Source organism: Poecile atricapillus, chromosome 1 (genome assembly GCF_030490865.1).
Source record: "Poecile atricapillus isolate bPoeAtr1 chromosome 1, bPoeAtr1.hap1, whole genome shotgun sequence".
Classification (NCBI taxonomy): domain Eukaryota; kingdom Metazoa; phylum Chordata; class Aves; order Passeriformes; family Paridae; genus Poecile; species Poecile atricapillus.
Window position 1 is genome coordinate 52,031,262 of NC_081249.1, and position 288,358 is coordinate 52,319,619.

Consider the following 288,358-nt stretch of genomic DNA (forward strand, 5'->3'; position numbering starts at 1 on the left):
TTCTTCAGCCCCATAAAAATGTCCAATAGAGGCTTTGTTTGTAAGAGGTGTGTAATAAATACACACTTAATTAAATTACAGATACATACTTTTGAATGGACAAATCATAAATTTACCCTCTTGAAAATCAGGGCATCAATCATAATAGAAATTATATAAGCAATAAATGAAATTGCAAGCTGGTTTTAATTAAAATGTAATAGTGCAAATATGTCATATATTATTTCAAGATCATATTGCAGTTCTTCTGCCAAACATAAATACTATCAGAAAAGCTGAAAATAAATACCTTTCATTGCACTTCGTTTAACCGCAGCAGTTTTCACAGGAAGCACTTAAATAACCAGCAGTGTATCAAAGTTCCTATCAGGCCTTCTGGATTAGCACTTGCAAGTCGGTAAAATGTATGAACCATAGTATAATTTAAAGTAATTTGGTGTGAAAAAATATGTTGGGCATATACAGTGCTTGTCCATAATTTCTAGCTTGCAAAATGAGAAAATAGCCGTTATTATAAATATGCAAATTACAGCATATGCTACATGTGCAACATCTATGCAAAGAGTGCACCATAAATTCAGGTAGAAATTACAATCTATTAACAGGCTGATAACTGAAGAGAATAGAGCACTGGCTGGGCTGCAGCATGTCACTACAATTCTTTGTCCTCATCTGGCAGAACTCTACTGAGCCCATTTTAACCTTAATTTAAGTAGTGACTAAGAGTACATACATTTAAATAACATTCTCCAGATCTTTCCATTTATTCTATTTTCTTTAGAATATGGAGAACTTATGCTACAGACTGAAGATGCATAAAGTAGTGACTAAAGGAACTTGCCTATCAATTGCTTAAAGATAGGTGGTTTTCTCACCATCCTTCTTCCCTTCTCCTTTGGAAAATCTAAAATGTTTTCATCAGAAACTGTAAGGTAATCTATCACAATATCCAGTACATCCTATGAATTGTGTAGAATAAATACTGTTCTCCATAATGTCCTTATTTTACCCTTTTAAAACTTGACTTTCAGTGGGAAAATTTGGTTATTTAATCTCGGATATTTAGACTTGGTGAAAATTAATTCTCCATTTTTCAAAAGTACATTGTTAGAAATTAATTGTGAGAATTGCTTCTTCAGTGATATATTAAAAAAGTTATTGCCAAAACATAGTAGTACAATTTGGAGCATAGGAAAAATCTATTAAATAAATTGAACAAATTAAACTGACCTGATTTGTACAATAATGTACAGACACACACATATATATATACACCTAAATAAATATGAATATTTTATTCCTGTAACCAAATCATCTAGCACAATTCAAGTTGCTTAAAACCATAGAAATAATTACAAGTAATATTTTCAATTACAACTCATAAAAGAAACTGCTATTACTTACTTAGAACAGAAAATCATATTAGAAAATATTCCAGCCAAAATATTTTCAGAAGCAATATGGTTTAGAATAGACTTGTATACTTTCTAATCCTTAAACTGCCAAGACCTACCTTTACATTGTGGAAGATAAGTGAAAAAGTGGTAACTGAATAAAATGTTTCATTTGGTAGTTTGTTAGTGTGTTTGAGTTTTAATGTTTTGGGTTTTTTTGGTTTGTGCTTTTGTTTTTAACCCTTTCAGGAGATATTTTGGTTTTGATTTGGGAAGTATATAAAATTTACAAGAGTTTTTATAGAAGTTAATGCCTAGAATGCAAGATGAAACAACTAACTGGAAACACACTTTTATGTATGTAAGTTTTTTCAAAAATAAACAAATTCACAGAAAGGAGTGCTTCAACCTTGAAATACAAATACAAATTACTAGCTGGGCACTTTTGTTTGCATAGATCTGAGTATGATTTGATTTGGTGGAAACCCTATTAAAGAGAATGGTGTTTCAGAATATTTGGTTTCCATAGGACACTACAAACTAGAATACTAGGGAAAAACTCACTGAAATTAAAATTCTCACCTTTTTCAGATGTGACCAGCTAATCATTGTACACCTTTGTTTCTAGATACTTTTGACTAACCATTTATTTACAGCAGAATTCTTTACATTGCTTTGCAAATATGGCAATTTTTTTTCTAAATATTTTGACTTTTCTGAAGGATACTGCAAACCAAAATTGACAACAATCAGTATCGGTGCATTACAAACCAATTCAACAGGAAAAAGAACTAGATAGTAGATGAGGAGATGCATTTATCTTTTCAAGTCTAGATTCTAATACTGGGGCAACTGCAAGATGCAATTTCTAGAAAGATGGCAGAAATAAACATATGAGCATGTTGCTCTCAAAAGTCTGATGAGAAGCTCTGGTTTGATAAATTATGAGTGTGTTCTGGAATTCTGGAAATAATGCAAAATGGTCTTTGGTCAATGGTGGGAGACATAGTGGAGAAGTAGAATAGGAATACTCTTTTGTTTTCTATAGACAACAACATAAATGCTTTGTAATATTGTATAAATGACAGCAGTCAATTGGACCATTTCTGGAAATTTTTGCCAGTCTTCCAAAAAAAACCAAACTTATGCAAATATTAGGAAAAAAAAAGTTTATCCAAAAAGTATTAAATTATAGATTGTAAAGGCTATTAAAAATGAAAAAATTGCCGATGGGAAGTTAATAGGTGGCTAAACATATATTCACAGGGTACATGTCCTAAAGAAATACTCTAATACTTACAACCATTAATTCTTTATATCATAATCTTATCCTCTTTTATATTTTAAATGTGAATGAAAAACGTAATTAAGGACTCATATATATATATTTATATATATATATCTATATATATATCTCAGACACATGTTACATATAAAGCAAATATTTTTTCACTGGTTTTCTTTAAGTTCTGCTGACTGCATTGCATATTTATTTGCGGGCTTTTTTTCTTCTTTCTGTTGCCAATACTGTGCAATTCATGCCATCTACAAAGAGTATGATTTTTCTCACCTAAATAAATGTATTTAAACTTTAGTGTCCTTTTATATTAAATTGACAGAAAAGGAATTGATTTTTTCCACTTAACATTGATTCTTTTGGTAAAGGTCACCTTGAGAAAACTTTTTTCTGCTAGGATTCAACTCCAGGACTGGAATAATTGAGAAGACTGGTAGGCACTGGAGCATGGAGAGCCCTTCAGCCTCTGTGGATATGTATCACAGAATAAAATTATCAACTCTCCAAACTTTATTCATTGTACTGAACAGAATTCTGACTATAACCTGTTTCACATGTAGATACCCTTTTTAAAGACACATGATAAGATGAATCCCACCTCCCGTTCTGTGAAGATATTTGTATTTCTCTGGACTATTAAGGAAACCTAAATGAATTTCAGATGTCTAAAGTCAGGTGAGATGAAGCCCACTGTCAACACCTAGAAACCCCTGCCTATAAACTTCAAAACACACAATGCTGAAGTTCTGGAAAATTTGGCAAAGCGATGACTATAGCATTAACTGTGTGTGGAAATATCTGCACATAGATATTTTTCAAGATATTTTTCAAGATATTCACAAGATATTCTTCACATAGGAAGATTTGAAGATGCACCTTTTATCTCTTCAGTGAATAAAACACCCAAAATATATTAGGTTTTTGAATTTAGCACTCCTCCTGTTACAATTATTTAAGTTTGCATGGCTTAATTAAAAATCATCCAATTCAGAGAAAGATTGTTAAATCCAGATAGGAAAGAAAATCAGAAATTGGTTACTCAGAGTGTGAATGGGAAGACATGAAAGATTTAAAAGAGTAAGGAAACTAAACAGAAGCAGTGACAATGAGAGACATCCTGCAAGTTTCCTGTGGGGATTATGTATTATTTAATCAGAGACAAAATTATAAGAGCCTGCACATTTGATGTCTCACCATGGGAACACAATAGCCATTGTGCATGCTCATAATTGCCAAAGCAACATGGCAAAGAGAAGGAAATACCCAGAATAATATAACTGAGTAATAAGACTATTTCAATAATTGAAATTCAGGTGGTGAATTATTCAAATAACCATTTATATATTGTAAAGCAGCAGATATAGATGGTCTGGTAAACTTCATGTATGTATCACTTGTATTCAGAAAATGATTCTCAGAAAACTACAGATTCTAGTTTTGATCAAGAGTTTCTGAATGTCACATAACTATAAAAATGCAAATCAGAACATTTGGGTAAAGTACCAGGATCCAGAGATCAAGAAATTTGTCAAGGTTGAGAAAGCACAGCTGAATCCTTACAAGCTCAGCCTATGGTAAAAAATTAATATGAATCAGAATTTTGTCTATTACTGAGGGCAACCCTGTGGAAAAAACTGCATTCATACTCTTAAACTATTAAACTATTAAACTCCTTTATGCTGCAGGACATCGTGAATACATCCACAGTGCCTTTTGGGGGTCATCTATAGTCAGTGTTAACTCCCCAGCTGCCCTAAGAAATGCTTTAGCACTGCTTTTCAGGCACCATTCCAGCAGACTAACAGAATATGAAATAACATCCAGGAGCATTTCCAGGAGCTTTATTTAATAATATAGATGCAACCAAAGGCTTCACTATTGATGTTATTTGCCATTCCATCTACTTTTCAACTCTTTACTTGAAGTTTAGGCAGCTTGCACAACTGTGTATTCAATAAATCTCACTAGCTGGTCATTCCATGATTTCTCAGTCTGATGGCCTTGAATATTAAGTGTGCATCTTGCTCTCATTAATAGCTTTCCTTCTGGCATACTGCTTCTCTGTACACTCGGGTATACTAATTGGAAACCACTTCCTATCTGTTACACCAGTTCATAATCCCAGGCTTACTTGTGAGGTGTGAAGACTAAGGTATGGACCAAGAAGGCTTCATTAGAAATGCCTGATAGTCCACTATATGATTTTCATTTTAAGTTGCTTAGCAACCTTCCTCTGCTATCAATCCCTGCGTACAGATTGGAAAAAGGCTCCACAAAGGAAAAACAGATAATCAAGGAACAGGAGAGATATCTGAAAGAAAATCAGATATAAAGGGACATAAAGGAATCCATTTATTAAACTTACTTTTGTAAATTTTTTCATGCCTTTTCATTTGTTCACTGATTATTAATAGAAGAACAAAGATGCCATTGTGGTCTATACACCTCTGCAGCTTAAGATGATGCCAGGAATGAATGAATTTTAAAAAAAAATAAAAAAGAGAGAGAGAGGGAAAAAGAGGGAAAGGGAGAAAAAGATTTGCATCCTGACAGTTGCAGACTGAAGGATCTAAATGCAAAAATCCATCCACTCTTCCCTCAGACTTCCTGGCTATTTAGTTATTACTACATGCTTTCTAGAAAGGAAATTTTTGAGAGATAATTATGGGCTTATTTTTAACACTGTCCAGCTTTTTTTTCTCATTGGTACAAGTTCCATAACTGAAGACCTGTGGAGTTCTGGAAACTGCAATTGCTCTACAACACAGACTCAGGTATTTACCTGAGTAATAGGTAATTAAATAGACTGGAAATGAAAAACACTTTTAACTTTTTAAAATTTGAATAATTATATCAAAGGCTGAATTTGTGGAAAATCTTGCATAATTTTCTTCAAGCATATATATCTGGATATAAATATAGTATTGTGCCATAGAATATTATCAAAATTATCTCTTTATGTTGATTTATACTTATATCTGCAGTCTAGCAACAGAACCAACAGAAGTAACTTACCCAAGACAGTGTAAAATCACCTGCTTCCACACAAATATAAAATGTTGTACCTCTCATTGACTGCCTTTTGATAAAGGCCATGTGTAGTTCCCTTATGCATTCAACTACAGTCTTAATGCTTTGAAGTACAGTTTTTACAAGCATGGGAATGAGCACAAGCATGGGATAAAGCACAGAGAGCTCCCATCCAGCTTCAAACACTTCCCTCTCAGTATGTGACTCCCACAGTTCTTATCTCAGGCATCCTTTCAGTGTACTCACTAATACTGTAAGGAAATTTAATTTAAAAATTTGTCCTTTTATATATTGTACAAGATTGAATTGGGAAACTGAGGGCAGTGATCAGAACAAGACACAATACTCTTCAACTATCAGACTCCAAAAATTTAGACTAATGGTGTGGAAAGGATTGCGAACAGGAGGATAAAAGCTATCAAGTTACTAAATCTCTCATAAACCCCTTTTTTTTTTCTTTTTATTCCTTAGGTATTCCACATGTTGGAGGGAAATGGACTCAATTTCTAATAGCTCCTGAAAGAAAAGGCATAAATTGGGATTTACTTCAGTGACGGTTTGATTTTTTAGTCTTGTGTCTGAGCCTCTGACTTCTACTTCTCTGTCTATTTAAATAAACCTGTAACTTGTGTTATTATATATTTTGACTGGTTTTGCTGCAAGAGACAGTGAACTCACGTAAACTCGGGCTGATGATGAAGGGCTTATGGTGCTGACCACTTGATGCAAACACTTCCTGCTTAGGCTAGATGAATCACTGCTGGCTTCTTGTGGCTTGTGGGCAGCCATCCACAATGATGCCCCACTGGGACCTTGGTCCATATTACTGGTTATCCATGGAACTTGGACAGTTTACCTGTTCAGATGAATGCTATACCACTATAGGAAAAATTAGGCATTGCTGTCAGGTGTGGGAAGAGATTGTGTCCTTGTAGAAATCTGTCAGTACTGAATTCTTGCAATATGTGCTCTCAGTGAAGGCATTTATTGCATGCAGTACTTCTGACTCCTATATTCTTATCCTGTATACAGTGTGATGACAGTGAAAAAAGAGGAAACTGTGTCTGTATATCTTCCCAGGCCCACTCAGAACATCTTTTATGTTTTTCTTTGACAATCTTATCTATTCCTAGTTAGCCCCTCTTCTCCAGTCAGTGTCTTACAGGTCTTCTTCCACCTGACAGGGCAAAGTGGGAAAACACTATCATCGTGCATGCTACTCAGAGCAATTCTCAGCTATCACCATCTGTGGACTCTTAGAGCAAGAAGTTAAGCATGAAAACCATCAACCACGCTGCATTACATATAGTAACTACAATATTTATTGGCTGAACATATGTGACGTGCATGATCTACCTAATTGGTTTTGGCTGTGACAGATGGGAACCATGGTGTCCAGGTGTGCTGGGTTTTGCAAACTTTCTGCTTCTGTGAGACTAGAAGCTGTGACTTTTTTCAGAATTGTCTTAGAGAGACAGCAGCTTCTCATCCATGAACATTGAATCTTCTACTATCTAGACAGTTCATCTGGGGTTAGGGGAAACAAATTTTGCTACCAGAGAAGGAAAAATAAACCTCTAAGGTTTGTGGTTTTTGCAAAGTAGAGTAGTGATGGATTTGAAGAAGGAGCAAGACTGAGAAGAAATGTGGAGGGAATGAGCAGGAAGAGGAGGTTTTAATGTGATGCCCCTGCAGCACTTTTCCTTCATGCTGTTGTATTGTCATCTTGATAAAGCTGAGTCACCTGAATCACTCCAGCTGAAGGCTGTCTAGCCATAATATCTTCCATTGTGTAAATAGGGAAGTAGGGTGTCTGCCTTCAGGCAGATATATCATGATTAAATGCAGTTTTGAAAAAGCACTAGCCTAAACTGAGATCTCTATTTTTAGGCAACTGAATCACATCCCAACAGAAACTAATGGAGAAGCAGGAGTGGTCATTGTGAGACAAAGGATCACCCTGTAGTCTCTCTCAAATTTCCTGCAATAAATAAGAGAAGAGTATTTTACAGGATGACAGAAAGATGGTTTATTTACTATGGAACCTTCAAGGAAAAGAATCATGCGGAAAAAAATAACATGGGGAAATAATAATCATTGTGAGTTTAACAATTAGCAACTGAGAGGAACTTCAAAGTCTCTGAGTCCTACTTAGATATTGCATGTAAGAAATGTTACAAGGTGATGTCAATTAATGCATTATAGATGCTGTACAGCCATCACATCTCTTATTATCACATTTTCATTTGCTGCACTTGGCTAGAGTCTGGAACACTGACATTTAAAACTAATCTGTTGGGAGAAGTGTTTCTAAATCTAAAATTAAAATTGCGTGTATATGTTTCAGGAGTTCAGTAGGGAAACAAGATATTGTCTAGCATCTAAATATATAAAAAAAAGCTCCTTAATTATACTATGCTCATTAACTCATACCTATAATAAATGCCCATCTTTAAATATTTATATGATTGAATTCATGTTGCTGAATAATGTACTTCAAATGATTTCTGTTTAAAACAAAACCATTACTGTGCATATTGCCATTGTAAATCTGGAGAGGTGGTAATAAGTCAATGGATTCCAACGTTTAGGGGTCTTTTTTTAAGATGGACAACTACAAATTATATAAGTGTAATTTTATATCAAGTTTTATGTTAATGAGGATGATCAAGAATGCCCTGCAATAGGGGACCAGGAGATTTATTTGAGGGGACTGCTCTCAATAGAATGTGATTTCAGCTTTTGATCAAAGAAAACCTTCTTTTGGTCAAAGCAAAACCTTGTCCTTGCAGACCTGGAAGACTCAAGGCAGGTAAGTGTCTTATTTCTCTGTATATCCAAACTTGTTTTCAGCTACAGTAAGGAGATATATTAAGTTATATGTATAACATATTCAGATGATAACAGTTAAACTGTTACCATTCTGTTATTGTCACGTCCTCAACATCAGCACAAGATGTCATTTGTTAGTTTCTCTCTTGTTTGTGCAAAGATATGAAATATAATTTGCAAGTTGGACTAAAATTTGTTCTTCAGCTATAATTGCTGTATAACAGGGTATGAGTTCTGAGCTTTAGAGCACACCCAATGCACTTAAGTCATTAATTCTTGGGGTGGTCCAGAAATTCCCCGCGAAACTCTCTGCATAGTTGAGATAATGGACTGACTAGAGAGAAGTTTACTACTGAAATCTTCAACCGCTTTCCAACAAAGCCTTTAACTAATTTTCAGAGGACCTCTCCAGGTCAGAATTTCAAGCTCTCCCTAAGATTTTCCCAGGTGAAATATGCCATCTGTACCATTCTGTGTGTGCAAAGTATTGGCTAACACCTTGGGTGAAATATCTGACCTTTTCAGAAGCTCCAAATGGTTCCTGTGCAGAACTGACCAACCTTTTAGTAAGTAAGACTCCTGTAAATGGTCACTATAAAGCGTTTGTGCAGATACAGAAATGGTCACATGTGACAATCTCTCGTGAGTACTGAGGATAAGAAGGAGATGTTTCACATGTGATTTAAGGATTGGATCATACACATCCTGGTCATGTAGTAATGCATGTCAGGGAGCAGCAAGGAGCAGGGCTACTCCCTGAGCTGAGCAGGAGCCCTGTGTGACCCTGGCATAGATCGTGGGCAGTAATGGACAAGGCCAGTCCCACAGCACCTGATCTTTTTACACTGAAAAAAAGTGCCAATATAAAATAGGCCATTTTTTGTCTCAGCAATTCTGCTATTAAATGAAAGTTCAAATTTAGATGTTAACTTTATTCATAGTCATTTTATGCCCATTTGTTCCTGTACCAACATTTATCCTATCTCTTTAATAACTCTTATTTTTATGCTCTACTGTATTTTCAATCTTCATTTTATCTGTCTTGAAAGTAGCTAGTAGCTGCTACTCCTGAACATAACTTTCATAGTCTCCTAATCAGTCAAGTGATCTTTCTCTGGGTACAAGTATACATTGGGAGAAGATTGGCTTGAAAGCAGCCCTGTATAAAAGGATCGGGGGGGGGGGGTGGTGGTGTGCAATTAACAGCAGGCTCAATAGGAGCCAGCAGTGTGCCCTGGCAGCCAGGATGACAAAATGCACATCCTGTGCTCAGCATTGCTGTGGCCTCACTCTGGAGTGCTGTGTGCAGTTCTGGGCCACACAGTGTTAAGGCAGTCCAGTGCATCCAGAGGAGTGGGAAAGAATGTCCTCTGAGGAGCAGCTGAGGACTTTGTTATAGTTCAGAGAAAAGCAGGCTGAGGGGAGACCTCATTGCTCCTTACAGCATCCTGAGGAGAGGGAGATGCTGAGCTCTTCTCCTTGGTATCTAGTGATAGGAGGCATTTATTTTCCAAGAGAGTGGTCAAACACTAGGACAGGCTTCGTAGAGAGGTGGTTGATGTCCCAAGAGTGTCAGTGTTTAAGAAGCACTTAACGTCCTTAATAACTTTTGTTCAGTAGTAGTAGGCAGGGAGTTGGACTGGATTACTGTTGAAGAGACCTTTCAACTGAAATAGGATACTCTGTTCTATTCCCTTTTCTAAACCTTTGTATAATTCTGATATCTACTGGGAGTAGCAGAGCACTTTTCACACTTTCCCTTCATTTTTACCACATCTGTATTAATTTGGCAGAGTACAGTCATGCTCAGGGAAGTAATATTCTACTGATTAGCTTCCAGTTAATCTAGTAGAAACTCACTCAATAAGTTCCTATACACATGACCCCACTAAATTTTGTCCCATTTATATTACTGTATTTTGGAAGTTCATCTCATTATTCCCTTATATAATATTCAGGTCTTGTTATGTATTAATGATGTCTCCAAAGAAATAAGGGTAGAAAGAATTCAAAAGAGACAGAAGGACTGACTGATATTTTTCTATTTCATTGGTGTGAAACAGAGAAATAATAAACGTTAGTAAATATAAAACTAAAAGACTAACATTATTAGAAATACTACCTTCCCTAAATGTAACCTTATTCTCATTTCAATTCCCGCACTGTCTCTCCTAGTGTTACATCTGTTATACAGAATTTCTAAGAATTTCCCCTCATTTATTTCACTACTCTGCCTGAGGATACAGAACTATGATCCTAAGTCACTTCCTCCACTAATTTTACAATTATGAGCTACAGAGCGTGAGTTAAAAAGTCACCTTTGAATTAATCTCTGTTCTTATTCACGAAGACTTGGAAGTTTATGCAGGATAGACTCAGTGTACTCCTTCCTAATGGATTTAATAAACACAAGATCAAGTAGAGAGTCCCTTTAAGGAAAACCCTGCTAGGATAAACAGACTACAGCATGTTTAAAGAACACATTATCCTGACTGCTGCCTTGACATCCATTCCACTTCCCTTTTTATGGGATAAAGCATCAGTCCATGATAGTGTCTGATATGGAATAGCTGAGAGCTGGCAAATAAAATCTGTTTCACAGGCAGACTTTTAATACATAACTGATAAAGAAAAAACATCCTTATGTACTGTTATTCAGCCTGGGGCCTGTGTAAAAAATTATTTCAGAAAAGTCAAGATATTAAATGTTTAAAAATGGATGAGTGGGCATCCATTTGTTGCTATTCATCACTTTTCTAATTTTCGAAAGCATTTTATGAGTGTTGGTAGTCATGTCTTAGCACTTGCTGGAATAAATTTAAAACGTTAAGAGAATGATCTAGAACTGGAAGAAAATTACACTTATGAAGGTATTAATTTTATTTTCTTAAATATTATAAAACATTTCACCAAATACTCATACAAACTTAAAAATAATATTAATTTTCTTTAACAAATTATTTTTGGTGATATGTTGGTAAGTGCTTTCTGCTGTTTTTGGGTACAGCTGACAAATGGATTTACATTGTTTCAAATGTTAATGCATAAAAACAAAGATGCAGTTTTTCTATAATATAAAATTAATTTTTAAAAAATAATAAATAATGTAGTTATCAGATTTTTATGTATAATTACATTTTTGAAAATTAAAATAATGTCTTTTATAGGAAAATATTTTAAGTAGAGTACATTGGTTTTCCATCTTATTCTATTAGCACTGAACTCAAATGAAGGTTCTGTAAAAGATTATGTAGCATAAAAGAACCCATAAAATCAAGTACTTCAGATATGTACGACACCAGTAAATTAAAGAAGACATGTAACTTTTCATTTTTTCTGGGTTACACTGGCATGCCTTTAGCTATGGACTAGTGTCAAAAGAAATATTAATCAACTCCCCTGTAACGGCTGATATTAAAATACTGCAGTTGGACAGGACATGTTAATTATTTTGCATTTTTTTTTATTCTAAGAGTAATTTTGAATGCCATTTTGTATGTATTTTGTTCAATATCTATATTGGAATGAACGCAATTTGCGATTTGTTAATATGGTTTAACAGAATTTTTATTTGCACTCTACTTTCCAGTCAGAATGTTTGATTTCTAAATCTGAAGGGACAGAATTACACACTAAGAATAAGGTTGCTCAAAAAAATCCCTTTGCAAATCATGACCAAATTATTGAACCTGCACCCCTATGTTTTTTGGCTGGGTTTGTGTTGGGTTTTTTCTTCCTTTCAGGAGTTGTATGATAGTGATGGAGGTGTTGATAACCATGTACTATCTGGTAATAAAATGTCATGGTGTCAATAGAATTATGGAATCAAATCTACTGAACTTCACTGTTTGATATGACCTTGGCAGATAAAAACAACTTTTATCTCAGACACATGTACACTTTTAAAGTTACATAATATTGCTGTCTGAAGGGGCAGACCGGGAGGAATGTTAGATGTGTCAAAGCAGCAGTCACAGCTGTGTGGTGTGTGATCAGGGAGCTGGGCTGTGGGCTCCTGTGGGTGTCACCTTCGTGCCTTTTTCTGCAGTCCCATCAGTCCTGTGTTGGGCCCTCTCCTCATGCACCCCAGGAAGCTCTCTTCCCTTACCAGTGTCTGTGTTTCTGTGTGTCTCCAGCAGCACCTTGCCCAGCCACTACGTGTGTCTCCACAAGCACTCAGTCCCACCTGTCTACACCAGAGTCTATTCCCCTGTGTCTCCTCAGCTGCTGTCCTCAGCACATTTCCTCATACACCTCTTCACATACATCTCCCAACGTGTTCTTCCCCACTGTGTCTCCTGTGCTTTGTGGCTCTTCCTCTTTCCTAAATATATCTGAGACAGAGCTCATGGAGGTCCCCTGCCTGGCTGCAGTTTGGGGTGAAATGGGATATTTACAACAGCGTCAACTAAACCCTCAGGGTCTCCCCCTTTCTGAGCACCTGGCAGCTCCCAAATACCCAAACCTGCCACTTAGGTCCAATACATGAACATTTAACATCAGACATTCCTCTCTTTTTTCCTTCCCTCCTCACATTCTTCAGAGCTCAGTCTCATGCTTGGCTGTGAAGATTTATGACTTTCTTAGTGGATGATGATTTTCATTGTTTCTTCTATATGTGAAATAGTGACTTTTTCCTTGTAGTAGGCAGGTTTACTATTTTTATTTACTTGTAAACTAGCTACTTCCTGATCTGAAAAGGAAGGATTGGGTTGTGGTTTTTTTTTTTTCTTTTTCTCCCAAACACATAACTCTCCTTAAAGCAACATTTTTTTTGCCCTTTTGAGTCAGTCCAGAAATGTGATTTAGAGCAAAATATTAGCCGCCAGAGCTAAAGTCAGGACAGAAGATTATAGAATGTTACTACTATCACTGTTTTGCAAATACTTGAGAGAGATGTCTTGGCTGTTTTCAGGGGTAGGATTGAGCTGGACAAATTAAGTGTTAAATATTTTTTATTTTTATATTTTATTTTTTAACTTTTCAAGCATATCAGATGATTTTTGTATACATGTATTTTATAAGCAAGACACATTAATAAAAGGAAAAGGGAAAAATCCTTGTTAGGATTTGATTTGAGCATAACTTCTAAATATATTCTTGGTATAATGTTTCTGTGTTAGTATACATAATCAGCTTGTTTATGCATTTCTTGCTTATAATTTTATGAACATCAAACTCAAAGAAAATCAAAACAAAGCAAGCAGGATGTGAAATTCTCAAAAGTGTCCTTTCTTGCTCCTAATGGATGGTTTTGTTCTGTTTCTATCATGATATCTGTTTTTCTTTACTGTTTGATGTTTGAGAAGCTGTAAACGGCTGACAGGTTCTTTTCACATTTATTTAGATTCCAGCTGGGACTTTATGTATGAATTAGCTTGAGGCCATGATAGTGAACAAAACCATGAAATGTAAAGTGCTTTCTTAGCATTGGAGGCCACCTTCTACAGAGATTATGTATAAAGTGAATTAAAGAGTCAACAAATATTCTGCCAAAAAGGTTAAGAAACCCTTACTGTCAGATGTAGCTTCATATGCACTGTATAAAGATGTCTATCTATCTATCTAAGAAAAACTGAAGTGTTCTATTTTACAGTGCTTTTCTCTCTGCTTCCTGTCTTTCTGACTCACCGGTTTCCTAGAGAGTCTTAAAACACATGAGCACATGGAATTTTCTTCATCTTTGTGTAAAAACCTTATTTATATCATGGGCATTTAAACAATGAATTGAAGATGTTAGTTTTACATTTCCAGAAGCTCACCAGACCTAAAGAAAAGAGATTTGACAAATCTTCCCTACAGAATGACTCTGACATTCTAGTTCTGGGGTTTTACTCTAAGTGAAAAAGGCAGGAAGACATCTCATTTTTAATTAGTTCTCCCCATTTGGGAGATCTTCTGATTTTACTGGCAGAATTAGCAAGTGAAATCATTCAAGAGCTGCCATGTAAATGTTCCCTACCCCTAGGGACTCAGTATATTAAATGACTACAGTGTTAACCTGGAAACATTATTATTGATTTCAAATGAGAGCATCTCTGAAATTTAGCAGAAACCATTAAATTGAAATAATTATTTTGTTTCTATTCTTGATCACCAACAATAGAAATTAGACTCTTTTATGCAGAAAAGATTACAATTTCTCTGCCCCTCCTGCATTTTTAAAAGAATTATTATAATAAATAATTTAAATTAATTCCAGACAAATTTTAGTGTTTTCTGACAAAAAGGAATAACAACTTGCAGGACATATCAGAGAATAAAAAAGGCCTTTACTCTTTTCCTCCTTGATTTTCATTTTTTAACTTTTTTTGCTAGCTTACACATAGCATTAAATTTTACTGAAAGAGTTTAGAAAAAAAAATATTCTGAGATTTTTTAAATTGGTTTATTTTTCCAGCACCATTTAATTATTCAAATTCAACTGCATTTGTACGGCAAATTTTCAACAGTCTATTCGATTACAAATGAAGACCATTTCTGGAGTATAGGCACGGAAGCTCATTTACTGCAAAATTTACAATGCATATGTAAATTCTAAATGACTGCACCCTGGAGCCATACAGACAGCTGTCACATATTTAAAGCTTAGCCCTCCGAAAATTCTTGAATAAGGACCTCAGCCTTACTAGCCTGACTGGTCCTACTGAACTGTCATTCTTATCACTCATCCTTTTACTACTTGAGAACAAACACTGCCTAGAGATAAGCAGAGATTTGAGTACCTATGCTTCTCAGTCACTATTTCATGTATTTTACTGCTAATGCTTAGAAAGAATCAAGCAATTCCAGATAAATATTAAGACTGAAAGCTAGTTAGTGTAAAAATTCACCACTAATGACAAGTTATTTTAATGTTTTAATGTATGCATATATACAACACACATATGGATTCACACACAATCATAGGCTCATAGTATCCTTTAGGTTAGAAATTACCTTTAAGATCATTGAGTTCAGTAAATTATAGAAAGACTATTTGATAGAATCACAAAAGAAAATGCATTCAGGCATAATATAATAGTATAGCTCTCCCAATTCCCTTCTATCTTTTACTCCAAAGATGACATATGTCTCCTTAAAATAATTATATATTTTTAAATTTTAAAACATAAATTACTGTAAAAAGACTAACAAAAAGAGGTCTTTATTTCACAAATCTAAGTCAATGGGGACTGCACCTTCTAAAATCAGATAAATGCTTCGCAAATCAAATAATTCAGCACACTAATTTTAAATGTAAGCACTCTGAAAGGATATATAAAAGCAGAGGGGAAAAATACATATTACATTTATTATCATAAATGAAAATACAAGAAATACAACAACTCTCCATGAAACTTGTCAGCCTTTAGAAGTATAGAAAACTTGCTACTTTCACCAAGGAGGAGTTCATCCAGTTTTTGACAGCCTCAGAGATACATTCCTTTCTTAGTCACTAATTATTTTTAGAAATAATGTAGGAGACGAACAAGATTGATATAATGATAATGAAATACAAAGAAGAGAAAATAATTTTTATTTAATGTAAATGTTAAGATTATATTTTTCAAAAAACAGATTCAGTTGGAAACTGCATCATTTCTTAGACAGCTTTACTGTATATAGTCCTACAAAATTTAGGGAAGTGTTCCAAATTTTGTTGTAACAGATTTTAGTCTTCTACTACTGATACATTATTAACACATTAATATTAATAAAGGGGAAAAAATAAGAGGCAATTTTATCAAGAAAATGTATTATTATTTTCAGTAATAACTGCATCTGTTCTCAATGATTAAAATCAAACTTGTCATTATATAAAACACTATACCTAAAAATGGAAATTGGTTTCTAAGAACTGTCAAGGAGGATATGAGAACTCATTTAGAGTTGGAAGACTTCTGTTAAACAAAAGCAGAGTACTTGAAAATGCTTAGAAATCAACGTAACTATGTGCAACCTGGAAAAAATATATATTAGTAAAGCAGAAAGGGATTAAATTCTATAGTGCTCTTGATCATGCAGTCATTTGCAGCTGCAGAATACTGATGTAAATCATTATCATTTTAATATTACTAAGAATGTAAATACTTATGTATGCTCAAAACCAAACTCATTGGAAACTGTGAATTTAAATTTCTGTGCTTTTCTATTATTTCTTTCTGTTGTTGTAAAACTAAGTATAAAAGCAGTTCCTTTATCAAATTGTCATATAATTTTGACTTGCAAATAAGGCCCAAAATGTCAGTATTTGTATGGCCCATAATAAATGTATATTTTCTGCATATTTCACTGAAAACATAGTCCCTTTTACTACTTTTGTCAGAGCTTAAAAAAATAAATCATTTTTGCAACTACTTTGTCAATAAGCTTCCCTCAATAATAATTTAGTGAATAATATGTTGGAATATATTAAGTGATAAGCATTTATTTTTATATATATGTCCTGAGAATATTAATTCCAGTAACGAGAGAATCTGCCTGGTTTATATATCAGTCAATATGGTTTTACATTGAATAAAGGGATCATTAGAAGTAATGACTTTCCTTTCCACTTAATTTTAAGCTTTACTTGTCTTTTTCTCTTATGATTTCTCAGAAAGTTGCATCTTACGTCCCTTCAAAAAAATGCACAAAAAAGTATTACCCTAGCAAGAAAGAGAAATTTAGCTATGAAAGAAAAATATATCTCCAAGTAGCTGGAACTCACCAGGTATAATCAAAGATATACCTTGAGCAGAAGCTCTTTCAAACACTTGAAATGTACAGTGGAGTTTGTCACTGTGTGTCCTCCAGCTGGTTACCACTGGTCCTTTTGAGTTACTTATTTTTATCCAGCTACAACAACTTCTAGCAGAATCATGTTTTAGGAACCATGGCTATGTTACAGGTCTCAAATTGTTATATACAGGCATATTGCTCTCATTTTCTACAGACTAGCATATGGATAAGTATGTAGTGAATCTTGACTTTAAAGTATGTACAAACCTTATGATTCACAAGTGTTGTGAATAGGTCATCTAAACTCACTATGTGCCTTCCTATCTATGAATTTCCACAAAAGTACCTTGGTGTGACTTCCTTGGGAACCTTTGAGTAAACCAGCACAAACATCCCACAGGACTAAAAAAGTATGATTGTAGTGTTGTTCCCAAGCCAATAGCAAGACCTGTGACTTTTTGAATTTTACATAACTGCTGGAAGACAAACTGTTTCCTTGTTTCTATTTTACATGATTTCTTTGCAGCCAGAGGAGTAGCCCAGGCTGTCAAACAGCTTTGTTTACTCCACACTGTACGCCAACAGGGTAAAAGTAATATCCCAGAATTCCCGGGAAAAAGCCTCAGACATTATATTAAGAGATGTTGGGTTGAAGCAGATAAATTCTCTTGGTTTCCTCTTTTGAAGTGATGCTTATATGCAATAAGAAAAATAATATTTAATGTATTAGAAGACATACCACAAGTGTGAAAATAACTCCTATAATCTCTCAAAGTTTACTTGAAATTCTTGAAATTCAGACTTTGAAATTCTGAAATGGGAGGGACAAATGAATGTTAAATTTTTAATTTTTCTCAGCTTTTCAACTCCTGCACTATTATTGTAGATTACTTTACTAGTACTGTGCTGATATTATTTATTGAGAGAATGTTTATTATTACGGTTCTTAAGGGACAAACATGGCAGCAAACTGTTCACTGTGGTCTGAGATTTCTATATGGCCATTCAGAAGACACTGGATTCAGTACATAACTTCGAGGTTAAAGAGGCTGGTTATGCAAACAGGTCAAAATGAGGCTCCCTGAAAACCTGCACATAAATAATTTATGTGATTTAAAGTCAAAAAGGGATAGAAATATATTTTTTGACGCTACATGCCAAATCCAAATTTTGGGTTTGGGCAAAGTCAAATTTATAACCCCCAAATTAAGACTGCGAAGTATCCCATTGTAATGTCTGTAATCAGATTTCAGGGGGAGCATTTGTTTCAGGTTGCATCTATCAATTACTCCTGCACTTATTACTTTAGGAAGGCCTCCATAAAACATAGCTGCCTTCCAGCCTGGATACACGGATCTGTGTATCAGCTTGTCATAGTCAAATTTGTATGCCAGCAAGACTTCTAAGACTGCATACTGTAGCTAATTTCCACAGTAGATTTTGGGAAGCATAATCAAAGTGTGTTCCATATCAGAAAATGTGAATGGACGAGAACATAACAAGAGATTTATCTCTGCTGCTGCAATGCAGAGAAAACATATCTATGTAATTAAAATTATCTAACTATAATCTAATGTGGATGTTTGTTTATCAGGATTAATTATAACACACAAATGCTGTTTATAGATACAAGTACACAATTATGGACAACATAGTATAAAATTCAAATAACATATGGCATTTGCAGAACTAGCAGTGCCACCAGAAAAAACATACCAGTTGTCATATTTTATTAATCTTATGATAAATTATTGCTGCATTGTAATTAAATGAGCGAGACAGTCAGCCAACATCATTATCAGAGCTCCTGTTTTCTTTGAATCTCTTGTAACTTAGAAATCCAATTTATGAATATTACATTGTTTTATTGAATGTGAATTACTGTAGGGATAGTGGGCTTGAGTTATTCTCCAGTAATATTATTCCAATATTGCAATGATTTATGCTAGGTATTAATTTTGTCATGTTTCATATTGTATCTATTTATATGTAGTTCTTGGCAAGAGTAACTAGCCCAATATTCCTCAGGTAATGAGCTATTAAGTTCAACAAGTGAACTTACAGTGCCCTTTGAAATATAGAATTCACATTTAGCTCTCATTCATGTCAGTGGTTAATAATTTCACAATTTAATAACTTCCATCTAACAAAGGTAATCAATATTATTTTATTTCATATGTTGCAATGGACATAAATTTATCTTGGTAACACATATCAGTAGTATTCAAAATTTGAAAATAATATTATTTTCAATATCCAAGAAGTTTTTAAAAATTAAAATACCACTGAAAAGGAAATTAAAAGCTTACACATTGTGAAAAGATAGCCCTAATTATTTTCATTACAGAAATCAAACCAGGAGATACAATCCAATAGCAGATAAAGTATCTTAAATTAATTTTTTTTTGCAGTGCTGACCACTCTTTGGATAAGTAATCATTAGAATAATGTCTAATCCTTTATTACTGATTCTTCTCAGCAACAGCAAAATTCAAGAACCTTAAATCTGGCAGGGTCATTTACATACTTTATATGTGCTCATCCTGCATTTAGGAGCACCAGATAAAAGACATTTTGCTCCAGAATGTCTTTGGTATTACTATGTTGACACGGCTAAATAAACTATTAGCCTATTTTGATTTCAGGTCTCAACAACAGGTCAAGTAGACATTCTAATTACTTCACTAAGAAAAAAATCATTTGACCTAAAATAGGTTAACTGGTTCAAATAGAAAACTAACAGTTTTAAGAACAATTCCTAGTAAGTTCTTGGAGATCTGGATATAAAAAAAAATACTAATTATAGGTGAAATACTGAGCATATTGCATCCAAGAAGAAATTGAGAAGAATTTCAGACTTTGAGGACTGTTCTACACGTTTTTCTTGTTCTCAGTTAATATAAAAATATGGGCCACAATTATATTATATAAACCACTCCATTCAAAAGTTACAATGTTCAATGCACTTATTAAAAGGGAAGTGGCTTAAAATTACTTAATTTTGTGTACCTAAATCTATTCAATTGACATAAGGGGTCAGTTCTCACAGAATCCTTTCTGGAAAGGGCTCTGCAAAGGATTTATCCAAAATCGAAAGGACTGTGGGAGAAGCTACGGCATATGCATAAATAAACAAAACCAAAATGCCTCACATAAAGAATCCCATTAATTTTTAGCAAAACCACCTGATATTTTGTCTAAAATGGCATTGATATCTGGATTGCAAAGTAAACCTGTCGGATTAAACACATTTTCATGTACAGGTAGAGAACTACATCTTTATAACTCTTATACCAAACAAATTAGGGTGCTATGAAGGAGAAAATTAATTGATATGTGGATAGATAAGATCATTCAGCAGATTATGCATGCTTTCCTCTTTTTATCAAGACAAAGAAATATTATAAATCTCTCTTTTCAAATTTCATCTTTATTCCACAATAATCTATTGACTGGAGGACAAACAAAACCAAACCCACCAGAAAAATAGTATGTTTAAAACTTAATCTACATCTACTATATCCCAATAAACTTCTATTGAAAGGGAAACACGTTTAGGAAGCTAATAGTCCACCAAAAATGACTTGGATTTCAGTCTACAATGAACATATCTGAAAAGTAGACTTAAAAATGAGGAACCACAATAATATGCTGCAGTGCCTAAATTCCTTTCCAAATTTAAATTCAAATTAATTTCACACAACACTTACACTGTTTTTTTCTTTCCGTTAATGGAGTATGTTAGTCATACTGGAAACATGTTTGTTATAGCAATACTTTGTAAATAATATTTTTTACTGTTTCCAAATGAGCAATTCATAAACAAAGTATATCGAGAGTAATTACATGAAACAATTTTGGAACTACAAGAGAAGAGATTTTGCTTTTAACATAATCAAACTAGCTTTTGTCATGAAATTGGATTGACATATTTTGGAGTACACAGCTATAATTGCTTCTGCAAAAGTATGCAAACAAACAAAAATCAAACCAAACAATCAAGCAAAAATAATTCCTTATTATTCCTTGCCCAAGTGGTCTGGTGAAAGCGAGAAGAGCTAACAATACTTATCTAGATGGGAGCATGAAAAGGGATTTGAGCTCTTAGAGAACTCAGAAGGCAGTCCTGAGTTTTCTGGACTGTACAGGTCTGGATAAGTTATATTTAAGGATCAAAATGAGAGATGTCTGTATGACAGAATATTATATTATTTTTATTATATGTTGTGTTATTAACTTAGATTTCTATACAAGAAGAGTAAATATTTGGGCAGCTCAAACAGGACTTAAAAAAAACATAATTCAGTGCTTTTTTATGATTCTGGGTTATCTTATTAAATACCAGACTAACACACTGCAAACCAATATTCTCTGTTTTCAATGAAAACCAAATCCTGAAAAATACCTCCAAAACCTTCGACATAGATTGTTTTGATGTACATTAAACCACACACTTCAAATTTAATTAAAATAGGAGGAAGAATGGTTCTTTATCAGTGAACTCGCACCCAACTCTAACAGAAGACATGTTTCATGAAAAGGTTTCTTCCATCTTGTCTTCTGAAACTTTCATTTCTTCCGGTTTCTTCCATCATATTGCCAGAATACTATTCCCAAAAAGTGCATGAAAATCAAAAAACCTTTAGAACAAAGAAGGAATTTAGCAATTTCCAAATCAAGTGCAGGAGGAGGGTTTATTTGCTTTTTTTTTATTTTGTTTTGGTTTTATTTTCCCTTCTTAATCATTCTTCATCTTATAATTTACATGGCCATTTCTGTAGCATCACTTTTCAGTCACAGGGGACTTTTACTTCACAATTTCACTTGGCCAACACTGTTCCATACATAATGCTCTGCAGGGAGCATTACCAAGTTAGACTTCTATCCTCACAGGTAGCTTTTTATCAAGGAGGAATAATATGACATGGAAGCCTAACAAGGTTAGCCTGTGCTTCAATAATTTCTGTTGGACACAAACTTCATTGAATTTGAGTTTTATGACCAGATATTCTTTCTAGCATCTGTATAAATCCAAATAAGCAGGTTATTAAATCACAAGTAAAGAAGTACAGAGAAGAGAAGTTAGTAGCTGCTATGGCATTCAACTTTCAAGTGTATCTGAGACTCAGACATCATATTTCTATCTGTCCACAAAATACACTTGGTTAAGAGCTTTTAAGAATTTATGTTGAGTAAACACAAACACAGTGCATAGGCAAATCAAAGGCTTCTACAGGGTTTGAATACGCTATGTGTATTTGGTTATATACACTGTATATACACTGTGTATTTAGGTATGCAAAACATACCTAAAAAGTTTGTGAAAAATTCCTAAAAAATAGGCACCAGTAAATGAAATATGTCAAATATATTAAAAACATACCAGCAGTAGCAGACATTTTTAGGTACCTTACACAGCTGTAATTTGAAGGAGAGAAGGAGGAGGACACAGGGATTGTGTTATATCTGTCATGTCACTTTGAATTGCAGGGCAACTGATGGTGCCAAAGCTTATCATTGACTATAATACAAATCATAGATTTAACTTTCAAAACCACATGAGATATCTGAGCACAATAGATTTTTAGTGTGCAGTATGGAGCTCGTCTGCAATTTGCATGACCTTATGCTTACTCTATCCTATATTCTTACCAATTTCTGACTTCTGGCCATAGAACTATCTTCAAAATCTGCCTTAGAACCTAAACTACATTTGAAAAAGGACCTGAGGACAGTACAGGGGAGCTAGAGATTACAGACTTTGCATTTGCTCTGTTTGTTAACAGCAAATCCCTAAAGATTTTAATTGTGAGAAACATTCTCATGAATGAGAATTCTCATGAGAAGGGTCAAGTTCCAGAAAATTTGTGTACAGAAAACCAGACCCACTAATGGGCTATACCCACACTTGGGGGTATACAAATATACAAATACCCTTTAGTGTGCAAAATTATAATAAAAAATAGGTATGTTTCAGCTACATTTTCTTCCATAAATAAATAAATAATAAAATGAAATACATCGATAAAATAGAAATAATAATTTTAAGTTTTCAAAGTAAAACTCCAGCAATTGGTGGTAATTTTCTTTATAGCTAAAATGAAGAGCACTGAAGGAATAACCAATACTTCTGAAAGCAGAATTGACTTTGAGTGCATTTTTTAATTAACTTCTTAAATCACAGTTTGCTCTTAATAACATTTTAACATAATGAAATATTTTATTGTGTTTGCAGTGTTCACAAATGTAGACTATTTTTTTAATTAGCAAAAATCTTTCATTCTTGTACTTGATGACAAATCTTCATACAGAAAACATAAATAAAGTGAACTGGAAAATTCTCAGCCAGAGCTTTGTAAATAACTTTATTTCCATGTTCAAACTTTGTAGGTATCATTTGAATGACACCTAAAAGTTTAGAAGAGAATCTTTTTTTTTTTATTTTTATTTTTTGTTTTTTAATAAGAGATGTTAAAGTATGTTTTTACAGTATGGATAATTTCAATGAGAAGATGGTGTCAAAGTTGACAAAGAAACCAGCACCAAGTAAAACATGACATACAGTGATGATCTATAAATATGAAAATAGCCTAGAAGTAAAATTTTATGGAAGGCTAGAGTGTTTGAGAAAAGGAATCAAAGCCAGATGGTTCTAACAGTTTTCTGACATCTCTCAATGCCAAATACTATTAGTGGTGTTACTGGAAAAGTTAACTGACAATAGCTATGTTAGGAAGAGGGGCACAAAAGTGATGGGCACTTTTCTCTATCTGTGCTATAACATTTTGTGCTTCTGTCACTGGCATTTTAGTCCCCTTTGTTGCCTGTGTTAATAGTATAATAAAAAGTCTGCACTTAAGTGTCAGTAGACATGAAGATTGGCTTAAAACAGCTGTGAACTTACATAAAGGGTGGAAGCTTGTTAGAGCTGAAGCCCAGGACTGTGCTGCTGGCTATAACTGTGCCCTGAGATAAAGTTAACTAAGTTGGACACGGCACGGCATGGGAAATGGCTGGATGTGACAGATAACAGTATGAGAAGCTGAAATAAATTACAGAGAGCACCATGAGGCATGGTGTGGCGTGCAGAGGTGGTTAAGGTAGAATTATCCAAGAAATGGCCAAACTTCACAGCTAATTGGAGGGATAACTTGGGTCCTTTAGGATGGAAGTTTCTCACAGGCAAGCCATGACAAGGTAACCACGTCAGCAATGATCTACACTGAGGCTGAGGCTACATAAGGAATGGTCACAGAAATAAACAATTGGGAAAAGGATGCAGTAAAACGAGTAAAAATTCAGGTCATTTAGGACAAGACTGGGGCATAGACAGCAGGTGACAAAAAGAGAGTCAAGATAAAGGAAAAGCAGTAATAAGGTATGTTAATGTTTAAATTGGTGCTGCCTGTGTGTACCTTATGGGCAGCCCTACACTTGATCGCTGTAGCCTAAATTAGGCCTGTAGACAAAACCTGTTCCACTAAGCATAACACAGGAGTCAGCCCTGCAGGAAAGACACCTTAGAGGAGCACACCTAGAAAACCTGAAAAAAATCAACAGTGTCTCCAAGTGAGGTCTTGTTCCTGACAGCATCCACATCTGCCCATCGTTTCTAACAAGAACAAAATTTTGACACAAGTATTTCCACACAATTCATGCAATTCATATTTTGGATCTTTCAGCTGAAGATGTAATATGAAATGAGAAAAATGAATCCACTGAAAATATGATTTAATAATTTGGAGAGATCAAAACAACAGGTTTTTATTAATTTCTTTTTTTTTTTTTAGATTGCTGGAATTCATGGTTTAGGATTTGTCCAAGCACAATTAACAATTTGTATTTTCAATAGTACCTGAATGCTGCTTTTTTTGACTTACAAAAAGTTGGAGAAAAGCAAAAGGTAGACAACAAGGACTATGCAAACACATGGGATAGACTAAACTACTAGGAAAATTTTGCATAAGATCTGAGAAACTTGGTTCCTGTACCTGAAAAAGAACTTGAATTAGTATCTTGAATTTATTGTGATTAAATGGCACCTACTCACCTTAAGATTTGGCAATGCATGCATACACATATACAACATTGCTGGACTTCAACTCTCATAAATGGTGTCAGCAAGAAAGCTATAAAACTCAAGCACATGAAACATGCACTAGGGAGAAGAAAGAAAATTCTTTTCAGAAGTATTTGTTAAATTCTTTATTCAGTTTTCTTTTTTTCATGGAGCCTTTATGATCAAATGGAGAACTTTAAATATTCACTGCCTACTTTGAAAAATATACAGAATAAACTGCAAAAAATGGAATTTACTGAGCTGTGGATCATGTTAGAAAATCCATTGCTTCAAGAAGACTAAATATATATTACCTTTGTTATCAAGTAAATTTCAAAAGAACCTAATTGTGCAGCACTTCTGCCCATATATGTCTAAACCTTATATTTCCTGTGAAAAATGTTTTTTTCATAATTTTTTCATTAAACTAAAATATTTTCACTTCATTTATCTTAGATTTAGACCTCTTGCTCCACATAGGGAGCAACACAATTCTGAGCAGGAAAAACATAAACTTTTAGAATGAAGCAGCAGAAGTCTACCCCAGTAATGATAATTTCTTTTTGTGATTAGAAGCAATTAAACATGGATTTAAAGAAATGAAAACTCCCATGTCACCTTCTATAGATTTATCCTTCATTTGTAACATTATGAATTCCAATAAAGGTTTTCTTCTATAGCAGTTTAGTGTATTCAATAAAAAAAGCAAGTTTAGCAAACCATGAAATATTTAAAATTTCATACATTATAGGCCAGATGAATAAAGGGTTACTATGTGACCAAATTATAGGATGCTATTTAATTATTTTAAGAGATGAAGAAGGAATAGTTTATATTCAGGCACATTTAAAAAAGAAAAACCCTGTATAATTGGAATTATTTCAGTTTTAAATATGTAGGCAAAGTACTCAGCTGTCCATTATTGGTTTCTTTTTCCAAGTCAGCATGAGTCATATTCATTAAAATTGTCATATTTCAGCAACTCTGACATTCAGAGACAGTTTTCAAATGTACCTTTGAAATAGTCCCTTCTGTTGTCAGATGCCATGGAAGTTACAGCCTCAAGAGCACTCTAAAGTCAGCTGATGGAGACATGGATGAATGCAGGAATGGTGGCAGTGACTTTGGAACTCAGAAGCAGGCAATGATTCACAAATTAATTCTTCTCCTTGCACAAGTGCCTTGTGAAACTCTCTAGCTTACATTTCTGAAAAGAAAAAAAATATGTGAGAAAACCCTGAAGTCAACCAAAAAAAGACATGAACTTAAGTGTAAATGACTTAATTTCTTTCAGCATATTCAATCAAATTTTGTGTTTTGCATTTGTATTCTTACCAAAAGAAATATCCTAGACAGTTTATGACCCAGTTTAAAAAAACCAAAAAGTTTCACCATAATTACACTCTACTGCAATTTGGTCAAAAACTTATGGTGAGGATTTCAGCTCTGAAACTCTTTCATGAAGATGCCTAACTCATAGCTGTCTAGATCTACCTCAAATCCTGTAGACAACACCTTCAGTTAAATCCTTTTCTTAGCTGTTATTTTATATTTCTATTGCCTTTAGGTTTCCTGGTCATCACGATTCTTTATATTTTCAACCATATGATACTTTTATATATACTGTAGATGTAATTAAGATGGTAATTTAACCTTAAAACTTGCTGGATCTGCACACTATTGCAGCTGCACTGCAATAAGGCTTATGAAATTTCTTTTCTACCTCTTCATTGCTTTGCCTATACATGAGGCAAATACAACATACTATTACTTCACAAACAATTTAGGTTAATAAAAATGCTATACTGGGATATTTTCCAAAAATTGTTTACTGCCAAATGTTAATGAATACTAATTTAAATTTAATAAGGACAGTATTTCACATAAATTTCCAATTAAAAGGAATGTATTTTCCTATTGCCAAGAGATATGTGGTGTTCAACAAAGTATAAAATATATCTAAAATTCAAGTTTGATTTTGATACATATTTTACTAAATACATATCAAGAGGCATTAAAGCTAGTTTATTTGAGAATTTCATACAATCTACTTAACAAAGAGATTTAATTCATGATTAAATGTCAGGTGCTTTGTGAGTCAGACATCAGTGAGCAGCTATCATTAAAGGTACAAAGATGAATATTCACTAATAAAAAAAAGCATATTTAACATTGAGAAGTTTATTTTACTTTTTTTTTCTGAAGAGGAGTTATTCCTTAAAAAATTATAAAGTAAACCAATATTAATAATCTGAAGACAAAATTCAGATAGCTGTTGAACCTGAAATCCACATGGAACCATAGAATGGTTTTGGTTGTAATGGATGGTTATCTTTTTCTAAATCCCCTGCCATGAGGGGAATTCATTACATCAGGTTGCTCAGTACTCCATCAACACTTCCAAGAATAGAACATTCACAACATCTCCAGCCAATCTGTTCTAGTGCTTCACCACCCTCTCAGCAAAAAATTTTTTTGAATATCTAATTAAACCTTCCCTTTTTCAGTTTGAACCCACTCCCTCCTTGTCTTGTCACTACATGAACTTGCAAAAAGTCTCCCTCCATCTTTCTTGTGAGCTCAGTTCTGGTACTGGAAGACCACAATTAGGTCACCCTGAATTCTTCTCTTTTCCAGGCTGAACAAACTTAGTTCTCTCAGCCCTTCCTTATAGGACAGATGCTCCATTTCTCTAATCATCTTGGCTCTCCTCTTGCATCATGGTGGCTCTCCTCTGGATTCACCGTGATGGGTCAAAATCTTTCTTGTGCTGGGGACCACAGAGCTAGATGCAGCATTACAGGTGGGGTCCCACCAGAGAGGAGTAGAAGGCAGAATCACCTCTCTTGACTTGCCTTTGATGCAGCCCAAGGTATCTATAGCTTGCTAAGTGTATCTTGTTAGTTCATTTCTCATCTCTCATCCACCACCACCACGACCTTCTCAGCAGGGCTGCTCTCCCTCAGTCCACCCTCAGCCTGCACTGATACTGGGAATTGACCCAACCCAGCTGCAGCACCTTGTACTTGATCTTACTGAGCCTTGTAACATTTGCATGGGCCTACTTCTCAAGCTTGTCCTGGTTCCTCTGGATGGCATCCCCTTGTTCAGGTGTGCCAACAGCACCAGTAGCTTAGGGTCATCAGCAAATTTGCTGAGGTTGAACCTGATCTCACTGCCTGTGTCACTGATGAAAGTATTAAATAACACTGGCCCCACTATAGACCCTTGAGGTACACCACTCATGTCTGATGTCCAAAGGGACTCCAAGTCATTGACCACTTCTGTCTAGATGCAACTTTCCAACTGACTCCTCATTCACCGAACAGTCCACCTGTCAAATCCATCTCTCTCCAATTTAGACAACAAGGGAAAGATTTTCACTCCTGATTGTCTGTGATGCTTAGCTACTAAATTACCTCTGGCTCCTTTTTGCAAATCTCTCACTAGTTATCTTCAAGACTAGTCTGTCATTAAAATGGCTAAGTTTCAGCAGACTTTCTCCATTTGGGCACTGGGCTTGTGATCATTTCCTTGTCTTCAGTAAGTTAACAGTAGTCGAGACAGCCATGGCAAGGGAGGTATACGTACTGTCAGTGTATTGGAAGCGAAAGAATGAGCAGGAAAGATCTGAGTCATTACTTAAGGGGCACCAAACACTGATGCTGGGAAAGATGAAGTGTTTACACTTCTGCTTCAGCTTTCATTAAGGATGTTAGGGATTAATGGACATCACACTAAGACAAAATAAGCAAAAAAGTTTCATAGATATAGGTCAAATGAAACTTGATAAAGCTGATGAACTTTTCTGCAGGGGATTTAGAAAAGGGGCTGAGGAAAGAGAATAAATAATCTTCCAAAATATTAGAAAAGAGCAAAAACAATATATATATTTTTTTAAGGGAGGAAAATTGCCTTGGCAAACTGGGTCCCATTGAAGAAGAATATGTTAGTAAAAAAATATGGAATATCAAAAGGTGTTTATTGTTGAACAGTACATTATGCCCTAAAAATTTCATTCAACCAGATACCTCATCTCATTAGTATGTTTGAAATATTAAGGTATTTCAGATAGTGCCTCGTACTATTTTCTTAAATGACCAAAGAAATTACAGTGAAGAAAAATCTGCTGCAATGTAAGAATATAAATGGTTGGAAAACTGTACTTGGCTGCTATTCATTGCACATAGTACAAGAAAAACTGTTGTGCATGTTTACATATATATTTGTCTTTCCTTAACTACTGCTTAATACATTTATCATTTTATAACAGAAAATAGAATACGTTACTAAATTTGCAGATCACTTCAGACTGGACTAGGCTTTGGAGACCACATTAAAATTCAGAGACTTGAGAGAAACTGAAGTTGTTTATCTTCCAAAACAAATGCAAACTGAATGTTTGTTGACAGTAATGCATTTTTCCTTAACAGAATAGGAAAGATTGCTGTTGTCTTCACTTGAAATCCTGATAGCCAAACTGCAGATATGAATATTTGGAGCAAATAAGAAAATTGCCCAAAAGTTTGCCATAATGATTCTCTTACTTGGTATTTTCTTCAGTTTCATTCTTTAGATTATCAGAAATAATAAGCCTTCTCCTTTTTGGTTTTCTAGATAGCAGTGCTTTGTATTACCCGTGTAACTTCTCCTGAACAGGTAACACATTTTCTGACTACCACAGCATCCTAATTACTGACTTTCTTTGTTAATTATGCTTTCTTATTAGTTACATACTGTAGCAATCAAACTTCCAAGCTCAGATTACAACAAAATAACAAAGAAATTTCCGTCCTCATTTATACACTTGCAGCTACAAATGAAGTTGTGTCTTGATTGTATATATAAATTTAATTTTTATGTAACCTTACGGAGCTGCTACATACTGAAATAAATTGGAAAAAAATATGGACTTTCCATTAAAAGCATTTTTTAAACAACAGAAAAATAAGTGTCAGTTATAATTCATTCAACTTTGAGGAGAAAGTTGAGGGGAGAAGGGGAGAACAGAAACAGAGTGAGAGAGATTAAATAGAGAGATACCACCACCACATATATTTTGTGGCATGCTGCTGATCCTTCTTCAGCCCGGTGCTCTGTGGTAAGGTCTCAGAGTCATTCTTCTGTACAAAACCACTTTTGTAAGTCCAAATCCCATGTATCCACAGGGCAGAGATGCCATTCCCACAACCTCGGTTGGCATGTGTACCATTTCCCACAGTTTCCTACCATATAATTTTTTTTTTGTCTGGATAAGTCTTATCTCAAGTTCCCATAGTCTGCACACTCTGGTGTGCTAGTTGCAAGTCTTCACCTTTGTTAGACATGGAATTAAGGCCTTCCTGTTTTGGCACCTGTGCTTATCTCAAGTTCCTGATGGCTTATCTTATGGGAACTTTCCTCTTTACCACTGTTTTGAGAAATGCAACTGCATTCTTTAAGTCCTCACAATAAAAAAGCCTGTGAGCAAGGAAATAAAAATACGGCATATTTTTCAGGTAAAATCAGAGAAAATGCAGTAGGAAAACAATTCTGCAAACAGAAATAATTATAATTCTGTGAAACTTCAGATATATTCTAATGTAAAAAAAAAAATTTAGAGTGTCCATAACCATAGAATAAGTCACATTTATTAAATAAATGCCCAAAGTTTATTTTAAAACAATGTGTTCACAGAGGTGAAAAGGTTCTCACAGCTCACAAAAGATTCTCAATGGCAAAATTCCACTGAAATTGTATTTTTTTTTTAACTTCAAAAGAACCTGTGAGCTGAAATATAAGCATTGTAAGGTCATGTCTAGAACAGTAAACAAAATCTCCCTGTGCCTGTTCTCTGCTCTGTTCAGCCTCTGGACCCAGGCCAAATTGCATGGCACCATTTACCTCCATATGGCTAAATGCTCTATTCCTCCAAAATGCTGGCTGTATTCAAAGTGCCCACTGAGTATATTCCCTGAATTATGCTACCTTCTGAATGAGGTTGAAAGATGCTGGTTTGTACAGTCAAAAATCATTTCAAGACTGATGCCTTATCAGTATTGACCATCTTATGCCAATTACATTGGCTCTGTTTAATTTAATAAAGTCTAATATCATTTACTACTACATGTGTAGTTGTAAAATTCTAGCAGTTCTCTTTTTACAGAGCCTGTTTTGCAAACCATCAGTGTGTCTATTACTGTGGTTTGCCAACATGTATTTGAAAGTTTTCAACTCAGATTAAAAAATAAACATTGAATAAATGATCAGCAGGAATATTTTTTGAATAGAACATAAAAACAAACCAGTTCTAAGAAGATTCTGAGTCAAAGAAAAATGACAGCAACTATTATTGAATCTAGCAAAGAAAAACCACCCTATTTCTTCATATCACCAGTATTTCAACAGAGATTGATGTCATTCATAGAAACACCACTAAAAGTGTTAGTTTTAGAGCAAAACAAAACAACATAGTGATTTTTATATTCTAGCACTTAAAATATATAGTAATAGTGTCTATGTGGATCAGCAAGTGGTATTGATGATTGGCCTCTAAATATTAAGGTCTAAGGATATTAGGTGGAGTATGGTATAGGAGCAGAAAGATGGGTGCTCTGCCAAAAGTGTAGTAGGTGGAATTCAGTTGTTTCTCTTGACCATAACTTATGAGAGAAGGCATGGCATTTTCTTCAAGTAAGGATGATTTATAGGCAGCTTGGGAGCTGTGGGTAAAAACTGTGTATTTCACAAGAGAACTGAAAACTGTTACAACCAGAGAAATTGTGGGAAATTATTTAGGAATTTAAGAATCTTAATATTCTTTAACTTCCCTACTTTTTGAAAATAATTGGTATCATATTTTCATATTCTCTAGCCTTAGATTACTTGTAACTCTCTACCCAGGACAAATCCTGTAGCATTTACACTTCTTAAGTGAAATACTCTGACCATTTAAAAACTGCTTTAGGGTGTGTTTATACAACTGCTTGTGATCACAATGAAATGGATTAAGAAATGACTGTCCCCCAAGCTTATACAAGATAAGTGACTGCTCTTCTAGGCTCCTGCAATGCAGAATAAATTGTATCTGTTCAAGTCACCACTAGGGGTAATTCATATATCTGTTTTTTATCCAGCATTACTAAGAAGACACTCATCAACAACTGTGGGGAAGAATTTTTTTTACCAACTGAAATAAATGTAGTTGGTCATGTCACCATACTTTCAGAAACCTAGCTGCTGTGCTAGCTCACTTTTGAGAAATTACACCGTTTAACTTTTTAACTTATTGAAGGCAAAATCATTCTCAAAAGTTCAATCTCAATTGAAAACTCACTACAAAAAACATACACAAGTACTGACAAGTTAATCATTTCTGGTTTACTTTTTGTCTGATTTTGTTATTCTTTTCTTGCCATTAGAAAACAATCATAGTAAATAGGTGTAGGCGCATCTATAGTATTTTAAATATGATTTTGCATGCAATTATGGGAGGAAAATCAACTCAACTACTTGACTCAAAGGAATGCCACAGAATTATGTGTACACATTATAAACAATGTAAGAGTTTAGTTTCCCCCTACTACCATCTATTCCCAGTGTTTCTCAGTTTACTTATCAAAACAGACACAGAATATATCTACATATCATAAAAATTGTTCAAAGGCTTTGTACACACCAAAAGTTTCAATAATCATTCTAAAGCATTACTTATTTGCTTCAATCACTTAGCACACTGACATTTTCTGCACTAAGGTTTGATCTCCCAGTGGATGTCCCGTCCCATCAATTTCTTTCTCCACTTTTTTTAGCTTGAGCATTCTATAGCTCTGTTTCACAGCATCTTTTTAACACCCCCTAGCTTCTGAATGTATAATTAACCACCCACAAAATAAGCATCTTCATAGCTGAAGAGCATGTTCATTCATTCATGTGAGAATTCCCACACTGAAGTGAAAATTGTTGTAAAACTATTCATTCTAGTAACATTCTTACCCAAAGCACAATGCTTTCTCATTTTTTGTGGGTTTTTTTTCTTTTTTGTGGTTCTTCTCATCGAAATTTACCATCTTCAGGATTAAAATATGTGACAGGACAAAATTCAGTAACAAAATTATGCCTTATCCTTTTAATTTGCTGAGAGGTATATCCCTTATCTTATTAGTAACTATCATTCCCCAGTACACATATCAGCTCATTGCTCTCAGACTTGCTATATCTTTTGACTTTATGTAATGCAGAGACTCACAAAGACTAACACTACTCTTAAACCTAAGGGGCTTCTTTGCATAAGGGCTTCTCTGTTGCTTGTTTTATCAATCAATAACCAACTAAAACCTAACTTCAGTCCTAATCCATCAGTTCTCCCTGGTGTACAACATGCAAATAGCTTGACATAAATCACGTGCCTAAAAATAAACAGTAGTCCAAACCTTTGCAATGGAAAGGAGGAAAAAAGAGGGTTAATAAAATCGGATTCATTTGGATACCTACTTCAAGTTCTTTTCTTCAGAAGTGCTTTTTACTACTTGAAAGATTTATGGAAAGGATAAATATCCCTAGGCCATTTTTCCTACAAAACATGAGCAAGAGACTTCCTTAGGGACATGACTATGTGAATTTATTTCATTTGAAGAGCATTAGAAAGGCAAAAACACAAAGAGAAACTGTCAGGAATTTGACTCATAAGACGAACATAAAGATTAACCACTTTCAACTGTTTGCCTGACTAATAGATGAAGAAAAAAGAGCCATGAATACTTTCAAAGAAAGTCTGTAAAGTAATTCGATTTGAGTGGCAATGAATAATCAAGGGAAACTACAAGGGAATGAAATCAAGGGGGTGGAAGTTGAGAAATGCTGTTTAATAAACAAAAATACAATGTCATACACAGTGCAACCAACAGGAAAGTTTACCTGTGATCATTATTATTTTGTCTGTACTTTATTGAACACATAAGATACAGATGGAAGGCTTCAAGACATCAAAATATTTCCCTTTGACAACTTTAAAGACAAGTATAATTTCATAGTTCTGTTCATATGTCTATGCCAATCCCATATGAGTAGACTAAGACATATTTGACTAGTAAGCTAATTATTTTAGTGTAATTCTTATGGGTAAGGTCCCTAGAAATCCAGTAGGAGAACTATTTTCTTCTTCTTCTGGATGGAGAAGCAAGCCTAGACAAATTACAGAGTTAAGTTAATATTTTTATGTGCCAGAAGTTTCAACTGAAACTCAAACACATTTTGTGTTCCTCTCATGTGATAACCTAGGTCATGTACTTGCCTCCCTGGCATATGTCAAAAGCATTCACTGAGAAATATGAAGATAAGACTCTGTGAAAACCTAACTAAACCAACCAGTTTAATTCTTTTACTTTATGTCCAGGAAACCAATTTATTAATTATAAATACTGACAATGACTGCTTCTTCAATGCAAGTTTTTTTAGGGGGTAGCTCTTGTTTACTGTATATTGACATAATAATTGTGATCATGATATGAACTAAGATAAGACAGTTTTCTAGATTTCATTTCATGATACTCAACTGCTCATACATCTTCATGCAGGAAAAAGCAGGCACACATGCCAAATTAATCCATCTATTACTGCAAAAAATTATTTACGTACTAAAATATGAAAGAATCAAGTAATGCTAAGAAGTATGTCAATGCCTATGCATGATATATAGAAGAGCTGAGATTTTAGTTATTAAAAAAACTCCAAGACTTTATTTCAGTTACTAACATAACTGAAATAAAAACATATGAATAAAAAATAACCTAAAGTATTTTCTACCTTTTTCCCTTATAATTGCTTGGTAGCTTGTATTGGATATACAGGTGATAAAAACCTAAATCACTTTCTTGGGTGATACTATAGTATCTATTCATTGAGTGACCTCTGAAGTATATTTAGAAAATATACTTTGTTGGAATGTACTGTCATTTATATTTATCTGTTTAGGTGAAGATAGAATGTCTAACCTATCAATTGTTCACATCAAATGACCAATTTAAATATTAATGCAGATTTTAAAATTACTAAGATTTATATCATGGCAAAGAAATTACGCAATTCTTCTCAAATCAGAATATCTGACTAGACCTAATCAGTTAAGAGGTTTTAAACACAGAAGAGAGAGTATTCTGTCTATCTAAAAATTTATTGATTGAAACTATTTTATATGTAGATACCTCCATCTTTTAGAGTGTGTAACTAGACACTAAGTAGCCAGTATTCACTGTAGATGATTTCATATATTTCATCATAAGAGATGCATTTCTAGACTCTCAGAAATTACTGAAGTTTCGTCTGTCCTATTCTAGATGAAGATTTCTAGGCATTTCTTCCTGCTGCCCTCCCAAGCAGCACATACTCCAATCAGTTCCTGGATAAAAATGAACTGTCTCTTTGGTTTGATTTAGACTGGTTTCTGTCTCTTTTTTATCACTGAATACTGATAAAAAAGTTGAGGCACCAGGGAGTTTTCAGTCCAGCTATTGTCATAAATCAATATTTAAAATGCGCAGTGGCAATTTTTGTTCCTTTGAAATAGGACTTGGTGCTCTGAATTCTTGTACTGTTAAATTCAAGACTTTTTTATCAGTGTTAAACACAAACCCTAATATTGGTTTGTATCCAGAAGCACTACTTCACTGATAAACTAAACAAAACAGTAATATATTTGTTCTGAAGTAAATATAACAGTAATAAAATTTTTAATTCATGTTTGGTTTTTGTGCTTCCCTGGAGGAATTTTCAAGCCATAATACTTTATGAATGAGGAGTTAAAACATACCAGCTTGAAGAAAATAATTCCTTCACCCTTATTTCTTGATTTCACAGAGTAACAAACTTTTGAGAGCTCAGGATTGCATGGGTAAAGCTGGCCAATGCAAAAGATCCTTGTTGAAAATACAATCTATTTCATCATTTTCCTATGGATAAATCTTCTTCTGAAACATTACTTAGTGAGGTACAGGTGAATTGAAGGTATTCTGTGTATCATCTTATTGCCACCAACTTTTCATGTGTGGGGTTTATGAGCCAGCAGGTGACGATATGCAATTTCACTGCCATATCCCTCTCCTACATTCCACCATAAAGCTTTTAATTCTGTAATTACGTCCCCGGTGCAGTGTACTCTGTGACACCCCTCCCAAGTGGGCAGATGTTCCTAAGCAGATCACTTTTGTTGTGAAAGGAACCTCCCTTGGGTTTAGCACTGTCAGACTGCATTAAGAGCAGGTATGAAAGGTAAGAAGCAGATGTGTCATGCTATTTCTGTTTGACACACTGTCCCTCTAGCCAATGTTTTCTACTGGTACAGCAACACTGAGCCAACAGGCTAATGAATGGAGCCTGCAGAATACATCGTTAACCTGTAACCTCATCCAGTCTGCATGCAGTCTATTAAATCTGTACTCCTGTGATTCACATTTTTGTGTTTACTGCTGCTGATACATTTGCTGTTGCACTTTATTTAGCTCCCAGTAACATACAGCTGTCTCAGAAACAAAACACCAAGGTGAGGAGACCTGCACTGGAGGGAAAAGAGGAGGAGGCAGTGAGGGGCAGTTAGCGACCTGCCGACTTACTTGCACGACGAAGCCTGAAGCCTCTCTTTTCCCCTCCGTCTCTTCACACTGACGGCCCCAGAGCACATCTGCGTCACATGCAAGGGAGGGGGCGGCTTGGTGAGAGGCGCCGAGATAGACAGAAAATTGGATACTGAGGACCTTGACAGCCTCACGGGCGGGATTTTTTTTTTTTTCCCCTCCTACGTACAGTGCATATAAAGGAGCCTTGATTTCCTTCTGTGCCAGCTCTCAGGCTTTGCCATCCCAGATAACGGCAGGCATGGGACTCCCCAGAGAAACAGGAGGGGAAGGCGAGAGGTGGAGAGAGGCTTCCAGGTGACTTTTCCCTCTCTGTCTCCACTCGGTCACGGAGCTCTAAGAGACTGAGGAGGTGCCACCTGCCTCCCGCTGTGGCTGCTGCCTCCGCCGCCTGTACGCCTTCTCCTCCCGGACTACAGTAGCTCGCTCCCCCGTTAATCAGATTAGCGCGTCGTCGCAGCCTCCCTCACCCGCTCTTCCCTCGCAAGTGTCCGTCTCCCCTGAGAGATGTCTCTCATTTCTGCCTCTCTCTCCTCCCCTTTCCACTGATCACCGTGCAGTTCTCGTCAGCTCTGGGCATCTCTCCCTCTCTCTTTCTCCCTTTCCTGCTGGGTGTCTCTACCTCCTCCTGGCTCTGTGCATCGCTCCATCCCTCCTCTCTCTCTCTCCGCACTGGTGTGTGTGCGCATCTCTCTCCGCCCGGCGGCTGCCACTCCTCGCCCTACAAGCCCAGCGCTGCCCGGAGGAGCCTCCGCCGCCGCCGCTGCCGGAGCGCCGCCGCCGCTGCCGGAGCGCGGCCGCCCCGAGCCGCCGCCTGGCCCTGCCTGGCCGCCGTGAGTCCCGCCTCAGCCCGCGCCCGTCCCCCGCCCGCCGCGGCACCATGTCCGGCTCCGGCAGGAAAGACTTCGACGTGAAGCACATCCTGCGCCTCCGCTGGAAACTGTTCAGCCACCCCTCGCCGGCGGGCGGCCCGGCGGGGGGAGGCTGCCTGCCGCCCGACAGCAGCTTCGAGCACTGGGGACCGAGCCAGAGTCGACTGCTGAAGAGCCAGGAGAGAGGCAACGGTGTCTTCTGGAAGAAATCCGCCTCCTCCGCCTCCTCCTCGGCCACCACGGGCAGCCCGCCCAACGGGACGCTGCTGCCCGCCGGCGGCCGGCCAGCGACGGGGCACGGCCCGGGACCGCCGCCGCCCCGCACCGTCTTCTACGTGGAGTCCCTGGAGGAGGAGGAGGAGGAGGCGGTGCCCGGCGGGATGGAGGTGGCCCGCGAGCCCGAGAAGCCCCTGGCACCGCCGGAGCGGGAGGAAGCGCCGGGGGGCTGCGCCGATGGAGGCAGCCGGGCAACAGGTGACGGAGGCGGGCACAGGTAGGGGAGAGCGGCCGGGTCCGCGGGGGTCATGGCGGGCCTTTGTGGCCCCGGGGCAGTGGCGGGGCAGGGGCGCAGCCGGGCCGGTGTGCCGGCGTTGTTGGGGGAGGGTGAGGGTCTGGGGCGGGACGATTCCTCCGTTAGAACTGGCAGGGTTTGGAGGCGGAGGGAAGAGCGGCGGGGCTGCCGAGAGTCCCGAGACGGACCTGCCAGCCTCACGGTCAAGGTGCCGCGGGGCAGGGATTGCTGCCCTTGGCCTGCCCCTGGCCTTGCCTTGCCCCTGCTCTTGCCTTGCCCCTGTTCCTGACCTGCCCCTGTTCCTGACCTGCCCCTGTCCCCACCTCCGGCCCCGCGCCTGGGCTTCCCCTGCCCGAGGGGCCGGCTCGAGAACAGGAGCCTCTCAAAGCCGGCGCTCCGCGCTGGGGATCGTCGCTACCCAACTTTCTCAGAAGTTCATTAGAACGCTAGCGGGAGGTGGTGGTGTTCTGGGTAGTGGGATGACAGGTGACAGCACGAAAGTAAAAGCGTCCGCTTTCCTGAAACTGTGTTGCAGTCTACCTCAGAGAAAAATAAGATTTATAAGGATTTTTTACGAGTCATCAACCGAGTGAAATCTGAGAGGATGTAAGAAGACACATCCAGATTCTTGTGTTTCATTTAGACGTGTTAATGTTAAATTGTTTTTTTTTCTTCCCATTCTCTGCCCTCTTCCCCCCAGCTGAAACAGAAATTAAAATCATTTGAAGAAGGAAATGTAGCTAACAGAGAGCTTTCAGAAAAACTCTGATACTGATAGTCCTAAGGGTAAAATGATTCATTGCTTTAACTCTTGTTGCCCCCACCTCCCCATGGTTAAGATTACTTCATTTTCATTACCCTTCTAATTTTTTCCCCCACTACTCAGAGAAATGTACTGTTCTGTTTCTAAACATGAAAAGAAGTGAAAGAAATTATTTGTTTGGTTTTGTTTCTTCATACTGAAAGTAAAACATATAGTATTACATGTTTTATTACATGAAGGGACAGCACTGTGTATATGTTTGGAGTATTACAGACGTGGATAAACATATGCGTGTGTAACTTTGAGTATGTTGCATCTTCTCAGAGACCCCTAAAGCATATTTTCTCTCTCTGAATATCTTATTGTTTTGTCAGCATCGTTGATTTCATAGGAGCTACATAATTTAAACACGTGGAATAGCTGCTAAGTGACTTAGGGTATACTTTTAAAGCAAAACTGAAGTTTTTATGAACACTGGAAGTTGTTCTGAGCAACAAGAAGCTGCTTATCCTAGGATTCAGTTCAAGTTGTTAACAGATACGCTACAAAGACAGGTAAAACACCAACCCGAAAATTCTGTCTTCAAGGTTTTTGAAGAGGGAATGGGAGAGGTTAAAAACTGTTACAGATATAGTTTAATTCTATAGACTTTTCATTTAGGTGTGTCACTGATCTGAGATCCTGTAGAGATCTGCATACTAACAGAAATGAGTTGGCACCACTTGATTTGTACATGAGTCGACTTGATAGAATGTATGTTCTCTGTGACATCTGATTACTGCTCTTACTGCCCTTGACTTTCATAATCCATTTATTCCATGTTCTTCATTCATTGCTACTGAAACAACACATCTAGGCATCAGTAGTGGTCCTTTTGTAGAAATATGCTCAAATTTGTTCAGATTTAAAATACCTGTGTCAGGAGATGGGATTTTATTATTTGTGAAAATGCCTCTTTTGAGATATGAAAATATTTAAGATAGTTTTAGAGTCTAAGACTTGACTTTCTGTTTCTCATCAAAGAACCTTTCATCTACCTCTACAAACTTAGTATGTTATGTCAAGAGGTGGTCAAGTGCTGCAGAAATGGCAGTTCTGTGCTTGAAAGTTCTATGATCCAACAATCTTTTAATGCCTTGGAAAGTTATGTCATTCTGTAGACATAAGTCTTTTTATAAATGTTTTTTTCTGCTATTGACATATATGTACAAGTAAAAATTACTTTTTGTTGTTTATTTTTAGCATCTTACTTAGTATCCTTGTATCTCCAAAAGAGTATTGGTTGGATTCTTGTTTGGGGTTTTTGTTTGTTTGTTAATTTCTTTTTATTAATTTTTTTCCCAGTTGGTCTCTTCAGCTTGGTGCATGAATTTTGTACTGGTATCCTTTTTCAGCGCAGCTGGATTTGTTTTTCAGTGGAGTTTTAGTTACTGTTTTTACATCTAAGCTAAACACTTAGCTGGAGGATCTTGAATTCTTGGTTTTAATGTTAATGTAAATGTTACACATTGTGAGGTTTATTTAATGAGAGATTATGGTTGTGTAATAATAAATACATACTACTTTACTGATTTGTGGTTTTTGTATGTTTCTGAAGAACATCCTGTCATGTCAATTGTTCAGTACATCTATGCATAAATAAGGTTATGCAGATAGTCCTACTGGCATTAAGAAGACAGAAGGGTTAGATAGGGCATGTTATAAAGTAACATATTCTGTTTTCCATATTGTACCTATAAAAAGAAAAAAAGAATGTTTTACAGTTACCAATTAGTCTTAGAATACGGTCTGATTACTTGAAATTGCTTGGAAGCAATGCATATCAAATTGGTTTAGAGCTGGCATGACAAAATTGTCAATAGGTGCAGTGGATATTTAAAGATTTTTTTTCTTTTTGATCTTCATTTCCTAAGACAAAACTGTTAGGAAGAAAAAAATCTATAATATGAATTTATAATTATGATTTACAAATCAGCCACAAAATGCTTGGAAAATACCAGTGCAAAGATTTGTAATACATCCATTAGAGCCTCAAAGTTTATGATGGAGATTTTACATGATCATGATGGCTCTTTTCAGGTGACATGCTAATCAACCCCCAACATGAATAGAATTCACTTAGTAGGTAGTTAGTATTTTAATCCCTCCTTCCTGAGTGAGTGGTAGCATGTTTTGCTAGCCTTACACTGCTCATATCCTATGAAGATGTAATTCCTCATGAGCCCTTGGCACTGTTCACCACTACACTCAGTACGTGCCTCGCAAACTAGTAACAGGTTTATTTTTACAACAGCCCTATTTTACAGTAGAGGGGTAAGCCAGAAAAAGACATAAAAGAAAAAAAAGCACGTTGATTTGATTGGTTTCAGAGCATATAGCACTTTTCTCCCACTACTTTCTCTGTTCTCAGTTGCACCCATAAATGATGAGCCCATCTGCAAACCAGTCCCAAACTCTTCTGGTTATGTGCATGAGAAGTGGAGAACACAGGATTCAATTAACATTTTGTTTAAGAGACAGTTCCAAGAAGAATATGCCAGATATGCTTAACCCACATAAAGCAAGCACTGACAACGCAGAAGTTGTTCATAAAACATACATGAATTTGAAAATACAGCTTCTGAAAGAAGATGGCAAATCCTCCCACCATTATATACTATCTAATAGTGTACTGTAAAGCAAGAAGCTGAAGGACTGAGTACTGTGCCTTTCTCACACAACAGTTTCATGCTCAAATGTTGAGTCACTATAAAAGTAATGAAGAAGGCATTTTGCTGTGTTTCTGTCAAGTTTATCAATGGGAAGTAAAAAAATCAGTATTAATGGGAATCCAAAAGGTTGATAAGTAAGAGGCTGATTTTCTAATTCAAACTGAGAAATTTAGTTTGTAAGTCTCTGTGGTCAAAACTGTTTATTTAAATTAAATCATTATGATCAGTATAGAATCAGGAACATAAAAGTGTGCATGGTTAAACTATATGATCAAAGCTTTTGCATAAGCATTTCTTTTGTATTTTTCTGTTCTGAGCCCACAAATCCTGCATTTTTATGCTTTTTCCCATTAGTCTCTCCCACTTCCAAGTCTTCTTCCTTTTCTCCTAGCAACCTACAACCTTGTGGTTGGCATGCTGCTCTAGAAAGTTACAAATTTGAAACCTGTCAGGATGAGCAACATTCTCAATGTAGCTTTCTAATTTAATGAGAAAATATTTTGACCATTTTAAAAAATGTGGATACAATAGTCATAGATATTTGCTACTTGACTGCTTCATGTACTGTTATGTAAGTGTATCTAGTCTCATGAGAGGATTCTGGTCTCTGGTTTCTACGGAAATGGAGTTTCCTGTTTGTAGCTTTCATCTTGGTACCTGAAATTACAAGAAGAGGAGTATCAAGATACCTTCCTATGTCTTAATCTACCCTGTGAGCTCTCACAACTTCAAGTATTTTCTCAGCTGATCATGGTTGTGGCCTTTCTGAGGTGCTATCCACACTTGAACCACAGCTTCTGCTGTGATAACCAGATCCTAAAATTAGATACTAAAGAAGTCAAATCAATAGCTGCTTATGTTTTTATACTATGTCATATAGAATGCTTTGGTAAGAAGGCAATTTAATGCTTGGGGTGGAATATAGATCACACAATTCTGCATTTCTAGGTTATGGAATCAGAAGAAAATAATCCCTTTTTGTTTTTGTCATAAGCCAGTTTTTCAACTTGATTATGAAACTTCTAAGAATGGTTATATAACTTGTATGCTTTTGTATTTATACTTTTAAATTTACTTTCAAAAGAGTCAGGGTTCCTGTACAACACAGGCCACAGACCTTTCTCCTCCAATGCTCTTATTCATTCTCAGAGGATCTATGCTCTGTGCATGGGATGCAGAAGAATCAGGTGATAAAAATAGTGCTAGATCACGTAGCTGGAGACTGTATATATATATACGTGTATAGAATTAGATAAGTTACAAGGAGAATCTAGGTCTAGAATTTCCTAACTTTAAAAACTGGCTTTGGTACTTGTAGAACAGCATTTCAAAAGCTTGGATGTTTGTTTGGTTTGGTTTTTAACAAAAGAAGCAGAACACACAAGTCACTTCATGTGCTGTCATTTCTTTTGTCCGTTGCTTGAATGCAGAACTGAAACTTGAGGATTCACTGTGTATCCCATTGCCACTTGAACTGATAAAATAACTGATATTAAAAGAAAGTTCTGGATTTTTATTTGGGTCATTACAATGGTGATTGTGTACTTTCTCTGCAGAAAAACTGAGGAATTCAACAGGTGAAGATATGGCAAATCTTTAGAGTCTTCTGCTGCATTTGGAATTCTAGTAACAAGCAAGGATTCATGTAACTTTCTTCTTGGTGCTCGCAGATTTACTGTCATTTGTTACATCCTCTTTACATTTTTTTTTTTTTTTTTTTTTTTTTTTTTTTAATATTGAATATGCATTCTCCTGGACCTTATTCTCGCTTTTTTCCACAGTCTCAAAGGATTTCCAACAGCTTTCTTCAAATCCTAGGCTCCTTACCCAGAAATCATTACTTGGTTTTACCAACTTCTCTTACCATCTGCTTAATTGATTTACTTACCAGGTTACATTCTGTCCAGTCTTCCTGTATCTTGTCCTAGGTACTTCCAAAATAAAGTCAAATTTCCCTTAGTTCATTAGCAGCTTCTTGGACCGCTCATTCTTCTGTTTATGCCTATGTTGTAATCTTTGAATTTCAGTATCATTTAAATATTCCCATATCTCTTTTTTAATTTTTAATAAAATCCTAATAGAATTCCCATTCCCATGTTTTTACCTCAGCTCTCCATTTACTTTGTTATCTGATTTCTTTCATCATTTGCTGCCAAGTTGATGGTAGTATTTGCTATGTTTAATGGGTCAGTAAGACACTTTAGTTTGACTAACTTGTTCAGTCCATGATGAGGATTTATCTTCTCTCATCTCAACTCATCTCAGCTCATCATCTCATCTTCATCTCATCTCATCTCATCTTTATCTTGGATACACATTTTTGAATAAGGTGAATTATCTTTCAGATGTCCCTATTTCTCTTCATTGAGTGCAACAGTAGTGTAAAATGGCTAGTTTAGGTTCAAATGTTCAATTTAAATGTTTAGTGTTCAATTAAATTTGATAAAAAGAACAAGAGTTGGACACTGTAAATTCAAACTGTTCTAAAAAGATGGAATAAAGGGATAGAATTAACTGAATTGATTATATTTTCACAGTGTTAGTAGAAAGCATATCACTCATCTCAATAAAAATATGGATGCTGCTAGAAAACATGAGCCCATTAAACGCACTAGGAAGCAGAGGACTTGACCAGTTTTTTGGTAGTTGTTACTTATGTACTTTCAACATTGACAAAACCAACCAGTCCTTTTTTCCTCTGGACTAACTTGCCCTGTTTTGTGGGAACATTTTTTAAATTACAACATTAAGAAAATATTATTATTATTATTATTATTATTATTATTATTAGGCACTCAAGAAAAAAACGTTTTTGCATATCTTCACTCCAGTATTTTAATTTAGAAGATTTATGACCTTTGTTTGAAAAGTAATAGTCTTTAAGAGGATAAAAATTTAGATGAAAGTGAATGCTTCTGTACACTGTTCATCAGTTGTGTACTGTTCATCAGAGATGTAAATGGAATTTATGAAAACTGCTAAAAAAGGGATTGAAGAGGAAAGCCTTAACGTGCAAAATTAGGAACAGTAGTTGTATCAGTAGGAATTCTTCATATGTTCCTTTTGCAGCCAGTACTTTCATTTTAGTCAATGAGGGCTAAATAATGAAGTAGAGCATATGCTACTTAAAAAGAAAAATGGAAAAAAGTCTTAAATGATTCACCCATACATTATAGGAGAGAATTAAAATGCACAATAACCTTGAAAAAAGTGAAAGACCTTTAAAAAAATGAATATGGAATAGTGTAACTTGCTATCCTGTCACAACAATAATCAGAAGAGATGTGAAGTAGGATCAAATGTCTAGATAGCATTCTGCAGAAGTGTTGCACTTAGTACAAAGCAAGTAAAATATGAATCAAGTATTCTATACTGCTGCTAAAATTTAATCATAGGAGTAGATGAACAGACACATAGCCTGCGAAAGAAGAATTCCTACTCTCTGATCTGTTTGGGTAGAGCCTCAGCTCTACTGTATTGTCCACAACAAGCAAGAAATGCTTGGATTATTTGAAGAAATTCCAAATAAAAAAAAGTTGCTATCATTTTGGGAAACATGTTGTACCAATTAATGACTATGACAGGAAAGAAATATAATTGTATTTTTTGAATACCAAACAGATTTGGTAGTGGTGTGGACTCTTTAATATTTGGGATTATAAGATTATAAGAAACTAGACAAACTTCAGTCCACCATTACATGTTTAGACAGGACAGTCTTTTTGCCTTAAAGAAAGAAGCACATTCAATAATTTCTCACAAACTGTCAGTAAAGTATCTTTCTATGAAAAAGTTGCCTGCAGATGCTGACAAAGAATAAAAAAATATAACCTTTTGTATGAGGACTAAAAGTTTTTTATTATTCCGTTTTTTCAACAGTCATTGAATATAGTTTTTAGAATTTAAGTACATCCTCTCTTTAAGTTTTATGACTTTATTTGATTTGCTGTTCCGCTGTAGTACAGTGGTGTGCCAAATCTCATGACTATGCATAACCAAAATCAGTGCCCCTCATTTAGACATTTAACGTAATGCACAGAGTCATATCTTAAAAAGCTTAGTGTTTAAAGAAATTCCACTAATTGAAAGTGAATGCCAGTACGATTAGTTGTGTGGGGTTTGTTTTTGTGGGTTTTTTTTTTATTTTTTTTTTCTAGGGTTTTTTTTATTTGTTTGTTTGTTTTTTAAGACAGAACATTGAAGCAAAAAAATAACTTAATTGCATGGGGAAATTTATAAATGGACACTAGCTATTATGAGTCTGAGTCCTTAAAGGCAAGATCCTAAATCTCCATCAAGTATATGTTATAGTAAAATAAATTTATCCACAGTACTCATAAAAAAAATAATTTAAGTACATAATGAAAACTTGTGTATTTAGTTCATCAAAATGTAACTCTTTAATTATGTGAAATCTAGTGTGTTCCTTTTTTTGCACAAACTTTGTTGTTATCCCCCCCAATTATCCCACTCAATGTCATATTTCTCATTACATTATCTTAAAAATATTGTGGAAAAGATAATGAAGTTTATTTCTTTCAGATAGTGAATTAGATACAAAATAAAAACTTAAAAGCAATTTTGTATGGTTTCCTAATAGCACTAAGTCATGGCTAGTGTCATCTCTCTCACTACTCTGCAAGTTGACAGGTTGATTCCTCTTCAGGTGACACTGTTTCCATGACAGGCTTCAAACATTACTAACACTGAGAGTTGAAATAAGATCTTTTTATGTGTAAGACTCTTAATCCTCTCATAGTAAAAGAGTACACATCATTAAGAGTGTAGTGCATAGAATGAACCATGGTTGTCTAATCAAGGAGATTTCTGTCTGAAGTGTCCTGTTGCCTTTGTAGTGATGACTGGAAATGTAGCAAAAAAAAAGGCAGTGAGTAATTAGGAAAGGAAGGAATGTGGGTTGTCTTATGAACTCTTAATATAAGAGGCTTACTTCAGAAGAGAGATTCATTGGAAGGTTTCTTTCCAAATTTTGGTGATTAAGAAATGATGCAGTTGTTTCTTAAATCCTTGGTCTGCTGTTGAAATTAATTCCTTTGTGCATGACACAAGAACTTATTGAAAAGATTAGTGAATAAAAAGGTACAAAAAGCTAAAAAAATGGTGAGATTAATTAATCTCAAATGAAATTTGGAAAGTACCCTTTTTCTTTTTGTTTCCCCTGCAATCTAAGTGTTCTTTTAAAACAGAGATGTGTCTAGGCATATGTTATGTTGCAAGGTGAAGTCAAATAACATCTCTCTACAGGGGCTTGTTTTTCTCTCTTGCCTTTTTGCGTAGTCTAAACAGAGCCACCCATGATTACTTTTCTGTAGGAAAAGCTCAGTATACTTCAGAATCTTCACTTAGCCTGACTTTTTATGTTAGCATATGAAAACAGAAGTTGAAAAAACCAGCCCAATCCAACAGATGGTTTGTGCATTCTGCTACAAGCAGATGATAGATTCTCTAGTGAATGCATTGTCTGCTAAAAGTTTTCAAGAAAGTATGATTATGGCCTAAATTGAGCAGAAAAATGTCAATATGTCTTTTTTAAAATTTATCTTAAACAGTCATGAGTCTACATATTTCAACATATATATACAAGTTGTATATATACAGAATATAGATATTAGATATGTAGATATAGTAAGACAAACCAAGAAAATGCTAATTTCTGGAAATATTGCTGCCTCTCTTTGTAAATGTCGTGTTTTGACTATCTGTTGCAAACTTTGCTGTCAGGGCCACAACACTGTAATGAAACTTTTATCTCTGTGTGTTTGAGCATATTGAAATAACAAGTAGATGGGTCTCACTGTCTTCACTGATTTATATTATTGTTTGGTTTTTTTTAATATATTTTTCATTATTTAGTCCAAGAAAGTAGATAGTAATATTGGCTTTTTTATCTTTTGAAAAAAAAAAACCAAAACAACTACATTGGAGGAGACTGTGGTGGAGCTCAGAAAAATACAATTCCCTTGGGTGCAGGTGAAATTTTATTTATCTCAGATTCCTTAGCATTACCATAAAAGACAATCTTTCTATTAGAAAACAAACTCCAGCATCATACCTGAGTAGGCAGCAGTTGTAATTACTCCCTTTCCACTTTTGTAAAGGTTTTTCTCTTCAGGAACAGAGCTTTGTCTAAAACTGTCTAAAAAATGCACGAAACAAACACAAACTTTATGTCATTTACAGTAGACAATTTTAAGAATATAGAAACTCAATCTAAAGCTGATCTAATTTAAATTATCTATCAAAACCAGGTATTCCTAATGACTGTTAATGTAAATATGTTGCATGCCTTGTCTTTGCTGTGCAGTATTTCAGAAAATCTTGTAATGTCAAGAGTATTTTTTCCATAACCTTTGTCTTCCAATCCCTGATTTCCTTTATCTCATGCTAATTCATATAAGAATGTCTGATGAGTCCACAAAGCAAATGATTACAATAAATTAGTCCATGTAGCAAATTTCTTTAGGCTTGTTTGAAAATTAATGGAAACCAAAATGTGTTGGAAGTAGGAACAAATAATCCTTGTGTGTACAATTTGGTCATTCTATTTTAATTCAATTCACTGTGAATGGAAGGATCAGTTAAAAAAGATCTGATGTTTCTTTTCTGTACACAAAGGAGGGATGGACATAAATTTTCCATGAAAATATTCTTGTGATAAAATACTGTTTTATGAAGAAATAGTGGGAAGGAGTTATTCCACTGCTACCATTTATTGATTAAAATTAAAAATTAAGATTTTCAGAATTATTGAACCTTTCTATATGGCATATGAAAAAAAATCCCAATCTCATTTAAAAAAAATGTTTTTTTTTCCAAAATCATAATTAGATGATAGTTAAAAAGCCTAAAGAGTATGACAAGAACTAGTACTAAATTATTTAAACTATATGTAGGATTGAGCTGATAAGGGCTTTTTACTTTGTAATTTTTGCATTCTGGTTCATTAAATCATCAAGGTTCTGACTGCATTGTTAGAATAATGGAAAATTATTTATCTCAGAATCCCATCAAGTGGTACAAGAGATGATTTCAAATTTAATGGAAGATGGAAGAAAATATATTTTCTTATTAATTTTCAGATCACAGATCATAGTTTGGGGAATTTGGCCACCACATGAATGTTTTTAAATTGTGTACTTTTTCTGAGCACATAAGTTCTTCCCTGTGAATAGTTATCTCGCTTAAGTAATCTTTTGGGTTTTAGAGTCTCCTATGTTTATATAGACTTGCTATATGATTGAGAATGGATAAGGATTTCAATAACAGTAATAAGTTTTACATGGATGGACTTCAAAGTATTCCATTCCTTTTGAAGAAACATGCTAAATTAGTCTTATATTAAAGTTTGTAATTTACTATCAGCATAATATTTCAGTCTTATTTTCCATTGCTGATGATAACTACTTAGTAAGATGTAGTGTCAAAAATAAATGAGCCATAGCAATCTTATATATAGGAAAAAATATTTTTGTTAAAAGCATAATAGGGGCCAGAAAAAAGCAGTATTACTCTTCTGCTGAACCTTTTGTCACATGCTATATATTGTTCCTGCTTTATGACTTTTTCTAATGGCATTTCATTTTAAATCTCCACATTGTATTAGAAAATAATTTCTGAGATTAAAGCAACATTACTTAGGTTTTAGAATTAGAAAATTTAGCAGAAATGGCATACAAACCAGAAGAAGTAGATTTTTAGTAAACCTCCTCTGACTGCCATAACTTTTCTTGCTATTACTTTTGTGTACTGGATTACAAGGTCAAAAACAATTTAACAACTTTTCCAGATTTTCTTTGCTAAAACTGCAGGCAGTAAGCTTCGATGATCCTCTTTCAGCCTTGTTTTTCAACTGATACATTATTTTCTTCAATTTCATTTTACCCATCTAAAAGACACCTAGTTCAGTAGTCATCTAGTCAACATAATGTACGCAGTATTTGAACATAACTTGTCTGAAAAAAGGTGTGAATATACTGCACAAGAGGAGTTCTCTCTCTGATGAGAGGGAAGGAGAATCACAGTTCTTGAGTGAGATCGTTATTGAGGTAGAGTATCTCAATACATTTTAGCCATTTACATTTAGATTACCCATTTTGCTATATCTTTGTGTATATTCTGTACTAAAAGGAGAGAAATACATACTTTAAGCCATGGTTCAGCTGACATATATCATATACAGTAGTATGGATTGGATTGTGCTTAAGAAGTACTTAGATTTCTGTTCTACCCTTTCTGTGTTTCCATAAAGATTGTCCATGAATAGAATAATGAAGAATAGACTGGGGTAAGGCAGAATCTGAATTTTATTCTTCTTAATGGGCTTAAATTTCTGGGAAGGCAGCCCAAGCCTCATCATCTAAACCTAAAATGATAAAAAGAATGAATTATAAAAGAATAAATATTCCTTTAAAGGTAAAAGTAAAGAATAATTTTTAGCTGCTGTCTTTCATATATAGATAGAGTTACTTCAAATTACATCTAATACTCTATAAAAGAAGATATTAGGATAAAAATGTAATTCAGAAGGTTCTGAAACAGATAAAAACAAGAATTGCACAGTGCTGCTAAAGGAAATTATATAAACTACTTTATAACATAAATTCTACAAATGAGAAAGACAAATGCAAAATGAAGATTTCAGAAATTAAGTTACTCTTGCAATTCAAAGTGTTATTTTCAGTCCAAGGGACATAGTTTCACCTATAGAGAAGTAAGAAACCCCCCCAACTTTTTAAAATTACTGAACCATCTGCTAAGCCATCTATTTGAATTATTTTTAAATGTGCTTAAGAGCTGCATATAAGAATTTCATACAGAGGTATTCTTGAGAGATACTGGATGAACATTTCTGAATTCAAACAGTGTATCCTGATTGAGGCCCGACCTTACAGAGCCCCTTAGGTATTGACCAGTTCTGCTACTGGTATTGACTAAAATACTTTTGATGTCTGGTGACCAGTAGTTCCTGATCAAATTTTGAGATTGATCAAGACAAACTAATTGAAAGTTTTGAAGGAAACTTTATAACAATTTCATTTTATCAGATCTCAATGGTTATTTTCTTTTTTTTTATTTTTTCTTTTATGCATTGACCAAAAAGAAATACAGCATCAGAAAGGAATATCAGAAAATCATATCTGTAAAGCAGCAATGCAATAAAATCTGTATTTTTTACTTTCTGGTAGATACACTTGCTATCTTTTAAACAGAAATTATCACAAGCTCAACTCTTGTCTTAATATTTCATAACCATAAGCCTTATAAAACTTTAACTCTGATATAAAATTTTAATAGATAGCAGAAGATGCTGAATAAGAATGTTTTGAAAGAGGTTCTTTAGCACAAAGAAAAAAAGCAGTGAAGTAATTGTGAATATTTCATATTGTAAGAACTAGCTTCAATGTCAACCTTCACTTTTTTGAGAAAAAAATCCATCAAAAGGTTAGTTATAACCTTTGGAAAAGGTTACTTTAGTAATACCAAGCAGGGAAGCATATGAAATGTTTGCAAGCGTTTGTGGTTTTAGTATGCATGTTTCTGATGTCAATTAATAATATCATCACTCACGGAAAAGTGCATTTTGAAATAAACATTGGCAAAAGCTTTATCCTCCAGAAAGTATTTTAAAGGAAAACAAATAAGGGGGAAATGGTTGATATGCATTTCAGTTTGAAGTCTGCAAGCCCCATTTTATTGTGGGAATTAAATAACATTTGAATTTTCAGTTCTGACTATTCCATTTTGCTTGGCTTCATTGGTTCCTCTAAAAGTGGAAACCAAAGTAATGAATGACACCAACAAAATTGAAGAAAGTCCACTTAAAGAATCATGCCTGAGATCAAGAGTATTTGATCACAGATGGATGGGCTAGTCCATTTATGCCAAGTTCTTCCATCCACAAGAAGGTTGCTTAAAGCTATATATGGTGGTACTATATTAATAAATTCTTGGCTAACTAGTATGATTGATGGATATCCAATGTTTTTGTGTTTCCTATCCTCAACTCAGAAATAGCTTCAAGGACTGAAATGAGAGACATTTTGTTTAGAGCTGTCATTTCTTTGCTTCCTTTCCATGCCCCAGTTGCTCTGTAGTTTACAGCACTGTCAAATATGGGTCACCTTATCACTGACTACACAAGTTGTGACAAGCATTAATGTGAAGGAGAGTTTTATTCACAATAAAAGAAACAGCTTCTCAAATTATCTTTCCTTCTTCTTTTTTCTTACCCTTTTTTCTCTTGTTTTTTCTTCTCATTCCACAGCATTGAGCTGTATTGCTGTCATAGCCCTGTGAAAATACTACTTTGTAAACTACAAACATAATAAAATTGCTGGTCATGACAAATGACTCAAGTCAGTCTTTCCTATTAAGTCCAAGTAATGTCTGCAGTATGTACTGTGCAGTACTGAGGAATTAGAGTATAGCCTCTGCAGGAACTAACCTACCAATTTTTAACCAGAAGTAAATCAGACAACGATGAATTGTCTTCTTCTTTAAGAGTATTCATGAAGTCTCTACTGCGTATTTTCTGTGGAGGCAAACGTTTCCCAGATTTCTGGAACCTTGTGAAGCTTCTGTGTACTGGTTGTTGTTTTTATTTTTGATCAGGTTCTGTTTCTAATTTCATTGCATACAAATTTCCATGGGGATGTTGAGAAGGTTTGATTCAATAAAATGATATAAAATTGACTCTTAATTTTACATATGGAAAGTGTGGACTTTAGAAACATTACCAATAGCTGACAGGGATAAGATGCTCACCAAGGTGCGTGTGCCGCATCATCTTAAATGTATGGTATCAGATTCAAGATAGTCAACATTTCTTCTAAATAATATGAGTGTGGTGGTACATTATGCATTCTAGCTTACATATAAAAACATACACAAACAGCTGAATTTTCCATTTCCACAGAATAAAGATACTGAAAATCTCTCAAAATGAAACTGTACCTGTATTTTAAAATAATGTGAAAAGAATGGTCTTTATTAAGAGAATGCTAAAAGAGTATTAAAATTAAATTACTGTCACATTGCGTTTTTGAGAAGTTAAAGACAAAAACTCACTGCCAGATCAAAGATTCCAACATCTGACTTAGTAAGTGGCTGCTAGCATATATTAACATAAAGAAAGAGTATCAAATGGTATATTATATTTTTTAAGAAAATAAAATTATCCACAATGAATCCAGAGTTACCTTCTAAGTGGGTAATAGCCAATTTTTAGCCAAATTAGAGGCTATTGTTTCCCATATATCATGATTCTTCCCCAGTCTCCTTGATTCTGCAGTTATCAACACTGAGTTTAATCTACTTTTGTTATCATTCAAATGTATTATTCAGTCATTTAGAAGCATGAGATCTTTCTTATGCCTTTATGATCATGTTAGATGTGATTATTATTAATAATTTAAATAAAATATTTTATACACTAATTTTTCTTGGGTAAATAATTAACAACAAACCCAGCACACAGATTGTTCAGGGATGTTTCTCTGGAGATCTCTTCAGTATGAAAAAATGACCATTCATTTAAATTCTTCTGAATTACAATCTTTTAGCTGATCATTAATTCATTAAAGATCTAATCTCCCTTTAAAACAGGACAGGTTCTTTCAAAGATGCTGAGGGGAGGACTTAACCAAAGTTTTATTGAAAAAAAAGTATATATAGTTATATCATATTCATATAATTGCTGATCCCTTTACATACTAAAACTTCTGAGCTCAGGATTTCTTTCTCATAACCCAGTTTGAAACTGTAAGTTATGTATTCAAGTGCATATGAATCATGTTTCTTACTTTATTTTTATACTAATTTCCTTATAATAGAGGTAAGACAGTGACTAGATGTCTTTTTACAGTTGATGTCACACGAATAGGTTCTGCCCATTATTCTGATACCAAAGGTGATTTAAGCAGTAGCTTAACCCACAGGAGATTGCTGTGTATTTCATACAAAATTTGTGGCTTAATAATAAATTATCCAGACAAACAACAAATTTATTGTTTTCTCTTTCATAAATCCTTTTCTTTAGCAATTTCATTTTGTGACTACTTGTCAAATTTTGTTTACAGTAAAAAGAAGACATCTTCTTTTTTTCTTCAGAGAACCCACACGTGTCCCTCGTTGACTGAACTCAATTGTAAATAGAAAAGGTACATTAAAAAAAAAACAACAAAACAACAAAACTGAATAAAGCATAGGGCTTTCTATATTTTTAAAACCTTGAAAAATGCATATTTTTGTGCAGTTTCTTTCCAGGTATAATTTACTCTTTCAGTCAGTGATACTGCAATATTTCTGCTATCCATTTCTTGTGCTTTGCTAGAAATATCATCTTCATTTCAAGAGTCTCAAAATAAAAAAAAGGATCAGGCATCTAAGAATATGAAACTAAAAGATTGTTCAATTTTAGAACTGTCATTCTGTCAAGCTTTTTGAAAAATGCATCAAAAATACTAGTTTATAATAACTGAAAAAGAGAATGGGAATGAAGAATTTATTTCCTCTTTTTTCTGTCATTTTCTATCATTTTCTAGTATACAAGGCAAAATTAGAGATATGAGAAAGACTTAATTTTTAGTAAAAGTTAATCAGAAGATTAAATTTTTGTAGAAATGCATAATTATGAAATTAATTATATTTAAATTCTGTTATCAGATATTTAGTAATGACTGCTTAAAGCTCAGAAAATAGCCTTCTGGCTTTGTTAGTACAAGGAGATAATGTGACATCTGCCACATAGATCATTTGATGCTCTGTGAAGCTCATTTGAGCTACTTAAGTTTTACCATTTATTTGGGAAAAGGATTAGCTTCCTCATTACATTACTCATCTATAACAAAGCATCTTTGGGAAGAAAGAGCAGAATAAAGGAAAACAGGACTAATTTAAAAGCTATTTAAATCAGCATTTCTCAGTATTTGGTTATTCTCCACATGAAAGGTCTACCGAAGTACACTATCGCCTAAGAAAAAGGTCAGAATTCAGGGGACAGTCCAAGCCCAGGACATACATCAGAACATGAGCATGCCTGTTCTTGATTATGTTGGGTGTCTATTCTGGGACTTTTGCTTGGTTAGTTTTTAATTATTTAACTTCTAAGTTACTTGGCAAAAAGTAATCTATTTTAATGCTGGAGTTCTGATAAATAATACTATATAATCATATTACCTCTTGAGTATTCTAGAAGCTTCTGATAATGCAGAAAAAATAGTATGAGAGTTTCTCCCCTTTGAAGAAGTCAGTTCAAGTAGTTTGTCTATTAATCTTTCAATGTCTATGTTTGTACAGTACTGTAACTGATTTATAAATAATAAATAATTGCAGAATTACAAGAATTTTGAAATATGATGGTGAATTATACTGCTAATGAATTCTGTGCCCAAAATTTTCCTGTGAAAATTTTAGGCAAATAGAACTCAAAAATATTTCCTCAATAATATGCAGTCACCTTCATTGTAACTTTATTTCCTTTTTCAGGAAAGTTTGAACATATCTCTGAACTACTTCTGAAAGATTGTCTTTATTCTTTAAAGAGGTTTTTTTTTTTTAATTATTTGTGCTGACTTAAGGATTACAAAGGTCTTCATAAGCTTAATCGGCTAGATTAAAAGCATAGTTAGGGAATTATGTAATCACACCTCAGTTCCTGCTCCCTTTTAAATGCACCTACTAAGAAAAAATCAGAGTAATTTAGAGCAGACAGTTAACATGAAGCACAGGCAAATCTCATTAACATAGTTTTTTTTTTTAGGTTAGTTATATACAGATATGTATGCATATATATACACATATATGCAAATAAATGCACATATGTATGTATAGACACGTAGGCATCTATATGATCAAAATATACTTTTTAGTTTAGTGGAAAATCTGTATGGGAAATAGGCTTGGATGTTGTCACAGTTACCATTCACTTCTGCATTGTGATCATTCCTCCTCTGCCATAGAGGGCTGAAAGAGTGGGGAAGAGGAGATTAAATAACCCCATACAGTCCTGTGGAGAATACCAGAAAGGCCAGGCATATCCTGTGACACATAACTTGAAAAAAATGAATCAATAACAAGTATTTCTTAAAACTATGCAGTGCAATAACACTGTAAATTATTTCTATAATTGATAAAAAGACTATGACATTCAATGCAAAAATTCCCATTGAATTAAGAACTCATCTCTAGAAAGCCTTACTTATTTCAAAATAGAGCATGTGTTGCTTTTTCAAAATAAATTCAATGTGTTAAGGTTTTATTTTAAGAGTAAGATATATATAGATATATTAAATATTAGAGATCATGTCTGAATGCATGAATATACTTTAAAATACTTATATCATTAAGAATTTATGACCTTTTTAATAACTGTGATTTAAATTAAATAATCAAATATTTGGAAATAACATGCCAATTGTTTTGACTCTCAGAAAGATACTGTTTTATGAATTTATGCCAACCCTGCAATGCTATTAAACATACCATCGACTTCAATCTAAAAAACATTATGTTTCCTCTACAATAGTTTAAGTTTTGAAATAGTTTTTAATTATATTATTTATTCTGTATTAACTGGAGAAGTTTAAATAAGAATGTATTTGCATTCCTCAATGAGGTCTTACATTAACAGTATCTTTATTTCAGTTGCTCTTCAATACATAGGAAAAAACTAACATCTATGATTCCTTCTAAATAAGATTCTTGCAAAACAGCAATACTGTTTTCATTCTTGAAAATTTTATTTGCAACTTCTGACTACTGAACCAAACAGAATTGAAGAAGCCAGTCCTCTTCTTTCACAGAAGCTTTATACAACAGTAGAGTTAAAAAGGGAACAAATAATTGAGAGTTTAACTTTTTTAAATAGCTACCAATGTTCAGAATGCTCTGTAAGCAGAAAGGCCTCATAAAAATGCATGTTGGAGTCCTTATTCTATAAAGTATGATGAGCTATTAAGTTATCAGTGTGTCAATAAGTAAGGTAAAATGTGTGTGTGTTCGAGGATCAAAAGCATTGTTGGTTTTCTTTATACTGCTAAATAGGGAAGTGAGAGCAAAAGGTGTTTCTATCCTGTGTATCTCCCCACTACATTCACAAAAGAGCCCATAATGGCCCTTAGCCTTGCCTAAGCACACATCTGACTTTAGGCATCTAGTTGAGGCACAAAAGTGAGGAATACAAGAACTTGCCATAATTGTAGAAAAAAGGAAAGTATTTCCAGGTAATCTAGCACATTTCTGGTCCCTTGCAGCAGCTAACTCAGTGTGATAAGAGAAGAGCCTTTCCTCATTAGCACCTTCAGCTTTGTGACTCCTTCAAAGAGAGGCAAGAGAAAAATAAGGGAACATATGGCAGTGCTGTAAAAGGTACAGAATCAGTCTCTCTTGATGAAGGTCAGGGTAGACTGAGAAGTTGCTCCCAGCAGACACCTCCTAGTCTATTCACTCAAGCAATTGCTGTCAGGTAAGTATTACTCCATGAAATGTGGAATCCTGCTTGAAGAAAACATAGTTTCATACCGCCACGAGTGCAAGATTGTTCCAGAAAATTAGATTTGCTGTGGTATTAAATTTCTTGTAGTCTTCTCTTGCCATCTTTCCTTTGTTCTACCTTCACATGAGCCTGTGACATGAACGTTAAAGAAAGGTTGCAAGTAGAATTCAATATCAGGCAGGTGAAGTGATATTTAGAATCAGCTTTGTTTTTATTATGGACAAAAATCCAAATAGGTATAGATTTTTACATTCTAATTTAAGACCACAAATCCCCTGCCCCTTAATGAGACTGTTACTGTCACTGATTGTTGCAATTTTAAATACCTTTTTGAAAAATGTGTGAGGTTTTAGAACCTCAGAAACAATCATGTATTTTTCTACTAATTAAACTGAACAAATTTGGTGTGCCAGCCACATTTAATTGACAGTGTTCTGCATGCATACTGGTTCAATACTGCAAAGCGGTCATCCATTAAGATGCTTTTTCTTAGCATAATACCAGGATAAACTGAGTCAGTGTGCCTAACGTAAACAGGAATGAAAATATAAAAGCTCGTACTCACGCATGAGCATGTGTAAAGCATTCCAACGAACACTCTGAAAAGGTACTCTTTGGAGATGTACTGAAATGTTGCAATGGTTATTTCTTGTTTAAAAATGCACTGGCAAAACAAAACTATCTCTAACCTGAACAGCAGGCTTGAGGACACTTAAATGTTACTGAGTTAATAAATCGAAAGTAAATCTAAACTGCCACATATTGGAAATCCTTGAATTAGGGCTGTCCATTAATGTCTTACAATTTTCTATGTATGGATTGAAGCAAGTGAACTCTCCCTTCCCTTTTACTGCTTTGTTTGCCTTAAGGATTGTTGATCAATCTATCAATCAACAAGTATTGCAGATACTCCCTTAGAATAAAATTTGTAGCTAAGCTTGTTATCCTTAAGCATTAAGCTAGAATTGCACACAGTTGTACTTAGGCAGCTAAATGTCAACATGTCAGTCAGGTATTGATCCGTCTAAGTCTCTTCAAACATCTCTACTAAGAGACTTTTGAAATAGCATTCCTAATATTTCATTCAACAGAATAAAATACTTATTTTTTTATTGCTATTCTTTTGTTTCATGGGATTTTTATTTTTTTTTATAGAAAGAGAATGCACTTTGTGATTCTGGTACAGAGAATATACTTCAGAAATACTGATTTGTTTAGCACTCCCATGAAGTGATGCATGGGAAATCATAATATTGTCATGTGCTTGTTGCATGACACAGCTGATGGTTTGTGTGCCACCATCTACTAGCTATATACAAATAACTGCTGAGGATGACAGTTGTGGTACTCCCACTTAGCAGCTTTGGTGGGACCCTCTCAGCTCCAACAGAATGTCTTAAAGAACATTCATAACATGTGAGCAGTTAGGAGAACATTTATGCATTGACTACCTTGTATATGGCTTTTTGACTCCTAAACAGTGTCCACAGTTAATGAAATGAGGAATTCCTTTTTGCAGGCTTTACACAAATCCAAAGCTAAGAGCTTATATTTAATTATTTATAATTCCTGTTGCATAGCTGGATGCATGTACTCATCCACATAAAGGCAGTTGGGTTTTGCTTATTTTATTAAATATATTATTAAGAGTGAGCAGGAGCAATGTAACTATCAAACTCAAGAAACATATCTATATATATTTATATATATATATTTTACATAATGGTCAAAACAATAGCTGCCCCAGTTCTGTTTTTATGTAAGTTTAAATGTTTTTACTGGACTTTCAGGAGCAGTAAAATTTTTCTTGCAGCTTCTGACCATTGTACCAAACAGAATTGAAAAACCAGTCATTTTACTTTACTTCAGTTCCTGTGATGTAGATATTTAAATGTGGTCGAGCAATTAAGCACACACTGTTAAAAGAAAAGCCAAATAATACATTCAGAGACCTCATAATATCCTTGCTAAAAGAAATGTCCATAAATGTCCGGATCAATACTTCTCTAAGCTCCACTAACTGCTAAGTTCATGTCCCTCTGTATAGATATCTAGTGCCATTTGACATGCCTTAAGATGTCTGAGATATGTTCCATGGGGCTGACAGCTACTGTACTGGACCTAGAGGGGACCATTCTCTATGTGATGCCATCTGAAGACAAGACAAAACATGTGAGGGCATCTCAGATGGCTTCAAGATGATGAAATGTGGGCAGCTGTACTGATATCTTAAGCATAAATGCCATGGTGACACCTTTATGCTGAAGGCATAGACTTTTGTCAGTAAGAAATAATAATTTTAAATATACAGATTTGTCTTGTGTTTAGTTGGTGAACAAGTGTACTATAGAAAAGATAGTGTTACACATTCTACTAATTTCTCTATTTTAAAATAGCATAATTGGGTGATAATTAACGTTACAAAATACTTGTTTCTTATTTAATACACACCTACAGCAGCCTTTTTTTCTAATATTAGAAAAACAAACAAACAAGAGACCCCCAACATATCAAAGAGGAGATAAACTGTACTGTAATTTGGTTTTGACTATTGTAATTTCTTTTCTGGGAAAAAAACCCACAGTTATGAGCTGTATCATAATGTGACTTATGATGACATAGCACAACTATTGTATTGAAAAACCAATGTTCCAATAGAAGAATAAATGTTTAACAATTGTTAATTGTGATAATGAAAAAAAACCCAAACTTCCTGAAAATATTAAAGATGCATATATCACACCTGTTTTCCATTTATTAATCTCTTGCCTATATTCTAAAATAGCAGACACATTATTTAATTTTTGTTGTGTGTCTTTACATTTTATGAGTTAAATTGGTCCCTCCATCCTGAAGTTATTCATGCTATATATTCACTTCAGATGCCTTGAAATTTCAAATCTAGGGAACAATTTTTGTAGATTATTTCACCTTCAAGGGACGCTCTACTACAAAGGTTTATTTAATGGGATGCTCACTGACTATGTTGCTTAAAAGAAATACTGTCTCTTCAGGAGTTTGAAAGCAGTGAAGAATGATTGATTTATAACAATTAAATCAAGAAGGGATCATTGCATAGGCTTAAGACACATGGAGCACATATGCAGAATTTCACTGAGGTAACTTTATTCTTAATAAACACACACTCATAAGATTGTGATCAAGAGATAAAACCTATCCTCCTACCTCCTATATTTGAAGGATAAATCATGTCTAACCAATCTCTTTGTTAGATTGGCTTTCTCAATTAATTAAAACCCAGGAAAGATTTTGGCACTTAAGCTAACTGATAAATGAACTATTGATATATGATGTAGGTGTAATCTGCCTCTGGTAAGTGTTCAACTGCTTAAAAATCAATTCCAGGATAGTTATTAAAGACTTCTTGTTATCTAAAAGGACATTTATTACAGTTATGTTCTGAATCCAGCTTCCTCCATTATTTTAATTGCTTGCATAATAAAATAAAATAAAAATTAATACAATCTGCTGGTGAAAGACAAAAGAGATGCAGAAAATTATTTGAGATATTAAAGTCTGATCTCCCGTTGATTTTGAACCACTTGGAAGGAAAAAGGAAAAAAAAAGGAGAAATCTAGATTTTGAAACACAAGTTTCAAAACATACACAAGCAAATCACCCATGGGTACTGTTTTACTCATCTCAGGTGTTTATATCCCACAACAAATGCAAGGTAATTTGTATTGACATGTTTTTTCTTGCAACAATGATGAGCTGTTCCACATAGCTAAAAGATTCATGTCTGTGGCTAAGAATTGAAATTTTGGTCAGTTGATGTGTACTGTCTTTTGGGAGCTTGTTTAACCTGAGATATAAACACTGAAAAAGATTGTGGCAGTTATCTCCAAATCTCATTCACTAAGCAGTTTTGAGATTTGAGAATCATCCAGACATCTTTCAGCAACTTTCTAGATTTGCTTCATTAATTCTTGCTAGGCAGATGGTCAACTTTTATTATTTTTTAAATTTATTTAATTTTAATATTTAAATCACTTTTATTTTAGCTCTTTGTCTGGTCTATCAGAATTATATATCTTATATATATTATATATCTCTATCTATATTATATATCCAGTACAGCTTATATAACGCACGTTTCTCATGTCTCTTGCTTGGCCAAATACATCCAGATGTTGAGCACTTGTACTGTTCAGCAGGAGCCTCTGACTCATCCTGAGGAATTCAGCCTCCTGTAATTTACAGAGCACCAGGAAGACCAGGAGCAAGAGTGTCATCCCTGGCACCCATGTTATGAATTTATTGGACTAGGTAGTGTGCACTTGAACTAATCTGCCTTGTTTCCCTACATGTATGCACAAATGCTGTGTTGATACCAGTACTATTTGAGAGACACAAAGCCCTCAGCCTTCCCCAGCAAGCTGATGCCAGGTTTCCTAAGCAACCTGCTATGACTTGTTTACTCTTCCCGTGCCTTCCATTAGCCTTCACGACCTGCTGTCCAAGGACACTGTGAGTGGTGTACCTCTGAAGTGGCACCTCCTGGTGCACAGCTAATGTGCATATATGTCTCCTGAGTAATCTCAGGTCAATTTAGAATTGTTCTGCTTCCTTACAGTATCATTGCACAAAGAAATGTGATGCAGCAATACTGTGTGTGAGCAAATAAGGAAACAAGATTGGCAAAACAAATCAGTATCTTACTGTAGCTTCTTTTGAGACCATGACAGCAGTCTCCCTCTGGTGCATATCTTTTCTTATCTCTATGTCCCAAGTCACACTTCATGCTAGTACAGTTACTTGGTAACTTCAGTTACTTATCTACAGGTGTCAAACTCACAGCTATCATTATTTTTATGAGCCATCCTCCCTTCTGATAAGTCAGCATCTGTCCTGCAGGCTCACCTTTCTTCCTGCCTGACTGTCTACTTCTAAGGATTGCAAGCAGCCACTCAGTTGTCCTCTTCAGTTACACTGGGTTTCTACTTGCACTTGCCATTAACTGCAGGAAAAGGAGCAAGAGCTCAACTTATTGAGCAGGACCCCAGACACTGGGGGGTCAGACACTGGAATCAGTGGGAAAGGGAAGAAGTGGTAGAAAACTCTGTGGTATTGTTATTATCAAGCTAAGTTATTTCCACATAGAAACTCAATAAAGGAAAATTAATTCTCCCTTAAAATTTGTACAGTCATAAGACTATCCTCTCTTCCAATTTAGGCTGTAGTTCTGCACATATGCACGTGTGTGTATATGTACACACAAGAGATATTCGTGCAGTGCAAGTGCAGTGCAAAGTGTCTTGGCAAAAGTCACTGTCAGCATCTGGATGAGGTCTGCCCTGTTATGAATTTTTTCTAAAGAAGGAAGAAGGAAACCTGGAATTAGATTTTTTTTTTCCTTTAGGTGTTCAGAGCACTCTGACAAAAATATTTACTTCACAGTGAAAAACCTCTGCTGCAATTGTGACAGTAAATTTATTCCTCTGCTCTCTCATTTCATACAGATAGTGATGATAGAACTTATTTTTCAAGAGTAAACAATTTTTGTACTTACCTTTTCTTATTTATATTTTTCAGCTTTATTAGTGTTCTTATTTGTGGTTTGTTGTTTTTTTATCCAAATTTCTGAAATCTCTGCAAGAGGCAATCCTTTTATAAGCATATAGGTTTCTACTTTTTAAGATGCAGCTAGATAGCAAAGTAAACAATCAATCTGTGGATCATCTGTTTTCTCAGTTCAGCATATTTTCCCAGGAATCAGCATGATTCCTGCCATAACAGTACTTAATGAACCAGTATTTCAAAGCCCTTCTATTTGTTGTTATTTTGGCCGCTGGTAAGTATGCTGTCGCAACTAATGCTTAACTGTGGCCAAATCTATCAGAAGGAAATGACAGTCCATAGAGTTTTATGTAGTCAGCAATGAATTCCACAGAAGCTTAAAGGTTTTTTTTCTGAAAAAAATCAATTGCATCTGAGGAATCCTGTATTTTTTGCTGTGGCTGTTGTTAGATCTATGCTGAATGATTGCCACAAATTAAGAATGCACATGCCAACAAGAAACTGAGTTTATGTAGCATAAATGCAGTTTTGTTATAAAAGAGATTATAATTTTATAGCTAGATCATATTAACAAATGTAGATAGTAATAACTAATTTATGCTACTGCTTGTCCTCATCAAACTCATTACTGCAGTCTTTCATCACTCTCTCTAATCAGAAATATGAAAAATTCTCCCAAAAGGCCCTCTTCATATCTATTCCCTTTCCAACCCACACCACTGAAATTTTCCTATAGAAAAGTAATGAGAACATGCTCACAGGACATGGAGTATACAAGCTCTGTAAAACAACCTCCAGCTTTCAGTTGCTATTTTATTCAAAGTAGTAATTTCTCATGGTCAAAGCATAATTTAAGTGCATGGAATTCCCTGTGAAAAAACAACAGAGAACAGGGGAGTGTAGACTGGGAAGAAAAAAATAAACTTTACAGAACATTTTTGTAGAACTGCCTTTTAATTGAAACAGAAAACAACCAATGGGTTATTTTAAAATTTTCACCTTCCTTAGCTTCAAGACTTGGTCTTCACAAGTGATTGTACTGAAAAAGGTGTATCTCATGTTTTTGGGAGAAGGGAGGTCAGGGACTGCTGCCTAAGGGAAGGGGGAACAATGAGCAGAGGGTCACCACAGCATGGATGTTGATGGGGTACAGCCTTAAAGGGTCTGAACACAATAGACAGAGACCAGGGTTTGCAACTGGGTCTGTTGCTAACCCCAACACAGCAAACAAGGAGCCACAGCCAGGGTGCTTCAGGGCGATCAAGACTAAGGAGACCAGGCCAGAGAAAGACCTGGAGACAAAGCTACTGTATAGACAGAAGTGGAGTTTTACTTTTAAAACTTTATTTTAAAATATGAACTATATTCCTGCATGCCTGCAAAATCAGCAAAAAACTCCGCAAACTTGAATCAAATCTGTATGACCGCCAGTCTCTGTAGACATTAGAAGGAAGAGTTTTGCCTTCCAGTTTTTATCCCCCATGAAAACAATCTTAAGGTGCTTGTGGGTCCTTTAATTTAGATCTGGTTTGAGACATTAGAAATATGGAGTCAGGACTACAGACATATAGAGGAGGCTAAGTATATCCATGAAAAAATCTGAGCAGGACTAAGAAACAAAGAAAGCAATATTTTAAATATTAGGAAGAAACATACTTTACTGACCTAAGAACCTGGTAGGCAGGGCGTACTGAAAATACAGCAATCACATGCCTGATATGGTGCATTTGTAAGTTTTTTTTCATTGAAATGCTATCTGATCTGGTTTTAATTTGTGTGATGTTAATATTGAACTATTAAAAGTACATAATAGATAGCAGACATAGTAACAGTGAGCTTATTAAAAGTGAACTTCTTGATCAAATCCTTGAGTTAATGTTTTAAAGAAACCAAACAGAATGTTGGAGAATGTCTATAGATGTCTAAGGAAAAATTTGTTTCTTTTAATAGTCCAGAAGGCCAGCTACATGTTACACAGAAACTGGTTTCATTTTAATCCTAAGAAAATATTAGAGAAGTTGATATTGCATACCCTATGAATTAAGTAATTTGAAACAAAAGAGCTTCATGAAAGATAAATTTTATCAACTCAATTATCTTTCTTCAAAAGAGAAATGGATACAATCTTGTAACGCAGTAATATTACATTTTGACACCTGTAAGGTTTTATGTTAGTCCTTCATAAGATTCTTATTTAAAAGAAAATAGTTGGGTGCGGGTCTTTTTTACCAGATAAATGAGATATGACTTGCATTGAGTTCATTAATTTTCTCTGCTCTAGACTTCATGCTCTCAACGTGCACAAAATATATAATTATTTTAAAGATAATGCATAAATGTATTGATGTAATTTGCAGATGATTCTGAAATTATAAAATCTTATATAGTAATTACAAAATAGTATAGTCAGCATCTGTGCTAGTAATGGAATAATGCAAAAGGAATCTTTTGAATACAAGCTCTTTCAAGGTACCCATGTATATCTGCTAAGAATATAAAATATATTCCTATGATAGGAAATAGCATCCTGGAAGATAAAAATAATTTAAAGAGAGAATCAACAAATTCTGAATGCAGAAAGAAGAAGAGATTAAATAAGAAAATAAATGGCAACAATGATGCCATCACAAGAACTACACATCTTATGCTGGTATGTGTTTTGAGGAGAGCATGGAACTGAAAACCAAACAAAACAAAGCATAAAAACCATTGTTTTTTGGAGAAAAGAAAGAAGACTGATCTGATAATTATGCATTACGGAAAATTAATAAGCAGGGTAATTTATTTTCTTGACTGGAAGAGAGGATTTACAAACAATTTGATCATGGCCCAAATACTTGTACACAGGAAAGCATTTTCTTACCCTATTTTTTGTAAAGCAAAAGCATCACCATGTGATTTCTGACTTTCTGGATTTCAGAGCTGGTATTTGAGCTGTCTTGTAAATCCTGAATCCTTTCTGAGCAAGCAAGATAAATGGAAATATTAGTCACCTGAAGCATGTGTGTGTTTTTACTGAATGCAATTGAGTTCTCACGAGTATTTTTCCACATGACTGTGGGGAATTCAATACTAAGCTGCTGCATCGTTCCCTTCTGCATCATGTAATGTGTTCCCATGTGTATGGCTGCATTCATCTTCGTGTACGCTGGGGCTCTTCCTATCTGGTGCTCTCAGGCATGTTGGTAAATATGCATTTAATGACAGCTTGTTGTACCTTTGACTTAGTAAAATGTTTCTTCCAGGGATATTAGTAACAGTTTGGACTCTAGAGGACTTCAGTTTGGACTTCAAGGAGGCATAATCAAGGAGGCTGGTCTGAATCAGCTTGGAAGCTCCTGACAAATATGCACAACAAATTATAAAAGCTGTGGATTAAAATATATTTGGGGATAATAGTATTTTTTCCACTTTTTTCTTTGTAAATTGTGGCAACAATTCAGTTATTTTGGTTTTGTGCTTCTGATGACAACAAGTTCCATGTATATTGAAAGGAAATAGTATCTCTAATCCAATAAAGTGTATTAAGTATGAAAAGAGCACTTTTTTTTTTTCCTCCAACTTCCCCTGTCCCCTGTTTGCACTGTCACTGTTGAGCTACAGTTCTTTTTAGAGGATGCCAGGTATTTCTTATGTAGAATCCTTTAAATAACATAATTACACTGATCGGTAGAGGTATGAACTCTGAGGTTTATTAATATTATCCAGTTCTGTCTTGTCTCCAGAGAAATAATGGAAAGTGAAAAGGGACAGTAGAAAAAATAGAGAGAACACTATTTATAATTATCTCTGATTATCATTATACCTTTACTGAGAGACCATTTTTCTAATGAAAAGTATGGGTCTCAAGCCACTGTAAAGGGTTTTACTTAAGTGATTGTAGAAAAATATTTAGCTAGGCTTTTTTGTTCTTACTTGGTTATCCTTAACTTTGTGAAATATAGATTTAAATTAAAAGAAAGGATGGTTCTGTTGTTGAAACACTGTATTATATAGGAGATTTAAGTGTCGGTTTTGGCTTTACTTCAAGCCTTCAATGTGATTTTGCGGACATGTCACTTCATCTCAAAGCTTCCACATTATCTGTAATATGAAGACATTCTCTTTTTTTTTATTACGTTTGAAGGGTAATATTATTCTAATAACATGATATTAAGCTCCTTGAAAATATTTCATTTGCCAAACATTGTGAAAGATAGAATTCTGCATCTTTGTAAATTCTTTACATTTTGGTAAGCTGCCCAATAACTTAAAAAAAAAAAAAGTTACATTGTCATAATTTTCGACTGTTGTACATTGACCTACTTTTTGGCTGTGTATTACATGAATTTGTCTAATTAATGTTTGCCCTAAACAAAATAAATAAAGAAAAGAACAAAACTAGTGACACATAAACTGCTTCTTTATTCATACTGGACAAACAAGAGAGAGCAGTAAGAGAGCCACCAAAAGATATTGGAAGGATATTAGCAGTGGAGCAGATTCTTGAGGAATAAAGTAATGTAGCTGGATTAAGATCAATGCTTGCAAGTGTAGACTATTTACAACTCCTGTTCATCATCTAAATTTTTATTTCTTTTGTTAAGGAATTTTCTTAAAAAAAAGAAAAAAAGAAAAAAATGGGGGTGATTTTGATTTATTATTTTGGTTTACAAAACTGGTTTTTGACAATGGACAGCACTGCTCAAAACTCACTTTCTCCAAAGTGCAGTATTTCTTGATCTAAACAAGAGTGCTTCATAAAAGCAAAATACCAGACATGCATAAAGAGCATGAAGAGAGGAGACAGCGCTTCTAAGCCATGCCATTCAACATTTATACCAAAGCATGATTGTCTATTTAGAGTATCCACTTACGTATTAAAACAGAACTTTAATTAGTTGCATTCTGCCAAGGAATCTTAAGGTTTTGAAATGGTTAATTCTAAGTAGTAAGCAAGTTGTGTGATTTTAAAGAAAGGGGAAAAATTGTGATGTGACTCAGTTAAACTGAAAAGTGAATACTAAAGACGTATCTACAGAATAGCTTTGAAGAAAAAGGATTGGAAAAAAAGTGATTATGATTAGAAGGATTAAAGTATATTTAAATGTGTGCAGTATATTAAACAATAAATGTGTCTTTCCAACATTTGTAAAAGGAGTTTGATTAATTGTTTCCTTCAAAAATGTGTTTGCTATTGACAAGATGGTACAGAACATCTTAAAGAGCTTTCAGAGATTATGAATGCCAGTTAGAGGCCTTTGGAATATATATCCTAACAATGTACATAAAATGTATGTGCTAAAGTTAAAAGCTTGGGGGGAATAACTCCGTCAAGTCATCACTTAAGTTTTTATTTCTACAAAGCTTAAAAATAGTGTGGGGAGGCTGGGGAAATTACATTGTTTCTGGTCCTTGGTCTTGAAATGAAGCATCCCAAATGACATATTATTGTAACTATTTTTTTTTACTCAGCCAACATTAAACTTGGCATTGTATGCATTAAAATCTCAAAACAGATTATAAAGTTAGAGTTGTGAAAATGCAGTGTATTAACAATTTCATGTTTAAGAAGCAGAATTTCTGGTGACTCAATTTCAAGTGACTGTGGTTTGGAAATGTATAGTTATCAAACATCAAAAGTAGTGTGAAATACACTTAAATAGGCTTTTGGCTTTTTGTCCATGTATAAAGTGGAAGGACTATGAATGAACAGTAGTATAATATTCCACAGAAGAGATGCTGTTGCATTTTTACTCAGAATAGCTGCAATATCACTTATGTGTAATACTGTATTTCAAGCTTAAGAACATATAAACTTCCTAACTGAAATTCCTTCTATGTGATTTTCTCTAGAGCCATAAATAACATGTTTCATTTACATGATGTAACATAGTCAGTGTCATCGGTCGGTGTTGTCTAGAGAGGGCTTCCAGTTCAGAATAGTGTGTAATGACATGAACAAGAAGCTTTCCTGAGCTGGACAGCCACAGAACCCAGGGTTCTGGGTGTAAGACCCAGATCCCCCTCTGTCTGAGGAGATTCCTCTTACTCAGAGCCATTACAGACTGTTACTCCTAGCAGTTAGACTCAATGATGTTAAAAGTCTTTTCCAACCTGAGTGATTCTATGATTAGTAAGTCCAGAATGAGTATGTGTCTCTTCATCTCTGTTTTATATTTATGCTAGTCTGGAGTCATGAGGGAGTCTCTCTTAAGCTCTCTGACAATCTTTTCCAAACCTACAGCATAAGGAAATTCAATTGCTTTTCTTTCACTGATATTGCCTGCTGGCTCAATTAGGTGTTTCAGACTAATTATCTTAACTGTTATTAAACAAACAAGCTTTTCTGTCTATTACAACTCTACCTGTAGGTGCACTTATTAGTTTCATTTCTGGAAGTAATAGGCATACTGTTAGGCATCTCATTATATCTATGAGTGTAATGAACTCTACTTTAGCTTTTGGATTTTGTTCACCCTGTGGCAGATTTTATCTGGTATTATTTTCTTACCAGCTTAGCCCTCTTTGGTCAGTCAAGGATGAACTGATGCAAAGTTGTAGTATCTACTGTCTTGGTTCTTAAAAATCTGCTGGATCTCTGGTTTTACAGGTCAATCAGCCAGCCTTGTTACAGGCATTTGCAAAATATATATCAGAGGCAGATCACTGCTGAGACAGTATTTCCAGAGTAAAGGAAAGGGTAAATTTATGTTTGTTTCAGCCATTGACAGGGCATGGCAACAAACAGCTGTAAAGTTCATTAGGGGTCATTGTGTATAACACATTTCATCTGTGAATTAGTATCCTTTTAGGCAGCATAATAGAACTCGATGGGAAGGCTATATTGGCTCTGGTTTCGAGTCTCAGGTTTAAAGGGTTTAAAGCTCTGGAGTAAAATATTTTGGAGTTAATAATTTATCAGTAAGAACTGGAATTGAATTAAGGTGCAAAGTTTATCTTAAAGCATGATATAAATGTGCTCTTCTGTTTCATTTGGTTACAAGAGTAGAATACTTGATGGTTAGGTATCTATACCATGATTAATATGTGTATGCTATTAAAGCATTGTTAGGACAATGAGAACATTTTAATGATAGGCAGGTTTGGGGTTAGTTTATTTTTAACTGGGAAGGATAAGGATTAGGTTGCATTTGAATTTTTTTAATTGCCTTTTTTTTTTTCCTTAACAACAGTAGCTTGTATTTCCAATTAAATTTTTATTATAAAAGTTACCAGCATTTAAATGCATATCCATTTTGTCTGAGAGTAGGAATGTTTGGTGTATAATTATTTTCTCATTCCAAAACCTTTAAATAGATTAAGTAACTGTATCATCCTTTTAAAATCAAGTAAAATCCTTTTCCAAGGATACAAAGTAAATTAATTTTAAAAGTAAAATTCACTTCATAGTAGTATAAAACTTTATGTACCCCAGAAGTTATCCTACTAGATTTTCAGCTCTGACATGTAGCAATTTTTTTTTTTTTGTGTTGCTATTACAATTATGCAAAAATCTCTTCTTTGTCTGCCCATTTTAAATTATTCCACAAATCTAGATGTAAAATATACCTGTGCTAATGAGTAAGCATTGACAGTGAAAAGTGCATGTTGGACTGTAAAGGAAGACCTTACTAGGAGGATTAATGTTACATGCTCTAAGTTATGAGTCTTTCCTTTCCCTTTACTAATAACTAGCATTCTCTTTTCCCCTATGGAAAAGAGAAAAGCCTTGGAGAGGCTTTCTGGGTGAAGAATGACAGCGTGCTTGTAAAGAAGTGTGAACATTCATGTGTATGGCTATTTTTACTTAACTACATTAATCTAAGTGTTGTCATGTGATTTAAATGCTTTGATTTTTAAATGTTGTTTTCCATACATTGTTTATGCTATTGTTCTTTAAATTGGCTCTTTGGTTCAATGTACTTAAGTTGGTGTGGTTGCTTGTGGGCTTTGAAGCTGGTTTGTCTGTAGCTGAGAATAATCTGCTGATATGTTTGAACAAGCAAGGCTTTCAAGAATACGCAACATGACAATTGAGACAAATAATTTTTCTTTCTATAAAAAATCCTGCAAGAACTTTCAAAATATAATCCATCCCGCTGTCAAAATACTAAACCCTGTTGCTTCTCACCTGAAGCCATGATGGAACACAAAGAAACCTACTCAATCCTAGTTGTCTGTTCCAACCTAAGTAATTGTATGACTCTGTGTTTCAGCTATTGAAAGGTACAGTTTCTGATAGGTTTTGTTTACTAATATGGGTGCTGCTATTGACATTTATTACATTTGGTTGCCTACATTACATTATTTACAGAAAACACAACATTTTGCTAAACTACAAACATTATTCTGATTAATTCTGGCATTTATTGCTTCATTTTTTCTTGGCTAGTTAGTGGAGTTTTGGGAGTACCACTTCATATGTTATTGACAAAACTTCTCCATTACTAAAGTACAGTTAATGATGACAGCATTTTTTTTAAGAACAATGATTTTGAATGTGCAGACTATATATACATTATATTTGAATTTAATGAAAATACTAGATTGGTGAATTAGTATGAAGGGTCATATAAAGTCATGATGTGCTACATTAGTGTTAACCTTTTAATCCATTTTGGGTTTGAATGTAAGAAAACTAAAACAGTCAGTTGCTTGCATGCTTACTCGTTTTCTAAATTTATCACATATGAAAAGGCATTGTAAGTAACTGAGTTTTTTAATTTTTCAATAGCAGGTTAGCCAAAATCTCTGGTAGAGAATAGCTTGACATAAAATCCAATCAAGATAATGGATTGGTAGATGATGAGATGTAGATGTAGAGATAGTAGATAATGCTACCATGAGTTTATTAATTGAGCTTGGCTGAACTGATGTACAGTGGATTACCGCTATCTTCTGAAAACTAATGTCTTAACCATAAAATCCTTGAGACCCATATTACCATCTTGAAGTGTAACTGGAATTTAATAGGCAGATGATGCAGCTTACAATGCAGTCAGGTCACAATGCATTCTTGGAAGTTTGGGATTTTCCCCTTTCAAACCATTGTTAAGAATAACTAATTACAGCTATCCATGCTGGAGAAGGCCAAAAAGCCATGCTCTGATCTGACAGCTGTGGTCATAATTATTGTGCAAAATTCATGTGAAATAGATGAACTTCACAATGAACCATTTGAAACTTCACAGATGATCACTGACCTTATTGAATTCCTCCTGCATGTGTAGCTCACTAATACTGCTAACAGTGCTTGATACAGTTTTGCTTTCATTCCTTCTTTTGAATTGCACTGATTGATTTTTTGTGTTAAATGGAAAACTAAATGTGATATGCCAAAACTCTTGCTGAGTGAATCGTGTACATGTGTCTGTGTGCATGTATGTTTGTTCATGTATGCATACGTGCACATATATACATAAACATGAAAACTCACACATACAAAATGTATCATGCAGAAAAATATATAAATATATAAATGCCTAATAGATTAAAGTCAAAGGAAAATCCAGAAGAGAAAATGTTCTGGCATGTCAGATGCCTGAATGGTCTGTTCCCTCTCTCCATTCAGTAGTTTTTCTGGAGTGTAGAAAATGGAAGGTAAAAGGCTAGGTTTTTACTTTTCTTTTAAGAAAATGTAGCCTCCAGTTTCTGTGCCTCCAAGATGCCACCAAAGGACTGTAGGAAAAGTATTAATGCTATATTTGTGTATCTTTTCCTCTACTGCTTAACGAGCCTTATGTGATACTCTTGTGAGGAAATCTTGCTTAGCCTGAGGATTGCTGCATTTTTGCCTGAGGGAGAAACAGTCTTGTGGTCCTTTTTCCACTAATTGCTGTTGACAAATTTTTTCCATAACTTTTTGATGTGTCTTACATTAAAACACTTGAATTAGTGAACAAAATCAAGTTTCTTTGTGGTGTGAGAGAAAGAATGAGGGGGTCTGTACCGGCAAGTGGAGTAGCCTTTGACCTTGGTATATCCAGGTGACAGAAACTGGGCAGCTGGAGTGTCTGATTTTGGCTCCTGGAGACATCCAGAATCTGCATTGTGCATAATTTCTTTCTCCTGGGTTTTATTACACTCTCTCTTTTCCTTTAGTGACTATGTTGTAATTAATGATAATAATATTTTAATTGCAATTAACAAACTGTTCTTATCTCAGCCCACATGTTTTACCTTTTTCTGATTGTCCTCCCCATCCCACTGGGGAGCAGGGTGGGGTGGGGAGTGAGCTCATGGTGACACAGCAGTGTGCATTCCACTATTAAGAATTTCTGTTAGAACCAAAGTGTTTTCAGATATTGCAGTTGTATCCTAAATGTAACAGCACTGCATTAGAGTTGACAAGCACTTCAGTGAAAGCATTTAAGTATTAAGGTAAATTTGTGATGTGTGATTTGTAACACAAGAACATAGAATAGATATATTTTTGAGTTCAGTGTTTAAACTAAACTTATTTTGCATTTCAACAATTGTGCAGAAGGTTTACCACATAATTAGGAGTTCTGTCATGTATAATCAACTCACTAAATAAACTAATGTATTAAATGATTTCTTAAATATTTTTGATATCCAACATGCTTGCAAAATTATGTACTGAATTGATTTTTCTTAATTTCTATTACAACTGGTTTTTAAATAATCAGAAAATATACTCTCAAGAAAAAAGAAGTGAACAAATAAAACCCAAACCAATAATCTTTTAGTGTATTTTATTGTAAATAGAATGATATTGTGCATGACATTTTTAATTATGTACTTGTGCTAGCCATGCACATACATCATTTAGTAATAAATTTGCATTAAATTAAACCCATAATGATAAAGTCATCATGAATTTCTTAAGGAAGGTGAGCATACTATTCTGAAAGCAAGAAAAGTGATAATGAAATGTCATGTCAAGAAATTTGTTACAGAGACAGCATATAATGGCAAGCATAATGATTGGAAGTTAGGCTTTTTCAGTGTTTAGGTGTTCTGGTGATATTTTAGGGATATGTCCAGACATGCACAAGTAGAATAATCTTGAATAAGCACAGTTTTGGAAGAAAACTCAAAGGGTTGTTTCTGTTGATTTGGTTTTTTTCCCACAGTATTACATGTACCTTTGAAATAACTTCTGTTGATGTCTTGTCAATGGTGGTGTTTTAAATCAGAAAGGTCTGTCCAGAAAGAATGACTAATATTTTACAATCTGTCACAATTTCATGTTATGATTGAGAGATTTCATATAATTATAGGACGAATGAATTACTCTTTTTGACAGTGAGAAAAAAAGATTATGTCAGGCACACTGGAAAAGCTTCAATGAAATATGAATCTTGGAAATCTGTGCCTGCCAATAGCATAATGTATCCTTGACAGATGCCCAAATACAACAGCTGAGAAGCCCAAAAATTAGTGGGCATGCACACATCAATATTTTAAATTGAATTCTACATCATGGCAAATCTTGGCAGACATCAAAATCATTAGTAGGTGTGTTTCGTTAATAAGAGTCTCATACACAATTGTACCTAATTTTGTGATATATAGTATGCAATGATTGTGGTTATCAAACAAACATTGATTAGTAACTGTTATATTATGGTCAGACAGTCTACAGAGAAGATAAATTGGTTTGTTGCTCTGTTTAATAGCAACTCTTGTTTTAGTTTCTGGCTATTAAAACATGATGCTAATTAATATTAGGACTATCAAAATAATTTGGAAATAAAGAAATTGTACTCCACCATAACAGGCATAATAATACAGATGTGCTGCCTTAATCTTTCATTAGTGAGAAGTTAAAGGTCCTCTCCACTAAAAAAAAGAAAAAGAAAAAGAAAATCCTCATGTCTAGTTGGGAATTTATGATGTGGAGTAAAGTTCCTTGACTTTTAATTATAAATGTCAGCGTATTTTGACAGGCCATGAAAGAAATGCCTAATCAAGCAATTATTGTTAAAGTAATTACAGTTAACATTACTTCTCGTTGAAGGAAAACATTGCATAGTGTAAAGTGGTAGACAATTTATCTTTGGAATAAGAAGATTTGCAGAAACCTGTGTGTTTGTCTTAGAGCACTCCTAATGAAACGTGGGTCATGTTTACAGGAATTGATTTGTCTACTAAGTTTGTGAATGCAAGTTGCTCAGGTTCAGGAAGAAAGCTGTCAACAAAGCTCTCCTAGCCTACAGACATCTTTGGCCAAGAGACTGAGCTGTAACATTGCCAAGTTGTCACATTCTGCCCTTAAGCATGTGTTAGTTTGATGTGTTCCATTTATAAAACCTTTTCATACAAGTTGGATTTTTAAGTGATGACTAAATGAAATGAAATTCCACAATTAGGGCTCTTTAGCTATGCATTTTGTAAACTGCTCATCCCAGGCATCAGTTTCAATAGTGAAAAATTGTCATATCTATAATCATTCTTAGAGGTAGGCTAGTAATTACAGCATTAGTGCCTTGTCTTTTGTCTTACAGCTGCCAAAAATATGGCAACATTCAGTCATGACTGGAAATGGCTTTTCAGCAAAATAATCTCAAGTAAATAAATGGATATGGCAGTGGATAATGCTTTCTATAGCTAATGAATATTAGCTGTTGAATTGAATAAATAATGAACCTGCCAGGGCAGTGCACAGGACTAGACAGTCTGTACAAATCAGAGAGATATTTAAAAAGTTCCAGATGTGATCAGTTACTTATAGTTGGGGGTTTTGTTCTGGTTCTTTAATTTTCTTTTTAAATTTTATTTAATTTTTTAAGCTAAGGGCAGGATTTCCTGTTAATTTACTTCTTCCCTCCCCCTCAGACTTCTGATATAGAGGAATACTCTGGTGGCAAAAATTTTGTCATGCAGCAACAAACCCTGAGCACATAAACCACCATGTCCCTTTTGCTGACATGAGATTGCCCTAGAGCTGTTCCAATTTGAAAACAGAAGTGAACTGTTCCAATAACCTTAAAAACTAAAAGGCTTCTCAGAGTTACCCTACATGAAATGATTGATTTTATTGCACCAATGCAAATTAATTGTAATAAATTCAGCATTATTATATTAGTATGTCTGTAGCTTGACTGGATTTGAAGTGTTTTAGAAGAATCTTAGATGACCCTCTGTTTTGCTGTTCTATAGATTACTGAATTTGATATCTTGAAAAAGATAATTTTATGTAAATCTATATATCTTTGTGCAACAACTTTTCACCTTTTAGATATTTAATTTGTTTGTTGTAATTTTTTAAATTTGTTTTGATTTAATTTGATTTGACAATTTTGAAGGTGTACTAGAAAACACAGGTGAAGACTATATATATACGTGTGTGTGTGTGTATAGACACACATAACTTCCATTTGAACTGATGTAGTAAAAAAACCATTCAAAATAGGAATCTAAAAGACTGTGGTACCTACTTAATAACATTCTTCATGATCTTTGTCTGTTTAATCCCAGAGGAATATTGGTAGTAGCTTTCTTAAGTCTAAGACATAAGAAACATGCTCTTTGGAGTAGGCAGTGCTTTCTATACCTTCTGAATCATGTGAAGGAACAGCACTAAATATATTCTTAGAACTTAATTTGTCGAAGTAGGGCTATTTTCATCTAGACAAGCTTTAAAATTCCATTTATTACTCAATTCAGGTAGTGTCTAGATACTTTCTAGTTTAAAAAATAATTAAAGTTGCCTTTAAAATGGACATTATTTGCCAATAAAGTTGACTTTATTTATTAATTAATTTATTTATTCAGGCACTCAGATGTGTTCTATTATATTTGCATTTCATCCAAAGAATTACAATCAGTGAAAATCTTTATTTCTAATCTTGGGTGCAGACAATCAGTGTTACAGATATTTTTAAAGTGGGTTGATTAGAAGTATGTTTCTGTTCTCTGCTTTACGTTAATCTTCCCATTTCTAGTGAATATTAGATTGCTCAAGAAAGATTAATAAGTTACAATATTCAAATGCACTGCTATATTTTATAAAATTTTAACATTTATAACATAACATTGTTATAATACAGTATTATTAATGCAATGTATTTTAATACCTAGTATTGTGATGAAGAGACAATTCATGGGTTATAATTCTAGGATATTATTGCACAATTTCAGATATTTTTCTTTAATTAAGTTGTATAACTATAGAACTAAGTAGGGTTTTATTCTACAATCAGTGGTCATTTTTAAGTGTGTTTCCAGAGATACTGGGTCAGATGTATATCATGTTAATCATGTTAAATTAATAACCCCTAATAAAACCATTTAGTTTATTCATGAGTGATCTAAGAAATTTGAGAAATTATTCTGAATTTGACTTTGACAATCATAGCTTGATATTTTTATAATAGTTTGATAGCTTTGTAATAGTTGCAGGGGTTCTTAAAGATGTAACATTTTAAATTATTTCCTTAATGAATTATATGAACTTTAATTTTTTGTCTTTTCAAGTATACTTGAACTAGAATTTTATTTTTATTCCAAAGTTAAAGAAATGAATATAAAGAAAGTATCAGTCACAGGTCTTTACTACTATTTGAATAGTACTATAATTCACAGCTACACTACTCTATGTAGACAGAGGTTGATTCAGATAAGGAATGGAAGGCTCTGCAAATTAGTTCATATGCACTGAAATTATCTTGACTATTGAAAGCACATATTCAGAAAGCAAGAGCAAGTATGTGCAAGAAAAAATTCAAGTAGTCTTGAGACTTGACTAGGCAGGCATTTTTTGAGATGCGAACAGTGACAGTATAAATTAGCCTGGTTTATAATGAGTCTGATTAAAATAAATCTTATTCTATTCAGTAGTTCTTAATTTTGAAATGGTGTGGGGTTCACTGAAGCTAGTTGGAAGTGAATGCTTACTATTCTGTAGACCTGAGAAGTTAAGTGATTATGTATTTTGTAATAGAAGTGGGTATTTTTAAAACATTTGACAAGTTCATGAATATTCCATATGGATTAAAGGTAAAATATAGCCAAATAATCGTTGCTACCATGCTTTAAAACTGTCCTGAGACTGTAAGAGAATTTGTCCAATTTCTTTTATGTCCAGTCATCAAAGAAATAAATGCAAAAGTGTGAATAGGTTTTATCTCTGTGTGAATGACCTGCAGTTTGTTTCTCTTGTTCTCTATCTAAATATAAAGTGGGAAATAAAAAGGAAGAGAATGGCCTCAAAACAATTGCTGTGATGGAATAGCCTAAGTCCTAAAAAATGGGAAACATAAGTGTTGTTACAAAATACTCTTGGACACTCCTCTTCACATACACCAGTGTTGCATTATATAGAATGTAGGTAGAAATTTAGTTGTTCGGAAATCTAGACATTCTTTTTGTCACTGGATCTCAGCTTCCAAAGGAGACTGTTGCTGCAATGTTAAGTACTGAAATGCATAAGAATGAGTACCCATGATAAAAAAAGATTCTCAGGTTCCTTGAATGCTTAATGCAAAAAGCTGAGTACCACAAAATGGAGATCCATAAAAGCCATCACACTTAGAGTCCTCATAAACTAGCTAATTTAGGGCAGGTGAGAAAAAAAGATATACCTTTCTTTATATCTTGCTTTTTTTTTCATGTTTGTTTCTCTGGAAGCACCTCCACCTGTCTCAGACTAGCAGGCACGACTCTCTCACATCTGTATCTCTCTAAAGATGTGAGAAAAAATGTGCAAAATGCCTGATCACAAAGGTCTGGCTTCTTTGTGCTATTTGCAGTTAATTCTGTGGTCAGAGCACTAATGCTTTGCTCTTGATTCCTTCTCCAGGGAAAGGTCTTACTTTGGATTTTACAGACTGATCTGTGAAGGAGTGAGTAGAAGTATTTCAGCTACTTCATCTTTCAAGAAAAATTAAGCAAAAGGCAGAGGGGTGCAAGGAAATACCTTTGCTTTAATGGGAAAAAAAATCTAGGTCTTATTTTTATATTTGTGTCACACTTTGGATGAAAAAGACCAAATCTCAATCAGTAATGTGGAAAAAAAAATTGTTTGTATTTTTTTTTTCAGTTCTGTGAGGTAAGCATTAATTATGCCACAGGCTGCTCTGTAGCTCTCTGTAGCTGTTCATAATATCGAGGTTTTGACTGGAGGTTTCATACCTACAAGTTTGCAAATTAAGGGCAGTATTTAATGTGGATGTGTCTGTACTTACCTTTTCACTTGATTCAGTCTAGCATACCACTCTTAGTGCCTGATTTCAGCCTCTCTAGATAGAAATTTTACAAATACTGTGGTAGACAAAAGCAACGTTAACGGCTAGGTGTTTGTGCTACCATGCATGCATATGAAAAATTCATTAGACCTTTTTCATATTGATCTTAGGATGAAGAACACAGCTTGGGTTTGTGCTGGGTTAATGAGTGGTAGCTGTTATGAAATATGTAGACTTTAATTGCTTGCAAGTTAAATTCTCTGTGTTGTAGTGATCCTGCAGTGTAGAAACTGAAACCATCAAATTTGTCTTAGACAGGATTCACCAAATTGTCAATTTTAATTGCTGTTTTCAGGATTAGCAAAAAAATGTACTGACGCTTCAAAACAGCAGGGCAAAATCACCTACACTTTATTTCTGTATTCCAGACATATATTTCTCGCTGATTTACAGGTGCTGTGAAATTTGTGAGAGTCCAAAAGGTACATGACACTTGATAGATCTGTAACAAATAGCAAAAAGAGATTGTGTGCTGCTTTCTGCTGAATGCTGTGCAAGCTCCATAAAAGCTTATCTTGCAGCAGGACACGGGCTGAATCATTCATACAGTTTACTGAAGGGCAGCTTGTGCACACATGTGTGTTGTGATCTCCCACCTCACCAAGTGCAGCACTTAACTGAACTAGCATTTTAATCTGAGATTTTTAAAGATTCAGCTTCCAGTGGTCTTTGACATGATTACCATCGCAGTCATAATGTGCTTTAAGCTCTGACATGCTACCTATGCTGTGGAATATCAGCACATAATATAGTAGCACAATGAAACTTTATTGAAATGTATACTAAGCTCAATATTCATGAAATACTTGCCTATCCTTTTCTGAATGCCATTTCCATCACTCACATATATAACTTCTGTTTATATAAACTCCCTATGTCACAAATTAAATGCTGGAAGAAAATGTCCCTTAATAAAAAAGAGATCTGCATCCTAGTATGTATTTGTGCACTCACTGAATGACTGTGTCAGCTAATTTACTTAGTTTATCCATATAGATATGGCCATTCATCATGACAAGATCGTTAACACATGACACAAGTGTCTCTCTTAGGCATAACGCAGGCCATCCATTCAGAAAATAGGGCACTGTTGCAGGGGAGCAAAAGCAGCTCTATCTTAGGTGTCTCGCTAGTAAATCCAGCACTGCTCTTTTATAATCTGAAGTTGCATTATTCTGAGTAACATGGGATAAAAGAGAGCTTCTATGTCAGCGGCACTGGCCGCTGATTTTATGAAGTTTTAAAGTGGCAGTTCTTGGAGAATTACACTCTACTGATAGCAGCTGCTAATGGAATTATAGCCAGAGCTGCCTGAAAGATATGGCAGTTTTCCTCCATGGTATATTAGAAAACTCTCCTGTGTGTTGTGCTGGCTTCGTCAGTTTCTGAACGTCCAATTTTTAGTGTGTATGTTTGTAAAAATTTATTCTCTTTGGAAGTATATGCATAAAGTATATGCTGGGTGATGATATTTAAATTATATAGGAGAACTACTTTGTTTTGCTATGTTTGACCACTTAAGCAAACCACAAAGGCTCAGTGCAGCTTGTCATCTGGAATAAGATTAATTAAGAACAGGGCATCTAGGAAACTGAAAATCTGTGCTTTGTGAGAACGTGAAGCCTGTGTTTTTGCCAGCACTGCTCAGCTGATAGTGCTCAGTGGTACCCAATACATTTCCATTAATTTCTTTCTATTAAGAAAGAAGCAATTTGTCTCATTTTCACTATGGCATCTACTGCTTGGTTTTCGTCTTCTGCTTGTCAGGCAGAGGAATGAATAGCCATGGTGAGCACTTTACTTCTGCAAGAAGAAAGGGAAATACGTCTCCAACCTCTTGCATTTAACTGCTCAGGCCAGTAATATTAGCCTCCTGTACAAGTCTTTACCCTTCGTCTCAGACTTCCCAGATGATAACTCCCGCTGGGAGGACTTCCACTTCTGTAGGGAAGTTGAGGTTAGGTTAAAATAAGTTTTCAATTTCTGAGTCCTAATAATCCTTTTCATTCAACTTTCGTTTGGTAGAAATGGGGAATCATAAAATCCTAGAAAATATTTAACCAGAGTGTTAAAAAAGTTTCATGGTGTCAGTCTGTCTTCCTAATAGATCTGGTATATCCCTATTGTATTACCAACTGGGTAATTAAAATGTGAGTGGACAGTGAATGAATTATGACTACTTGATGCCTGTGATGAATGCAGGACACTTTCCTGTTTTATGTATTTATTTGCCGTAAGAGCATAAGTGGCTTGGAAGACAATAAATCGACTTTTGGGTGTTTTATTTTTGTTTTGTTTTGTTTTAATGAGAAGCAAATGTTTTCACAAATATAAGGGATTTCATTTTTGCAGTGGCACAGTTTTGTTTATTATTCCAACTGAGAGTCAAAATCTTCATTAACTGAACATGGTGAATGAGGGCAATGATTTTGATGGGACTGGGGAAGAATGGAGGAAGAATGCCTATCTAAAGAAGGAACCTTACTTCTAAGAGAAGCTTATTCCTGCACTAAAGCAATTCCTTTAAGCAGGAATTTTATCTACTGCTATGATAGTAATAGGAAAAAGGGAAGGAAAGCAGAGCAGCTGGGTCGTACTCTACTGAAGCAGGCTTGCTTGAATTTTGAACTACAAATAGAGAAATATTACTGTTAGCTTAAGAAGAGGTGGTTGTGCTTCTTGGTTGACCTCCAACAGTGTGTGTATTTAAAAATTGAGGTTTCCTGTGACTTTTTTTTTCTATTGTGTTTTCAGGAAGAATGGGTTGTCTCCTTTCAGGAAGCAACTTGCTTTTTACTAAATTTGCATTTTACTAAAAACACGCTTTGGGGAATTTTGCATAGCATGAGCAAAACAGTTTCTAAAAACTTTTTCAACTGGAAGGTTTATATAAAATTGATATTTTCTCAGTAATGGCATCATTTCTGCCTGGGCTATCTTTCATTTTCCCTCTCAGAATACATAAATTGGAAAGTAAATGTCCCCATTAATAGTACAGACCTGTAACTTTTCAATAGTGTAGGTTTATATGCACCTAGTATATGTTTGCAGGGCTTTTATACTTGTAGACTCTTTGTTTAATAAATTCATACAGCAAGATCCGGTATAATAAAAAGTTCTGTCTGTGAATATGTAAAATATATCAGTATGTGTCCAAGTCATTATAATATGACTGTGTGTAGCTAGGAGAACTCAATTAATCATCGGTTTTGCAGGAACAGCTGGAACAAACTGCTTCCTTTATTGGGGCATGCAAAGCTGAAAAAGCAGTGGATGCAGCATTAGCTGTGTGTGGGAGAGAGCAGTCCAACCAGCACCTTTTTCTATTGCATGGCAAGACTATTTAAGAGGCAGCATAGGTTGAAGATATGGGGGTGGGGGGCAGAAAGTCTAATTTGTCAAGGAAGTCTGATGGGTGCTAACTTGTAACAGAGGTTTGTAGTGGTACCATTATTACTATAGCTGTGAAGTGCCTGGAATGACCAGTATGATGAACCTTAAAACAATCAGCTTTCCTTCAACAGTTTTCTCTGGATTTTAGGAAGTTCTTGGAAATCGAAACAGGGTTTATAAAATGATCATATTTTTGTTGAAATGAGTTTCAGAAAGGATGAGAATGATTTTAGGTGTGAATTTTCTGCTGTGCTACACTACAGTAAATTGTTGCGTTTTTACATGGTGAGAGAAACACTATGAGATCTTAGTTACATTTCAAAAACACTGTAAGAAGCAATGAGTAGATTTGAAAAAGTATTAAAAAAAATATTCCTTTGATCAGTGGATACTGTGCAGAATACGAGAAAACAGAACAAAATGTTCAGTGTCTTAGATGCTATGAGGCAACTCAGTTATCAGTCAGGAAAAAAAAACTAGCTTAATTTTTATTTATATTTATCATTTTTTAGTCATGATTTAGAGATTTTGGATTTTCAGGGAAAAATTAAAAGTGAGAACATGTGAGAGAAACAGCCCTGCAGATACCAAGGTCAGTGCAGGTGTGGGAGGAGGTGCTCCAGGCTCTGGAGCTGAGATTCCCCTGCAGCCCGGGGTGCAGAGGCAGCTGTACCCCTGCAGCCCATGGATGTTCATGATGCAGCAGTGATCCTCCTGCTGCCCATGGAGGACCTCAGGCTGGAGCAGGTGAATGTCTGAAAGACTCTGTGGGAAGCTGGCACTGGAGCAGGCTCCTGGTAGGACCTGTGCACCCATTGAGGGAGAGACCGGCACTGGAGCAGGTTTCCTGGTAGGACTTGTGACCTAGGAGTCCCATGCTGAAAGTTCTTGAAGGTCTGCACCCTGTGGAAGGGACCCACACTGGAGCAGGGCAAGAGTGTAAGGAGTCCTCACCCTGAAGAGGAAGGATTGGCAAACCCCCATTCCCCATCTCCCTGTGCTTCTGAGGAGGACAAGAGAGAGAAATTCTGAGTAAAGCTGAGCTTAGAAGAAGGGAGTTTTTGGGGAAGGTGTTTTAAGACATGTGTTTTATTTCTCATTATCCTCCTCTTCTGATTGTTAGTAAATTAAATTAATTTCACCAAGCTGTGTTTTGCCTGTGATGGTGATTTTTGAGTGATCTCTGGAGTCATACATTAGGTGTCTCAAAAGCTGTTAAAATGAGATCTGAAATTCTGAAATAAAGCAAAAACACACACATAAACAAAGTAAACAAAAACCTGCTCCAAAATACAAAACTTGTCTTAAAAGACCAAATTGAATCAATTATCATACATGAAACTAAATGAAGTCAGTTCCAAAGACTTGCTCTTTACTTTACTTAGTACAAAGCATACTAAAAGCATGCTTTGGGGAATTTTGCATAACTTGTGCAAAACAGTTGCTACCAACATTTTTGACTAGAAAGGTTATAGAAAATGGATATTTTCTTAGTAATGGCACAATTTATTTCTGGGCTATGTTTCTTATTCCCTCTCAGAATGCATAAGTTGGAAAGTAAACATCCCCATTAGTAGCACAGACCTGTAAATTTTCAGTTGGAAACTTCAGTATCAGAATATTTTTATGTATTACATCTTCATAAAAAATTCATAAGTGAATAAAATTGATAAAAACTATCCTTATGAGATAAGTATTTTAGTATGTCTTTGAAGACAGTTTATAGTTCTAATGTAAAACAATATCAAAGTGAAACTTTTTTAACCTTGTCAAATAAAAGCATTAAAATGTGTCATTTTTCTGTCTATTGAGGAAAAAAAACCCACCATCCCAACTGCCCAACCTTTGATTTAAATTAAAAACCACTGAGCCAACAAACTTTAAACTTCACGTATACTTAATTTTTCTGCAGGTATTATATTGTTATATTTTAATTTTTTTTTTTAAGTTTGAAGTCATTCTGTTGATAGTTGTTGATGCTCACTCTCAATCTTTATTTGGAAGTTCCATTTTTTGAATATCAGTCTAAGCTGTGCTGGGCTGCTGAGCCCATTTACTTGTTCATCCATGGAATCTACTGGGAGCTGTAAGTAGTGGAGAGAGATGCTGAAAGTAATACTGGCAGAAAGTAGAGCACAGTATTGGTAGGAGTACTAGTAGAGGTGAGCAGAAGCTTACGCTATTTTTAACATTGGGCACTGGACTGTGGAGAAAGAGGAGAGGAAATAGGAAGCTTGAAGCAGTTATTTAGAAGACTGTAGAGGATATAAGGTGAGAAAGGACAAAGAGATAAAAGATCAATTGAATACTTAAAGAATGAACCAAACATCCTAACAGTTTAAGTGGTTCCTAGGGCATAGGACATGGAACAAACTTGTTTCATCAATAAAAGTAATAAATTCTGGAAAAAATGGGGGAAGACTGAGGGAAACTAAAGCATTAGTCACCAGTGTTACTGAATTCTGTAAGTAATTGCTTTCAGAATAATGAGATTATTTAGTAATTGTTCATTAATTAACTTAATATAGTTTTACTTTTTTTTTTTTTTACAACAAAAAAGGGAAAAATAAGACATTTTAACAAGAACTGAAATCTAAAAAACCCTGGTATTTCAGGAGTCTATGGAATTTTTATGTGTTGGTTTGTTACCACTGGCAATATAGAGGTCTATGCTTGTAGCTTAGGTTAGGTAATTACCCGGTGAAGGATCATAGATAAGAAAAAAAATCTGAGAGCGTTTTGAACTCATTCTCCCTTTCCCGGGAGAGAGTTCTGCATGAAATTCTCCAACAGAAGTCCATCCCATGGGCAGTAGTTCTTCATGAACTGCTGCAAGCAGGTCACTCTTCCACAGGCTGCAGTCCTTCAGGCATAGGCTGCTCCAGTGTGGGTCCCCCAGAGTCCTATGAAAGAAAGTCTGCTCCAGCCTGGGCTCATCTATCCACAGGCCTGCGGGTCCCTGCCAGTGTCCTAGTGCAGCACGGGGCTCCCACAAGGTCACAGCCTCCTCTCAGGCATCCACCTGCTCTGGTGGAGTGGAGCTCTGCATCTCTGTGATCCTCCATGGGCTGCAGGGGCACAGCTGCCTTGCCATGGGCTGTACCAGGGAGTGCAGGGGAATCTCAGCACCAGTGCCTGGAGCACCTTCTCCCCCTCCTTCTCCACTGACTGGTGGTGTCACTGCTGTTTCTTATTTGCCCATCCTTGGTCAGCTGCATGTCCATCTTAAAGCTGCCTGGAACTGGCTTTGCTGGACATGGAGGAAATTCTAGCAGCTCCTCACAGAAGCCACCCCTGTATCCCACCTCCACCCCTACTAGAAAAACCTGGCCACACAAACCCAATACAGCTCCTAAGCAAGGGAACTATTTCTTCTCTATAGAAGCAGTTTGCTGTGGTACAGTAGTCCCTTCTCATTGTCCTTTCTCTGTTTCCAAAGAGCTCCTCAAACAATGTGTCCGAGATCACACAATAGGCTGATAGCTAGTATTTTGTTTCTTGTGACTGGTAATGCTCTTAAGATGTACAGAAATACAGAACAGTAGAGAATTCAGCGGTATTTTTGCTGGGCACACAGATGTCCTATGACTGTATTTTGCCTTATGGCATTCAAAGAAAGAGTTACAAGTATCTTGATTGACGAATTGCCTTTAGGAGGAGACACCATTGTAAAGTATACATTACACAGATCTATCTATAGAATGAGTTTATAATATGCACTGGATTGTTTATTTATTTATTTAAATTTTACATATAAAAGGGATCTCTGATTTAGCAGCCATACATCTCTGAGTGAATCTGGTAAAATTAAAAAGTCCTATTTGATATTCTGATTATTTTTTTATTTGGCACTTTTACCTGCTGAAACTCTGGGCAGAGCCTGTAGTTGCACATAGGATTACTGGTAGCAGAATGAAAAGCATACCTTTTGTTCACAATCAGAACTTTAGCCTTGTTGTTGCAGTAAAAAACTGTTTAAAGTCTTTATAAACTCCCCCTTGCCTTTTTGTAAGTGATCACTAATGAGAGCCATGACTTCTGACAGTCCATCTTAGATGGTGCAATTCCACAGGCTATTGATTTCTTAGCATTCAATAAGTAATTTTTAGAGAATGAATTGTGTGAAGATTTTTTTTTTCACTCTTACATATGGAATACTTCTGGCTTTGCAAGTTATAAATAGCAAAGCAATGTTTCTTTCACTGAAGAGCTAGATCTATTTTGTTTCTCCAGTATGTATTTTGGATATGCACCCAATAATATACACTAAATTAAATTGAAAAGGTTTTGGATAAGTTTGGGTGGTCAATCCTGCATTAATGAAAACTAAAAAAAGCATGTTAAATACAACAAGATTTAATATTCCAGTAACAATGAAATTATATGACATTTTCTGGTTAAAGAGTTCTTTCTTTATTTGGGGCCAGGGCCTTCAGTGGAATGAAGAATAAATGTATTCAAATTAAGCATTTAAAATACCTGAGTACTCTGTAAAGTTTTCTGCTATACACAGTGATAAGAATCTGTTGTTTTCTGATCCTCTATGAATATAATTTTCAAAATGGAAACATTTCTAAATCTAAACTTCTGTTTACACAGAGAAATGTGGTATCGTTTCAAGTCATATGAATTCTCTATTTCAAAGTACTTATTTTTTATTCCTTTTTTCGGGATGTGGTTAACTACTGGTTTTACTAATTACTTAACAAGAAAGGTAGCCAAAGCTGTGTGCTCTTTAACTCCTTGAAAATATTACTAAAGGTAGTACATTTAATACTAAATGTAAGCTAAAGGTTTTCATTTCTCTATTATTCTCCAAATCAGTGGGGTTTTTTTCCTAATAAAAGAGGAACATTGTGGAGTCTGATGTTTCAGATTCTCTAGGTTTTTATTTTTATTTACACTATTTTAAGATCTGTGGTGGCTCAAAGACTGGAATTTTCTTCATAGCTTTGGGCTCTTTAATGATTTGTCTTTTAAGTAACAGCGGGATGCTGTTCTTAGCACTGAAAATAGTGTGTACGAATTTGCTAAGGTGGATATTTTCCTTTTTTTTTTATTATGCAATATGCTCCCTAGTTTGCCATTTCATAAAAAATAGTTTAAGATTATTGGTTATTTGCAATGTTGATAATTTTTGTGAGCCTTTTAGTATTCTCATTCTGCAGTATCACCCTTCAGCAGCATTGCTGTAATCCTGATAATGCTTTGATTTCCTTATTTCTGTACTATTAACTAAGTCATTTAAAATGTTTTAGTCTGGACAACTCCCAAATGTTTTAAATTTCCACACTGATTTCAGGCTTTGCACTTGCCAGCTGAGGAAGATTATGGAAAAAGTACACCTGGAGTCTGTCCAGTTCACTGATTACAGGATTTTGAGGTACACAAATGCTAAAAAGGGTTTTGAAAGACTCAGGGAATTTTCAGTCAAATTTGTGTTGGAGTTGCTGCTGAATGCAATTAAAAAGCTTCTCACTCCATTTGTGGTTCGATTTGCTTGCACCTAAACAAGAGCAACATATGCAAAGAGAAAATGTGATTTTCATATTGCTAATTGGCCCTGAGTACCTATATATGCCCTTTACAAACTGGTAATTGGTAATAAATTATATTTGCTTTAACTAATTTCTACTTTAACAAGTTGCTGTCTGAATTTAAAGCATTGATTTTGTAGACAGAGCATTTGTAATGAAATGGAGATAGCTCCTAAATAGGATAAGTAACAGGCTTTTTATCTGTGCTTTCTTAGAAAATAAATAAAAGATTACCTTATTGTCTTCCACTAAGCTTATTGCTTGCTATTTTTCATGATAATATTTAAAATACACTTGATTTTGGTGGCTTGTTTTTAAGCAGTCATTTACTGACTTGCTAAGTTACAGATATACTGAGTTAGAGTGTAGAAAACGTTACTTATAAATGGCTAGCAGGAAAGAGAGCTAAATTTGTGGCAAACATTTCCTAGCAATACTAGAACAAAATAGACTAAGCTTATTACAGTCTAATCTTACTTCACAGGACCAGCATAAATTCAATCAGGGTACTTCTCTTTTTATGACCTGGAAAATAGCTTTTTGAATAGCAAGAAAGATTTGGGACTAGTATCCTATCTATTCAAATGTAAGCTGACCTAGACCTATCTTCTGAACTAACAGTATGAAACCATTCAGATCTTCTCATTCCTGTTGCTTTTATTTCTCAGAACTGCTGTTTTTGTCACTTCTAAGTTTCTCAGAAGAGAAGAAGGAATGTGTCTGTTTGAACCTATAAAACTCATTTATTAGGCATTAATTTATTTCTTGTAAATTACTTGACATTCTAATTCTCCAGCAATAAAACTAAAGAAATCTGTGTATGGCTACAATCAAAGTGAAATGGAAAAAAGCTGAAATACCTGCCCACTGCCCATTCTAATGAGCTTAGCTCTATCATCAGAGTTGTATGAGAAGGCATCTGTTGATCAATCAAAGATGTGAAAATAAACTTGGATTTGTGATCAACATGGTTTGAGTCCAGATTAGATAGGAACATAAAAGCAAATTATGTCACTCATGGAATGAATGTGTTTGTTTTATCCAGGAGGAAATATCTGGCATGAGGTACTTGACAATATAACAAGATTAGCTATAACAAAATTAAGCAAATGTTTCTTTCTAAATCACCACTTTGTAACTGTTTCTGTAGAGGAATCATTTTTAATAACATTTTGCCACTTCAGTTTCCTATAGAAAGGCTGACACATGTTGTTATCTTTGTAGCATAAAAATAACAATATCAATTAATTTAAACCAACTGATAATTTTTTCTCTATCCAACTTAATGTTACAAAAGTGAATGTACTTATTTTAAAAGAAGTTTAAGTGAAGTTACATAATTTTAAATGATAACTAATTTTGTTAAGTTAGTACCTGTACATGGCACAGAGTGGGTGTTGGGGTGGTGAGATACAGAAGTAGCTGCATTGGTTCCCTGAGAATTTATTTGCATGTCACTTTCAATTATGCAGGGCTCCAGCTGCTTTAAAGGAGTGCTGTGAAGCCCAGTGATTCCTGTGACACAAAGATGGACCGGCACTTCCTCCTTAAACATGCTGAGCCCTGTACAGTGACTATAGTAGACTATGTGGAACAATTTTGGACATAATTCATAAAACATAATTCAGAAGCAAATCATTAGCATATCTCAAGAATTTGGTTTGGGTCTTTTATGTTGTTATTTTTATTTTATAACTGCACTTCATTCTGATTTTTAAGAATTAGTATGTTTATGCACTTTTCAATTTTCTTCCCAGCACCCGTAATGTAGACTGCTTATTTTCTTACATGTCTTTCAATATCATTTTTTGAATGTAATACCTACTGAATTCAAACATTGTGTAAGGAAACTGTTGTATTACTACTGTAAATTAAAAACATTTCTTATGTGCTCCTTAATATTTATATTTCAATAGAATATACAAAATGAGATTGGTTTGAATTAATTTATAACATTTCATATTTCATATGCAGGACTAAGATATGTCTTCTCTTGCTTTTCCATTGATTATGTAAACTCCTTTGTATGTATCTAGTTGAAGAAAAACTGAAATGGCTTCATCTGTGAAATCCTTGATTTTCAGCACTGCAAGTCATATATATAATCTTAAAGCTTTCATTTGAATCCATCTCATTAGATACTTGTAAAAGAAGAGGGTATCATCTGTGTTGAGAACTGTTTAGAAATTCTACCATAGTTTCCTAGTTTCCTCAAGGACTAGTGCTTCCTGGCACTTTGCCTGATTTTCCACTGCAACACTGAGCTGAGTAACTTCAAACTAGGAATAAATGGCTATGTGATGAAAAAAAACAAAACCCAGCATTTTTCTCCTATTTATTTATTCATTTATTTTAATATAGACATCATTATTTTTGCAGGCTAAATTCAGTTTTTATTAATAAGTATTTTGGATAAAAAGTAGGTATGTAATTTTGCATTGTGAAAAAAATCAGAATCCGTTACAAATTAAGGCAATTAGAGTTTTATTTTTCTTTCCCAAGGGGTGTAAAATGAATGTGAATTTGAGAAAGTGAACTGGAGTAGGTTCTCACAATCAGTGGGAAGATAGGACTATTTTTTCCTTTTCTCTCTGAGTGCAGTAAGATTTTTCTATCTTGTATTTACAGAGATGAGAACAGAGAAAGAATGTATTGATTTACCTGTATCAGATTCTAGAAGCTGTGATAGAGTCAACACTTGGTCACATCTTACCAACATGGAGTTTCTCTTGTGGTTTACAGACTGTCAGGAGCCAGCCACCCCTTGCCACCCCACTGTGACATGGATTCGTGCAGCTCTGAGGAATTCTACCAGGCTGTTCACCACGCGGAGCAAACCTTCAGGAAAATGGAGAGCTACCTGAAACAGCAGCAGCTCTGTGATGTTATCCTGATTGCTGGGGATCGCAAGATACCTGCACATAGGTAGGAGATAGGCATCAAATATTGAAATTATAAAAGTAAATGTTTTGGGTATGTGTATTTCTTAGAACAGTGCTTCTTGTTGCCCCTTATGATTCTTTCCTTTTGCTTTAAACACAAGTGTAAGTGGCTGAAAAAGGTGGGTTTAAAAGGTAGGGCTTTGAAGGTCTTTGTACAGATTTCCAAAGTTCAAGTAGCACTCAACTAGCAAACTGATGGTAACTGTGACTAACAATTCTCCTTGCTGTGGTGCTATTCGTATGTGAAGAGAATGGAAATTTCTGAAATGAGATTCTATATAGCTACACTGAACACAGCATCTTTTCTAGCTTAAGATCCTGATCCTCTGATAAGTCTTTTACAAAGTCTCTCAGACACAGTAGAATACTGAACACTTTCTTCCTGTGACTTGTGCCTTTCAATGAACTAAACATTTTCATCTTTACTTTTAATTATAATTATCGGGACAAAAATTATGATTTTGTTATAATTTCTAAAATTCTAGAAGATTGATATTAAAGTAGCCAGTATTTATGAAACTATACTTGGTTTTGGATAACAATTAGAGCTTAAAATAGTTATTCTTCATTGAGATTTTGGTCTCAGAAATAAATTTTCATTTAATGCATGAAAATGAAAATATCCTAGATTTTAGATTGAAATACAGAGAATAATTCAGAATTTCCAGGTGAGCAAGTATTTTTGCATCTGAACTCTGCATAAGACTGCAAACCAAGGGTAATCTATTCCCTGCTTGTGTCTTGATTTCTCTGGTGAGATACTAAATTCAGAGTAGGATTATGGTTCCCCAGCAGGAAATAAGAAAAAACAGCCAGTGCATTTCTGAACTCATAAATTAACTTCCTGGTGCAGAGGAATACTCCAAGGGCATCTTAGCAATTTGGACCTTAAAAAGTTTTTTTTGCCCTGAGTGAATAAGGACACAGAAACTATAACGAACAAAGAAGATGGATGGTCTATATTCCAACTCCTATAACAGTAAGTAAAAGAAAAAAGATGCAATATACAAGACTGCAGAGCCAAAGTTATTGTCCAAATGCTAAGTAGTAAAACCAGACAGAACCTTCATTAAAATATTTAAACCATGGGGGTTTTAAATTGGTATATTTAAGTTCCCCTACCATTTTTAATACAGCTGTTCATATTTGGATGTGCACCTTTTAGTAGTAAACTTAATTTCACATTTGTAATTTCAATTCTACAGTATATATAAATCTTTCCTGATCTGGAAACATGCCCTAATAAGAAAACTAACCATGAAATAATACCCATAATCTTATTTAGATTTTCTAATAAACCTTTAGACACGTTTACATTTAATTTTCTACTTCTCTGTGGTCTACAGTCAAAAGTCAAAATCTCAAATAACTGGAAAAGTTTAAATAGTGTTTTTTCTATGTTGGTTTAGACATCTGTGACTGGACAAACACAGCAACTTGCTTATTTTACTGTAGTCATTACAATCCTAGAAATTACAGATTCAACTCTCCCTGCTCAAAGCAGGGTCAGCTGAAAGGTTAGACTATTGAGGTCATACACACTTAGTTTTTAAATATCATCGCTTGTGGACATTCCTCTCCTGTTAGCCGGTTCCAATTTTTATTATCCTCACTGTAGTGATCCAGGACCTGTCATCCAGGCAAATTTGCTCCATGATCTTGGTGAGGCAAACGAGCCTCTATGTGGCCAGATCTTTCTTCTTAGGGATTGACATGGAAATTTACTTTTCCAGTCTTTAGAAACCTCCTGCAATTATCACGATACATTGCAGATAGGACGGAGTGGCCTTACAGTAACATTGTAGAGCTTCCTCCAATATTACACCTTAAACTTGTCCTCAAAACACACCATACTATTAAAAAAACCCAACAAACTGAGACAAATAAAGCTTTGTTGAGCAGTGCACAAAATTTTTCAAAAATTTTGTATTTGCTTCCAAAGTATTTACAGAAACCCTTCTTTACTATCATATCCCTTACTGTCTTCATCTGTATCTGATCTTAGGCCTCTCTAATTCCGTTTTTTTTTTTTTTTATGTTGACACAAAGTTTCTATATTTCTCCCATGTCATTCATCTCTGGTTTTATTTTCCATGTACTCCTGTTGTGTATTTGGGAAGTAAATATTGTTCTGTAATGAACTGTAGTGGCATGATCAGAGCACCAGTTGTTTCCAGGGCAAATGAAAATTGTTAATCAAGCAATAATCACATGGGTCAACATGAAATTAAGAATATGTGTTTGCCATCAATGATTTAGTTGTTTTAAGTGAAGATACCTTACATGAATTGCACTGGTTTTAGATACCGTACTTGAAATTCTGTATTCTACAGCTGCTGAAGAAACATCAAAAATGCTGTGAAGAAAAGAGCTAAAGTCACCGCAAATAATGATAGATAGATAGATAGATAGATAGATAGATAGATAGATAGATAGATAGACAGACAGACAGACTGTCTAGACAGATATTTGTGCTGGAGAGTTCATTGAAATTTCAATCTAGGATTGCATAAATGTTAGAGCATGTCTAAAATGTAGTTTAAGACATTTTGATTAGTAATTCTGCAGAGAACAATGCAGGAACTCTGTGCTGAAGGGAAGCAAAACCAGAACAAATGTGATATAAGGCTAAAATTCATCTACCCCTATCCAATTAAAACAAAACACTCCCATATAACAGAGACTGGATTCAATAAAACAGAAAATTCAATGAAAGATATAGCAGGGGAGTTATGTCCTCAGCTTACAGTTCTGACTTTCATTGCACTTGTTGAGAAACCAAGAAACCTACTTTTGTTGTTGTTATAATATAGTCTAGTTGAGTGTATAATGAGAAATCCAAGTTTTTATTTTCTCCTTTCTCTTAGAAGTTTTTTTTCTTTACAATACTCGAGAAAAGGGTCACAGGGAACTCTCACCATGGCAGAAAAGGTAGTATAGAACTATTGGAAAATTACCAAGAATTTATAAAACAAAGAAATACAAAGGAAAGTAACTTTGCTCCAATCTTTCTACAAGTATTTAAATAACATGTGAAGATAAATTTAATAAAACTCCTTCAACAAAATGCAGTTAGCATTGTCTGTTTAGGTGCTCTGAGTAGTAACAACTTTTTCAATGCATTTTGAGTGCTACTATAGAGAGACAAAATTTAAAAAAAAAAAAAAAGTATCAGTAGAATGAGAAAAATAAATAGAGAAAGTTTAGCTGAAAGGCAAGATGAAAGAATAAAGAACCAGGCAGAAAAGAAAGGAAAGCCAGGCAGAGAAGGAAGAAAAGTCTAGAAGCAGGGCATGAAAGAAGGAAAATGCACATTATATAGTCTGAAGACTTGTTTTCTGGCACTAGTCATTAACAGATGCATGTGGAAAATGCAGAGTAAAAGCAGTACAGCAGCCCTATGTATCTGTAAGGTTTGAGGAACTTTCCATATCAAACACTGCATCTGAACAGAGTTGTTTAACACAACCCACTGTCTGTGATTTTAAAAATAATTCATTCAAGTAATATGGTGGGGAAGAACAACAGCAGCAAAAAATCCTACTATCAGAGGAGCAGCAAGGCAATTTAGATAAGCTTTTAATATTAAGCTTGATTGATAATCTTGACACGGGGGTTTGGGTTGCTGGCAAGTTGAATATGAGTCAGCAGTGGCCTGGCAGCAAAGAGCCCTGGGGTGCACCTGGCACATCACCAGCCCATCAAGGGGCAGTTGCCCCTCTCTGCTCTGTACTGGTACAACCTCACCTTGAGTACTGTGAGCAGTTTTGGGAGCCACAGTATAAGGACATCACACTGTTGGAGTGTGTCCAGAGGAGGGCATACAAGGTGGTGAAAGGATTTGAAGGAAAATGTGCAAGAAGAGTAGCTGAGATCAATGGGCTTGTTCATCCTATAGAAAAGAGGGCTGAGGGATGACCTCATCACAATCTATGGCTTCCTCAAGGGGAGCAGCAGAGGGGGAGGTGGTGATCTCATCTGTCTGCTGACAAGTGACAGGACCCAAGGAAATGGAATGAAGTCAGGGGAAGTTCAGATTGGACGGAAGGTTCTTCAGCAGAAGGGTGGTAAATAGCTCCAACAGGCTTCCCAGGGAAGCGGTAAGAGTTCAAGGACCATCTGATCACGTGCTTAATCACATAGTTTATTTTTGTTTTAGAAGCCTTAAGGGTCCTTTTCCAGCTAGAGATATTTTATTACTGTATTAAACCAGAATACTAATGCTATTACTTCGTAGACTGGAAGAAGGTGCAGTAACTGAAATGGACTTTGAAGAGTGGAAGAACCTACCCTCTTTTACTTCAAAACCATTCCCACTTGTCCTATCACTACATGACCATATCAAGAGTCCCTCTCCACTTTTCTTGTAGGCTCCTTCAGTTACTGGAAGGCAGCAATTAAGTCATGCCTAAGTCTTCTCTTTTCTAGGCTGAAAAAGCCAAATTCCCTCAGTCTTTCTCTATGGGAGAGGTGCTCCACCCCCCTAATCATTTTGGTAGCCCTGGACTTTCTCTAACAGGTTGATGTCCTTCCCGTACTGTGAATTATACCACTATTCATTGAATATGAGATTTTATTCCTTTCAGAACTCAGAGCTTAAAATTGCAGCTTTTTAAAAGAAATAATACTTTTGAATGCATATATATGCAGGCAAAGACAAATAGATAAATATATGCATACTTTCACAATGCCATCTGTCAAAAGGTAAATGAAAATTAAAATGTAGTATGGAAAAATTTTAAATATTACCTTTTTTTCCCTAGAATCTTTGTAAATTAAAGCTGTTCTTATGCAGTACTCCATGTGGGCTCTCAGCAGAGCAGAGCAGAGATGCAGAATCCCCTCCCTGGCCCTGCTGCCCACGCTGCTCTGGATGCAGCCTAGGACACGTTTGGCTCCCTGGGCTGGGAGTGCCCATGGCTGGGTCATGTCCAGGCTCTCAGCCAGAACCATCACCAAGACTGTCACAGCAGGGCTGCTCTCTATTCATTCATCCCACAGCCTGGATTGATACTGGGGGTTGCCCTGACCCATTGTACAGCACCTTGCACCTTGCCTTGTTAAATCTAGTGAAATTCTCATGGACCCAGTTCTCAAGAATGTTCAGCTTCTATGTGTCCTAGCATAATATATGTGGAGAAAAAATCATGTCTTGTCTATGAATTTTTCAATCCAAGTAACATCTGATATTCTACTCAGTTGGAAATAAAATACTGCAAGAGTTCTCTTAAAGATTTTAAGTGATCAAGGTTTGTTTGCTTCTTTTAATTAATAAATGCACCATCAGTGTTGAGGCAATTGTCTATCAAAGGTGTATATGAAAACAGTTGTGAAAGTGGCAAAGAAATATTCTATAATAAACTAAACTAAAATCTGATATTCCGGGAAAAAAAGGTCACAACCCTAATCAGTTATATGGGTTACATATAAAATAAACCAGAAATTTATCTGGCTGAAATTAGTTGTAAAGAGAAAGAAGTCCCTTAATCTGGAGAAAATCTTTCTGCATTCACAAACCCATTTTAAGCCATGAGTTACCTGCTATGAGTCTCAAGGATGAAAGAGTTTATTATGTATTCTCACTGCCAGATCAGAAGTTGAAAAGGGTGACATCCTCAGCCACCTGACCTTTCTTGATTAATAGGTCAACATGCCTTTAAACCAAGATTTAGGGCTGTTTGGAGCCTTCTGATCTACAAAAAGCAGCAGATCATTACAATTTAATTGATCTCTTTGATTTCTCACTTTTGATCTTCCATCTCAGCCCTGGAACACAATAAAGATTTACAAAAGGTGTCACCTTTTAGAATTAAGTGTAATTAGCAAGTTCTGCTCACTTCAGTTCAACTTGCAGAGCACTTCCCAAGGTAAAAGTTAGTGTCTTGCAATCAACTTTTTTTGGTTATAGTAAGTGTATGAAATAGCTGATTCAGTATTTCTGTTAACTATTGATTAACATAAGACACACTTAAAAAACCCAATTTTGTTTTTTTATCACTCAGTTCAAAAGCTTGTTTTGCTTCTGTAGGTGAGCTGCTACATCACAGAACTTTCTGCTCATTTAAGCCATCTTCTTTGGTAGATGGTATGAACCAGTAGGGATAAACCTCTAAGAAAAATGGGGAGTGATGAGGACGTGACATGTATCTTATTTTATTTTTTTTCCACTTTGTACTGGCTCTTGTGTGTTCTTGTAGACTGAATGCTCTGCAGCTGAAACCCATTAGATAGTTTCTTTGACTTTCCTCACCCAAACTGTAGAAAATAATGTATTTTTACAGAAGTTTGTGAAAGACATTTAATCCTTTTTTTATTTTTTTCTGTCCTCCCTCTGATTTTTTTTGTTTTATATTTGACAATATATATACAGTAAGATTATATAATAAGTAACTGCTGAACATAAATTATGTGAATTTAAAATACAAGATATTACTGTTTGAAAATGTTTCTACTGATTATTAACCGGTGTATTAAAATTTCTGTTCATTCATCTATCCATTTTCTTTTTTTGATGCAGCCAAGGGTTTTGGCCTTGCTTTTGGCAAGTGACCAAGTTGAATACCCATACCTGAATTTAAATGATGAAGCAACAACTAATGCAAAATAGTCGCAAATGAAAATCTCAATCATTTACCTAAATTACATGTTTGCTATCTGTAAGAATTTTTATCTCATAGAAAATTGCCAGTATTTCATGCCATTTTTCCTTTCTGTGATTTTTATGATGCTTTTATTAAAGCATCTATGAACAGTAAAGTCACTTATTTATAAGTGGTCAGAAAAAATGTTAGAAGAAGATTTACAAAGTTAATAATATATAAATAATATAGAATAAATAAACAAACGTAGAAGTAAATATTCCTCTGTGAAAAAATAGTCAATTAGGAGTTTCTGGTGACAGCACCGAAGTCTATTTCTAAGTTCATCTTTTTGTAGTCAACCGTTACCTTTTAGTCATTACATAAATATAAACGTGAACTGTTTTATGAATTAGGATGTTTATTTCTAAAATTTATGATTGCTAGGGTTGAGCACAACATGAAAAATGGTAAAACTACTATGCCTATTTAGTCATTTCCCATCATTAGAGGCAAGGATTGTATATATGTCTTCAAGCTGTCCTACTTGCTGGTAAAATATGGCAGCTTAAAGCACTGTAAAATTATGAAGCCAATTCAAGCTGTCATAATTTACTTAGCTATTGGGGTGAGCTAAGAGAGCAAAGGCAATCAATTACCACGGTGGTTGATAAGAATTAACTTATCCTCACTATTTTTTTTAAATAGTAATTTGCCCTGAAGAAACTAGATAACAATATACAAAAGGCTAAATGTTTTTCTCTTGGTTTCCAAGTTCTCCAGTTGTGATTGTGGTGTCTTTTGTTAATATGTTTGTATATCATGTTTTCAAATTAATCCAGAAATGTGACCATCTTTATGGGAGCACATGGTACACTATTTATAGCTGTACTGCATTTCTATCTCAAGATCATCTGTGAATATTCAGCCCTAATAAGATCAGAATTTCACTGTAGATGGTATTTTGAAGAATGCTTTAACTTAAAGCCCCAGTAATTACAGTCATACCTGATACATGCTGTGGTATTGATTTATCTATATCAGATCCCTAAACAACAAGCTATGGACATTTTGTAGGTATTTTCAAATTAGTTTCCTTGGACACATTTATTAACAAAAACACTGTATTACACAGTGATTCTATTACATATTTTTAATAAGTAGCATGTTAAACTACTAACAGTTTAGTGGAAAAATTATAAATTGTGTAAAATCACATGCTATCATTAAAGTTTGTAACAAATAAGCCTTTAAGAGCAAAGAAGAGTACCTCTGGAGTATGAAATGCCTGTCATTATTAAGTTGTCTTTGATACTGAGAGATTTTTGTTAACAGTTGGGACATCTGCATGATTGGAAGATTATCAGAAAGACTGGGTGCTAATTTCTATGTCTGTTTTATAGTCATATGCTAAAGTGCCACTTGGTTCATATCACAGGAGGCAAAACCAAATTAGAATTAAATGTCATTCTGTGTTTTGCTGCCAAAGTGCTTTAATAATATATTCCTCCTAATAATTTTTAATTATGATGAAAATATTTTTAAAGAAGTTTATAAATATATGAAATTTCTAGTACATATATCCAAGCAAGTTACACCAGTTTCTAACTTTTTTTGCAGACTTGTCCTCAGTTCTGTCTCTGACTACTTTGCTGCCATGTTTACAAGTGATGTTTGTGAAGCCAAGCAAGAAGAGATCAAAATGGAAGGCATAGACCCCAATGCACTGTGGGACCTTGTTCAGTTTGCATATACAGGTATTGTGGTGCATACAGTATATACTTCCTATAAAGGCGGATGTTGATATTTTTGTTTGCTACCTTCCAATTAATTGTATTTTTGTTTAAATACTTGGCTTTTTAATCTTAATCATCCAAAATGTTTATTTACCATTTCTAGGGATGAATTCAGATTTTTATCTCTTATCTCCAGGCTATTCAATATTTCAGACTTGTCAAGATCAATAGGACAGTCAAGAAAATTACATATTTTTCTTGGTTTTCAAATACTTAAGAAGAGTGCCTCATACCCACGTAATTCAAATTACATAAGATGACTGAAGGAACAGTTGTATTTTTTTTAAGAATTAACATATGTTGGTGTCTTAGTCAAATCTCAGTTTAAATAATTGTATAAATCTTTAAAAATTTGAAAGAAAAAAAATTGAAATCTAAATAAGAAAATATTTTAAAAGGTTTTATTACGAGCCGGATGTTTTCACTTTCATTTCCTTTTGTATACTGGTACTCTGTTTTGAAGTGTAAACTTATGAATAATTCAAAATGCATAGGTAATAACTCAAACCTCTCTTCTGAATAGTTTTTACATTTTAATACATGATAGATTTGGGATTTATCCTTCTTAAGCAACTTGTTATACACATTGTAACTGAAGTGCATTAATCTGAAAGAAAGAATGTTAATGTTACAACATAAGGTATTTAAAAGACTGGGAATGCCTATAAGAGTTACCTCAAATCAGATAAATATAAAATATATACTGTTTTCTATTTCTTTCCTAAAAGACATCCATATATTGTTTAAATTAACCATAGTTTATCATGATGATTCTATTATATATTTGATTTAGATTCAATTTTAAATGGATACCCCAAACCCTGCAGTTTTAATCTACTCTAAATACACATATAATAATTTAATCACAAGTTGCTGTTCACTTTGATATATTTAATCAGGATATGTTCTGGGTTTTTTATGACCTAATAGCCTTACATCTTAATAGAAAACAGAAACAGCAAATAAACATAATTTAAGCTAAAATACTCTTTTTGAGAATAATGTTTGAGCAATAAATGTTCTAGGAATGTAAGACCATGATTTATGTAGTACTCTGCATGTTAAAAGGGTAATGCCTTCTCCCATCAACTGTGGCTTTGCCGCTCAGGAATGTGCATCATCTGGAGGGTTTCAAGCTAGGGATCCATTAAATTAAATAGTTCACATAAGAAGGGTACAGTCTGATTCCGTGGTGAATGAATGGCACAGCAATACTGGGATAAAATCAAGTATACCTTGGCATAGAACAGTAAAAACTACGTGTTACTTTAAATTATTTTGTAGGAGGAAGGTTAAAGAAAGAGAAGGTAAGAGAAGGGACAGTGTTGTTCCCCTGAAAGAAAACTATGGAAATACTCAAGTACTGTATGGTTCTTTTACCTCAGTTTTCACTAAAATGTCACCTGGAAAGATACAAAAGAGTTGTTTATTGACAAAAAGAGATCGCATGTAAGTGTGGATTAAGGAAAGAAGCAGATTTAGAAGAAAGAGAGAAAAAAAGATAAACATTTTCAAGATGAATGAAGCTATCTAAGAACTTTATGGCTATGTCTGAGAACTTTGGAGACTGGATGAGGCAGTGAAAAAGCAGAAGCAAACCTCGGCTTAGCAAAAGGTTTAAGACTTTCAGCTCCTTTGTGTCCCTTGATTTCTCTATGCCATATGATTTACTCTTTCATTATATGAGATGTAAAACTTGGAAGTTTCTTTTTGGTGTAAGGTAAATAAGGGCCACACTTCACAAATGGATAAAAAGAGAACTCCACAGCTAGTATAATTTGTATGTTTTCTAATTTGCCTCTGTATGAATATGAATTTGCATCTGTAATGTTTGTTCATTTAAACAGTCGCACAGTACAAACTGTCTCAGAAATGGCAACATTGTGCACTATAGGAACATCACCTTGAGGAATTAGAAACTTAAGATGGTAACCAAGATCTCTACTGTCTTTCACTTGCAGTGGTAATACACCATTATTCTTTTTTTCGAAGTCATTTTGTTAACCAAGTAAGACTTTAAAATGTCTTAAGTTTATGCTTCCAAGTTTCACAGATACTGACAACAGAGTGATGAGAGCTGGGAAACATGAGACAATTTTACTTTTGCTAAAAAAGTAAATATATTGGATGCCATCGATCGTTCTGGTTTTGATTACTCTGTCTTGTATATCTCTCCATCAGGGTCTTTATCCTGACTTATTCTGATTTATCCTTATTTATTCTTAGCTTGTGTCTTTGTCTCCTGAAGTTCATGTGGGATTATGTTGTTCTCTATTCCTTTTCTCTTCATCAGGTATCTTAGCAGACACCTAAATTTCCTAGCTACAATTATGGTAATAAATTAAACAACACTGTGGAAGGTTTGCAGGCACTGGAACACAATTGTCTCTGTTGATCCTGGCAGTTTTAGCCAAATCAAAACAGCAATCTCTCTAAAAAATCGTGGGTATACCTTGGATACACAGCTCATCATTAATGTGGCCAACCTTGCAAACAGAGTAAGAGCATTCAAAAGTACTATCGAGAATTCAGTGATAATTCATGTAATTTCTGAATTCTTAGAAAATAGTCTCAAACTATAACTAAACTTCAGTTTACTGAAGTTAAATACAATCTAGGCTTCCTAGTTAATCATTCTGTTTTCCCTTGACCTTGCCAGAACAAAACCTTAATTTTTTTCCCCATTATGTTTCCATCATCTTACATGATTTATCTAGATTCGTAGTTTCTTATCTCCCTTCTTGCACTCTGATGCCTTGTTTACCACCAGTCTAGCTCATGTCCCATTTCCCTTTGAGTCAGTTCACTTTTCTTGTACTGCATAGATGTAGACAAGTGGAAATTTAAGAAAATAGCCACTGTTTGGATACCCAGAAGCACAGAAGCCAACAGAAATTCCATTTCAGACTTTTGATCTCTGATCTGGAGCATACATCTGTCTAGACTTAGACAGAATATCTGGAGAATCTGGTTGCCAAATTCCAATTACTGACTGCACAATGTGTGAAAATGTTTTCAACAACTCATGTCTGTGACCAGTTTATCTCTTTATTGTTTTACCTCAGGAATAGAAAAAAATTTTGACAAATGGGCCGTTATTTACTCCTATTTTTTTTTTCCTGACACTACCTTCTTAACTCAAGGAGCTTAAAAATAAAAAAATAAAAATCACATATAGTTGCTGCTATTGCGGTAAAGGTTTTCCCTGAGGACAACTGAATGTATCAGAAAAAATAAATCTGAACATGGACTTGTTTGCAAAAATGAAAGTGGAATCTTAGTGGAAGCTAAGAGTATTAGAGTGGGAATATGTTTAGATGTGATTTAAAAGATGGAACCATTTCCACATCGTATTATCTGTAATTCAGTCAGGTTTATATATTTTTTTATAATCTAGTATAATTATTTCATTTTTACTGTGAATTGTACTTATTAAGTAGGAGTTGAAGAAGGATAAAATATATGTCTATGAAAAGTATTATTATAGATGAAGAGATCATAATTGATACCAGACCCTTCACCAATATAATCTAATACAGTTGCAAAATACCAGAATTACATTTCAGCAAAAGAGAGATTTTGTACACAAGACACACAAGAAAAAATAGTCCTGGGGTGCATCAGGGACAGGATGGCCAGCCAGGCATGGGAGAGGATTGTCCTGCTCTGCTCTGCACAGGCGTGTCTCACCCCGAGCCCTGTGGGTGATTTTGAGCACCACAATATTAAGAAAGGCATTAGAGAGACATTAAATTATTAGAGAGGACCATGAGATTTGTGAAGGGGCTTGAGGAGCAGCTGAGTTCACTTGGTCTGTTCAGCCTGGAGAAGAGGAGACTGAGGGGAGACCTCTTTGTAGTTACAACTTTCTCCTGAGTGAAAGAGGAGGGGCAGACACTGATCTCTTCACTGTGGTAACCAGTACAGAACCCAAGGGAATGGATGAAGCTGTCTCAGGGGAGCTTTAGGCTGGATAATAGAAAAAAGTTCTTCAGTCAGAGGAGATTGGGCACTGGAAGAGGCTCCCCAGGGAAGTGGTCACAGCACCAACACTGACAGTTTAAGAAGCGTTTGGACAGTGCACTCAGGCATGTGGCATGACTCTCAGGAGTAGTCTTGTGCAGGGCTTAAGGCTGAACTCAGTGATCCCTGAGGGTCCCTTCCAACTCAGCTTATTCTGTGATTCTGTATGAAAAAAGATTTCTAAATAATTGGCGAGGTAGAATTACATGGTGACCAGCAGAGCATCAAGTCTTGTACAGCTTTGATTAGAGCAGCTCCTGAGTAAAGGCACCTACCAGTCTAAGAGTAGTAACAGGAAGACAGAAAATTAGACAACCAAATGTACTGATTTAAAGATAATAAAGGAAGTTGAAGTTTCTGCAGATTCAGTGTGACTAATTATGTAATTTTAAATTTATGTGATCGATGTACCTATAAAACATAATTTGATAAAAGCTGAAAAAATTGACATGTGTTAAAATAAGTCTATAAACTGTGTTAGATCAATCTTGGGTTTGTTTTTGAAGTATTTTGGGATTTTTTTGTATATATTTAACTTATTTTTGTAAACAAATTAATAAGGTAGTGACTAAATATTGTTTTATTTGAAATAAGCACAAAGTTTTCTAATGACATAGGCTACATTATAATATAATTGCAACTTGTTCATAATTCAAATTATGTAGATGATGTAAATTTATTAGGAAAACATTCCATCGAAGTTATATGCTTCTTGTTTTATACATAGGCTCACAAGGATAAATCAAAACGGCTTTACCACTATTTTTTTGTAAAGGATATATTTGACTGTAAAACAAGATGCTACTTCATTAGTCTATCCACACTTTGCTGCATTTTGTTGGTTTATTCAAATAGACAAAAAATAGTGTGTTAATCTGTGATACAGCAGAACTGTAACTTAATAGGAAACAAAATTTCCTCCTTTGCATATCTACTCCTTATGAGCCAGCTGAGGAAATTTGAAGCCAACTCTTAGGTGCAACGGCTGTGCAGAAAGTATGATTCATATTTCAAGCAGCAAGATGATTGATAGCAAAAAAATCTGTGACTGAGATCTTAATGCCCTGGGAGAGATGGATAAGTAATCTTTGATCTTTTAGGAATTCAATATAAGCAGTTATACAGAAGAGTGTTTCTTCACCTCATTTTCTTAGGTAATGCTTCTTTCTTGATCTTAAAACTTGAGTTGTCATTATTTTCGATTGTGCTTCAATAGTTCAGAGAAGACTGAAACTGTAAGATTGATATTCTGTTGTTTTTCTGCTATTGGTGACTGTGGGAGCCCTCCTTTGAAGATACAAAAGAGGTGCAAAGTTACTATAGATTTCCTATATTGGGAAATCTAATTAGCATCGGGATATCTACTTAGAATGCATTCCCGACAGAGATCAGAAGAGTAGGTTGTTGCTTTCATACTGTTAATGAAACTGAGAAAGCAAAACCCATTTAAGCAATAGAAAACTAAAAATCCTTGATTTGTTTATACATATCTGAAAAAATAAAACAGATAATGGATCATAAATGGAGGAGGTTCAAGCCCTGCTGTACAGCTTTTAATTAGATTTTATTTGGGAGATTCTTTAATTAAAGTACTGTCAAGTGCCTTTGTCAGAATTATAGCTAATAACACAGGGCAGACAGCAGGGATGCAGCAAGTAGGAACATGCCTTTGAGAACAAGGACCCTTAGGTTTTTGCAGCACAGAAGCTATATTAATTAAATATCCTAAGGAGGTTTCTTTCTTGGTTTTGGTTTGGGGACTTCTTTTTTTTTTACTTGCTGAAAGTCAGTTGTCTGTATGAACAAACATTGGGGACAGCTCTTAGCAAACTTTTGGGTTGTGCCAATTAATAGTCTCAGAGTCCAGGGGTTATCACAGCCACTGGATTATGTTTCAACCTGATGCTTGAATGTGACTGACATTGCTTGGAGGATGACAGCTTTTGGAATAAAACTGAGGCCATTTCATTCCCGTTAGCCTCAGTGCTAGAGGGAAGACCCAGACAAGCTTAATTCAATGGATACAACATAAGGTATTTTATTAAAAGCTTGTGCTCAGACAAATAATGCCTGGATTTTAGGTACTGGTGGCATTTTTACAGTGTTTCTGTAAACAGTGCTCCTCCTCTTTAGTATATATTGATCACAATGAGAAGTGTAGCTAGCCTGTCCTTATCTCTACCTTTGTGACATGTGGAATTTGTTCAAGAGTTATTTGTTCTGTAGTATCATGTTAGAGATCCCTGTGAATGTGGACCATGTCTAAGTAGCACTTTTTGAAGGAGACTATTACCTGCTGCTACCCCACTACATTTTCTCTGCCATGTATTTGATGGTTGACATTGCGCTTGCAGAGAATAGGCCCTTAAATTTCCATTCATTTCAGATGGGAGATCATTTGTTCCAGGAACTCTGGGATGAGTGATAAAAGGAAAAATTAAGGTAAGTGAATTGATCTGAAAGACTTTGTCAGCTGTTGTGTAATGGAGAGTACAGAAAAATGGTCATATATCATACTAGGTGCTCACAGACCCTGAGGACCTTGTCTCCATCCGGAGAAGATGTTTTCCATTCCTGCCACTGAAACACAAAGTCCTTGCTCATTCCTGGAGCTCTACACTCCAATGAATTATTATTTCTTCTTTTACCCTGGATACTTCATTAAGGGACAGAATTGGCAATTATGAATTAGGAACCAGCTGTTGTCTCATTATTTTGGCAAAGTATATGAGAATTGTTTAGAAAAGAGCACTGAACTGGATATCCATAAATTTTGAGTATTCAGAATGATCTAGAATATTATGGAGAGATAGATAGTGACTGCTTCCTTGTACTGTGATGCAATCTGCTATTCTGGAGAAGTCAATAAAAATAAATTCAGATAGACACAGGGAAACAGTGATTATGGAGGGGAAGAACAGATAACTGGGTGCGCTGCAGGGTGCATTTTTAAAGCTGTCCCTTGTTAGGCACAAAGTTCTTCATCTCCAAAGAGAGATGAAAGCAAGTACTAAAGATTAATACAGGACATGGCTGGAAAGTGAGTGTTCCTTTGAATCCCTCTGTGTTGCCATCTGGCCTGCCTGCCTGTTACTTAAATGGCATCAGTGAAGTGATCAGACAGGCTGCTGTAGGATGGTCTGCCTCTTTAATGTGTTTCTTTCTGGAGCTCCTACATTGCAGATGTGTACTGATATCCACTCTCTTGAGCTCAGCTGCCTAGCTGTGTATCTCCAGCTCCAAAGCAAAAGCAAAATAATCATGAAAATTGCAATGGTAGTTTGTGAAAGAGGTCCTCACCTTTCAGGTGTTTACTCCTGTTCCTGCATTGTAAAACACCTTCACTGCCTTTCTGCTCTGTGCCCACCTGACAGCATCTGTGATGAAGTGTACCCTCAGAAAAGGATGTGACTGGAGTGCTCACTTCTCCCAGCAGTGCAATCCAGCCCAAAGCAAAGTATATTTCATTAGGCTGTAAGGTAGACTCATAAGCAAAATATCTTTTCTTGGCAATTGATGCCTCCATTTTTGTAACTTTTTGTTGTCTAAGCATGGATTTGAACTGCTCTGTGCTACCGTAGCACAAGCTGCCAAATCATTTCCTGAGAAGTTAAGAAGCTTATTCTGGCAGAGGTGAGTGCTCCTGCTTCTGAGCTCACTTCAGATTTGGAGAATAAAATACTGTTCCTTCAAATTCCTAGAAGCTGAGCTCTCTTGTCCTTGAGACATTTCTTTTCCTGGTTTGTTTATTTATTTTTTTATTTTTAATTTCTTTTTACCACCAGAGGCCAAAGCTTAACTGTGTTCAGTGTAATAGAAAGGTTGTATCTCTCCAAGATGTATTCAATATTTGGTGCAAGTCTTGTGGAATGAAGCTTCCCCCCCTTCTCAAAGATAAAGTTTGCTTTTGTTTACAAATGTAAATTCCTGGAGTGGCTTTTGATGTGTGCAGCATGATGAGCAGAACACAGTCTGGAAGCAAACACAAGTACTGAAGTCCATTGACTTAAACAGTTCAGGGAAATTAAGGCCTTATAGATGAAATGAGCTTTCTGGAATAATTCTTATCATCTCCCAAACTATTTTGTGAATGAGTGCAAGATTTTTGCTGTTTTATTTATTTAATCAGTAAGTGCTGTTTATATTTGTGTATTTTTGAGGTAAATTTTATCTTGGCTATATTTTTTTGTTTTAATCTCTGAGTTTTTATTCCTCTATTTATGTACATAATTAAGCTTAAAATTTCCAAATTCAATTATCTGAATTATTGGTAAAAAAAATAACTAACATAATGGTCATCTATGCAAGTAAAAACCATTAATATTTAGCATATAATCCCAGGAATGATCATACTTTGACAATTTCTCTGTAACTAATGTAAAAACATATCTCAGAGTGCTAAAATATCTTCACAGTTGATAAAAAGGTTTTATGAAGATGAGGCTCACAGCTAAAATTATTTGCTGCTTTTAGTTCTGTTATTTGTATGCATATCTTATAGGTGACTAAATTCAAGTATATAAAATGAGCTAAGGCATGTGAATAGCATAAGGAGAAAAAATTTAATGTCCCTCTCTAAAAAGCTGATGTATATGAGTCAGTAGACAAATTTTCTTTAAAACCTGACATTTCACTTATATAACAGAGGTGTTTTGGTTTGTAGTTTTGAGAGGGATTTTTTAGAACAGGAGATGAAAAGGTAACACATTGTGGATTATTTTGGTTAATATAGTTTTCTGATCTTTAGCCAGACATTTGCAAGAAGTTTCCTGCTCAGGGGGATTTAATTTGTTAATAGCATTTCCTTATCATTCTGCAATGTTGTAATTTTCCATGCTATTTAAATAAAGGGGACTGGCAGTACTGATGAAGGATCACATGATTAGGCCAGTTTAGTCCACTTACTCAAAGATATATCATTGGAGTGTAAATAATTATGCAGTATTTTAAAAGTGATTCTAGTTAATTTCTAAGAATTCTCATATTACTGTGATGGTGGCTTTTTCATTTTTTACAAGCTGCATATTTATGTCTCTGGAGTAATTTATGAAATTATTTTATGCATAATAATATTTAAATGAAGGGAGTCTACAAGAGAGGTGGAGTGAGAATATATACAAGAGCACATACAGACTGAATAAAGGCTTCAAACTGAAGTACAGTAGATTTAGATTGGATAATAGGAAGAAATTCTTTACTGCGAGGGTGTTGTGGTACTGCAGTAGGCTGCCCAGAGAAGCTGGAGATGCCTCACCCTGGAAGTGTTCAAGGCCAGCCTGGATGGAGGAAACTTGGTCTAGTGGGATGTGTCCCTGCCCATGGCAGGAGGGCTGGAATGATGATCTTTACAGTCCCTTCCAACTGAAACCATTCTATGGTTCTAAATAAACACAGTTAGCCACAGAATGCCTTCTTCCTCAAGTACAACTGTTGCATGGGGTGTGCAGCAAATAATTAATAGAAAATAAAACACAGTTTGATCAGAAGAAACCTCTGCTAAGTATGTGTCCTGTTTTCTTTTCTGAAAACATCTTCACCTTTATAATAAGTATGGAATACAATACAACATAGAATTTATCTTTTAAGGCATAGGTCAAACTGGAGACTAAAGATGTTCTGCTACACAGAAGATACTTTTTATAGCATTCTTCATTGACTGGTGTTCATGGGTAGACATAAGAGGTGATTTTACACACGTCACTGCCAGGAATTGACCATAACAGAGAGAATTGATCGTCAGAATTGAACCCAAAGAGTGTTTCATCACCTGAAACCTGATGGCTCTAATGATTCCATTGCTGTGTTTGGGAGCAGATGAGCTGAATTAATATCAACAAATATGAATATCAGTAGTGTCTTGGTTAGTCAAATGAAGCTGCTCCTTTTGTAGCTGAAATCAGGAAATAGCCATTCAGGGAATGATTCATCTCATTCTGCAGTTCATGACTGAAACAGAGCAGGTGAAAACTGCTCTGAGACCTTGTATTTCTCTCCATGGACTGTAAAAGGAGATCTTGGTTGATTAGGTCAGGTGGTTATCTCAAAGTACCTGAGATTTGGAATGATTAACACAAGCAATGGCAAAAAGATTTATTATAGCAGTGTGAGGCATAGCACCTTTTTGATAAGCTTTTTCAATTCTTCAATGGAATTAGATGCTGTTTCAAGAAAGCAATTTCTTATTGTAGTCAATCTGCTATGCATAAGATGAATAAATATTATCTTGATACCATTTACTGCCTTTAAAAAAAAAAAAAAATTAGACCTCCTAAAGCTGATTAGTCTGTAGAAATAATTCCATTCAGCAACATTTCAAAACTGCAACACAAATGATCAAGACACATGAAATAGAAAGATTAAGAAGATAAATACCTGATTACAAGGAATTAGTTTCAGCCTTTGTTTCTAATTCCTTGACACTTTCCATGATTTTCCTTGTAAACACAGTGCTCTTAGGAATGTTGAGGAGTCTTGCTATGAATGGGTAAGTATGTAATTACAAAAGAGAAAAAAAAAAACTACTGTAAAAAAAAAAAACCTATTGTAAAATGATATTATGATGTGCTACACATTTAAGTTAAAATTCATGGCTTATTCAAACAGCAAATAACCTGTACCTACTGAGTTGTCCCACCACAGGTCCCATCTGTTGGTCAATAGCTGTGGGGGGCTATTCAGGTGATGCACACTGACGTTATTAGCATCATACAAAGGTGGGCAAAGGCACAGTGATCCCCTGTAAACAAAAGTAGTTCTAGAGTATAGTCAATAGTGTAGAAGAGAAAATAAAAGGAAAAAACAAAAAAAACCAAAACCAAACCAACAAACAAAAAAACCCCAAAACAAACAACAACAAAACAACCCCCCCCCCCAAAAAAAAACAAACACTCACAGCAAAGAAACCCAGATAAGAAAAACCAACCCCCATCCCAAAAAAACAAAACAAATCCACAAACCAACCCCAAGTCAAAACTGTCTGTGAACTTGGGAAAAGGCTTAGCAGCAGAAGACCAGAGAATTCTTATATTATCTCTTCTTCACTTTTTCATAATGAAGTAATAAAATTTATGTAGTTGTTATGAGAATGCATTCTAAAGACAGGCATTGTAATTTCTGCATAAGCAATGCACATAAAAATTTCACAAATACAGCTATAATTTAGAATAACAATTAGAATACATTAAAGTTCTTTTGATTGTTTTTTCTTCATATTTTTTCATCTTAATTAATGTAATACAAAAGAAGATTTTTAGCTCTGGTTAATTTGTTTTTCTCAGACTAAGGCATTTGTGCAAACTTCTTATTGCATAAAAATGTGAGGGGGAGGTGAATTGAAGAAGCAGTAATATTAATGCCCCTTGAATAGCCCATTAAACATTTTTAAATAGATGCTTGAATCTTCTAATTGCCAATATAAAACTGGCTGAAGATTTCATATGTTATATGCAGAGCCCCTTAACTGCTTTCTTTTTTCAAACTCTGACCATGCTAAACACTTGATATCCTAGAGGAATTTGCATAAAAATGTCATAGCACACTTCTGAAAAAGGGAATACAGCCCTTGTGAACAAATTTATGAAGGTGTTTTGATGTTTAAAAAGGAAGATAAGGAAGATTTGCAAAACGTTTAGATGGATTAAAAACCTATTGTTTAAGCTAAAAGAATGAAGAACAATAAACTCTTTAGCTCATACTGAGTGTACTTTTCTAGCTTTTATCATAGATATATTAAGTAGTAAATTAGTATATCTCAATTTAGTTTAAAATAAATCAAGCTACAATATATTCATATACCCAGATATCCCAGAAGCCATTGTATGTTTACTTCCTCTATTAAAATGTAAAGCAGAAATGTGTTCACATTCTTCTATAAAAATGTGAAGCATCTTCTTCAAAATGTCCATGTTAGTTACATAAAGAAATAGATGATTCATAAAACAGATAATATTCTTTATTGATTTAAACCTAGTTTAATCCTACTATTTCCCAACTAATACTGTTCCAGGACTAGTGTACCTTAAAGTGAGCAAATATCTCATTTTTAAGTGAAAAATATCTCAATGTGAAAACAAATAGATCAATGTAGTTTCAACTGATTCCTTTGTGTTCTTCTCCCAAGGGTAGCTACCTTTAGAGAGAAAAAGGCCAAACCATGAGACTGATATCTTTCCTGATAAAGTTAGAATACTGAAAGTATCCTATTTCTATACTTACATCACTTTACAAATGCTACCTGGATCAAGTTTTGTAGGGCCAGAGACTTTTTTTGAGGTCATTGTTCAAAAACAAATAGCATGTAAGAAGTGGAGGTTTATAATTCATGTTTGTTTTTGTTTTTGTTTTTGTTTTTGTTTTTTTTTGGGGGGGTGGGGTGTTTGGGATTTTTGGGGCTTTTTTTTTGGGTGGGGGCGAGTGGGGTTTGTTTCCATTTCTCAGTTCATCTAATTTTCAAAGGTGTTTTCCACATTTTTAATATTTTTAACTTCTGGTACCAGGATGATCAATTTTAACCTGACCACTATCTTTTGGATGCTTCCACTTTACACAGTGGAACTGTCTTATCAGAGAATAGACTGTGTGTTGAACTAGCCATTACCTGCAGGTGTGCAGTGAATGTGGGAGTGTCATTGATGAATATATGGGTCAGCCAAGACTCTGCTGCTGAGTGTGCCTTCTGCTCACACTGCATAAAGATGTGGTGTATGAAAATTGTGAGAAAAGGTTAGATAACAAAGAAAAATTTATGTGACATTAAAAAAAGAATAAAAATAAGTAGAGGGAACCCCCTGAAATTAGGCTGCGCACTTGATCGGATGCTCTGACCTTTGCGAAAGGATGTATTATAACCAAATCTAGGAAAGTATGACTTCACAGTTTCCATCTTGCATTAAAACTCCAGATATAGTGAAAGGAGAAAAGATCAGATGTGCCATGTTAACGTTACAGTATTTTGAGTTTGGTATTGCAATATAAACCATATTGTCTTTTCAATGGCATGCTGTTGCAAAATTGAGGATTTTAGGACTCCTTAGTGCTATGCAATAGAATTATTAAGATTTTTAGATTCTTTTATTTTTATGTGACAACAAATACAAAGCTTGTGTGGGAAAAAAGAGTGAGTTTATCTAGGTGTTGAACTATAATACTTTTAAGAGAAAGATCAATATATGCTTAAGCCTCTTATAGGTGGAAATAATTTTTCCAAGCACAGCACAATAAAATCAGAAGTATTTTTGACAATTTGTATTAAATTTGTACATCTTATTTTCCTATTCTTTTTCTTTTCCAGTTCTCCAAAACATTCTTGTAATTTTTAGTTTGTAGTTTTTTAAGTTTTTAATGCAAGAGATTTATAAGATTCTAATGTAAAAATAAAATTTAATATTATGGTTGGGAGGAGCATAATAACACAAATTAAATATTCCAGACTAAAGTAAATTAATTTTAAAGTTTATTTTATTTTATTTTACCTTTTTAATAAATAAAAGTGTGTCAGTCTGCAAGGTGAAGATAATGACTTGTGAAATTACAGAATTAAGTGCAATATAAGTATTAATGATTGTTTTCCCTAATATAAATTATTTTAGAGGAACTATGTGTTATGAGAAGCCTGCCATATGTTACTCAGATAACATTAATCCCAAAGTCACATTACAAATGAGCACCCTGTTTGAAGACTGTTAAGCCTTGTTTTGAAGATGTATGTATTGGTTTATTCATACTATACTAGGCAGTTATTTCATTCTTTTCAGGGAAGTAAAATGCTGTGAGGTTTGCTCTGTGCCACTGAAGATAACACAGGTTTTATCACAAATTTCAAAGGGAAAAAGAAAAGAAACCCAACAAAAAACCATCCACAGCCTGGTTGATATCAAGATATTCCAAGTCTTCTCTTCCATTTCACACAGTACAGTCTCTCTTTTTATGCCTGTTATATAGTTGAATTAATAGTACTTTAAAAAAAAATATTTCTAATACTGTAATTTCCAGGTCACTGGGGTGTTCAGTCAGGGAGATTAATCCTTCTTTTTTTCACCTTATTTGAAGAGTTATTTATATAGAGCTACAATTATTTATAAAAACATCTTTTGATGTTGTTTAGTTTGTAAATACTAAGTAAACAAGTTTGCATTTGTTATCAATACTTTTTTTTAGGCTGCCTGGAATTAAAAGAAGACACCATTGAAAACCTCCTAGCAGCTGCCTGCCTCCTCCAGCTCCCCCAAGTAGTTGAGGTTTGCTGCCATTTTCTAATGAAGCTTTTGCACCCATCCAACTGTTTGGGAATACGAGCATTTGCTGATGCACAAGGGTGCACAGAGCTTATGAAGGTGGCTCACAACTACACCATGGTAAGGCAGTTTTGGAATATCTAAATTATAATCTTGTGAATCCTATATATCCTCTATAATTAAAAAAAACTTGTTACTTGTTAGGTTTTGGGTTGGAATTATTCTGTATTATATTCTGTATTTCTATGGAGCTTTATTTCATTAATGGTCCTTTTGAAACCATCAAACTGGTGATCTCTATGAATTTCAGTGAAGTTGCAACAACTGGCCTTCTGTGATGGATACACTGCTGATTCAGAGCTGTATATAAGTTGTTACGATGCATAGGTGATAATAGTAAAGTGTATATAAATCATTAGAATACTTTTTAATCGCTTTAGCTTTAGGGAAGCTTTGTAATTGTTCTTCATGGGAACACATGAAGGGCAGTTTTCTTGGGTAGTGGGTTTGGGTTTTTTGGTCAAGAATTTTAGTCACCCTTTTAGTCATCTGTGAAGTAGATTAAGACAGGAAGTTCTAGAAATAAGGAATTTTGTCTGGTAATATTTAATATTTTTCTAGTTTCATGTGAGAGAACAGGTATGGAATTAATGTCAAAATTTAACCAGAATCAATGGAACAAAAATATGCTGCTTACTCAGAAATTAAATCATATTGGTAGCCATTTGGTTTTCATAGTTTGACAAAATTAAAAACATCTGACTCATGAAATTAAACTTACATAAAGAGTAATTATATATCGTTTATGTAGAATAATGGTCCCTTTAGGTCTCTCCTGGAATTAATACTGAAGTAATAGAACACATTTCAATGAATCTCATTCTCTTGTTCAGCATTTAAGTCCTTATTTTATTTATTCTTTTCTGTAGCTAGTAACACATTACAATTTACAGGTTTAACAGCATTTTTTACCACTACAGTTGAGGTAGTTATACCCATGTTACACTTCCGGAGCAAGTTCTGTGATTTCTCTATATTACAGGTCCAATCTAGTCAGTTAAACCTTCTTCTGTCAATGGAGAGAAATAAGCTGTCAGAGCAGCATTCTTGTGATCTTCTTTCAAATGAAATTGTATTAGGACTGAATAGATGTGTTTTGATAAAATCCAACCTTTTTATCAATATAGTTATTAGATTTATATATTACTTTTATATTTTCAGTTTGTTTTACTGCATGAACATGAAAAAATAGAGGAAAAAATTGATTTCAAAAGTTTTTAAACTGCTTATGATTCTTTAAAAGAACTTACTGAAATATTTTTGAGTGAATGAAATTATTTATTATAGTACATTTGAAGACCTGTGACTAACACATATCTAATGTATCACGAAGTTCACAAAGATCTGTGCCATGTCTCAGATACTGGGTATATAATTTATTATTCTTTTAATACTGAGATCTAAAATCTCAGTTATGGGTTATGGGGAAATCACCAAAAAAAGATGGCAGATCATAGAGGAAGTCAGTTGTAATTAATAAGCAAGCTCTGATTTATCCTCAAGGGCAAGTACTTGCGAGTAGGCACAAGTCATGCTTTCGCTTTGCAAGAAAACAGATAATCACCATGAAATGACAATATTTTTTTCTGACCCAGTGTAAACATAACCCTGAAAGATAAGCTTCACAGTGTGTGACATTTTCGTAAGCATTGTGTTACCTTGTTTAAGCGTGAGTCAGCTCGTGCCTGTTTGACTTACTGTTTTGTGTTAATGTGTGTGTAAGACCAGTTGTGAGTGCGGAAGGAGTTCCTTATTGCCTCTCTTCATTACAGCACTTTCAGTCAAAGAGAACCTACATAAGAGAAAAATTATTAGTTCTTCTGCATGGATACATAACCAGGAAAAACTTACACAGTTCTAGATACCCTGAGGAGTGTGATAGAGGAACACCAGAGACTTGGGAATGTGAAGAAAGGGGAGGAAAGTGAGGAGCACAGGCAAGGAGCAGATGCAGTCTCTGAGGTGACAGAAAGCATTTTTTCCTTCAGGCTCCAGGACAGTAGTATGGACTGTGATGAGGGAAAACATAAAGTAGGGCAAGAGGGAGTTTGTTAACAAACTCCTCCAGTCTTATGCAGAGGATTTGAGGGGAATCACTGGCTAAAAAAAGGATAGGAAATTCACTGTTTCCTTAAAAAATAGTGCTCTTGCTTTCCAGAGAGCTACAAGGCCCTTTCTCTAAAGCTTTTCAGGGAGCTTTTTTCAGAGTTCAAATGGGTGCATCTCAAATTCTAGCTCTGTGAATCTTCTTCCACAGTGTTATTGCAAAAGCTTGTTGTGAATAGGAAGTAGTAGTACTCCCTTAACTCTGAAATGTCATGCAGTTGTTTGCTTGAGATAAAAATCCCCAAAGAAACAATAGTTCTATACTGGATTAGGAATGAGGAGCATGACAAAGTTTTTCAAATAATCTTGTAAAAATATAATTGTAGGTGTGGCTTATGTGGTCGATTGTGTGATAATTTTGAGAAACGACTCAAGTTAAATCTCATCTTGGAATAATTTTGCTTCTTAGCTAATTACATAGTTGAAATTAAATATTCATTGCTTCATTTGAAAAAGCCAAGTAATAAAACAATAGCTCTTTGCCTACATTATACCTGGCAAATATTATACAGCTTTTCTCCATCAATTACTTTTAAGTAGAAAGTAATTCACAGTTGTCTTCACAATAGCATTTTAATGAAAATCAATATATTTTCTTGAAATATTTTGCTTCATTTAGTCTCCATAAATGTTTTAATCTTCACTTTTCAAAGAAATCTGCTTGCCTAGTCGCAGACTTGATATAAGTTCTAAATTACAGTTATATAACTCTCTTTTTGCTTTCACATAACATGTTATGAGGGCAAGACATTTAAGCTTGTAAATTTCTTTGTACTGAAGAGGAAAAAGCTCCTAAAGAGCAGACCAATTAATTTAAGAATCCTGTTGACAGGAGATGTATAATTTCAAACACATTTTCTGTCACATTGAATAACTTCTATTTCCCTAACCATGAAATCTGTGGAAACAAGGAATACATATTTTTATCTGCATAGTTCTCACAGGTATGTCCTATCTAATGTGAATAAAGTTTGTTAACTATAAAGTTATATATAACTTTCCATGAGCAGAGGTATAATATCCCTGGTGTTCACTGGGATATTTCGTCTTCAGTGTCAAATATGAAATTATTATTTTGAAATGCAAAATCTAAGTGAGGAAGAGCAAATGTGTTCATAGAAGAGGGGAGAATATGAGGAAATGAAGATAAGAAAAGCAGTGAAGGAAAGCCAGATAATATTTGAAAAATCTTGGAAAACACATTAGCCATATAGCAAAACATGAGATTGGTGGAAGAAAAGAGGAAGGTAGATTTCATAAAAATTTGGTGAACAATGAACATTGGAGATTCTATATGTTCCCTGTACTTTTTAGAAATGGAATTTGGATGGCAACATTTTAAATGAAAGCTTTACAAGGAAGAAGGTAATAAGGGAAAAAAATGTAATTTGTCATCGGGGTTTTTTTTTTAGACACATCAAATGTAATGTAGTTTGTTTTATTTCTGGGGTGCAAAGATGTCCTGCCAGTGTTTTACGGTATGATTTTTATTTTTTAATTATTTTTAATGAATCTGCTAATTTAAATGGCAGCACAAATATCCACGTCTCTTGATTTAAGACTTCTGTACTTCTTAATTGCAATCTGGGTCGTTACTAGCTTGTCAATTTCTGAAAGCTTTCAATCTGCAGAACCATATGTTTGATCAGTTTAAATTCCTAGTTTATTGCCAGAGTTGTTAGATGATAGTAGAGTGAAATGTATGTGTGATGTCTTTTTTAAAAAAAACAACATCAAAGCAGCAAAACGGAACATATTAATAAGCTAATGATTTCTTCTAGCAAGAATTTTTAGACAGTTCTTTATTCTTCTAGTTATAAGCGGCTTCATATGTAGGGAAGCTAACCTCTGAAGTCCACAATTTATCAGCTTGTCATACTTGTCAGAAATTTAAGTTATACTGTATGGACTTACATGTCTCTTTAGAAAACAGAGTAAAGTGTAATTTGAAATTGTGATGGCCATCTCGTTGGGATGGATTTATTTTTAGAGTAGAAGATGTTTTCAAATAATTTGAACCATTGTGTGTTTATTGGTGAAGGTTTGTAATAGACTGTACTAGATTAATGGACTCTGTGGCTTTAATGTACCATTAGCCCTTCTTACAACAACTACTTTGCTACACTGATAAATACTGAAAGAGGAAATGTAACTCATATTTTTCCTAAGAAAGATAATTATGGTTTGGTTTTAAAGCCTGGCAAATTATTAAAAAATAAAATGTTCATACTTGGTATAGTTTTGAATACAAATGTAATTTGCTTTCTCTCTCCCAGTAAAGGCCATGGTTCAGCTTGTGTTATAATGTATAGATAATGTTTGGAAATTGAGAGTGTTACCTTCCAAGACATAGTACAAGATTCTTCATCTCATTATTGTGCCATTTGACTTAAACTTGATTGCTCCAAACAGAAAATTGAAATACCTCATAGATATGGCTATTTGATCTGTCAGTGCTTCACCTGTCAGGAAACTTCGCTTAAGCCTCCATGATCATTTTGCATCTTGAAACTGCAGTTTGAGAGTTGAAATGATAGAGCTTGTTCCCTATTTTTATTTCACCATATTTCAAAATGAATTGCTAAATATAAACTTGTAAAATCTTCAAATTACTTTGATGCATTGAGCAGAAGAATGGCTATAAGTAAAAATTCCTTGACCAGAAGAACATAAATGAATAAAGTGATTGATGTGTCTGTAACCCAGTCCTAATGCTAGCAATATAAAGGACCCTAAAATATGTTACAGTTCCAAGCCTAGGAGATGCTGAATGTTTGCAAGTGCCTTTGAATGAAGTTGTAAGAGGTGTTCAGCTTCTCAGAGATGCAGTTCTGTGCTTTGCACTGCAAGGGTCATTAGTCCCAGTACAACAAAACATTTTTCAAACTTAATTATGAGCGTGCAAGTAATCTCAGTGACAGGAACTGATTCTATATGGACTCTAATTTACTGAGAATTCTGATTGTACTGCAGATGGAGAAGCCGTTTCATTTAGTTGAAGTGTATGCCTTATGCAAATCTTTTAATGATCTTTTATGGCGAAGAGCTTCAGTGATCATTTTATTAGTTATGTTCATTATCTAGGTTACGAAAATTTCACAGTTAAAACCTGTTGGCTTGGAGTGGGGGAGGAGTGATATGTAGAACCTTTCCTTTCTATTTGCAACAGTTTATCCTGAAGCATATTGAAATATTGTAATGTTACTCCATATTCAAATTAAGAAAAATATTATTGATATATTGATAGATGGTCATAACAGTCATTAATGATTTGTAGTCGTACATTGAGACTATATTTCAGTGCTGGTATAGCTTTGACTAAAGTCAGATAATAAGCGAGGCAAGAAAACTCTCTAGAATTGTAATTTGATAGCTCTTTAGTGTGATGGTAAGGAGTAGTATTCCTCAATTTAGTAGTGTTCCCACTAAATCACTCCAAACCCTGTACTGCTCACTCACCCCCCCCACCCACCCCCCCTTTTCTCTCCCACTCCCTGCAGCGGGACTGGAGAGGAGAACTGGGGGCACAAAAGGTAAAGATCATAGGTTGAGATAAGAACAATTTATGGGAAAGAGCAATTAGATAAGGAAAGAACAGTAGCAGCAGCAATACTATATGAATGGCAAAGTGTACAAGATGGAAGCAAACGACTCTCATGTTCACCATGGGGAAACCACACAGCAATACTCAACAGCTCCATCTACCGCACTGCCTGACCTGGAAGGGAGCTTTTCCCAAGTCTCTGGAAAATGGTATGAGGTGGTATAGAATAACCTTCACATCCTAGCTACCCACCCTCTTGGCTACTGCAACAATTAACCCTGTCCTGGCTGAACCGAACCCTGTCCCAGCTGATTAACATCATTTATGTACAGGGTCATAAGGTTGTTTTCTACTATTTAATATAGCTGAGCACATGTTGCTTAATAGATACTGATCAGGTAACAACTCTTTTAACTTCAAAATGTACTTTGTTTTGATTACTTTGCCCTCCTTACCACCACATTGGTGACATATGGATAAACAGGTAATGCAATGGATGGAAAGCTGACTGGACAGAGAGGCCCAGAGACCTGTGATTTGTAGTAAAGAGTCCAGTTCATGACCAGTGATGTTCCTCAGGGATAATTTTGGGGTCCAACACTGTCTAGCAGCTTCAGTAATTATTAGCTGATAGGATGGAGTTCTCTCTCTGCAGGTTTGCAAGAACCTGCATTTTGCCATGTTGAACCTCACACCACTGGCCTTAGCTCATCTCTGCAGCCTTTGTGATCCCTCTGTAGAGCTTTTCTACCCTTCAGCATGTGACACTCCTGCCCAACATTTTGTTTCCTGCAAACTTACTCAGGATTCAAGGAGAACTTGATTTGCTCATCCAGATCACCAATAAAGGTATTAAAAAGGCCTGGTCCCAAAAGTGAGAAACATCACAAAGTTCAGCAAAGGGAAATGCAAAGTCCTGAAATCTAGGGACAAATAACCCTCTGCACTGCTACAGGTTGGAGAGCAACTGTCTATGAAACATCTCTGCAGAAAAGGACATTGCCACGTTGAGTGTAAAACAGCAATGTACCCTTTCTGCAAGAGGGCTATCAACATTCTGGGGTGTATCAGTGAGAGTGAGAGAGCTGATGATCCTTCCCTATTTGGCACCCATGAGACCAAATACAAAGTGCTGTGTCTCCTTTTGTATTCCTCAGTACAAGAGAGACATGGATATCACGGAGTTAGTCCAGGGGAGGTCACCATGCTGATTGGATGCTGGAACAGGGTGTGAGGAGAGTCTGAGGAAGCTGGGTCTGATGAACCGGGTGTACTGAGGGAGCCTTACTGCTCTCAGCATCTACACGATTGGGGGGATAGAGACTGTTGTTGGGGGGGCAGATTAATAGGCAACAGACACAAATTAGGATATAGAAAATCCCAGTTGGATACTAAGATTATTTTTATAACATTGGAAGTAGTTAAATACTAGGAAAATAACAATTATTGGATTTTTTTGGGATCTGTTCTTGGAGGTATTCAAGACATGACTGAAAATGTTGCTAAGTAACCTGACCTAGTTAAGACAAGCACTGAGCAGGGACTGTGACTAGATGAGGTCACTTTAAAGCAAAATTATTCTGTAAAGCTATTAAATATATTTCCTGTATATTTTCAGTGGTCTTAGATATGAGCTGTGTATCCAGGGATGACTTGAAGCAAAACTCAGATTTTTTTTTTTTAAAATTTTTTTAAAAAATTTATATTTCAAGCAATGTGCAACAGATGGTTTTCCTGGAGCTAGCATTTAATTGACTTTTATTAGCACTAAGCTATTGGTAGCATGTTAGCAACAAGTTAACGATAACACACTGAAATTTTAAAACATTCTGCAATTTTCTGTTTATTATGCTCATAGTACTAGCTTCAAGTAAAAAGTTAATTACATCTCTGTTTAAAATGCTTCCTAGATCTACATGGAATGCTAATTTTAAAGAAAACAGGTCGTTTATACTAGTCACTTGACTAGTTAAATTCTGATATTTAAAGCTCTTATTTTGATACTCCCTTTAAAGGCTGTTTTTTTAATAATATCCTTCCTCTCTATCATCCCTTGGACAAGTAAAATTAAGTTGAAAATACTCCAAAGACACAAGAATAATTAAAATAAATAATATTTACAAAGATACAGAAATTAAAAAACATTTGGGAACTTACAATGCAGTATCAGTTATGCCTGACTGGGAAGTATCTTTTTGGAGGTTTAGAATTGTCTCTATTTTGCCCCTTTAAAACCATACTAGTGATACACAAAAGTGAGCAATTGTAGCAGTGCAAACACAATCAAGAGTCACAAAATCCTTGGCACTTTAAATTGAACCTCAAAATTTAATCTTTTAGTTCTCTTGATAGGATGACTTTCTTAAAATATTTCAATAGCTTTTTTTTAATGTGAACTATTATTGCTATTATTATGACTCCTACTCCAAATTTTTTTCTTTTTTTTTTTTGAGAAGAAATTGTGCTTTATAGATCACCTTTCACTTTTTCAGTATTTTTAAGATTCTTGTTTAAAAGCAATAATCAGCACTTAGCACAGTGTGCTGCTTTCATTTTAAGTTCTCCTTAGTACAGCTGTGACATAGCACGTTACAGTACCACTCCATCAAGACACAGTTGGAGAAGAGGAAGGTAAGAGTGTTTCAAGAACTAGCATATGGACAGCAAGATAATTAATAGAAAATAGAAAAGACAACTGCTGGTACTAAAATGCTGTGAAATCTACAGGAAAATAGTTAAGGAAATAGTCTATAGTGCTTTAATCACAATTTAATGGCTTCGTAATCATCAGGAACTTCAATTTGGTTGCCTAGATGCTATATTTAAAAGGTTAGTGTGGCAGAATTGTGTATTATTCCTAGAGAGGGCTGCTCTGAAAAGCAGTGCTCTCAGCTGAATAATATTTTTATATTATACACAAGTCTCAACTGTTCCTATAGCTTTAATTTGTTTTTCAAGTTTATTCTAGTTCCAGAAAACTGAATATTCAGCAGCAATGTTAATATCCCATTGAACTAATATCTCCTATGCTTTACATATATAATTGCATACCAAGGGTACTCTGATAGGTCTCTTCTTCTTCATATGGTAATTGTCTGTGAGGTCAGCAGATTTACATCTCAATCTCTCAAGTAAAGAATATATCAATTTATAAATCCTGCTTCATCTGACTGAACTGTAGGCAGCAAGAAACTACTGCTCTTAGAGATAGCTCAGGACAAGCAGACTTAACCTAACAAGTATTGGTGAGTGTCTAAAATCATCATGAATCCGTTTTAGTATGTACAGAGCTGCAAACATCAAACTATAAAAGCACTCCAAAGACAGTGAATCTCGGAGAATTTTCTTGGCATTCATGGAAAACAATGAAAATGAAATACAATATTGTATTTTGTAACAGTAAATTCATAGCTTGGAGTCTGCATACCAGTGTAAAATCAAATACCTGGAATTTTTGAATGTCTTTGGTAAGGTTGAAGGATGTGTCACAGTACAGGGATAAGCATTCTTTCTTTGTTTTCATGAAAGTATTAAAGGGTGGATAAATGAAACCTACATGGGTTCTTAGATTGTGTGTGTGGAAAATTAGTTGATGGCCAAATTCTCTGAAAATGTAGTATGTACTGAATTTCCAGTTCAGGGGTACCAAGAAAGTATGACATGAGCTTTAAGTGCATTTTCTCTCTGATTCTAACTAGAATATGTAGCTGATGGGCAGTGAAAAAGAGCTAACATTGGACAGGGTGATTGAACTAATACTAGTATCAGGAACTCTGGTAGGGAAATAAAAGAAGGAAAGATATAGGAATGAGACATGATTGAAAAGAGAATCTTAGTCTTTGGACTATGGTTGAAATAAACAGAAGAATATATGACCAGTAGAGGTTTTACTCTGTAGAAAAAAAATCACCAAGATTCTTTTCCCTATTCATTGCTCTGTTTTCCAAAATCATCAGTAGCTCATATTGTTAAAATGGCTTGAAAATATTCAGTCTGATCTTATCTGTCAATGATGTGTTCAGTACAATGCAGGACAGACATCTCATTTCTGTGTTGACTAAGAAAGAATTTGCAGTCATAGAAAAATGAAGACAATGAAATCTCAAGGAATGGTGTGTTTTTTGATGCTTCCAGTACTGGGAAGAAAAAAGAGAGATAACGTTTAGCACAACTAAATGTTAGCCCTGGTCTTTCCTTAAGCAGTGTAAGAAACTGAGGCTTTACAGTGTTCTGTCAATGTATAAGAACCCTTCATTACAACCATGACAGATGTTAGAGAATCTTCATATAGAGATACTGAGAAAAAAACATCACCTGCTAGTATTTCTTCTTAACTGGATCCAGGGGAAAAAAAAGACATGTAAGTTGTCACTTAACACCATCAATATTAAAAAAAACCCAAATCATTATTAATAGATGAGACTCGTCTTTCCATTTCATTGGCATGCTACTTCATCCTGAGACTTTTTATATGCCATTTCATAAAATACTTCATTTTATTCGCATTCAGAAAACTTCTTGTGGTACTGAAAACTTTCAGAAAGTTTTTTCAGTTGTGGAAACACCACAACCTTGTCTTAATAAAGACTTGGGTGACTGGATATAATGAGCCGTGCTGACAACACAATGACAATACTCTACTACTCACTCTAACAGAGACAGAGTATGATAAGCCTTGGTACAGGCTGTGGGTCAGCAAGCAAGAGAAGAGCAAAACCTGAAGCTGCCAGAAAGTTAAATCATATCATCATGAACTGATTTTATTTGTGGCTTGTGTGACATCTCAGTAACAGGGATTGGTACCAGGAGGGCAGTAAAAGTGTCATATTGTTATTCAGGCATCCAACACTGAGCTGCAAAAATTACTGCATTTCCCCAGGCCAACTCACATTTGGGGCCAGCTTTGATAGCTGGAACTGTGTGTGGGCTGTACGTGTGGGAGTGTGAAGTTTTTCCTGACACAGCTTACCCGCTGCTTTGGTTCAATTATTAAATTGAACTTTGTAGCATCACACTGTCTGGTGCTCTTTCTCCCTGCTCCCTCCTCCTTGACAACTGTTCATGGTGCATTTTTTACTTGGCACTAAGAAGTAACAGATCATCCTGTATTGCCTAGAAAAAAATCTTACCAGAAATATATTTTTTTTTTCTTTATGGAAACATATAATTTAAAAACTGTTACATTTTTGAAACTCATTTAGACTTAGAGGTTTTAAAGACGTTGTACTACATGATAGCTACAAAAGAACACTATATATGTGTGTGTATATATATATATCTAAACTATTCAAAACCATTTACTTTTATTTAAAAATAATAAAAAGTACACTTAAATCTTTATAGAAAAGCTCGTCAGCCACATTGGATCTGCTTTTTCTTTCAACCTGTTCTGAAAAAGAAACAACAAAAGTATAAAGTACTAATAAAGTGTGATTTTTATATGAGCAACATGTAAAATGCAGTAGACTAGGCTTGGAAATATTAGCTGTATGCAGTGAATTACATAATTTCCTTTTTTGCCTCTCCCTGTCTTTCACAATGTCATTATTTTCTTTCACTTTCCCTGTGTCCTTCTCCTCTCCTTCCTCCCTCTCTTCCTTTCACTGTCTCTCCCTCCTACTTCCACTTTCCCTATGTCCTTTTCCTCTCCCTCCCTCTTTCTCTTCCTCTTCCTGCTTTCCTGCCTTCATGTCCTCCCTGCTTGCTGCTTGTTTTCCTTCCTTCTTTGTGTCCTCCTTCCCCCCTCTTTGATTTCCATGCTTTATTCTCCTTCCATACATGATGGGTTTCACCTCTTGGTCATTTAAAGTAGACACACCCTTAATACTTGTCATTAGTAATTCTGCTATGCACAGAGAATACGTAATGGAAACCTTAGAAATTTAGCTGGAAAGGCTGGAAAGTAAATACTGAGAAATCCGAAAGGATAACTGGAAATTACAAGGTATGTTAGCTTCACTGTTCAGGTATGCTGTTCATTCAATAGTGTATATATATAAAATATATAAATATGTAATTATGTGTATATATATATATAACACATAAGCTGTATTATATATAATTATGGTTGTTAGGTTCAGTGTAATGTAATTATAATTATAAAGGCCTTGATTCTGTGTAAGCACTGCTCAGCAATAGCAAATCATCCCTGTGTCATCAATGTTCCTTTCAGCATAAATGCAAAAATAGTCCCATACTAACTACTCTGAAGAAATAGAGCTCTCTGCTTGCCGAGATCAGTACAACCAAGAAGTTTGTTAGTTTCTGAATGAAATGAGAAACTGGTTGACCTCATCACTTAAAACCCTCATAAAAATGTTTCCCATATTTTCTGAAAATGAAACCAATGCTGATATGGAATGAAAGCACTAATTGTTGTTCCAAGTGTTGAAATTTTCTAGGGAATGGGAAACTTCTATCAATTCAGCATTCCCCTGGGTAGAGAAGACTTTCTTCAATTAACAATTGTAGCTGGTCTTCACTCCCATGAGGATTTGGAATCTGGAGATTCTTATTGTTTTTTTATGATCCGGCTGGTGTTATTACTTTATGATCCCCATTGTATTTAACCCCACTTTTGTGACATCTGGTATACTTGCAGCCTAGAAGCAAAGAGCAACTATTCTATAGAATAAGATGAATGGCTTAAAAATTAAAGGAAAGAAAAGAAGGGAGGAAAGATGGGAAGAACTAAAAAGCCTCTGTTTGAGTGATTCCTTTAAATAACTTCTAAACTTTCAGAATTGCATTTCCAAAAGCCTGGCTGAAAATGACTGCTTCTGAATTACTTCAAAAATTAAAACATGCTTCAAAAAGAGATGAATCAGTTGCTTCTTAGAAGGAAACAGCCTTACTTGATTTTGAGATCGTTATGACATGTAGTACTTTAAAAAGTATTTAGAGTAGCAAAAAATAATATAATTTAAATGGACATAATTTCATTAGAGTTATTAAAGCTAATGCTTGTTTATACCAGCTGGCAAATACATATACTTCTAGAATCATCCTATTAAGATTGTTACAACTCTTTTTAAGGGTATTGCATATTCCTTCATGACTGTCCTTATATTGTTTCTTTGCAACCCTGGAATTATTTGTTCAAAATGGTGCCGTGTTGGCATCATACCTGATGTTAACCTGTTTAGCCAGTGTGTTTTACAGGGTTGAGCACATTGGTATAACCTGAGTGTCCTCCATAAGGGAGACATTGCTGTTGGCAAGTTGTAGAGAACTATGTGGATATTTCTTGGGGCTTTTCTGTGGGATAAAAAAGTTGGAAAATCTATCACTTAACACTGGTGTTGGTAAAAAACAGAACTTACAAGGATATTCTGTTCGACTGAAGTGTCCATAATAATAGATTGACAGTTGACTCAAGGTTAAATATCATTTTCTTCAATAGTTACTCAAAAATACTCAAGCCACTGAAGATCAGACTTAATATCAAGTAGCTGTGTTTCATTCTCCCCTTTGTCATTGTTTTGTAACACTAGAATTTTCAACTTCAGTACAAATCCATTGTTACTAAACCCTCAATTTCTTGTCATAGTCTTGACTGAAAATTTTAGTGCTCAACAGAAAGTGTAAGTCATGGCAGTTGCATATTTAAATTCTTCTTTTCCAAGAGTTCATGTTTGTTGTCAATATTTCTAATTCATTCTTAGAACTCCCCCTGGTGGAGGATATAAAATAAAAACAGACAAATTAAAGACTATGCCTCTAGAGGCTAATTTTACAACTTCCAGTACGAAGAATATTTTGTAGCATTTTATAAATATATCTATTACTTATCTGTATAGCAGCTATATGTATTACTTAACTTGATATTAATTCTCAGAGAATCTCTGAGGTTTTTTGCTTGTCAGTAATATGTGTGTCCTCTACCATGAAAAGGAGAGTTTATTAAAAAAACTCCAAACCCAAACAAAACCCAGTTCTAATAAATTTAACAGTCAAAAGTCTGTCAAATATAAAATACCAACCATGGAGAGTTTCCTGGGCTGGTTGCTTAACATTAGCATTATTTTTAATGTGCCCACATGTGGGTTAGTTACCTACCCTAGGGAAATAAAGATGAAGAATGAAGAGTCTGAATTTGAAATGATACTCTAAGTAAGAAGCACCAAGAGAAGAATGCTAGAGTACAGGAAACTCTAATGGACAAGAAATATCATAGTGATATGTGAATTACTTTTCACTCAGGTTAAGACAGAGCTAACTGGAAAAGTTTTTATTTAATGTGTGAAACTGGATTTTATACACATAGCAAAAAGTTCATTATTGTGAATATCTTCCACAAGTATGAGATCATATGGCTTATTCATTAAAGGAAGAAAGTGAAAAGTAGTAGTGGTTAATGGAGTGGCAGGCAGGTAAATAATAAGAATTAGCATTTATCAAAGAAATTCTCATAAATTGAAAATCAAAGAATATTAAAATAGTGAAAAGTATCTGTTGGAGGCCTGTAGAACAAATGCTGTTGTCTTTCAAGTTGTAAAAGTGAGAGATTTTATGAGGGATTGCCATTATGGAAGATTTGAAGATAGAAAAAACATAGTAAGTAAATATTTCTGATAAAATTAGGGGCCAGTCATTTATTGAGATAGTAGTTGCCAGGTTTCTTTACCAAACAATTACTAAGCCAAAGCAAATTCATGACATCATTGCCTTATGGTTTGAGAGCATCATTGAAACATTGGTTCTCAAGGATAAAATTGATTCATGTGATGACTTTACATAAAAAGGATAAACAAAAAATGAGCAGCACTTAACAGTCTTGATTGCAAAAGGAAAAATTTATTATAATAAATTAGTCAACTTGACCAAATAGTTATAAAAAAACCAAGATATTGAGGAGATCTAGATCTTTAAAATCAAAGGTATAAAACTACTTGGACTTTGCATTCCCAGAAAGAGGGGAAATGCTTGCTCAGAGGATTCTAACAAAATAGATAATTTCCTCAAACACAAACCCACAAAAACAACTTAAAAATGAGCTAAGAAAATACAAGTAATGAAAAAAACAGTGCAGAAAAAGTAGAAATCGGTAAATACAGACATATAGTATAAAGAGCAGATTTTAGTTATTTCTTTTCCACAAATACAAGAAACAAAATAGCGTATTTTAATTGCCAAATCAAGAAAATAACAGTGTAATTACAATGAGGTGGTGAGTGTATCTACCACTAATTGTATAAATGCAATGAAACTTAACAGAAACATGAATTTGCTTATAATCATTACACTAGTTTCCCGCACGTAGACCAGAGCAGGATGTGCTTCTATGAAAACTGAAGTTCTTGAAAGGAAATTTACCACAATTGAGATGAAGGTAAAACTTGGAATTCAAAATATATGCTAGTGATGCAAGTATATGTATGTGTCTTTGTATATACATATATTTATATATCTATATATATTATATATAGATTATTTCATATCTATATATATAAATATATATCTATACCCAAATATCATATATATGTATACATATGTGGAATAGATGAAGAGCTTCCTTCTGTATCAGCCTGGTGCTGTTATAAAAAAAACTAATAAAAATAAAGAGCTAATCTCTAGATGCAATGATGGATTTTGGAATATTTTGTATAATTCTCATATCACCATTTTCAAATAGCACTTGACATTTGGAGGGTGTGAAGAGGGGAGACACACAGGATTATAGGACAAGAGAAAATGTCTTGCAATAAATATCTTAGAGTGCTCAGGCTGTTTCAGCTTATTAAAAAGAAAAGAAGACAAGGTTCTTGATGACAGTGTATCTCCACAGGGAGAAACTAGTGTGAACTAAAGAGCTCTTTAATCTAGTTGAGAAATCTTAGCAAGAGCCAATTCAGTTTAGATGGATTGGAAATAAAGTACTTTTCCATCAACAAGATTGCTTAAACACTGGAACGAACTGGGATAACTACAGAGAAAAGCGTTGAATTCTCCAACTCAAAGTATTTTCATCTCAAGATTGAATATGTTTGAATAAAATTGAGACAAAGCAGAAATTATTCTTAGTCACAGAGTAATTGGTGAACTGTATATGCAGAATATATTTGATATACAAAAAACCCCAGATTAATGACCTAACTAGTTTTCCTGCCTTTAATTCTAAATATCTGTGTCATGCTAATCTATTTTTTTTCCTTGTTAGTGCTTAATATATTCTGTTAAAAAGGTGCAACAGAAGAGCAGGCTGCCATTTTGTTGTCATGAATACTGAAAACTGAGTGAAGGGGAATTGTGTGGGACAAAGGCCAAGTTCTCTTTAACAGGTTTCTCAGCAGAGGGAAGGTTTAGAATATTGTTAGAGAAATTTTGCTAAAATTTCAGAGAAGATAGGAAATTCTTCAGTTCAGGAGAAAGCTAAAGCTTAGAGGCAGTGGACTTCTTTTCAGGGCATCACAGAATATTCTGAATTAGAGGGGACCCAAAAGAATCACCAAGTCCAACTCCCATCCCTGAACAGCACCATTCCCAAGAGCACTACCATGTCCCTGAGAGCATCGTCCGAACAGTTAGCCTTAGTGCTGTGACCACTTCCCTGGGGAGCCTGTTCCAGTGCCCAAACACCCTCTGGGTGAAGAACCTTTTCCTGATACCCAACCTAAACCTCCCCTGACACAACTTCAGGCCATTCCCTTGGGTCCTGTCACTGGTCACCACAGGGAAGAGACTTCTTGCCGGAGATACATAGGATTAGTTGCAGCACAGAAATATCTTGTAGTTCAGTCAACAGGAGCAATTTGGTCAAGGTGCTGAGGTTTGCCTACTAAGGGAAAGATGCAAGGAATTTACCTTGGTACTCCAGCGATTATGGATGGTTAGTCTTTCCTAATATCTAACCATTCTTTTGAAACCTTCATTATCAAGTGTCATGGACGTGCAACATGCACATGTAACTCATGTAGGCTTAAATAAACTTAAATAGGCTAAATATCTTAGTTTGAAAAATATTTTAATATATGGAATAAAAAAAAACCTGAACAAAAATATGTGAATTCATGTAAGTTCCCATAGGGATGCTGGCTATGCAGGGAATGAAGGATTGATTTATTTATTTATAGAAGTAAAATGTCAGTATTTATGATACTGGAGTAATGAGCTAATTACATGTTACACATTAGAAACTATCCAAGTTTAAATTCAGATGGTTAAGAGTTTACATGAGATGCAATACTTCTAACTGCTGCTATTATATCCCAGTGATAATAAAGAACAGTTTCTTTTTCATTTAGGAAATAATAGCAAGATTTGTTTACAGTAAAATGATTCTAGGGAGAATTTATAAAAGACAGTGCATCCAGGTGGTTTGCTCTAAGAATACCTAAAACTTCCTTTTTTTCTTGCATACTTGGGAATTTATCTTTCCATCTGAAAATACAGAGACAGGTAAAATGTGTACAATATGCAGCATCATTTAAACAGAAGTTCAATCCTTTTACAGAATTCAGATGGTAAATTTGGCTAATAGAAACAATGTTTTTTTACGTGTTTTTCTTCTATTAATGTCCTTAAAATATTGTATATGGAGCTGAAAAGCACTGTAGAAAATGAGACTACATTAGAGCAAAATTTCCTGCTACTTCTAATATGTTTAAATAAATGACATGGCATTAAAAATAGCATACAGCCCATCTTGCAAACATAATTGTCATAATTGCCTTATCCCAATAAAAAAATAATATTAGTTCATCAATGAATTCACACCAGTAAATTCTTATTATTGAACTATTAAAGTTCGGAATATAAACAAAAAGCTAGAGATAGCTTGCATGACTTGGTCATGGTAATGTTGGTTGCCTGGTCTAAGCTTGGTTTCCAGGCTTCTTCTGTCATCAGTGGAGAAATAGAAGGTTCTCCAAAGGATATTTAAGTGTCATCTGTCTTCAATCAGGGTAACAATAGCTACTTAGGAATTAAATATGAAACAATTCTTTGTAATGATTATAAAAAATGTGGCTTCCACATCCTCATTTATGGACACGAGTGAGCACCACTTGTTCCTTTCAAAGAGTAATTCGCTTGCACTTAGTTCATTCAACTCCTGGATCTAGATCAGGGATATGTGACCAGTCATTAGCCAGATGTAGCCCCATTGCTACAACGATTCAAATTTCACAGTTTAGATTATTTTGTAAATGTAGAAATCCTAAACCTCAAAGACAGGCTCCTGAATTTCAGATTTCAGTGGAAAAGCTCATCCTTTCAAAAGACATTAAATTCTAGTGGTGTGTACAGTTCCACATAAACAAGGATAGTTACTCCATTTTTATTAGTTCAGTAAGCAGTGATTTCTTATTTGCTATAGTGATTTAATATTTATTCAGCACATTTATTTGTTTTGTTAGGAAGCAGGTTGTAATTTCACTCATCCATTGCTTTCATAATAGGAAAACTATCATGGATTGATTTAAGAAAAGTGAGGTATAAACATTGTCATGTATAATACATTTTCTTCACTGTTTAAGCTTAGAACAAAAAATATCTTTTTCATTTCCATTTATGCAGCACACTTTTGTTAATGAGAAAAGAAACATAAAATAATTGCACATTTTTCAGATTTGTTTTATTCTAGGCTTTTAGCCTATATCTTCTTTTTTTCAGTATGACAAATGTTACATACTTTATAATTATGCAAGTTTTATCTGACAGGTTTCTAGCCTGCTGAGATTAGAGGTGCCTAGGTTGAGAAATCTTTAAGAAGGAGACTTACAGGTTTATTTAGCTACTGAATGCAAGACACAAAACACTATTCATTAGTTCATGTTAATGTAGATTTAATAGATAAATGTAAACAAGGACTTGCTTCCTAGTGTTTCATAACTTTCTTTCTTATCTTTTAGATCTGTTCTAGGTGGTACTGCTTTAATGTGATGGTACTACTGGAACATTTTATTTTTACTATGCCAGTGTTTAGTCTTCATTTCTGAATTGATACCAAATAAAATTTTAATTTAATCAAATATATGGAGTATTCTGTTCAAGATTAAGGGTGGTTATTTGTAAGTGAAGGAATACGGTTCAATTTTTTTTTTCATATAATGAAATATTTTTGTTATGGAAACAATCTGCAGTCTTGGAGCAGAGTTTAAGCTTTTGTGTCCACTGGAATATTTCACCATCATCAGAGTCAATAATGAAAAAGGACTCTTAAGTTCTACCACCTTATTCTGTGCTACATCTTAATTAAATTATTAATTATAAAAACTACTCTTTGGGAGATCACAAAATTTCTTTTCATTTGTATTTTTATTTTAGCTCAACAATTAGTTAATTAGGCTTGTATATTTTGATTAATTAATAATGAAAGTGTGTATGAAACTGAACTCATCTTTCTGAACCTTCTCTCATCAACACATTTCCATCAATGTCTGTTATGTTTTATTTTTTTACATCTGTGTTAGAATTCTATAATCTTCCTGCTGGCAATGAGTTGCCTAGAGAAGGCTGCTCAAAAAATTAATCTGATGTGATTTATAAAATAGATCCTACTGGAAAGACATGATATTAAAAATCAGAATTATTTTCATTCTATTATTTTGAGGTCCTGTCAATTCTGAGATATTATTTTTAACTTCTTATGATTTAAATTGATCTTTCTAAGTACAAAGTTTCACAGGCATACTGTACCCTTTGGCATAAATACTGCTGTTCCTGTCTACTGATGATTAATAGAATTGCAGAGACTCTTTCCATTTGTGAAACTAAACTACATCTGAGCTTCTTATCTATCACTTCCTATTGCAATTAAAGAGTTGAATTGTGATTTCTGTTTATGCTAGTTAAATTAAAAAAAAAAAAAAAAGTAAATTGGAAAAATGCATTTAAATCTGCAGTTCACAAAACCAAATTTTGCCAGTGGCACCGGTAGTTCAGTATAGCCTAGTTTCAAGTCTTAAATAGGTCTAGACCTGTCAGACTTTTTTATGTTTTAAGAGAAATGTTTTGTGTTTAACAGTAATATAATTTTCAGAAGGTGAAGTGCTGTGCACTACTAACATTAACTAACATTAATTAAACATCCCTCCCTTCAGACCCTTTCATCAGGGTTATATCTAGACAGTATAGCTGCTGTTCAGAGTAGGGTTAAACAAAATGCAGTGAAGCCTGAGGATGCTGCTATCACAGCCATGCAGGTAAGGAAATTGCTTTTACTCAAAATACAAAGGTTAATGAGAATTAATAGTTTCACTTGTGTTTCGTTAAATACTTTCCTAAAGGTAGTATAATGTAATTCCCTTCTTCTGTATCCTACATTGAACTACGTTTTTACAACTTTTAGTTAAAACTTCAAAGCTGTTTCTCAGACAGTTATATCCTTTTCATTTTGTTAAACTTGCAGTATGTGCCAAGAAGGTGCTGATACCTCATCTCCCCACATACTTAATTTATACAGAAGGCCTCTTAGCCGGCATGTAGTAATATTATAGTTTGCTATGAATAAATTCAAGCTGAGTCAAAACTGTTTTCTTTTATTATATCTCAGAAGCTTTATGTTTATTGACTTTGCTGCTGTTTGCAGGGGTGGGGAAAGTCATTCTTCCGCTTTCATCTAGTGTGCCTTGTATTTTCTGGAGTGCTCCTAAAGGTTAATCAGTGTTCCTGCTTCACATGTAAAACATATGAGAATGTTTTGGAATTTGTCTTGATCTATTCCTCCATGAACAATTTTTCTCTAAGATTTCATTTTTATAAAGTTATTATACAAGTCTTTGGTTTGCCAAATGGAGAGCAACACACAGTCTACACACCAACTGAATGACTTGCAGCTAAAGGCAACATTATCAGTTCTTAATGTGTGGGCTCTCTACTGAAATTATTAAAATATTCTCTTCTGATGAAGGTGTGTGCTGCATCTGTATAATGTCCAACTTTATACTCAGTTGCATTAGCCAGGGGGTTGAAAGAAATTATTACTCCCCTCTACTCCTGATACCACAATAGAATGCATTTTCCAGCTGGTGGCATTTCAATTGATGAGGAAATTGAACCAGCTATGAACCTGAAACAGGAAGCACACCATATATGAAGAGAACCTGATGGGGGCATTCATGAAGAAAAGAAAGCTAAGAGAGGTATTTTCAGCCGCCTATCAGGGGTTATGGAAGAGATAAAATCGTTCTTTTCTTGAAGGTGCACAATGAGGGGACATTGGGCACCAGTCCTAAGTTGTAGTTTCCAAGTAAAAAACACATTTTCTTAGTGAGAGTAGTACTTATTGTATCCATTTTCTCTGAGAGGCTGTGGAATCTCTGTGCTTGGAAATATTCCTAGTTAGACTCAACAAGGCTGTGAGCATCCTATTTCATCAGTCAACCTGATGCAATTTCTGAATTTCCTACATTCCATTGCTGTGCAATCAAGGGAAAATGTAATATTCACATAACACTCAGATGTAATTATTTGTGGCATTATGAAATTTTCAATTTTCAGGAGAAATTTAATGAGAATAGAGCTATGGTTCAGATCAGATTCAAAAGCCTGTGGTGGAATATCTTATATAAGTGTATGTTTATACATGTACATGCCCATATACACATGCATTTGTATATGTATTTATATATTTGGGGACTAACTGACCAAGTTCCAATTATGAAAAACACCATTTAACCGATAATACCCATAATTATGGACTTGCTACTCATGTTATTGAAATTAAGATTATTTAAAAGAAATGTGGTAAATTATTACTAAAGATTAGCCTCTATACAGATGACTTTATTAACTAAGCACATTCTGCAGACAAATTTGTGGTCAGAGCAATAAAAACTGTATCTGTGACTCAAAAAGCCAAAACTATCAGCCTAGGAGTGTAACTGTAAATTCTGTTGCATCCTGTAATGGGCTTACTGTGGAGTTAATAATTTGTGTTTCACACAGAAATTATGCTACTTATTTAGAAAATAGCAACTTGTACATGCAATCTCTTCACATAAGGGAAAACTGTCAAAACTGTGAAAATCACTAGCTGTTAGGAAATATCTCCTTCTAGTTGGAATTGGACCTGTGACAAGATTGTATCCAAACCAAATCAATTTTCTATCAGTCTTGTGCTTTTCATAAGACTGAACACACTGATTGTTTGATTCTGAAGACACAACCCATGTACTGACACACAGAGCAAGAACTGAAAGTATTGCTATACTCCTCTGCTACTCTTCTGAGGATCCGTATTTTAAAGACACCCAAACATTTTCTTTAAATCAGTTTAATTCAGCTATAAAACCTATACAGAGTTCATTATGATGGTTGTTAAACAGCTTGGCATAGGTTTAACCAAAATCTGAGCTAGAGTTGTAAAATTCCTGGGGAGTAAATAAACTTAATGTTGATTAGGTTTTGATAACAATTTTAGAAATATATTATCTTAACTATTTATTCAGAAGTGCACCTGATAGTTTAGCTATTTGCAGTGAGTCTTAGAAATGTATTTCTATGGCTTCCTCATGAAAGCTATCACAATGTACAGCCACAGAAAGGATTTTGGAATATGTTTTTTAAACACTTGCATTTTTCTCTTTAAAGATTTTTATACATATCAGCATAGATCAATGAATTCTGTAGAATAAATTCCCGAATTAAAATCCACCTTTGTTTTTTTTTTTCACATTTTCATATAACATATGTTATAAACATATGTTCTTAAGTCTTAACATTCTTAATCTGTTACATGAATCAGGACCTGCTAAGGAGTATTGCAACTGACATATATAGTATGAGTGGTAAAAACCTCTTCCTTTTAAGAAGTGAAATCCAGAATATATTTTGGAAATTTATTACATAATTCAGTACCTCTTATTAAAGATTTTTTGTCCAGTACCTGCTGTAGAAAGTGTATATATATGAAAATACAGATACTTTGATTCATTTCATTCAGAATGTTGCTGTACAGTGAAGCAGAAGTTCATAATAATATCTACTGTTGTCTGGTTTTATGTTTAACTAATTCAGAAGAGACAAGGACTTCCAGAGTTTATCAACACTTCCAAGTATTCAGTAAAATTCAAAGATAGCTGAAAATTTCCTTATTTTAAATTAGGTTGTATTCTCTATGCAGTAGCTTTTTTAGTAAGAAGAAAAATATTTACTGGAGAGGCTTTAAGAGACACTTAAGACACAAATTACCTTGAAAGAGAGAGCGGAATTTCCCTCAAGTCAAGAATGGAGATTTCATCACATCTATCTCAGCCACAAGTTTAAAAGTAAAACCAACAACAACAACAACAAAGGAATATTTGCTTTTTATGGGGATGTCCTTAAATTGTGTAGTTGGCTGCAAGGGATTCTATGAAGGCAAAATCTAAATAGATTCAAACTGTTGTTAAATAAATTGATGAGAACACGCCAAAGATCTTCTAAGCATCTCATACAGGAAATCACTAGAATCACAAATTTTTAAAATCTATGATACACAGAGAAGATAGTCTATTCACCATTTAAACTCCTTCTAATAATTTTCAAAATTGCATCTGATCACAAATATACCTCTTGCTCTAAGCCCATGCAGCCATTTTTATATCCCATGAGCACTTAAGCAGTGCATATCACCTAGATACCTAAATTCTGTGCAAGACTTTATTGGCTATTAATAAGTTTATCTGAATAAATACAATTTTAAATATAATGCATGGCTTCTAAAGCATAAGATAATCAGAAGATCCACCACTAAAAAGTGAAAAAACCCTCATGTTATTTAAAAGTCTTCATTTTAAGGAATGTTTCAATTTCTATTATTCTGTGTTAGGTAGCATAATTTCAGGTGTGGATATAATGTAATAGTTTCTGTTTATTTCCAGAAAAAAATTATATGGTTATTTGCATCAAGTCCTGCACATGGGTCACAACAATCTCATTCAGCAATTCCATCTTGAGGAAGAGTGGCTGGAAAGATGCTCAGCAGAAAAGAACCTGAGCCTTCTGTTCAACATCCAGATGAGCATGATCCAGTCTGTGCCCAGGTGGTTGACAAGGCCAGGGGCATCCTGGCCTGTATCAGCAGCAGTGTGGCCAGCAGGGCCAGGCAGTGATTGCCCCACTGATCATCAGCACTGATGAGGCCACACCTCAACTGTGTTCAGTTCTGGACCCCTCACTACAAGAAGGACACTGAGGACCTGGGGCATGTCCAGAGAAGGAGCATGTAAAAAGTCTGTAACACAAGTCTTATGAGCAGTGTCTGGTAGAACTGGGGTTCCTAGAAAAAAGGAGGATCAGAGATACCTTATCACACTCCACAACTCACCTGAAAGGAGATTGCTGTGGGGGAGGGATTCGTCTCTTTTCACAGTAACAAGTGACAGGACAAGAGGAAGTGGCCTCAAGTTGCATGAGGGGAGGTTCAGATCAAGACTAGGAAAATTTTCTTCACTGTAAGAGTGCTCAAGCATTGAAATAAGCTACACAGGTAAGTGGTAGAATCAGCGTCCCTGGAAGTGTTCAAAAGATGTGTGGATACGGCTCTTGGGGATTTGGTTTAATAATGAACACAGTGGTGCTGGGTTAATGGTTGTATTCAATAATTTTAGAGAACTTTTCCAGCCTTAGTGATTCTGTATTTCTATGAACTTGAACACAGGCTAATGAAAAAATATCTAAACAATGACCAGCAAGCCACAGCTATAAAATTCTCTTCTCCTCCTTCCCTTTCCAAATAAAGGACTTACACTAAGAATTTAATGCATATTACAGTTAGTTAATAGCATCAGATTATTTGATGTTAACTTACACTCTTGGAAAGAGTGAAACATCATGTCAGTTCCTTCCAAATTTGTAATTTTCAAAGCAGCAATAAAACAAGAATAACTGTCAGTATAATCGATATTATGTGCAGGATGACAAATGTTTTACAATTTCATTTCAGTCTGAAATTTGTCTTTCTGGATTTACACAGTAGATTAATATATTTTCAGCATTCATTTAATAGTTTTTTAAAGTGTTTTATCAAACAACCTAATGTGACAAGTTTTCAGCAGCCTTATCTCTTGACAATCACTTAAGATCTAAATACAGTGCTTGTTTTAGTTATATACCATTATTTTGTTGGAATGAATGTGGAAATTTCATTTTAAATGGTCAGACATCTTTGTGTGAATCATTATAGTTTGTGAAATATTGTACAAAAATTGCAGTCATCTAGAAGAGGGCCTATAGTAATTGAATTTGTATCATGATACTGATTCTTGAGCATTAATCTGGATTTAATAATGTGCTGAAGGTTTTAAGTGCTGTCAAAAAGTAATTACCATATGAGTTTCTTCAAACTTGCTTATAGCAAGTCCCCTTGCTTATATAGAAGTCGCCTTTCAGTTGAAAGGTGGTTCTTTCCCAGAATCATGTTTGTCTAATTCAAATATGTTCTCTTTTTCCATACTAAAATTCTCAGAAATGCTTCAGTTTATGCTGGGTGCTAGTTGAAAGCTGAATCAGAGTTCAACAGTGGAAAAGAGAGTATATCAGAGAATAATTCAGGCACATAATTCAGGCCTTTCCTGAACTTTATCTTTTCCCTATGATGTGTTTTTTGTTTTCTAGAATGGTCTTGACTAGTACATACTTTTTCAATACAGTGATTTACTATAAATTAGTCAGAAATCCTAATGCTTTCATATGTGTCTGATTCAATATTTTAAATATTTGGTTTCAGTTAAAATGGCTACTATATAAGAAATACTAACATGAACAACCATTTGTAAATATTTCACTCCTCAACCAAAACTTTAACTGAAACATTCTCCAGAAACAGCATACATGACATGACACAAAACACATAAGCTTTGAGATGTGAAGATAGAAGAAACAGTATTGTTGCAAATCTTTATGGTGTGGAGAGTCATAGAGAAATGCATATTTCCTCTACGACCTTTGAATTACCCCAAATGCATTTTGATTTTAATGGCTACCTGTTTTTTATTCAAATTTGAAGAACATGAATACAAAAAAAAAAAATTCACTTTAGTGCTCTGACTGATGTTCCAATTACCTTTTGAAAAACTCTTAATTACAGTATTTATTAATCATTTATGAAAGTAGAGGCTTTTTTTATAGACATAATCTTGCCTATGCCTTCAGCCCTCATTTTGTGCCATATTCCATCACATTTCAAGGCTAAGTAGGGGCAGAATAGGTCAGTGAATGATTATGAGATTACAAATATATTTTTAGGTGTTACCACAAAGAGTGGTAATGATTAAGTATCTTGTTTTCACTCCTGAACATTACAACAGTTACAGGACTGTGAATGAATTGTAAAAGCAAGGCCATAACCACTCAGCTCCTTTGAGTTATTAAAGACCCAAGAGATTATTTTGAGGCTTTTAAGTTTTGGTGCTAATGGACTCATTAATCAGACTGAGAAATTCATAATAAGAACCAATATGTATGAGTAGAAGATAGACAAGTTCAAATGGGGTATTAGACATACATTTTAATGTTCAGAATGATTACTTCTGAAAGCTACTGTGAAAGCAGCAAATTTTCCATCTCTGCGTGTCTTTGAGTTGATGCCTTTATAGGAAGCAATCTTCAGTGAATCAGATGTTATTAGGCTCAACAGAAGGGTAACTGGGTTGAAATAAAAACTGAATGGGATTCCGAGGCAGTTTCCTGCTTTGAGAAACTGTTTAACACAAAGCTGAAAGGAATTGCTGATACTCTAGAGAGCTGTGCAGCCCTTCAGAAGGCCCTGGACAGATTGGAGAGAGGAACTGTCTGAAATTCATCAAGGGCAAAACAGGGTCCTGCACGTGGGGAGTAATAACTCTGTGCACCAGTACAGGCTGGGGACTGACCTGCTGGAAAGCAGCTCTCAGGCCATGCACCTGGGGGTTCTAGTGGACAACAAGCTGTCCATGAGCTGGCAGTGAGCACTTGTGGCCAACAAGGTCAACAGAATCCTGGGATGTATTAGGAAGAACATTTCCAGCAGGTTGAGGGATGTGATGCTTTCCCACTACTCACCCCTAGTGAAGCCACACCTGGAGTGCTGTTTCCAGTTCTGGGCTTCTCATTACAAGAGAGACATGGAGCTCCTGGAGCAAGTGCAGCAGAAGGCTCTGAAGATGATGAACATCTCTGTTATGAGGAAAGGCTGAGGGAGTCGGGCCTTTTCAGTTTTGGGGATGAGACAAATGAGAAAGAACCTCATCAATGTATATAAATACGATGCACTACAACAGGAGAGTGTCAAGGTGATGGTATCAAACAATAGGACAAGAGGAAATGGACAGAAAGTGATTAGCAAAAAGTTCCCAAATATGAGAAAGAGCTTCCTTACTGTGCACATTGGAGCAGGTTGTCCAGAGAACTTGTGGAGTCTCCCTCACTGGAGATATTTAAGAACCATACAGACAAAATCCTATGCAATGTTCTCTCAGATAACCCTGTTTGAGCAGAGGTTGGACCAGGTGACCTTTCCAACCTTCCCTTTTGTAAACTGCATCCTGTGTTATTACACTGGTTCTAACAGACATGTTCCCATCCTATCCACTGGAAATCTGTTCCAGAGCATAATGCTTTAACAGCAAGGAATACTTTTCTTCTGATTTCCAGTTTTCTTTTAATCAGATTTGATTTATGTGAGGTTCATGTTACACTTGTTACCCTCAATTTTCCTTGTTTTTCTCTTCTGTGCCTGTAATCAGTATAAACAAGATAGGAGCTCTATTAGAACATAAATATGCTCACCTTTACATAAATCAACATTATCATAAATCAACATATTATCAACATCATTCTCATACTGAGTCCAAAAGACGGCACTGCACCAGCTATTAAGAGGAAAATGAGCTCCATCACAGCCAAAAGCCGTACAGTAGGAAAAAAAAAGGAAAAGTTGTGCTAGGAGAGTAAGAAACTGAGATTGTCATGGTGACTACTGAAGTGTTATAATTTAAACCCAGAAAATTGTTGTTCTGTTATCTACGTGAGAAGGGTTGCATTCCTGCTGTGGAAACAGCACAATTTCAACAGCTGGGGCAGCTCATATTTTCCAAACTTGGGAAGTGCTAGGGGTAAAACTTACATGAGTAACAGCAAAATCAGACAATCACCAGAGTCAGTATCAGTATGTATCCACACTATACAATACTGCACCATTGTGACAATTTGCACTGTGATTCCATATTTTTGCTACTTGCTGCCTTTTAAATCCAAAGTGCCCCTGGATGATTCTGGATGATTTATTCTGCTATTTACTTGAAATTGTGCTGTGAACCTTTGCAATGACAAATAAATCTATCTGAGCCAATTCAAGTCAGAGAAAAGAATCATAGAACATATCATGTTGAAGGGGGTCTCAGGGGTCATCTAGTAAAACTGCACAGGACAGTCCCCAAGAGTCACACCATGTACCTAATAGCTTCTTGAACTCTGTCAGGTATAGTGTTTTGACCACTACCCTGGGGAGCCTGTTCCAGTGCCCAAACACCCTCTGGTAGGTGAAGAACCTTTTCCTACTATCCAACTTAAATGTCCCCTGATGCAGTTTTTGGCTATTCCTTTGGGTCCTGTCACTGGTCACCACAGAGAAGAGATCAGTGTCTGCCCATCCCCTTCCCCTCACAAGGAAATTATAGACTGCAATGAGGTCTCCTCTCGGTCTCCTCCAGGTTGAACCGACCAAGTGACCTCAGCCACTCCTCATACAGCCTTTCCCTCAATCACCATCCTTATTACCCTCCTCTGGATGTTCTCTAACAGCTTAAAATCTTCCTTATATTGTGGTGCCCAGAACTGCCCCCAGCAATCAAGGTGAGGCTGCCCCAGTGCAGAGCAAAGCAGGACAATCCCCTCCCTTGCCTGGCTTTGATGCTGTGCCTGATGCACCCCAGGACAGGGTTGTCCCTTCTGGTTTTCAGGGCACTGACTCATGTTCAGCTTGCCATTTACCAGGACCTGCAGGTCCCTTTCCATGGCACTGCTCTCCAGCATCTAATTCCCCTGTCTGTCTATATATCCAGAGTTACCCCACCCCAGGTGCAGGATCCAGCATTTCCCCTTGTTGAACTTCATGTGGTTGGTGATTGCCCAATCCTCTGATTTGTCAAGGTCTCTCTGCCGGGCATCCCCACCTTTGAGGGAGTCAACAGCTCCTCCCAGTTTTGTATCTGTGAACTTGCTCAATATCCCTTCCAGTCCAGTGTCCAAGTCATTTATGAAGAAATGAAAGAGCACAAGGCCTAAGATGGAGCCATGTGGAGTCCCACTAGAAACAGGTCATCAGTCTGATGTCAAAGATGACATCTTTTCAAGTCAGCTCCCTTAGGACTTTTTCTGTAAAGTTCTCATCCAGGCCCGTGGGAACTTTCTTGCCTGGTTATACCAGCTGTGTCATGCTCCCAGTTAATTCTGGCAAGCTGAAGTCTAGGGCAGTTGACTTGGAAAAGTTCCTTAAGTCCTCAAAGGATAATCCATCAGCATCATCATCCTGGCTAGGAGGTCTGTACTAGACTCCCATGGTGGCATCTGAATTATCTGTTTGCCCCTTGGATCTCACCTAAAGGCTTTCAACTGTGCCATTGCCAGCTGTGAGCTCCATACCTTCTAACCCTTCTATTACATACAGTGCCACCCCTCTGCCTCTTCTGCCCTGCCTTTCACTCCTGGAGAGCCTGGAGCCATCCAACAGGGCATTCCAGTCACAGCACTCATCCCACCAGGTTTCACTTATATCAATGATGTCAAATCCCTGCGACTGGGACAAAGATGTCAGTAGATGATCAGATGTCAATAGACAAAGTGTTGAGTAGATCATCCCTTCATCTGGGAGCTACAACCCTCAGATTTTTCTGCTTGCACCAACCTCAGTGCCATGCATCAACCTGATGGATCTGCCTTTTGCTATCAATACTGTTTAGGTCCCCAAGATGTGCTCCCTCATTCTACTAACTTTATTTTGAAAAGGTAAACAAGCATTAATAAAGACCCCCAAAAAAGGGAAAGAAAGAAAAAAAGAAAGAAAGGAAGATGGAGTAATTTTTAATGCTAAAATTGGTTTACAGGCTGCTAGAGTTTTGGCTTTCCTAGATATCAAGAAGAAAATGTCATGCATACATTGAAGCCTAATGCCAAGAAACTCCAGGGTTTGTAGGATTCAGGACCTTCCAGAACAGCGTTGGAAGATTTTTTTAAGGCAGGGGGAGAAATATGTGTATATGTCCTCATCCGTCTAGCAAATTGTGCCTGTTTCATGTACAGGTTTATGTTTCTTCAATCTTCTTAGATGTGAAAAAGAATAGATGCGGTATGTGAGACAAGATCCTTCACCAATACAGGAAAAAAATATTAATCATTCTCACATAACTTGAAAATTGTGGACAGTTTATCATTATACACTGACGTATCAGCAAATGTCCATAAGCAACTTGTTGTGAGCTACACTTAGAGTGTGAAATCCCAGAATGCCACATCATATTGACAAGGAATTAAACTATAATATGGCTAATTCTGCAGCCTCCTATCCTAAAACTCCATTATTTTTTTACTTAATACAAAATATGCAAGTAAAAAAAAAAAAAATTAGATTGTGAAAGTCTAACTTAGTCATCTAGAAGACTAATACTAAGATTTCAATATGCTGTATGAATTGGTACCCATAGTCATAGTCTCTTCTATCCTTATCCTGCTGTCTGCTCTCCCCAAAATGCAGCACTTGCTTATGTCTCTTTTCCCACTGATGAAGTTCAGAGGAGCATACACAGATACATAGGATCTCTTTCCTCTGTCCTTTGAACACCCCAGTCCTAATACCCCTTTTTGAATGATGATACCAGGCTGGCATCTGGTGCTGTAAGAAACATAGCTCTTTGGATTACATAGGTCAGATGGAGCTCACTCTCAGACAAAGTCTGAGATTTGGTTAGAGATTCAGGATACCAGGTTCAGGTTTCCAGATGGAATCTGGGATTCGCCTAGAGAACCAGACCATAAGCATATTAATAAGTACTGGGTCTTTGTCTAATGGGAGTTCACCATAGGCTGAAAAGTTCATTCTCCTTAGGGGAGAAGTTACACAGCATTGTAAAGGGGGTGTAGTCTTACATGATACACAGCTGATACGGAAAATGGGGCATAAAAGCAAAAGGTGTGAACTCAATGTAACACAGCAGCAATAATTCCAGACTGAAATAGCTTGGGAATTGACCAAAACTTAAATTTTATTTTATGTCTTATCATTTCAGAAAGTATACTACCAATATGATTTAATATGAAATTCAGATGCACGATTTATTCATTTATTTAAATGTTCTCATGAAAACTTTAGTTCTAAACTAAAAGTAGTATAAGCCTAAAATATTATGGACATTAGTAACGTACTAAGTGAAAGCCTAGTATATGAATATCTGGTTTTTGGCATTAGTTTTTGTGGTTTTAATTTTTTAATTGCTAACCTCACAGCATCCAAATCAATAAAATAAAAAACATTTTAAATAAGACCCTTACATCCAAAACCAAAAATCCTGCTAAGCATTTTACTTCCTTGGTAACTCTGATGTAGCAGGTTCTGAATAGCACTCTCAGAATACGACATTCTTTGTCAACATATGAAATTATGTAATATTTTTCAGATTCTTCATTATAACTGATACATGCTGATTAGTGAAATCAATGACATAAACATCAATGAAAACTAGCTTTTGCAAGATAATTTGATTCCATGTGGAATAATAAGTTATGATTTAAAAAAATAATCTAATTCAATTGTATATGTGACATTGTTATAAAGATATATGGTATTAAATTCCATTTGGTAATAATTTAATTTTATTAGAGCCTTATGTTCCTATGATGCACAATCTATAAGATATTTGGGTGATTGCTTATCTACCTTTAAATATAGATATGTTTTGTTTACATGGCTCTACTGTTCTAATACTTCATGCTTATTTAATGCTGACCTTGTGTACTGCTAAAAAGGTTTAAAAGTGAAACAGCTGTTCCATTGAAATGCTATAACCCCACAGCAATGGTTACTGCATGGTCATTTTGTGAAAGTGGAAGAGCAATCAAGTGACACAGCTTCATCCAAGCAGGTTTTGATACTTTCATACTTTTTACTGCATTTCTGATTTTTTTTTAAATTAATTTTTCTGAATTGAAAGCAAAAATCTACTACTCCACTTAATTAAAACATGGAAAAGCTACATGAATGATGCATGCAGAACAGGCCCAGTGCATCTTATGAGACTTACAAGACAGTGAAGACCAATCTACAAAGCCTCTTAAAGTATTAGAGTCAAAAATTACAGGTCCTGGAGACTCATACAACTCTGTCACATAATCTTCTGCATGCTTCAGTACCCTTGTTCTCATAGTAAATGTTTATCTGTCCATGAGGGCCTAGGCATTCCTGAAAGCACTTCACTAGAAAAAGATGATAGGAAATGGCCTCCACCTGGGCTGAGGGAAAATGCCATTGGATATTAGGAAAAAATTCTTCACTGAAAGGGTGGTCAAAGTGTGGAATCACCATCCCTGAAAGTATTCAAAAAACATCCAGATGTGGTACTTGGGACATGGTTTAGTGGCAAAGATGTCAGTCTTATGTTAATGGTTGAAGTGGATGATCTTAAGTCTTTTCCAGCCGTAATTGTTCTGTGGTTCTATAACTGTGTACCTCAATTCTTACCTTGCACCTTAATCTCAGGAGAATTTAAAATTTATTTAATGTATACTGAAAAAATGTCACAGACATCTGTTTTATCCTGTTCCTTAAATGGCAAAAATGAAGGTTAGTCACATTAAAAAAATAAAAAAATAAAAAAACAAAAAATTTTAAAAAATAAAAAAATAAAAAAGAGGTGAGTATTTTTCCACAATTACCATATGAGAAATTATTTCTGTTGCAGTAAACCAGCTAGCCATCGAAATATGCTATGCTGCTTCAAATGAAATGAACCTCAAGGAATTAAAATATTATCTAGGAAGATTTAACATTCATTAGGCAGTTCAGGAAATTCTAATAAGTTGAAGGAGAGAGTTTTTACCTCTGAAGATCAAAAACCTGAATTTTATATATAAATCAAAATTATATATATGACATTTATATTTTAAATATACAAATATATGGGGTATATTTATAATATAAATATATGGCATATAAATAAAACACAATATATATTTGTTACTTTCTGCAATACTCATGCCTGAGTAACATGAAATTGATGTAAGTCCAGATGTTTAGAAAAAGAGATTTGAGCTTATATGTTTTGTCTGAAAATTTTGTTTGATTCTACAATCAGTACAGAAGCTGGAATAAGTTCTCTTTAACAATGTATGCAGATAAAAAACAATTAAAGATGACCAATAAAAACCCTTAATCAAATCTAAAATTGTTGTTCTGAAGTTAAAGCTCCTGCTTGGAATGTTATTCTTAATAAATTAAGCTCTGTGAGTTCATGAAATGTGTTCCACCATCACAGTGGTTCTCTATAATATTAGGTCTTTGGACTAATATGCTGTTGCAAAGTTCGATGTTGGTTCCTATTAAGAGGTAAAGTTATATATTTTTTCATAATGGGATTTAATGTCAGTTGAACCAAGCTTAATTAAACTTTGTCTTATAAATAATTTTATTGAGAAGTGCAATGAAATTTTGTGAGTTTTATGACTTTTTAATTAAAATTAATTAAGCCAGCTTGTGGTTAAGTGCCTGCCTACAAGCTAGTTCATCTACTTTTCCAAGCTATTCTAAAATGTTCTAGACACAAAATTTAAACTTTATCAGTAGGTAATGGTTTAATACCTCATTCCAGAAAAAGCTACATTTTTAGGAAGCTATTGACATTTAAAGTAGTAATTTTAAAAAGAACTCAGTCATGTTTTGAATCAATTACCAATAATGTTAAGGTAACTTAGCAGCATGGCTAATATAGTCCATGACCACATATACATCTTTGATTTTTTGTTGTGTCTGCATCCTATCTATTTAGAGTTATAAAGTAACTCATTGAAAGTTGAGTTTTACATATCAAAGCATTCACATTTATAATAATAAGCATAATTTCCAATTTTGTCTAATTTATTCTATCTGCACTTATGTATTTTTTCTGTAATTATATTACACATTTCAAGGATCTTCTGTGTCAAGATTTTGTCATATCTACATCTGCAACATTCATCTCTGCTTCTTTATATAAAATAATATGCATTTAATTTTTAATAAATATGTTTAAGCAGTAAATTTCAAAAAGTGTGAAGCTGGAGAATTAAAATAAGTGTTTCCTTCTATTGAATAATTCAGGGAAGGACAGCATGTTACATAGTAGAGCCAGAGTATAATTCTGATGTTGTAAGTCTTGCACATTATTTTCTTGTATTTGTTATAATGTCTTAGCAATACTGCGTTACTTCTATTTCAGTTTCGATGACCAGTCTTTCCCCTGGTCCAGACACAAATGAGCAATTATAGGCAGCACCAATTGGATTTTCATATGCTAAAAACTTAATTTAGTGGGTATAGCAGTGCAATTATCCACTTACCTCAGGTTTGGTGTTCTTACATTTAAGTCCTTGACTGATGTTTTGTAATTCTTTCCCCACTTCTCATCTTAAGAATTTTATCCAAAACAGCATAACAAAATTCATTATTATTTTTCATCCATTAGATGTTGCAACCTACTGTTCCCAATATTGCTTTTTACATTTTCAGTTTATATAAAAATTTAGTTCCTTTTTCTTGTGCCTCCAGTCTTCAAGTACTTCACTTTCTTCTTATAATTGTCTTATGGATTGAGAATATGAAAAGACATTTACAGTTTCTCCACTGACATAAAGCACCCTAAAAGAAATGTTTGGGAAAAAAAATATCTATAGAATTATGATTCTACTGTGTCCTGTTGATGTAGAGTAGGTAGTTCTTGGAGTGCTGAATTCAATCCTTAGGATTCAGATAATTAAATGCAACACTTTTTTTGATTTTTTTTTTTTCGTTTGTTTGGTGAGTTTTTTTGTAGTTTTTTTTTGTGTTTTTTGTTTTGTTTTGGTTTTTTTTTTGTTTATATGTTTTATGCAGTTTGTAGGGGGATTTTTAGGGTTTTTTGAGTTACTCATATTTTTGTTTGTCCTGGTTCTGTTCAGGATAAGGTTTATTTTTTTGCATTAGCCAGGAGTGGGGCATAACTAGGATGTAGAGGTTAGTTTGTAAAACCTTATGTCTGCTGGGAGCAGGGGGAAAAGGTCTCTTCCAAAGGGAAGGGCTTCTTTCTGGTCAAGTAAATGTGGCAGAGGGATCCATCTGATACTGTCTGTTGGGGATGGGGGAGTGGGGGCTGTGGTTCTGCGTAAATGGTTTCCTTTCTTGTACCCTCTGTCATTAGTATTGTTGCTGTTACTCTTTGTTTCTTCACCTCATTGCTGTTTCCTGTAAATTGTTCCACTCTCAACCAGTGACCAGTTTACCTTTTGTGCCTCCAGTTTTCCTCTCCAGCCCACCACAGTGTGGAAGGGTGAGAGGAAAAGCAGGGAAGCAAGAGAGTGTTTGGCGAGTCTCAGTGTGGGCACTGAACTGGGGAGTACTGTTCCTAAACCACAACACTATAATAGTTTTCAATACTATGAGATCTTAATTGCTGTAAACTATTTGCCTGATAACTGGATATTAAAAATGTGTTTGGACAAGGTCAAAAAATAATCCTTAGTTCATGGTGTTGATCTTCCCCTCAGCCTTGTCATATGTGTAGTCAGGAATTAGATATTCATACTATAACTCTATATGACTGACAAGTTATTTAAGAAACAATGAAAGAAAGACATTGAAAATAGCCAGGAAAATGTAATATGTGCATGTAAAGACTTAGAATATATTTAATGTGCTCAGCTACAACTGAGTTTATAAAAATTTCAAACAATAGCCTTTACTAATTCTGACAATTTTTAATTATAATATTACCATATAATCCTTATATTGTTTTCAGAATATGTATGAATTGCAACCAAAGCTGTTGAACTCTAATCATTTATGTTTTATTTTTCTCATGAGCTGAAAGGATATGGCAGCATATACCCATATCTGGGTATGGCAGATATTGACTAATCATATGGCTTATTAGCTTTGACCGTTATTTTTATTTTCTTGCAGTATTACTGAATCTGAAATACTTTTTTCTTCTCAGGAGAATATAATGGAAGTTATAAGAAATCAAGAATTTTTACTTCTACCAGCCGAAGAACTCCATAAGCTTCTTGCCAGTGATGATGTGAATGTTCCTGATGAAGAGACCATTTTCCATGCCTTAATGATGTGGGTGAAATATGATATGCAGAGGCGATGCAATGACCTAAGTATGCTGCTTGCTTATATCAGATTACCACTCCTTCCACCTCAGGTATTTTTAAAATTATGTAATCATAATCATCATAATAACAAGAATGTCATCGTTATTGTGTTCTTGTGAAAACTCTCATCAGTTTATAACATGAAACTTCTGAATACTCTGTGTTTAAAAACAAGCCTGTTCAGAATCAGAAAAAGAGAGTGATATCCTTTTACCCAGATTGATCTCAATAAACTTGAGGATTGGGCCAACACATTCACTGGAATGGCAGTGTTGTGAAACTGAAGAGGAGTAACTGCAGATTTCATAACATGCTAAGAAAAAGCAGGCAGAATAATAAATATCCTCAGAAAAAACAACAAAATCTAAACAGAAGAAACAAACTAACAAACAAACAAAAAATCAACCAAACTCCTCCTAAAGCAAACAAACAAAAAAAAAAACCAACAAAACAAAAAACTGCGTGGGGTTTATGACAGATACCAGGCAAAAAATAAGTCAACAGTATGAATTCAGAAAACTCTGTATTGTTCTACAACACAAAAAAATTCTGTCACCAGGCAATATTATTTATTAATAAGTTATTATTGCCATAATACCTGGTGCTGCTAAGGCTGCACCTACACTATTGTTTCCAATTTTGTACTCCATGATTTGAAAGGCATAGGAACAAACTGGAGAAGGTCCATGGGTATGTCTGGGAAAGGAGAAGCAGAAGTGGGTTTGTTCAGTCTAGTAAAAAGAAGACTAAGTGATGACCTAACTTAAGACCTGAAGGTAAGATCGTGGAACTACATTCTTGAGTGCACCATGAAATACAAGTAGAGACAAACACTCTGACTTGTAGCCTGGACAGTTCAGGTTGGAGATTGGCTTGGGGAGGAATCACTTGGAATGCAGTGAACAAATGCAGCACTTTTTTCAATGGTTAAGTGACCTTCCTCATTGAAGCTAGCTAGACCGGATCACTAAATCCAGAAGCTGGCAGAAGCCCTGATTTGAGTGAGTTGACCAAGTTGACCACTGGCAGTCATTTGGATCTCCACTCCTATGAATGCTTCTAAGAATCTGTGATTCAGGCTTCAGCCTCCTTTTTTTTTTTTTTTTTTCCCCAGAGAATTAAGAAGCAATTTTTTTTTTCCATAATTACATACAATCAATCATTCTCCTTTCAGTTAGTGTACTGGGCCTGGCTGGAGTGAAGTTTCTTCATGGCAGCTTTCTTCCTGTGCTGTGCTTTGCACTTGATGAAATAGTAGGTGAGAATAACCCATCCTGTTAATAGATCCCTTGGGGCAGATTGGAGTGAAGCAATACTGAATGAGTGGTGTTTTTAAACATACATATGTAGGCTTTATTGTAGAACAATTTGGTTGCACAGAAAAACAGGTATATAACTAGTTACAATATAAAAGCATCAAAATATCACTTAAGAAAATGTATAAGAAAGAGAAGGAAAGGAAAAGAGTAGAAAGACCTCACCACCTGTAGGCATCAAGATGAGATTTATTTGGGGCAATTTTGATATCTGTTGAAGTGATGGTCACCACCTTGGCTGAAGTGGAAATTTCAGACTGGATCACCAGGTGATGGTGGAAGTCCCAGTGAAATCCTCAGGACACAAAAACTATTTGGTTTATATTCGCTCAGGTAGGAAATCCCAGGTACCTCCCTTGGAGTGGGGAATCTCAGCTGGATGATGTAATGTGGATCATGGGACACTTTGGGAGTCTTTGACACCTACTAAGATACAGCTGCCTATTACATCAATGAATTTGAATCCCTTAAGGCATCAGCAAAGATTAATACCTTCAGGCTAAGTGTGAATGCCCCAGTACTTCTCTGAAGGGGAGTTACCACAGCTGAGTCACTTGAATGAGGACAAAGAAGCAGTACTTTTCCTCAAAGGATTTGCCTCTGTCCTTATCTGGTTCAACACCAGCTGGAGCCTGGGGTGTCAGGTGTGCTCTCCCACTGCACCTGCTATGGTTTATTCTTAAATATATATCAAATAAAACCCTCTGTAATTTTCATTGCACTGAAAATTAACTGAAGAGCTCTCTGGAAAGAAGCCAGGTCAAAATTAGCAGCTAATCACTGGATCTTTGAAAAAAACCCCAGAATTATTTTCATCCCTTACTTTTAAATTCACTTAAAAAAGATGAAGTCAAAGACTACAGGAATTATTAACAGACTGGAAAGACTGTACTGAGATCTACTTAAAATGAAGGTTTGAATTTATAGTCTCAGTTTCCATGATACCTCATTTCACTCTCAAGGTGCAGTAATTATATTGGCAGTGTAGTCAGACTTAAGAAGTACAATATCAAACAATGTAATTCATAATCCAGTAGATAAATTTAGGAGAAGGCAAGCCAGTATTAACATGTTGAAAGGAAACTATCATGAAGCTGAAAATTAAATAATAGAACCTGCAATGTTGCCATAGAAACTTTTTTGTTCTTTGATTTGCCTGGAACCATCTTCTAAACTAAAATGGTTCATATTTCTTCATTCAAGTCAAAAAAGGAAGACTGATGGCTTGGCCAATGTGAAAACTTATTTCACGTTTTAATAGGTAATAATATAAATAACAGGCAATATTATATAATAGATAATATAATAAGAATACCTTTCAATAGGTGTTTTGGATATTTTATGTTGATCCATACAGAAAACATAATTTGTGATCATTTTTGCTCTTAAGGGATTTAGGGAGAGTAAAAATTTGGTGGCATCCTTAAACCTTGTTAATGAGGTATTTTAGATTATTTATTTAAATTGTTAATTTACAAGTTTAGCAAATATTTTCCCTGTGACTTTTGATAGCATTCTTTACAGAGAGTAAGTTAACAAACAAGTTAAGAAACAAGTGAAAAACTGTATTGAACAAGACTTTTTGTCAGTTGTTCAAAAAGTGCAAGAAGCTACTTTTGTGGCTAAATGGTGCCACTGTTGTCCTCAATTTTTAATTTTTGAATGCATTTTAAATAAAACCTTTTTCATATTAAAAACCCCCAACAAAATTAGTACATGTAAAACAATACAGAAACACTACAGATTATATACAAGTGTGTGTGTGTGTGTGTCTGTGTATGTCTTTTTTTCACATAATTTGATAAACATATACATAATCACAGAGTCAAAATGACAGAATGCCTGAGGTTGGAAGGGACCTCTGAATAAACTCTGGTCCAGCACTACTGCTCAAGCAGAAATAACCTGGAGCCATTTGCACAGGACTGTGTCTACACTGTCATCGAATTTTAAGTAATTGCAAGGATTCTGCCAGTGCTTAGTCGCTCTAACAGTGTAGGAGTGTTTCCTAATGTTCAGAGGAAATGTCCTGTGTTTCGGTTTGTGCCTATTGACTCTGGTCCTCTGGGCTCCACTGAAAAGAGCCTGGATCTCTCCTTTATGGACCTTCTGTTCAGGTATTTATGAACATTAGTAAGATTACCCAAAGGCTTCTCTTTGCTGGGATGAGCTGACCCAGCTCTCAGCCTTCCCTCATATGAGAGGTGCTCCAGCCCCTTCATCATCTTTGTGAGCCTTCACCGTATTCTCTACAGCATGTTCATGTCTCTCTTGTACTGAGGAGACTAGAATTGGACACAGATCTCCTGGTTTGACCTCACCAGCACTGAGACTAGGGGAAGAATTACTCTCCTTAATTTACTGAAAATGCTTTGTCTAATGCAGCTCCAGATATCACCTACCTTCTTTGAGGCAAGGACATAATGCTGGCTCCTCTTCTGCCAAGCTGCTTTCTGGCTGGGTGGCCCGCAGCATCTGTTAGTGCATGAATATACATTACACATACACATATGCATGGACATACAAATATGAATCAAACAAACAAGAATGAATTTATTTAATTCTTTTATAGTAGAATGTAGTTAGGAACCCTTTTCTTAGAAGTGAAAACCTGTGGAAAGATATATCCATTGAAGTATGATTAGAGCAGTTGAAGGTGTTCTCACCTAGTTTCCTGATGACGTGATATAGTGACTGTCATTCCCTCCTCTCAGGGAGCAAAGCAGTTCATCTAAATCCTCACTAATTGTGTTTAGACAAAAGTCTACCCTTGTCTGCAGCTGAAGCGGAAACTTTAACTTCTTGCCATGAAGGCAAATGGCATAGAAGAGATTATATCTATCACTGAATTCTCCTTATCTTTCTCTCCACCTGTCCCAAAACACAACAGTTTACTCTATGTTTCTATCTTCTATTCCCTGACTCAAGCTGTACTGTGAAACATTCAATGCAATGCAGCAGCATTATTGAGCCTCTGCCTATTTTGATTACTAATGATGTAATCACATTTACTAAGATGAAAAGCTGATTTCTGCTGTTTGTCAGTACACAGTGTAATGTATCTGTTAATGTTGACACTACAGCATGAGCCAGGGATATGTGCTGCTTCTGTTGGGTAAAACATTCTTTTTATGGTGTTTTTTGAGAGTGTGAGAAGTTGCTAATGATGCCTGGGCTGGTGAAGGAATTTAGAAGCAAGAGAAGTTAACATGATACTAACTACCTAGTGTGACAGTAAAGATGAGGATGGGTAGCACTTTTAAGAAATGATGTGCTGATGAAGAGAGCACGGATATTTCCTTCTAGAAATGCTTAAGTTGAAGATAACTCGTGTTCCACCGGTGTGCTGGGTTTATAAAGGCTGTTATTTGCATCTGCCTATAACAGTAGGTCACTGGTTTAACTAGGAAAGTTAAAAAATAGCATAAAGCAGAGATATTATTGTCTTCTCCTCTGTAACACATTTAATAATAACACTTTCAGAGGCTTGCAAATCACATCAGTAGGATAATGCATAGTCTTTGAGTATTAAATACGCTGTGACTCAGATCCAGTGAATCTGTTATAGGCATCTAAATGAGATTTCTTGCCCAGGAGCAGAAACAATGCACTCCTTATAAAATTAAGTACTTAAATACCATGTAAACCACTGGAGAGAAAGTGAACAGATCCACATGAGTTCGTTTCTTATTTATACAGAGATGCTGTAGGTAAACTGTAAGAAGCACTGAGCCTTTAAATTCCCTTAGAATTCACACATTACAACTGACCGTACATGATCTTAAAAATTTATATGAATTTGCTTGTAATAATTGAGTAGAAACCCTTTAAACCCTTTATCTTAGCTTAGATAACTGACATGATCATGTAAACTTGTAAATTCCCCCCATAACTCAGCTGGCATTTGGCAAAGAAGTATTTCTTTGTACTACTAAAAACCCCAATTAACCAGGCAGTTGTCAAATAGGTTCATTAAGTTCTGACCTTTTCAACATATATTGAATTAGAGGAAACTACTGAAGTAGTAGCAAAAATGCTTAGCAAAAATGGAGGGTATCCCTCTATGTCAGTCAATCTTTGAATTTGTCTTTGAGAGCAGTGTGATTGATAATATGAAATGAGAAGCTTTCTCAGCTCTCTGTCTCCAGTGTCACTAAACAAGTGCAGCTTATAAGAACTCACACGAGTAGAGTTCTAGGCTTTTAAGCTTGGTTCCTACCTACTGCTCTGGGGTAAATCCTAAGGGTGTGTGTAAACTCTGACAGCCTCTGCAACATTGTGTGAATTCTTTCAATTGTTTCTAAATAATTGCATACCAGGAGATTATAACTTGAATCTGAAAAGGCTGAAGGTATGATTCAGTTTCTTATTCGCCTACGTGTGCAGGCTTCTCCACATCAGCTAGATTCCTAACCTCTTGTTAGAGGCAATGAAGATCTGGTGCACTTCCCAACTCATGGGAACAAACCTGTGTGCTGATTTGAGAAGTTCCATGGATTATCATTCTGCCTGGCTCCTAGCAATTTTTCTTGAAACATTCAGTTTCAAACAACACAAATCCAGTAGTAGATTTACTGGCTCTGTGTGGATTCTTAGACACCCTGTGGCATCTCAAATGGTGCTAAATTCTTGGTTTTGTGCAAGTGGCTTAAGCACCACTTGATTTTAAATGCCAGCCCCTATCAGAATAATCCAAATTTGGGAATATGAAGAAATTTGACAATATTTTTAAAGAAATATTTATGTTAATTTCAAGTAAACAAAGATAAATTAATGACCTTAAGAATTAATGACTTCCCAATCCCAAAAAAATGAATTTCTGGCAAACTTCTAGGACAATCTCCATATTCCTCTCTTAACTTATCAATGTAATAAAAATCCAGGTTTGAAATTTCAGTTGCCTGTATAATGACAACTATAGTTGGGTATTGTCAGCAGAAAGAAGATAAGCTGGTTTTTTTTTTTTCTTTTCTTATATAGATCATACAGTAGAGCTAACTTCTACACTTTTTTATAGCAGCTTCTCTGATGGTGGATGTAGCTTGTCAGCTGATACTTTACCTGTACAAAGATATGATGTTTCAATGCACTGTGAAAGATACAGTCCAAAAGATTTTTTTTTCCTTTTAGAAAGTTCTAAAATTGTCCAAAAGTCCTATCAATATTTTTTTTTTGTGTAGATAAAGGACATGTGAAAATTTGTAAACAGTGAAAATGATAACTGCTCAACACAGTTACATCTGACGTTCATTTCCAAATACATTTCATTATCAGTAAAGTTTAGACAATGCCAATAAATATCAGTAAAGTTTCAGTAAATGCTTTGAAGCTATCACAAGGTGCTGTTCAAATAGAACAGTGTGACAACATACTTCTATAATACTGTTTCTTTATCCAACACACAGGCAACTCACCTGACTTTTTATTCAGTTTCTCATGATACTCTGAGCATACGGTTTACTACTAACTATTTTGGGGTAAATTTATTTAATGGAAAACTGGATTTTCACTGACTACATCACTTCACATGGTCATAAAATACAAGCCTTGCCCCACTTAAATTATTCTGTGTTGAGAAATATTTAAAACAATATTTTTATAAAATTCTGTACTGGTGTTGCTTATTCTCTGCATTTTATGTGAAACACTTAGGAGAATGTTTGTTTCATACATGTTCCCACTAGAATGTATAGACTGTCCATGTGAAAACACATCTTTATGGATAAATAGATTATATTAACTGTCAAATCAATTAGAAACTCTGGTCATATAAATGAGAGGATGTCTTTCCTTCACCTTTGAAATAGCACCATACTTTAACGAGTTACGTTTGTAATACAGTTACACTCACATAAAATTATGTCTTCAATTTTGAGAAGACATGTTTTGCCCATTGCTTATGTTTTTACAAGGGCATATTATCTGTAGTCATTTTTTAGTAGGTTAATATCTTTCTGTCTTACTGACTGTCAGATTGACAATCATATTGTTTGGGGTTGCCCCTGGCTGGATGCCACGCTACCCTCCCCTCCACAACTGGACAGAGGAGAGGAAGTACTATGAAAGGCTTGTGAATTGAGACAAGTTTTACTGCTAGTTGTTGATATTCCAAAAATCACGCCTCCAGAGGTCATGCAAACATAACTTACTGAATGTAGTTAGGCCAAAGATCAGTTGCTGCTTTCAGCAATTGTTAACAACCGGTAGTTTTAAAAACAAAACCCATTGTTGCTGCTGATGTCATTGAAATCTATCACTCCTAAGTAAGAGAAGGAAGGAAAAAGGAAGGGCTAAGAAATGGGTTGGCCTTACCCTCTATAATGTTAAGTCCCTATTTTTTATAGTGTAGTGCTGTTTTCTGCATTCTTCCTTGTCTCTTAGACTGATCCAGCATAATAGAAAAGCACAAAATAAGACATTTTCTTTTCTAATTTTACTTGAGCCATCAACATTTCAGAAATTGTGTATGTCTTAAGAGAATTCTTTATATTCAACATTTTCAACATTTAAATATGAATTGTACTATCTGGAAAAGGTGCTTAAATACAGTTCCCCTTCTGTGATGTTTTCTTATCCATCTTTTTTGCCTGTGTCTAAGACTGAAGGTCATATTTGAATCAGGAGAACATTATGGAAAAAAAATGTTTCTTTCCATTTCTTTGTACTTATTTTCATATAAGATTTTTATGAAAATTACATCAATTTTGGTAGACTACGACTAACTTCAGCTAACAGGTAACTACAGTAAAAAAATAAAAAGCCAGTAATTTTCAAATATGGGCTGTTAGTTGTTATTGACTGAATAATGTTTGTATTCCATTTGTTAGCATCTGTCGTGCTTTTACCTAATCTCCTATTTATCACTTTCAGAAGAAAAAAAATAAAGAATTTGATTCAGAAGAACTTCAAATAAAGACATCTGTCTTCAAACAAAAGGAGACCAGCCAACATTTTCTCAAAGGCCAACCTTTTTGTTGGGGTATTTTTTATATTTTCTCTTTTTTTTAATGCGATTGGGGTTTTATTAAGTTTTTGTTTCACTTCCTTTTGAATGAAATTTGACCTTTTGAATGCAATTTGACACTTTATTTCTTATGTAGTACTCTAATACTGTGGCAAAATATGCATAGCTCTCAGAATCATGAACTTAATTTTTCCCTCAAGGAGTGGAAAAGAAAAAATACAAGGTACTCTACAAAACATTAATCTTACCTAACTTTATCTACAAACTTAATATTTGCTTTAAGAAGCAATGTATATTTTGAAATAAAGATACTTTTCTTCATTTTCTGGAGAGTGAGCCTATCATGATGAAGTAAAATGTAGATTTGTGAATTGGTAGAATTGTGTAGTAAGCTTGGGTCTTAGATTTTTCCCTCCTTATTTCAGCATCTCTGTAAAATACATAGATTCATAAAATTGTTGTGAAAAAATGTCACTGGAGGCAGAAGCTGGGGTGGAAGGATTTAAAACAATTTATCTTTTCCTAAACTGAACAATGTTACCAATAATACAACTGGTTGATAAGTCAGTTGGTCAAATTAGGATCAGTTTCAAAGACAGACCTAGTTGTACAAGGAGTTCAACTAAAGTCAGTATTTGTGCCAAAAAATGTGGGCATATTTACAAATTAAGTTAAAATTTTAACAGTGTCTTAAAAGATAACATGGGTTTACTTATAGAAAATAATACTGAAGATTATAATAAATGGGTGTGTTAAATCATAGGCTTTGGATGTGAAAGTGATTTCAATCCCACAGTTTAATTACTTGCCACAGATCCTACCAATGAGTATTCCACATTACTTAGTTTATTTGAGAGGAAGAGGGGGGAAAAGTTAGTTTCTTTATTTTTGTATCAAATGTACAGAGTCAGGGAATGTGTGTGTACAAGGTTGATAGATTCTTTAATGCATTCTTAAGGGTAGTGTAATGATAAGTGATAAATGATAAAACAAACTTCAACTATGCTATATTAATTTTTTTTTGGTTTGTGTTTTGTACCCTGATGTGGGGGAGGACTTAGTTATAACTGAAGGGTAGAAAGCCAGTTTAAAATTTCTTCTGAATTTGGAATAATGTTTAGTGTGTTGGGGAAAAGGAATTACAAATCAATTATACACTGAAGAAATTTCCCCTGCCGGTGACTATGGTCATCAAAAATGCAAGCTTAGTATATGTCAGAATTCAGATTTAAGAGAGACAACACAATTAGATTTTTTTTCCAAAATTGCAGTCTGAGACTAATCACTGTTACTGCTAGGTGACTGATCTCTTTGCAGTATATTATCACCTGCATGCATACAGAGATCACAGACTTGCAGACTGACTAATGAATGTCTGTGGTGTTTAAGCAGTAAATCCTAATGTAGATTATTTATAACAGAAATGATTAGCCATATGTTTCAAGGAAGAACTGGTCTAGAGTTTCTTAAAGATCCTTAAGTCTGCTGCATCTTATTGCTGAGGAGAAAATAACCTTTGAGAATACAGAAATCTGAGGGATTTAATATAGTCTTTCTTCTTGAGTTGGTTGAGCAGCTGGCTTGACTAACACGTCATGAATAATTTAGTCCATAAGCAACACAAATATTGAATTTCATATACTGAATATTTGTCTTACTACAGAAAAATGCCTGGAAATCTCTGAGCTAAAAAAACTTTACTGAAATCATTAATTAAACATGAGTAAGAAAAAAAAGAATTTAAAACAGATCCAGAATGTTCAATGAGCTGAACAAGATGGTAGAAAACAAAATGGGATGTGCTAAATTTGTGGTTTTATTAATTGCAGATATTTTTCATTATTTTAATTCTAAGACAAAATATTGAAATGACTGTTTTAAAAGCTAGCAAAACCACAAATAATAAATTAGAAATAAGCTTTTTTAAAAAAAAAATCAATATAAAGCTCCTGATTACAAGTCAAGTGAGTAAAGCAGATGGTTATGTTGGATTTAGCTCAATGCATTCAATTCTTAGCAAAACAAAAAGGTCTTCTAGTAATATTGCAAAGGTTCATATGGATAAAATGGGATTTAGAAAGTTGAAACTTCAGCTATATACAGGATCAGTTTGAGATCTTGTGCTCTCTATGTTTAGAAGTCCCAAAAAAAATTAACAACTTTTATAGTTTTATCATTGTTTAAAATCTAAAGGGGAGACTGAGGGAATGTTTAAGTGTTCTCATTTTCTTTATATAAAATCTACTAGCAAATCAGGACCTGTATAATAAATGACACTCTTGATAATACCTCAGAGTGCAAAAATTGGCAGAAAATAATTTTATGACTGCAGTGCATTTTACTTTCAAGATATAGTTTTGAGTGATAAATATATTTATGATAAATTCGCAATTATACAAGTCTTGGTATTTTACCTTATGTTATAAAAAATTAAGGGATTTTTTGTGTATAAAACTGTCCCAATTTTTTAATTGATCCATAATTTCTGATGTATTTTTATGATGACTATTCAGAGTTTTAGCCTCAACATTTACAGGTTTATAAATTTGTTCTTATTTTCAGAGTATAATTCTTAAACATTGTAATAAAGTATATTTAGTAAATAGTCCGAAATATTTTCTAACATAGAAACTGCAAACATGCTGCTCTTCTTATTCCTGTTCTCTTAGGATTTATTCATGAATACCTAATTTAGTATGTATAAAAATAAGATTTGCTGTATATTTTTCCTTTTTTGAAAATATTACTCATGAGTGAAATATCTTGCTGATTTCACTTTACTTTTTTACCTTTTTTTCTGAGTAGTTCATAATATTTCTACTGGACACCACTTAAATTTCTAATGTAACCATGTAAATTAATACCTTGCATTGTCAAGAAAGCCATAATGACCTCTTACCAAAATCTGTTCTTTTCAAGAACAAATGTTAAGCAGAATATTTACTTAATATTGAAATAGCAAAAAATTAAAGTGATATTGAAAGGAGCAAGCCATACTAGTCTATTCCCTAGTACCTGTGATTAATTTCATAATTATCTTTCATTTTTTTCCTTGAGCAAAGGAAAAAAGTTAATTTAGAACTCATCCATAGTATTGGATAATTTTGGATTCTGATATAATTTCACATAATTTTACAAGCATGTAAGCACCTTTACACAAAAAGTATGTAGTTTGGATGCAATATGCAGTATGGATGTTTAAGACTGGCAAAGCTGGTGTTGTGGCTTAACCCCAGCCAGCAACTCAGCCTCACACAGCTGTTTGCTCATCCCTCACCCATGGTAGGATGGGGAAGAAAATCAGAAGACTAAAAGTGAAGAGCAAACTCATAGTTTGCGGTAAAGACAGCTTAATAGGTGAAGCAAAAGCTCTTTTCAAGGAATTTCACACGAAGCAGGTGTTCAGCCATCTCCAGGGATGCAGGCCTCCCTTACATGCAGCAGTGATTTGGAAAGACAGACACCATCACTCCCCATGTCCCAGCATTCTTCCTTCTTCCCTTAGATTTTTATGCTGATGGTGAAACACAATATGATCTGGAATATCCCTTTGGTCAGCTGGAGTCAGCTGTCTGAGCCTCCCTATTTCTTGTGGGTGGTGTGGGGTGAGAGGCAGAAAAGGTCTCCATCCTGAGTAAGCCTTGCTCAGCAATAGCAAAAACATCCCTGTGTTATCAACACTGTTTTCAGCACAAATCCAAAACACACCCCTACCCTAGCTCTGAAGAAATATAACTCTACCCCAGCCAAGACCAGCAAACTGGTAAGAAAATGCTCTGTAAATTTTCAACTAAAATAGCAGAAACAAGGAAATTTGTTCCAGTGTCTCGCAATGAAACAAAAAATACCCTAAAAAAACTTAAATTACTTAGGTCACTATTATGCCTATCCCATCAGTTCAAAGGTTTTTAATGAGGAAGTTTAAATGAATTAAACAATAGCCTTTATACCAAGAGAAGTGCTATCTGACAGAAGTAGCTCACTGACAGAGTTTATTCCTTTTGTACAAAAAGAAGCAGCACTTCCTGGGGGACTTTTCTTTCTTTCATATTTGCAGTGAAACGTAAGTAGTCTGACTAATATTTCTTAAAATGGGTATATTTATAAAAAGTTTTAATCAGAATAGCAATTAATTGGGTTGAAATTTGCAGTTGTGATAGTATTACAGGAATTTCCTTCAACTCTCTTATAGTCAGAAAATACAAAATGTGAAACAATTTATTCCTTTCACCACATTAATCAACAGAAATACTTGTATTTATATGGCAGTATTTTGATGTAGGAATCGTGACCCCTACCAGGTTCAGACAAATAAAAAATTCTTCTATTTGGAGCTTTGTCCATAGAAGCATAGCACTTCCTAGCATCTAGAGCAGCTTGAGCATTTTAACTATTTTTGTAGGGTTTCAAAGCAGTATTTTTATTCTTTCCAGAAAGTCATATAAACTCTTTATTTGCTTTTCATTTTAATCTGTACAGAGAACAACCATGACCTTACATTTCAGAATTCTATTCTTTGCTGGTAGCAGCATTACTGTGATCATCAACAATAACCAGCCGTAACAAATCTGTACATGGAATAAGACTCATGAAAGGACAATGATGGCTAATCAAACTTCTCTCTTGAAAAACATTCAAATGCACACTTTAGGTCACTAAGTCTTCATATTTTGTTTCGTATATGATTCCCTGACTCAAGGTTGTCAAGTGTCTTGGGATCCATTTTGGTTCAAGGAAGAGAATTGTGGACTTTTTTTAATTAAATGTGCCATGAAAATCCACATTTCATTTATTCACAATGCATTTAAAGGACTTTTAACTTTTTGTTCTTCTGTTATAATTATTAATACTATTAAGATAATTCTAATCCTCTGTTCTTTATGACATTGGCATGTAAGTTTTTAAGGGCACAGAACTTTTTAGCTCTTTAAGGTTTTTCAGAGGGAATATGCATCTAGATACTGAGATAATTTTTAAAGAACTGGAGGTTGTTTTCTGCCTGTGAAAAAACTAATGTGTTTTGGTGTGAAGTTTAATCCTAATCAGTGGTGTACAGAATAATTATATATTGTTAAGGACTATTCAATATTCTAAATCATAATAAACACTCATGGGCAGATACAGACCACATAATGCATAATTTGGCATGATGCTGTCTCTCTTTTGGAAACATCTCTTGGATTGCACATTAAACTTTTGCATGTGGTTAGTATTTAATTGTGGCATGCAGGGAGTACTTTCTCCATGTGTTCACTTTTATAGCCTGATATCTCTCCTGGAGGAAATACCCATATTTTTTCTTTTTAGTGGTAGGAATCCAGTGATGTTTCATCATCTCCCCTTTTGGATAATTACTGTGTCTGAGGCACATATCAAGGTGGAATCTGAGGTTAGTTCTCCTGAGTGAATATTGTCACACCTTGCACTTTTCACAAGATAGAAAGCTTTATCTAAATAACCACTCTTATCTAAATAACTCTTATCTAAATAACTACTCTTTAGAAGTATAAGGTCACTATGAAATCTTCGGTGAGGCAGCTCTTTGCTTCTTCCATTGCCTTGTAGTCTCTTCCAGGAGTGGATTAGAGGAAACAAGTAGTCTTTTTCTTTCCAGGTAGGTGGCATCCCCTTTTTCCCTAGTGGTGGCTGAATTTCATCCTAGATGACACAGGGTAGAAAGGGACCAGTTCCATGTCTCAGATGATCGTTTATGTAGAATATGTGCGACTTTGCTTATTGTAATTCAAACCAAGTATTCAGATCCCCACAATCATAGCTGCAAATCACTGGGATAGCAGAGAGGCTGGGAGAGATCTGTCAGGAAGCAACAAATGCAGAGCTGCTCATCAAGGGAGGAAGGAAGAAGGGAGGTGAGGATAAGAGCAGAGCAGACAGCAATCAGCGCAGTCCTGTGGTGCACTCACTGTCGGTCACTGAACCGTGCCAAACTACTCCTTTTTTCTCATTAGGCTTGACTCTCCTTTTGGCAGTACTTGGTTACTTTACACTCCAGATCTTGAATATGTTTCACCGAGTTGAAACACGCCTGGTCTCTGTAGCACGGTGCTGAAAGTCATTTGGAAGTACATCTAAGAAAGGACTTTTTGGGTGTTTTAACTGGGAAAAATGAAAAGCATGATGAGAAAAAGTGGCAAAAAATTCTCAGGATATTGCTAGTCTGAGAAGTTCTAGCCATGGTAAAGTTAACCATGCCAGCATAGCACTATATTGCAATCTTATGAGAAGCTACAACCCTGTGAATTTCCACCTTACAAAGCCCAGTGATATTCATTTAATATTAGATACAATTATTTCTTAATGAAGTATGTCACAGACATAGAAGAGCAAGCTGAACATAATATGGTTTCCAGGGAAACATCCTTATTAACTGAATTTCCTGATCAAGTGCATCCTGATTTAATAAAAGTATATTGATTGTTTTGACATAATCAGGAAAGATAACTATGGAGTAGAAAAACTTTGATGTAGATTAGTGGGATTTAGACAACATGATACAGCTTTATATAACTTCTGATTTCTAAATAGTAGCTTCAGTTTAAATCAATTTTTGTTATTCACAACTTCTAGCCTTTAGGATATTCAGAAATATGGTGTTTATCACAAGTTAGCCCATGTTTCAAAATGAGTTAATAGGAGGAATGATTTTTTTTTTTGTTAAGGGGCATGAACAAATGTTTCTGTCCACTTTAAAATTTTATTTATGTTTTCCCATCTGTTTTCCATTTTCTATTAATTTTAAGGTGAATTTCTAACTTGAAAGAAAAAGAGATTCAGCTTTCATTTGTGGTTGGTGAATTAAGTCTCAGAGTTTTGGGACAGAACAGTGTTCATGGATTATTTCTTTTTTATTCAAAACACCTGGTACCTCAGTTGAAAGATTTCAAAGATAAATATTTTCTTTAAGAGCCTAAGCATTTCTGGGTAAAGGAGTAGTAGTCTGAAAAGAAATCACAAATATTATTGCTGGATTTTGATCCTTACTGATATAATAAGCTTGCCATAAAAACCTTTGTCATCAATTTCATTAATTCCATTAAGCATTACAAAGTCTATGTAACTTAATATTACCTCAAATTTGTGCAGAGAAAACTGGTAATTTGATTTCTTAGCTCTCTTGTGCCTGTATTCTGTTTAGTTAATGTTGACAGAGTACGCTGTTTGGTTCTGTAGTCCAAAATGTGTCTTAAATAATTTTGTAATCATCCTGCCTGAAATCTGGACATGATTTGTCTTCAGATCTTTGATTTTCTGGTCTACTGAGCAGTGTGCTGAACACTTGTAAAGGAAAAAATCACAAAAAGAATATATGAAAAATCTCAAGATTATGAGATAAAAATTAACCTAGTGTTATGAAATATGCCTAGCACCCCTGTCTATAAGCATATTTTTAATATTTTTATTCTGTAACATTAATTCAATAATACCCAAAACAGGCACACACAAATACACAGAAACCTTTTTCACAGAATCACAGAGTCACTGAATCAAAGAATCATAGAATCATGGAGTGGTTTGGGTTGTCAGGAACTCTGGATATTATCTCGTTCCAAACTCTCTACCAAAGGCAGGTGCACCTTCCACCATATCAGGTAGCTCAAAGCTCCATTCAGCCTGGCCTTGAAGGTGGTGAGGCCTTGGCCACCACAGGGGTGGGGCATCCACAAGTTCTCTGGACAACCTGCTCCAGTGCCTCACCACCTTCATAGTAAAAAAATTTCTCCTTATATCTTATTTAAACCTACTCTCTTTCAATTTGAAACCATTCCTCCTAATCGTGTCATTGAATACTCTTGTAAATAGTCTTGCCCCATCACTCCTGTAAATTCCCTTGAGGTACTGGAGGGCTGCAATTAGGTAATGCTGAAGCCTTCTCTTTTCCAGGCTGAACAATCCCAATTCTCTCAGTCTTTCCTCACAGGAGAGCTGTTCCATCCCTCTCATCATCTTGGTGTCTCTCCTGTGGACTCACTCCAACAGGTCCATGTCCTTCCTGTGCTGGCACCCCAGAGCTGGATGCAGGGTTCCAGGTTGGGTCTCAGCAGAGCAGAGCAGAGGGGCAGAATCCCCTCCCTGGCCCTGCTGCCCACGCTGCTCTGGATGCAGCCCAGGACACCTTTGGCTCTCTGGGCTGGGAGTGCCCATGGCTGGGTCATGTCCAGCTCTCACCCAGCAGAACCCCCAGGCCCTTCTCAGCAGGGTTGCTCTCCATCTGCTCTTTCCCCAGCCTGGGCTGATACTGGGAGCTGTAACGTGTATTTCCTTTCTTTCGACCATAGACTCATTTCATGACTGATGCCTAAAATCAGAAGCAGACAACAACTGTCTACATGTGCCAGCTGTTAATATTTTAGATGTCACAGAAAACATGTTATCTGCCAAAGGCTGACAGATTGACAAAAGACATTCAAGCTTCTTCTGCAGTCATTGAAGTCCAGATGAAATAGCTGGGAGTTCTTAAAAGGAATCTAGTTTCCTGTCTTTAGCCAACTGCAAAACAATTTGCATATGTTTGCATATATATATGTCTGTGGGAAGACATCCTCAGACTCCAGGAATTAAATTCTCCTGCTTCCTGGCCTTTAGCTGCTTCTCTGAATATTATTTGATTTCCCAGCTAGATAGATGTTCTATGATAGCTAGAAATTTACTGCTCTGTACACATATGCTGTTATATGCAATTAAATCTTGCTCCAATTTGGAAGCCTTAGGTTATCTGAGATTCCTACATGGCTCTGGCAGATATGGCACAAAATCTGCATGAGCCTTGCATTCTTCTGGTCTGACATCAGTGAGATCACAGAATCAAAGAATCATTCAGGTGGGAGTAGACCTCAGGAGATCTATAGTCCAACTCCTGCTCAGAGCTAGGTCAGTTGTGAGGTTAACCAAGATTATGTAATTCAGTGGGATTTTGAAAATTTACATGGTAATTTTCAACATCTCAAAAGCTGGTAGATACGTATCTACAGGCAAGTGTATCAAACACATTTACAACTTGCAGCCTTCTTGTTTGGAAACATAATAGAATATTCTTTTACCTATATGCGCTGAGCACTGTCGGTTTTGGGGTGAGATATTGTTTCTATTTGGTTTTAAAAATAAGGGATGTTCCTGCAAAGAGATGCCTTCTGCGTTCTTTCAGTGTTGTGCTGGAAACCATTAAAAATAAATCAGCCTGCAAAAGAATATTTAGTTTTCTTCAAAGCCTTCAGTAAAAGATTAGTAAGATTGTAGTCTTAAGGGGTGGTGAAACACTGGCTGTAAAATCCTTTAAAAATCAATAGCCTATTTAATTTTCTCTCTGTGTTGCAAGAAAAAAATAGCCCTGCAAAACCGTGTGTTCTAGAATGAAGAAATACACTTGTGACATCCATTTATGTTTGTCTCTCATTGCATGATATTGTTTTTCTAGGAATTTCTAGGATTTTTTTATTCACTTATTGTCATTCACAGATATTGGCTGACCTGGAAAACCATGCACTTTTTAAGGATGACCTAGAATGCCAGAAGCTTATTCTGGAAGCCATGAAATATCATCTTTTACCAGAAAGAAGAACTCTCATGCAAAGTCCAAGAACTAAGCCTAGAAAATCTACAGTTGGAACACTTTATGCTGTTGGAGGAATGGATAACAACAAAGGTATTATAGAATATTTGTTGCTTTATGAGGTATAATTTACATTTTCCTTATCAGAAAATGGTAGGGGGGTGTCTAAATCAGTCAAGAAACGTTGCCAAGATTTTGATCCAATGAAAATCTACTGACATTTAAGGAAAAGCATAATACAGTAAGAGAAAAGAAACTGAGTTTTGGGTTCACTCTTTGTTCAAAATTATTATAACTTTCAGAAAGTAATTTAACAAAAAACTAGAATGATAGTAATATACCTTAGTTATAGATTTCTAGAATTTGTTTTTCCTTTATAAGTCAAAAACTTCTCTCAGTTTTTTTTAACCTGTGATAAAAGCCAGTTTGATATGCAGTGTATTCCATCCTTAAGTAATTGTCTAAAATATTATGGATGATTCATGGGTTTTCTAATGCAGGAATTTTGAAGTCTTGTAGTGAAAAAAGATAACTAGCTTCAACTAGATTGCTAGTTTGTCAACAGATAAAGGAAGATGAAATTATCCCCATTTTTCTGTGAAGCAGGAAAAAGCAGAAATTTTATTAAAGCATTTTGTTGTTATTTGTTTGGAATAAGAGTTATAATGATAGACTGTACTTTTATTTCTGGTAAGTTTAATCCACTGATTTCTTGAATGGAATGAAACAAAATGTCTGCACTAAAAGCTAGCTATATTACAACCTTATATACTCAAGAAAGCTTTTTTTTTTTTTTTTGTGATATTCATTAACAATTCCACAGCCTTTAAATTTTTGTGTCTATATTTAGCCTGAAGACTGTATCTTCAGAAATACTACTTCTAATATAAAATAAACTGTATTTTTAAAATGCATAGCATAGAATTATATCTTTAGTATTTCACAACTCTGTGTCTAGGTGAGGTTATTGCGGTTGTTTCACAAAATAGCTGTGGTAATATTGTTTGCAAAATGCCATGGCATGCTTTTCCCATCAAGTTATACCAGTGATTAAAATGTATGACATCTGTGCCTGTGTGAAAAATAAATGGGTGGCATCAAGAGAAGGATGACAAGCAAGCTGAGGCAGCTTCATGCTAGTGGAATGAAGCTGTGTCAGGGGAGGTTTAGATCAGATATCAGGAAAAGATTTTTCTCCCAGAGGGTGACTGGGCACTGGAAGAAGTCCCCAGGGAAGTGGTTACAGCACAAAGTCTGTCTGAGTTCAAGCAGTGTTTGAACAGTGCTCTCAGGGACATGATGTGACTCTTGGGAATGGTGCTGTTCAGGGCCAGGAGTTGGATGATCCTTGTGGATCCCTTCCAGCTCAGCTTATTCTGTGACTCTGTGATTGTGCCCTTCGACCCCACTTTCTTGGGGCCTCACGTGGAGTATTCCGTCCACCTCTGGGATCCCATAATGACACGGAGCTTCTGGAGCGAGTCTGGAGTAGGGCCACAAAGTTGATCTGGGGGCTGGAGCACCTCTTCTATGAAGGCAGGCTGAGGGAGCTGGGACTGTTCAGCACAGAGAAAAAAAAACCTCAGGGAGACCTTATAATAATCCACCTTCCAATACCTAAAGGGGCCAGCAATAAAGCTAGGGACAAAGTTTTTACAAAGGCATGTAGTCATAGGACAAGGGGCAATGACTTTAAACTGAGGTCATAGGTTTAAATCAGATATTAGGAAGTAATTGTTATTAGGGGTGGTGGTGAGACACTGGCACATGCTGCCCAAAGAAGGTGTCCTGTGCCTGAAAGTGCTCAAGGCCAGGCTGGATAAGGCTTTGAGCAATGTGGTCTAGTGAAAGGTATCCCATACTGGGGCTCAGGGGTTCAAACTAGATGATCCAGGTCCCTTCAAACCCAAACTGTTCAATGATTCTATGACAATAAGAAATTGTTGATGAAAGAATTAATACATTATTATATTATATTATATTATATTATATTATATTATATTATATTATATTATATTATATTATATTACATATTATACATTATATATATTCTTAAAGTAGCTGCAGATTATTTTTGTCCTTTTAATGTTTATAAACAATTGTGTAGCTAAGGCATGGATGTGCACAGAACATTGTCTTTGGATGATAAAATACAAATTTCCTCTTAGGACAAATTACAGTAAACATAAGCATTCAGGTAGGAAATGATCCAATAATAAACCCAATTTTGGCGCAGCTGTACTTGTTCTCATTTGCTATTAATATCTGTTCCTCAGTAAAAATACAGAAATATTTAGGATGACAGCACGAGGCATAGCACCATTACCACACCAATACACAGCCTATTTTGCAGATTCAGGTCGGGCAGAAGCAGTTCATTTCTGTAGCAGCAGGAGAAAACACAGGGCAACAGAGGTTCAGCCCTCTGTTGATGCAATCTCTGACTGAAAACTACCAGGACTTTTATGCATTTACAGGAGATAAAAAGTGCTTTGAGAATGGGCTCGGTATGGCAGAGGAGCATCTGCATAGCAGGAGCCTGTGTTAGAGCTGATGCAGTATGTATTCCCAGTAACCCAGGCTCTGCAGCTGTGCCGTCTCAGCTTGCATCTGTTCAGTTCATCCCTCTTGTGATCCTGCTGTGTTCTTGACTAGCTTTTATGCCCAGTGAGTCTTGTTTCCACTCGTCCATTCAGGAGACCTGAGTGCTGTTTGCCTGCTTTGAAGAGTCACTGAGTTCATAAAGCAAACCTGGGCTGGGAGATGGTGCTGATACTGTATTATCTCTCCTCAATAGTTGGTAATATTTTTTTTCCCCCCACAACTTTCTTCACTGAAAGGTTTATATGGATGATTGCAATTCACAATGATGTATTTTTAATACTTCCTGATGTTTGCTACCAAATGTGAAACCGTTGCAAATAATTGGATGAGCTAGACAAATTAGCAGTTTATTAACTAACATATAAAATAGTGGCTAAGTGCAAATATTATGAAAGCATTTGAAGGTTATATGGCTCATCACATAAAAAGTAGCCTAGCATGCTAAGTTTGTTTTGAAATCTCTTCTATAATTATCTTCCTTTCCATAAAAATGAAGTGATAATTAAACTCCAGCAAACAGCAACTGGAATTTTGCCTGATGTGAGAAATTAATGCAGCATAGAACTAAATGGGTAGAGAGGAAAGTATCGAAGTTAGATAAATTTATAATTTTAATTTCCTAGACAAATGAAAAGAATTTAAGTCTCTGTTTCCACACACCTTTACTTATTTACTAATTTAATTTCAAAGGAACATATAAGAAACACATTTTCTCAATATGTCTGCATTAATGGAATATTTCTCAATATGTCTGCATTAATAATTATTAATGCATCAATAGATTGTGGGTATGTGCTGCTGACAATGTTCCATTTACTTTACCCATTAATATCATCACACTGACTTCTCTAATTTGGATTAGTAGTATTTAATTGTCTAATAGTATACAGAAGTCCACATATAGAGGAGGATGATAGACTGAAATAAATGAATAATTGCAGGAAGTGGACACACAACAATTTTTAGGAATGATTAAGCACTGACTTCCTGCAACCATCCTGGAATCACAAATTTAGAGCAGAAGCCAAGTAGTAGAACATGATCCATGTTAGATGCTTCTATGGAAAATTATAAGCAGGAGCAAAAATTGGTATCAATAATCAAGCAGCTAGTGATGTCAGAATGCCGATTAACTTCTCCTGAGGTGTTCTAGCCTGTCTCACTAGGTAGCAGTTACAATGATAAGGGACAGGAGAACTTGCAGAAAACAAAGGAAAACAAAGGTGTTACAGTAACCATGATCCAAAACCACTGATATATATTACTTTTGGCTAGCCCTAGACTAGTTACTCAAAGTCCTAGATTAGTTATTTGTTTACTGAATCCAGTCTTTAAGTAAATACAAGTGAAAAATAAATTAAAAGTTGCATGAGCAAGAAACTCTTCCATGAAAATGTGGCAGGTAATTTTAAAAGGTGATGGAATAGTCAATTTACTGAAGCACTGAGGTTAAATATGTCTTTTTCATTAATCTTATAACTAATTGTAAAACCTGCTGCAAAAAGTACCCTGGTGGTAAACAGGTAAGGTTCATCATTAAGCTGTATCAAGAATAACAAAAGTTCTTTTATTGTTGTATAGATACTTTTTAGAAAGGTCTTTGCTATTGCCACAGATACATTAAAAAAATTAACCTTTTGAAATATGAAATAGAGACCTTGAGTCATTCTTCCTTATACACCCATGTTACATATTTTTCCTTTTCTTTAATGTATATATTTAATGTATTTTTAATCATTGCAATAATCCCATTTGTTTCACAAATATGTTTTATCGAATGTGGTTTATTTCATATATATATATAATTATTTCACAGGAATGCCATCTAGCATAGCTACATGAAGTTACTCTTGTTCTAGTGAATTTTGGAGATATCCTTGTTTTTTTGGGCTTTTATAGTTTGTTTTTGGTTTTGCTTCACTTTGTTTTTAGCAAGACATTTCTCAAGTCAGATTGCATTTAGACTTTACTAATTTTAATTTTATATTTTTCATTCTCATATTGGCATATTTTTAAAATGCTGAAGAAAATTCAAAACTATTGTAAGTACTGTAAAAAAAAAAAAAAGGCAAAAATAGGGAAGGTCATGTTCCTCTTAGGTAATTCTTCTACCTTCTTGAGATATGTGTCTGAGTTTTCTGTGACTTGAATCTGCCTTCTTCCTCTTAAGTTAAGTGGGAATTTGTTGATAAATAAATAAATAAATAAATAAGAGAAGAAAGTGAAATCTATCAAGATTGTTTTATGGCATTTTGCAAGTTGTAAAAATTGCTACAAACCACTTTGTCTTCACATACATAAAATATTTGACAGCATTCATTATCTATCCATTTGATGCACAAAACTATCTTGAGTAAACATCTTCATCTTACTTGCAATTTCATTCAAAATATGCAATGTATAGTAACTGTGTTTAATTTTCAGAATGTGGGTGCATAAAGTCCTATATTTGTATAATACACAAACAGCAAAACTACTTAAGAAAAGAGAGTATTTTCCTTTAAAAGAAAGAAAAGTCTAAATTGTTTATTATTGAATATTTCTCCCTGATGTGCTTTTTGAAAAGTTTCATATGCAAATATGCATCCTTTGCAGGTATACTTATGTATGTGTATGTATCAGCCCTGGTTTGACTCCAGGAGAAGCCCCTGTCAAGCAGGAACATAAACAAACCTGTTGTTGTTACCCATTGCATAAATAGATGTTCACAAAAAACTGAGAAGTGAGAACTTGCTGGTCCTTCTTGCAATCCTACTCTTTTTATTGATTACATCACATATATGTCATTACCACTCCGTATGAGTTTCTTCTGCCTTTGGGGCTAATTTGTTTTCACCTGTGTTTTCCATGAGGACATTTTTTAAAGAATCATGTAGTCATAGCCTTAAAATACCTCAGGAGGACAGTAAGCCAAAATAAATTGTGCCTCTGATGTTCCAAGCAGCTGTCTATATACCACCTTTTATTAAGATGCCTACAGCTTTCCTCTGAAATCTTGTCTGCTCTATTTAAGTAGCAGTTCTATCTCAGCCAAACAACTGCAGTGTTTTCAAGTATCAGAAGTGAGTAATTTTACTGAGACAGATGTGAAGGAGCAGCGAATGGTACTTGGGTTGTTTAGGCAGCAGAAAAGGAGGCTCTGGAGAGATCTTATCACTCTGTACCACTGCCTGAAAGGAGGTTGTAGCAAGGTGGGAGTTGGTGTCTTTTCCCTAGAAACAAGCAATACAGTGAGAGAAAATGACACCAAATTTCACCAGGGGAGCCTTTGATTGGATATTATGAAAAGTGTTTCAACTGAAAGAGTTGTCAAGCATTGGAACAGGCTGCCAAGGGAAGTGGTTGAGTCTCCATCCCTGGAGGTATCTGAAAGATATGTAGATGTGGCACAGAGGGACATGGTTTAGTGGTTGACTCAGCATTGCTTGGTTAAGGGTTGGCAGTCTTTTACAACCAAAATGAGTCTATGAGTTTGTGTTTGCTCAATTATATTAATTAATTTCACATATTATATTAATTTATTTCACTATTCTTTCTTATATTTTCTGGATTTTTTTTTTTTTTAAATTTACACATTTAAAGGGGTTTTTTAAACATAAAAATGTGTGTTATCATGATCCAGTATTTTCCCAAACATTCTCTAGCTAGCAATGAAAGACATTGGAAGTGGAAAACAATTTACTTTAAATCTAAAATGCAGTAATAAACAAGTAACATTCCATTAGCTTTAGGTCAACATTGTACCAATGACCAATTCTGTTTTCCTTTTTCATGCTTTCTGGCAGACTCAACAGGAAAATAATAAGGTATAGGAACAGGAACAACACAAAGAAGTATACTTTTGTTATCTTGAGTAATCAAGATAACATAGTAATGTCATCATGGTGGGTTTTCTTGAGAAAATTAGAATACTAGAGTAAGTGGCAGGCAGATTCTGCAGCATAAATAAGTAAAAATTTCAGTGTCTATATTGCAAATATGTATTGAAACTTACTTTTCCATATAGGTTATTTAAACAGAAAAGATGTAAGTTAACTGCTTAAAAAGAAAAGAAAAAAAATCCACTACTTTTTAAAACAGAAAACCACATCATGGATTTTGAGAGAATTAGTTTATCTTTTGCAGAAATTCATACTTTTTAATATAGCCCAGGAGTTTGTTATTGAATATATGTTTGATAAACTAAAAGAGAGTCTGATTTTTAGTTTGATTCCCACAATAATAAACAAAACAAAATGAAATGTTTCAAGAAATATATATATATATATCTTATATTTAGCTAGCAACAAAACATCCTGGAGACAGAAAGCATAATTAATGAAAAAACAGGAGGTAACCGCATGAAGTTCAACATGAGGAGGCATAAAGCCCTGTGCCTGTTCCTGAGAGGAGCAACCCCAGGAACCACTGTAATTTGGGGGCAACCCAGCTGGACAGCAGCTTGGCAGAAAAGTCCCTGGGGTAATTTTTCCCCAAACATCTGCTTAACAATTGCTGAGATATTTGGGAACAGCAAAACTGCATGTGCAGCTTTGATCCCTGGTGAGAGATCTAGGGAGCAGAGGAAGCTGTACAGAGCAGCAATCCTCTCCATCTGCTGCCTGATTCCTGGCAGATCTTGCATGGGACTTTTAAAGCATGTGCTGCTATCAAAGAGGAAGATATGAGGGGATTATTTTTCCCTGTTTTCATCTGGTTTTAGTTTCTCTTGAAGGCGCTGAGAAAGGTTTGCCTCACTACTCACTGCAGAGGTGAGAGATGGCCCAGTGGATTTCCCTGTGGCAGGTGATACCATGAGAGGTCACTTTACATACCTTGCTACTAAGACAGTGCAGTGCATCTCTGAGCACTGGGACTATATCAAGAATAAGAAAACAGTCTTTTTCTGGACAGTTATCAGAAAAAAAAGATGGGGAAAATACCACTATTTGAGGTTTAAATACCCCTCTGTCCCTTCTTTTTTCAGTCATCAAATTGCTTACATCTTCCTCAGTCTGGTCAGATGTCACTGGAAATACTAGTCAGTCATTTAACAGCATCTCAGGTGATGAAAGGACTGGAGCATCTCTCCTGTGAAGAAAGGCTGAGAGATTTGGTGCTGCTCAGCCCAGAGAAGAGATGACCTCCCGAGGTCCTTTCCAACCTCAGCTGTTCTGCGATTCTGCAACACATTAATGTAATTGTAGAGTAAAAGTAGAGCTTGGCTAATTGCTTCACTAGAGGAATATGAAATACACTGGCAAATCACTAATGAGATAATTAAATGTATAAATCACACTAAAATTCTCTTCTCGTCCAGTTCGTATAAGTATTAACATGATTACTTCCCTGTTTTCACTCCTGTGATTTTCAATATGTTCCAAAACACTCAGTCTCATAGGCTAATTAGCAGTTTAAGTACTTTGATTTAGCAGTGCATTTCAGAATAAAAAAAACAAAAAAAAAAACCCAAAACAACCCACATTTTAACACCATCTGGTACTTTTTCAGTACTTATTTTATATCACTAAATTTCTGGCTTTTTCAGTGTAATTATCTTTTGAAAATGCTGATTCAGTTATAGTTTGAAACAGAAAGAAGATCCTGAAGTGACCTATTCTGAGGTCTCCATGGCTTCAAATGTGAGAAGAGAGCCAAAGTTAACACACACAAGATAAAATTTATCATCCTACAAATCTCTTACCTTGTCAACCTGTTGCCCTGGAATTCACACCTGTTGGTACAAACTGTTGGACTGTGCAGACAGCACGAGGGCTGTGCATCATGAATGTGTTACAGGGATTATTATTCCAAGAACAACCCTCTGTTCCTCCTAATTGCTTCCATGCAACTTACCCTATGGTCTGACATTTCCAGTGCAGAAATCTTATCACTCATTAAAATAAACACAAAAAACCCAAACAAACAAAAACAAAAAAATCCACAAAAACTAACAAACAAACAAACAAACCAACAACCAAGAACAAAACCAAAAAAAAAAACCAAACCAAACCAAAACAAAAAAAACCCACCAAACAAAACCAAACTGATTTTGTGTGTGTGCTAGAGAAGACACTTGCCTGGCAGATGGTTAACTTGGAGAACTTCTTTGCTATCAGAAACCTTATCTTTCTCTGTACACTAGCCAATTTCTGTTCCCTGATTACTGAAGTTTCAATAATGGTTTTTACTACTGGTATTGGCTTAGCATAAACCAGCAGAAATTCTGAATCTTGTTCTGAAAATAGTTCAGATCTGGAACCATCCTCAACAGCCGGTGTGGATAAGGCTTGAAAAACAGTGGCATCTCCCAGTGTAGTTTTCTAGCTCTATCTTGCACCTTCAGCCACCTGACAAATCTTGCCAAATTCTAGGAAACACCCTGAAAGTCTCTATTGTCAAGCACAGGATCATCCAAGCAATCTTCAGTAGATCTTTTACCTTAGTTTTAATATTCTGAACTGGAAAACCAAACAAACATAATTATCTTTTGAACTACAGAGGGCACCATAGAGAATCCAATCCAATTTCTGGGTCCTACCTGTAATGGTTAGAAATAGCAGCCTTTTCAGCAGGTTTACCTTAGAGGGAAGTAATTGCAGCAAAACAGAATCTCCCAGGAACTGAGCTAAGGGCTAAGCAGTGTGAATGAGCATCTCTACAGCTATGATGAAAAATAATGGAAGAAAGCTGGGGGTAATGGGAAACTGGTACTGTTGCAGCACCAAACTTCTTAGTTCACATTGCTTAAACCAAATCATGATCAAAGTAGCTTATTAATTTAGTTATGCTATGTAATGAACTGCCAATCAGATGAACTGTGTGTTTAGGATAAATATCAGTCATGCAGTAGGTACACTGCAATACTAGACACTTGCAAAATATGAATTTACAACTTCAAATTTCTTAACATTCTTCTTGAGCAAATCCCTCAAGGTTCTAGTTACAGATACATGTGTACACAGACATACAAACATAGATGCACACTTTGTGTAGGTCACCATCACCTGTCCCCACTGGTGGGAACTCCAGTGGATACACACTCCTCCTGCAGAATATGTAGTTTGCCTAGAATTTACATCTGTCCACATGTAGAGCTTTTGTTTCTATTGCTAACACATTATTTGCATAATTTTTAGTGGGAACAGAACTGTTTTTAAAGAGGCAAGAATTTGTTGCTGAGCAAAGGTAGACTATCATACTGCATTATATAAATCATTAATAGAAGGAACTTTTACAAATTTTAGACTACATAAAAATATAAAATAAACCATGAATATTTTATGTAATAACACATAACCCTATATTGTAAAACAAAGCGCACAACATCAAAGACATTGCATAAAATCACTGTTGAAGAGCTGTCAGTTCTAATACACTCAAAAATATAAAGATTAGTGGAAAAATTTTTATTGGCTTTAGAGAATTATGCTCATAAAGAATAATTTAATATTCTCAAATGTTCTCTGATTTTTTGTTTCATATCACTATTTGGCAAATCCTTCTGACATTTTAAACATATTTTCACTAAAAAAATTGTAAGGTTCTTTTTGTGTACATGTTATAGATTTTTTGAGTGCTTAAAGGAATTTCCAGAAGTCTTATTACAGAGTGATGAACTGCTACCCTGTGCTACCATTTTCTGTACAGTTATTTCTTTACTAAAATATTTTCCTTGATATCTGCATCAGTAACCTCCTTAGGTCACGTTCGTTCCACTTGAGTCACTGTCTTCTCAGTGCAAAATGTAGTGTTGCAGATCACTAGATCAAGGTCATCATTTTGCGCCTACTCACAGCAGCATCTCTAAATCTTGAACAAAATTATCAGAGTACCTGCCAGCAGCAGCTTTAATAATAGCAGAATCAGCAGAAAGTCTTACAGGGAAAAAAAAAGTGTGGAAATTTTCTGATGATAAATGTAGAACCCCTGCCCTTATTCATGGCATTCATTCACTGAATCATTCTACCAACAAGGAAAAAAAAACGTACTTTTATGTGGATATGTTTACACAAAATACAAAGATAGTTTGGCAAGGAGGATATGCTTGGGATTTTCATCGGTTTCTGAAGCAATTTTCACTTTTTTTATATGAAAAGTCCTGCATTTATACCGAGATAAAATAAATACATTGCATTCATAGGCTCAGACAATCCTCATTATTTCATGTCAAGCCTATGTCAGCTTGTTAAAGAATACTTAAAAATATCTTTGAAGGACAGATTTCCAAGTATTTCCACATTTGACTTAAAATATTGGATTGCAAATAATATTGCTATCGAAATATACTTTTTATTCAATGACATTGCTATATTATTAGACTTCAGTCATCAACTATGCAAAAAATGTGAGAATGAGAATCAAGTTTCTATAAAAATCTTGATTTATAAGTCATTAGCAAAGAAATTAAATATGCTTAATTTTAGAAAAAGAAAAAGTTTAAGAAAAGATAATTAGAGGATCATTTGAAGGATTTCACCAAAATAAATTCACATGCTTAAAAATGACAACTAAAACAAAGAAATAGAAATTATATTTAGTGCAGTGGCGTACTGCTCTGTGGATAAAGGTGAAATTGTGAGAGCAGGTTCTGTGTCATCAGAAACATGGGGTGGTAGGATCATTTTCATCCCTGCTGCATACACAGAGGACTTGTCAGCAGCAGTTGGACATTATTGCAAAATTACCCTGCTCATCTATGGCATTTCATTTCTGAGGTTTTCTTTCTCTGTAGGTCTCTCATTACTTCATAGACCTTGATTAATCAGGGTTTATAATGCCCATATGCACAATACACAGAACTAATTTCATCTGATGCCCAGCTGGATCCTAAGTAGATTTTAGGTTAGGGGAAAAAAAAAAAAAAGTTGAAATGTATCCAGAACATCAAGAAACATCCTTATGTTCTTATCAGAAATTATTTGTGCTGCCACAGTCATGGAATAGTTTTTAAATTTACTACACACTTTTCTTTATCATGCAAATAGCTATTAAATTAATTATTTTTCTCCTCACTATGTCTTTTTCATATACTCTCTCTTCAGTTCTAAATCCTGAAATTAGTTGGTTCTAGAGGTCTGTTCATCTGAAAAACAGGAGTTTGTGCTTGTGTGTGTGTATAGAGGAATTGTCTGGGTGTGTAGTACTTTTATTGTAAAATCTTCAATATTCTGTGTATTTGTTTTTCTTTCATCTTTAGAGCTTCATACCACTATCTTAAAGACAGTCTAGTAAGTAATTTATTTCCTTTTTACCATTAGACAACTCAAAAAGCATCAGTGATATGCAAGTGAAGAGAACAATAATATAATATTTTTTTTAATGAAATTTTACATGCTTTTTAATATAGATGGTATTTTTATTTGGTCTATGTATGGGTTAGTTATTCTGTGGTATTCCATCTATTTTGTTTTGTAGGAAAATATGTCTATCTCTGCATAATCAGCAGATATGCTTCAGCTCAAAATGAATAATGAATTTTTTCTTTATTTATATTATTCATATCTTCACATTAAGCCAATATCTCCAATTTCCATAAAAATATGTACCAGTCACTTCCCAATTGCTTCCTTCCATCCTCATGTTCTTGGGAAATTGGATTTTCTGGTTTCTGAAATATGTAATCAGAATTACTTTGGTTTGTGCATGGGGATTAGAAAGAAGTCCTTGTCTACAGATTTTTGACATTGCTAAGACATCCTTTCACAGCCTGTACAGACTGGGGTAGGCAGTATTAACCAGCACAGCTCATTTCTTTGAGTTTACATAGTTTGGAAGTTGTTTCAGTTAGGAGGTGGCTCTGCTGACTGCCATCTACTAGTTATGGCAGAGAGGAGAGAATTTTCTTATCTCAGCTGGCACATGATGCTACCAATTTTTGCTTATTGCTAGAACCAGCATCTGAGTGAGTTCCTCCACTGTGCCACAGCATGGTGGTTTAAAAACCTAGATACTGATCTCACCTTAGAAATGATGGAAGTGAGTGGGAATAGGGTTCTGTCCCTCTCTCTGATAGTTCCACGTGGAGTACTCTCTATTCTATCCATATCTGACAGCAAAAAGTGGCTCATTGTCCTGCAATGTAATTATTGATTATATATGCACTGTGCTCAGCATTGGTGAGGTTGCACGTCCGATCCTATGTCCAGTTCCGGGCCCTTCACTGCAGGAAAGACATTGAGCTCCTGGAGTGTGTCAGAGAAGGGCAATGAAGCTGGTGAAGGGTCTGGAGCACAAGTCTTATGAGGAGTGGCTGAGGGAATTGAGGTTCTTTAGCATGGAAAAAGAGAAGGCTCAGGGAAGAGCTTATCACTCTCTACAACTTCCTGAAAGGAGGTTGCAGCAAGGTGGGTGTCAGTTTCTTATCCCAAGTAACAAGTGATAGGACAACAGGAAATTGCCTCAAATTGCACCAGAGGAACTTTAGATTGGATATGATGAAAAATTGCTTCACTGAAAGTGTTATTAGGCATTGGAATTGCCCAAGGAAGTGATGGAGTCCCCAACCCTGGAAGTATTTAAAAGATATGTAGATGTGGCACTTGGGGATTAGTGAAGGGTTTGGCAGTGCTGGGTTAATGAGTGAATGATTTTAAAGGTCTTTTCCAACCTAAATGATCCTGCAAGTCTACAATTCTGTGATACACTTAGACTTCTGGCAAAGACAGAACTACCACCCAAAGTCATAAAATATAATCAGTTGCTTAAATGATAAAACAGATTTCCAGGAGATTTCCTCAAAACCTTAATGTTTATGAATTTCTTAGCTACAGTAGCCTTACCATAAGTCAAATCTTTAAGGTCAAAATAGAACTAACAGGAAAGGCTGTGAGAGAATATGACATTGCTGTTATTTTGAATTAAGATTCCTAAAAAATGAGTAAACAGATCTTTCATAGTCTTCACTCAGTGACCGGAGATTTTATCAAAAGTAGAACAAAGACGTCATCAAGATAAAGCAATGTCCTTGTTTTTTGTGCTGGGTTTGATGTACCCCCGGATGCTTTAGAGCTTCTGCTTTTATTCTGTTCCAGAGCAAATTTGCAATGTCAGCATTAGGCAATATAATAATACTTTCATTCTGTGAGTATTATATGCAAATATATCCAAGCCATGAAATATATGATAGATGAAAAACCTGTATTCCAATATGGTATTGATTTTATATACCCAGAGGACGTGACTCTTAAATAGCTAAACTAATTTGTCTAGTGAAAACCTATTTTTTTGGTATCAAGATTTTTCCTCCTCTCCTAGGTGCAGAACATCCTTTTAATTTCTAGATCAAAACAGTTGAGCTAAGGAAAATTACCTATTTCTTTGTCAGAAATACCCAGTTTTCTTCCTAGGAAAGGTAGAAGTTTATTCTCTTTTATAGTCTGAGCTGTGTGAATATTTGACCATATGTATGGAAATAAAGAACAGTCTAAACATTATAAAAACAAATTCTCAATAATCCATGATTAAAGATATCTTAAAGTCTCTGCTCATGACACCTTTCAGTCATTCCACCACCTTTTTGTTTAAAGATTTTTGTATTTTGAATATTACTATTGCAGAGTCATTGCAATTAAAATAATTACTGTTATTTAAGAGGTCTTCTTTTCTTGACTGAATTACAGTCTAGAATGTATTAAATACATGTTCCTGATAATGATTTTATAGGACTGACACCTATTTCACTTTGTGTTGGTGATTTTTGTCATTATTCTTATTGCCATTTTTATTGTTAGTATTATATCATCCTATCATCCTCCTCATCATCATCATCATTAGAAATTAGCAAGGCATCTTATTGGATAAACAGAATTTAAGCAGTCCAGGAACTCCTGGATTAGGTGCTCAGTATGTAATATAATAAAATACTGTGGCAACTCAGACTTAGCCAATATTAGAAAATACATAGCTGAGCATAATTCAAGGACTGTTTGTTATACAAGGACAATTTTCTGAAATCAAAATGACAAAAGTTTTAAAATGTACTTTTTACCATTGAAGGAAACAGTTTTACAGAATTCATGTGCTATGGTTCTAGATTTTAACATTAATAGATCCAACATATAAAGCATTATAACTTTATGAATATGCATCATTACAATATGCCCTGCAGTACCTCCAAGAAACTGTATCAAATAAACTGTATATTTTGTTCTTTCAAAGCTGAGTATTAATGAATTTACATCTGTCTATTTTAAACTAGAGTCAAAAAGATAAGTATGTCTCTCTAAATTGAATGCAAAATTTGATTCATATATCTTGTGGCTTAATAAAACTGGGAGGGAATTCAGTACATCCAGTTATAGTGTACATTACTGCTCCTCTGCTACACTTTTATACAAATTTAATTTAAATTTTGTCTTTTTTATTCCAGTTAACAAAACTATTGCTTTCATGATGTTTGTTTAAACTTGGTTCCTTGCTTGTTGGTTCCACAGAATTAATGAATCCTAACAGAATTATTTTACATGGAATTATAACATTTTATTTTAATCCAAAGGGTTAGTTCCAAAGAGTAAAGCTTCATAATAATGTTGATTTTTTTTCTGTAGGATATTTAAACTTTGGAAATGAAGCATTGTGTGTGTTAAAATAAAGCACTGGTTACATTTCAGATGAATTATTAAATTATTCCCTTAAGCATTAATTTAAATGCATCTATAATTTTGATATTTGTAATTCTGCTTTTATGTCTCATCAGGAGCTACAACTATTGAAAAGTATGATCTCAGAACAAACATATGGATTCAGGCTGGAGTAATGAATGGCAGGAGGCTGCAGTTTGGTGTTGCTGTCATTGATGACAAGCTGTTTGTCATTGGAGGCCGGGATGGTTTAAAGACATTAAACACTGTTGAATGTTACAATCCAAAGACCAAGGCTTGGACTGTGTTACCACCTATGTCAACACATAGACATGGCTTAGGTAAGGAAAAAAATATTTTTAAAACATGCCGTGGTTTGTTTTTTTGTTTTTTGTTTTTTTTTTCTGTTATGTAATTTTAATGGAAAACTCAGTACTTTTAAGCTATGGTAGCATTCTGACCAGTAGCAATTTACAATATTGTTGTTTTGAGGTATAAAAAACTGAACTATTCATTGTCTGTTCTGCTAAAACCAAGTGGTGTGATAGAATTCTTGAAAAGTCATGAAAAATAGAAATGGAAGACACTGCTACAACCTGCTCCAGAAGGTGAGGGTACCCCAGGGTCTTGTTAATAGATCACTCAGGGTTGTTAGACCACACTGAATGATTGGTGTTTGAAAATATGCACATGTAGGGTTTACTTTAGAGCTATTTGGTTGCAATGAGAAGCAGGTATGTAGCTATTTTGGTTGTTATTATTATCTGTAGTAATATAGCAATATAAAAGCATCAAAATATCATTTAATAAAATGTATATGGAAAAGGAAGAAAGAGAAAGAATGGAGAAGAGTAGAAAGATATTACCACCTGTGGATCAATGAGGAGACTTGATTGTTGCAATTTAGGTGTCTGTTGTTTGAAACGATCACAGTCTTGTTCCATTGGGAGCAGGAGAAGCACACAAAACACAGAATTCAATGGAAGGGAGTTTTGCACTGTCTTTTGCAACACTAGTGATCATCTGTTGATCCACACTGAAATGAGACTGAGGGTGCTTTCAGGGGATGGTCTTTAATGATTTATGACGTGACAGCTGCCTCTCATGTCAGCTTGAGCCATCAGAAGGGATGAATACTCCCATGCCTTTTGTGTGAATGTTAATGTTCCATGTGAATCTGACCTTCCAGGGGGCTGAGGTGGCTGGAGAGTGGGAAGAGGAGTTTTACAACTGAATCAGGTTATGTAAGGAAGGATGCTGGCATGATAAAAAGAGCTATCCTGCCTCCACCAGATCTGCTTCTTATTGTCCTCCAGTGGTGGGTGGTCACTCACTCTGATTTATGCAGACCAGAGGCTTCACCATCACCCACCCAAAAAATTCACCTCCTACCCCTTGAAGCATGCAAACCCTGGCCCAGCAAATCACCATACCACCTTCACAAATGGGTAAATGTTTGACCCATTAACCATTAACATCTCAGACTCTCACAGACACGTGTAGGGATGAAAGTGTTAAAAGCGGGAGAATGGCAAGGATGTCAGATTTGCTCAAATGACCTTGCAGCCTGGAATGCCAAGGCCTGGGTAATAACAGTGTGGGAAACACACACACATATATATATAGATTGTTCCCACTGCTCTTTATCTCTGTTTTGAGAAGGAAAATTTCTGTGTAGAGATAACACTGGTGTTTGGAAAGGCTTATGGACATGTTTGAGCTTCCTGTTTTGGGAGATCAAAGCTCAGAGGTCATAAAATGCCCAGAGGAGTTCTCAGCACATTAGTAAACTATGCATGTCTGAGTGCTTGATAGATGGGTGCAAACAGCAGCCCAGCCACCTGCTAGGATTGGACTAAGTTTCTGTGTGTCTCTTCCTGGGTGTTGCTTTGGCATCCTCTGGTTAGGAAGGTAATAAATAGGAAATAAATTTACCCTTTGCAATTACCTTTACCATTTCAGCAATGTTTTTGTGGTTATTCCAGCTGCCTGCCTCTGTTGACTCACGCAACACGCTGTGTTATCCTGTCCATTCCTCTTGGGTTGCAATCAGCAAGTCCTTTATTGTACTACTGCATCAATACCTCACAAAATGATTGTGCTTTCCTGCCTTTCACTCATGTCGTTGGACACTTGTAATATACATATGTACTGTTGCTGTTAAACAAGTCTTAAAATAGATAGTGAGGGGAATCTATATCAGATGGCATCATGGCACTAAATAGCACACTGATTTAAAATTGCTCCTAATTTAATTGTAAATTAGAAAATACATGAGAAAATACATGAATTCCATGTGAAAATACATTATGTCTCTTCTGCCAGTGTTCCAGAATTTTACAGAATTGCTGTTCCCCAGAGTGGTAAAAATGCAATGACTCCAGCTACAACTACAGAAAAGTAGGAATACAACAATGGTGTATGCTTAATAGAGAAGATATTTGTCTCAGTGACAAAAGAGATGAATCTATGAAAACCCTTGGTGATCAATTAAAAAAAATAATTCTGGGCTATAATTTTACAGATGCTTTTGGTCAACAGATTTAAAAAATACCGTTGTAGTTTAAGTTGAGGAATGCTGAGATTATGACTGAAGAAAAACTGGCATGTTTTCCATACTAGGAAAAATGGAACTAACTAGGCATTTGACCATTTGAGAGTTTTCTTTTTTTTTTTTCTTACTGTAAAATAATTTTTAAATTTTGATTGAAGTAATTCAGGCTTTTTGTAAACAACATGTGAAATGAGCAAAGAAGTCTACTGGGATGATTAAATGCAGTTGTTTGGGAGGCATTAGAATGGTCTTCTTTATTTGGAATTATTTACTAATTACATTATTACCTGAGAAGTTTAGTTAATAGAACTTAGTTGCTTTTTTTATTTTAATTTTTTCTACTATCCCATAAAGTTGTTTCAGTAAATGCCCTTTGTAATGAAAGTTAACCTGAAGTAATACTTTATTATTATTATTATTATTATTATTATTATTATTATTATTATTATTATTATTATTATTATTATTATTATTATTATTATTATTATTATTATTATTATTATAAACTATGCTATGTTATACCCATGTAGAAATAATGCTAGAGCAGTTTGAAATGGATTTTGTATACAGGATAGAAATAAGCACCCATCCTTTACATGGATGTCTTTTTCTTGACATAGCAAAAGGTCAGATGTACCCCATTGCAACTAAGGCCACAACCAGGTAATACAATTCACTTTATTCTGTCTTCATATAGTCTTCAACAGAGCCATGTGTATAGAAGTTGATACATGTAGAAATGAGCAAATAAAAGTTGACAGGACTTGTAGTGAAAGTCCATAGTGTAGGAAGTCATATGTTAGGCAGTTTCATAGCTGCCAACTGAAGATGAGTGAAAGCTCTTTTAATGGCAGTGTTTGAAATAAGTGGTGTTAAAGTACAAAAAATAAAGGGCAGACTGTGGGATTCCAAGCTATCATTTAAAGTAATAATGATTCTAATATCCCTGTTGAGTAGTCCATAAAGCAGAATGGAATATAAAAAAGCAATAAGACACCAGAAAAGTGGTGAAAGGCAAAAATGAAATATGGGAAAGGTGAAACCAGAGAAACAGGAAAACCAAATCAAAATCCATATAGGAAAGGAAGAAAGAGACTGAAAGAAAAAAGATGTGAAATATGTAAAACAGATCGTGGTTTATAAATTCAGCAGTTTTATGAAGCAACTCTGTATCCACTTTTTCAATTTCTGTCCTGAACTTTATAGTCTATGTAGAAGAGGAGAGAGAAAGGAAATATGGAACCATTGATAGACTCATTAGAATTTTCATTATCCATCCAGTGAAACTGCGATTTTTTAAAAAACTAAAAGCGAAAAAAAATTGGTACTTTGCTTGTCTTTACAAAAGAAACAATTTAAATGCCAATGAGAAAATTAGGCTTCCAGTATAATTAAGGGAGAATCTTTTCTTATAATTAAAGGAGAGTCTTTTCAAGTAGGTGTTCTAAATTGTCTTGTTCTTTTGATGAACTATGTAAATCCATAGTCAAACACCTATTTGCAAGATGATCAGCGTGGGAAGGAGGCTGACAGAACATGGTATTACCATGTAAAATCCTGTAGAGCTGTGAATGAAGGCAAGTTCCATATTTTTCCTCCTCCCCTCTTGGACGAGAGAATCTTGCCAGTTGTAATCATCTGAGTGAAAATGCTATAAAAATAATAGCTGATGGGAGAGACATAGATTTATTTACATAGGAGGTAGGCCTATGGTAGACAGAATTCACTCTACTCAGAGTGAATGGTCACAGAAGACATAAAGTGTTTCCAATTCTCAGTTTTTATAGTGGATTAGGCTTTAACCTATTGTTCTGAAGAAACTAAATACATAATGTAAATGCATTTCAAAGGACTTGAGAGGTAAGCTTGAAATTAGAGTGAATACTTGCTTATAATGTGGTTGTCATGAAACTGGTATGTGCAGGAATGAATGTCTAAAAGACTAAGTTCAAAAATCAGAATTGGAAAGAGATTACATGTAGTTAGGGAGTTACAAGATAAAATAACCCAAAATATCCTAGATGTTGCTGGCAGAATATCAAATGGCACTATGTGTTTGCATGAAGGCCTATTTCTATATTTCACAGAAAGGGAATGACCCACTGTGTTTCTTAAACCCAGCTTGATTTTCAGCTTTCATGCTTCCTGCTCTAGAGTCCAGCTCATGGGTCAGAAGGAAGGGAAAAAAATTAATTGGGAGAGATGCCTCTATATCTTTCAAGTAGTAATGAGAAATATTAATAAAGGGAAAGACTGTGAAGAAACTGAGCTATCAATATTCTTACTACATAGTAAAGCAAAGAAGTAAAATGCATGTATAAATATAAATAATTAAAATAATTAAAATAATAAAAAATAAAAATAAAAATATCTATACATATAAATTCATTATTATAAGCCTGTATATTTTTTAAATCACTAAATGATAATTTAAAAAATATTTTATCTACTTTTAAAAGTATTCAGGTGTTGACTACTTCATTGATTCAAAATTAATGCTTTACAAGTAATGTTTGTATTTTCAAAAGGAATTAGTATTTATCAAATAGTTTTACTTTGTGTAAAAATTTAAGAAATAAATACAACTCCACAATTTTAGAGATCTAAGAATTTGTGTAGGATTCAGCTGCCTAAGTGGGTGTATGTACAATGGAGTAGAGATGATTTCCCACCTGATTTCTGTGGGAAAAAGAAGTATAGCATGTTTATGATTAAATATTTGTGGCTGCTTGTGAGCAGTTCCTGCTTCTCAGGGAGAACAAATACTGTTGAGTAGACTGGAAACTGAGAATCTGGTAATGCAAAAATAACTTAGATTCCAGTTGCACTGGCACTTTTGAAAAGAAAGCCAAAGATATTGGGTATTTATGCTTGTATGTGTGTATGATTTGAGAGATTGCAAGAACATTGATTCTTCAAAAACTATTTAAGATACAAAACAAAGCCAAAAAATATAGTAAATTTTTATGAACACTTCTATTTAAATAAAAGTAGCATAGTAATGAACTACATAATATCTTAAAAGGCTAACAGTAACACAGTAGCATCAATGGAACTGCTTGCCAGTTCATTAATTTCTGGTAGAATTATTCCTTCATAAAGCAGGAAGTTGAAAAAAAATATATTCTGTATAATAACATTTCTTTATATAAATATTGACATGAAACAGATATTTTTAATCCCATTGCTCTCCCTTGGGAAATAAATAAAGAAATTTCTATCAATAAATTTGAAAAATTTCAATAGCTTTTTAAAATAAGCCTGCAGTGCAATATCAGAAAAAGTATCAGATACTAGAAACCTTAATAGATCCAAAATAGCAAAACCAGTATCAGATTACACTGGAACAAGTGAAGGAGAAACACATAGGTAACACATACTATTATTTGATTATTTGATACTACAAATTTATAATTAACAGGTCATTGCAATAAAAATTATGTATATTAAAGGTGCATTTTATGAGATGGATATGGAAAGCAATCACCTCTACTTTATTTTATACCAAATAAATTTTGTGAGGAAACAAAGCCTTTGCAGAATGAGTGCTACTAACAGATTTTCTTAAACAGTTCCACCAGGAAAACATAGGCTGTAGGAATCATGAGCAGAGTAGATCAGATACACAGCAAAGTACCGGAACTATACCAGAACTACACCAGAACTACCAGAACTACCTACTCAGGCTGAGTTTTATCTATTTCACAAAACATAATATAACATAGATTATTGCTTACTCAACACCAAAAATCTAATGGTGAATGATACCTGTCTTTAGACCTAGTTTGAAAGATAATTTTGAAGCCAGTGAGAGCTGAACTTTCATCTTTCCTTTTGAAAACTTTGCTATGGCAGTTAAGCAATGATGTTATTTTAGATAGTGCTTAAGCCCCAATAAATACATGTTTGTCTGTGGAGTTACAGTCTGTCAGAAAGCATTCCAGGAAAAGTAGAAACCATTAAAATAGACTAAGAATATAAATAAAAGCTTGATGTAGCCTTAACAGTCCCATCCATGGTAGCTGTAAAATAAACGATAAAAATGTAGAAGATAAAAGGGATCTCTGTTCTTCTTTGTCTGCTATCTTACGTGATAACAACTTCTTTTTATGTATCACCATTTCTGGGCTACTAAGGAGCCAAAAATGACAAATTTACATCTTCCATTAATGTAGAACAAAAAATAAGTAGGGTTTTTTTTTTCTAGGTCTGGATTTTTTTTTTTTTTTTAATTTCACAACTTAATTTGATTTTTTTTTTTGATACACAGATTTTTTGTATGTTGTCTGTATGTAAAAGAAACCACTCTGTGGAGATTAAAAAGTACAGAGCTACATAGACAGATGCATGAGAATGAGTTTCCATTCTGGATGTCAGGGCATATATGAACCCAGAGACCAGAGATGAAAGGCAAGAAGAAGGAAATGTCAGTAAAATGAAGAGAACTGAGCATTGAAAGCAACAGATTAGGTCATACCCTATTAATATGATAAAACTGTAATTATTTATGACTAATTAATTTCCCAATATTCTGGAGCAACTATTCATAAATAAAAGAATTCTTTAATGATAATATTTTTGCATAATGTTTGTTACAGTGCCAAACAGCTAGATAAAGGAAGCTTTTCCAGGTAGTAGTTTGTTAGAGCATGCAGACAAATGAAAATATTATAGCACTTCATGCTTTCACGTATATGATACTGACCAAATTCTACTGAGCTGGGCAGTGATACTCCATATTTCCAGAGCATGATGCCATACAGTATGGAATATAGTTTTGGTCAGTTGTGGTCAGCTGAGAAAGATTCATGTCCCATAAAAGTTCAGATCAAGATGCTATTGTAAATATCTTGTTTTTCTGCAATGGTAGATCTTTCTGGGTACATCAGCATCTCATAAAAGCAGTGCTATACTTAAAATGTGTGTTCTCCATCTTTATGTGGTCATTTCTATGCACAGAAAACCCCACAACCCATTGCCTCCCAAAAATTCCAACAAACAAAAATGCCCAAACCTATTGCCACCTAAGCATTGAGTGGAAGAGTTCTGCAGCAGACAGGCTTACCAGAGCACAGCAGTGTTCTGATACAGCTGTATTTTTTACCCTGGAAGCAGCTGTTAAGAGATTGAAAATCTTTATTTTAGGCAACATTGACCAGTACTATATGCCTCTGTGTAGTTAAATTACTGATATTTTTTCATGTGAAATCTTGGGAAAAATATGCCATTCTGACTGCTTTCATTGTGGGTTGCAATAAGGCCTGAGTATTTTAAAGTATTTTCTCTGAAATACTGGTTTGCATCTATATTAGATTTCTGCTTTGGATTTTTCTCCTAATCATGGGCAACATTAGACGGATTTCTTTTTCTGAGTTATTATGTACCTTTCCTTTCTACTTTGCACCTTTACTAAGCAGTATATCGTGACCCAATTCACTGAAGTGTTACAAATCTTAACAGCAACACTTATAATAATTTCTGAGTCATGTTCTCAGGATAATAGTGTGGCAGAGTTGAGAATCTAGTGTCTTATCTACAAAACTGAATGTAAATAAAGGGTCGACAAGCAGATCTTTGCTTCTATAAATTTGCATTATATTAGCAAGTTAGTGTAATATCTTCTGGCCCAAGAGGGCAGTGATATTTCAATAATTCTTTAAATCAGGCTTGATACTTGTGAATTTATATAGGAATAGGTATTTTCAACACTGAGTCACTGAATATTCACTAAGGAAGGTGGGTGAAGTCCAAATTTCCAATTAATGTCATACTAAATTCCAAGATCGGCCTATGGCAGTCCTATATACAGCATCCAAAGAACAGTATTTGTTCTTTCCCCTCAGTTAATATTCTGGCTTTGAGAACTAAATATGAACTTTGATTCATCATTTAATTTATAATGCATAATTTAAAGCAAATTGGGCTTTACTTTCTTTGATACCACAAGGAAGAAAAATGGTGCCATGGTTTTAAGGCAGTAACTAAAAAATTTACTTACTTGTTGCTGTGAGATATGGATTAGAACAAGAGCAAAACAGGCTTAAAACTTAAAAGGAAATAAAGAAAAATTATTAACAAAACTACAAGAATAAGAACACCAGAATAAACTTCCAGAAAACCCTTTTATTCCCCACTACCCAACTATTCCCTTGTACATGTGACAACATAGAGACAAAAAACTTTGGAACTTTGGTGTTTAAAACAGTCCCAATTCCTGCTAGAGTCTTTTCATCAGCCTTTTTAGAGAAACAGAAGTTTTCTTCTGCTAATCTATGGAGTTTCTCACGAGAAAATTATTTCTGTTATAGTTTTCTATTTCTCTGATGCCAGCTGCCCGGAAATCCTGCCATCAGTTCACTCCTCCCATTTCACATCACTCTGAGGTGTGTATGGGCCATGAGTCTAGGGATATCATTTTTTAAGGATGAGTTATTCAAAGACAAAAGTCCTCTTCATCTGTCTTTGTGAGCTCCACTAGAAAACAGTTTTCTCATTGCCCTCAAGGCCTCAAATCTTCACTTCACCCTGTTCCAGCACCTCACTGTATCACAATTACTCTCTCTTTTGCTCAAAATCCACACTTTGAACTCTCCATTCCTCCCAATATACTTTGTCATGAATTAAAGGAGTCTTTTTCGGAACACTATTGTCCATCTCCATAGCTTTAACAGAAAAATATTTCAGCTTATAAAGCATCTCCTTATTCTCTCTTCCCCATCTAAAACTTAACTCTTTTCTGCACTGTTTTCTTCATGTTGATTGTCTCTCTCTCTCTCTCTCTCTCTGTCTCTCTGGGAAAAAGGAGTAATCTGTAGTAATCTGCATGTTTTATTCAGGTAGTAAAAGAATTAAAGTCTTGGAAAGCTGCAGATGTTCATAGTGTCAGGTTTCAGTCCAGCAGCAGAAACTACAAACCAAGCCAGACCGGCCGGCTCCGTTTCTCCTCCCCCCACCCTCTGCAGCCTTGTCCGGCCTGGAGCGGGGGGGAAAGGCCGAGACAGAGCCTTGTTCTCTTTTCAGAAGCTGGAAACCAAATAAATAGCAAGAGAGCTCTGGCTTTACATCTTAAGGCGGTGTTCACAAGTTGATCTCACTTTTCAATGGTCAAATCTGCTGACAATTCTTAGAAATGACCGATAATTGGTCAGGAGAAAAGACTCCCATCAGCCACCAGCAGCTTCAACTTCCTTAGCTCCCAAAGCTATCTTAAAGGTAAAGTCACCCCATGACAAATGGTTTAAGTCTTAAAGAGGAAAATAACAGAGTAAGGAAAAGCAGCAATATTAATTACAATTAATACTAAAATGTATAAATATGCTTCTGTGGGTGTGGGTGAGAAAGGAGATGGTTGAAAATGTGCTTCCATCTGGACACTAAGTAAATGCAGAGCTTGATATAGTAGAATAAAGTCTGGATGTTATTTGATCAAATTTCATACTTGGATAACAAACCACTGATTTCTCACCTTCAATCTCATGATATAGTGTATGTCTGTTATCTCTGTGAAAAGTAATGTTCTTATTTTAAGTAAAAGTTGTTGGATACAAGTATGTCCTTGCCAGTTAAAATTTCATGTCTCTACAGATATCAAAATGCAGAGACTACAGTAAATCTAGCACCACATATAATTTTTTATTTGACTTTTTCTATACAAGTGTTGCTATGAAACTGTATTTGCATTTGTTTTATAGATAAAACACACTTTTTAAAATTTCACTCTGTAAAATTAGGTCCATCAGGCAGATAAGGAACTGCAGAATTAAAAATATTATAGGCAATGCTCCTTTATTTTGTAGCATTACAGAAAAGCAATTTAAAGTCCCATTCCAGTCTTCATGTATAAATAATTGTAACTGTACAGATCGAGCACCTAATTAGGCATAATAGGGTTTTTGCTGCATATCTTTGTGAAGGCAATCAAAAGGAAAATGCCTGCCATTGCAAACTGGACAATTAATTTTTTAGATCTCATTTAGTTTAGAAAGAGTACTGTTTGCTTTTATAAATTCCTAAGTCAAAGTGCTTAGAAGAATTATTTTCCAGGCACTTTTTTCATTCAGGAAAACATTAAGGTTTCTCTGCACTGTACTTACTGCACTTAACTACTCTAGATATTGCTGAAAACATACCTCCTCTTAAGAAAACAAGTTGCTTCCTTTCCTAAAAGGTGTGTTCATAGCTGGTTCAGCTCTCCAACTGTATGAGAACTAGGAAAGCCAAACTTTTTACACTGTCAGGTAAGTGAAAGTAATTCATCAAAAGATGGGTAGAACAAATGCCAGAATTATTATTTTTGACAAATTAAAAAAGTAAGATTTGATTCCTCCAATTTCCAATATTTCTGTTTAGATGAATAACAACTTTGATTTTATTATTATCTTACAGTAAAATACTCCCTTTCTGAATGTATTATTACTTTTTTCAGAAAACAACAAAGTACTAGTATAATGTGAAATACTAAATCCAAGAGGATTTTTTCTTTTCTTGTGCTTTAAACTGGTTTTGCCAAATTGTTGAAGATGATGTACAGGAAGAAAATATATGAGGGCCTTCTGTCCTTTCTCTTCTCTTAGCAAACTCTCTTGAAAGAGCTAACATCATTCTTCTGTGCAATTTGCTTAATGACAAATAAGAGTTCTAGTGTCAGCTGGAAATAGTTGTTTTCTCATTTAGAAACAGGAAAAGCCCATTTGTGTAGATATTTTATGATATCTACATTCTGAGTGTAAATCTAGGTGGATATTTATTATCTTGTGAACATAGATGACAGAAAACAAAATTACGTGCTCTGAAATCTATTCACTCTAGGATAGAAGATGAGCACGAAAACCTGTCTCATGAAGTTGAAATGAACTCTGATCTTCTAACACACTGTTCAGTATCTTGACTACAAAAAGATGAAAAATCTTATCTCAAGAGTCTAATCAGAAATTGGCTGCACCATTTAAAAAAAAATAAAAGGTATATAGAGTTCAGTACCTTTGCTCTTTAAGGAGGAGGAATTCTGCAATCTGCTAATAGGATTGGAACTCTGACATTTCAACACAGACTACTTACAATGAATTTAATTTTTTTCTTCTATTAAAACAAGTGACCTGGAACATTCAGAAAAGAGAATAGTCTTGCTTCATCAATTTAACTGGAAAATATTTTGCTTTGTGGTCTTGGGGAATGTGTCCCTTAAGATTTTGATTGTGGTGTTGCCATTTGCTGTTATCATGGCCTGTTCAGTAATTTCAGTCAGAGAAGAGGTGTACTGCAATCCATCCTGTGTGATAAGGAGGCTACAAGCAACATCTTTGGGACAACCCTTTAGTCCATATGTGTGATATAAAAATCACGTAGAAGTTCTGGCATCTCAGCTTAGAATTAATTTAAATGCTTGATTTCATTGCTTGGATATTGAATTTTCATATAAGATACAGTCTCTTTAATTCAAAATGTGTATTTGTTTACTTATTTGGGTGAGATGATTAAATTATCATTACTACTCATTAGAATATTTTGAAATGTATGATGCAAGCACTGCCTAACATGGGAAGAAAATACTTCTGTGTAGCTAGAACATTGCCAACCTGGCTTCTTAGAAAACATAAGAATAAAATGTGGGGCTTCCTAGATAGGTGGGTCTAAGCACAGGTAAGGGGGATCCAACCCAGCAGATGCAGCAGTTTGTGCACCAGCTTCCACAAAAGGGCACCAGAAACTACTGGGAGCAGTATACTTTTCTCTGCAATGAGGGAAAAATCAGAAGGAACTGTGCATCTCACTGGGTTCCATCTGCATTGTAAAAACTCAGAGAAGTTCTCATGAGAACAGAGAAGCCACTGAAGACTATTTTCTGTATAAAGCTCAGTTACTTCATGTTACTTATCTCTCTTTGTAACAAGAAATGCAGAGAGAAAGTAACATTATATTAATACAATGAGTTTATCAGTTTTCATTGTCATAAAAAAAAGTAAAAATCCATGAAAATGCAGGAAGAACGGTATTTTGATTAAGAGAGAATCAAATTTCCTACAAAAAGTGAATTAAAATGTTGTAATGTATTAATTTCCAGCAGGAAATAGATGGGAATAAAATTAATCTATGAAGGATTTGAAAAATCAAATTAAATACTGGATGAGTAATTGATATAGATTGATATATATAAATTTATAAATTCTATAAATTTATATAGATTGATATAAATTGTTTATATCCTAGTGAAAATGCAAATTAGTTATCTGGGAAGTAAAAGCTGGAAATCACAAAACTGATGAGATGTGTTTTTATGTGGATCATAGGTTCCTTGTGAAATTCACTGCATAACAATACAACATTGTTTATGTGTGAAGGTGAGAGAGGGTTTGTGTGTTTGTCTAGACAACAATTGTGTGTACATATATGTGTATAGAAACATTTACTTCCTTGAACGTTCTTTGAATATAATTCAAAGATCTTGATTTTTTATTTAACTTTGCATTTAATGAAGAGTACACAAATGAAAAGCTCAGGAGAGCCATGTTTTTATAACAAATCATAGTAAATATTTTTTTTTTTTACAATGTAAACCTCTTTGCTCAGGATTTAAGAATATTTTAAAATAGTAAATACTGGAGTAAACAAAAAAACACCCTCAATATATTTTATTATATTATTATTAATATATATTAGCATAGAATCCCCTAATTTTTATGTGACCACTGACACATGTTCCCACATGTTGTTACTGGTTGTGTTCTGAGATAAGATATTGAGCTATTTGACTTCAATTTAACATACACTTTAATATTCTGGAAAAAAAATAACTGGAACATGTGATTGAATACAAAGAATTTCTAGCAAGGCAATGAAAACAATTGGAGAATGAGTTCTATAGAAAAAGAAAAGATTCAACCTTCATTTGGAGGAATTTTTTTCTAAGGGTTAGTAGGGTTTTTTGAATAATTTTATTTTTTGAGTTAAAAAATATTGACAAATTAAAATAAACAGCCAAAGTGCAGGAACACTTTCTGTGAACAGTGAGATGAAACATGTTCAAACTCATTGATAAATATAGTTTTAAAGTAAAAGAAACTTTTAATTAATTATTTTTCTCAAATATAAGAAAACATTCTTGCACAGAAAGTGGAAACTTCACACTATTTAAAATTATGGATTTTTCTGCAAGAAAACACAAAGGCATTCTCTGAAACTTTAATGATCTCTTGTTTCCTGACTTGTTGATGAGTTCAAATTGTGTGAAATGGAGTGAGGAAAAAAAACAACTTTGACTTAGAAATAGGACTGGATTCAGCCTGAGATTTTTCAGAGCAATGTTCATTTGGGATCATGGATTCATAGAATGGAATTACTGAGCTCACTGTCTTGTAACAAAAGGTGCTTAGCTGTAATTTATCTTCCAGAGCCTTCTAAGATTAACTGAAGAGACTGAGATAGAGAATTAATCAATTCCTTTGACTGGTTGATTCAAAGTTAAATAGGTAAAAAAATGTTTCTTATTGAAATATTTCCAATTTCAGTTTTCACACATTTTGTTATATTTTTATGCAGTAGATAAAATAATCCTCATATATCCAACATTATTTTGCTCTGAAGGTGTGTGGTGGTTCCTTTTTTTTTTTTTTTTTTGACACAGTGAAACTGAGTAAGCAGCTTAAATTTCTCAGTCTAATTACTTGCTCAAGGCTTTGAATGTGGTTTTTGGAAAAATTGTGTATTTTCTTCTATGTGGTTCACAAAAATGGTGAAAAAACGGACTTCAACTTCTGTAGAAGCAATTCCATTCAATTAAATCCTATTAAATTCCATTCAATTAAATTACAGTAATCAGAGATCTACTAGGTATACAGCCCCTGTTTTATTATGTGCTTTACTGTTATTCTAAAGAGCTAATTCATGACCAGAATGTTTGGAAATACTAAAGGGAATACAGGAATCTAAGAGGATCACATCACTGACAGGTTATTCTCTGAAGCAAACACTCTTCTCAAGAAATGAAATTAAGTTTGTTTGACAAGACCTGTTTTTCATAGAGCCACGTGGAGTGGCATTAATTTTATTCCTGTTTGTTAATTCTTAATCAAATCTCAAATTGGTACTTCCGTTTTCATTTTGAATATATAAGTTCATTTGTTGGTTGTGGCTTGTAAATCTTTTTTTTTTTTACTAATGATAAAGGAAACATACTTTCATCTTCTCTCACTTTCTCCTCCATTTTAGGAGTTACAGTTCTTGAAGGGCCTATTTATGCAGTGGGAGGACATGATGGTTGGAGTTATTTGAACACAGTTGAGAGGTGGGACCCTCAAAGTCAGCAGTGGACATTTGTGGCAAGTATGTCAATTGCCAGAAGCACTGTGGGAGTAGCAGCATTAAATGGCAAGTGAGTAGGGTATGCTTACACAATTGAAACACTTCTTTTGAAAACCAACAAAGCCTAATTGTCATTGCTTTCTCTTATTAAGTTGCAGTGGCATTGAAATGTTCCAGAATAAATCAAATGATCAAAGCTTCTTTAATAATCCTGTTACTCTACAAGAAACTGGTTTCAATGGTGCATAAGCAATGCAGCAGACTAGCAGAAGCAGCATCAAGATGGATAACCCTGAAAATATTGATCTAAAGTAATGAAGAGCTACATATGATTATGCATATATATCCCAGCTTTGTTTCCTTTGCACAGCTGTCCATATATTTAATGCTTCCCAGTTAATAGATACACATTTGAATTTTGCATGATTTAAATCAAACACTTGTAAATTAAAAGAGGGTAAGGTAGGATGGACACCATTGAAAACCAAAAAGCAGTGGTCTCACTGCAACAAGTAGAAATATGCCATTGATTTTTATTCTTTTTATCTGATTAACCATCTCTAAAAAATATCCAATATGCCAAGAACTGCAACTTGAAAACACATGTAAAGACCTTTCAACTTCCCAGTGCTATTCTCGCTGCATTGCTGTTCCACACAACTGACACGTTGTGTTGTATTCTCCTCAGGATTCTGGAAATGGATATCTCATTGAGAAACATGATGTCGGATTTAACATTCGGCAAAGGAAAACATATTTTTGTATAGAAGTTTTGAGAAGTTTTTTCTTTGTTATTTTTTATGATTTCTTTCTTCAGCAGTGAATTAAATAAATAAATAAATGAAATGCATTAGATGCTCTTTGAAGTGAGAGAGTTACAAACTATTCTATGTGTGTATCTCTCACACTGCTTTGGGCACTTCACATGAAATGGATACTGGATGGTAAATATTTCAAAAATGAGTTTCTTAAAAGACTTGAAAAAGTGTAGCCACTTCTTTTGTGTTTTAATGTGGGAAACTATTCAATTTGTGATCTTCCATTGCCCTATGTTTGGCTTAATTTGTTTTCCATTTAAATTAATTTTAAGCATAAAAATGAAAATTGTGTTTTTTATCAGCATATGATGGAAATAAATAAAAAACTTAAAGCTTTCATATTCTGTTCTCGTCAGGCTCTGAGTGAGGTGATTGATTTGCAAATAATCTCTTATTAGTTCCCAGTGTACCAAAGTGTTTGTGAAGCTCACTTGTGTAGACCATGAAAGTGAATTATCAATTATTTTGCTGCTCAAACAAATTGAAAACAAATCTGAATTTAGCAAAACAGTGTACACAGAAATTGATATTATTTCACTGGAATACGTTTTTAAATTTTAACTGAAATTCTTATATCAACATCTTTTTTAAAACATGAAAAGAATTGTGTCAATATGTGCATCATAATCTAATTTGAAAAATGTTTAATTATTGGAGCAATAAAATCTTGCTGAATTTTTCAGAAATTCAGAGAAGTAACTATCTATTATTTGGGGTTTTTTTTTGTTTCTTTGTTTTTTTTTAAATTTTAAACTTAGTCCATTTGACAGGGTTCTTTTCTATAATCATGTTGCCTTATTACACTTCAAAGTTGCAGTGCTGTTTCACCCAAGAGGGCTTAATGGAGTATTTTCCTCTGCCTCACACAGGTCACCTGGTTGTTACCTCCAGATTTCCCAGAGTAATAGGATACAATAATTACTATCCTTCAATGAGGAACACCGGCAATATTCATTCTCTTAAATGTCTTCTTAGTTGTAAGGAGAGCTAGAACAACTATTGAAAGATAAAGGTGGTTTTCCAGATTAAAAAAAGACACATGACAAATTTATTTTACCAGAATTTCAACAGAACATTTTATCTGGTGCTACATATGAAATAAATACTTAAGTTGAAAAAAAAAAAAAAGTGAATAGTACAGGATTTTGAAGAAGAGGACCGTATGCAATAACTAGGATGTCACGGTTACCCCTGGAATTCTTTAAAGATCTGTCCTGGGTTAAAAGAGTATAACAGCAAGAGCAAGTTAGTTAAATTACCAGATCATTCAAAGTGACACCAAAGGGAACAATATCATATAGTTCATGTTGGACACATGAATACAGAAGTAGTTGGATGACCTTAAGAAGCAACACAGATACAATATTTAATAGTTTATGCGTGAATTAAAAAGCCTTGTGTTTGAAGAAAATTAATATCAAGAAGTGAAAGAAGAGGTGAAAATGTTGTATGTTGTTAGCACAAAAAAAGAACAGAAGAAGAAATCAGGGGGAAAAAGGGAAATACTACTGAAGAATACATAAAATTTTATTAATATAGGAAATATTTTTGTTGTGTTACTATGTGGAATTCTGGTCATCCATATTGATGCAGCTCAAGTGAAATTGCAGAGGCTGTATAAGTGTACCATGACTATCAAGAATGCATGTCATACCAAAGAAAAGCAACAAAACTGATACAGCTGGCAAAGAAACAGAGGCACAAAATATCTGCAATTCAGCTTGGAAAATAGAGATGAAGTAAAAGTAATACAGGGACAATAAAATCATGTCCACAAAACTCTCATAAGGTTCTAAATGCCTGTTTATTGGTTCATATAAAGGGTAATATTATGTGTTTTTATGCAACACCAAAGACTGGAATCTGAGAATTTTCTTTTTCAGCAATGTTTTTGTTTTCCCAAGTCAAGAATAGGTTCTGGGTACCACTAACAATGTAAGCTGAAGCTTTGGAGATTCTATCTCCTTCATCTTTATGTGTTTCCCATAGTCAAACAGTAATGCAAGAGCGGAGTGTGCTATCCTTACTAGATATAAAAATAATTCATTTTTACCTTGACGTCTTTATCAAGTTTTAGCATATTATGGTAGGTGTTGTAGGACTTGCCATGACTGCAGAATTTCCTGGGATGAAATATGGTCAGTAATCCCTTCTGATGTGAAAACAGTATCATCCTTTCTGCCCTGTTACTGTTAAAAACCTCATTGCACAGACTGGAAGCGAAAGAGTGCATGAACTTCCTCAGATCAGCAACAAATATAGGTATTAAAATACTAAATGTGAGATGGAGATCTACACTTTGAAAATACTGGTAGAGGATAATGGTTTTTATATGCAGATAATGAGTAAGAAGTTGGGATGACTTACTTGAATTCTTCTTTGGGGCTGACATAAGTGGTGTGTAACTAGTTTGCAATTTGTACTATGTAAGACTGGCATTCTATGCTTGTCAGCAGATAATGCTGAAGCAATGGAGCATTTCTGCAGTGTAAGTTAGAAAAACCAAGGAACCAAAAGTGTGAAAAAGTCTATCTTCTCCAGGAACATTTTTAAATTGTCATTTAACTATTTCAAAGTTTTTTTTAATTTCTTAAACTCAAGAAAAAAAACCTAGTTGACACCTTCAATCCAATAAATACTAATCCTTTAATTGACTTAAAATGTAAATGCCTCTAGATTTATAGGTAAGACCATAGCTATTTATTATCATTGTATTAAAATCCTCAAATACGTGAACCACTCCTTCCCTAAGAACACTAAACCTTTGCACTAACTTAAGTTAATTTCAGAACATATTTTATGCTAATGGTGTAGCTCTATGTGAAAGTGAAATTTTGTTTACACACTTTCATCAGGAATACATACTCCTCAAAGACATTCTCTGTATCATACAGATTTATATTATTCTAAACATTTTTGTGTCACTACCATAACTGAAGTTTTTCTATATTGCTGCATTATATGTCCACAAAGTCTGCATTACAAAAATATTCCTTAGTTTCTAGTGGAATGTTTGAAATTATCAATATTATTTGAAGCAACTGTTGCTTCATGGCAGACAGTCTGGCCCTTTAGCAAATATCAGTAAATCTGTGTTACAAAAGGATAAAGTACTCAGCTGTTGATACGATCTGCAGGCTAACTTTAAATGGTAGAACATCACAGCAGAGCCTTAAGTGTCAAAAATCATGACTTTGGCACACACTGGCAAGCAGTTCAATCTCATGGTAACATCTTGTGGAGTCAAAGAAAGGGTGTCTTGACCTTTATTGATTGCCACATCCTCAAATATGTGCTATAGTGAACTTGATGTTCCCCCCTGCTGCTGTTTTTTATTTTTATAACACTACTGTTGGTATATGCTAGATGAAAAAAACAAGGAATTGTTTAATCTTAACTTTCATAAATACAACTGTGTAAGTGTTCTTTTAAATAATATTTTACTTTTATTTTAGGAAAAAAGGTTTTATAAATATTTGTTTTCTCTGAAGGAAAGTAAAAAAGCGTGGAGAAATGCTGCAAGAAAATATTATTCCCCATAAATATCCATCTGATCACTGACCATTTGCTGTCACAGGCAAAATAGACTTGATTTGACTTGATTAAGGAAAATTAATACAATTTATTTGTAATAAAAATAGATTCTGGCTAGTGAGAAGCAATCTCAAATTTTAAAAGGCCACCTTTCTTCCCCCCTTTCCTAATTTTTCCTAATTTCCCATCAGTTTATGTTTTCTATAACTTTATAGCCCCACCCCTGACTGTGAAGGGGGGTGAGCAATGAAGGCTGTGGTCACAGCATGATTGCTTTGCTCTGCCACTCCTTCCTCACACATTTCCCTTGCTCCATCATGGGCTGGCCGTGGGCTGCAGTCCTTTGGGACATAACCTGCTCCAGTGTGGTGTCTTCCATAGGCTGCTGTGCCTGTGAGTGGTGATTATCCTATGAAAGAAAATGCAGTGCCAACACTACAGGCAAGATGCATAAGCTGACCCAGAGATATTTTCTTTTACAGAAACAAACCCCTAAGCATCGATCCTCTTAATCAAATCCAATATGTTTAAAATTGGAGTTGTTTGGCAAGCCTCATTTCCTTCTGTCAATTATATTTCCATCCTTCCTGTTTTCCTTATGGTATTTTTTCATATTTTTGTTGAAAGACAGTCCAACATAAAAAAAAAAACAAAACAGTGCTTTTCTGGTTGTCTCCCTTAAATAATTGTTTATTATCAATCGATAATGTCAAATTTTGTCTCTTACTTTACTGTAATAGATAGATCAGATTTCACATTCTGTTAATTCTGCTTAAGTATTGATAGAATATACTAATTGTTCTATTCTTTAAATAATAAATATATAAAAATATATTTAAATATATAAATATTTTATATTTATAGAGTTATATATACAGTATTTATATATTTCTATATAATTATTTTATATTTATATAATTATATAGAAATAATTAATATTTAATTTATTTATTTTAAATATTTTTTAAAATGCATATGCATATACATATTATTTTCCCCTTTACATCCATGAAAATTAATTTGTTACATTTTCAATTTTATTAGTTAGGCAGAGAGACTTTAATAACTATGTAGCTTTAGGATTTTTTTTTAAAAAATATTTATCTATTTATATTCGGTTACATTCATGCAGTTCCACCATTTGTGCAATAATTGGAGTCATTTAGTAATGGATTTTCATAAATTGGAGTATTGTTTTGGTAGTGCTTTCCCAGCTATTCTCTGTTTCATTTTGAATGGGAAATACAGAAAACTAGCCAATAGAGATTTTGGCATATGCACAGTGGAATGTTTTGTTTACAGGTCATTTAATGAGAAAACTGGAAAGAAACTTGTGTCATTTAGATCAATATTATGCTTGCTGTCAATAGCAATTGCTTTAGTTTAATATGTCTTTATGATTATTGTGCACAAAGGACTATACAAAGTACAGTAACTATACTGTAATTACTATTATAACTATCAGAAAGTTTAGCCCACTGAACCTTAATTTTTAAGAAAAATAGCAAAATTCAAACCAAATCAGTGTGAGCACAAGAAAAGTTCTCAAAATCATCTTGTAGTTAGTCACTCGCCAGGAGTATAATTGCTTTGGACTGACCTTGTAGAGACAAAGGTTAATAATTCCACAAAGTCCTTAATAGCAGTTCGGTGTTTGGCACGAGAGAACTAGGAATGTATTACATTCATATAACCACCTACAAAACTTGATTGTATGGCTGATTACAACCTCCTCCAGAAGTTCTGCTCCTTTGGCTTTCATGCATCATATAATAAACTATCTGTGGCATTTTCTCTTAGCAGAATCATTAAGGCTTATTACTAATTCATTGCCCTGATCTGATCTTTTTTACTTTTACACACAAATTCGTATTTCCTACATGGGGTCTCATGCAGCTCAGTGAATGTACCATTTAAGTCAGAGTGCATCATATTCTCTCTTTCTCAAGCATTATTTAACTTTTTATTTTACATCCAGCCTGTAAAGTAAGAGACTCCTCACAGTTGTTTTGGTTTTTTTTCTGTGGGGCTAAGCTATCCTTAAAAAGATATAAACTACATAAATGCATGTCACTCTTAAAAGAGAACAGTGAAAAATCATGAAACTTTACTGTAAAGCCACTATTTTTCCTACAGTCCAAGGCAGATGCATATGCAGCTAGGATGCCTTCCTCTTTAGAAACTAAGTGATTGGTAGGAGACACAGCAGATGCTAAAAAACTTTGCTGATCTGCGGGGTGGGAACTTGATGAGCCTATTTTATCTGGCTATACTGTGGCCAGGGTCCCAGATGCTTGCACCAAGTTTCTATTTTGAATGCTTTCTGCAAATCTACATCTTTTAGTGTGTATGCCCTCACTATGCCCTTCTTTCATCCGTCACCCATAAAACAAAATTTTCAGACTAGCTGGCTCATGACTGTTGTACAGCTGGCAAGATTGTAATTTGTGATAAGGTCTGTCATTCAGGTTTTGTATTAAGAAACTGTTTGTCTGTACTACATAATTCTTTTTATTTCTGTAAATTTTGTAGTGAATAGTAAATTCTGCTTAGATATGCATATGAACTACTATGGTGTGAATTAATTTGGACATGTATGAGTACTTCAGGCCAAACAGACATAGTGAGTTAACTTACTCAGTTCTAATACCTGGCAGAAAAAGGCAGTAGTGTCACTCCATCAAATTTAAGCTTTTAGATGTAACCTATACAGCAGTCTAGACAGCAGGAAACAGTGTGGATAATGCCTAGGAAAACTCACAGCCTATTTTTAATTGTGTAGCTTCCACAATTAAATGCAGATTTTTAAAATAACTCAGCAATCATTACTTTCTCTCTTGTGGTCAAGACTGCAAAAGGTATTAATATCCTATATTCTTGATTATGACTGAAGTTTGGCTTTTCATTATTATCTTTAGTGGGAGATGAAGTATGAGATTCCTGTCTCACATTGTACTTGGTGCCTATATGCTGGGGGAGGAAGGAAGCGCTTGTGCAGTGCAGTTGGAGCAGTCGAGAGATCCTCCGACACCGAATGTAGGCATTAATTTGGATTACACACACAGACACACACACATATGCATTCTGTGTGTTATCATGTGTATTCACATATTTTCTTACACATATGTATAAATCTGGAAGGATATTTAAATATACACATCTGACTGCAATTTAAGAAAGCTAAATATTAATTTAATATTCAACTAAATAACTTTATGGGCAACAGCCTTTACAACAGCTACCAAATATCTACTATACTCAGCAGAATAGAATACCAAGCCATCTCCACTCTTAACTTCCAATTTTTGCAATTTGAAACTTGACTAACTTCTTAATAACTAATATTGGGGTAAGATGAAATTTCTTTTGACTCAGTAGACCAGCTTCAGATAAATCTTACATTATTGATTGAATTTTTTGAACTGAGAAGGGTTTGTTCATTGTGAAGATCACAAGCTAAATGACCTAAAACTTTTTTGCAAGTCATCCATATAATTGCAATCCATGGATAATTTTCATACTTCAACAAAGACTAGGGAATTGCTTAATATTATTAAATAAACTATTAAAATGCTTTAATTGTTTTTTTAAAGGCTGAAGTAACACTTCGAAATTTCATGCCAAACTAACAAGACAAGAAAGTATGACTGAAACCACTATATTTTCCATCAGTGCTACTTTTTTTCCATAGCCTTTGTTGCTTGAGGCTTTCTTTGCTCTTATGACTTACTAGTGATTCACTTATTCTTTTACTAATGTGTTTGAACTAAGAAAAATACCTTAATTGGCATATATAGTTACTGTCATGGAAGGAGGAAAAAAAGTCTCAATCTGCATGCTTTCTGCCCACAGTATTCTCATGAACTACAAGCAAATCAGTATATTAATTATGAGTTAGATATTTTTCATGATGCTAAAATACAGAAGTGCTTTTTTTTGTCAAAAAATTCATGCTGTCATATGTCTTCTTTCATCTGCATCGTCTACCTAACCAGACAGTATCTTAAATTTGTCTTAGGAAGTTATTAGCTATTAGTAATGAATTTTATGACACTCTTTTCAATAAGAAGAATAACATACTTCAAAGACTAGCTCACAAATTATCAGCCTTAGAATTTTTTTTGTTGAAAATTTTGTCACTGTTCCTACTGTGTTTTACTCTAAATGTTCTTTGACCTATAAATAGTTTTATAAGTTAATTTGAATCCTGAGAAGTTATTTCATGTTCTTCTATCACTGATTTTATTCTGCTGCTGTTTTATAAATATGCTACTTATTAACCTCTGGTTTCAATCAAACTCTTTTTTTCAGAAAAACAATCTTGCTATGAGGGAAATGAGACACATATTGAAATTATTCTTCCTCAGCTGTGGAAACTACAAAAAAGTGTAGATATTTTAAAATTTTTTAGTCAAAATCATAAAATAATTGGATACTGGGATAAAAAAATGGAACTGTATGGTCTAAAATTATTAAACTCACAAAGAAAAAAAGTATTGTAAACATTATCTCAGTCTAGCACAAATTCTATGGATTCACTGAAAATTCTTATTTAATGACAGGTTCACTGTGTGTTTTTAATAATAGATCAAATAAAAGGCCTCATGCACATCCTGTAGTCATTGATTAATTTACAAAGATTATATTTCCTTACCTACTTTATAGTCTGATAAAGTTAAGAATGTTTTTTAACTGGTGGAATCTGCATTGAGTCAATGGTCTTGAATAGAGAATGTAGCCCATATAATTCTGATTACAATTAAAATTACTTGAAACAAGTTCTTTCTATTAGGAAACTGAAATCTCCAGTGTAGGAAGTCAAGCTTTTTCACAGCAATATTATCCATGCAAAGGGTATTTCTCTCTCAATACTTTGTCACAGAATCATAGAATGGCTTGGGTTGGAAGGGACCTCAAAGATCATCTACTTCCAACTCCCCATTGTGCTCAGAAACACCAGCCATTAGATCAAGTTCTCAGGACCACCATCTAATTTACCAGTAGTTAGTACTGATTTAATTCCAGGAAATTACTCAAATTACTCTAGGACTATATATTTTTCCAGTCTGGGCGGGGGGGGGGGGGGTGGGGGTGGGGTGTCAAATCTATTTTTTATTTACTTCACTACTGCATTACAAATACATGAAATGTCCTTTCAAATGACACACAGAAATAAGATTTCATTAATGCTTTCAATTCACAAAATGGTTGGATTTTCAACTTTTGCCAGTGAACTACATTGGCTTATCAAGGAAGCATGGATAAATATCTCTCCTCTCCTACAGTCTGAGTCCTAGGCCAGGTATGGACTTATGCAGCAATCAAGTAGTCCAGCACCAATGAAAATTATTACTGTCCCTCAGTTCTACCAAGCAGATATCTTTTGTGCCACAGTAATTCTCTGCTGCTCTTTCAGACACCCTGAAAGGCCAGAAAAGGGTACAAAAGGGCCTAAGCAAAAGACTGGATAATGTCTTTGATATTCATAGTGAAAGAATTTTGAAAGGAAAAACCTCATTAAGAAATGCAGCAAGGGCCTGATTCAACTGGTTTCACAAGCCATACCCACCTCACATCAAAGGCAGCCTGGTCTTTTGAGGTTGGCTTGTCAAATCGAATTTAAAACTGGCATTTCTGAGTAGTTATCAAAGGTTTGTAGTGACAGAACTGAGATAAATGCTTTTTATCCAGCTGGTCATGATTTCTCCTAATGTTTCCTACTTTGAAACCTCTATTTCATTTTTCTAGCCAATTATACATACAGTTATATATATATGAGTGTTCAGGAATCTCTCTCCATCTTAGTGAAAGAGGTAAAAAAAACCCTGAAAAGACAGAAGAGTCTGAGCTTGGCCTAATTTCATATCCATGCACAATGTCTGAATCAGCTAAAATGTAGACCATTTAGGAATAGAAATCTATAGTATCTCCACAGGCAGAACTTTCACTGCAGAGATAAAAGTGGTCAGTACTGGATGTTTTCTTTTCCTTGTTGATTGCTCTCTTTAAGCAGAGATATATGATTATTATTTTTATAATAATTCCAGTTTTGATGTGATATACCATGAAAAGTAATTAAGCTAATTCAGAGAAATACGTTATATTTTTCCCTATAGATATTTTATTACAAACTTTTGCCAAGCTAGACAAAGCTGAAAAACTTTTTTAATTTGAAGTCATGTAATAAAATAGGACCCTAAGCTCTAAAAATGAATTAAGACTACTAAATAAGTTTAATTATAGGTATTTCAAAAGTTTCATATAGTTGTACAGTATCCTGAATATTCTGTGCTTGTTGCAGTTATTTTGGACCTTTGTGAACATGGATTTGGAAATTTGACTGAAGACTGGAAACAATATCTGACTGAGTTGTTCAAGCTCAGCCACAATCAGAGCTTTAAAGCAATTACTTCATTTCCAACTTTTACTTGTCTGAACTATTGTTATTTCTCCTTTGTGAAATTAAAAAAAAAAATAAATATTAATGGTTCCTTAGAGAAAAGAGATAGAAACACAAACAAACTCTAAAATGTTGTTTTCAAAGTATGATTTTGAAAATGAATTTTATTTTGAATAGCAGAGAGCATTTTAGCAACAGACTAGGTGGTTCCAATCACTGGCTGGAAGTTTTGTCAGCTACTTAATGGAAAGCATTTGCTGTCTTTTTACCAGCAACTCAAGAGTGCCTTCAGCTTTATTTTATTAGGTGTCTTAATGTAATAGAAGAATGAGAAAGTATATTTTACTCTCAGTGTGCAAATATCAGCTTATTGATTTATTTCAGTTGAAAGACAATAGAATAAATAAGAACTTGTCATGCCAGAAGAAATTCAAAGCAGTGGGGATTTTGACTAGGGGTTCACAAGATTATTTGCACCAAAGTCTGCGGAAGTGTTGGTTCTTTTGAGTTTTTAAAATGGTGTTCAGTGTTTACGTGTCCAAATGTCTACTTAGAAATATATTTGAAAATCTCAGAAGTGTTAATCATGGTTTATAATTTTGGGGATCAATTCACTTACTGAGATGCAGTTGTCTATTGACATTTAAATTGCTTCAGGGTACCAGCAGTCATGGTTTTTTCTACTGGTTTTTCTACTGTACTATTTTCCATATCTCTCAGGCTGGAATGAATGTCAACATAACTTAAATGTCACAAAAAATGTTTTATCACTAACTGTGGGTAGCTGAACCAAATCACATCTTTGAAAATAAGGATAACATCCTTGCAGACACCTATACGTAAATATTTATATTTCATTTATATTACTGTAAATGTTTTTGTTCACACGTTTAAATATTTTTATTTGCTTATTTGCTGTTCTTTAGGCTCAGCTGACTGCTCAGACAATAACTGCAAGTTAGACACTGTAGACATCCACAGATTAACACAACTGGGTGCCTTAATATTGATTTCATCTGTATATATCTGATAATCATAAATAAAGTTAAATATACTCGGTCTGGGTCCAAAGAAATAATTGTAAAAAGTGTGTGTTTCCTTTAGTACCTCTCATAAAGGAGTATGGATTCTCCTGGGTGCTTTAGTCAGAGCACAGGTGTGTCTCAGGCACTACCAAAGAGTTCTCAGGCTTCAGTGACATATTTAGTCGTTGTACAGCACTTCCTTATTCATCAGCATCCATACCAATAAAATGTAATGGCAAATGCACATTTAAATGGTTCTGAATTCATGGAGTGCTTAGGACAGTAAAAGCTTCCAAATGAGTAATTGCTTTACAGAGACAGCTTTCACTTCCAAAATTGCTTAGTGGTTGGACTTTAAAATAGACTGTGTTTCTATTAGTTAATCTCCAGGCACTGTATAAAAGGCAACAGACTGCAAAAAGGTTCATACAGAATGAATGCAGCATGGTATTAGGGGGAAAGAACAATCAGAACTATTTCCTCCTGGGACCAATTATAAAGAGTAGAATGAAACAATTCTTTCTTGCACACTATACATGCAAACACAACATCTTTTTTTTTTAAACCACATTTTTATCATTTCAAGTTTAAAATACTCTTCAGAAGCTGTCCATGACTTTCCAACATAACTCTATCCTCATAAAACATTCTGATGAAGAAAAACAACACACTGTGCTTGGGGGTTATAATTTTCTTGCAAAGTAGACGTTACTCTTAGTGTGGGTAACAATTTTCTTCAGCATAACAAGAGCCTTGAAACTGAGGTAGTACTTCTTAAAAATCCATGTTTAAAACATAATGTGACAGTCCTATCTGCTACACATTTCATATTTGATCTCTACTATATTCTGTGTGTAAAATTCATGCCGAACATGTGTTCCCATTGATAGATCTTTATGTGGAATTTGTTGAATATTTGATCCAGTTTTCCATATTGTTCGTACTTCTTAATACTTCGATGCACAGCAAAAACACAGAGAAACTATAATAAATGGATTGAGTATTTCTTATTTGGCTGGATTACCAGTTATAAGGTTGCACTTCTAATTCCATCTCTGATGATTTTCGGCAGCAACCCTGCTTGATTTTTAAACCTATAGAGACAAATCTGTGTGTCATTTGTGGTGCTTTTGACTGTATATGTAGTAATGAAATAATGAAAATATTTGTTAGCAGAAATAAACATCTTCCTTTCTCTTCAGGTGGACAAAGCACTAAATAGCACATGAGTTTGGTAATAACATTGAAAGCATCTGTTTTTGTTCACTATATGAGACTCACATGATTTAAAAATATTATAATTTTGGTTTTTTCTATTTTCTGATGTCAGATAAAAAAACAGGTACTCATTTTTACTTCTGCAAATCTGAGCTCTTGTTTTATCAACATTTTTATTTGTGTGGACTTTCATAGGTTATATTCAGTTGGAGGTCGGGATGGAAGTTCATGTTTGAGTTCAATGGAATATTATGATCCTCACACAAATAAATGGAATATGTGTGCTCCTATGTGTAAGAGAAGAGGAGGTGTAGGAGTGGCTACCTGCGATGGCTTTCTTTATGCCGTAGGAGGTCATGATGCTCCGGCTTCTAATCACTGTTCTCGACTGCTGGACTATGTGGAAAGGTATCAAATGATACATGTATTTCTTAAATGCCAAATAATATCTGGTAGCATTATTTTCTTAGCTTAGTGATGGTAAAATTAAACAGATATACTTAACCCTACAAATGTCTACTTAGTACTTACTTGAAAAATTCTATAAAGGTCTGTGAAAGACAATCTCTTCGAAACTTTTTGTCATCCCTTTTTATTCACAGTACTATTATGTATTACCACAAACACAAAAATCCACTCTTTTTATGTCCCATTTGCATAATTTTAGGGCACTATATTGTACATTGCAGTGTCACAAAGTAAAAATTGTAGAGATAAAATTTTTGCTATAAATAATTTTAGAACACAAAATTGGATTTTGTTTAGAAGTATTTTCTAACTCTAAAATCATAGCTAATTAAAGAAGAAATAAAAAAACTGTTTAAGTGATGGATATTCAAAGTACAATATATTGTTTCCTTTAGCAAAATTGCCACTTTCTAATGTGTTAATATAAACCTTAAACACAATATTTACAGTACCTTGAATTTTCTACAAATTCAAGAATTCAAGTGGGGCAGTACAGCACAGATGAAATGATTATAGCATTCACTTTAAATGTATTCTTCAAATGTTACATTAATGTTTGACTTTTTTTTCTGATTGCTGTAAAATAGAACAAGGAAAATATTCACTCCAAATATGTACAGATTGCAAAAGCTAAAGTAGATATGTTTAAGTAGTTGATTTATCTTAATATATAAGCTGGGTAAGATTTATTTTGTTATTTATTTTCTGAAGGGGTTAATTAAATGTCAGTTATTTCTTCTGCTGAATCCAGTTTGGTATTCAATATTTAATTGAAAAATTATAAGCTAAAACTCATTATGTTATCCATATGATTTTGCTCAATACTAGAATACTCATTGCCATCTCTACTGCATGTAGCAAAGATCATAAACTGCCAAATACTTCTTATCTCCAGCAGAGGAACAGTTGATTAGGGAAATCCCATGATGCCTGTACTTACAGGGGCTATGCTTGTAAACCTCTTTTCATAAGAAACAGTAAAAAGAATTTTCAAAGAAATAAATTTATATTAAGCCTACTAGTTACAGTCTTAATGAGATCTTTTCAGCTTCTGCTTATTAGTACGCATGAGAGCTTTTCTTTCATTTTCCATTCTCTGAGAAGAAAGCCCTTCTGGTGTTGAAGATGAACCATATCTCATCACGTTTGTCCTTCACAAGGGAGACTGCAAAAATGAGCTAAGCCTGTCCTTATGCTGGTTTATGTATTGGTATTAGAATGACAATATTTAGTCTCCCTTGTATATTTTTTCCACTGATAGCAAAAGGTGTGGATAATGTACTTCATCAATAGCCAGCTTTGAGATTGAAAGTTGGGACTAACAGACAAGAACTTGTAAGACTTGCAGTGACTGGATGTGAATTAACTGGTGGACTCCACTGAAATGTGGAAAAACTCTCATGGCCCTTGCAGTGATTGATTAGTTTGTAAGATGGCTGGAATGTGATTTCATATGTCTGGGTTTTTATTCCAATATAATGCATCACTTTAAAAAAATTAAAGCCCCCCAATATCTTAGGAAAACTAAGAACAGTAAGTGATGAGGAGATGTATTAGTCTGAGTTATTTTATCTCTCTTTGAAAGTTTTTCCTTCTGTAAATATGAAAGGCCTACTTTTTAACTAAGTCTCTTCTTTAGGAATGAGTTTGCTTCAGTAATTTTCTCATTCTGATGCAGCCTGGTAGGATGTGCTTTATTCTAGTACCAGTTTCTGCTGGAAGACTGTCAAATCAGACATAATATTTTAAAATTTATTTTTGAGATTATGCAAATATAGTGGCAGCAGATACATGGTTTTTTAATGTTACTGCTAAAATCCTGCTCAATAGTAATTAGGTATTCCAGTTTACTCTCTTCTAAGATTGATGCAATTTTAAAGGATTTCCTCTGGATTCAAGCATTCTGGAATAAAATAATAGTTATGTTTCACTCCTCTTCACAAGTTGGCAAAGTACAATCTTCTATTCCTTTTTAAGGGCAAAACAACTATTTTCTTCATAAAAATTATAAAATTCTCAAGATATTTTGGCAGATTTCATAAAGCAGCCTTCTTTTTCAAATGTTACTCAAAATCTGACAGATGCTGAAAACATAGTCATTTTACCTAAAGTTTTTTTCCCCTTCTTCTCTCCTTGAATTCAAGATTGATTTCTTTCCACGTTCAGGAGCTTTTATCATAATCCTGCTCAGCCTGGGGCATACATGATGATTGTAAAGACGACATATACAGTTGCTTTTAGCAGCAAAAAGGATGTAAGAAATCTCAGGTATTTTCCTGGAAATTACAAAACCAATAGGGTTCTTCTGCAGCTCTATTTTGTTGACAGAACTTAGTTATAAAGATTCATTTTAGCCTTGCATACCTGTTTATTGTAAGAAAAAGAAAAAATAAAGGTCCCATGATGATGTCAGTTGTACTGTTTTCCAGCTTTAACTTTTGTACCTCCACACCTTGGCCTTTGTAATTTAAAAGCAGTGTATGAAGGAATCAATTAAGCATTTATTACCTTTAGGCAGGCCAGGATATCATGCACACTGGTGCATTTCACGGGATGGGAAGCTCTTTCAGCTAGAGGTATATGATGCTGTTGAAAAAGTTGCACAATTTTTGAAAAAAATCCATTTTAAATGGTTTTCTTTTGGCTTGTTACATATTCATTTCTCTTCCACATATTCAAGCAATAGTTTTCTGCATTTTCCTCTAAATTTAGGAAAGAGATTTATCATGTATCTAGATATTTGATATCTTACTTTCTGAGAAGTCCTCCAAATGCCAGATTAGCAGCTAGCAGACAAGCAGATTTTTTCTTAAAATGCATTTACCTCTCAAGGACAATATAAACAAGGTTACAGACAACTCTTTTATTGTCCAGTTTAAAAGCTATACTTATGACCCAAAAGGCTGTTACAAACAAAACACTGTAGCATAGCTGTTTCAGCACTTGTATTAAAATTTATATATATATATATAATATATTTCATTTTTCAAATATGTAGGACTTCAAACAGTATCTCGACAAGTTGCTTATTGATAATATGACTTACTAAAATACTTAAATGTTTAAGCAAATTAATAAAGTCAGACAAAGGATTTGTACACTAAAAGGTCTTATTTTCTTCACTGACCATGTGATTGTGTTACATAATAGACTTGCTTATGGACAAATGAAATTAATTTTATTATATTGTGATACACTGTTCTGTTTTAGTAATAGGTGACATCTAAAAATTAGCTTTCTACAGGAAATGCCCTACTTTACATGTATACATAACATATTTAAAAAAAAATATACACCCATCCATTCAGATATTGCTCATATATCTTCCTCAGATCTCTTCATGACACTGTATCCTACAAATACCTTAGTTTATTCTAGAAGGTTAGCTGAACTAAAGTTTCTAATCAACATTTAGAGGGTTGAACTGGGAACACAATAAATCTGTATCTTTTCTTTTTGCTTTTAGGAAGAATTTGTTTGGATAGGATACTAAAAGGTTTTTTCCCCCCACAAAATAAAAGATCTATATTCAAGTGAAAATCAACATGAACTGATGCTTGTCTTCTCTCCACATACCCAATTTCATTTTTCTTTGCTCAGGTATGACCCAAAAACTGATACATGGACAATGGTGGCTCCACTGAGTATGCCTCGAGATGCTGTTGGTGTTTGTCTCCTTGGTGACAAATTATATGCAGTAGGTGGCTATGATGGTCAGTCATACCTGAACACTATGGAAGCATATGACCCTCAAGCTAATGAGTGGACACAGGTAATTATAAAGTTTATTTTATATATGCACATGTGTGCACACACGCACACACATATATACACACATATGTATGAATTAGCCATTCTAAGTTTTCTTTAAACTTAGTGCAGAGAGATGCATACTTTGAAATCATGATCTTACCCTAAAATAAGCATTTAAAATAGGTGAGATGTATTATACTCAAGAATGCCTATTTCTTCTTCTGATTGCAAGAGAGAACTTCTGACAAGCTTAAATGTAGACACAAATGTTTTAAACATGTTTTAAAATTGTGAAGAAGACCATTTTTTTTAACCTACTATGAAGTGCTGAGAAGAGAATTTTTATGATGTTCTGTAGGAGATAAGAAATTAATTTGGAAAGATTCTTTTCGCAAAACCACCAGTTCACGTTGAAAACCATTAATAAACATTAATAACCTCCTAACAGGTAGTTAGGAAACGTAAACAATGTTGCGATTTATACAGTTCCACTAATTACAGTGTGTTGTTATATACATATGTATATAAGCTGACTCTACTGTGATAATTTCAGCAAGATTCAGTCCCCCAAGGATTAAAGGTTTTAATCCTTGTTTTGTCTTGAATACTGTTTAAAATTGCCAAACATATTCTAAAGGACCATTGAACCTGTTTAGGAATACTGGAACCATACAGCTCTGTATTGATAGCTTTCACCGTTCCTCAAGGACTAAAGTGGAAACATCAGCTATAGCCTACTGATTATAGAAACCCCTTGCATATCAATGGTTCACAAAATTGATGACAGCTCTAAAATTAATTCCTGGTTTCTGTTCTCACACTTTCAAATGAAAGATGTCAGGTATTAGTAAGCAATTTTAAATGACGACAGTAGAATAATGTGGGTTTTATTTATTTTTAGCAGTTTATACTCCCATTAGTTTTGACTATTTTAAAATAATGTTGACACAGCACTTCGACAATCTGCATGGCTTGCTCCTATTTGGCAATCTTTTGCATGGTTTGTTCCTATTCAGTTAATTTGTGTCTGTTTTTCTGCAGATGGCTTCCTTAAATATTGGAAGAGCTGGTGCCTGTGTTGTAGTCATCAAACAACCATGACTTTGTCAGCACTGCTTAGGATTTTACTGACTGTGAAATGATTATTTTTCTATGAGACAAAGAGAATGATAACGTCACAAGAACAAGGACTCACAAAGTGAATACTCAGTTGATCACAAACTTGAAGAAGTTTGGAAGTGACAAAGATTAAGTATTTATGCCCTATAAAAATCATAAAACCGTTCACTGTCAGTGAACAAGAAAAAAGCCCCCAGAGTATTGTAGGCGTAAATATGTGAATGTAGAGTAGTAAGTTCAGGTATTGTTCTCATGAATGTGTCCTGGAGAACTGGATAATCATGGGAAATCCACACAAAGGGTGGAAAGGAATATGAGAACAGTTTTCATGGCTGCAAGAGAACTGCTGACACATGAAAGTATGTTTAATCAATTTTAAACTGTGTTTTTTAAAATAGAAAAGTGGATAGTAATATAATTTTTTTGCTGTTCAGGTCTTGTCTTCAAATGGGTCACGGTCTTCTCATTTAAATGAGCAGTTTGACTTTACTGAAAGGAAGACATCAAATGGTCTGGATATGCATAGTGACTGAGCTGTGACTCTAGAGTAGGAAGAAATACAAAACTAAAAGTAGACTTTTTTTGTAACTTCAGATTGTACCTCCTCACCAGTGTTAGTGCATCTTATAAATGAGTCAGTTAAGGGGGAAGCCTGTGTGTTTAATCAACTAATATATAAAGCAGTCCTGTGGCCACTCTGGGGCTTTGCTGCAAATATGGGAGTCAAAGAAACAGTTACCTAATTATTTCTTAATCCTCTATTCAATTTAAGCATGTGGGCTCTAACTTCATTGTTCAATGCATCTACTGCATGTTGGAAGCTCATGACAAGCTGGAAAATTTATCCCCTTATTTCACTGCACCATGTTAATGGATAAACTGTGACAAGAACAGTCTATAGAGCCTCTTCAAACATTTCAAGAGGGAGAAAAATCCTACATTTTATTTCTTTCTGATGCTTGTACATACACAATTTTGCCTACTTAGAGCTGCCAATTTATGACTTTCCACTTATGACTGAGAATAATTGCAAGTCAGGAAATCAGAATAAATGCAAGTGGAATAAGGAAAATTAGATCATTTCATCTAACAAAGTTCATATGGTAAATATACTAGTGTCATCTGTGCTTCCCTTTAGGGTTGATAATTTCTGCCAGTAATGATAGTTTGAGCTTTAGCTTTGGCAGTATATTTGATGCTGATGCTTTCTGTCTGCTCAGCTGAATCAGTTAGAACCTAAGGCCGCTACTGGAATATGAAATTCTGCTATTCAGGGATGCACAGCTTCTGGGAACAGGGCACCAAATATACTTCTCTAAAGCTTTGCTGATCCTATAGGAGACATTTCATGGCCCTAAAGCAGAAACCTCACAATCCTCTGTTGCTAGCAATTCAGAGAAGAAATTCTGGTTGTATTAAAATGAGTTTTCTTAGTGGAAACATCTGCAATCATTTGAGATGAAAAAATACATACAGCTTCCATCTTGGGACATCTGATTTGAAGATGTCTTTCCTTCTAACAGCATCAGTATTCATGGAGGTCTTTGTTTACTGATGTAAGCTGAATTGCAATTCTGAAGCCTAAGTATATAGATTGAAATATTTTAAATATTTCTCCATCCTAATTTGGAATCAGCTGAAAACACTTCAATATTAATTTTCCACAACCAGTTGCCTTTTGAATTGCAATTAGTCTTTCACAGACAAGCATGTGAATTTTTCTCCAACAAATTGTTGAATAAAAAATGTCACCTCTCTCAAGATTTTGCTTCACATAAACACAAGTTTTGGAGACCAAATGAAGATTCTAGAATTGTAACTGTAATTAAATATACACATAGGCATTCAGTTCTCCTACAGAGATAGTTAAAGAATTTAGAAATTTAATTTTAATTTTATTCCCAGAACTTTCTTTTGATATCATTATATTAATACATAATAGAAATATTATTTCTCTACCTATACACTCATCTTCAAAATTGGATTATTTCTATTAATTTTATTCTGTGGCAAATTTGTTTTAAGTGCCTTGATCATTATTTTTCTCCATTTAGCCTCAATTTAATTTTTGATTCTCAATTTTATTTTCTGCTTTTTCAGTTTGCTTTTGTTTTACCAAAAAGATTCTCATGTGAATTTTTCAGTCTATTCCACTTCTCTTGTTCTGAAAGAATAAAATTAATATTTGTATTATTTTGATTATGTAAAATCTAGCCACAATAAGAACCAAAATTTGCTTTCATATTATTTTTATAAAACTGCTACAAATTTCTTCCAAAGAGAATTTATGAAGAATTTAATTTTTTTTCATTACCATGATGTTTACTTTAATCAAAAATAATAATAGTTTTACTTTTGTTTTTAAAGGGAATATATTTAAATCCAAGTACTATATAATTGTTGTCTTGATTTCTGTGGTTCATTAAGACCCATTTTTATGTATAAGAGTTAAAATCACTTCTGATGCACTAAATTGTGCTAAACAATAATAAATCTACAGGAAAAGTTATTTTAAAAAATAGGTGTTCTTGTTGATCTACCATGGTTTCTTTTGTCTAACATGATCTTTTTGATTTCAAAGTATAAAAATCACAGCGAAATCAAAGCTGTGACAAACATTAATTTCAGTGAAATCAATGACTAAATTCCTCAAAAAGCTGGTTTTAAGTTTACGAGTTTAATGTTCTAGTTTAGTAGTCTAATTTAATGTTCTATTAATAGTCTGGTTCAATATTCTAACTGTGTTCTAAAATGTTACCTTCTCCTCTGTCTTTCCAACTTTTTAACTAGAATGTCAGCCAGTATAACTAAAATATCTGTTTCACATAACCTAGACTTAGACGTAGGAATTAGATCATTTTTATCTTATTGTTGTTTATTTTTATATATGAACATCTTTTGAACTCAAACACAAGTAAAAGCAATTAAAATTGCAGTCCTCTGAAGTAATTAACATTAACGCCCTCTGGGACTATGGAGACGTCTTGCATTTCTCTGTTCAATGTGTTGAAAAGACACATTTTCTAAATTTATTAATGATTTATTAGAAATTTTATTAATTTCCTTTTTGCTGCCACTGGTTTTGAGATAGAAAGGCGGCCAAGGATGGGAATGCTAGAAAAGTTATTTTTAAATGGATGAGTCCATACAGATTTTTATAACAAGTTAGAAAAAGCAATGCTGTCAAAAAGTGATCATTCTTGGACTGTGGCCAAGAAATCATAGAATCATAGAATGAAGAATAGACTCACAGAATTGAGATCATCTGGTTCCAACTCCACTGCTGTGGGCAGGGACACCTTCCACTAGACCAGGTTTCTCAAGGCCCCATTCAAACAGGCCAAATTTGCTTCTTGAGGTGCTTTTAGAAGAAATACCTAAAAGACAAAATAAGCAGGTTTCCCAGAAGAGGAAATTGTTATAGCTGTGGCAGTGCAGTTAATATTTATTAATAAACATATTAAAGAAATCATAGAAGAAATTACATTTTTTTGCAGGGCTTTAATTGGTTATTTAAATGAGAAAAACAAAGAAAAATACCATAGCACATTATGTCTCTGTTTTTAAAATAATTAATCTTTCTGATTTAATATCTCTCAAAATGCTAGGTGGTTAAACTTCAAGAATATACTTTTCTAGACATTCTGAAGCTGAATAAATACGGGATAATTCAAGATGAACTCAATAGAAAAAAATCAAGACAAATACGTAATTTTTTTATTACACTTTTGATGTGTTTCTACAAATAGTGTAGTGTTAAAAAATCCATTTTACAAAATAAATACTTACCTTATGATCCTCTACTACATCAGGAACTGTTGATTACCATGCAGATTTGGACTATTCCTTTGTGGTATTTTTTATATTTACAGTTTTTTATTATTGACAATGATGGATGCTAGGAATATAATCCATATTAGGAAATATCTACATATAAAAATGTCAACTAATAGCTATTCTTTTTTAGAGCACTTTAGTATTGACATTATGTGATCTAATTTTATAGAAAACTTTTGCACTGTTATCAAAGTCACAAAAAACATAAAAATATTTTTGCATTGGCTTTAATTACAATCATTCAATAATTATTTTAATATATGTTCTTGCAATACAAAATATTTATACTGTTGAAAAATCAGAAGTAAATTTTTAAAAATCCTGTAACATATAGAACAGACATTTTATTCATATAAAACTTGTCCAATTATTAAGACAATTTTAGGATTCTTTCAGGGGGTTTCCTGCCTTATAATTTTTCTCTCTTAAGCTAACATTAATTGATGTAAGGGAACAGTTCTGGCACAGACAAAGGATTATTTCCATGAGTACCATTCTCTTCTACAGAAACCTGCCATCAGTTGACCATTACTTTAAAAATAATTAAGTTTAAATGTATCTAGAAAATTCTATATATTATTCAATATGTTTAGAAGGCCCATATAAATCCCCTTAAATATGCTTATGTCTTAAACATTTTCTATTACTTCTATAAAAGTAACTTACATAATAAATTTGAGGTTATGTAAGTTTTAATGGCTCAGACATTGATGTCCATGAGCAAGCACCAGAAACACTGTCCATTGTGATTATGAATGAAATGCAATTTTTCCACAAGAAAATTAACATTCTGGAAAACTTTCCTTATTATTTTGCCCACAATGAGCTGGGGAAAACAAAATGTGACCTATGACCTATGTTATCTATGAATTTTCATTAGTTATTTCATGAGGAATAAATAGAGAAGGCATTTCCACAAACACTACATAAAAGCTCTTGTAACTGTTATCAAATGGTAGTAATAGATTGCATCAATTTTAATTCTTGCAATAACAAATTATTGGATTTTCTGCATTTACTGTACCAAGAAAATGTCCATACACTAGGTAATGCAGGCTCACTGCCAGCTCAGGATTTCAATATGTTAAAGTAACTCCAGATATATTTCTTTAAAAACAGATTATTGATGCAGTATATCTGTTCTAACTTAAATGATAATGCATAAAATATTCAGCAGAATAATTATTCTTCAGCATTGTTCTAAATCCAGTGTAAAGCTGCTCAGATTGAAATAACCTTGCAATTCATTGCAAATTCCCTCATTAGAGTTCTGCTTCGTAGTTCATCCTTCATGGGGACTGGGTACACTTCAGGACAGAGAAACCACTGAAAATGGTTAAATCAGCAAAAATTTGATTTCCACATGTAGAAGTACAGCTTTCAGACATTAAACAATAAAGAAAATTACTAGCACAGGTAAGAACTGCAGTGACAGGGAACAATACAGCTTCAAATCACTGGGTATTCACAGCTTCGCCTTGGGGAATCTATACAGCTGCCAAATTCATCACCCTTCAATAAAGATTTGGCTGGCACATTTCAGTCACATAGTGGAAATTCTCACATATAGACATAGTGTGAATACACTGTTTGGCTTAGGTTTTGTGGTGGCTTTTTTTTCTTGTTTGTACATCTGTATATTTTCCAGGATATCAATTAATTTTAAATGATCATTTGTTCCACTTGAAAGGTAAAAGAGCCTGCTATAGCAGGCTGAATGAATAAATACCCATTTCTTAATAAAGAGGGTTCTACTGTGTAAATGTCCACATCAGAATTATGCATCCAAAGGATTTTCTTATAGACAGAATAGAAAAATCACTATTTCCAGGACTTGATTCATCTCATTAATAAGGTGAAATAAATCACACCTTAAAAATGTGTTTCTCTCCATTGACTGCAAAAGTGCCTACAATGACTAGTTCAGACAGAATTACTTAAGTTGGATAAGATGAATCTCTACCATTTGACAAATGCGTAGAAGGAACTGGCCCCACAAACATTTATTTCCAATAAATATGACAGGAATTTAATTTAGCATATAACTGCAAGACTCAAATATGCATTGAACAAAAACCAGTTTCCCTCTTCTGATATCAAACACTCTTATGATATTCAGACAGTGAGTAATTTGGAGCTTTCAAGTGACATGCAAAAGAAGTAAAAGATATCTCTTTGTTAACTTAGAGGGAGAAGAAATGTTCAGAAATTTGCTGCTGCAGCTCCTGGTTGCCTAAATTTTAGATATCCTGGATTTCAGGGATAAGGGAGCAATTTAATTCAGTAACCTGCAAAACATATATCTATATAATTAAGCTTTAGAAACTTTTAGAACATGAAATAGGATTATTTAAAAATTTAGGATTGCTGTAATTGGTGGGTATCATTATTCCAGGTCTTTGTGTGGGAAGAAAAAAACTGGAGAAAAGGAGGCATCCCCCACGAGATGGGTCATCTCATCCGAATGTAGGCATACAGAAAAATCACCTGCTTGAAATGCATGTTTCCCTCTTTGATTTATAAAGATGCCAATAAGAATAACCAGATTCAAGCACCTAAATTAGTAGAAATACCAACAATGAAGTGTAGAAAAATTCCATTATTATGATCTGTCTGAAACTGTAAATCTGCTTGACTTGCTTATAGATTTATCCTTGTTATCATCTCACTCACAAGTAGTTTACACCATACTTCATTTTCTTTGACAGGTCTCTGTATATAGACAATTAAAGAGAAATATTTTGTGTGATAAAATTCAACTTTTGAAATAGCATCCATTGTAGAGCTGTTGTAGGTGAATTTCTTGTTTTAATGAAAGTTCACAGTTTTGTGCACTTCTGCACAAACTGCAAAAACACTGGATTAATTGTTCATTTTGTTATAAACTGTAAATGTTTAGCACCTTCTAAAATCACAGACCATATTTGCTCTTTAAATTCAGATGCTTAATTTTTTATTCCATTTTTCAAAATTGTGGCTATATCTTACATAAGACATTTTTATGCAACACATGTTTATGTGTCTGGAACCTTGCAGAAAAATACATGTCACGTTTCTGCTAGAATAAGATTACAAAACACACTTATTTTCTATGTCACTTAACATGTCTTTGGTTGTTTAGTTAACTTTAGAGAACTGACTCAGAGTTGTTAAAAAATATAATAAAAAATGAAACCAAAATTTTGGTTTAAAGAATTTCAAGAATAAACTTTACTTGCTTGACCACTGTCTTTCCCCTCTTCCCTCTTAAAAAGCAACTACAACAACAAAAAAGCAACCAAAAAAAACCTCAGATAAGTTCTATGTCTTTTTTAATTTCATTGTACGTTCAACAATTTATTTTGTCATAAATTATGATTAATTGTAACATTAGACAGAGGAAGAGCTGCAACCAAACTGACACAGAAGTAACTATGACGCACAGATTGGAGGTCTTCATTAATTGGGTAAATAAAAACTCATTTTTCTAGAATGGTCTAATAAACACAAAGTGTCAGCAGACTTATGCTAATGGATGACTCATTCTTTAACTAAAATGCTTCTGCCTTCACCTTGCATACCAAAAGAGCTTGTATCAGATTATGGCTGCTTGCTTTGAGGAGGAGACTGCAAAATGAGATTTGAGTCTTTAATGCAAGAGGGACATTGTTAAAGCAGGAATGTGAACTGGTTACAGCATGGTTATCAGCATGTCACAAATAGAACCTTTCCAGTGCTGTCATATGAGCATGCAGCTGTTTGCAGATGCATTATAAAATTTTTGCATCAAAAGGATCCAGTCAGAAGTTTTGAAGCTTTAGTCGAAAACAAAATCAGTATTGAAGAAATATCTTGGGATGTTGACATATGAGTTTACTTAGTATGGAAATGGACTGCAGAGGAAAATAAGTGTACAATGTTTTGGAATGTAAGACAACAAATACATGAAGAAAATGTATAAATGTGGTTGTAAATACATTCAATTAAGCTGTCCTAAGTTTTGCAATATTTGCAGAGCAGTTTACTGAATGTTATGCTTTTACCATGGTTCCATTATATCTTGGACATGTATGTATAGAATGCAAGTGAAGACAATAGAGCACAATGTTAAACTCTTAACCTTTGTTTGACACAAATTGTTTCTAAGAAATTTGGATCTTGAAAATGTCACTGTGCAAAAATAAACATGCCTGTTTTTATGTGTTGCAGAGGTGATTCTTTTAAGTGAATATGATAACACAATTAGGGGTTTAGCTTGCATATTTTAAACTTGCCTATACACAGTTTCACTTGCGTAGAACCAAAGGGCAAGAATATTAAGACTCTGATAAACGTTATTTGTTATTTATCCTTTTAAGTCAGACTATCAAGAATATAATGGGATGACAAATAACATCATTAAAAAAATCAGACTTTGAAGTTTTTTTGATCACTTTTTATTGAAAACATAATGAATTAACTCCTTTCCTTTGAAAAGAAAAAGAAATTTACATGTAGAGCTATGTGATTTGAGTAAGATCATGAACTGCAAGTGAATCTTATATGCTGTTTAATATGATCAATAAGAAAACAAATTTTCAGTGGAAAGAAATATACCTGTTCATGAAAAACAGCTGTCTTGAGTCACATGTGTTAGAAGAGTTTTCTTGAATCACACATATTTGGAATGGTTTAGTGTCCAAAATGTTAACCTGGGGTATAAGATAAATCTCTGTTATAGGACCAAAGAGTAATTAATATTTCTTGGGTCTACCTCCAGATTCCAGATTTCTTCTGAATTTATCTTAGAGTGAGATCCAGCTGCACTTTACTGTCTGGGTAGACATTTCAGATTGACTGAGATTCAATCAATTTGTTTACCCAGTTTTCCTGTGTAATTTGGGAGAAACATGTATTCTCTGTTTTTTAAATCCATTCCCTCATTCTGTGAAGCATGTTCATATTATATACATAAAATACAGAGGATTTATGAGAAGATACACTAAAATATGTTGAAGAAGATATGAGAGGGATGCATGACAGGTTGAAAATTCAGCCAAAGTCCATTTTGAATAAGGACTTCTGAAGCATAAAGAATGCATATACTACAATTTTCATTAAGTAATTTCAAAATCCTTGGAGAGATAAATACTTTAGACATGAGTGCATCAATAAGCACAAATTTTGAATAACTGATATCAGGCTTCCTATGGTGGGCAGTTTAAATGCAGAAACTTTGCTGAGAATGTACTTCTTAACATTTATCTTACCTATTTTGAATGAAGGCTGAAGTGACAAAATTCTTCTTTATAAGAGATGCTAGAAAATATTTAAGCAAGAAATTCTTTTTTGTGTTCAGCTGAGTTTAACTTTAGATACAATGCACCTTTGACATATAATTTACTTTTCTCATGGTCTCAACATTTCTCTTGAGTAATATACAGTCAAAAAATGGGTAATTGTTTATGATTCAAATAAATAAAAATGAGATTGTCAAAACCAGCCATACATTCTACATCCTATTAATTCATGGAACTTTGATCTGCCAATACAGTACATGGCCAAACCTGTCTGACCTGTTAACATAATTTTCCAAAAGAAATATCATGGGGCTTGGGCCCTGATCACAGTATTTCAGATCATAAACAAGATAATATAGCAAGGTTCTTAGAATCCAAAAACATTCTCTAATAGGAGGAAATATTTTATTTATTAAACAGAGATATTGAATTATTAAATACTTTATGGTGCAAGATTCAGAAAGAAAAAATTACACCTGTGAAGAAATTACATCTGTGCCTTCTTACTACTTACTCTATTATGCCTATTTTCATCCCTTTTTTTACCCATGTTTCATCCTACTCTCAATTCCAGCTTTCTGTCCCATTCACATGATAATTTTCTTTCTTTTAGTAATTGCTACTGTTTTGTTTCCCTTATTTTCCCAATTTTCTTATTTTTGTAACATTCTACCTAATCTTTGTAATTATAACATTCTACCTATATCTCTGTGAACTTAATTTTTCTTGCTGATTCTTATTATCATGGGTTACAATATCTCCTTCATGTCACTTTTAGCTGGAGCTCATAGATTTATTCTCCCTCTAAATACTTCTCCTTCAAATTCCTCTTTTTTGTGTGTGTGCAAATACATCATCAAGAAGTCCTGCTTGCATTGTATCTAAAATTGTTATATTGCAGCCATACAGCCTTTAAAATTCTTTCATTTTGTCCTATTATAAGAATTGGGAAATTATATTTTATTTTTATGAGGATGAATCATTAGTAATATTGACGTACAAAAAAAAATAATTGCTTATTATATAGTCATAAAGGCTTTGTTTTTCTTCATACTATGCAGAGGCAAAATACACATGCTGCATAACACATCACATAATTTCCCTGTCAGAAAGAATCCATAAATGTAAAAAACAGTTATTTTGTAAAAAAACAGTTATTTATGTAAAAAACTGTTCTTTTCCTCTACCTTGCAAAATTGTGAGGGGTTGGACAGGGGGATTCAGACTCTACAAGGGATTCTTCTTAAGCACAGTGAAATTCAGAGCCACAACCACTAGCTGCAAAGAGAAGACAGGAAATATTGATAGACAACAAAGAAAAAAAGAATATTTTTAGGGTCAGACTGGGCAGGAAAAAATACATTTAGAGGATTTAGGAATAAAAGTGTAGACGAAATAAAAAAATATGTTTAGTAGGAGAAGGCTAGATTTATGGAACTACCTTTTAACGAAAGTGCTTAGAAATTAACTGGAAAATTGATTAATAAACTCCAAAAGTCATGAACCGTGTATTGTTCCTATGCCAGATCCCTTTATTACATATTTGGCCAGGTCTCCAATTGTCCTGAGAGGACTTTCAAAGAGTAAGTTTTGGAAGTCTGGGAATAGGAGTTACCTAAAGCAGATACCATTCCTTGGAAATTGTAAATGTAAATGAAGATTTTCAGTATTATAGTAGCTTTCCTAAAATCCTAACATCCACAAAGTTTCTTTATATTTTTCAACAACACATTATTTCTTCTGGGAAAAAAATGCAGAAAGAAATCATGTTGGTATCTTGATCCACAATTTCCTTTGGCCTGAGAACTGAAAAAATGTTACTTTGTGAATTCATGATGCTACACTCACTCTGTAGCCTCATGTTTAACTTTTGCATTTGCTATACTCATCAACTTTGCAGCTGGTGCCCAAACTATGATGAGGGGATTTCACAGAACACAATCTCCACATTGCTGCAAATGTGTCATTAGGCAGCAAAGAATGAAAGGTTCATTGAGCCAGAGAGAGAGCAGGAGCACCAGTGTGAGAAGGAATATGACTTTCTAATCTATTAATCTGGGCATTCACCATATAAAATTTCTGGGGCTTAGCTCTGCATAAAATGTTTCCTATATTACATTTTGTAGTTTATGATCCTTTAACATTAAAAAGATATTAGGAAAAATAATCATCAATGAAATGTAGTCCTGGATCTTCCCATTTTCAGAATTTCCTCTCATCTAATTTAGGTAATTTTACTGATTTATATGCTGATTGGCTATGTACCCTGCACTTGTACCTTAGATTCCTGGTCCTGGGTAGTTGTAGGTACATTAGCTTATATTTATGCTGTCTGTACAGTTATGTTTTTGCTTTACCTCTTTAAATTACTTAGGACAAATTGATGAACATAAACCCAGGTATTTAACTTCCTGGAAATTTGTTAATAGAAGTTCTATGTCATTTTAACACAGTCCCACCTACCTGCACTTCATCAGAGGAACTGCACGTATAACCAATACATATTTTATAAATTTATTATTAAAAAAATGACATATCACCCCCCCCACACCCCCCTTACATTTTCACTGTAGATGTGAAATTTAAAGTTCATATAGTATTTGGTAGCCTGACATTTTCTTAAATGGAGAGTCACAGCAAAAATAATGACAGCCTAACAATTGCAAGTCCTACTATGATTCTAAAGGAATATCCAGAATTTTAAAGGTACAAAGAAATAAAACTACTGGTAAATTTCTGAAGACAAAAATGGTATCTTTGAAGCAATGGAAATAAATTTCCTTGACTTTATCCAAACTGGAAGAATGGATTGTACTGAGAATGCTTTCTTGCATTTTCATTTAATCTCTAAAGCAAAGAAAGATAGTTTGAACTATAAAAGCTGACTAGAATGTTTAAAAAAAAATCAAAATTGAAATTATTAATTTCTTTGAATCAAAATCAATGATGGCACTTTTCTATAATGGCAGCCTGTGGCCCATGGTGAGTCAAAGAATTAAACAGGCCTAGGGCTTATTTCTTATTTTGGTTGTGTTTTATATAGCCTAACTACGTATGTTACCCACCTATAACTACCTACTTCATTCATACAGATTTATTGTGTTGGTTTTAAAACATAGACAATTAGTTTAATTCAGAACCTTAAAGAACACAGAATTGGTGGGTTTTTCTTCTCTTTCTCTCTTTTTTTTTTTTTTTTTCTTTTTGATGGTATTATATTGCAAGTCAAAGATCTTCATCAAACAGGCAGACATAAAAGAGAGGCTGTCTGACCACAGGCAGAGTTCTTCAGCGTCTGACAGATGCTTTCATCTGGAGCCTGGTACCATTACAAGAAGATCCATTTGGGGGATGAATTGCAAATACAAAAACAAAGCTCTGCCTCAAAATGTCTTTGAAGAGTTTGGTGAATCCCATGGTTGTATAACATCAACACAATAGTGATTGCTAAAATACCTCTGGATTGCCCTAGTATGACATTAGAAAGATATCTAGAATTTCCTTAAGTAACTCAGGCCTGTGTTGAACAGTTTAGGCTAAACATCAAAGGCTTCTGTGGCTGATATTATTGGTAAAATGAAGTAACAACAAAAATTCCTTTATGGTATCTCCAGTGTATAAGGAAGAATAAAATGAAGGGTTTTCTGTTGTATCAGGAAAAAAACAGTGTTTTATTCTGATGGAAATTAGTTGGAAACACATCATCACAGACTTTCAGTTATTTCTAATATTTCAAAAAGAACAAGAAAACCTCCCTGTAAGAACATAGAAATGGCTGTGCTGTTCCTGGTGAAAGATCCATTGACTCTCTAATTTTATCTTTGAGTATTGACCACTACCAGGAGCTTCCAAAAAAGGGTTTATGGGGTTATATTGTCACCAGCTCCTACCTAACTTCTGTCACTGCCTGAAAACTTGGGTAGGCAACACGATTTTTTTTGTTGTCAAAAAGAATTCCTGCCTTGTAACAAAGAATGTCTGCTCTTTCTTTGTCCTCTCAATCTCTTTTTATTTTACTTTACTCATAATTTTACATACTTTACTATCTTTCATCCATGGTATCTTTTTTCTACCTAAAGAGACTTATTATCCTTTCATTTTACAATACCTACTCTTCAACTTCAGTTATCTTTGTCATCCTGTTACTACATTTTTAAAGGATATTTTACTATATCATGCTAGGTATCGAGGTTGCAGAAATGGATCCCATATTTAAAATTTAAGTATGCCCTGGAGGTTCAGTGGTATCAATATATTTACTACTTTTCCCTTTATTTTAGTAGAAAGTTGTGAGATATTTACCTATCATGTGGCTGCACATTATAATTAGGTTATTGTAGATTTATTTATAAAGACTATATAATCTTTATTTATAAAGATCATTCGATTTATTTGTAAGATCTCTTCCCTAAGGATAGAAAATTTATTAACATTTATCTTTTGCTTTAATTCAGACTATTTTCCACATGGGATTATATGTATTGACCTTTAATTTTACCTAGCTTTTTACCAATTTATTAAAACACTCAGTTCAGGATTTGGTTTTACAGTCAAGCATTGTTGTGTTGCACCAAGTTAGTTGTTCAGTTTGCACTGAGTGTTTTTGTCCTGTGCTCCCCCAGGTTTGTGGTGTAGGTTCTTTCCCCTCACCCCACACCTTCGGTTATGTTCCATTAGTTGTAGTTTTGTTCTCCCCCTCCCCTTTCCCCCCAGTTTGAAAATCCCCCCCATCTATTGTTTTTTCTCTCTTCCCCCTGGCATTCGTTCCACAAATAAAATGTGGGACAGCATCCCATGGAGAAGGAGCCTCCTTGTCTTTTACCTTTGTCCTTGTTGGACCTTCTCCCCCACCCGGTGGGCTGGAGCTAGCCGGCTGAACCCCGGGGAGGGGAAGAAAGGATTACAACAAAGCATAATTTATCAGTTGCAAATGTAATAATCTTTCACACATTTTCTTTTTTATCCCTGCTGTGAACTTGGTTTCATCCCATGATGGCTTAGTTTCTTTAATAAGTTTTACAATGTCATCTTAAAACGTTTTGGAAATCGAGGTGTACTTTATTAAAAAAAGTCTTTGAAACATTTCTAATTTATTTTTCCAGTATGACTTCTTTTAAATAAAATATAGTGACTTTTCCTGATAGATTTTAAGCTAATAATTTTATTCTTTACCACAATTTCTAACAGTCACAGTTATGTAAAACTCAGACTTAATTTTGTGCAGATAGTCGAATGCCCCCAAATCTTCTTATTAACTCATGTATTACTTCTCACGTCATTCCCAAGAGTAAATTAAGACCAGTCTTATTATTTAACAATTTTGTATCTGGCTTCCTTAACACTCTGGGGTGAATATCATTTGCATCTGGAAATCTGAGTATTTTATTTTATTGGTTAGCACTTGGTCTATTCTGGTGACACCAGTCTTTAATGAAAGTTCTATCTCCGTAAAGGAAAAATTCAAAGTGGCAAATTTCCAGAACTCCTCCATAACAAATGTAAACTTGTGAAATATTTCCATTTTCTACAAATATGGAGGTTTTTATCACACTTCTTGCATGTTCTTTTATATCATGATCATCTGTGCACGTGATAAATTCTTTCGTTATTCTCCTGAATCTGAGAAGTTTAAATTTATTTCTGTTAATAAGTTAATAAGTTAATAATTTAGTTCTATTAATAAGAGGAAGCATTTTCTCAAATTTTCTTCTGGCATTTTTCAATAAGGTTTTTTATTTGTTTCTTCTGTTTTCTTTGTTTCATAGTAATTTTTACAAAGTGAAGATTTCTTTTACTGTACACATGTATCTCCTTTTTTTTCAAACAGTATAATTTTTTTAAGTTGGTTTTGATGCGTGGCAAATATTTCCATTGAGGCGCCAATGCAGTTTCTTTAATGACAGGTTTCACTTCACTGATTAAAAATAGTCATATTATATAACTGTTTCTCACTAATACATTGCTAGGCCATTGCAAAGTCTTTTATGAAAATATTATTTCCTCCTGCCACAAAGGCCTGATGCTAAGACTAATGGATGTTCCTTCATATGACCTATGAGATATCTAAGAAATGTCAACAAAAAGTGATGGAAAAGGTGATTTGTGTATTCATTTCCTGAGATTTACTCAGCAGGATGTAAATTGTGAAGTCATATAGTGGAGTTTTTATGTCCATATTACTCTTTTTCTTTTTCTTTTCAATTGTGTGAAATTCTGTAGTAGCACTAGGAAGATACTTTTTGCTTCAAGTTGGTATGATAAACATTTGTGAAGATTGTATAGCTTCAAGTGTGTCATCTTTCAATTTTAAGCTTTACTTTCAGAAATGTGGTAAAACTTATGTGTCAATATTAATTGATCCTTGCAATAGCAATTACCATTTCATAGGAAAAAGTAAATTTTCAGTAGCAGGGATGTTGATTTCAAATGACAGAGCACTGTAATGGTCACAATGGTTTCATAAACCATTGTATCAAAAAGCAGAAAGAATTTTGTCTAATTTAAGCAGAAATTATTAAAAATATGCCAAGAGTGTAAGATAAATGGCTGAAGGCTTTTAAACCCTAATACAAGATAAATATTGTGGTATGACAACATTTGCTATCAAACTTAATAATGAATATTGAACAGGCTTCTGATGCATGATATACACAATATATGGAATTTTCATCTCATTTCAGTCAGTTGCCTTGAACTAAGAAAAGAAAAATGTAAATTGAGTAAGACAATCTCACTACTTATTCTGTGCATGAAAATGAGCTGAATGTGGTAAGTTTGATCATAATCTTTTCAATAAGTATGCTTACATAAAAACTCATAAGACTATAAAGATAAGATTGTATTTTTAAGACTTGAAGACCAGAGAAGTCTTAGCATTAAAACAGTACAGTACACATTGTTGTGGAAACCATAGTAGATCTAGGAAAACCAAACTTCTTTCTGCACACTCTTTCCTTAAGACTATATCTGAGTCTTCCTTGCAACTTTGTGTTAAGCACAGAGAGTAGAAAAATCATTATAGAAGTATAGAAATGACAATGACGCATCAGGAAATGTGGTTATTTTAAATATATAATAAATTCTCTCTTTTTTTAAGACCTTTTAGACATGTCAGCCATGGGACACTGTTTTTAACAGACCAAAAAACAAAGGTTTAAGGAATAAATATAATAAAGTAAGTACTTTAAATGTAAACTGAATTTGCATTAGTATGTGTGCTTGCCATTTATAAAATTCTATGGTGAGAGACTTATTGAAAAAATATACTAAAAATTAATTTATTAATTACTTCTTAAACATCCCTCAGCAGATCACCCCTTTTCAGTCTTGTCTTCTTTCTCCTTTCCTCTCCTAGCACTTCAGTCTTCCATTTCTTCAGTCCTTACTGCTGAAGAAAAAGTTACTGTATTCAGATTCTTATATTATCCTATGAAACTCCATGTTCTACAATAACCCTCCCTTCTCTTCCTATTCCATTCTATAGTGGTTAACTCTCTTCAGCCATATTTTAGTTCATTAATGTTATGGCATAGAGGGAAACTATTCTTCAGAGCAAATGACTTTCTTAGGATGAAAAGGAAGAAGTAATAAAAACATTTCATAGCATCTAGACGTGTCTCAAGGCAGTCTGTTTTTTTTTTTGCAAAAGGTGAACTAATTTACATAGTAGGGAAGAAGGAATAATACTAGAATTTTCTTTCTCTTTACTGTTCATAAGGGGAGTCTAATTAAATAGCTCAGAAACAAAGGTGTGATGCATAGAACTAAACTTTATTGAGAGGGATGAATGTCAACTTTTATCTAATGGTTCAGATTCAGAAACAATATAGTGCCAATCTTTAATAATTAAATTTATTAAATTTGTTAAATTTGACAGCAGACCTCTTGACTCAGAGCAGTTTCTGATTTCAGTCATTTACAGTAATGAAAACTGACAGTCATAAAATTAGTCTTTAGAAATGTTCATACAGTAAGATAATGACAACAGGAAATTTCCATGCAGTGACTTGTAAACTCATTTTTCTGTGATTTATATCCAGTATCACTTGATATTACTTCTTCTTCAAGTAATGAATGGCTCATCTGCTCCACTTGGACAACAAATGTTCCTGATAAAAAAATTTCCATAGCAGAAAAGTGCATTATATGAAAATTGAGTATTTAAAATCGTAGACATATACCTTAAAAATAAAACCAGAATATAGTATTATTACATTTCCAAACCAGGAACTTTTGTATCTCTTTGTTACAAAAGGGAGGAAAAAGTTCTTTCATCTAGTTGCAAGACAGACATTAAAAGTCAGACTTCACTACAGGGAAAATCTGAATTCATAGAGACAGTCATGCAAGGAGCAAAACTGAACCTATTGGGAAGTAGGAGGAAGGAAATTATTGTGTTTAGGATTTTCAAGTGTGAACCTAAAAGATGCAGATGCATGAGATCCACCTAGGTTCTGAAGAATGATGATACTCTGTTTTACTCAAGGAAGAAGACACTGAAAGTTTTCCATTTGATACCTTTGGCCCTCTTTGAAATTTTAGTTTCGACTATGGTTACCACAGTCTGAGTTTTCACTTGGAGAATTCAGATGACAATCAGCAGAGGAGGATTTAAAGCATGGCTACTCATCCTTTATTGGGAGATGAGAATGTTTTTATGTGAAGCTGTCTGAAAAGCAGAGAAAAAACTTTTATAATGGTACTGTAATAATCTCAGGCATTCTCCTCATTGCTGTATTATCATGGAGGCACATAAGACTAGAACCCTGAACATTTTGTGCAACATAATATAGGAGCCTCTCCAGGATATTTCTTCAGTAAGACCTTGAAATATTTGTCAGAGAATCACTCTCTGAAAAGTCTGAAAAGTCAGAACAAATATAAAAAAATATTATTTGAGACTTTTTGGTTTGCTAACATTACTGAAACAATCTCTAAGAGCAAAATGTTAAAATAAAATAAGTAATGAAGTAATTTGTTTGCCAAATTCAAACATGGGTCATAGAAATAATTTTCTAAGAGGAATGTAGGGGTTGGTAAAAAAAAAGGCACATGTATAAATATGTGTATATATGCACTTTCAAACAATGCCAAGTATTTCAGACTTTATAAATGTTTTTCCATAGCTAAATCTTGGTGAGATGAGACTCACTTTTATTTTATAGACTTATAAAATATTTGAATGCAATTTTTATAGATGTTTGTTTGTTTATTTTCTATATAACAAGCCTTTATACACATATATAAATACAAATACGGATGATACTCGTTCCAAGCTGCTGGCTGAAATTTGAGCAGATGTATCTGTACTTCCAGGGCAGTCTCACATGACTACTTACCTCACTTTTGGGGGAGACTATGCACTAACATGCACCATCTGATAAGTCTGGAAATAAAACTGTCCTGATTAATTTGCCATGGCACCTAGTAAGAAACCTTACAAGATCTAGAAACAGAATGCCACAAGCATTTTTAAATGGATGGACTATGTCTATTTCTTGCAAAAATTTCTTACAGAAGTTTCATCAAGTTACAGTCAATATTTGTGTACTAAGAATTTTTTAAGGAAAACCTTCAATTTTGTTGTCTTTAATCTCAGAAACAAATGAACATAATTTGCTGGAAGATAGTCTATGACCATGCTTAAGCACCAAATCTAGTTTTTATGGGAAAATAATTCAATTTAATTCTACAAGCCTTCATCTAAAGATGGACTTTTTCTTCTTGGTCTTTTGTTTGGTAAATAAACAGATGTATTGGCGTCTACTGTGAAAAAGACCACATGTATACAGTGCTATAATAATTTGAATTATCTGGGAATTCCTTTAACTCAAATACATCATGTAACTATAACACCTTGTTCAGAAGGTACTTAATACCTGGTCATATTTTCATAATGACACACATTCAATCTTTTGGGTTCACATACACATAACATACAATAGTTTGATTAACTTGACAGCAGCTGTGCAAGTTTCAGATTTTCTGAACTCCTAATTAATAAGATAAAAACATTTTTTAATTGTTGGGGGAGGGTGTTTTTTTCTTCTTTAACATCCTGAGGTTAGAGGTTTTATCTGTATCACACATTATCTGAAGACTGATGAACTCAGGAACAGCACAAAAAAAGAAAAATTTGCTAATGTTGCATAGGGATAATATAATTCTCTGTCACTCAGAGAAAAGTAAATTATGGTACTTAAACCACAATTTAAAGTGTGTGTACAAGTCTTTCAAAAGTTGTGTTGAATAAGGAAATTTCCAGAGTAATATACTTCTCAGCATTAGTACCTGATCCTCAGTTATGATTTTTAATTTTGTGAATTTTTCTGTCACTTCTGTATATATTATTCATAGTAAGTGCTCAGAAGGAATTCCATAGGACAGCTCACAACTAGATCATATTTTTAAAATAGAAAATAGTGAAACCAGTGCAACCTCAGGCAAAGGACTACTAGCAGCTCTGTCCTCATCTCCCTTCATTTGCTGCCACATAAATTTTCTTAAATTTACATTTTATTACCTTTCTCCTTCAGAACCTTTATCTCTGTAGAGGAGCACATTCTCTGTTAATAAGGAGTAAAAATTGAATACAGTCCCCGTGAGTTCCTGATCGTCCTGGGCATAGCCCTACATATAAATGTGGATTTAATACTGCTGCAGTTCACTGAACATCTGAAAAGATAAATGTTCCCTACGCAGACTACTGTGATGGCTTTGACATTGCTGGACATATATTTCCACAGGAGTGACATTCACTGAGGAGACAAAAGAAGGATTAAACATTATAATTGTACTTTGACAAGAACATATGACTTCTGGGATGGATTAATACTCCTGCAGAGGATTTTACTACTATGTCTGACAATACTGCCTCATGAACTTTTATTCTGGGTGCCTTTTTTCTTTTGCAGTAAAATGACGCATGAAGTGCTCTGAAGAAACGTTTATCTTTATTCCAAGCAAAATATACTTTAAATTTATGAAAGGTTATACAGACCTTTCCACTGCCAGCAAAATTTGGTCATCTCGTCTGACCTTACAGCAGGTCACAGATTTTTACTTTTTATCCTGAGTGACCTCTTCTTCTGCCTATTAATCTCAGATAACTGAAATATAGATTTTGTTGTTTTGTTGTTGTTTTTTTTTTCCTGCTGAATAAGTCTGAAATCCATTATAGTCTCCATTTAGATGATTGGCCAAACTACATACAAGCAGAGCTTTTTCTGGTCATAATTATAATCTTTCTTCTGAACCTCTGCAGATGGCCAGGCTCATATCTTCCAGAATAGTAACACTGCCTTCAGTGATCTGTCTTGAGTGATTTCAGTGGGATGCTTGTTTACATGAATGTTTGAAATGGAACTGTCTAGGTTCTTTCTTAGAGAGGATAACCAGAGTACCAAGATTACCAGAAAGGCCATAAAACAAAATTAACAAATCCCAAAGAAACCAGAAAACAAAATAAAAATTAAAAACAATTCAACCCACTTCCTGCTCAAAACCCAAACCAACCAACCAAAAAACTCAAAATAACCCACAAAAAACCAAGCAAGGAAACAGAAAATAAACAAGAAAAAAGTCCCACAAAATAAATAAATACCAAAACCAAGCCAAAAATTCCAAGAAAACAAAAATCAAACAACACCTCCAGCCCACCAAACCTCAGCCCCAACATAAATGAAAAAAACAAACAAACCCAGAGCAGAAAGTCTAAAACTCATTCTCATTTCATTATATTACAGAAAGGTAAACCACTGTTTTCAGACCAGCTTTCCAGCTTTAGGGTTAAGGTTAATCTCTCAGTGGTTCCCCCAGCAAAAACTGACTCTACACACTTCCACTTGGTTCCTTCGAAACCATCTTCTGTTAGTGGTGAGTTCTTGTCCAAAGCTCCGTTTTCTGCTCTCTTCCTCCAAATCAATGTCATAGTCGGTGCGTGTGTAACTTTTCTCTATAAACTCTTTTTTCTGTCTCTCTGTTTCTGCTGCATTTCTTCTGTATTTTTCTGTCTCTTCCTGGATTTGTCAGCCTCCTTTGGACTGAATTCTTTTGGGATCCTCCCTTGTGGGGCGCCCTGTTTATCTCAGTTCTTACGATTCGAAGAAAACTCCCAAGCTCGTTAGAATCTTGTTTCTCGTGTTTATTAACAGGTCATCACAAAACTTGACAAGTCTCTCCAGGCTGGCTACACAAGGTTAATCTTTATAATCTGGTACATTTCTGTCTTCTGATGGTACAAACAAGGCCTTGTGGCACCCTTTGTGTCTGATGCACAAAATGGCACCGAAATATGCAGTTCTTTTATCTTTATACTTATTTTTACCCAATTAACAATAGACACATATATTATTTTTCTTAATGACCCAATGACCCTTCACCTATGTGCTGCACTGTGGCATTTTCTGTCCACTTACTATTACCTAAAAACCTCTAGGAGAAGAACATGAAGAAGAAAGAAGAAGGGACAAGAGACAACACCCTACATCCTCCATCTTGTCTCTTGCTCTCTAAACAAACTTTTTTCCCCAGTGATTTAAGAAAACTTTCTAATCTACACACACTTTTAGCTTTATCTATCTAACTTTAACATTTGTTTTCCTGCATCACCATGAAAACATGCTCATGAATTTCACATTATATGAAATTCAGTGTTTTTCTGGATCTTAAAACTAAGTATCAGAAACAAGGGCACACACTGTGTATTCCAGACTCCAACAGCATGAGGGGCAAACTCTTTGTTCTACACTAAACTATCACCATTTCTCCTTTCGCTGCCCCAGGAAACACCTTTTCCCAGAGCATGCTAAAAGAGCTGTAGAAGTTCATCATGTTTACCTCAGCATCCAGGGTAGTTCAACCTGACCTTCTCATTCTTTCGTTTAGGAAATACAACACAACACAAGGAGAAGCTCTCATATTGATACTGCACCCATGTTAGTCCCTCAAAAATAGGTGCAGGGTAAACAAGGTCCACAAAATTCTGGTTTTACTTTTTACTAGGGCCTATATTGACAGGATAAGGGGCAATAGTTTTAAATTAAGAGAGATTTGTATTGGACCAAGTAAAAATCTATTATAACAGCAGTGAGTCACTGGAAGGGTTCACTCAGGGAAGGTGTGAATGCCCCATCCCTGGCATGATATAAGATCAGGTTGGATAAGGCTTTCAGCAACTTGATTTAATGAAAGATGTCCCTGACTATGGCAGAGGGGTTAGGGCTGGAGGATCTTTAGGTTGCCTTCCAAATCAAGCCATTCTATGATTCCATGATTCCATGATCATTTGTCTCAGACTCATGCTGGAAATTAACTACTCATGCTGATTTACAAACAGAATTACAAATAAAGATTTGCATACAGTTTTCTTATTTTATGTTCCTATAATTTTGTGTCCTACACTTATGAAGGAAAAGATATTTTGATGGATTTTCAGTTGTTATTGGTTTTCTTCTTCATAGCATTATAAGAATTTTAAAAAATTGAAAGAATCTTGAGAATTTCCATGATTACCTGACTAAGAATTTCTTAATTATATTTCTGGAAATACAACTTTTCTGTCATTATTAAATTTATTCAAACACCTATTAATCAAACATGCCAAAAGATCATCATCGCAGAATGCAGTTTGATTAGTCTCAGAGTTTCCCAATAGACAGTGCATCAAAGCTTTCAGACCCAGAAACTGGAAAAGAAATCTCTCATCACAGAGGAATACACCCACACCCATGCTTCAGGTCTGTTTGAAGGAGATACTTTGAGAGTCGTACACTGAAAGAAAAAGATCATTTCAGCTGTGCAACTTCAAAGTTTCTCTATTATAGATCAGATCTTCACAAATACTGAAGTCCCAGAAGGCATAAAATGCCTTTTGGCAGAGAAAATTCATCTCCACTTTGACAGAGGGAAGAAAAAATATTGAAGTTTTACTTGTTAAGCAGCACTGTGATGGTAGTGGCCCCATGCATAGACTGACACTATATTAAAAATAAATTATTTAAATCAAAAACTTGTTAATGTCAGGTAAGGTATTTGTTTGTTTGTTTGTTGTGGTTGTTGTTGGTTTTTTAATCTGAAAATTTGATTAAATGATAAATGTATTTGTGTAAGCACCCTCCAGCACCCAGATCACAGTGACAGGAGCTAATTATATTAGTATGTGATTATGTACATGAATGATACACGTTGTTATCTAGCAATCCTATATTGTTAAAATTCAGGACAAATTCTAACGTTCAAAATCCACTTACAACATTAAAAAATTGCTGCAGAATTCCTTATACTATTAATCATTCATATTTTAACATCTCTATGGATTGGAGGAAATGGGGAATACAGTGAGATGTCAGACCTGTTTTTTGAATCAAAGTTGAAGGTGGTTGAGGACCATGCGCCCACATTTTGTCCTTGCTTCAAAGGGAGCAACTGAATTGAAAAGAAATCAGATATTTTCTTAAGGTGATACCAGGACATAAATCATCAGCAGTGCCCCAGAAACACACAAGGCCTTCAGAATCCTGGGCTGCATAAGGTGAAGTATTATCAGCAAGGATGAATGAGTTGATCCTTCTGTATCAGTGAGGCACATCTGGTGCGCTGGGTCCAGGTCTGGGCTCCCCAGGGCAAGGGAGATGTGGACATATTGGAGCAGACACAGTGGAGGGACAAATCAGTGAAAAATCGTTCAAGGACTGGAGCATTTATCACCTGAGAAAAGGCTGAATGAGCTGAAACTATTTCTCCTGGGGAAGAGAAGGCTCAGGAGCTCTTATCAATATGCATGAATAGTTAGGGGGAGAGTTTAGAGCAGAGTTTAAAGAAGGCAGAGCCAAGATCAGTGGTGCCCTGCAACAGGACAAGAAACAAAGGCCGTACATTGAAATATAAAAGATACCACTCAAAGATAAAAATAATATATCCAATGAAAGGATGGTCAAACACTGGAATAGGTGGCCCAGAGAAGTTGTGTGTCCCCAAGTTTTCATGGGTAATATTTTGCTGTCTAACTGATTTGTATTCTCTCTTCCTTTGTCCAGATATGCAGCAAGACCCTCCAGACATTTCTTAATCGATTTTCCCTAGCATAATGATCTTTTCTGGAAGACTCTTTCAGGTCTGAATTCTTACCAATCCCAGATAAAACTGCTGAAAGCCACAGCGTTCATTCATTCACTTAATGACAAATATGCTGAAAGAATAATGTTCATCTTCTATCAAATCTCATCCAAACTGAGTGGAACCTCACTTATTAAATCCTTCTGCAGCTCATTTGCCATTCTTTAAAAATGGGAATAATGCTATTACAAGACAATACATGAGTGTAGTTAATATATGTTAATAGATTCTAGCCACATGGTGGTGACAGAAAAATTCAGAATAAAATTTGCCATTTATTTTTAGAGCAATTTCTATGGAAAACTTGGACTGGACAAATTATTTGAAATTATGTTTAACATTAATTAGTTTAATAAAAAAAATAAAAGAATGGTTCATTTTTATGTCCATGCTAACCTTTCATATTGTCTGAGTGTGTTAAGATCTGTCTGAAGAATTATAGTAAATTAAGTAAGTAAAGACTGCATTTTAATGCAGAAATAGGACACTAAAACAGTGAATTAAAATTTCACAAGCTTTCACATTTGCCATTAATTTTGGTATTTCAAATCGATTAAGCTCTTGACCCTGTGAAGTAATTTAAAGTTTGTTTAAGATGTTTCTAAAATATTTATACAATCTGCAACAAACAGTTTCATATGTTACTTTTGGTATTTTGTAAAGATTTCAAAACAGGATAGGGTTTCTATTTCTAGATTTTTTTTTCCTTTTCAATCTCTTGTTTTCTTAGGGTTCGGTTTTTTGTTTTGGTTTGGTTTTTTTAAATAGGAAATTTATATTTGTTTCTTTTTGTTTGTTTACTTGGTTTTTTTTTTCCTAAAATACATGTTATGTTTGTCTGGACACTTTTTGGCTAATCTATACATCTTCTTTGCATCTGCAGTAAACTGAAAAAGCACATAAGCAAGCTACTATTAAAATATAGGTTTTATTTTTCTCAAATATTTAAAATTTTATAAAATAACTTGAAAAAAACTAAATAGTAATACTTTTAATAAGTAAATATTTAATGACTTTGGAACTAAATATTTCATGACTTAGGAAATGTAGTGTTTGAATATGCGCTTTTAACCATTTTACCAAAATCTCTATTAACCATTGTTAGAATTCATTTCCATGACTACATACTTCAGGATCAGGATTTTATCTTCATTTCAAAATGAAGTTCTTACCTTTTTAAAAAAGCAGTAATAATAGATGTTATTACTGTTCATGAATTACAAAGAATACCCATAGAAATTGTAGGTAAATCTTGTTTATATATTTATAGAGATGCAGACATCTCCCTCACCGCCCCCCCCTCCCCCCCCCCCAAAAAAAATAATATATATATGTATCACATCTTTGGAAATGCTTACCAAACTGTAAAGCTTTAGTATTTTTTTCATTTCTTGTGTGGAAGTCATCGGTTTTCCAGTGAAATCCGGTGCCACATGTAGCAAGGAAGGCTGAGAATAGAGGAAACTTTCTGTACTAGCCATATTAGAGCCTGGTGTGAAGGCATGTGCTGCTGCATTTCATACTTGTGTGCTGTTATTTGCACCTTGGGATTGTGTCCTATCACAGAGCTATCTATGACTTCTAAAAGGCCAATGAACGTTATTGAGAAAGGCAGGTCCACCAGAGGCAGGCTTAAATTCTGCAAGGTCTGAGTTGCTACTGGTTTGGTTTCTTTATGGATTTGTAAAATAAGATTATCTTGAAGCAAAGAATCTGAAGAATGGTCTCTCCGGATTTTTTTTTCATTTTATCTCATTTCCACATACTTATTGATAAGTATTTTAATTAAATATCACTAAGACAATGAAGTCCATAAAGCTCAGCAGGTTTCACTATCATAAGTGAAAGTTTTCCTCTTCATTTCCTCATCAAAATTTATATGAAATAGTAGTGGTTGAGCAATCTTAACAAGATATATTGCAATCCAAATTTCAGAAGCCTTGTCTTTTATTTCTTATATCATTTAAGTTTGCTATATGTAGGCAAAAAATGTGGAAAATATTTTCATTAAATATAATGATGTACATTTCACAGCATTGTTTTACAATATTTTGATTTAAATATATTTCATAAGGTAATACCTTTCCAAGGTACTATCTTTTCTTCCTGGCACTTTAAACTAAAACAGAATATAACATCCTAACCTGTATATCCTGTAATATTATTTTTAATTCACCAGCTGAATATCATTGTTTTGGTATATATGTGGTTCAGTTTACATGCTGCAAGTGACGTGTGGTAAAGCTTTTAAACCACACACACCAGTAAGGCAAAAGCTGATGTTTGGCACAGCATAAAATAATTATAGTGAAACATTTTTTGGAAAAAAATGCAAAAAATATTAAAGATTTCTGTGGGATGAGACCTTTGCTTGATGCACTATTAATAAAGAACAAACTGCCAAGTACTTAAAAATAGATTCACATAGCTTTTGAGATAGAAATGAATGTGACAAAAAGTTTTCTTCAGTTTTTAATATTATATGTTATGAACTGTTTTTTTATTCTAAAATTTCTGTTTATATCCTAATGTAAACACTTCTGTACTGAAACATAGAACAGAGCTTGCACTATAAGTACATCTCCATGTCTGTGTATATATCTATAAATACAGCATTTTAATAATGCAAAGGAAACTTTACATAGGATGTACCTTCATTAATTTTTTTTCAGCTATTTTCCCCTTTTTATTTTCTTTTATTAAAGACTTCCATGACTCTTACCTTGCAAGATATTGCCCCAAAACTAAACAAGAAAATTAACCCCTGTGATCAATTCCTTCAGCAGCTTCAATAATTAAAAACTTCATTCTTAGCTCAAATTGCATTTTAATTCAGGTTGAAAATATAGCCAGGTTCCACCTCATATTGTATTGCTCACAAGGTTGAGGATTTACTATACAAAACTAAACTGAAAATCTTTTATTCTAATCTGTACCAAATAGATATATTTTAGACCACACAATGATATGATAATTAATATGGGAGATAATGATTTTTTTCTGCAATATAGGGATTATTGGAGGCTAAAATTTAACAGACTGAATGCAAAATATATTTTTCCTATGCTTGAATTGACTATTTTTCTTTGTTCTTCCAAGAACATTCAGTTCTGTGCAATTGTGCTGCATTATTTTGTTGAAAGGAATCAGTTCAGGGAGGATCACTGCAGAAGTTGACAGTTGCACTAGAGAAGGGATGGCTTAGCTGATGAGCTATCAAATCCAAACAGAAGACAATATAAGCTGCAAAGGAGTGGAGCTATGTTCATAAGCTTGCCTCAGGCAACCCAAATGTTCAGTTCACTTCTACTGCTTATTTGCTACAGAAAAGGACTATAAAAGAGCTAGGAAAAAAAAGTCTTTGATCATACTTTATTCCTGTGGAACCTTGCTGTATCTAAAGTAGCATGATCTCTACTATTTGTGATGGGAAGACTGATCTCTGGAAAGCATCAAGTCTGTTCAAATCCCCTGAAGTGAAACTTTCATATACAGTACCTTCAAAGACACATCTCCACTGGAAATGCCAATTCTCTATGGCACAGCTAAGATTTGACTATCATTTTGTTCAGTTAGCTGTCTTTAATATACTTCAGCTGCTACTGGAGGGGGAGCAAAACATGCTTTTATTAACAATGTGTATTCAGAAGTGATCTTCCTGAGTCCTGGGAGGAGTTAGAACCTGCTAACTCCCAAGCAGAGATCTGTTATGTTGATTGAAGTACAGAACACTTAGGGAAAAGAAAACCACCTTTACCACCTGCACCTGCACCTCTTTTTAGACAAGCACACTCAAAATCAAGGCACAAAATAGGAAAAGTTGCATGATCTCAAGTATGGAATAAATGGACATGGATTATTTGTGTAGTCAACCTTACTGTCATTTTTCCCCACATGTTTGCAGTGCAGGCAGAGAAGGAGCTCAAGTGCACAACGTGCACTTAACCTCCTCTGCTATCTGTTCTGCCAGTGAGACAGATCATTATAACAGGCTGCAAGTGAAATGGAAAGAGGAGGGAAAAGGATGTGGCAGGTGAAGATAATATTGTCAAAGGCAGCATGATGCATAGCTGTTAAATAAAAACATGCCCTGTAAGTGAGATTTTGAAAGATTGAAACATGATAAAATTGCATATTGCCACAAAGAGGGACTCTGCAGCCCTATATCCTCTAGTATCTTTGCATACAAGCCAGGCTGCAGCGGACCAGCTCAGAGAATATGCTCAAATTTCACCATCTGAAGAAATGCTGAGGGAAGAGTATGTCACAACCAAGATTGAAGAATAAGTAGTGCAGCCAAGAGGATTTCTGTGGGAATTCCAAGCACACAAAATTCTCAAAATCCTGTGCATGCAGGCCCAAGCACAGACATGAACACAGGGTTCAACCTGAGACCTTGGAATTTCCAGATTTAGAGACCATGGGGTTTGTATGTGGGTTTGTGGTTTAGATAGAAACACATTAAGCTAGGTAGGGAAAGTTATAAGGTTTTAAAGCTAAGATATGGAAGTAGGTTATAAAGGTAGTAAGTTTTAAAGTGTAGCAAGTACTTTTGTGTGTCATTATATGATTGATTAAGAAAATCCACTTTGTGGCAAAGACATATAAAACAAAATAATTAACTATTGGTGTGAAAGTAGAAACATTCTTTGTGGCAGAAGTTTATTGGCTAATTAACCTTTAAGAGACCTTGTAACCTGTGGTCTTGTGACCACTGACCACGAACATCTGGTGAATACAGTGAAGATGCTCTCACTCCTTCTTGAGACTGTAGAAGAGTAATAAACCATTCTTTAAGATGTCTCCCAGTTGTCCCATATCTCTTAAGATCTCAAAAGATTTCTACTGAGATACTTGTGTCTGCAGTGAGATCCCTCTAGAGGCTGGCAGACCTGGCTGTGTTTATGGCTCTGGCCATTTAGAGAACAAGTAAAATTAGGAGCCATTTGAGGAACTTTTCTGTGAATAAATTATTCTTCCTGTGTTTGAGTTTGATCTCTCTCTAACATTGATAGATGAGCAACTGTCTCCTTGTTACACCATAACACCTGTAGCTGGCAGAGATGTACAAGAGAGGACTAATTGTCTTGAGGTGTCTGAGTTATCTGAGAAGCTGGAGCTGCACAGTCCAGAGAGCAGGAGTCTGAGGGCTGGGAACTGAAGGGACAGACCAGAGGTTGCAGCCAGACATGGATGGGACCCATACTTATCTATCTGCTTCAGGGGGTGGTGAGGTCTGACCAGGCAGCAAGTAAGAGCAAGATCAGATCATTTCTGTTGCTCATCCTTATGTCAGTGATGTTCAAGTGTAATGTGCTAACAGTAAAGGCACTGCAATTTATCAATCCATGGGCTGAGGTGTGTGCTAGCACGCATACAGGTCCTGCAGTCCATCAGATTCAGTCAGACCTTAAGAGTTTATACAAACATTGCTCTCTGCATCTCCATGATTAGCCTAGTGAGTCAGGAGTGATGCCAAACTAGTTAGCAATATGTAGCTACTGCAATCCAGACAGACAAGCAGGGAATTTAGCTACTATGTGGAATGCATTTAAGTAAAGAACCATGAATTAAAGATAAAAACAGAGGCTTTGAGTTAGTAATGTGTTTCCTTCAACAGATGAACACGCTTAAATCCCAAACTGTAGCAGTGCAAATGAAATCATGTGACAAAACAAGATTTTGCTTGATTACTACCCAATGTAGTAAATATAAATGTTGCCACGTTAATTTTTAATTTACAGTGAAAAAATATAGAAGTGCAGTACGTAGAAATATAATAAGGAAAATAAAATTTTCCTGTGAAAATAATATGATTAATTGCTATCATAGTTTTCATATTTTCAATGTTTTAGTAGGACCATGTGTCAAGAATTTCTACAATTATTATTTTTCAAGTATTCCAATATTTCTTTTTCAGGTTTTCAAGTGCAGAAGTTATTTTAGAGTAGGCTCACTACTGATAAACCCCAAGCCGAACATATTAAATATTTTGCTTTGTTGCCAAGATAGGCAATATTAGCCTCATTTAATAGATTAATATAGAAACAAAATTTGTTGCTGTTGGTTGTTTCTGTCAAGCATGATTAATTCTCTCACACAAATAATTAGTTATTTCTGTATCTGTACATGCACACAGATAATTTTAATTCAGTATTCTCTATATTTCAAGAAGTCTCTCAAATTAAGACAGCATAATATTTTAGCAGACAAAATCCACCTGTGATAAAATGTATTTGGGAGTAGTGTATTTTAGCGTTATGATATTCCTCCTAAATTACGAAAAAGCTGTTGCTGGTGCCGGCACCTGGATTATGAGGTAAAATGACAAATCCACATGAAGTATATATGGTCCAATTTCAAATGTATATGTGCAAATTTTTATTTTACTTATTATAAAATATGTTTCTTATTTCAAAAAAAAAAAAGCAATAAAAAGTTAGTTTTAAAGCACAGAACATTAATAAGTATTGATATTATCTAAAATGTCAGAAAATAAAATGAAAAATATTTTTTTTATAATCAGATGCTTGAAATCTTAGCAACTGCATCAAATATTCCTTAGTTACTAGGCAATGCCTACAAAAACTCTGCAAGTACACTTTTTTTATCACTAGAATCACCTAGTTTATATCAAGAGTCTTTTGTCTAAAATTTATTTTGCTTGCTAGGTTGCTTGCTTGCTTGCTTGCTTCTAAGAGCACACTTTAATGACATACTTCATGTTTTGGAGTGACAAATGTCATAAGATCAGCTTGTTCAGTAAATGAAGAAAAATCTTGCACTTCTGTTTCCTTCAAATTCACCCCTTTGTACTTTGAGAGAGAAAATGACAAGCATAGAGTAATTTGAGAATTTGAGATATTTATCTTGTAATATCTTGTAAAATATGAGTATTTGAATACATATGCTAGCTATTTCACAGCTCAGTTTTTAATCTCATAAGGTTACGTGCTAAATTTCTAAAGCAATGTAAGGGGATTTATTGGTATTACTACTGGATTTGAAAGCAAGTCAAAGGTTTAATCCCTATGTACTCTGTTAAAAAAAAAAAATCTATAGATTTCTGAACAAAGAACAGGATTTTTATGTAGCAAATTTTAACCTTGAAAGAAAATAGAACAATCCTGTCATCTTATGCTTGTGTTATTTTAACAGTATATCTTGTTTCATCTGTTCACCATAATATGAGGTGAAGAAAGCTGGCAGGTCTTTAACAACATTGTTCTTTGAGTGAAAGAGCTCTAAATTCCCACATGTAAGAAATTGGACAAGGACAGCAGATCAACATGGCTGAATAAGAACCTTGGTCAGACTAAAGTGTTAGAATGAAATACTCAGGGAAATTTGTTCTGGGAAGAACACAGGGACATTTCCCAGATAGGTAGGGATGGGATTAAGAATGCTAAAGTGTAGCTTGACAAGCAATGCAAAGAATAATAAGGGCTTTTAAACATGCACTGGTCAAAAATAGGAAATTAAAGAAAATATACTCCCCCTGGTATATAAGACAGGACAACAAATGAGAACATGAAAAAGCCAACATGGAGAAGAATGGGGCATTTTTTTCCTCTATTTTCAATGTTAGTTCCTTCCCCTAAAGTCACTGAACCTCAAGACAAGGATGGGAATGAAGTCTCTCCCACCATAAGTAAAGATCATGTTCGAGACCATCTGAGGAATATAAACATACACAAGTCCATGGGAACCCATGGCATCCCAGGGTCCTGAGGGAATTGGCTCTTGCCAATTGCCTGAGTTGCTAATTAACTGTCCATCATATTTGAAAAGTTGTGGCTGTAAGACAAAGTCACCAGTAACTGGAAAAAAAGGCAACATCACACCCAGTGCCAAAAAGGATAAAAAAAAAGAGGCCCCTGGGAATTATTGACAAGTAAATTTCCCCTCTGAACCCAGCAAGATAATGGTACAGATCTTACTGGAAGATATGTCAAAACATGTGGAAGATGAGGTGGTGGTTAGGGACAGGTGACATGGCTTCACAAAGGGCAAGTTGTGCCTGAATTGTCTAGTGGACTTCTGTGATGGAGTTGACTGTATCAGTGGATAAGGAAGAACTACAGATATTTTATATCTGGACTTCTGTTAAGTGTCCAGCGCTGGACTGAGGGGGGCTTTGGGCAACCTGGCCTAGTTGAAGGTGTGCCTGCCTATGGCAGGGAGACTGGAACTAGATAATCTTTATGGTCCTTTCCAACCTAAATTACTTTATTATTCAGTGTAAAGTAATAATTAATAATAATATTACTACTACTACTACTACTACTACTACTATTACTGCTACTACTAATAGTAATAATAATAATTCTTATGGACTCTAAAATTAAAATATTTATGGTGTTTTGTCTTCAGTCACTGGGGGAAAATAAACTTAAAAATAGCATAAATAAATATTCAGCAATGGAAGCACTTCTGTTTTCTCTTTTTTTTTTTTTTTTTTTTTTTTTTTTTTTTTGGACCAGATCTTCAATATAATTATGTTCCCTTTTGTTAAAGAAATTTCTTTGCCCCAGGCTTCCCAAAGCAGCCTCTCAGACACCTGATTCAAAAAAAACCAAAATTAATAATTTAGTGGTACAGCAGTAGGAGCAGCTTGAACTGGGTGCCTCCAGAGAGTGACTGAGAACAAAGAAATTCCTGGACCTTTATAATCTTACAATCTGTATGACTGATCCTCACAGGCTCTTCATGCACCTTACATGTGATTCTTGATCGAGGGTTTTGGCCTGTGGTCTTCTTTATGCTTTAATGAATTGTATCTCTTTCTTGTGGCAGATCATTATCTGTTTCTTATCTGGACAGATTATGCTTCTAGTCACAAGCATGGCTTCCTTATCTCCCCATTTACATTACTTTCAGGACCTCCATTTATGTAACAGCTGAAGGTAAATTAGCGGGAGCTGGAAGCTTCCTGCCTGAGGCTTCAGCAACTTTACCATCTTGTGCTAAAATGACTCAAACAAAAGAGTGCAGTTAAAAGAATGAAGTTAGCTAAAATGAATTTATAACATCTCTGTGTACACCCTTCCTGTGGGAGATAAGGGATGCTCTGCTTTTAAATACACCTCTGCTGGCATCATCACCCATACTTGCACACTCGAGGTGTGATTTCTGTAGTATAACCCTGAGTGCTGTACCCTGCAGTGCCACCCCACTCGTCAGAGAACAGCTGCCCAAACTGCCCCGTGTCTGTTTTGTCCTGCATGGGGAGGGCTGGGTCACTGTAGGGTGATTTGCAGCATTGTCAAGACAGATTTGACTGCTGCTTCTTTCGTTATGATGTTTCTGAACTCTGATTTTTCTTCAAGTTTCCTCCTGCTTTGTTTGAAAAGTCACTTGGTAGTTCACTGCTTACTGTTTAAACCAGTGGATCGGTCATCTCTCTTCTTCATACATAAAAGCCTGTCTTTGGCAGATACCCTTATGAGAGTCTTGGTTGTGTCTTTCACCCCCCACATCTTTTTTTATCCTAATTTCTATCTTAACAGCTTTGCCAATCATGGGCTATGTGAGCTTCCCTAGAAATTCTATCTTATACTGAAGTAATACCAATAAGATTTTATAACAAAAAATATTGTTCTGACTTGTTAAAAGGTCATTTAACATTGTGGAAAGTCTTTTCCATAAGATCACCACAATATGGATAAGCTTAATATGAACTAATGTTTTTTAATAGCAATTTTTCAGCAATGCTTTTAAGAAGTAAGTTTGATAAATTATTTAAACCTAGAATACAAGCAAAGATTTTAATTCTCTCATTTTCACTGGAAGTTGAATGCACAGAGAAAAATATAAAAAACACCTTTAATTAAGAAAATAAGACTGTAGAAGTTGCACTTCATACAGACAATTCCTTATACTTGAAATAGTAAATTTAAAAGTTTCACTTCTTCATAAGTCCCAAATGATTCAGCAGCTTTTTGTCCTTTCTAGAAATCTCCTCCATTGATCATGAGTTTTTATGGTATTATATGAAGAATAGCTCAATCTTTTGGGTAACTCTGAGAACATTCCTTAATTTATTTCTGAGTTTCAGAACTAATTCTGAAACATGTATTTAAACCACTGAAAAAGTGAAAACATGTGTTGGTTGCCTCCCAGTGCTGAGAAGGGATGCAATCTTACTTTAGTCTTTGCCAGAATAAAGTTAATATCTTCTTAAAACATTAGAGTGATGAACCTATACACAGTGAGAAAGTGCTGCCATTTCTTATCCCACAATTCTGTTCCATGAAAGGAAAAGCCCCCAGAAATCCTGTATATTTCAATTCAATAAAATACATTTAATTATAGTTTAGTACTATATTTTTCCTAGATGGTGTTTCCTACTGAGGTAGCTCCCCCAGTTTCCTCTTTCTTCAGCAAAAACTAATTTGCAAAAATGGTAAGGCTTTAGGCAACATCATTAAATGAAAAATCACCTGCATTTCCCTCTCTCCAAAATATTTTCTGTCTCTCCATAGAATATACCCATGCAACAGACATCAGTACTTTCATCCACGTTAATACCTGTTCTCGTTCACATCTCTTTTACTCACCCTTTTTGCATGTGGCAACTGTTGCAAAACTGTTTTACACAATGTAAGCATATTTTTAGTGAAGTAGGACTAACAGAATGTGACTCATGTATTTAAAAGTTGGTAGAAAATCTTTTTTCTTTCACACTGAGTTTAGAAGTTAGTGACTTCTACTGACTTTTATTAGAAATTATGAGGCTCGTACCATCTAATTTTAATCATCCAGTTGTAATATACTGACACCTCTGCTGCTAATTCTCTTTCACTCTATTAGCTACATAGGGAATCAAGAACTAATTTCCAAGTCTCAATCACATCTCAGTTACATGTTTAAATTACCCAAAGCAGATAGTGTGAGTAACCCCTTATCTGTTTCTGCTGCCACTCTAAACATGAGCTAAGTTGACTTTTTCCATTCTCTTCTGTGCATTAGAACAACACTGCTTCTCAGAGACAGGAGGAATTACTAACCTTTTATTTAGTTGGTGGTTTCAGAACAGACTTCTCAAAATCTGGGATCTTATGGGGTAATACTGGATGGCTGTATTGGTTTTTTGTTGCTTAGGTAGAGAGAGGCTATGGAAGAGGCTTCTGTGAGATGTCTAACAAAGCTGGCTCCAGGATGGACCTGAGCAAGGCCAAGCCCATCAGCACTGGTGGTAGCACCTCTGGGATAAAGCAATTAAAGGCATGGAAAAAACTCTGTGATTGCCGTAGAGAGGGGAGTGAAAATATATGAGAGAAACAGCCTTGCAGTCACCAAGGTCAGTGAAAGGGGGAAGGAGGTATTCCATCACAGGAGCAGAGATGGCCCTGCAGCCTATGGTGAAGATCATGGTGAGGGAGGTTGACCCCCTGCAGCTCATGAAGGTCCGTGGCAGAGCAGAGATCCATTTGCAGCCCACGGTGGACTCCAGGCTTGAGAGACTGTTTGCCTGATGGAGGCTGTGATCCTGTGGGAAGCCTGCACTGGAACAGACTCCTGACAGAATCCATAGTCCCATGGAGAGAGGAGCCCACACTGGATCCAGTTTTCTGGCAGGACTTGTGACCCTTGGGGGACTCTCAGTCAAGCACTCTGCTCCTGTAGGGCTGCACCCCATGGAAAGCACCCATGCTGGAAGAGTTTTTGAAGAACTGTAGCTGACAGGAAGGACTCTTATTGGAGAAGTTAATGGACTATTCTTCTGTGTGAGGGACCATACATTGATAAAGTAATGAGGAAAAGAAGTGAGGAGAACTCCACCTGTAGAGGAAGGAGCAGTAGATGTGTTATGAACTGACCACAGTCCCCATTCCTCAACCCCCTGAACCACTGGAGGCGAGGGGCTAGAGATAATAAGGAGTGAAGTTAACCTGGGGAAAAGGGAGGGATGACGGGAAGGTATTTTTAATAAATTGTTTTATTCCTCATTATCCTACTCTGATTTAATTGGTAAGAAATTGAACTAATTTCCCCAAGTCAGCTTCATTTTGCCCATGATGTTAACTGGTGAGTGGTCTCTCCCTGTTGTTATCCCGAAATTTGAGCCTTTTGTTACATTTTTTTCTCCCCCTATGCAGCTAAGGAGGGGAGTGAGAGAGAGACTGGTGGAACCCTGGCATCCATCCAAGGTGAACCCACCACGGTGTGATCCAATACTGGTACTGTGGGATAGATAATGTAATCAGATAACTAACAGAAATTAGTTACGGATTCTGCTTTTAAAGGACTAATCCCAAATAGATGATAATATTTTTATTTGAAGAAAAATATTTTTCTCCTATTTTGCCCTCCCTCGACATGCCAGTGAACAAGCTTTTATAAGTTGCTATATATGCTAACCATCCGAGTAACTGGACTCTGACCATTGCCACCTCCCAAGAAAGCAAACAAACACTGTCCTTTCTGGTTTATATCTGCTCTGTTAATACATTGACAGGAGAGGGGAACATTTTAGGGAAATATAATTTAGTCATGTATATTTTAGGTGAAAGTGGAACAAACCTCAGCACAGTTTTGGATTGGAACAAGTAAAACTCTGCCTGACAATTTCTGGGCACAGCTCAGGAGCTGATATGAGCCAGGATCTTCTTCCATATTCAGTTTGGATGTTGCCAAATCTTTTCTGAGGTGAAGATGGATTAATAGAACAAATATGGGCTGTTGGCCCGAGTGCCAGAAAAAAATTCTGGGCATGTTTAACTTACTGACAGATGAAGTGCTAATTTAGATGGATTAAATCACCCTTTGGAGGTCTTAAACAGTATATATTTCCCTCATAACATTATTAAAAAAATATATGTGGAACACAGATAAAGAGTATCTTATGATTCCACAAATATCATAAAACCAAGTAGAGAATTTCATAGTAAAAAGCAGATAGATTGGAAAAAGAAGAGAAAATTTCAGCCGAAGGTGAAAGATGAAGAAGCCAGAAGTAGTAAGTAGGTTATTATATGTCACCTATAATTGAAAAATTTAGCTCAGGACTAGCCAGTATCTGTAAAATGAACTTACTTATCAGAAACTGATAACCTATAACTGTAGATATAATTGGAGCTTAAAGTTGCACTATACTCACAGAGAGTATAATGCCATGCCTCACCCAGGAATTCCAGAAAGAGGTAAGTAATTTCATAGATACTTAGTAATTTTGTAACATAAATATTTACTGAGATAAGTAGCACTCTGAATCTCTAGGGTTGGAAAGAAACCTCTAAGACCATTGAGACAAACCCTTAACCTAGCACTACCATGTTCAACACTAAGTCATGTCGCAAAGTTCCACATCCACATATTTTTTGAACACTTCCTGGGATACTGATTCTGTCAACTAGCCTTGACCCATGAATTCAGCCTGCCCATATCCCCCTGCAGAGCCTTCTTACCCTCCAACAGATCAACACTCCCACCCAGCATGGTATTGTCTGCAAGTTGACTGAGAGTGCTCTTGGTCCCCTCTTCAGGCTGTCCATAAAAATGTTAAACAGGACTGGCCCTGATAGTGAGGCCTGTGGGACACCACTGGTGGCTGGCCACCAGCTGGATGTATATCCAGTCACTACCACTCTGAGCCCAGCCATCCAGCCAGTATTTTACCCACTGAAGAGTACATCTGTCTACACCATGATAATTCAGTTTCTCCAGAAGAATGCTGTTGGAAGTAGTATCAAATGTTTTACTGAAATCTAGTTATACACTTAACTCTTTAACATTGGTTAATTTAAGGGATAGTGATAAAGAAATAGCTTAAAAGAAATGCTTAAAAATAGACAATTGTTTATTTTTTCTAGGTTTCAGATGATAAGTAACAATATACACTATGTAGGAACTAGACTAGGCCACAGAAATTTCATCAGGCAGTAATTTTCTGTATTTTTCATTTTAGTGAATAAAGGTTCTATAAAGTTTATTTATATTTATAAAGTTTCTATTTATAAAGAAGTTTATAAAGTTTCTGTTTCACATAAAGTGAATAAACGTTCTATATATAAGTAATTTTAGGTCCAATGGTCTTTCAACATCTTCACAAATGTCCTGCATGAAGGATTCAAAAGTATATTCTGTAAGTTTACCAATAGCTGCCTGGGAACAGGCTGAACATGGGTCAGCAGGTGGTGAACAATTCTTTTGTGCATTACTTGTTATTCCTGGGTTTTATTCTTCTCTCATTCCTTTTCATTACTATTTTTATTATTATTATTACTGCTGTTGTTATCATCATTAGCATTGTTGCTATTGTTTGTTTGTTTCAATTATTCAACTGTTCTTATCTCAACCCAAAAGTTTTGCCTCTTTCTTGATTCTCCTCCCCCACCTGGAAGGGCGTGGGAAGTGAGCAAGTGGCTGATCAGTATGTAGTTGCCAGATGGAGTTAAACCACAAAGCATATATCCTTGTAATCCTTTGGATAATTATTTATTTTTCATTATCTAAAGAAAAAGATGAAGACAAAATGTTTTCAGCTGTTCTGGACTAGAACAGTTATGACCAAAAAGGGAAATGAAGGATGATATCAAGCTTCTGAAGCTTAATATTAGCTCTTACAAAATTCCATGTAACACATCTTTCCCCAAACAAAAATAATTTTGCTTGAACAAGTTGAGAGATTGCTTTCTTCTTAGAGAAACAACATTCTTATGAGAAATGCTGTGCGTATGAAATGTAATGTAAAGTGTTGTCTCAGCTGGCATCCTTAAACAGAAAAATGGAAGTTGTTTAAAGATGATGGTGGACTCAATCTTTAGAAACAAGATCATCTGCCCAGATCAGCAGTGAAGCTTAGAAGAGGTCTTCAATAAACAGCATTGTCAGAAGAGTTGGATGTCGGCTGTTGTGTAAGTTTGATAACTCAGAAGCGTGATGGCTTTCAAATCAATCAATTATAAGCAAACCTGAACAGAAGATGGTTTTCCATGAACAGAGAACTTTTGCAATTAAAAAAAAAAAAAAAGTATTTTTAGTGAAAAAATTAGGTAGTCTTAAAGTATTTTGAAGTATCAGAAATAATAGACTCAGTATTTGGACTCATGTTCAAGTCATGGCTCTGAGTTATATAAACTGTAGATCTCAAGGTGGTTTTACCATACCACAGGTAGCATAGCTGTGTGCTACTGGTTATTCCTTTTTCTCTATACGACTGGTTTTAAACAGCAACAATGACATAGTTTAGTAATATATTACCTAAACAATCTTAACTGAAGCTGATATGTTTGTGAAAGACATCAGTGATTTAATCAGAATTTAAGAAACAACCCAACAAAAAAACCCAAACAACCCAAACACAGAAAACCACATTTTTCCTTCCCTAAAAATATCCTTTGAAACAAATTCTTCACTTAAGTAATAAATATTAAAATTTATCCAAATTAACCATATTTTGGAGAAATCTACAAGATAGTCATATTTGAACTGCTATTTGTCAATATGGCTATTTTTTGTCTATATGTTACCTCCATATTTTATATTTATTCCTAAATAACAGATTACACAAAGATAACAAAAATGTATTAAATATTTTTTATTTTGGTTTATTTATATTTATACACACTCTTCAGAAAAAAAGTTCCTTTGGGGCAATTTTTTGATGCGGACACTGTAAAAATTGATGAAAAATAGTATCTAGATTGTGGATTATGACTATATTATCTAATGTTTGAACTTTAACATTTGTACTAAATTATTTTGCATACAACTTGTTTAATTTACTCTTTTTTTTCCTGATTTATCTGATTTTGTCCTGAGGAATATGAAATTAAGCTGGCGCTACTTATCAAATATCCAATAAAATATGAATATTCTAATTGAATTTAGGAGTGGATGAAGTGATTATTCACAGTAGGATGGCAATTATAATCAAACACTGTTTTTTACTACAAGGGAAAGGTCTTCATAATGTTAAGTATCAATTCAAATAGAAATAATGCTATATCAAATATATTATACTTCATGAACACTTGATTCTTCACCTTTAGATGATAATAGAAAATTCAATTATACCTGGAGAACACTTAGAGTACATTAGCTTTGAATTTTTTCAACAGTCAAGAGGAAAAATTACTTAGATAAAGATGGGATTTCACTCATTTGAATGAAAAGCAAAAGAAAAACAAAAAAAGTTCTTTCCTAAATGGGGAAAAAAAAGAACCACTAAAGGTTCCTATCCCTGATTAAAGAGTCGTTGCACTTGCAGGTTTCAAATAGATAACTAACCTTTGAAAATTATCTAGATTAATTCCTTTTTGAGGACATGCAAGAAATGTCTTAAGTTTTGGTGAGACAGCAGGACTTCTTTAAGCAGCTAGTAGACTGCGGGACTGTGGCCAGAGAGTTTTTTGTGCAATCCATACAAGGTGTTCTCATTTTAGGATGAACCACATTGCCTGTTAGAGGTGGCAGGAGGGGCCAGGATATGTGTGCATGTGCAAGACTGCGTGCAAAAACCTGGCCATCCTTTGTTGCTGTCACAAAGACTAAACACGAAATTTATCAGAGTGAAACTACATGGCAACCTTCCTTGGGAAGAGTGGTGGCCAAGGTGACCTCCTCAGGACCCTTCAGTCCTCTTGTACAGCCCCCACTGATGAGAACACCAGTGATACAGCCACTAAGAAAAATTACTTGGAACATTCATGTACAAACTGTTTCCCATACAACTAAGATATTTAAAAGCATCACTTTAATATCTTCATCTCTATGTCTAGAAAAAGGACAGAATTCTCATCTATCAGCAATCTACAGAAATACCATCTGACCTATATCCAACTCTCAGACAAAGAATGGGGCATTAATTAAATGTCTGTATGTTGTGTTACATGTTGTTTCCTTTCTGTGAATATGTTGTAGTTACTATTTCTCTAACTTTGGGAGGAAAAAACATGTTCTACCCTGGTATTACTGTAGAAATGGAAATGTAGTGAAAAACAGAAAATTCAATTTTTCCAGAGAAAAAAATAACCAGAGATTAGGGTATGGTGAAAATTTGTAGGTCACATAGCTTGTGCTGTAGTCATTGCACCATCCCTTCTGCCTCCTTAAACTGCCTCAAGTGAACATTTCTCTGGGAGTTTTAATAACAGATTTTTATGTCCCTTGGGTACAATAAAGCCTCAAATAACATACCATGTCACAAAGGAGCATTAGTGAATCCTCAGTCAAGGAAAAACTAGAAAATGCACTGAACTCCCAAAGTGTTATGCCTCCAGATCTTTCACAAGGTTACAGTACATACAATCTACAGTTTAAAATTACTTTTGATAGACAATAGGACCTCACTAGGGTCCTTCTGTCATGAACTGTTTCAAATTACTTTTGTCTTCATGGTTTGAAGCATTCTCTGTAGTGCTTATTTAAATGGAGAGTTTCTGATTACCTTTTGTAAATAGCTTTTCCTTCCTTCTATAAAAATATAATGATAAACCTACCAGTTATTTCAAGGCCACATCCACCCTAAAAGCTCCAATATATTTAATTTGAAGAATGCTGCATAAGGAAAAGATCACATTAAGATGACAACATAGTAATTTTCAGTTTTTCTCCTTGTCAGAGACAAATCATACTAGAAAAATTCCCTTGTATTTCCATTCAGGATGCCCCAGTTCCATCTTTGCAAAGAAAGAGTTCTGGAAGAAAGTCTTCCACCTGCGGGCATATTTTACAGTCAGAAAAGTCGGAATCAAAGAGGAAATTGAACAAAGTGGAATTTTTTTGCAAAATATTGAGAAATTGAAATAAAATACTAAGTATGCAGAGCATAGTGCGAAAAACCTATGTTTAAACCCACAAGACAGAGGGGAAGCTGAAGAAATCATGAAGAATCAGAGACATGGTATAAGCCATGTTAAATAAAATTAATATATAAGGAGCAAACTACAAAAAAAATCAAATCTATTTAATTCCTTTTTTTTTTTTAGCTGTTATTCACTGAGACAAAAACTGTTAAACTGTTGTGAGTTTAACCCTTTGCACATGCCCCTTTCTTTTTAACTGGAAAATATTTAGTGGAGCTATCTAGCTGAAAGAAAAACAGTGATGTGTCTTTCTCACAGTGAAGGGTATATATTATTTTTATAATTAAATACAATTTAATTTTAAGGATTAAAAAATATTTTTAGAACTCAATCATTAGGTTTGTTTACTATGGTCCTTTCATCATTTAACATACCTCATTTTTTCAGTCAGTTGTAAATATTTTCACACTGGAAGCTGAGCAAATATTTAAGCTTTTTGTGTGATTATTCCCTGATCACACAGCAATTTGGATGAGCATGTCCTAAACTTCAGGATGGAACTCTGCTTTTATGCAATGTTCACTGCAAGTAAGAAGACTTACTGTTCTATCCATCTACTTATTTTTCATCTATCTACATGGCTGGTGAATGATATACAGGTCTTTAACCTAACCTAAATCATCAGGTAAATTGTTCTTCACAAACCAACCTGTTTATTTTCATGGATATTCAACATATTCAGTGAAAAGAAAGCCTTTCTGCAGTTCAGTGAAGAGTTTGGCCAGATGACTTCAACAATTCTCATTAGGAAAAGGGAGATTAATTATCCTATAGCACAGACACAACACTTATAAAAAAATACTTAACGGTTGAAGTTGTGGCCTTTTGAGGCATAAAATAAAGTAGAAGCAGAGGTCTGACTTTTTTTTTTCCTATTTTCTTTCATTTTTTGATTTCATGCTTTTCTAATTTATCAACTTTAATAAACACAGCTATTTCTGCATCTGTTGCAATGTGCTTTTTCCCAATAACTCCCTGTGTGTTAAGATTCTGGATCTTTAAGAAGGTTACAGTCCATACAGGCTACAATTTAAAATAGGTTTAGATAGACAATAATTTGAACAGCAGGGCCTTTCTACTCTGAATTGTGTTAAATTACTGTTGTCTTAATGGCTTGAAGAATCCTCTGTAGTGCTTATTTCACTGAAGATTTTCTGATTGCCTTTTTGTAAATAACTTTAGTCTCCGTCTATAAAATGTGCAGGTAGCTGTCTTTTAGAGATGAATTTACACAGTTCATGGCTTTTAAAATAAATTCAGTTACTTCTTTCACTCATATCTTTATACGATATTATTAATCTATTTTGAAGCCTTTTGAAAAGCAGTGACAAACTGTCAAAAATACAGTAATGCCTCCAGTAGATTCAAACCTGTGTACAATTTCATTGAAACAAACAGGACAAATTAGGTCTATTTTAACCTTGATGACCTATTAGTATAAAAAAATTGAATAAAAAAGAAAATACTGCATACCTGTACCAATCCAATTGTTTCTCCTGGGAGAAAACTAGCATTTACTTTACTGCTTCTACTATGACACTTCATAAATGTTTCAGTTAGAACAATTAAGGCTTGAAATAGTGCTTCATGTGGTTAAAAATGTGTAGTTCAATTAACTCAATTTCTGTTATAAAAATCTCTTTCACTTACCTAAGTGTCTAACCTAGGATACAAAAATAAAATAAGGATCAAATGGAAGGTAGGTTTTTCCATTAAATGCCATCAAAGGCACCTGCCTCTTTCTTTTGACTACATTTGCAATTTAAGGACTTTTTTAACAGACTAAAGATCTGTACTTAAATAATCCATTCATTAGTGTTTCACCCTGTTTTTGGAGGAACTTTAAAGGATTTCCTAATTTTTCTACATTTTTATTAGAATATAAACGTGTCAGGTACTGTCAAGTGTCAAGTATGAAAAAATCCTCAATTCTGTGTGACTAGGTAAGTTCTCTTTTTTCACTTAAAGTTGAAAATGGGACAAGGACAGAAGATATTAACATTTACCAGTTTCTGTGAACAAGCTTGAAAACTATCTGAGCCATATGCATCTCTCCAACAGAATTTCCGGATCATATTTATAGCTAATGAGTAAAGAAACAGTGGGTCAAACCCCCAAATAAAGCTCTTATGTCTCTGCAAATCATGTGAAAACTCTCATCGTTATTAACAGAATAAGGAATTCAAACCAAATAAAAATACTGTTCATGGCAACTTTATGTGAATTATCTGTGCTACAGTGCAATGTCTTATTAGAAGCCAATGACTTGTAATGCAAATTACAATAATCTGCTTCAGCAGAATAAATCATCTAAATAATCTGACTAAATTTGCACTCTTCTAAAAAAAAAAAAAATGCATCATGGTGACATTTTTACTTATTTTAAAGTTTATTACAATATTTTGGAACGATTAAGGAAAGATTTGCAATGTATAAATAATTTTTAATACTCTAAGTGTGTATTCATAAAGCCTCCATTTTTTATTTTTAAAAACTCTTAGAGATAAGTGTAAAAGGATCTTTAACAGCCTACTTCATTAATCTTTGGGGCTTGATTCTGAAATATGAAACAGCTGACATTTCATCCTTCCTCTTCCCTCATAACTAAAATTATTGCTAAACTGTCAGGTCTGTATACATAAACAAAAGTAGTTAGTACACATTAAATCATCCATGTAAACACATGCACATGTAAGTAAGAAAGTAACTAATAAATCAATACATAAAAGCTTACATTCATAGTAGTATATTCATACTAGTATATTCTTAATAATGTGTACAAATGAGCTTTTTTCAGAAGATGCTACAGATTGATAATCTGTGTCAAGAGAATAAAATCAATAGAACAAATGTGTTGTCACTGGTTCTAAAGAGACATTTTAAGAGAGCTGGGGAAAAAGTCCCACAAGAAAAATAAAGATTGTGGTTTCCTGTACTTAAAATTGAACATAAGCTTACAGTTCTGAGTTTTATCTAACAAGAATCTTGACACAAAACTTCACTTATAGAAATTTACAGTGAGCAAATCTTAACTATACAAAGGTAAGTATTTTTATTAATACCATTACAAAATCTACAAGATAAAAAAAATAATTAAAAGGATGCCTGCAAATTAATAACTTCAATTTTATTTATAGTGAATATTTTCCACACAAAAGAAGCTGTTTTCCAGAGAACTGCAGTAAATTTGTGTACCAGTTTTATGGAGTCTGTGTATATGGATCCCACATGCATCATAAATTCAATGACAACACAGCTCCTTTCTATATTCTTTACTTTTCTTCTTTTTACTGACACAGAAGAGGAAGAAAGGTAACTTAAAAAGAAAAAAAAAATTAAAAACCTATTACAAAAAAAAAATAAGAATCAATGGTTCCCTTCATAAAAGTCATGCAGGCAAACAGACTGGAATACTTTGTGAGTGATGGAAAAAATCAATAGTTTCCGTAAAGAAGGTATCCTCAGGGACAGAAAGCTTCAAGGTATGAATAGAACAGTAGCTTCAGTGCTTGGAATCTGCAGAGGTGATAATACATTTTCTAATCCCTGCCCAAGAATGGGTAAAAGAATATGCTGTTTCAAAGTTTTAATGATCCAGGGTGAATATATTACAATATTTTTCCTGCTGAGCTGCCTGAGCCCTGCTTTATACCTGTGGGATATGTTAGAAGACAAATCAAATAATTCAGAATACTTCACATCTTAGCCAGCAATGTTGGAATGATACTTACCCTTACTTCTGGGTCCTCTAATGTTTGCTGAAATCTCAAATACTTACTTCAGGCAGCAGCTCGATGTTCGTTAGCAAAGATTTTACTGGTAGGAAGGAAGAAAACAAAAGTGTAGTTTTGTTAATCTAGTTTGTGCATTAAATTCACTTTGAAATACACAAAAAACCCAAACCAACACAGGACTTCCAGATGTCTGGGATTAAGTGTTTCCACTGGCTGGTAATATCCTGACTCCACATCTGCATTACCCATTTCTCTTTCCCCTGTTGCAGACTCCATGAAAGAAAACTAGAATTGCAGAGTAATAGCATGCCCCAGCTGACAACATCACACCCTGCTTAGAGGGAACTAGGGTGGGATAACTTAGACATATACTTGCTGGCAAATTTCTTCATTGTTATTGTCTTTCTTGATGATGTCAATCTGTCATCCATGTTGCATGAATGGAAGTTTTCTTCAAGACAAAAAAATCACAAAAAAGATGACTTTGAGGACATAGTTCACACCAAAAATTATTCTCTAGAATCAGTAAAAAAAAAGTTCAACCTGGTGTAGGCTCTTTTGTCTATACAACATTACCCACAATTTCCTAGAAATACATTAAGAAAAGTTATTGAGAAAAGAAAAAAAGGACTTACATTAAGAAACTGCCCCAGGACACTAAATATATGCTTTACCTCTCAAGTAAGAGTATGCAGAAAGAAGGCAGGGAAAAGCAGCTGGCTAGAGAAAATGAAGAGAAGGAAGGGTAACAGACAGTCAGATGGAGGCAGAAGGAAAAAAAGACAAGAAAAAAAGATTGAAAGAAAAACAGATGGAGAGAAAGGAAGATGGAAGGAAAGACAGGTGGTCAGAAAGACAGTCAAATGAGCAGAGACGAAGTAGGAAGGCAGCAAAGAAGGAAGGAAATATGTTACATTATTTTAGACTAAAAATGTTGTGCCTTAGGGTCCCAGGAATGGCATGAGGCTGAGAGGACTCAGAACCAAATGTCCAGCAGTTTAATCATCTGACTTTAGAGATTACCTGAGAAATATGTCTGGAAACCACTCTGATCTGCCAGACTGTGAGGGGAGTGTGTGCCACTTGGGTTCACTTAATATATCAGTACAGATGTAGTATAGTGAATACTGCATAGGGATACTAAACAATATCCAAAACCTTTGAAGAGATTATTTCAACAAATAAAGAAAGGTTTACCTTAGAGATGTATAGATTGCCACCCTTTATCCATAAAAGCAGTGAAAACAGAAATGACAGTCTTTGTGGGGAATAAGTTATCTACCCTTCAGATGCACATACCCCAGCTTGGTGAGACAGTCTTTGTCATCAAGTTTAAAGTAAACTGTGCTTCTGTCAAGTCTGTTAGATATACACAGGCAATGTCTGTTCAGCCTGATTCTTTTGTCATGATAAAATGAAAAGCACTGAAGAAGATCCTTACATCTCTGAGAGGCTCCCTGCAGATCTGCGAATCCCAAGCAGCTGCAGGTGTCAAGCAGCATGGTTAAGAGCTGCAGAGCATTTTAAGTTTCAGCTTGGTTTTTTTCCATCTGTGAGTGCAAGTCAATTCACGCTGTCCATTTCACTATGGTGCTTAGGAAAAAAATCCACACATGTGACACACTGCATGTAATATATCCTTGAATCTGTGTATAATTTAACCATATAATAAGAAAATCCAGAAAGATCTCATGGTTGCACCATAAAGTTTGAATGACTCATAATTATAATGTATTTGACGCTACTTTTTCATTTCGTTTGTATGAAATTACTGCTACAACGTAATACTTTCATATTATTTACCATACACAATAACTTCCAGTCCTTATCTAGAGTTCTTTTCATGTCAAAAAATGTACACAAAAGTTCCAGATAAGCAAATGTTGGTGTATACTTCCCAGTCATTCTGAGGGTTGTCTTGGGTGGTTTCTTTTTCTGCTGTGCTAGTTTTGCAGGTTTTATCTATAATAGTCAGGCTGATCTAAAATTATAGGCATCATAATTTTCACATTTATCAATTTGAGGTATGGTTTTTCAGTTGGAGAGGAAATCTGATCATGTTTAAGCACTAAATTTTCTGTCATGTCTTTCTAAGGTGCCTATTTCTCCATTTTAAAAATGCATTTGGCAATGTAGCTAGCACTGTAATTGATTAAGTGACTGCAAGGCATACTGAATGATTTTCATTCTTTGAGGAGAAGCCTTCAGAAGTTTTCCTTCTCTACATCTCCTGCTGTGCTGAATAATAATTTTACTTGCAAAATGACAATGATAATGATGAATCTTGTTGAAGTTTCCAATGGCTGTTTATTTAAGCTAACAGAAGGGAAAAATACCCTTTGGTTATTTAAAATTTTAATACAGTATTGCCAGAGGAAACAGTGACATAATTAAAACACTAAATAATGTCTAACCTTGCAGTGTAGGAATTTGCTAAAATTCACACAACATCTTTTAAAAAACAAAATATAATTTCATAATATGTGGATGTGGGATTTTTTGCTGAGTTTTCTCAACACAGTTCAGAAATTTAGTGTTGCTTTCTGTAATCATTAGCAGTAATCCCAGAAATGTAAATATTTTCAGACATAAATTATTAAATCTATCAATTAGTCTCAGGATACTTTGATACCATTCTTCTGTATGGTGAAACTTAAAGATTGGAAAAGTACAAGAAAATAAAACATAATAAAAATAGTCTAAATAATTTCATTGAAATTATATATCATTGCGTAGTGTTTAAAGAAAATAAAATTTCTGTATTTCTTATTACTTGACTACTTCATAAAAGAATTTTAAAATATTCTATGGGTTTTTATACCATCAGATAGTGTGTATCTGGAGTTTGTTCTTGGGCTGTCATTTCCCAGTCAGTTGCAGTGTATGCTTATTTACTCCTAAACTGTCCTTTTTAACGAAGAATCACATTATTTTTAAGACACAATATAACTGCAGTTCTCAGAAAAATTCTTTCCCTAGGCGCCTTCCATGTAAATAAAATGGAAAAATTAGCCCCAAATTATTCCCTTTACCATGCAGATTAGCAAACTATGTGCTTTTAAAAACCATTACATGCTCTCAAATGTCATTTCAGGATATGTAATATATATTTTTTGGTATGTTGTCCTAGTGAATTGTGATATAACAGTTATCTGAAAAAGTACTAAAGAAGTGATGATTGCTCCTGAGGGTACAGAGGTTCTTGAATATGGCCAGTCCACCCTGATAGACCTTAACTGATGACTGCAGACACAAGAAATTTTATTACTTTCTACCTGGAGGACTAGGGATTTATCCGGCATGCCTTTAGTTACAATGACATGGATTGTCTTGTGAACTGTACTACTATATTTTAGAAAAGTTCGTACTTTTCCTATTAATTATACAAAGTGCTACAAAATAGCAGCTGCTACTTTAGATCCAGCTTTTTCTTTACAGATACCACTGAACAATCTGTAGAGCCGTCAGAATTTGCAACTGTGTGGGAAATTGATTCATTTTAAGGAATGCCAAAGGAGTGCATTAAATGTTACTATTAAATGATTCAATTGCTTTTGCAGCCTTGGGTGTCTTGGATTTCTCAGAGGTATAGAAAAAACTACTTGAACAATTTATGTTATTGCTTGCTTTTTTCACTGTGTCAGCACAGCCAATTTTAATTCCAAAGAACAGTAGTCTTAAATAACTAGAAAGTGAGGGAAAAAACCAAACAACAAAACCCTAAACCACTGCCAAACAAAAGAGAGAGAGAGAGAAAGAGATAGAACTTGGCTGATGTAAATTGCAGGGTTATTTAGCTGAAGTAGAATTCACCATCTTGCAGTATGATTTTGTGTAGTTTTGAAAGAAAATTAAGTAAATTAAAGATCAGAGACAGGAAAATATAATAATGTGAAATTATTAAACAATACATGTGTTTTTAAACACAAAATAATGAAAAAATCATGTTGTTAGTCCTTATTTTATTTAATAGCGTGATCCAGAAAAATGTTTAGATGTTTTAACTTGCATTTTGGTGTTTAACAAATCTCAGTTATATTTCTTGTTGTGACAGTATGATCTACTATAGATCTGAGTTTTTTAAGACTGTGCTTTCAGAAGGAAGTGAAAAATATTTTAAGTTGTTAAAAATAATTATAGCAAGAACACAGAGATACAGACCTATTACAAATTACTAGAATATTTAATAATTGTTCTCTCTAAGAAATCAGTTCCTACATATTTTTTCTCAGTCAAACAAGTCAAACATGAATTAATTCTATCAGAATTTGAGTTTTTATTGTTATTATTTAGATAACTTGTGATGTCTGCTTTGCAATAATATTTCTGTTAAAGGTTTTGTAAAGAATTCAAAAGAAAAATATCCATGATGAAATAGCCAGTTTCTTATAAAAAAAGGAAACACATACTGTTTTTAAAAAAGTTCAAGTACAACCCCCTTTTCCAATTTTGAAGAGATTTTTAAACAGGAAAATTAATTTCTGCTAGTTTTTATAATTATTTCATTTGTATAATGAATTGTCTGTAAGAAACACATAAAATAGAAGCTATGTAAACTCAAGACAAATTGTTTTCTAAGTGAAGGATAGTGACTCATTATAACTTCTGAAAGTATTTTCAGTGACAAAAAATATACCAGACTTTGTTTTATGCTTTGGAGGACATTTTAATAGGAAAGACTTATGTTCCCCTTATTTTTGGGTCAGAAAGCAACTCTTTAGTGCCCCTCATAAATCTCATGCTTGCAATGTAATATATCTATGTCAGTGGTGCATCTCACATGATGGAAATATTAAATGAAGTGTGTGTAAGACATATTTTAGATATAAATAAATAAATAAATAAATAAATAAATAAATAAATAAGATAAATATAGATATATATATAATTTTATAGAACAAAATTTTGGAGTATTCTGTTATTAATTTCGTCCTTCTGTGTTTTTGTGATTTTCCCTAGATCAGAAGCTGACCTTGCCACATAGAAACAAAGAATTGTTTAGATTGGAAAGACCTTTAAGATCAAGTCAAATGATTGTCCAAGACCACCACTAAACCTTGGCCCTAAGTGCCACATCTACAAGCCTTTTAAATACCTTCAGGGATGGTAAACCACTCAACCACCTCCAGTGACACTTTCTTAGGTCCATAGCACTGCACTGGGTTGTTTGGACCTTACTGCAGGATCCTGTGCTTGCCACGTTCAGCCTCATGCCATTGTCTCAGCCCATAGATCATACCTGTCCAGATTCCTCTGCAGAGCCTTCCTACCCTCCAGATCAACATTCCCAACCAAATTTCTGTTGGGAGCTCAATTCTGCTCCCTGTCCTTGTCTTCTAACTCAGAGGTCTGTGTGCCCAGAGAACAACTGGTTTTGCTAGTAAAGACTGAGGTATAAAGAAGGCATAAAATACCTCCCTTGGCCTTTCCTCAGTCTTTGCTGCTTACCAAATTAATTCTTATCAGTTTTATGTAGCGTGTAAGTACATCCCTATACTAGCCCATGCAGCAGTATAGCAGCCAATTATTTTTTTCCCTAAGAACCAACTTTATGAAAACAACAAGTGTTTGGTGTGACTATGCTGTACAATACTACTGAAATAAATCCAAAACAAATATCAGGACATACAGTAGTTATAATAAAGGATTTTTGTTCTGCTCAATAGAAAGTAATCTTTTTTTTACCTGAAAATGGATGGCAACATTTTGTTTAGGCTTTTATGGATTCTACAGTTGTGGTTGCTGTTCAGGGTTAAGAGTTCTACTCTAATTGTTGTTTTCACAAAAGTGTTTCCAAGTCGGTATTTCATCATTGTTAGTCTTTATACTTTTTCATATCTTTTCATAGCTTCTGCACTCTGTTCAAGGTAGAGGATTAGAACTGCATATACTATATTATGCACCAAAATAAACACATTAATATATATTTTTTTTTACCTTAATAAAATATTTTTTCACTTGCAAAGCCTTATTCAGAGCTCCTTGATGTAAGTTTGAGAAAGCTAGATTACTTTTTTTAATGTGACTTTCTTGGGAATTATATTCACAATGTTTTGTCTTCATTTTATTTTCTGATAAATCCATAGTATAAAATTCTTCAGTAACTCTTTAGCCTTTGACAAAACATTTTGTCTTTAGTAGTCCTTTTCCAGATCATTACTAAAAAATGCATATTCTGCCAGATGTGCCTGTACTCAGCATCTAAACATCCTCATGGGATTCCACTGGTGAATTTCTCTCTTTCTTTTTCTATCTATTCCTAAAAATTTTTCTCCAGTCTTTTCACTAGTCATTGCTGAGCAGTTTTTTATTTCGCCCTATTATACCTTACTCTCTTCAAATCTTGTGGCAAGCAATGCTCGCTAACTCCTTCAGAGAAATCTGGAGTATAGAGGAACAGCCTTTCATACTTTCTGTCATAGATATGAAATGCAACTTAGGCTTCCTCAAGGTAAGATTCAGAATAAACTGATATATTGCGTGATGTAGAGGTAAATTCATAAAGATTGATACTGTTCTGATAGCAAGTTTTCTTCCACATCAGTCATATCAGCTTATTTTCTAGGCCACCATAGCCCAAGAAATGCTGATCCATAAATCTCCTCTGTTTAGGATGTCTTATGATTAATTGATTTTACTGTCTACAATAAACAGGAAAATATGTTGTTAAATCATTTTTCCATAACGTAAAAGAAAAAAAAGTAAAAAAGAAATGCTTATATTCACCTTCTCTAGGACAGCAATAACTTCTGAGGAACATACCTACCCATGCCTACATTGTATGACTTTTTTTAAAATCAAAAATTCTTCTGAAATATTTTTTGCTTGTTACAAATAATTCATTACTCCACAATTTAGACTACATAAAAGCATTATTTGAAAAAAACCATCAAACAAAAACAGCAACCAAAAAAACCCTCCAGTAAAACACCAAAATTAAAGAGAAAATTCTTTTTTTTAGTTTAAGAGCAGCATTACTTGGTTGTACACTTGAGTTCATGATCTGAAAGTTGCTCTACGTATTTGTCAGTCTTAAGCCCCTGTCCAGTTCTCTGGTAGCCAAATGTAAACTGCTACAAAACCTGGAAGGGCAGCTGTGTCCTGGAGGGCATCAGGCACAGCATCACCAGCCGGGCAAGGGAGGGGATTGTCCCGCTCTGCTCTGCTCTGCACTGGGGTGGCCTCACTTCGAGTGCTGGGGACAGTTTTGGCTTCCAGAATACGACATTAAGCCATTAGAGAGCATCCATGGGAGGGAAACAGTGAATGGCCCTGAAGGGAAGCTGTACGAGGAGTGGCTGGGGTCACTTGGTCTGTTCAGCCTGGAGAAGAGGAGACTGAGGGGACACCTCACTGCAGTTACAACTTTCTTGTGAGGGGAAGAGGAGGGACAAGCACTGATCTCTTTACTCTGGTTACCAGTAATAGGACCTGAGGAAATGGCCCGAAGCTGTGTCAAGGAAGATTTAGGTTGGATAGTAGAAAAAAGTTCTTCACCCAGAGGGTGGTTGGAACAGGCTGGCCAGGGAAGTGGTTCTATCACCAAGCCTGACAGAGTTCAGACATTTGGACCATACTCTAAGGCACTTGGAGAGAGTCTTGGGGATGGTGCTGTTCAGGACCAGGAGTTGGACTTGATGTTCCTTCTGGGCCCCTTCCAACTCAGGATATTCCATGACTCTGTGATTTTATATTAAATCTTCCTTTTTTGATTTTCAGAAAATTATGGTTTTCCCCATGTATACCTTTTCCAGGTAAGTGTCAATTTGATCCTTCACGTGAGGGAGAATTAAGCAGAAGAATTTTATCTCAAGATGAACATTTTATGGTATCTATTATTTTCAGTGATAGGTCACAGTCAGAAGTGCTGAGGGTTGATGTGGGACATTAATGGCCCTTAGGATTTCTATAGTTGAGATACATCTGCTTTGATTTTGACATGAGAAAGTTAGAGTGGAAAAGCATCTTCAGATTTTAGAAATTTAAATATCAATGTCTGCATACAGAGTTCCACATTTTAGATTAAACTACTGGCTCTCTGGATCCTTTAATCATTGATCAGTTACTCCTTTCATTTTCTAGACTGTTGTTCAGCCTTATTTAGATGCCTCGGGATATCTTGGCCATCAACTGCCACATGAGGGGGATTCAAATATAAAAATAAGTCCTGCCTTATACATGGTTATGTATGACCATATACCCTAGGGCATCTCAAATGTCAAGATACCCCTACATGAGAAGAACCATACTGATTTCTTAAATTTTCATTAGGCATAATCAGGAAGCCAAGTGCAGTCTTTTGAGAGTCTATGAACTGCATCCCACACCAGCTGCCTTATACAGACAACATAAGGTCCTTTTCTATTGAACGGAGAGTAATAGAAATCTCTGGAGAGCAGTTTGTCTCATTCTAAGGCATCACAAAGTAAATAATCATCTGGAGTTTGTTTCTAGGCCTTGGCTGTAAAGGTTACTAGATCAGATGTAGATATGGGATATCTTAGAGAGAGAGAGGTAAAAACATTCTCTTGCTTGTTCTTCCCTTGCTCTTTGTAGCCTCACTTTGTTTCCTGGGAGAATCTTTGAGTGAAACCTCTTCAAATACACTTTGTGACAAGGAAGGAAATGACTGGGAACAATTTGTATAGATTTGTCAAGGATAATTCTGAATGACCTGATTGCCTCATAAGACAAAATGACTGGATTTGTGGGTGAAGGGAGCCTAGAAGGTGTAATTTGAAAAGCAAGCCTTTCAACAGTCTCCCACAATGTTTAGGACGCTATAGCATGGATGGGAAGTCTTGTAAAGTCCTGGCCAGATGATTAGGTGGAGCAAATAACCATTAACTGTTTGTGCTCTCCTAGGATGCAGCAATCAGAGAATGATGCAGAAGCTTCTACTAGGGCCTGTCCTGTTCAGCATCTCTATCAGTGACCTGGAGGGGATGACACAGTGTGCTTTCAGCAAGTTGGCATGTGGCATGAAACTTGGAGGACATATATGCTCCAGGGTAGGGCTATCTTTCACACAGACAAGAGGAGGAAATTAATGAAATTCAGCAAGCACGGAAGCAAAGACCCATCCCTGGGACAGAAGATCCCCTGACATTAATACATGCTGGGGAAAGGCTAGTGACCTACCTTGTGGAAAAGGCTTTTGGGAATGGTTGGCGGCAGTGAATGAATGTTAGCCAGCAATGTGGCCTAGGTGCAGAGATAGCCACAGTCTCTAGGATCGTATTAGCAGAAGCCTAGGTAGCAGATAACAGGAGGGGCTTATTTCCCATGTTCAGCACTCAGACCATATTTATAAAGTTACAACCAGTCTTGGACCCCCACACTCCAGGAAAGACATTGGCAAAGTGAAGCAAGTTATCTGACAGAGAGCAGGTTGTTCAGGGTGGGAACACTTGCCTGTGAGAAGATTCTGTGAGAGAGAAGCTGGTTCGGCTCAGAGAAGAGACTCTGTGGTGGGACCTCAGAGAATTCCTGACATTACCTACTGGGAGGTTACTGAGAGGATGGAGCCAGGGTCTTCACACCAGTGTATAAGAAGAATATCTGAGACAAAGGGCATAAATCCGAATGAGACAGGTTTACATTGAGCATAAGGAACACCTTCTTCCCCATTCCCAATGGAATAAATTGCCCAGAAATATTATGCAGTGTCCAGCCTTGAAGGGTTTCTAGATCTGACTGAATAAAGGCTGAGAAACCTGATGTAATCTCACAGTTGACCTGCAGTTACCATGAGGATGGATGAGGAAATAGGATCAGAAACCTCTTAAAGTCTCTTTTTGCCTGTTATCCTAAGGTTATTCTGCTGATATAAGTTCCAAATTTATGAAAAAACACGGGAAGAACATTTTTATATCTGACCATTTGTTTTCTGCTTTCTCACTAAATTTCAGCTACTTTCAATAGAAATTTTCGAACTTATTATCTTACTTGATTTTTATAGTCAAACAAATTAAATAGCAGTCCTCTGATCCTAAAGTAGAAAAATCCAAAATTTGAACTCAGTCTTTGGCTGGAGCGAACCAACAGGCATGTATTGTTCTCGATGTATTGAAGGTTCTGAGGAACTTTTGCTGCTTTACTGAAAACTGAATCTTTCTTAAAAATAATATTAGTACTAATTATAAAGATTTTGTGAGTACAAAACCAGATTGCAGCTATTTTGGCTTTATAACTAAGTATTATCTCCAAATTATAGTTAATGCCTGTTTCATGACTTAGTAAAATGTATAAAAGGAAAAACAAAAACAAATATTAATTTTGTGATTCTCCTTTAAATTGACAAACATCTAACACTTTGCTTCCAATGCAGGTATGACTGTCAAATAGTAAATACATGCATGATATGGCATTGTAAATTCACATCTGCTAAGCCTTGCAGAACGAATAGATTGATAAAAGCTATTTTCAGCCAAGTCCAAATACATAAATGAAAGAATGTGACTTCATAAGAAAAACTACCATTTCAAACAAAAATGATTGGCATCTTCATTGTGAACAAAACAGTCATTACAAGAAAAAATTCTGCTTAGAAATGAGGAGGAACATAATTTAAGTAACAGAATAATATAATTTAACTAGAGGAGAAGATGTATTATGTCAAATGGTTCATCAGTCTGGTGATTCATAATTACCCCTTGTCAAGTTTTCAATAGAGTTTTGCCTGATTTAGTTTTAAATGTTCAAGAGAAATAACACACTTCATTTCCCACAGGAGACTCTATTGGCTGTGAAAGCTCATTTCAAGGAATTTTTTTCAAGTTCTGTTTAATACTTGCTGTTTCTATAAATAACTGGGAGTTATCATTACTATTATTATTACTTTTATCATTGCAGTTGATGCTATTGTTATTAAAATCTTAAGTTTTACTCTCTTCTCACTTGATGTTCTAAAATACTGGGGGTTTTTTTAACCCATATATATAAATTACTTTGGTTTAATGCCCCTGTATGTGATCTCTCCAACTTCATGCACTTAGCAGTATCTTTAGATCTGTCTCAACACAGTTGTTCAGAGGAAGAAAGGTACCTGCAAAAAACTGCGCTCTGAACTTTTTGTAGTTATTCATTGCAGTGATTGCTATTTCTTTCAGGGTTTCATTTCTCATTAGCTTTTGCTTGTTCCACAATATCAAATATTTTTTACAGTCCAAGAACGCAGAGGATTTATTAAATGAAAATTTGTTAAGTGAAAACCATTTCTGATGTTTCCATGCAGAGAAAAAATGAAAAGTGTTAGATGGCAAGATACTCAGTAGATAAGTGTGTGAGGACTGGTGGTGCGGGCACTGTCACTGGGTTTCACAATCAATGAAACCACTAATCAGTGGAGTTAGAGAAACATATGAATAGCTCTATTTTAGTTTTATCATTAGAGTTATAGTAGCAGGCAACTGTCTTCTGAGAGGTGCAGAGGCACCTACTTGCTAACCTGATGTGTGAGAGGTGTGCTGCTTACCGGGGGCATATTTCAGGGATTTCACTGAGAGTGTACCAAGCCTCTGACTACTATTCATTGCTAAAGTTTCATGAAGGCATAAGAGATACAGCCAGGAGCAGTAGGAGCCTCATCAAGAAAGATTACAGGAGTGGCAGTAAAGGACTATGGAGCACAGATAGTTTTTATATTCTATAAAAAACACTGAGTGGCTATAACTTTTGATTATTCTTTTGCAATAATATTTCTGCTTTATTTTTCCCAGATTAAAAGGGTCCAAAATCGCTGTGAACAAGTACTCCTGCATTTGTGTAATATGCCAATTGAATTGAGTTCCACACGAGAACTCAGATGTCTCTGTGTACATATTGTGAAACTAGAGTTTGTGTTGCATTTTATCTGTAATGAAAGATATTATTTTATCCTATATATTTTATTTTAGTTTTTTTCCCCATTCTTTACTTAAATATTTTAAACCATTTATGGTTATATCCATTCTGGTATTATTAAACCCTATTTTTATTTCCAGTAATTGCACATGATTTTCTTTCTCCCTTTTTCATACAGATTGATTATTGGTCAAATTCTATTATTAAATCCTCTCCACTGTGCAATTCTTCTAATGCAAAATGTGGACTACAGCAATGACTATAAAATCACTTTACTGAGAAACAGTAAATGAGCACTGTCTTGTGGCTGTTTCCATAGATCTAGAAATGGAAATGAAACCTGTGAATGTTAAAATGTCCTTTTGACAGGTTGTTACTAGCATCAATAAGCGACCTCTCATTATGCTTAATGATTACCAGGTTTTGATTAATCCTTGATACCGTGGAGTCTGGAGGAAACCAGAACAAACAAATTAAACCACACTAGGATGAGTTGGAGGACACTGGTGTTTGGGGTGATTTTAACTTTAGTTGCTGTTAGAGTGTCTCTGTCTGGAGGACCAGAAATACGATATTTTGGTTTGTAAGCAAACACTCCTGTTAATATGCTGTCATACATCTGAAATCCTAATGAGCACAGAGTATTTGTGAAACAATATAATTTTTCCCCCATACTGTGCAAGTGTATATATATTATCTCACTCAAGCTGTCAATCCCTCCCATTACAAAGTCACCAGTTTCAGCAGTCAGAAAGCATTGATATATTTCATTTTTACACTGAATGACATTAAATCTCATGCCAATAAAAAATACCTCTTACTTCAGCATGCAGACACATTTTCACTTTTTTACGTTATAGGAAAGGAAACTGAGAACATAATGTGGCCCTGGAAGTCTTCATATTATAATCTATTAAAATAACTGGGCAGGCTCATTTATCTTTGACTTATCTATGCTACCTCTCATAATGAAGCTATCAAATTTAAATATTTTGACTAGATAGTCTATTTATTGAGTCTAATTCATCTCACTTGAGCACTAAGAAATGCACATATTTATTTTTAATTGCTGGAAAAGACACATAAAATGTGCCTGTGTGGTACAAGATATCCACAAGATATGTTGTAAGATACCAAGTAATATTCCTGTGTCCTAAACTGTACTTCACTGTTTAGATATTTGTCTTTGTAATTGCTGTAAAATTCTTCAGAGAAATTTCCTCTTGGTAGAAAAGAAATATATTGTAGATGTGATGATACTTACAAAATAATAAAATAAGAGTATTATTATGTGGCAGAATGCTCTTGGAAACTGCAAAAACAAATAGATCTGAAATAAAAGGTGAAGTAAAATGCAACAGAATTTCAAACATAAAATACTGCATCTGCAGGGTGAAACAAGGAAGTAGACTCTGATTTGTTTATGCAGATAAACAGAGATGATGAAATGCCCTGAACTGTAATCATGTGGGATTTCAATTATCCTACTGTAGAGTAGTTAAAAAAAAAAAACAAAAATAAAAAAACTACCCCCAAAAACTGCCAACAATCAAACAAAAAAACATCCCAAACACTTTCTATCTCCAAACCATAAAATATGAATACCCAAGTATGTTTCTTTTGACTGCTGATTATTCAACAGACAGGAGCTAGCTGGAATCCTGAGAAAGAGAATAACATGTTAAATCAGGTAAAATGGCTCTCATCTTATACAGCACCAGTGGGGACCTATCCCTGTGGGGAAGTCAATTCTGGTTTTGCCAGGACACTATCCTTACACCTCTAATTTTTGCCTAAGGCTTGCCAACAAAAGCCTTTAGACGCTGTATTAATACATCCCTGGAGTAGAATGCACTCTGTTTTCAGCTAGTATTAAGCATTTTAACCACTGTACTGAGCAGTTTTAGGCCTCTGGACATCATTTGTGCCTCTAGGGATCATTATCAGAAAACAGGGTGTCCTTTCTAGGAATCGAAAAAATTATGTTATTATTTCAGAAATAATAGATTAAACACAATTTCCATTTCTTTCTAGAAGAAAATATTTTAGGTTTCTTCTACATTTCAGTGAAGGGTTGTGTATCAGGTCTTAGGTCATGCAAGGCTTTGATTAATCTTGTGAGTGAAATAGCATTATTTTAAGTATAGCATGATACATTCTATCAGGAAAATAAACAAAAGGCAAACTGAAAGCAATAGGAATGTTACCATCAGAGAATTGTCCGAGTTGGAAGGGACTCAAAAGGATCATCCAGTCCAGCTCTTAAGTGGATCAAGGGATTCAAACACCTTGAATCCTACAGGGATCAAACACCCAACCTTGGCACTTGTAGTACCATGCTGTAACCAAGGTAAATGTTGTTATTAAGCTTCTTGGGACATGCACTAATATTTTTAAAGCCACAATAAGTAATTTGTCTTAGTTTGTATGTTGGGTATTGAAAGATTATTGAGGATGACAGGGATCTATCATTCAAATAATTTGGAAAATTATGAGACAGTAATATTGAAAACTTTAAATTTTATCTGAAGAATTTTTAAGAGTAACTTTGCAGAAAAAGTGAAAGGGAATGCATTTATTCTGTAACATGTTCATAGGTTTTCAGAAAAAAATATATTTGATTACTGAGAATATATTTGATTAATGGGAGTAATTCTCATTAAAAATTTTATTATAATTTTTATTACATTCCTGTTTATAAATACCTGTTTATAAATAAATACCTGTTTACTTAAGTTAGATATTAACTTTAGGCCCCCTTTTTTCTATTTTGGCTATACATAATATGTAATATTATATATGCAACGTAATGCATGCTATTAAACACTTCAAACAATGCAAACTAGGTCCTGAAACACTTCCTAACTGAAGCTGCCATCAGAAATTTCTGGGCTTATGTGGAGTATTTAATACTACACCAGGAAATAAAACAAACTTGTCAGTTTTACAATGATATGAAACCAAATGATGACATTCAAAAACTAAAATGTCATTGAGAAGAGTTTTCATGATAACGAATTTTGTATGTGGAGATGCTTCATGCAAAAAATACATAAAATCGTGGAGCCATCTCAGTGAAGCTGACAACTGCCTGATAGGAAAGACATATCTGACTGTTGTAGTCAGGAGACTGATTTCCTGACTTCTATATACTATCTCAAAAAAAAAAAAAAAAAAAAAAAAAATAAAAAAAATCTGACAACAGATTGGAGCCTAATGAGATTTTATGTACCTTTAGGTTTCCTGCCTCTGAAATATCTCTGAAATAAAACCAGAAAATAATTTAGATTGGAGAGGACCTCTGGAGCTCACCTGGTCCAAACCCTGTCACACCAGCTTTAAAGCTGGATCTAACTTCAAAGTTTAATGAAGTTGCTCATTATCCTCTTTGATTTTTAATATCTGAAGAGAGATTCAACAATCATTTGTGTGACTTAATTGTGGGTTGTGGGGTTTTTTCCTGACATCAAATCATGATTTTCCTTACTGCAACTGGTATTTATTGTCCTACACCTTACAGCTGTACTTGTCTAAGGGCAGTCTGGCTTCTTCCACACTGTAAGACAGTATAGATATTTGAAGGCAACCATAAAATTATTCCTTAGTCTTTATTATGATAGAAGAAGTCTAGCTCTCTCTTTCTTTCCTAATCTCTCATATTTAGGGACATGAATGGCCACAATATCTACAGGGCAGTTCTCTGCCACATAGTTTCTCTTTTCACAAATGAAAACTCAGAGCAGTTGTAGGTAGAAGCTACAGTGCTTGATACAGAAAAATTCAGAATCAAAATTTTATATTTTTATCTGTCATATAGAAAGTATAAGGACTTCTACAACTGCACAAATTTGCAACTTTTTGCAGTAGCAGCAGCATCTGTGATATGCCACACTGAACTTCTGGCCTGTGTATCAGGACCACGTTTGTGTTAAACATCTCTGTACCACAACCTGTGTGATTGTGCAAGTATGTACTGACATCTGGTGGATATTTGACCAAACACTTCAATGAAACACTGCGGCCGCATAATGCTCATTCAAAGAATGTACTTAGAGTGGGTTTCACTGCATTAGTTCTGAGTCCTCTTCCCAACAGCACCTAGATAATCCATATAAGTGAACTTTTGCAACTATAATTTCATTTTGCATGTTCTTGAATGTCTGTTCTGTATATGGGGGGTTGTGTCATTTCTTATGCTAAAGTAATTCTTCATTTTGGTCTTCCATTTATCACTGCTGAGTTTCTCTTTTTCTGCCTTCATTCCTTCAAAGTTCTGACTTAATTTTCAATCTTTTTTGCACCTATGCTCTGTTTCACACTGATAAAATCAGTGCAGCATCCACCACAGATGAAGCCTAGAAACCTTACTTGCTGCCTATGTATTTTAAAGGCCACTAATGTTTCCATATTAGAGGATGACAGATGATATATATTTTAACAAATTGCTCTGTGGACAGACAAGCCATATAAGCTGGCTGGGTGTTAAAAATGTTATGTAGAATCAAGAAAATGCTGATTAAGAATTTTTAAAAATCTACTGAATATTTAGTAGGAAACCAACAAGAAAATGTAAGTAGAGGAGGTCCTAATTAAATATTTTTTATTACAATGTGCCCTTCATTTAACTTCTGATGATATTTTATCTTTCAAGATATTCATGTAACATAAAAAAGTATATTTTCATCTACATAAAAAATATCTCATCACTTTTACCTGCTTATCTTATAATTTTTTTTTTTTTTTTTTTTTTTTTTACTTTTTTTAGCAATGGGTATCAATACAATTTTATCTTATAAAGATTGCATAATTTTAGGACCTAATGAATTATTTACCTTTGAAGACATACACTTTTCAGACTAAGAGATAACTTATATAATTATAACTTTAAAAATCCTGAATTTTCATTCACAGAATTTCATCTCACAAGCCTTTCCTTTTTGGCAAATTCTAAGGCACATTTCCTCAATAAGAGGAGATTGTTTTTTACAGTTCCATGTGTAAATTCAATTACAATTATACAGTTAATTTAGGGAGTTGACATTCCTGGCTTAAAGTCATAAGAATTACAAGGAAAAGATATCTTTGACAACAAAATATATAATGTCTTTTGACTGTTTTGAATCAGGCATATTACTTTGAAATTCTGATCTGAAGAATTGAAGAGGGGGTTGGTGTTTAAATTGTTTTTTGTTGTTATTCTGTTTCATTTGATTTTTCATTATATGAAAAGCAGTTTAATGTAGTTACATGTTTTCTAAAGCAGAAGGTTTCAGTGAAATAATACATATAATTACATTACAGAAGGAAGCTCTGGTCTAACAATACAATCTTTAGATTTACCATGTCTTTATGCATTGTTTTACCATTACATTACATGATTACTGCTGAAAATAGAACCAAAGGTGTAATATTTAAAATATGGTGTTTTGAAGATAGACAATGATTTTATTTTCACATGGAGGGAAAACACCTCACACACGAATCCTTAAACTAAGTGCCAACAGTCTGTGTGTTTCATTTACTTTTGCATTTTTATTTGCTCTTTTTCATGGTCAGAAATTCGGTGGAAGTACTTGGAAGATGTATGTTCTCTGCTGAGCAGGCCTGGCAAGATAGTTCAAAATGACATGGAAAGGGCTGAGGTATCCTGTGTCTCCTATGACTCAGTTCCCATGGGCAAGTATACAGTCCCCAGGTATCCATCTGAAATAAGGAATGAAAAAGTAAACAGAATAACTTCTAGGATGAAAAAAATAAAAATAAATTAAAATTGAGTAAGTGCTTATTTGACAACATCCCACACAGCCTTTCAGGACAAACTGGCAGAACAGGACTGGAGAGATGTACCATGATGATATGAATAGAAAGCTGGAGGAATTATCAAGCTCAAGCCAAGCTTGAAGGGAGGTGATTTAGACTCCATACACTGTAAGACTTTTTCACTATCCATGTGGGACTCTTATAGGGTGAGTGGGTCCTGCTGATCATTCCTTGGCTCTCCATTTGAGTCTCTGTTGGTGGAACACTGTCACTGGTGCCCTGTGCTGGTAGTGATAGGCACCTGTCGTCATTTTGCTTTCAGCAACGCCAAACAAAAAGGAAAGATCAGACAAGGTACAACAGCTTCTTATTTTTCTTCCATCTCCAAGGCAACTATACTGAAAACCCAGTGGTTTACTTTTGGGCCTTTGAAATGCCCTTTGCTGAGATAATTAGTGTATGCAAAAATGCACGGAACCTCACATCACAATGGGAGATTTTTTCCACTCATGCCTAGTTCGACTCATTTCAGCTTCCAGTACATTTAGCTGTTGAGATCCTCCTGTCACTGTGGAAATACAAATGGGTCCTGTTCCTGTGTAGCTCCAAGGCATAAGGGTACATTGTGCACCAGTATCTTACTGGACCCTTTTATCTCTGTGAGTCTGATGTGCCAGGCTGTCAAATCCACAGATAGCAGCAAATCTGGTTGTCCCTCTCCTCCACCTGGCTGGAGGCCAGGCTTCTCTAAAACTGATCATAGGATTCTCCACTTACCTTGTGTAAAAATAGATCAGAATTCTTTCCCATTGAATTAGGAGTAAGACCTGAAGTTTTACACTCTAAGTTGCTGCCCACTGGAGACCGGAGCAACAACTTTCCTGGAACAACTCCCTATTTCAATGCTTTTTCCCTGTGTTTCCCACACTTGTGCTTCTAGGGCAGAGATAGTTTTCCCATCCCACCTCTTCACATTGTCTCTGTGGCCAGACAGGAGACTGTATGATGTATACCTTCTATATTCTCTCTCTGGAACAAAAAAATACTTACTGTTCATAGCTGAGATGCAAGTGCATACAGGTGGGAGGCGGAACATATCCTCTTTTGATTTTCTGGAATTGCTGGGATCGTTTTTCCCACTTTTTGGACAGTTTCCATAGCCAATATGCCAGCCTACAGGGAGGAGAGGTTTTATTTGTGTTTCCAGAGTTGGTGAGACAATTCATATATTGATGGTCACTGTCTCTCCAGGTCATTACTGCCATTGGGTTGGCACAGGATGATTGTGTCATCTGTTCTAATTTCCACCACATGGTTCATCTGCATTGGACTTCTGTATCTGCAGATGACTGCATGTTGCTTAAATCATAGTAGATCATCTCTATCACAGCTAATTCCTTCAGCTACTAGGTACCTCTCCTGTTGTGGCCCATATATCTGCATGACATGCAGTATTTTCCTGGAAAGAAGTTCCTTTCTTTCACACTTAACAGGAATTGCCTCCTTTCAGGAGGTACTTGTGGCACAAGTCCCACTCAGGACTTGTGTCCCTTTTCCAACTGCCTTTCAAAGCCACTTTTACTAGAAAGTGATACCATAAACAAAATCTGAACAACATTTATGGCTCCTAGCAATAGGACCATGTTGTCTTCATCATCCCAAGGATAGTAAAACTTTTTAAATTCTTAAACTGTTGCAATTATCCACCAAGAGAAGGGGAAAAACACGGGAGAATGTGTCGTCTACAGACGGGTCTCTCGGAGCAGGTAAAAGGTGTAATTATTTATAATTTCCGATAGATGGCTCCCGAATTACAGAGCTGATGGCAATGCCGCGTACAACCACCAGATCAGTTTCAAGACCAGTAGTTCCATCATATCATAAGCCATACAAAGTTCAGCAACATGATAACCTTAGCCCAGCGCCCAGAGGTGATAAATAGCACAATAGGGAAACACTCACTGCAAGTAAAGTTAAATGCAGCTCTGAGAACAAGCAGAACTCTGAGAGAAATAAATATTATAACCAGGAAGCATTCAGTATATATAAATTTATAAAAAAATTGGTTTAACATGCTCTGTTTGACAGATCTGTTGTTATATCAACCCTTCATGCTCCACTTTGTGTTCCAAAAGGGACTTTTGTGGTTTAACCCCTGCCAGCAACTAAACACCACACAGCTTCTGGCTCACTCCTGCCACCTCCTGACTGCGACCGGGGAGAGACTTGCAAAAAGGTAAAATACGTGGGTTAAAATAAGATCAGTTTAACAAAAAGGAAAAGAAAAAGGAAAAGATAAAGGAAAAGACAAAGAAAAAGAAAAGAGAAAAAAAGAGAAAAAGAGAAAGAGAAAGAGAAAGAGAAAGAGAAAGAGAAAGAGAAAGAGAAAGAGAAAGAGAAAGAGAAAGAGAAAGAGAAAGAGGAAAGAGAAAGAGAAAGAGAAAGAGAAAGAGAAAGAGAAAGAGAAAGAGAAAGAGAAAGAGAAAGAGAAAGAGAAAGAGAAAGAGAAAGAGAAAGGGAAAAGAGAAGAGAAAGAGAAAAGAGAAAGAGAAAAGAGAAAGAGAAAGAGAAAGAGAAAGAGAAAGAGAAAGAGAGAAAGAGAAAAGAGAAAGAGAAAGAGGAAAGAGAAAGAGAAAGAGAAAGAGAAAGAGAAAGAGAAAGAGAAAGAGAAAGAGAAAGAAAAAGAGAAAGAGAAAGAGAAAGAAAAAGAGAAAGAAAAAGAGAAAGAGAAGAGAAAGAAAAAGAAAAAGAAAAAGAAAAAGAAAAAGAAAAAGAAAAAGAAAAAGAAAAAGAAAAAGAAAAAGAAAAAGAAAAAGAAAAAGAAAAAGAAAAAGAAAAAGAAAAAGAAAAAGAAAAAGAAAAAGAAAAAGAAAAAGAAAAAGAAAAAGAGAAAGAGAAAGAAAAAGAAAAAGAAAAAGAAAAAGAAAAAGAAAAAAAAAGAAAAAGAAAAAGAAAAAGAAAAAGAAAAAGAAAAGAAAAAGAAAAAGAAAAAGAAAAAGAAAAAGAAAAAGAAAAAGAAAAAGAAAAAGAAAAAGAAAAAGAAAAAGAAAAAGAAAAAGAAAAAGAAAAGAAAAAGAAAAAGAAAAAGAAAAAGAAAAGAAAAAGAAAAAAAAGAAAAAAACACAGGAATGAAAACACAGGACAGAAAACATAGGAAAGAAAAGAGATGAACAATACAATTTCTCAACACCCTCTGACTCCCCTGACCCTCTGATGCCTTGGCCATTCCCCAACAATGAACAGACTTTTCTGGACAACTCTCCTCAGTTTATCTATGAGGAATGATGTCCTAGTATACAGATTATAACATTGCCCAGTTCAGGTTGGGTGTTCTGGATGTGCTGCCTCCCAGCTTCTCATGCATTTGGTCACTGATGGAGTATGGGAAACTGGAAGTCTTTGACTTAGTGCAAGCACACTAGCAGCAACAAAAACAAGCTTCAAAATTTATGTAATTTCTTCACAGGAAGTGTCCTTTCCCAGTTCTTATTCCCTGGTTTATGGTCCAGAAACAGAATCAGAAACACGTTTGGAGATAAAGAACATCAGTGAAAAGCTGCGTGTACCAGGAGAGCGGCTTGGATCAATTCGTTGCCCTTCAGTAGAGATCGGGACATCCCGTGAATGATCTCCCCACAGCAAGCAGGTGTCACATAGAGGCACAGTAGAATGATAGCTCAGGGCCAGAGGGTGGAGTCTGAGGGCATTGTCCTGTAGTGCAGTAAATACAGTCGTGCCACTGGTAGTACCAGGCCATGGCTTTATGCTGAGTTCACATTGCCTTGGGAACTAAGGCTTGTCAGTCTTACTTTCTTAACATTTTAAATCCATAAGGACTTAGCCTCTGAAGTTAGTTAAACTACTCATTCAAATAACACTACTGACATTTTGTTATTACTTATTGTTGAATCAGAGTGTATTTTGAGATTGTGACTATATTTTACTTGTTTTGCATGTAATTTTTTTATTATTTGAAAACTCAACAATAGTTGGATTTAAGTCCACTTGTCTTTTTCTCTCCAACTTTGATAAAGGAATTATTTTAAGCCAGGAATGTAATGACACATTTTTTTCAGGCTACTTTGATAGAGCTTTAATATTTAAACCCCACCATAAATTCCTTCTACTCTTGAGTGACCTCAGCTTTTACATCTATGTCATGCACAATCACTTTCTAGACTGCATCTTTGTTGGTAACTTAAACGGAACCAGGCAGGCAATGCAATTGTGGGTATTTTTAAGCTCTTAGACCATTCTCAGGAACATTTTTGACCTGAGCCAAATAGCAAACTCTTAACTAATTCATATATATGGTTTTGAAATTTGAATATTCCAGATACTGTGTCTTAATGTCAGCTGGCATTTTATGTGTAGCCACTCTCTTTTTGTTGCTAAAAGCATTTATTAATAGATATGGATAATTCAATTTAACCCTGTGCCTAGAAAGGTTTCTGACTTCTGTTTAATCTGTCATAGTTATTGACCTAGCTTTAGCTTCTGAGACTGAAGATTTAAATCCATCATGTTCTTCTGGTGGTATACAAGCTAGAGGTTGGTGTACTTTGATAAGAGTTTGACTAATTTTCAAGAACAGTTTTTCATTTTCTAGGGTAATTTTTTCCTTTTTTAGGAAAATATTTATCTTTATGTAAACTTATAAGCATGCAAAAATCATGCAAGGAGTTGCAGATATTTTAAACTTAATTTCTTCAGATACTTTTCATGAGACAATAACCTTTTTTGATATAGCATCTTCCATCTGAAGATCTCAAAGTATTCCTAATAAGTGAGTCAGAGTTGTAGCATAGCAGTGAGCTAGGGAAAAATGAAAGTTGGATTTATAATGTACTATTATTGCAACTACATATCAGTACATGCCTCTGAAAAACAGAAAAGCCATGTCAAACAAAAGTCCCATAGCCTGTCTAAAGACATTTAATCACCATTTGATAAGAACAGGTTAGTAAAGAGTAATTAATCTACTTCCAAACTTTGGTGAGTGTAACTCCCATAAGTACTAAACTCCAGACTTCTATTTTCTCGCTTTAACAGCGATTTAGCTTCCATTATTCAAATGTCCAAATTCTGCATTAAACATGAAGTGTCTAATCCTTGATAGCAATCACAGAACCTTTGTGGCACCGTTTCCCAAAGCTGTTTTGCCCTGTACTCTCTCCTAATCAGCCGATGTGCTATTGAAAATCCCTTCATTCTGGGTGGAAAAGGGAGATTGCTGAGACATCTAGGCCTACAGTAAGGGATTCCCAGAAGCCCCCTTTTAAGAGAATAAGGCAGCTGCAGGTAAAAGTTTTGGAGTCAGACATGATTGCAGTCAGTAGATGGTGTGGACCAGGTCCTCAAAATAGTTCACTTAAATGAGTCCCTGCTATAAGATGACCAATACCAAACACAACATCACAGAACTACTTGGCTCAGAACCCTTTCTGAACACCTCTTGCTACAAGTATATTCTTGTTATGCAGATGATAAACAGAGGTAAATCACTGCAGAAAAGAAGCAGAAGGAATTGCATTTTTGTAATTTTCCTTCATTATTTTTAAACAGTTCTTCAGTCTTGGTTGACCAGTACTCCTGATCATATGTTACATTTATTTTGATTTTTTTGTCTTTGCATTTGCAGCGATAATTTTTGCCATCTTTTCTAGGCTGGCTATAATTTTAAGCCTTTCTATTAGAATAAAATACAAGAAACTTTTCAATACCTGTGCTTTAGTGCATGTGAATTATTTCTTCAGATTTATAGTTATATTATCACTATCTGATGTGTGGCCAGACAGAGTTCTGTTATTGTTTTTCCTACTACCTCAAATTGCAGTAAAAAATAATTTTTAAAATGGTCCTCAAAATACCTGGACTTGTTAGAGTGCAGAAACACCTACAGCCACAAGAGGGAGCTCTTGTAAAAGCATAAGGCAACTTGAGAAATAAGTACATTTTGCACTTTAACAATGAAAAATAATTTTAGTAATTAGTGTTTACTTTAATTATTGTATTTCAGGAAATTAAACGATGATATAAATTAGCACAGTATTCCCAATTCCATTTATATTCACCTTTTTATTTGTTTTTAATTAACGCCAAGAACTAGTAAATAACGCATATAGCAACTTTATTTTTGCAGCAACAAACTATGTTATGCAATCATATTTTCTTTAACATTTGATCCCTTGCTCTTTGCTTACATAGTGCAATGACCCTTAGAGGCAAAACAGATCAATTTAATATGAAAATGTAGCTCCACTCCCAGTAATGTGTTTGCTTTAGAATAAGGTTTATATCTGAGAAAATCTTCCTCATGCCCTTTGTGGGTTAAATTACACCTTTTTAGGTGCTTAAATAGAAGTTTATGCCTTTGGGGCATTTAGGAAGACATGTCTCTCCATGTCCTAGAAGAGGGTGCTTTGTAAATACAAACTAGAGCAAGGTACACACAGTTGTAAACCTATGTACCCATGGTACACATGGTCATAAAAAAGTGGAATTCTGCAATATAACAGTAATTATATCTTGGTGACAGATACCCTATCTTGTTCAAAAACAAACTGAACTTTGTAGAGAGAGCAGAGGATTACGGGGAATCTAGTTCTTCCTTCTTGATTTGAGCTACCTAGATTTGTTGAAGATCTAAGGACAGTGCTGCCCCAGTTTATGTACAAATGGGTATCTGTTTGTGCTACATCTCTCCCTCATAAAAATCATTTAAATCCAAAGGAATGAAGCTGTCTTTGTTAACTGTATCCCAGAGAACTGTTCCCCTGACTAGAGGGCTTGGTCTGTGGTTATGTTTAGCCCCTTGAAGTTCAATTTGTGTTTACAAAGCAGAAAACTGCCTCAATTGGAGAATGTGGTCTTTTATGTTTACAACCTTTTCTCACCACTTTTGATGACATACTTTATTCTACTCTCATTAAAATCAATGGCAAAGCTCTGTTTATTCCAGTCACTGCAGGATCTGACCATTAATATGCTAATTTCTAATCTTCCCTTCCAAATTCTACCATCTGCTTTTTTCTCCCCCCCTCCCCTTTTTGAATTAAAAAAAATGTGTTTTACAGACATATTTTCAGTTACTAATGTTATTACTTTCCTTATGCCTGATTCTCTTCAACTGAACTTTCCAGATGGTATCCAACATCCAAGCATCTTTACTTTAGATTCTTCATTTTAAAGTTGCTACTGCACGGTAAATATTGAATAAGAATAACAACCTTTCTCAGGTACCAAAATAGCTCACCCCTCTGATCTCATTATTTTCTTCCATTCTTTCTCTAAATCTAATAGCTTTCTGTCCTCAAATTGCAGTGCTTAAAATATCTATGACTCATTAATTGTAAAAAAATTGTCTTTTTATTCATTAGTAGTAGAGCTTTTCCTTGAGCATCCCAGCAGCAGCCCAAGACAATTTAGATAAAAACCATTATTTCTTCTGTCTAGACAGGAATGAATTTGTAGTTTTGCCCTTTTGCATGGAAATGATGGAGAATTGTTGTCATTTGATGTAATACAGAAAAGACATTTTCATCTTTAATCGGCAGATCAGAGAGTGTCAACACTCCCTTAAGGACCAAGGTGGCCACAATTCATCCAAGTATTAAACAGATGTTTTACCTTAATGATGTAATTTCACAGTAATTGTGAATGTATTTAAAGTTACACTTGTGTTCAATACATTGGCTTTCAGGGCTTTATTATTTGAACAGAAAGAAAAGATATTATTTTTCTTTCTTTTAAATAGAACATCACCAGGCTTCATTTTCCTCAACAGAGACTTCACACTAAATACTGATCACTAAATTCTAAGCCTGGATATAAAACCCTTCAATCCATAACTAGTACGTAGTAGCAGATGGAATCATCAGACAAGACAAGACTGCATGTCTTATGATACCCAGTAACAACAGACATGAATAAAGTACACATTTAATCAGAAGTATTTATAGAACATACACTGTTATTTATGTCATCTATGTTTCACAAGTTTATTGAACATATATAACTATATTAGAGGTTTCCTTTCTCTTCCCAGAAAATTTTATAATACTTTAATATTTCCTTATATTCAACATGAAAAAAAATAATTTGGGTTTTAATTCAGGAAACAACCTTTCTTTTTCAGAAATGCAATTGAACAACAACTTAAATTTTCTTGACATGAGCCTAAGCCTTTTACAGGTCAAATACTGAGTCTTAAAAAAATTATGCTGAGGATGTTCAGTTTACAGAATGTCTGGTTTATTTTTCCAGTCACTTCTTTTGTGCCTGCTTTCAAAGTACTTTTTCAGCTACAGCATAAGCTGTTTTCAGAACACTGAGTTCCAGCCAAGTAAGCTCCTGCATACCTACAAAATGTGTGCAAACATGCTTGTAGTAATTCTAAATAACATCAGTGCATTCCATCTTCATTAATTTCCAGCTATGGCCAGGCTCTGACATTTCCATCAATAGCTACATCTGTGTCAGGTTATTTTCAGGTGTGAATATGCCTTGCACCTCCTATCTGTAGTCTTCCAGTAGGTGTTTGAGCACAGCAGTGGTGCACCTAAATTATTTTCTTCTTGGTAGAATCATAACCAAAGTAATTTCTGGGGCACATCTACAGCACACCATCAGCACTGGAAATGGAAGGTCCTCCAGAGCTCGGCTCTTTTTAACGTTTCTGTCATCCGTGTATCCACAATGTGGTCCAAGAGCAAAAAATTTGTGATGTGAAATTGAGTATTGGTCGTTCCTTCTTGTTAATGTAGAAGCTGGTGATGTAAGTGCAATGAAAGAGAAGTTATGCTGTGAGAGGTAAGGAGGAGAACATCTCTTAATCCTGTTCAGCAACCAGAAGAAACCCCAAATACTGGATATTAAGGACAGTAGTAATAACAAGACCATTTACAGCAAGTGTATCTAAGGACATGTGAAGTAATGAATTTCTCGCTTCTAACTATCATGACTGACATGTCACTGAGTTGTTTTACAATAGGAAACACTTTTGTAATAATTGTTAATGAATTTTTATTAACTGATGGAAGATTTCCAACTTGATTTTTTTTTTTTTTAAATGATAGTATCATGCTGTTTAGATATCAAGTCTCTTCAATTAACCTTATCTTGGAAATTAATCTATTAGGGGGAATGTTTAATGACTCTAATGTGATATCTTCAATGAGGCCATTTATGTTTTATATCATTGTCCATTTCCTTTTGTCTCTGATATTACTGATGTCCTTAATAAAAACTCTATTAAAAAAAACCCAAAACGAGATCCTTAGAATAAA

The 288,358-nt window shown here is 34.7% G+C and overlaps 1 protein-coding gene across 1 annotated transcript; it reads left to right on the forward strand.

Annotated features, from left to right (window-relative positions):
- The first annotated feature begins 37,180 nt into the window (after nt 1-37,180).
- KLHL1 (kelch like family member 1) lies at nt 37,181-217,548 on the forward strand. Its single transcript, XM_058829544.1, has 11 exons — nt 37,181-38,286; nt 90,699-90,881; nt 99,097-99,233; nt 113,451-113,647; nt 149,354-149,566; nt 167,271-167,457; nt 182,645-182,869; nt 197,287-197,449; nt 210,570-210,782; nt 214,443-214,614; nt 215,637-217,548. The coding sequence occupies exons 1-11, from the start codon at nt 37,802-37,804 to the stop codon at nt 215,694-215,696; spliced, it is 2,235 nt and encodes a 744-aa protein (XP_058685527.1). The 5' UTR covers nt 37,181-37,801; the 3' UTR covers nt 215,697-217,548.
- The last annotated feature ends 70,810 nt before the right edge of the window (nt 217,549-288,358 follow it).

Excerpts from the sequence above, each read along its gene's own strand:
- KLHL1 (XM_058829544.1), top strand. The coding sequence starts at position 37,802 with ATGTCCGGCTCCGGCAGGAAAGACTTCGACGTGAAGCACATCCTGCGC. Across the intron at positions 113,648-149,353 it reads TGGCTCACAACTACACCATG|GAGAATATAATGGAAGTTAT; the intron begins GTAAGGCAGTTT and ends TTTTCTTCTCAG. Across the intron at positions 182,870-197,286 it reads AACACATAGACATGGCTTAG|GAGTTACAGTTCTTGAAGGG; the intron begins GTAAGGAAAAAA and ends CCTCCATTTTAG.